The following is a 256,494-nucleotide window of genomic DNA, read 5'->3' on the forward strand; positions in this document are numbered from 1 at the left end:
TGCTGGGTTCACCAGTCAGATCTTCCATCCTCACCAAGCCCTTTGCTCAGGACGCAGCCAAGCGATTTATCACCCCAGATTATTATCTGCTTGTGGACCTGTATCTTCCATCAGACTCTGGCTTTCACCAGCCAGGAACCCACCTGGTTTGTATCTGAGGCCTGAGCCCTTGGCCAGATACAGAAAACCTGCTACTAATCTTTGGAAATTTGGGATGAAATTTCATTTGCCTGCTATTTCCAAATACTGCTCATTCATTCAACAAGTCTTCATCGAGGAGCATCTCTGTACCTGACACAGACCTGCATTTCTGCCTAAATAGCACCCCCACCCCAGCAGCTGGCAAAAACCTTTTCGGTGACTGGTGAGAAGCCAGAGGACCCGGGGCTTTGGCACAGGCTGAGGGAGGGCTGGCTGCCTTCCTCGCGCCTCTTCTGCCTGGCTCCCTCACCAAGAGGGGCGAGCCAAGGATTTGGACAAGAGTATTCCAACAGCACAGGATTTGAGGATCAAAAACAACTCAAGCGCTTAGAAGCTCTGTGACTTTGGGCAACAGACTTTACTTCTCTGAGCCTGTTTCTTTGCCTGTCAGCTTGGGGCTGATAGTAACATTTGCCTCACAGAATAGTTTTGATTCTTATGTGAAACAACATATATAAAGTTCATAGACTTGGGCTCCCCACCTGGAGCTTTAGTGGTTGCTGGCATTTCCCTCTCGTTATGATATTCATTAGCTGCGTCAGCTCTGGCAGGACTGAAGGACTGCCCGGGACCCCACCACTACCTGCCATGCCTGGTGAGACCTGAGAACCCCCACGTGACAGGCGAGGCTACTGAGGCCCAGAGGAGATGCGACTTGCCCAAGAGCACTCAGGGAGCCTGTTGTCGTGGCCACCAAGACCCAGGTCTTCTGCCTTCCACTAAGCCACATGTTTTCTCTGAGAGTCATGGCTTTTTAAAAAAATTAAATTTATGTTCCAAGAGGAGAGGGATTCCCCTCATTCTCTTGCCTTGACTTGAGTTTCCCTGGTACAGCTGTCTCTGCACCATTAGTGGGTGGTGAAGCCGGGCTGCACTTTTCTGATGTGTATTTTGCATTTGCTAACTCCAGCTCAGCTGCTGCACACTGGTACACCCCGAACAGGCTCACTAAGTAGAGCTGGCTGAGGCAGGTTCCTCTTCTCTTCAGAAAAAAAAGATGCCTCTGGATTGGAAGCCTGCCATCAGCCTCATGTGGCTTATGAACCAGAGCACAGCATGCTGGGGGGTTGGATGCCAGCGCCTGCTCCCGACAAAACCACCCCACCAGGTGATAAGGATCATTGTTTCCCTTCCTCCAAGGTTCCCAATCCAGCATTTCCCTGCCCTGCAGGAGACTCTGGGATAGAGGGTACCATGGTCAGAAAAGTTGGGAAGAAGTGCAAACCACATTTTCTTCATGGAGATCCTTATTCCAAATTGGCATAATAAAACCCCTGAAGAGTGCTCAGAGAGAGACCCGTCAACCCACACTGAACTCACCTTTTCCAAATGTATTTGATCACAGAATACAACCTTTTAAAAGTGCAAAATAACCATTAATATGGTTGGTTCCCTCACCTCTCTCTGGTCTTTGATGAAATGTCATCTCCTCAGAGGACCTTCCTGGTCCCCTGGCTAAAACAGCACCCTACAAATCTCTGTATCTTCACTCTGCTTTGTGTTTCTCCATAGCACTTATCATGTGACACAAAGTTTGTGTCATATGATCATTTGTCTCCTTCTCTAGAATGTGAGCTCCATGGTGGAAAATGTTGCCTTTTTACGACTGTATTTTCAGTTTGCAGCACGTAGTAGGGTTTGATAGATGCTGTTGAACAAATGAACATCCCTGCAAAAGACTTCAGTGCCCAACCTCTTAGTAAGAAAATTTCCTTGAATGTCAACCAAAAAGTGGTCTGGGATAATTTCCTTATCTCAGACATGAATTTCGTAGCCAATTGGTGTAAATTTGTCTTGGTTATACAAATTAATATGAGCTCTGTGAAATGGGACATTAATACAGCCTGCTAAAATTTAGCAAAAGTTGTTATTAAAATTGAAACAGAAATGCAGACAACTCCTTAAAATAGCTCATGCCTCCATCAGAAGTACCATCTGAATATTCCTCTTTTCCTTTCTCCTCCCATTTATTGAGTTCTTATTTGGTGACAGATACTATGCTAATTATCTGACAGCCATTATCTCCTTTAATCCTCACAACCATGTTATGAGGAAGACTATTGTGTCCATTTTGCAAGCTCAAAGGTCTTCAGCAAGTTCCCCAGAAAGAGAATGGACTTTTGGATCATTTAGGGGAGAATTGCCATGTTGACAACATTGAGTTTTCCAATGCATGAACATGGAACATCTCTTAATTTATTTAGCTTATGTTGAATTTCAGCACTGTTTTGTAGTTTTCAGTCTACACATTTACACTTCTTTTGTTAAATTTATTACCAAGTATTTTATTCTTTTTTATTTTATTATAAATGGAATCACTTAATTGGTTTACTGCTAGTATATAGAAATATAATTAATTTTTAGATATTGAAGTTGTATCTTGTGACTTTTCTCAACTTGTTTCTTAGTTGTAGTAGTTCTTTTGTGGACTCCTTGGGATTGTACCGTAAAGGATAGTGTCATCTATGAATAAAGGTAATTTTACTTTTTTCTTTACAATTTATGCCTTTTTTTTTTTTTTTGTCTAATGCATTGGTGGAAACTTCAGTGAATAGAAGTGGTAAAGTCAGTATCATTCCCTTGTTCCTAGTCTTAAGGATAAACCCTTCAGTCTTTCACCATTAAGTATGACTTTAACAGTGTTTTGGGGGGAGATGCCTCTTTCTAGTTCATTGAGTTTTCATCATGAACAGTTGCTGGATTTTGTCAAAGGATTTTTCTGGGACTACTGAGATGTTTAAGTGCTTGTTTTCCTTTCATTCTATTAATATTGTGTATTACATTGATTGCCTTCCGTATGTTGAACTAACCTTGCATTTCTGTAATAAAACCCACTTGTCATGGTGTATAATCCTTTTAATATGCTGCTGAATTCACTTTGCTAGTATTTCACTGAGGATTTTCGCATCTGTATTCATAAGGGATAGCAGTTTGTAATTTCCTTTTCTTGTGATGTCTTTATCTGACTTTGGTTTCAGGGTAATATTGGCCTCATAAAATGAGTTAGGAAGTGTTCTCTCCTATCCTATATTTTGGAAGAGTTTGAGAGGGATCACTATTGTTTCTTCTTTAAATAAGGTAAAATTCACCAGTGAAGCCATCTGGATCTGGACTTTCCTGTGGGAAGATTTTTAATTGCTAATTAAATTTCTTTACTTACTATAGGTCTAGTCTAATTTTCCATTTCTTCTTGAGTCTGTTTTGATAATGTGTGTCTTTCTAGGAATTTGTTTATTTTATCTACATTGCCTAATGTGTTCACATTAAAGTGCTCATAATATTCCTTCATAATCCTTTTTATTTCTAAGTCTCTAGTGAGCAATGGCCCCTCTTTCTTGATTTCATTCTTGATTTTGGTAATTTGTGTCTTCTCTTTTTTGTTCCTGGTCAGCTCAGCTAAAAGTTGTCAATTTTGTTGATCTTTTTGAAGAACCAAATTTGACTTCATTTTTTTCTATTTTTAAATCTGTTTTTGTATTTCATTGATTTCTACTATAGTCTTTGTTATTTTTTTTCCTGCTTGTTAGGGTTTACTTTACTCTTATTTTTCTAGTTTCTTATGGTAAAAGTTTAGGTTGTTGATATAATTACAATACAAGGACACTTGCACTCACTCCTATCAAATTTTATATCTGATATAGTCTTTTAAAGCTATAGATTTCCCTATTTTCTAATCCCTCTTGTGATTTCCTCTTTAACCAATTTGTTATTTAGAAGTGTGTCATTTAATTTCCAAATATCTGTTAATTTTCTAAATCCCCTTGTATTATTAATTTCTGGTTTAATTCCAATGTGATTAGAGAACATACTTTGCAAGATTTCAATCCTTTTGAGTTCACTGAGACTTGTTTTATGGCCCAGCATATGGTCCATCTTGGAAAATGTTCCGTGTGTGTTTGAAAAGAAAGTGAATTATACTGTTGTTGGATGGAGTGTTCTATAGATGTTAGTTACATCAAGTCACTTGATAGTGCTGTGGAAATTCTATAGTTATGGTCACCCTGCAGACCCAGGGCCACTTTAAGGAGTGTCCTAATCCCATACTTTTGTCCCCAAACATGAATTATTAAAACTTCTGATTTAGGGCTGTTAAATCTATAACACAGACTCAGTAGAACTCAGCAAATGGAGCACAACGAGGCACAGCTCAAAGTTCAAGCTTGCCAGCAGGCAGCAACACAGCTCAAAGGGCATACTAGTCGCCAAGCAGAAGCTCAAAATGGTAGGCAGCAAGGCCAGTTACCAAGTCAAAGCAAAAGAAGGAAACTCCTGGTGGCAGTGGTCGTCACCTAGACATCCTGCCCACATCCCCAGTTGTTGTGGCTAACCCACAGATGTGGTGGCATGGATCTGCCACCCAAAATTTGGTTTGGATGTTGAATCTGAGGATGCCACACATGCACCAATGAGGGAAGGAAAAGGTTTATTGTTCATATAATGAAGCTTTCTGGAGAGATCAGGGAAGGTTACCAAGCTGATACGTAAAATAACTTGGGAGAGCAAGGAAAGGAGACTGGTTTGGGGTTTTATGGTGGTTAGGATATGAAGCTGCGGTGAGGGTTCCGAAGTGCACAGGTTGGGGGTGTGTGATGTTGAATTCTCCAACTATTGTTGCTGAATTGTCTGTTTTTCCTTTCAATTCTGTCCATTTTTGTTTCATGTATTTTTGAAATTATGTTATAAGGTCATATATAACTTGTATTTTCCTGATTATTTGCCCTTATATTATTGTGAAATGTCCCTCTTTGTCTGTAGTAGTATTTCTTATCTTAAACTCTATTTCTATGATATGAATATAGCCACCCTGGCTCTCTTTGGGTTACTATTTGCATGGCGTATCTTTCCATCCTTAATCTTTTAACCTATTTGTGTTTTTGAAACTGAAGCATATCTCTTTTAGAGAGCATGTTTCTTTACCCAATCAATCTCTTCCTTTTGACTGAAGTGATTAGATCATTTCTATTTTGATAGGTTGGATTTACATTTGCCATTTTGTAATTTGTTTTCTATAGATCTCTCATCTTTTTTGTTCCCCTGTTTCTCTGTTACTTCCTTATTTTGCATTAAATTAATATTTTTGCATACCATTTTAACTCCTATATATTTCTTAGTCATTTTCTTATTGCCCCCTTTAGGATTATAATATGCATGTTAACTTATCATAATGTACTTAAAATTAATACAAATGTAATTTTGGTACAATATAGAAACTTTGCTCCAATATATGGCTCCATTCCTACCTTTCCTCCTTTTTGCTATTATTGTTATATGTATCTATATATAAACCAAGCAATAGAGTATTAATATAATTTTACATAACCTTACATATTTTTAAAAGTTAAGAGAATGAAACAAAAAATATATGCAGACTCTCATATTAACTCTCTTATTAATTCATGACATACTTATCATTTCTGATGGTTTTTATTTCTTCCTGTAGATTCAAATTGCCGTCTGGTGTCAATTTCTTTTGGCCCAAAGGACTTTATATAGTATCTGGTAAGTCAGGTCGGATAGTTATGAATTCATGGATTCTCTCAGCCCTTTTTTTTTTTTTTAATCTGGAAATGTCTTTATTTAGCTTACATTTTTGAAGGAGTTTTGTTTAATGTGGAATGCTTGGTTGACAGGTTTTTTTTTCCCCCAGTACTTTTAATATGTCCTTCCAGTCTCCATTATTTTACATGGAAAGTCAGTAAAAGTATTAATGCTTTCTCATATGTGCTGAGTCATTTTTCTCTTGCTGTTTTCAAGATTTTTCTCTTTGTCTTTGTCTTTGTACAGTTCAACTATGATGTGTCTAAATTTGGATCTTTTTAATATTTATCTTATTTGAGGTTCATTGATCCTCTGGGAGGTCTAATGTTTTCCTCAAATTTGGAATTTTCTGCCCTTATTTCTGCAATTTTAAAAATTATTATTATTTTGCATTCTCTCTCTCTCTCTCCTCTCATTCTGGCACCACCATTGCATGTGCGTCAGTATGTTTCATGTTAACCCACAGGTTTCTCCATTCATTTTTCGTCAATCTTTTTCCTCTCTGTCCTTCAAAATGGATCATTTCTACTAATCAGTCTTCAGTTCACAGATTCTTTGTTTGTTCATCTTGAATCTTCTTTTAAAGCCCTCTAGCTGAATTTCTCATTTCAGTTACTGTATTTTCAACTCCAGAATTTCCTTTCGATTCCTTTCAATAATACTTATCTCTTTATTGAGATTCCCTATTTGTTGATTAATTGTTGCCATACCTAAATTTTTTAAACAGGATTTTCTTTAGGTCTTTGAACCTATTTAAATAACTGCTAGGAAGTCTTTATCTGCCAAATCAAATACCTGGAGGCACTCAGAGGTAGTTTCTATTGTTTCCTTTTTCCTGAGTCACACTCCTGTTTCTTTGCATGTCTTGTCTTTTTTGTTGTTGAAACCTGAACATTCTAGATAATATATTTAACAAGTCTAGATTCTGTATTTCGCCCCCATGAAAGTTATTATTGCTAATTTTTAAATTTGCCAGTTCAGTAATCTACCTGAGCTAAGTCTGTCTCCCCAGGGGTGTGAAGATGCTGCTGATACCTCTTCCCAGGTTTTTGTTTTTTTATTGTTTCATTTTAAGCCTGGCCTCCTAAGGGTCATCCTTGTATCAGTGTTGCCTAGTAGTCAGCCAGTGATTGAACAGTTTCTGCTAAAACACCTCAAGCTAGTAAGGCTTCCATCTTCTGCTGAAATCTGTGTGTGGACAAGGGGCACATTCAAAGTTCAGGCCACTTCTGAGTCTGCCCCAGCATTTGACTTTCTGTGGACCCTTTTGGGTCTCTTGCACACATATGCATAGCCTTAGGGTCAGCTAGGATTGTGTGTTTAGCTTGTACTCTCTCTCGTCTCTGCTGCTCACGTGTGTAAGCTCAACCAAGAATATATTTGGTTCAACCATGACCATAATCTCAGACTAAGAGAGCCATGGGTCCTCTCTGCACACCTGCCACCAAAATAGTTACTTTTACTAATGCTGTTGGACATGGGTGTTTACTACCCAAATTGCATAAGCCCTCTTTGATTTCAGCAGTGCAGCTGCCTAGCCTCATGGCCCACCCTCTCCTGGAAAAATCTCTGCACCAACTAAACTTAGGGAAGGTGGGAGTCGGGAGCAGCCACAGGCAAGAACACCACACTTCTACTGTCTTATCCAAAGTTCAAAATTTTTTCAAACATAAATGCTTCTCATATTGGTATATGTCTTTAGCTAAGTTCCAAAGGATTGAAAGGTTGTTTTCATCAAATTTGTCCAGCTTTATAGTTATTCTTTGGGAACAAAACTTGCTGATCTCTTACTTGGCCATAGCCAAAAGTCTGTGATTTGAGGCTATGATTTTAAACCCAGGTAAACTGATCCTGAGCGTATGTTCTTTCTACAGTACCATGTGGTCTCCATTATTTTGGTCTACCATCTTTCAAGTGGTTTGTTTTTTTTCTCACAAGTATTAACTTATGTAATGCCCAGGACAATCTGGTAAAAAGTTTGTTTTTATTATTCTAGTGTTCGAGCTAAGGCAGTTGAGGTATAAGAGATATTGGAGATGAATGTTTATAGGTGAGAAAACTCAAATTAGAGAGAAGAATGTTGGCCAGGGGTATACAATGAGTCAATGACTACCAGAACTAGAACCTGGGTCTTCCATTTCCCAGCTTTGTGTCACCCAGATGCCTTTCTTTGGGGGAGGATTGGGGATAAGAATATCCCTTCTCACGCCCCCAACTCTTCTCTCCTATCTACTTCTTCTCCACCTCACTCCATTGACGGCTTATTTATGTGAAGAAAAAGCACAGATCTAAGGGCATTACGTCGCTGGAGATCCCTGCCCCTAGAGGGCACTGCTCTTTCTAGAACATACGCACCGTTTGCCTGGAAAGGTGATTTAAATGTTTAAGCTTTTTGGAGTATGTCAATTGCATGCATTCTTTCAATCTAATTATAGCAGGATTAATTTGTCATTAACAGGTGACTATTAATAATTTATATTATTATCTTTAATAATACAATTCTGTTTAAAATGTCCATTTGCATTACTTTTTTCAGGAACTTTCCCATAACTCCTGAGTTTTGGTTGGAGTCTATAACAGTCTATGAAAGCATCCATGAGTAGGGTTTAACAAGGCTTTCTAGAGAAATAAAGATCAATTTCCAATGAAAGGAGATGTCCAAAACAATTGTGTGTTAAAACAAGTAGATAGTTGTGTATCATAGTTACAATATGAAAAATAAAAATCCTTCTAAATTTCTCTGAAGTTCCTCCTACTTCATACACATAAGCTTTTAGATTCTTCTGGGGGAAGATCTCTTTATTTTGCCATGGCTTACATTGACTAGAAGCGTAATCTTTTTGTTTACATACAAATGTCAAGTTCAAAATGGAAAGTGTGATGGACATTTTCTGGTTATCCCTCCAGATCTATTCTCTCTCCTTCTCTATTTTGCTCTGTGCCCAGTAGGCTGATCTCCAAGGATTGTATCAACTAGTTTCCTTGCCCTCTGGCTTCTGGGAGATTTGACCAATCGGAGGAACCAACAGGAAAACCATGCGGGAGAAGAGAGAGATTGTTGTATTTATTCCCCTAGCTCTCTCCTTGCAAGCTGTGGTTGGGCAGTGATCAGATTCCTCCATTGAAGGCGTGGTCTTCCTGGTGGTGGCCCTCTCCAACAGCCACGGGTCTCACAGCATCCAGGTAAGGGCTCTTTCTCTTTGCCCCTTCGACCCAGGGGTGGAAATGGCTTTGCAGCTTTGCTAGTCCCTGCTACTTCTCCAGCCCCTGTCGCTTTCCCTTAACCATGCCCTCACCTCCGTAAACAGACACATGGTTAACTTTCCTGCTTTTCATCTTTTTGAGCGCTGAGAACTGCTGGGACTCTGACGGATACAGAAAGCCAGCATCGATAAGGAAAAGAAAGCCAAATTGGGAGTCTTTCAGCTTTACTTCCGGTCCTAGCTCAGGTACTATGTTGCTATGTGACCTTGGGTAAATCCTTTTTACTCTTTGCATTGCAAATGCCTCATCTGTAAAAAGAGTGGTTGGACAAAATCAGAGGATTTCGCACATTTTTTTAGCTCATGTACCTCCAAAAGAATTCTGAAAAACAACATAATCACTTATTTTATAAATTTGTCATCTGGGTTTTAAATGGTTGTAAAGGATGTAATGTCCTGCATATTGTAAATATTAGTGTTTAAGAATAAAACTGTTACTTCACTCTTTAAAATATATCCAATGGAATTTAAATATCATGCTGATTTTATACCCACCATCATCCATTAAAAAAAAATAGATGAACAAACTCTTAACAGTTAGAAATTTTACAATGTTCTTGTTTCTCCTTTAAATCATTTTTTTCCATTCCACTTCCCTCACAGAATTTTATAGGAATGTAATATATTCTTCTGCTTGTAAGTCTTATACAGATCTTCTTGGCATAGTCTCTAAATCAAGAATATGTTGAAAAATGTTTGTTATTTCCTATGATCATAAGGCTCTAAGGATTAAGCACTTTTCTGAATTAAGTCATCAACACAATTAATTTTAGGATACAGTTGATCAAAATTTTAATACTTGTTTAACATTGTGAACGAAAAATACTGCAAGCCATATCAGAAAACAAACAATGCTGAAGCCATCAAGTCATCGGCCACTGCCGCCACCCCCCAGTGAAGACAAGCCCGCAGCCCAGCCTCTGCAGCCACTCACAGTGGTGCACTCTGAGGGGACTCAGAATAAGAAAGGACAGGATACTGGCCCTAGATAGGTAGGTGCTTGTCCAAGGGATGAATTCAATGAGCCCAAATGTTTGCTCCCTCCCATACATAGAAAAGCACTAAATTCTTGAACTTGAGATGCCTGGTTTTCTTCAGTTAAAAAGTAATCTTTTAATGCTCTGATTACTTGTTCTTTGTTGTAAAACTCCTATATATCCTAGCTCCTCCCCTACTTCCTCGGAGCAGTCCCTCAGAGCGATCTGAGAGGCTGTCATCCTGGGCTCAAGTCCTCAGAAATGCCTGCCAAATAAAACATAACTCTCAACTTTTAGGCTGCGCATTTATTTCAGTCGACAACATAAAAGTAAGATTAATGGAAATTCATCTCTTAGTGAGGTGGATAGAGGAGGATGTGGTGTCTTGATTAAAGGAAACTCAGCTCCCCAGTGTTTGGAATCAGCCCTCTATTTGGTGCCCTCTCCCTCCTGCCCCCAACCCAGGGTTATCCATCAGGGCAATGCCCCACAGTAAGATTTAGATGGACAGGGGATACACCTTTATTTTGTCAAATGGGAGAAGGACAACCAAGAAAGGGAAGGTGGGAAAGGAGAACCAGGTTCATGTCTTCACATTGCAGCTCTCTGGGAGGTCGATTGTGGGAAATCATACAGATAGCAGTTGAGAATTTAGAAATCGATTCTCTCAAAACTCTCTGTGTCAACTGGAAATTGAATCCCCCGTGGATATGCCTCCCACTTTGAAGGGCATCCCTGAATGGGTCAGACCGCATCAACACCAATGTGCTGTGTGTTTGACTTGGGTAACTTCTTTCGTTGAAGACTCATGCCTCAGTTTCTTCATCTCTAAAATGGGGGTGCGTACAGCTCTGTCTCCTAGGGATTCTTAAAGAATTAATTGAGGTAATGTCTGTAAAGCAACTGGAATATGGAAAATGGTATATCCAGAAAGGATTCATAAGAGTGTGGAGGGTCCTCCCAGTTCTGATGTAGTCTGAGAAGGGGACTGGGACCCACTGAGTGTGATCTGTTTTCCTCTGTTAAACGTCCCACTTTAACGTAACAGGCTGCCACTGTAAATGCCCTAGTGTCCCTGTAATGAAAAGCAAAATACTCTAGGTTCTTTAGCTCTGTTTTTTGGGTTAAATTTTCCTGTCTGCTGAGGCTTTTCTAATATTTCCAAAAAAAGCATTCATCAATATCTATCCCCAGGTCTTGACCTTTGTCACCTCGAGGAGGGTGATACTTGCAGTACATTCTCATGGTAGAAGAAAAGCGTCATGGGGTTGTAGGTTTCAGAAACGTTTGGCTGTCTTAATAGGGCTCCCCCTATATCTCAGAGAAATAATCATAATCAGACTACGTGCAGGGCATGGGAGCCCAGAAAATGACAGCTCCTGCTTTCCAGGAATGGAAATAAAGTACACATTCACTTACACCCTCCTGGAGAAACTGGGGTTGCACAGGGGCCACTTTTGAATCAGGCAAGCCAATATTTGAGCTTTCTGCCAGAGAAACAGAAGGAGACATTGATATGCTAAAAAGTTGCTAACTGAGTCAGTTTTGCTGTCATCTGCTCTGATATGACTTTTGTGCTAGCATTATTGCTCAGACACCAGGCCTGCACAATGCCTACCCTGCTGACTGCTACTTTGCTACCAGAATGTGGGCCTCCCTGACACATCGGCGGGCTGAGTTCTGAATTCTCAGTTTCATTTCCCACTGGTACAGAGGACTGCTGCTGTTTTTCTCTTTAGAAAGAAGCCATTTGTGCATACTGCCCCCAGTTTGGTTTCCTTCTTTCTCATCTCTCAGAGTACAAGTTTAATTTATGGAGCCTTGGGCAGCTTTATCTAAATGATTTTTTATTTCAAAATTTAATTTTGTTCTAACATTTTTTGTGAAGAAAGGAAATTGCTGATAAGTATGGTAGATTGATTGCATTAATGGCCCCGATTCTTTATCCGTCCCTGTATCCACGCCGCATGCCATGTAACTGGGCAGTGTTCTCCTGCTTGGACTCTGGGCCCGGCTGCATGACTTGCTTTGGCCAATGGGATGCTCACAGATGTGACTTACACAGAGGCTTGTAATGTGCTTGCACAGTTGAGCTTGTCTGCTTTTCTCCTCTGCTATTGCCAAGCAAACATGCCTGGGCTAGCCTGCTGAAGGATGAGAAGTGTGTGGACCATAATCATATGATCCTAGTTGTCCTGGCTATGGCCAACATAGATCAGCCAAGAGCCAGCCCACCCCAGCCATGTGGACAGGCCCAGCCAAGATCAGAAAGAAGAACTTTTCAACTGACCAACAGCTTTGTGAATTAAATTCATGTCAATTATTTTAAGTCACTTGGAGCTATTTGTTATGCAGCATTGTTGTGGTAATAGATAGCTGATAGAATAAGCACACTGGTAGATTTGCCCTCCAGGAACAATCTTCAAGGGCACACTAAGCCCGCATGCAACACCTCCCAAGGACTTTAGAAATTGTGAGAACTAGAGGAAGGAGGGACTCTTACCAGGGAGGTTCAAATGTTTCCACATGCAGGTGGGAATCTACATCTGTGAGATTCAAGATAGCAAAGTGAATTAGAGTACAGGCTCTGCAGTCAGACCCCTGGGTCCAAAACCCAGATCCACTTAGGAGCTCTGTGTCCTTGAGCAAGTTACTTTACCTCTGTGGGCCTCAGTTTTCTTATTTATAAAGCAGGGAGGACAGTAAGTAATACCTACCTTATCAAATTGTTACAAGGATTGATGGTTTTAATGACTTAGAACAGCTCATTGTGAGCCCTCAGTGAGTATTTGTTAAGTAAATAAGTGAGTAAAATGTGACCTCATTTATACCCATAGGCCAGTAAGGCCAGAGAGACTTCTGGATTACATTTGTCTTCTGGTAAGAAGGATACCTTTAGATCATGGAAAGGCAGTTTCTCATTTCATATAGTTGAACACTGACTTTTGAAGAGTTGAATGCATACTCAACAGTTCTCAAAAATCTAGGGAAAAAAATGTTTTCCTTTGGAAAATTCACCCTTTGTATGAATATCCTCAGTTCAGTTAAATCACCTTACTAAGTGCTGGGGTGGGGCTCAACATGAGATTTCAGGAAGGATAGAAGAAATGATGCTATTCATTGTTTAAGAAGCTGGGAAGGATTTCCCCTCCAAATTATTGAAATAAAAATTTTGGTGCATAGAGAAGTAATCCTCAACATATATTTATTATCTCACAATTTCTGTGGGTCAGGAATCCTGTTTTGGGGCATCTCACAAGGCTGCAAGTAGCAGCTGGTGTCTCATTGAAGGTTCAACTAGGGAAGGATCTGCTTCCAAGCTTCCTTACATGGTTGTTCACAGGACTCCCTTCCTGCTGGGTTACTGAACTGAGTACTAAGTTTCCTAAGTTTCCAGAAACTGTTCCCAGTTCCTTGTCACATGGAACTCCCCAACGTGGTAAACTTGCTTCATCAAAGCCAGCAAGGCAAAGTCTACCAGACAAAAAAAAGTTATGTCTTATGTAACATTACGGTGGAAGTGACAACCCATAATTTGCAGAATTCTACTGATTAGAAGCAAGTCCTACCCTCACTCAGTGGGAAGGGATTATGCAAGGGCACGAATACCAGGAGGTGTGGATAATTGGGGGTCTTCTTAGAGTCTGCCTGCCCAGCTGCCTCCCAGAGTGACTGCACGTGGCCTCTCCATGTGGCTTAGTGTCCTCACAACATGGCAGCCTCAAGGAAATGTGGTTACATGATGGCTCAGGGCTCCAAGTGTGAGCATTCTAATGAATAATTAGGAAGCAGCTTTGTCTTTTGTGCTTCACTCTTTGGAAGTTATTCAGCCTCACTTCCACAGTGGTCTGTTGGCTGAAGCAGTCACAAGTCCACCCAGAATCAAAGGGAAGAGAGTAAGACTCCAGCTCTTGAGGAAGAGAAGCAAAGTCATGTTGTAGAAGCACATGTGGGATGGGAGACGTAGCCATCTTTGAGCTCTGTCACACCTCTTGTGCTATTGGTAAAGTCTGAAACTACAGTTCAGCTTTATGTAGAGGGGTAATGGAGAATAAAGGGATGACATAATAAAAAGAAGTGTGGCCTGCTAAAAGGGACCATATAATTTATTATTCAAAGAATAACAATATTGAATGTGAGAGGGAATGCTATTAGTAATCATGCCAGGGCAAGAGGCATAAATCAGAACTGTTCAGTGCAGAGTAGGATACCTGGTCAGCCCAGATCTGTCCTCATTCTCCCTGCTCCTGCCCGGGAGCCTCAGGTGGTGACCAGCAGTGATAAGCACAGCGGTTCTTTACAGCAGTGGGACTAAGAGCCCATGATGAGCAGGAACAAAGCAGTCAGGAAGGTGACCTAGGAGGAAGGCAGCACAAATCATTTTTTTCAGATACAATGGACAGAGTCCTTACTCAAACTAGCTTAACAAAAGAAAACCCCAAAAAGGGTATAATAGATACACATTACTAAAATTTCAAAAAAAGTACAGCTTCAGGTCTGGCTGGATCTAGGGGCTCTAACTCTGTCTTCAGGACAGTTTCTTCCCACCTCTGGGCTCTGTTTTCCTTTGCGTTAGCTATCTTCAGGCAAGCTTCTTCTACATGATAGTCACTGGCTCCTCTAGACAAAACTATATCCTCTCAGTAATCTCAGTGGAAAGGGAAGTTTGGCATATTCATTTTCTTGAAAGTGAACATCATTGGCTTGGCCTGCCATGTGACCATTCCTAAACCAATCTGGGGCTAAGTGGGTGGAATACATTGATTGGTGAGGCCTAGGTCATTTGCTGATGGCACCCGGGGGTGAGTAGAGAAACTCCACCCAGAATACATAAACTGAGCATGGTGGAGATCTCGTTCTCCAAGGAGCATTGAGATTCTGTCACTAGAATGAGGTGCAATGGAGAACAGATGACCTCTAAAGCCCTCTTTCCACAATAAATGAGAGGAGGGTAACCTTCAAAAAGGAAGCCAGAAATCAAGCTTAGATAATAACTGCCAGTTGCTAGACCTGGCTAGTTCTGGCATTTACTTCTCATGACAGCTCTGTGAAGTCAGTGAAATCAGTTGTTTCATTACCCTTCGACAGATGCAGAAACTGCAACAGATTGGCAGAGGAAGGAAGATGTATCAGTTATCTGTTGCTGTAATAATGCTGTGTAACAAACCATCCCAAAACCCAGTGATACAAAACGATAAGCATTTATTTAACTCATGAATGAGTGAGTTGGGGATTTAATCTGAATGATTCTTCTAATCTAACTCTGGGGAAGGCTGGCTGTTGGCTGGGGGCTCACACATCTTGTAGTCAGCTGAGGGAACTGAGCTGTTTAACCTAACTCTCCTAGTCTTTCAGTAGGCTAGCTTGGGTATATTCTCATGGTGAAGGCAGAAATGCAAGAGCAAGGGCAAACCTAGCCACACAAACACATTTAAAGCCTCTGCTTATGTGAAACATGCTAACATCCCATTGGCCAAAGTAAGTCATGTGAGCAAACTCAGGATCAAGGCATGGGGATTTAGGCTCCACCTTTTTACTGAAAAGAACCTTTTTGCTGCAAAGTTATATGTCAAAGAGGGATAGATGCAGGGAGGTATGCAAAGTTGAGGCTTTTAATGAAATCAGTCTACCACAGTACAAAAGAGGAAGTGTAACAAGCCATGATCCTTTGAGGCTGCGGAAGATAAACATGGGTTTTGTTTCTCAATAGACTTGGGATAAAAGTCAGAAAGGATTCATCATCATTTTAACTTTATTAAAGCAGCTTTTAAGAATGTTCTTTCTTCAGCTGCTGTAGAAAACATTATGGCGATTCCTAAAAAAAATTAAACATAGTATTACTATATGATCCAAAATTTCCACTTCTGGGTATATACCCAAAAGAAGTAAAAGCTGGAATTTGAACAAAAATTTGCACAATAATGTTTACTGCAGCAATATTCACTATAGCCAAAAGGTGGAAATAACCCAATGCCTGTCAGTGGATAAATGGATAAACAAAATGTGATGTATCTGTACAATGTAATATTACTCAGCCTTAAAAAGGAATGAAATTCTGATACCCGCTACATTGTGAATGAACCTTATGCTAAGACATTATGCTAAGCAAAATCAGAATGACAAAAAAGGACAAATACTATATCAATGCCACTTACATGAAGTACCTAGAATAGTCAATTCACAGTGACAGAAAGTAGAATGGTGGTTACCAGGTGCTGGGAGGAGGTAATGGAGCGTCATTGTTTAATGGGAACATAGTGTCAGTTTGTGACGATGAAAAATCCTGGAGATGAATAGTGGTGATTCACCACAGTGCAAATGTACTGAAGGTCACTGAACTGCACACTTAAAAATGGTTAAAATGGTAAATTTTAGGTTTGTACATTTTATCACAATAAGAAAAAGAAGTTTCTCCTCTTGATGGTGATATTCAAGGTTGTGGCTGAACAATCAAAACCAGCCAATCAGCTAAAATTTTTGCTGCCTCACACATGTAATTCGTGTGCTCGCCATAGAGAAACCACTAACTTGGTCCTCTCCTCATGCACCTCCCAGTCAAACTGGGAAACTGGAATATTGAAATAATGAGGAGAGCAAGGTCCAGAGAATTTAGGTACTGTTTTACCAGTAGTACAAGTAATTTGGGCTCCACCTCAAGCAATGGGCTGGTAATTGCTACAGAACTTGAGAGATTTGTTAAAAATACAGACATGGGCCCCTCCGGACCTATTAAATCCGAATCTTGGGGGTGTGTGGGTGGGAAATCTGTCTTTTTCACATGCCTTACAGGTGAGTCAGATGCACAGCCAGGTTGAAAATCCCTCTAAACTATACACAGATTGATTTTAGAATTTTTTTTTTTTTGGTTCAGATTAATTTTAGGAAAAAATAGCCTATTTGAGAAATTAAATCTTTTTTTAAAAATTGAAGTACAGTCAGTTACAATGTGTCAACTTCTGGTGTACAGCACAATGTCCCAGTCATGCAAATACATACATATATTCATTTTCATATGAAGAATTAAATCTTATTGGTAACATTGAAAATTGAAAAAAAAACTGGAAAAATTTACTTGGTAGAAATAAACAACAGAAAATAAAACTGACAAAGACAAATATCGCACACAGTAAAGATTGTTATTGACTAAAAATTGATGGAAGATTCTTAATCTTGACAAAATTTAGATCACAAAATTTGCCTGGGAAAATTGAATCTGCTAGTAATAATAGGCACAAAAGAAAACTCATGTGGTTTGAAAAAAATTAGCAATTTTGGACATGGTCAAACCACTGATCAGTGAATCAAATTTTGTTGTCAAACGTACATTGAAATGAGGTAATTCTGATGAAAGAAATTCCAGCACAGGCTTCTATATTATTTTTTTTTAATATTTTGGATATATTACTTTTCTTAATTCTTTAATTTTGAAATAATTTCAAAGTTATAGGGAAGAGTTGAAAGAGTAGTACAAATAACTCTTGTGTACCCTTTACCCAGATTCGTAATTGTTAATATGGTCACATGTTATCGCTTTATCTAATATATGTGGGATGTAGATACACACACAGCCACATACGTAGATACGTACATGCAATATAAATAATTTGTTCTCTTGAACCCTTTGAGAGTTTCAGACATCATGTCATTTTACATCAAAAGTGCATACTTTCCAAGGGCAAGAAATCATCTTATTCAACCACAGAACATCTATCAAGGCAGAAATTTAATGTGAATAAATACTATTACCTGATATCTTACCATATTCAGATTTCACCAGTTGTCCCCTTAGTGTCCTTTATAGCAATTTTTTTTTTCACTCTGATCTAGGATCCAGTTCTAGATCTTTGCCTTTCGTGGTCATATTTCTTTAGTCGCTTTTAATTTGAAACAGTTGCTCAGCCTTTGTCTTTCATAACATTGACATTTTTGAAGAACACAGGCCAGTTGTTTTGTAGAATGCCCCTCGATCTGGGTTTATCTGATGTTTCCTCATGGTTAGATTTGGGTTATGTGTTTTTGGCAGGAATTCTATGTGAGTGCCATTGGTTCTTGGTGCCTCACATGAGGGGGTACATCATGTTCGTTTGTCCACTTATTGGTGAAAGACAGGTTCCGTTTTCCCTTCTGTCTTCTGTGCCTCACTCTCTTCATCTGTTGGTCGAGATAATTTAGGATTGTAACCCAGAGCATAGCTGAGCATCATTTCAGATATGCTCCACCCACTGGACACTTCTGCAAATACAAGCCATTGAGATCATTTCATGGTTAGGTATGATCATCACTAACGTCTAGCATCCCTACTGGGTGCTGGCACTCATCATTTTTTCTAACCATCACATAAATTATGAATGTGATGACATTGTTCCCATTTAACAGTTAGGGAAACCAAGGCTCGGAGACAGTAGTGTGATGTGTTCTGGCTTGCGTGGCTGGAAAGGGCTGAGCTGGGATTTGAGCCCAGTCCTGTCTGGTCCAGAGCTTGAGCCCTGCACCATGCCACACTGTCAGCTAACCCCACTTGCAAATGTACCTCATGGCAGAGAGGACAGGTTAAAGCCTCCTTTGGGGACCTCTAAATGGTCCATCTTGTTTTCTGCCATCTTTGTTCCTCTCCCTCCTTCCTCTGGCCTGGGGCCTTCTGCCATCTGAGATCCAGCAGAACTAAGGGTTAAGATTGTTCTCATAGTTGGGGAGCATAGCCTGCTGGACATGGGGCAGCTGCCTCCAAAGCTGACTTTGTTCCCTGCTTGGCTGAATGATGCTGCTCAAATGAGGTGACTCCAGCCACCCCCACCAGGGGCCTGAATTTCCTTACATTTGTTAAAGTGGAAATGAGCGGGGATTACTAATAACAACTACTGTGTATTGAGTACATAACATGAATGAATGCTTTAAATAACCTTGTATGTTAGGTTCCTCATTTTGCCCATTTTGCAGATAAGGAAACTGAGGCTTTTATGGTGGCTAAGGTCACAATCTGGTGAGTACAGAGCAGGGATTCCTACCCAGGTCTACTTGCAGAGACTGGATGAGACCATCATTAGGATGCTAGACTTTCTCTAGGCTTCACAGGATGGCAGGCCCATGGAATAGGTTTATGTACACATGGTACATTTTACTGCATTTGCTGCTGAATCTGTGGATGGGCTACTCAGATTTGGCCTTAATTCTGATTCTTGGTCTGGGCCACCAGCTTGATCTCTCTCTCTCAATTTGCCAGCCTTGTGTCCTGGGTCTTCGGTCTTTCTGGCTTTTCCTCCTGGACTCACCTCCCTGGGGGACCGCTAAGGTCACCAGTACCTGTCTCAAGAGACTTCACCATGACTTGCAAGGCCACCTCTTAAGGAAATGAGTTGATGTCACATCTTCTCAACGTCTTCCTTTGTGGGGGAGGGAGGAAGAGGTATAAAAGGAAGGAAAAGAAGAAAATTCCAGAGTCAAAGCAAATGCTTTAATGAATCTGTCAATTTTGATTCCAATCACCAGAAATTTCCTCAGGGGCAGCAGGAGCACTGTGGAGAGAGCACTGCATGGAGTCAGACTGGGTTCCCACGGGCTGGTTTGGGCAAGGACCAAATTCCTCATCTTTAAAGTGGGGGGTGATTGGGCCTTTTCTGCCCACTTCAGAGAGGTGGTGGATCAAATAAGATAAGGCTGCCATCTTGTTTGGTAAATTACTAAGAGATTTTATAAGACTAAACTATGTAGTTCTCTTTCATTCAGTGTACAAACTTAGGGAGCCCAAGTCTCCCTGGCAGGGGTTTTACAAAAGAGAATTGTTTAACCTTAAAAAAGAAGAAGACACCGTGTTGTGAAGTCCTTGCCTTCGCTGTGATCCACACCTTTGTGAACCTGCTATTCTACTCTAAAGGCATCTTCTCCACCCACAAAACTTTAGCCAAGACCCAGGTTCTGTTTCAGACCCAAAGGCCATTTCTGGGGGCAATACTTATCTCCTCGTTCCCCTCACCTGTCTGTGACACAAGCTTGACATCTACCTGGCACCCCCACCTGACAAAACCTTACCATTCTCAATCCATGGTTATTTCTAGTCTCCAGACTCCACCAGGAGGAAATGTACCTATAGGTGTATTTTTTTTTTTTAATATTAGTTCATGTCTTTTATTAACCAATACACAATCACTTGTCTTCTAGTTTGTTGAAACAACTCCCAGTCTGTCTCTTCCCACCCGCCTCCCCCCCGGCAACCAAAAGTGTGTATTCTATGTCTGTGAGTCCCTGTTGGTGTGTTTATGTGTCAGGCCTTGGACTGAACTCATTTAGACCCCTAATCTTAGCAAATCCTCACCATCCTCAGTGAAGTTCAACATTTGAGGGGTTTGCCCAGCCTATCACACACTCTTCCATCAGGGATGGGTCTCAGAAGTCCCTGTGCATTATGTGATGGTGTTCCCCTTGGTCACTAATGACTGGTTCCTGGTGGCATCTGAGCAAGCTTGACCAACCACATTCTCTGTCCTGAGAATTTGGTTTGGAGCATAGAGACACCAGTCAGCTTCTGTCAGCACTGAGGCCATTTTGACTGTATGCCCAGAGAAGCATAGAGTACCCATTTGGCAAGAGGTGGGAAGGAAGAGGCTGGGGAGAAAGACACAGAGAGAATGAATTAGGGCTGAGATGTCAAGAGACCTGTGGTGCAGGGTGATGAAGAGGGCAAGCCTGGTTCCTGATAATTTTCTAGTTCCTGGCACCAAACCTTTTGAGGTTTCATTTCATTTCCTGCCCTTGGGTACCATGATTTAATGTAATAAAATAACACCTTTCTCTTTCTTTCCTTCCTTCCTTTCTTTTCTTTTTTTTTTTTTTTTTTTTTTTAGTATAGCATGATTTCATTCCTACAACTAGAAGAGTTTGGTAAGACTGGTAGGTTTTAGGATCCCCATTTTACAGAGACAGAAACTAAAGCCTAGAGATTAAGCCACAAGCCCAGGGTCACACAGCCAGTCAGTGGCAGAGGCAGGAAATACGTGTCTCTGTGATTCCAGTAGCCAACGTGTACTGAGTGCTTTCCTTATCCGAGGCACTTTCTAAAAGCTTTACATATGTTATCTCATTTCATCTTCAAAGCACCCCTCCTGTCAGCACCATTTGAAGGATGCAGAGATGGAGACAAGGGGAGACTGAGTTGTCTGCTCAAGATTACGTAGCATTCGTAGGGCAGAGCCAGGGTTGGAACCCAGGCAGTAGACTCGACAGCCTGGCATCTTACTGATTAATGTAGTGCTGGTTCTGGGGACAGTGGGCTGGGGTGGAAGGGGTCAGAAGTTTCTAGAATTTGATAAACACATGTATGTTGAATTGAATCATGGATCCTTAGAGGATGGGTAAGTCCCTACTGAACTATGTCTCCACCTAATGTAAGTGTCTATTGCCAGCAGCTCTGACCAATGGTCATTCGGCCCCTGTGATGTCATGCTGCCTGTTCCATCATTAAGCATATGCTGTCCTGCCCCCTGGACTTTCACTAAGTACTCCCTGTCCTCCCCTCTACCCCGCATCCCTGCTTGTGGTGAGTCTACTCTTAGTTAATCTTCTGAACAGGGATAAATCACAGCTCTGGGTGACTTCGTCCTTTCCACTATGCTTCGGGATAGGTGTACATCCATTAAGAAACTAGATTTTGTCAGGAAGACATCAAGCCCAGGCTTCATTCCCTGTGCATATACCCTTCATGGCCCAGGAGGGACAGAGTGAAGAAGGAACAAACCCTCCAGGGCTGGGCCCCCTGTGGAGGACATGCTTCCCTCTCCACAGTGGAGCTGAATGCACTCTGCACTCTGTCAGGATGTGCCAAACCAAGAGAAGGCCCAGCTCCTGTGGCCTGTGGGTGGTACAGAAGCAGAAAGGGCTTGCAGGGGTTCCAGGAAGAGAAGCTTTAGAAGGACCCACAAGGATTTTCCAGGCCAGAGGTACCTGGAAACAGGCTGCAGATCATTCCAGGTTGGGGTCCCTGATCTTTTGAGAAATTGGTGAAAGCTAGAGATTTTCTCCCCACAAACTTATAGAGATAAATTTGCTTACAATATAAAATTTCTTAGTTCATGGATCCCCATACCTATCTAAGCAACTGTTTGAGAATCCCTGATCTAGAGAGACCCTGCCATCCAGGTAAGACTGAGAGAGGAAGGATGCCTTTGCCCAGCTTTCTTACAGGATATTATTCTTCTTAGAATCTTCACAGACCCCTGTGAGGCTGGTTGGGCCCTTCTTCTGTCTCCTGTACCTGTGCACTTCACCGTTGGCACTGTAATTACAGTGATTTTTAAAGTGTGGTCCTTAGACCAGCAGCAGTAGCAGCATCACCTGGGAACTTGTTAGAAATGAACCTTCTTGGTTCCTACCGCTGCCCAGTTGAATCAGAAGTCAGAATAGGACTGAGCAATCAGTGTTTGAACAAGCCCTCGCTGTGAGCCTGAGGAATGCTCAAATTTGAGAAGGGCTGCTGCAAGCAATCTTCTTCTCCATGGTGTGGCTGCTCATCTAGACACAACGTGCCTGGCACGTAGTAAGTGCTCAATGAATATTTACTGCATCATGTTTTCCTGACTCCCAGGGCAGGGATTTTTTTCCTTTGGTACCCTATAGCTCTGAACCTTGGTGACCGAGATCCAATGTTATTTTGGATCCAATTTCTTTCTCCTCTAGGGCCTAAGGTCAGGCTTGGCTTCACTAGGCAGAGAAGGGGGTTTGGCCTTGAGACAGGTGTCCAGAAACCTTCACACAAGGATGGAGCCAGAGAGACATCAAACCCGGAGCATCTCTCTGGATAACAGGACCCCAGACACCTGGTGGATGAGGGGCTGGCCGGCAGAGGGCTGCCTGGCCTGCACATATGTCCAGAGTTCGTGAGAGCCCATCACTGCCAAACTCCACAGGCTGCCCTGCTCCCCTCAGCGTCTGCCTTACACCAACCTTTGCAGGGGCTGCCAAACCTTCGCCAGGGACATACTTGCCAGTCTGGCAGGGAGAAAAATGACCACTTTTTATTTGCAATGATTCTCCAACTTTTGGAGCAGTGGAGGGATGGTTAAAAGATCCCTCTTAATCTCTTTGTGTGTGGTCCAGAGAAGAGTGTTTCTCTTAATTCTCTGTCTCCTATGTAGCTCTTAATTCTCACATTTTCAGTCTTTAGGGAGAGACAGTGTCTTCCATGCAGTCCTTTAGTTTTCAGACATTTAAAAAATAACTTTTCTAGGGGATTCAGGGAAAAAATTTCTGTAACCCTTACTGTCTCACATCACTACAACTCCTTAAACATTAAAAATATTTTTTGATTTTTTTTAAAGTGGGGGCAGAGAAAAGATACCTGTTTACCCTTAATTTCCAATGCTTTTATTTTAAAAACAGATCCTATTTTTCTCTTGGGGATGGGTAAAGAAAGATTTCTCTCTTCTCATATGTGAACGAAAAATGCTGAAGCCATCAAGTCATCAGCCACTGCTGCCACCCCCCAGTGAAGACCATCCTGCAGCCCGGCCTCTGCAGCCAGCCACTCACAGTGGTGCACTCTGAGGGGACTCAGAATAAGAAAGGACAGGATACTGGCCTTAGATAGCTAGATGCTTGTCAAAGGAATGAATTCAATGAGCCTAAATCTTTGCTCCCTCCCATACATAGAAAAGCACTAAATTTTTTAACTTGAGATATCTGGTTTTCTTTAGTTAACAAGCAATGTTTTAGTGTTCCAGTTACCTGGTCTTTGTTGTAAAACTCCTATATATCCTGGCTCCTCCCCTGTCTCTTCAGAGCAGGCCTTCAGACTAGTCCCTCAGAGCCATCTGAGAGGCTGTCATCCCAGGCTCAAGTCCTCAGAAATGTCCACCAAATAAAACACAACTCTCAGCTTCTAGGCTGTGCATTTATTTTAGTCAACACATATGCACAGTTCTTCAAATTTTTATGCTAAATTATTTTATTCTAAATTTTTATTCTAAAAACCAATTATCGGAGATGTAGGATGGATCCAGTAATCCCTCTGGTCTGTATGTGGGGCAGGTCCTTCACGCTTTCAATTTCTTAAAAAAAAATCTGATTTTTTTGGAGGGTGAGGAGGAGACAGAAAAAAAAATCTCCTTTAAACTCTCCCAAGTTACAAGGAGGCAGTTCTTCAAATTAAAAAAAAAAAAATCAGATTTTATTAGTGTTGAATAGAAATATTCTTGTTCATCATTTATTTCACATGGAAACAGTTTCTCAAATTTTTCTTTTAAAAGTCAATCACTGGGGGATATGGGTGGCTGGGGGGGTCTAACCCACCCCTGAACATTTAACCTCTCTTGTCTTACATGGGGCCAGTTCATCAAACTTTTATTTATTTATTTATTTATTTTAATAAATATGTTCTTTAAAAAAAATTGACAGGAAAGGAGAGAAACATTCTCCTTATCCAGCATGTCACATAAAAGCAGCTCCTCAAATATTTATTTTTAAAATCAATCTGATTGGGGGGCTAGAAAGAGTCCCCTTAACCCCTCTTGTCTGACATAAGGCTAGTTCTTTAAACTTTTATTTTTCAATTACAGTAGATTTTTCTTTTGGAGAGGTGACAGGGGCAATAGGAATATCCCCAATGAGCCTTCCGATTCTTCCATAAGGCCAGCTCTTCAAACTTTATTTTTAAAAAATCAATCTGATTTTTTTGGGGGGGTGAGTTGGGGGGGTAGCAGAAGAGTTCCCATTAACCCCTTGTGTTCCGCCCAGAGGCGGCTCCCCAAACTTTTTTTCCAACGTGAAAATGACCTTTCCGCGGGGCTGGAGAGCAGGGGGAGGCCAGGAGGGCGCCGGAGGTCGCGTGCGGGGGCCGCGGGGAGCGCGGGGCGCGGCGCGGGAAAGTTTGGGGGGCGGGTGCGCCGCGGCCCGGGGGCAGGCGGGCGGGCGGGAGCGGCGCGCCCCGGGGCCGGCCGGCTTTGTGTGCCGCGCGGAGGCCGGCGGCGCGGAGGCCGAGGCCGAGGCCCGGAGCTCGAGGGCCGCACGGCGAGGCCAGCCCGGGGGCGGGCAGGGCGGCGGGGGGCGGCGGCGGCGGCCCCGCGAGGGGCGGCTCGGCGGCGGCGGCAGCGGCGGCGGCCGGTGCGGGCCGGGGGTGGGGGCGAGGGCTGGGCGCCCCCCCCCGCGCGCCCCCAGCGCCCCCGCCCCCCCGGCCTGAGCGGGGCGGGCGGAGGAGGGAGCGGCGGCGGCGGCGGCGGCGGCGGCGGCGGCGGCGGCGGCGGCGGCGGCGGCGGCGGCGGCGGCATTGTGCGCGCACCAGCAGCCCGGCCCGGGAGGAGCAGGACGCGCCGGGGCCGCCTCCTCCCGCACGGACCCATGAACCAGCCGGGCGGCGCGGCGGCTCCGCAGGTACGACGGGGGGCTGGGGGCATGCACCGCGCGGGGGACCCCGGGGGGCCGGGGCCCGGGGCGCTGCGCCACTTCATTGCAAGATTTGCAAAATGCAAAGTGTCTGGACATGTTTGCGGGCTTTTTGTGGGCGCAAACGGGAGGGTTGGGGTCTGGAGAGACCCCCCGGGCGCCGCGGGATGTAAGGAGGGTGGGGATGACGCGGGGGTCTTTTCGGTCCCCCACCCGGCGCCCCCTCCAGCCCCGGGCTCGGACCGGAGCCCAGAAAACAAAGCGGCGAGAGAACAGAGCAGCCATTTCAGTTTGGACAATTCACATTTTGCAAAAATGCAACCCCTTCCAGCTCTCCCCCCTCCCCCGCAAATTTGCAATTTCCCCCTGACCCTCTGTGCGCTCGGGGTCCCTGATGACCCCCCGGGAGGTCTTTCCCCTCTGGTCCCCTATCTTTGCAACAATCTTTTTTTTAGGCCATATTTCCCTTTCTCAATTTTTTTTTTCTAATTTTTCTTCAAACGGTAGTTTTTTCCCATTAAAACGACGCCACCTAGAGGATACTATTTTGTAAATAAAAAAGAAATTAAAATTGAAAAGAAATATTTTTTATTTCTTATTTTTTCAAAAGTTTGCTCTAAAAGGCAGTGGAGGGGAAAGAGATTCTTTTTTTTTCTTTCTGGGGGTGACAGTTTTCACTTTAATCTTTCCAAGAGCATGGTGACAATTTTTATTTCTGAAGCCAAATCCAGATAATATGTAAATGAAAATTAAGCTGGAATTTGAATGAATTCAGTTTTTGAAAGGCAGAAAGCAAAAAGCCTTCTAAAACCAAAGTCATTTTGGCTGCCCAACTCATTTTAGTTTGAGAAAAAAACTAATTGGGACGAGAAAAGGAGGGAAATTGTTGAGTTTAGGGAAAACTGGGAGAATTGGCTCTATTGAAGCAATTAGAAATTGTACTTCATTGTAATTTGGAACTTGTTTAGCTCAGCAGGCAAAAAAGACTAATTTTGCCATTAGGCAATATTTAAAGTTTCTCTATTTCCAAGAAGGAAGGATTTAATAGAGAAAATAGACCCTAAAATGTTGGCTTTGGACACACCCAAAAATTGTAGGTTTTAAAAAAATTTTTTTCATTTACATTTTACTGCATTTAAATCCCAAGGTTCCAAAGAAAAACAGAAACTGGAAAAGTTAAAGTGAAATCCTGTCTTTTTTTTCCCCCTACATTTCTTGGATTTTGTGTTGGGTTTTTTTGTTTGTTTGTTTTGATGGAATAATTAAGACTGTTTTCTGATTTTGTTTCTTGAAAGGTCTGGGCATTTCTTTTTTTGTTGTTGTTTTATCCAGAAAATGTCAGGAGCCTTTTCTGAGCAATATTTAGTGAGAAAAAAATGTAAATTCATTACATTATACAAATTGAGTAGCCCATAGATTTGTAGGAGAGACCGCCATTAAAATAAGATATGCATAATTAACATTATTATGAAAAAACTAACAGTGGATTCACAGAAGCTCATTTTTTATGACATGCAACTGAATCAGTTGATAAAGACAAGGATTGAGGAATCCTTGGTAGGAAGAAGATTTTCCTTTCTGTGTGCTTGCTCAATCTTCCAATTTGAAAAATTTATTATTAAAAAAACCCAGATTGATTTCAGGCCTCTTTGATTGTGATGTGGGGTTGGTAGTTTATTAACATTTGATATTTTTCACAAATTTGATTACTTTCATAGGGGAAAAAATTCCTTAACCTTGATCGTTTCGGGGGGGGGTGGGTCTGATTTCTTTTGAAAAAATTTTACTCACTTAAAAAGGAAAGATAAAAGAGGGAAGGACAGAGAGGAGGTGAAAATTCTGATTTTTATCCATTTTCTCTAGTGGAATATCTTGTTGAAAAAATGGGGTAGAACACTAGTTCAGCTGACTCTAGCATCAAAATTTAATTTTGTTTTTAAGGAAAAAAAAATCAAAATGTAAACAAAAGCCAAACCCAAGGGTATTTGTCTTTGGTACATAAAAGCACATATACAAACAGTATTTGATGTAGTTTTTTAGCCTTCAAAAGACTCAAGGTGAAACAAAAAAAATTTTTTTTTTTTAGAAGACAAATATTGACTGAATTGAAATTTAACAGAGGTAAATAAGGTACCCACCCAAAGTTGAAGGGTTATTTGTGATAAATTAGTGGCTGAACTTACTGGGGATTTTGCACCAAAAAAAAAAGTTCTAATTTTTCTGTCCAAAAGGAGGGGAAAATATTGTTAGCATTTGCAGGGTAAGATCTTGATGAGACCTGGTGGTGGGTCACACAGGGCTAGGACAGGAAACCCTGAGCCCCTTTTGCCAGCCACCGCTGATCTGGGAAGAAATCATGGCCCCAGTCCATGGATTCCCAGCCCCGTTTTGTGGAAATTCAGATTTCTAAGGGGATATAATTCTGTGAAATATATTTGACAGTGGCAGAGGTTCGACATTTCCCATCATCGCCATTGCATTTGGGAGATTTTTACTTTTTTAGTAACAAAATCCTTAAGGGCTGACTGGCCACATTCTGACATATTTGGAATGAGCCTCTTTTTTTTTTTTTTTTAAGTAGCGTAATTAAAAAAATTTTTTTCCTGTTGAATTATTTAGGCCGATGCCTAGGACAGTCTAAGAATTTATAATTTCCTAGGGCTCTGGGGGCCTCATGAGACAAGTAAGGCCAGTTGAGCAAGTGATGGAGGAGAGCTATGCCCTAGACTAGGGAGGGGTGGGTGGGCACCCCTACCAGACATCTGAGAAGAAGTTAGGGTTGTAGATAACAGGTTATTTCTGGTACCAGGAATAAAAATATTGCAGCAAGTCCCTTTGTGTGTCCTGGATCTCCTGACACACAACTCAGATTCCTTCATTACATTGTGCTGCAAATTGTGTTGTGTTGTCTACAGTTTAAAGGGAACCCCTGGCTAGAAATGGGAAATCATCTCTGTCTTGTGGGCCTGGCTTTTCTTTTTCTTTTCTTTTCATTCTTTTAATTGTTTATTCTGATCATGTTTGTTGTAAAGGAAATCGAGTTGCATGATGGTACTATTGGGGGCGGGGTCATTTTTCTTTTGTTTCTATTGGTGTCTCTCAGAATAGAGATCTGACCCGGGCCTTGCCTCTCTCACCTCCTATCATGGATGGAAATGTGACCAGAAATGGAAACACCAGCTAATTTTTATTAGCCCATGTCTGCTCACCAAACTCTCTTATAATATTGGGCAAAAAATCTGGCAAATTGGACTTGAGGGGTGGTAATTTGTTGATGGGCTGAGTTATTTTGGTGAAAGGTCATTTATGCTCAGTTTCACAGAGGAGACTCTTATTACTTAATGTTTTGCTTTTCTGCCTAAGGAGTTTCTTTCTTCCTTTCTTTCTTTCTTTTTTTTTTTTTTTTTTTTTCTAATAAGGTTTGAAATTTCAAGGGCTTGCTTTATAGCTTGACTTTGGACCAAGCTAGGAAAAAGGGTTTGCTTATACCTTCAGCCCTGCACAGAGGTGAACTTGAACAAGGGCTCTTGCTTTTGCAGAAGGAAAGCAACAAAGATGGCTGGTCAATGTAAGTGTGACCTCTCCCTGGTCCTAGAAGATAAACAGCCAATGGTTTGTTCCAGTTGAGAAACAGAGTTTAAAAACTCCTCCATTGTCAGATACAATCCACCCCCCAACTTTGACTCAGCTCTTGCCTTTGACCTCAGAATCCTCGAGTCTTCTCCTTGGTAGGGTGATAAGACCTTCCTTGTGTGTTTCACTGGATGTAGAAGCTGACTTTTCGTGGTCATGGTGAAATTTGGAAAAATTTCCATGTTCTTGTAATGTTTGCTGTCATTTGTGTCTCATCCCTGGTGATGGAAAGTGAAGTGGCTTTGTGGGTACACAGGAGCCATAAGTCTCTCAAGGTCTTGCTGTATGACCTTGGACAAACCACTTTTTCTTTCTGAGCCTCAGTTTTTGCATTTGTAAGATGAGAGCTTTGGATCAAAATGAGGATATTAATACATAGTTTTCCATTATGCTGTACACCAGAAATTGACACATTGTAACTGACTATATACTTCAATTAATAAAATAAATAAATAGTTTCTTCTCTGACTCTGACTCCAAGAAATGGGCTGTAGCTGCCTGGATCACAGTGTTGAGAAGAGTTCTGAGATCACGCCTGGACTCTCATATTCTGGAGAGTGGAGTGCAGTGGTCTAATAGCAGTGTCCATCACAGAGTAGGGGGTGTACCTCTTACCACATCCAGGCTAGCCTGTGAATCACCACCCTTCAGTGGGTTGTAAAATCAATTTAGTGGGTCACAATCAGCATAAAAAAAGAGAACAGAATAGAATACAGGGGAACCCAAAGTAGCAAAGGCATAACACAGTATTGAAAGTAAGTGTTGTCTCATGAAACTTTAGTTTTATTTATGATGTATGTGCATGATTAATGTAAGTCCTCCTGGGAGTCACGGTTAAAAGAGTTTGAAAGGTACTGAGCTGGGTGATCCACCATGATGTGCTTGAAGAACACTGCACGTAACTGCTTATATTTTCTCATTTGTTATCCCAGTTGACTTTTTCATGAACCCCGTGGGGTAGGTATCTTGGGCCACATGTTTTGTCCCCTGGTTGTACCTGCCTTAAGGATCAGCTGTGAAGACGTCTCAGCTGCGTGATGTCAGGCAGGCACCCCAGCTTGTTGGCCTTGGGTAAGACTGGAAGGACAGGTGCTGTGTCCTTCCAGAGTGAAGCAGCATTCTTTGCCAGGGTCTCTGGCTGAAAAGGAGATTTTCGCTCGTGTGGGATCCCTGTCTTGGTGGGAGGGAGAGAAGTCCCAGTTATTTTTATTTTTTACTTTTACTTCAGATTGCCAGAGGAATTTTTCTGGAGTTAGAGAGTTCGTGTTTGTGCTGTATTTAAATTTCTATCAGACTCTGAGTGGATGTCCATATTTTTGTGTATAATGCACCATTCCTAAAAACTCCAGAATTGCTGTCTTGGTCTCCTCATCTTTTCATCGTGTCAGACCAGCGCTGTCCAATCGAAACAGAATTCGAGCCACAAATGTGAGCCGTATGTGTCATTTTTAATTTTCTGCTAATACTTTAAAAAAAGTAAAAAAAAAAAAAAAAAAAAAGAAGCAGTGACATTAATTTTAGTAATATAGTTTATTAAACGTATTATATCTACCATACTATCATTTCAGTATTCATTAATATAAAGAATTGTTGATATGTTGTTTTACATTCTTTTTTAGGGGGGAAAGTATTAAGTCTTTTCTGACTGGCCACATTTCTTGTGCTCAGTAGCCACACGTGGCTAGTGGCTTCTGTATGGGACAGCACAGGGCTGGACCAGGGTTCCGTCTGGTTGTTGTTACTGGGTGGCGTCAGAAGGTTAGTGACGCATCTTTGAAAGCTCTCGGTTTTGTTGGTGGGACTTCATGAGCCCTCTGTGCTCTGAGGCACTTCAGCCTATAGTGGTGATGCGTTCCGTTCACTTGGCCTTTTCTGGCCAAAGTGGTCCACGCCTTCCTTTTATTTGTCCCAAAGCAGTCTTCTGCCAAGGTTAGGGCAGAGCGCTTTAGTTGAAAGTGACAAATGATGGCTAGAAACTCCAGGATGACGTGTCTCAGCATGTGTGCTGGTGAAGTGGAGCAGTGCCAGCGAAGGAGGCTGTTGTAGGTGGTGGGTTTTAAATAAAATGTTGCCTGGAAGAAGGATGAAGATGGAAGAAGACAGCAGGTAGGTAGGACCAGGGTTGGGGGCTTGAGGGCAGGGAGGAGATCTGGCTGCAAAGATGGTCTTTCAGTGAAATCCATTTCTGAACTGAACATGGAACCACCAGGAAGTTCCCCCAGGATTGGCCTTAGGTCAGAAGCATAGAAATTTCTAACATCCACCCAATTGGTGAAATGGAAAGTTGGATTTGAGGTCAACCAGACCAGAGTTTGAGATCCAGCCTCATGGCATGGTTAACTTTGTGTTACTTTGGGAAAGTCATCTCTGGTTTTGAAACCACAGCTTCTGCATCTGGAAACTGGGGAGTCTTAATCTTGACCTTGAAGGGTTGGTTCAGATTAAATGAAGCAATGTGTGTGTTACAGCCAGCCAGTCCTTAGACGGTTGTCCTTAGAAGGTGGTCAATAAATATTAGTAATCTCCTGACCCAGTGGCCAGTGGGTGTCCTTTTGGGGAGACTGAGTCCCAGTGACAACAATTTTGGTAGTTCTGGAAACTTGGTGACTTATCTTTAGTAGGCAGCATTATGTATCAACAGAAAATGTACACCATTTTGGTTGTTGCTTTATTTTAAAACAAACTAGGATGAGCCATCCCCTGGACCTTACACGTCTCGCTTGTCAACAGTGTTCTCAGTACTATCATTCCAGGGATGCTGTTGCTCCTCTGAGTGTTTCTGGATTTGTTTCAGAGCCTGTGGCACAGTCTTTAAAGGGGTAAATCTTAATTCCAAGTGAACCTTTGAGTGTCTGCTCACACTGGGCCTCCTGTCTCTAGTGACCTTTCTCTCCTTCGTCTCCGTTTCTCCCCACCCCCCTGAGAAACCAGACTCCCCACCCCAACACCTACTTGCATGTCCTATTCTTCCCCCTGAGCCTCCCCCACGTGCAGTACTTTCCAGACACCCTGAGCCCACAGGTGAGAGTTGGTTATTTGCATTTCTGTTTCACCAACCAGCTTGTGAGTTCCTTGAGGGCAGAGATCATGGGCTATTCATTTTAGGGTCTGGCACTTTATGGTCTGAGTTGAGCAGCAACTCAGTAAATGTTTGATGGCTTAATCTGATTTTTTGGAAAAAGCTCAGATCATTTGGATTCGGGTCTCGTGAAGAGTTGGTGACGAATTTGGGTTTGGCCATTTGCTCAAAACCAGTGTTTTATTAGGGAGCCATAAATAGATTTTCTTAGAGCTGAATCTGAAGCCTGTAGCTCCCTTGGAATAATAAATCAGAGAGGGCTCCTTGGATGGAGAGAATGCTTCTTTGACTTTCCAAGTTCTGGGGAATTTTAAAAAAGTTCCCCATCCCTGTTCACTCCTGTTGCAGAAACTATTTCCTTAAAATGGTTGGGGGGCCATCTAGGCTTGTCACCCTGATTTGCGGCTATGGCAAATGGGACCCAGCATTTCTGAGGAGGTGGAAAAGGAGAGAGCCTTGAGGTGGCAGGGACCTGACAATACCCTGTGTTTGCTCTCAGAGCTGGTCTTGGCCATGGGCCCTGGAACTGGACGTCAGGGGACTGTTTGCAGAACAGCTGGACACATGAAGTAGCTAAATGTGTGATTTGATGTTCAACCAGACTGCATCTTTGGTTGGATTCTCATTTGCACGTGCCAAAGATTTGGGGAAAATCTGTGGGACAAAACGGAGAACATTCTGTTTATTGGCTTAATTTTTTTTCTGTAAGTTTTAGAAAACGCTGTGGTTTTTAACACTTGATGTCCCAGCTCAGCAAGTGAGCACAAGATCCCGTATTTCCTCAATGTCATGTTCCCACATTTTCATATTTCTGAAATTAGGGTGTGCCTTACAGTAGATGTGTTCTGTTAGCTCACTATTTCTCCCTCTTATTTTCTTCTCAAAAAGCTTTATGAAGTCGATGTTGTATCTAACAGTCTAAGCACCTTGGAACTGAGTATATAGTATCATGGTCCTGGTGAAGTGGACTGTGATATTAGGGAGTTCCAATTCTGCTCTTTTTTTTATCTCACTTATCTCTGGGCTTGGCTTCTCCACCTGTACAGTGAGGGCGGAACTTAGCCATGGGAAGAAGCATCTGAAACTCTTTCTAAGTTAACACTCCTTTCCTTCCGTGTCTTGCTGTTGCCCCTTCTCTAAAAGGTGAAAGTAGCCAGTAGGAGGGAGATGAAGCCTTGTTAACGGGTGGTCCCTTCTGTACAGCCACATGGATGAGCTGTCCTGCCAAAGGCAGAACTCCAGCTAGATATTTCCAAGGGTAGAACAGACAGATGGAAGCTGGAGGGATAATGCTCAACTCCCCTCTCTGCTCCGCTACAGAATCATTCTGTGATCTTTGTCGAAGTATTTCGTTTCCCTGTGCTTTGTTTTCCATGTCTGTAAAGTGGTGCCGATAATAATGATGATGATGATGATGGTAAGTGTGCTACAGGGTTCTTGTAAAAAGTTGTGAGGCATGAGAGCAAAAAACTTTGTAAAGGGCAGAGTGCTTCTCTCTTGCAGCACGTTATTTGTACGTCTAATCCAGGGATGGTAAGTAAGTAATGTACATGTTGCCACGCCCCATTTTTAAGCCTGTGGCAGACATTACTAATCGATCATAGAGTCTGGCCAGTGACCTCGGAGTCCTTCTTAGTATGATGCTACCACATGAAGCCAATTTGTCATTTCTGATCTAATCACACACACACAAACACACATGTCTGGGAAGAGGTGGAGTTACTTGTGCAGAACCTTAGTGAATAGGCAGAGCTACTTCAAGCCTCAGATTTCTTAGCTCAGCCAGTGCTTTTCCTGCTATTTGCATAGACACCGTGTCAAAAGGAATTAGAGTTAATTTGGTCTTGAGAAATAGTGAGAGGATCCCGACTCCTCCCTTCTCTGTTATAATTAGATACCCTTGGGGTTGTCATCAAAGCAGGACTGGATGACCTGCTTCTCTGACTGATCCCTGAGTGATCAAGTTTCAAAGGGGAGATGGTGGTGGCTGGGCCACTGGGTTGGGTGGTGTCACCTGCTTGTTCACTCCTGTGGTGCAAATGGCATGGCAGAGGGACAGGGCCCCTGGGGTTCCTGGATGACGACCTGGGTTTATGACAAGTTTGCTGTTTACACACTCTAAGACCATGGTCGAGTTCCTCAGCCCCTCGGAATCTTAATTTCTACATCTGGGTACTGGGATGGAAATAATCCTTCACAGGAATGAAATGAGATAGCATATTTGAAAACGTTTTTTAAACTCTGAAGTCTTCCGTATAGATTATTTTGTTTTTGTTTTGTACCTGTTAATTTTTAGAACTAGCACTAATCACTAATTATTAGTGCCTTGTTGGGTAAATTGTATAAACCCACAGTCACAGATGGGAGCCCACAAGGTGAACTGATCCTTTGGTTTTATTTTATTTTGTTTGCTGGCCTAAGGTTTAAAAAGTTCAGAACTTCTAGGCTTTTGCAGTGTTATGTGTTCATCTGTTTGAGTCAGTCCCCACCTTCCTTCCATTTCAATCCTGTATGTGACCTGCTGCGCCCTGGAAGGCGCTGGGGTTTGGCTCCCCACCCAGACTCCATGCAGCCTCTGTTTGTTGATCTGCTAAGTGGGAGAACAGACCACTCATACCCACCCCTCACAGGCTTCCTGCAAACAGCCCATGAGTTAACAGACCGAAAAGTGCATCATAAGCAAAGAAGAACTGGAGAAACAAGTTGGCGACAACTCCTTTCTTTTCTGAAAAAGAAAAGGAGGGAGGCCGAGGTGAGGATGGTATTGAGTCGACAGAAAAATGATATAAATATTTTGGCTGACAAAGCAGAAGGAGGCTTCATATATGAGCTAAAGAGAAAAAAGCAGAGTCAGGTGATGCTCTGCTCCCCACTCTGCTATAGAAAACCCAGGAACATTTGCTTTCTAGTGAAGCGAGTTCTCTGTCAGGGATGGAATCTCCGATTCCCAGGGGCCAGCCCTGGTCCTGGGAAGGGGGGATCCAGGGAGAAATGAAATCTGATATCGCCCCTATGGGTGGAAATGACTCCTGCCAAGTGGAGGAGGCCCCAGTGTCCATGGCAAGCCCCTGGCTTGCAGTTTGCTGGTAACATTCAAAGTCAGAAGCTGTCTTGGCTCCCTTACTGGATGTGTTATTGTCCAAGACAGCATGCCTGAGGGGCTAGCCATTCTACCTCTCAGCTTTGAGCCTCTGCCTGGACACATTCCCACCAGCCCCAACATTCTTGTAGAGAATTGAGGATGGGAATTTTTATCGGGTGAAATATTGCAGAGAGTTTGTGTCTTGTTTTATTTTGGGTTCAGAGTTTTGTGAGACAAGTGGACATAGCGAGGGCCCTTGAAATACCCAGAGAGAAGAGATTTTTTTTGGATGCTGGAGATCTTTTTTTTCCATCAACTGGGAAAAAAATAACTATAAAAATTTAAGTGCGTTTATGTGGGTGTTCCTTATAATGTATGCTGGAAAAGCAGAAAGTGAAACTGATGTGAAATAAAACTGAAACTGGCCTGAAATGAGGCCTCAGGGAAGAAAAACTTCCCTGGGGTGCTACTAGCTTGAGGTGGAATTTGTTGTGAGGCTAGTCTTTTTGGATCAGAGGAGTCTAGAGCTAAAAAGGTTCATGGAGATTACTAAGTCTGTGCCATCCAATATGTATTGCTAACCACTAGCCGCATGTGACTATTGAGCAGTTGAAACGTGGCTAGCCTGAATTGAGATGCGCTGTAAGTGTAAAATTCACGCTGGGTTTTCTTTTCTTTCTTTTTTTATTGAATTATAATTTTCTCTTCTCTCGGTCCAGATCTTAAACCCTTAGTAGGAAGAAATGACTGTAGAAGACCTTGGGTTATTTTTGAAAATATGGGTTATAGGTTGAAATGATAGCATTTTATATACTGGGTTAAATAAGATATTATTAAAATTAATCTTACTTGTTTTTATTTTCATTTTTTACAGTGTGGCTACTAGAAAATTTGAAATGACCTATGTGGCATTTATTACATTTCTGTTGGACAGTCCTGATCTAAGCCAACCTGTATCCCCACCACAGAGGGGGAGTGGCTTGCTCAGTGTCACATGGCAGCTTCATCAGGTCACTGGACAGACTCCAAGAGTCTGGGATTGATACTAGTCTGGGATTAGAGTTTGGGATTGTGAAGGAAGAATGATGTAGTGGTAGAGATATCAGCATCACTAGGTGGTTAAAATGGAGGGGTAATGGGAACTTGAGAGAAGGACAGACAGAGACAGAGAGATATTAGAAATTCAGGGGGAAAAAATAGAACTGTTTCCCACTTTGTTTCTCCATTCCCCTAAGCATTAATTATCATCATTTCTTTTTTTAAAAAACTTTTTCCATCTTTTTTTGGGGGGGAATTAGGTTTATTTATTTATTTATTCTTAGAGGAGGTAGCGGGGTTTGAACCCAGAACTTCATGCACACTAGGCATGTGCTTTACCACTTGATCTATATCCTCCCCACCACAAACATTAATTAAACACTTTGAAAGAAAGTAAATCTAAGAAGATGAGCACACACAGATCTAAAAGATTACCCCCCAACAATTTCTCTGCTTGCCAAAAAATTTTTCAGTCTGTTTAGTTTTTAAGTAGGGTCTTTTTGAATCAGAGTGCAGTTTAGGGCTGGTTTGGGCATAGAAACCCAGGTCACATTAGGGGCTGTGGATTTTGGGTCCTGGGGGATGGAAGCGATTCTCTTACCAAGTCCTGTCTGCTCCCTGTAATGATTTGGGAAGCAAGGCTTCTAGAAAACCTAGAGGGCGTACTGCCCTAGTGGACAGAGCTGGCAGATTACCTGGCTCCCCTGGCATAGAGACCTGGAGGAGGGTGACTAACCTTGGATTGAGCCGCAAAGCTAAACTGGAAGCCAGGTCTAACTTTCCAGGCCAGTTCTCCTGAGCTTAGTGTTTAGAAAGGAGTTTGAGTGATGTGTTTGAAATTCAACCTTACAAATTTTTGTTCTTTAATCAGGAATTCATTCTGTCAAAAGGCTGAAGTTTAGCACTCTTGTTTCTCTCACTTGATTTTTACAAAGTAGAATTTGTCTGCCTTGAACTATAATCGTTGCACGTTTGCTGGCTCGTTATATGCTAGGTGGAGTGCTAAGCATCTAACATCTATTATCTCATTTAATACAGTCACCCTGTAAAGTAGGGATTTTTCTGTATTTTTTTTAATATATAAGAGAATTGAGATTTGGACATGAATGGAATTGCCTAAGGGCACACAGCTGGTAGAGGGCAGTTGGATTCAAATTCACCTGGATGCCAAATTCCAGGCTCACAACTGCCCTTTGAGGTGAGGAGTCTTACCATTCGTGGTTTACAGTGGAGGAAGGTGAAGTAACTTGGCCAAGATGTAGAGCTGAGTTGCTGGGACCTGAACCCAGTTCCGTTAGATGCTCTGCCGATGCCCTCAACTTCACTGTGGGGTTGTCCTGAACCGTGCTATCATGGGAGGTTGCCCTCCCCACTCAGGGGTTCTGGGTACGGCACGCGCTGTCTCCCATTCCCCAGTTCCCTGCGCGCCTTGGTGGACCTGGGCGGTGTGTTTCAGGCGCCCTGAGCCTTTAATGTAGCGTTTGAAAACAGTTGCAGAAGGTTTGCTGTAATTAATTACATTTGACATACTTGGAATCGGGGCCTCCTGGATTCAGAATGCAAATTTATGCCCAGACAGATGTAAGGTATGCTTGGAGCCAAGAGCTCTAGCACGTCCGAGCCAGGGCCTGCAGCATCGCTTGCTGCCCTGATGGGACTGCCGTCACAGGCAGTGAGTGGTGGAGGCAGGACTCAAACTCAGGTATACCTGAAGCCTACAGGCTACTGGAGGAGAAATAGCCGTGGGCTTCAGGGCTCTCGTCTGAGCACTACTCCTAACTCAGCCGTGGTTAGGGGAATTTCTTTGCCTTCTTTGGGCCTCAGTTTTCCCTACTGTAGAATAGACTAGGTGGTCCACTAGGTGGTCTCAGAAAACATGTCCTGTTAATTTGTTCAAGAGGCAGGAGGGCAATTAATCAGAGGATCAGAGCTTAGGGCGTTGAGTTTTGGAGGTATAAACAGTCAAGGTGAGAAAGGCTTGTAATAGGTAGGTAAGCAGGAAGCTATCAGAACAAAGAGAGATGTACCATGTAGACAAGTTAGTTATTCTGCATCAGTCCCTCCTCCCACCCACATATACTCATCTCACCATCCGTATTAGGTATCTATTACTGTATAACAGATCACCCCAAAACTTAGTGTTTTTAAAACAACAGTAATCATTTATTGTTGCTCATGGTTTCTGTGGGTTGGGAATTTGGGAGTGGCTCAGTTGGTCAGTCTAGTTCAGGGTCTCTCTGTGGTTGTAGAGGGTGGCTGGAGTTGGGGTCATCTTACAGGCTTCTCCAATGTCATGTTTGGCTCCAGGGCTCAGAAGACTTAAACAGCCAGACTTCTGGAGCATCCATCTATCTATCTGTCTGTCTACCTACCTACTTGCCTATCTATTGATCTTTCTCCTGATCCTTCTATCCATCCATATTTCTACCTTATCTCTATCCAATCCACCTATCCATCTATGTATCTAATCTATGCATCCAATCTAGCTAATCTATCTTTGCATTTATCTCCATTGGTCTCTCCAGCATAAAGGCTTCATACTTGTCTGGACTTCTACATGGTGCCTTGAGGCTCCAAAGGCACATGTCCTATGAAGAGAGAGAGCCAAACAGATACAGCATCTCCTTGGATGATTTAGCCTCAGATGTCATGCAGCATGACTTCCACCCCAGTCTATTGGTTGATGCAGTTATACAAGTGTGCCCCAGTTCAACGGGAGAGATGTAAACTCCACCTCTCTGTGGAACTGGGTCAGTGTCACACTGAGCATGTACGATGGGATATGTATTGATGTAGCCATCTTTGGAAAACACAGGCTGACATTCCGTCTGTCTACTCACCAATCCGTGTGTCTGGCTAGCTAGCTCTTCACCTATTCATCCTTCTCTCTACTGACCCACTCCTCCACCCATTTCATCTTTCCATCCTTTAGATATCTGTCTTTCCTGATGAACTATCTGCTTAACCATCTATCCCATTCAATTACTCAACACATTTTGAGCTCCTAATAAGAGCCAGGGACAGCCAGGTGCTTTTAATAATTAACTCACCCTACTCGGTTCAGTGTTAGTCTCTTTATCCTCAAAATACTCTGTAATGTAGCATTATACCAACTTTATTTACAGGTGAGAAAATCAAGGCACAAAGAAGTAACTTCCCAAGGTCATTCAGCTAATTAGTGTCTGAGCCCAAACTAAATTCAGAACTTCCTGACTACCCTGCCCTAGGCTGTCTCCAGTCTGGTTTCTGAGTATGAAATGATCATCTAAGAGTTGGTTCTACATTTCTGGTTTTTTTTCCTAAGTGAAAATAGGTTCTTTCCCCCCCCAAATTATAAAAATAATGTTTATTACAAAAACATTCAAGCAGCAATATAGAAAAACATGATTATTCTTTTTAAAAAATCACCACAAATCCTACCACTGTTCCCATTTTGATGAACATTATTCATATCATCTCTCTGCATATTTAAATATGTATGTAAATATTTATAGAAATGAGATTATATTCTTCATGCTCTTAGGTGGCTTGCTTGCTTTTTATGCTTATTGATACCTTTTTTCATCAGTAAATTTGTCATTTTATTACTGACTGCGTTGTGTTTCCACTGTATATGTCCTCAAACTCAGCGCTTGTGGGATTTTGGTTATTTTTAAACCTTTTACATGCGATGTTTCATTTGTATGGTAATCTTCTTCGCATCACTCACTAAAAGGCCCATTGCTGTATCCCAGCATATTCACATTATACAAATGGTATCAGTTTACCTTTCTGCTAGGAGATTGTGAGTGCTCATTTTGCACATTGTGGCCATCACCTTGTATTGCCAGTATTTTTAGTCTTTGATGTCCTGATGGGCAAACAAATGATGCTGAAGACCTATTAGTATATTTTTGTTAGCCACTTGTGTTTCTTTTGTGAATTGTCTATTCAAGCATTTTGCCCATTTTTTTCTTGGGGTGTTTAGTTTTTCTTTATTTTTTTTAAAGCTCTTTAGATTTTAGAGATACTGACTTTTTGCTATTTAGATTCCAAGTATTTCTTTTTCCTTAAAAAAAATTACTTAGTGGTGGTTAAATAAAATGTTTACTTTTTTAATGTTTATATTTTGGTCTTTTGGATTCTACTTTTTGTGTGTGTCACACTTGAAAAGACTTCCCTATGTTAAGAATTTATAGTAAAAAAAAGGCAGCCTACAGAAGGAAATGTAGGAAAGAAGGAGGAAATATTTGCAAATCTTATATCTGATAAGGGGTTAGTTTCTAGAATATATAAAGAACTCTTACAACTCAATAACAACTCAATTAAAAAAAATGGGTAAAGGGCTTGAGTAGACATTTCTCCAAAGAAGATACACGAATAGCCAACAAATATGTGAAAATGTATTTAACATCACTAATCATTACAGAAATGCAGTTTAAAACCACAATGAGATATCATCTCACACTCATTAGGATGGCCACTATCAAAAAACAAAATAAATGTTGATAAGAATGTGGAGAAATTGGAACCTTCATGTACTGTTGCTGTAGTTGCTGTGGAAAACAGCATGGCATTTCCTCAAAAAAGTGAAAATAGAATTACCATATTATAGGGCAGTCCTTCTCCTGGGTATATATCTAAAAGAATTCAAAGCAGGATCTTAAAAAGGTATTTGTAATCCATTCATTGCAGCATTACTCACAGTAGCCAAGAGGTGGAAGTAACTCATACGTCCTTTAATGAATGGATAAACAAAATGTAATATATACAAAAAATGGAATATTATTCAGCCTTTAAAAAGAAGGAAATCCTGTCACACGCTGCAGTCTGGGTACACTTTGAAGACATCATGATAAAGGAAATCAGCCAGTCTCAAAAAAATGAATTTTGTATGATTCTACTCCTGTTAGATCTCTAAAGTAGTAGAATTCATAGAAACACAAAGTAGAATGGTAGTTGACAGGCCAGGGAAAGGGGAAATAGGGAGATGATGTTTGTTCGATAGGTATAGAGTTTCCGTTTTGCAAGTTGGAAAAGTGCTAGAGATCTGTTGCACAACACTAGGGCCATATGTAGCAAAACTGAACTGTGCACTTAAAAATGTTTAAGCTGGTTTGAAAAAAAGTTAACATTTATTTGATTTAATAAATCCACGATTTGCCTCGTAGGAACATACACCCAAGAAATACTCGTGCCTGTATACTATTGGAAATGTGCAAAAGTGCTCATAATAGGGTTGTTTACAATATCAAATACCTGGAAACAAACAAACAAAATATTCACCCTTATTTCTTCTATTATTTTATATAGATTTTGTCTTCTTACATTTAAATTGTTTATCCATCTGAAATGTATTTGCTTTAAAGCAAAGCATAGGGATCAGACTCTGTTTTTTTCCCCAAATGGTGAGCTGCTTCTGTAACATCAATAATTGAATGATCCAGCTTTTCCTCCCTGATATAAAATGCCATTTTAATCTTATATTTAATTTCCTTGTACTTAGGTCTATTTCTGGACTCTGTGTTATGTTCTCTGGGTATACAGGTATGACATTGTTTTAATTTGATCGCTTTAAAATAAACTAATCATGTTTTTAGAACAGATTTATAAAATAGGAAATAAACTGCCACCTGCAGTGCTTTCCAAGTTGGAGCAGCTTTCTGGTGGGCTCCTTCCCTGGGCAGACTGTTCTTGGTCCCCACACTGGCATGAATGCCAGTATAGATACGGAAACTGAGGTTGAGCGAGGTTAGGTAACTTGCCATAGATAGGTTATTGGTACTCTCAGTCACTTCTGGGAAGTGGCACAGTGGAGACTGAAGCCTGGGTCTGTCCAACCTCAAAGCCTATGGAGTTCTTTTAATAGCACGCTGTGTCTCACGAGTGCACCGATACGTTTTTCCTTAGGGACCCCCATCGTGCCTGGCACAGAGTGATGCTAGTGGTGCTTGTTGAATTGGAAGGGAAGCAATAGTCATGCTTTATCTGAAACGGATATTATTAAATAGATTATTCCCTGGCTGCAGTTAGATGTATGCTAACATTTGTTTTAATAAGTTAATTTTTAAATAATTAAAATAACCTAATGATATTACAGAGAAATCAGAAAATAGGGAAATAAAAAGATTGTGCTAAATAAATTCCAGCCCCCTCATATTCACTATTAAAAATTTTCTGCATTTCCTTCTAGTTATTTGATAAGCATATTTTTATTATGTGAATCATAATATATTAGAGTTTTGCCTCCTCTTTCTTCCCCCATTTTTTTATCTTCTTAATCTCATTTTTCAAGATTGCACAATATTCACAGAAGAGAATGAACATAGTTTATTAACCCATACTCTGTTGGTGAATGTTTAGGTTGGTTCTGATTTTTCTCTTTTATAGAATTGCACTATAATGAACATCTTTATATATTAAAGATTCTGGTATTTTAAAGCCGTCCCCTTTGCATATATTCCCAAAGAGAGATTACTGGGTCAAAGGTGTATATTAGTTTAACACATTTCTATATATCCTGCCCCTTTTTGGGTATTTATTGGTACAAGGCTTTGGGAACTTCTATTGACTTGGAGAATAAATATAGTAAATTCTTTAAAAAATGTTTCATTGACTTTTTCTGTGAAAGAATTCCTGTTCAGTGAGGAAACCTAATGTGTGTGTGTGTGTGTGTGTGTGTGTGTGTGTGTGTGTGTAATTCCGTACCTTTCCAAAATGATCTCTGGTAATTTCATGTCTATCCTTGCATTATTTATACAGATATCTATTTTTCAGTAAATTATTTTTTTAGTAAGTTATTTTTAATGTAATTTTATTAGTCAGAATTCTCTAACAATTCACTTTTATGCGTTTTTGCTGATAGTCTGTTTTTGGTTGGTGATCTTTTGTCTTTCGAGATCTTAAATACCTTCTGAATTTATCCATCCCTCAACCATCCATTAAATATTTGTCCCAGTTATGAGTGATGACTCTTGATAGGTGCCAGGGTGCCGAATCAATGTGGATTATGTCCACAGCCATTTATAATGCGCTGTACAAAGTGTCTGGTGCTCTAAGACTAGTTGCTGAGGGTGTTTACTGAGGGGAAAGATGAATCCTGGTAAAGAAAATCCAGGGCCACTTCCTGGCGATAATCGCATTTGACCTTGACTTTGAAGGTCAGATGAAATTCGAGAATCACTTTTTTCAAGGTAAAAATTGCCTTGTGATTTTAATCGTATTAAATAAACATATGCATTGAATTGTGTAGAAAGGATATATTCACAATACTATTGTTTTTCTGCCCAGTAATGTGATCTGTCTCTATTCACATTCCCTTATACAACCTGCAGTAACATTCTATAGTTTTCTACATAAGTTTTGGACATTTATTTCTAAGTATATTCCTAGGTATTTGATATTTTTGACTGCAATTGTAAATGGGAAATTTTAACCTCATTGTATATTTTGCCTAATTAATGCAAGTACATAGAAAAACTGTTGGGTTTTATGTGGGTTTTTTTTTTTTTTTTTTTTTTTTTGGTTGCTGTTAATGGATAACTTACTGTATTGTCTTAGTTCCAGTAGCTTCTTGGTAGGCAATTCAACAGTTGTTGAATATACAAACAATACTCATTTCTCTTCTTTTGCATTATTGGCCTTTTTTTCCCTTCTGTGTTGATTACACCAGTTAGAGCAATTTGAATAATAGCCGAGATAACAGATATTCTTGTGTTATCTTATTTCTTACTTAGTGAGAAGCATTCTAGCTTTTTGTAATGAAGTATGAAGTTTTTTGGTTTCTGATATATATTCTTTATCATTGAGTAAGTATCCTTCTGAGTTGCTAGGAGGTTTTGTTTGTTTGTTTGTTTGTTTGTTTTTTTATCAAGATAGAGGTGAGTGGTATGATTTAGGAGTGATGATTACTTTTCTGTATTTGAGTTTTTCTTTTGCAGTGAAGTGTGAATCATCCCCTCCCCCACTATAAAGCTATTTAGTAATAAGAGGGGGGAAAGTATGATGAATTTTTAACAAATGCCTTTTCATTATGTACCCAGATGGCCATATGGTTTTCTTACTTTGATCTGCTGGTGTGATGAATTATATTAATAGATTTCCTAATATTAAACCATCCTAGAAGGAACCCATTTTGTTCATGGTGTTTCATTATTTTAATACATCCTAGGTCCATTTTGCAGTTTGTGTTTATGTGTATTAGTGAGATTGTCCTGCAGTTTTATTTTTAGTGTGCTGTTTCTGTCATTTTTTATGGGGGTTTTGCTAGTACAGTGGGTTATAAATTGGAAAGCTTTCCATAATTTTTAGTGATCTCAAACAGGAAGATAAATACATTTCAGGTTGTGTCTCTATTGGTGGTGGCTGCTGAGATTGCTGTGTTAAGAAGGATTCTGAGGCCCTGTCATGTGTAAACAATTTAGTATTTTGTAAAAGTGTAGGAAATGAGAGTTTAAGCGTGTATGCCAGATGTTTATTTGTAGTCCCTGCCAGGAATGATTTATATTGCACGGGAATTATCTTTTGAAAGTTTAAAAGGACTTGCCTTTTAAAATGCTCTATCTTTTTAGGCTTTTGGAGATAATTACTTTCCACTGTTAACCTTTCTTTAATAATTTTTTGACTTTTCATATATATATATATGAAATGTCCTTCGTTTGGTTATATTTCCTAATCTGATTTTCTTGTAGTTGTATTTTTTTCTCTTTTTTGTTGTTGAATCCTAATATCCAGGCCTATTTATTTTTATACCCCACCTCTTAAAATTTTAAAGTTATTTATCAATTCTAACTACTTAAAGCATTTCCAAATTATTATGTATATGTTAAATAAATCCACTTTTGTGCTTTCTTTAGATTTTTCAAAAACTGAATCCTTAGCTTTTTATTTTTTTCCATTTAGTAATAAAAGTGCTTAATGAATGAATTTTCCTCTGAGTACACTTTTGGTCACATCCCATAAACCTTACTGTGTAGTATTGTTACTGCTTTCTCTCCTACATATTCTATAACTTTAGTTTTGATGTTCTCTTTGGCCTAAAGATAATTTAAAAGTGTAATTTAAATTTTTGTACAATTCCTTTTTTTACATTAATATTTATTTATTTTTATTAATTTTTAGTTTATTGTAAGAATGTTGCCAGTGATGGTTTTGCTCTGGTAATTTATGGACATTTTTAGATTCCTTTTTAAATATTAATTTTGTAAATGTTTCATTTGCTTGCAAAAGAAGTGATTTCCTCTTTTAGAGTGTATTGTTTGTTATATACATATATTTCTCATTTATCATCAGCATCATCAATTACATTTTTCAGATTCCCTGTAGAGCCTTAATTATATTGCTGTTTCATTTATTATTTCAAGAATTTGAGAATCTGTTAATGTCTTCCCATACTATAATGTTTCTTTTGATTTTACCTTTTACTCTTTATATTTCTTTATATACTTCATTGCTAGGTTATTTAACAGAAATGTACCTGCCTACTGCATTTTATTATGGGTTGTACCCTTAATCTGTAAAAAATAGGCCCTCCTTGACCTATTTTATGCTTTCTACTTCAAGTTCTAGTTTTTCTAATTTTTACAATGTATTTTCTGCTTTCACTTTTAATTCTAGTGATTTTTATGAGGCACTTCCTACTTTGTGTTGTTGGAATTTACCTGGTAAAATTTTATATATTGATTTTACTTTTAACCTTTCTATGCCCTTTAAAAATTGCTATATTTCTTTCAGATAGTTGGCAGGTTTTTTCTTTTTTTTTTTAAACTCAGTCTTAGAACTGTGTCTCTTTATATGGAACTTGCCCTTATTTATTTTCATTATAATACCTAATGTGTTTTTTTTTAAACTTCTTTCATCTAATTATAGTTTTCTTTTTTTCTAAGTATTTGTATAACTAAGAAGGTATTTTTGATTCCTTCTAGTGTAAATGGCAGCTTGGGTGAATATAGAGCATTTTGGGTTGCTCTATAGATACTCTGTAGTCTTATGTTGATAATATTGCAGAAGATAATTTAGAGGCCCTGAGGTATTTTACTTTTGTGGCTGATTCTGGCACCGCACCCTCAACCTTCCTGAATGCCTGTCGTATACTTTTCCACCTTTGAAATCCCAGGATTTTTGCCGTCAATGTCTGTGTTTTGGTGTCAGTTTATTTGCTAGGTACATGGTATGTACTTTCAGTCTACAGATTTAGCTCTTAATGATAGGGACGTTCTTGTTCCATGTGTTGCACTGGTCTCGTCTCTTTTTGGAATGGCATTTATCCACATATATTCATATGTGCCTATTATTTATTTTCCGTAATTATTTCTTCTTTTGATTATTTTAGTCTCTTTCTGTTTATTTCCTCTGAGTTTTGTGAGTGCTCTCGAGCTAACCCTCTGCCTCACATGCTCAGTTTTCTGTGCTGACGGTTCTGCTGTTTACTGCTTCTCGTGTTGGGCTTAATTCTTCAGCGGCATTATTTGATTCTATATTCTCTCTTCTGAATTCCTTGGGCTTCCTTCTCATTTCACTCTGCTCTTGTTGTTCTGTTTTTGTTTTGTTTTGTTTTGTTTTGTTTTGTTTTGTTTTGTTTTAATTGAGAGGGCAAAGGGGAGTGTGTCTACAATTTATTTCAGCTTCCTAGTGTAAAACTATGTTTTATATGTCCTTTCTCTGCATCTTAAGTGGAAGGCTTATCTCCTTTTTTTTTAATACACAAATTTTGTTTCATTGCCCTCCCCCTGTTTGCATCATTTATTCCTCGTAAGTAAGGAAAGGTATGTTTTGATCTGGTATATACCTTAAAATGATATCAGTGGCTGGTTCCTCGGATCTTGAGTTGAAAGGGGAGGGCTAGATGTTGGAAGTTCATATGACAGATGAATGATTGATGCAGCAGCCTGGAGCTGACTGGGCTGTAGGTGTTCGCAGTCTGGGTCCCATGTGTGTTCATGGAAAGTACACTGTGACGTGCCCAGTGGGCTGTGCCCGGATTCTTTTCCTGATGGGGTTTGGGTTGAGTTGAAAAGCTCTACTTGGAAGAAGCTTAGCTGCCACTGGGATTTCTCTGTGGAAATTCCTTAAAGGAGAGGGTCTCTGTAGGTCCTGTCACATCCCCCCCCCCCCACAACCTCACCCAACAGCTGCCTTTGGTTTTCATGTTAACAACTCTGTGTTGTAATCTCGAGGCGGTGGCTGTGAGCTAATTCCCTGCGATGCCCTCAGATTTGTCCCCATGTCCCTAACAGCTAGCACAAATTGTTCAGTGGGTGGCTTGTGTGTGAAATCCTCTTCTAAATTTTAGGACCTCCTTTTAGTTTTTAATTGTGGTAAAATACACATAACATAAAATGTATCATCATCACCATTTTTGTGTGCACAGTTCAGTAGTGTTAAGTACTTTCACACTGCTGTGCTGTTAATCTCCAGAACTTTCTCATCTTGTAAAACTGAAACTCTATTCATTAAACAACTCCCCGTTACCCACTTCCCCCAGCCCCTGGCAACCACCATTCTACTTTCTGTCTATGAATTTGACTACTCTAAGTGTCTCATGTAAAAGAAATCATACACTGTTTTTTTGTGACTGGCTTATTGCACTTAGCGTAAATGTTCCCAAAGTTCATGCATGTTGTAGCATGCGTCAAAATTTCCTTCCTTTTTAAGATTGACAAGTATTCCATTGTATGTATATACCAAATTGTGTTTATTTATCTGTCAGTGGACACTTGGGTTGCTTCCACATTTTGGCTGGCATGAATAATGCTTCAATGAACATGAGTATACCATTATCTCTTTGAGATTCTGCTTTCAGTTCCTTTGGGTGTATACCCAGAAGTGGGATTGCTGGATTATGTAATAATTCCATGTTTAATTTCTTGACAAAACTACCATACTCTTTCCCTCCTATTAAAAAAAATTATTATGGAAATTTTCAAAAGTATGCAGGGTAAACAGGGTTGTATAATGACCCATCAGGTCCCATTGTGCTGCTTCAGCAGTCATCAATGTGTTGCTCTTCTTTCATCGTCTGTACCTCCACCTACTCCCCCCACTCAGTGCTGCTGATGGTGGGTATTCTATTATTACAGCTGTTTCAGGAAAAACTTTCATGAGTAAAATGGACAGTCAGAGCTGAAGGCTTTGATAAATGGATATACATAGGCAGAACATTTCCGCCTCCCAGAGTGTTTCCTTGGGTCCTCTGTCATTTCCCACCTTCTCTCCCAGAGGCAACCTCTGTTCTGATGATCTCATAGTAGACTAGTTCACCTGGTCTGGAACTTGATACAAACAGTGCCTCTTATCTTTATATTCCTGTGGCCGGTCTGTGGGGTGGGGAGGAGGGGAGGTGGTGGTGGTCCCTGTGCCACCTGTCTTACAGGACTTGCCTCTTTCACCCTATTGCGGGTCTGGGGTGCAATGTCAGGTCAGGTTACCACTGCCTCTGGTTTTGGTTTTTATTCTGCCCTGCTAGTGTTGTAACTTAGGAACCCAATGAAGAAGCCCCAGCATTTCCCCAACATTTAAAACTCATTGTATTTAACCCCCCTTTTTGTTAGGAAAGCAGTTATTCATATATTAAAAACTGAAGTCTAGAGAATTAAAGGGAAATAAATCCATCGTTCTATCACTTCATAATCATGATTAGCGTTAAGTTTGTCTTTTTTCTAGGTGAACTTTTTTCCTTTGTGTAATGTAACTATCATTATAGTGCATACAGTTTTATATCCTGCTTTTTCACTTAACACTGAAATGTCAGTGTTTTTCTAGCTAGCTCCATGAACATCACAGTGGTCATTTCTTTTGGGCTCCATAGTTGCCATAGTAGGGGCTGTCATTTGAGCACTGACAGCGTGTCTTTGCATTGTTCTAAGTCTTATGAAGTCATTAGGTCCTCACAACATACCTATGAGATACATACTGTTCCTCCCATTTTACAGATGGAGAAATTGAGGTCAAGTGAAGTTAGTCACACATTTGGTGAGCAGGGAAGCCAGGAACCAAACCCAGGCATTCTGGCTCCTGTCCCCAACACTTAGGCACAGTAGTTAACTTCATCAGTCCTTTGAGTGGGCTGTACAGGGATCCTTGTCCCCATTTTACAGATGAGTAAACTGAGGCACAGAGAGGGAAAGTAAGTTATATGAGGCGAGGCAGCAAGGGAGTGACAGAGCTGAGGCTGGAACCCAGGCTCCTGCCTCCTAGCACTATCCTCTCACTGTTGGGAGATCTTTTGTTCTGCCTGGTAGGGGGCCTGCCTTGTCTCCAGTTCTGCCCCTGTGTGGAATTACCCCTTTTCCCCCTAAGCTTCTGGTTTTCCTTTCATTCTCATTCTCTGTCATCCTTTCAGCAGACCCCAGGTCTGCTTATCTCTCTGGGCATCAGTTTCTTCACCTTTAAAATGGGCATACTCCTGCTCCCACTCCTCTCTGGGCTGCTGTCGTGTCAGCCCTGCTCTCCTGGGCTTGGCCAGCCCGGAGTTTTTCTAGACACTTGCAGGAAACTGTACTTGCGGCTGAGAGAGCATCTGCTTCCCCATCTGGTCCCAACTTTTTCCTTAATTACCCACTGAATTGGCTCTAACAAAACGCTGACAACTTGAATGAGACATTAGCTGATACATTAGGCCCCCGTGCCAGGGCCTCACAGGCTTTTCTGGGACGTGACGAACCCAGGCCCAGCAAAGCCCCTTGTTCCCTGGCCAGAGTCCCCATCCCAGCTGAGAAGGAGGCCCAGCCATGGTGCAGGGTTCTCGTGGGGTCTTGTCACTCATAAACGCCACCTTGTAGTGGCTGGACTCCAGATTTCTTCTTGTCTCCAGCCTGGAAGCAAGTTTTGTCCTCTCTCCTGTCCCTCCCTTGGTCCCTAATCCTTCGTCTTTTGTTCCAGGTTATTGTTTTTGAGACTATTTTTGTTCTGTTTCATTTCTTCTCCACATTTGCAACTAGTCTTGAAGCAGCAGGAGTAAGTGTACCTCAGAGGGAGGAAAGTTGGCCTAGGTTTTCTTGGCCTTTCTGGGTGTTTTTGCATTTGGATAGGGGTTTGATGAAGTATGATATAGGCTTTAATTCTAATTTCCCGTGATTCTGAGAAGAAAAGGCAGAGCTTCTGTTTTCTCCTTGTAAGCAGGGTAGGTAGAGTCAGTGGCTGCCTAGGTGAGGGTGAACAGCACAGGTCCCGGGGCCCGCCATCCTGCGTTCAAGTCTTGCTGCTTACTTCCTCCCTGTGTGACCTTGGGCAAGTTGCTGAACCTCTCTGTGTCTCAGTTTCCTCTTTATAAACTGGAGATCAGAGAACCCCATGAGAGTTAATCATGAAGATTAAATGAGTTAATACACATAAAGCGCAGGCACATAGTAAGCTCTCAAATGTTACCCGTTTTTACCCCCTCCTTTTGAAGCTCATGTGCAGCGGGTGAAGTTAATTATATTCAGGTTAGGGTGCATGATCATTTTTGGCTCATTACAACCCTTCTTGCTTTATTTAGTTATTTCTTTTTATCCTTACTGCCCCTTCCTGCTTCTTCCCTACCTCCAAGCCATTCATTCTGTGTATTTAATATGTTTTTTTCCCCTTTATATGTGTTCTTACAAAATGTGTGCTGTTGTTTTGTGTGCGTGTTCAAGACTGACATCAGTGCTTTCGTGTCGAGACCTCATTCTGTTTCTCACTTTTGTGCCTCAGCTCTGAGTCTGTGAAATCATCACATTACTTCTTTCTAGCTGCTAGGTGCTGCCACCGCGTTTTACTCATCCACCTCTCAGTGATGGACAGCCCAGGTGCCTTAACTCCTCCCCCTTCCCCCCAATAAGGCTGCAGGGAGACTCTTTGTCCAGGCTCCCATGTGGACCTCCATGAGATCTTTGTTATGATGTGTGTCCAGGAGTGAGATTTAGTGTAGAATGAAATGGAGACTATTTGAAGGAAGCAAAAGGAATGGATGTTTTTATACCCTGAATGGAGTAAATCATAAATAGCAATTGGTCATTTAAGAAGTTGACTGTCTTTTGGGTTTGGTTTGAATCCCAGCTAAGTGTTTGTTTTTAAAAATTTTAACTCGAAATCCTAAAAAATACGTGTTCTTTGAAAACAAGTCAGATGATACAGAAGGAAGTATAGAAGAAAGACTAAGAATGGAAAGGGCCCCTTCCCATCACTCCCCATCCTCCTTTGCCCCATTTCCGGAAGTTAAGCACTGGTGACAGTGGAATAGCTCATGCTAGGTCTTATATATTTATAGGCACAAATGTGAACCTTTTACACTCTTTCACAGCTTATCTTTTGTCGCTGAATAGGATGTTACAAGGTTGCTTCATGTTAGCCCCAACATCTCTGCTTCCCGTTTTACCAGTGCTTGGTGTTCCATTTTAAGGATCTACCATAGTTTATGCAACTCGTCCCCTTCTGATGGGCTTTTTGGTTGTAGCCAGTTTTCTGGTCATTATACTGAGAGAACCAGCGCTTCATGTGGTGTTGGTCTGCTGGTGATGAATTCCTTTAGCTTTTGTAGGTTTTGGTTTTTTTTGGTTTTTTTTTTCCAGCTATTTTTCCTAGCTCTTGAGTTCCATATTGACAGGTTTTTTTTTTTTTTCCTTTCAGTACTTTATAAAGATGCTCTTCCACTGTGTTCTGTTTTAATTGTTTCTGATGAGAAGTTGGCTGTGATTCTTATCTTTGTTCCTCTGTACATTATATCTTATAAAATTTCTGACTACTTCTTAGACGTTCTCTTGATCTCTGATTTTAAGCAATTTGATTGTCATGTGCCTGAAAGTAGTTTCTTTGTGTTTGTTCTCCTTGTTAACTTCTGGGTTCTGTGGGTTTAGAGTAGTTTGCACCAAATTGGAAACTTTGGGTCATTATTTCTTCAAATATCTTTTCTGTCCTAACTCCTGACCCTCAGTTTTTTTAGGGACTCCGATTACATGTTAGTTTGAAGCCCCCCAGCACATACATGTCCTGTTTCTTTCTGTCCATCTTTTTCTCTGTTTCATTGTTACTAGTTTCTATGGCTGTGTCTTCAAGTTTGTCAATCTTTTCTTCTGTAGTATCTAATCTGTTCTTGCCAGGCATTGTATTTTTCATCTCTAAAAGTTTCATTTGGGTCTTTTAAAATATTGCCTTTGTCTCTCTCTAGCATGCTTATGTTTCCCCCTACTTTCTTGAATTTATGATAGCTATCTTAATGTCCTTAAAGTCTATCAGCTATTATTTCTGGATCTCTTCCTATTAATTGATTTTTCTGCTGCTTTCATGACTAGTAATTTTTGATGGGCAGATAATTGTGAATTTTACGTTGTTAAATGCTGGATGTTTTAGCATTCCTTTAAGTATTTTTGTACTTTATTTATTTGTTACTGCTTTTGTATTGGCATACTATTGCCGCTGTAATAAATTACCACAAACTTTTAAAAAGTTTAAGTTTAAAAAAAATTTGGGAAAGCCACACAAATTTCTTACCATATAGTTCTGGGGATTAGAAGTCTGAGATGGGTTTCACTGGGCTGGAATCAAGGTGTTGGCAGGGCTGTGTTTCTTCTGTAAGCTCTAGGGGAGAATCTGTTTCTTTTCCCAGCTCCTAGAGGCTGCCTGCATTCCTTGGCCTGTGGCTCCATTTCTGCTTCAAAGCCAGCAGTGTTGGGCGGAGTCCTTCTCATGCTGCCGTCTCTCTGGTTCTCTCTCTCTCTCTCTCTCTCTTTTTTTTTTTTTTTTTTTTTTGGTTCTCTCTCTTTTGCCTCCCTCTTCTGTTTAGAAGGACCCTTGTATTGGGCTCACCCACATAATCCAGGATGATCTCTCCATCTCAGGGTCATCTGATGAGCAAGTTAATTCCATTTGCATGTATCCTAACATAGTCACAGGTCCTGGGGATTAGAACGTGGACATCTTTGGGAGGCCACTATTCTGCCTACCACGGCACTTAAATTGTTATATGGGACCAGAGCTGTCTTTAAAATACAGAGCAGAGTTTGGCAGACAACAGTCCATGGGGCAAATCTAGCCTGCCACCTGCCTTTGTAAATAAAATTGTATTGGAACATAACTGTGCTTATTTGTTTATGTAAATATTCTCTGGGTGCTTTCATTCCACCATGACCCACAAAGCCTGAGATACTGCCTTTCTGGATCTTTATGGAGACCATACCTTTCTGAGTACCCTGCCCGAGGCCCTAGTGTATTGGGAAATGAAATGTCTCCACTTTGGCTGGTGGGAATATGAACTCTTCTTAGCCCTGTGTGAGCTCTGAGAACTGTTCTGCTGGGCTCTTTGTGGTTCTCGTTCCGGCCTCAGGTAGTTTCCTTATGTGCATGTGCTCATCAGCACTAAAGCAGCTAGACTTGGAGCTCATTCTCTGGGCACCTCTCTCTCCTCTGATTCCCTTCCTTGCATGTTCTAGCTTCCTTGGCCTCCCCAGCTTTATAAACTGTCTCCTCAGCTCTGGGGGTCCCCTGAGCTCTGCTTGGAGGCTCCCCCTCCGTGCACTGCAACTTAGAAATTCTCCAAGCAGTCAGCTGGGACAGTCCTAGGACCCAGCTTATTTGCTTGCCTCTCTTACGGAGTACTCTCCTGTGCCGCCCAGTGTCTGGAAATCATTGTTTCGTATGTTTTGTCCAGTTTCTTGGTTGTTTAAAATGGCAGTAAATCTGATCCCTCTTACTCCTTCATGAAGCCACCAGCATTTCTTATATCAATATTGTTTCGTATTTACGAGGGTACTTTGGGAAGATAGTATACCGGAAGAGGCACCGTGGGGTCAGGGACTCGGCGTTTTAATGATATTACCAAATTGGCCATTTTAAAGGCTGTGCTGCTTTGTACCTTGGGAGTCTCATTTTAATAGCAGGGGTTGCGGGGACAGATGGTGATGTGAAACTGCTTCGAGTTCTGGACAGTGCTGGGAACACGCCAGGGGTTATGGTTCTTAGGAAAGGGCTTTTCCCCTCGCTGTTTCTCTTTTGACTTGGGTCCCTGGTGGGCATTTTGCTCTGCCAAGCTATCCTCCGGCTGGGCATTGTAGGACCAGTATTATTTCATTAGCATGTGGGGATGCCTGGGGGAATCTTACGTTAGGCTGCTACTTTTCTGACATCTTTTGAGCCCCTACAAATGCCAGATGATGTTCCAAGTGCTTCATGTAGTCATTGCGATGTAATTTAAATCTCCACCACGACTTTGGGAGCTTGGGATGAAATGGAAACCGAGAGGGTTGGCATTGCTTGCCCAGAGTCACTCAGCCAGTTCCCAGAAAGCGAGGATTCTTTCTGCCTTTCAACCCAATCTGCTGTTTCATACAACAGACTATCCATTTTAGTCAAGACCTCTTAGGCTGCAAGGGACATAAACTCATCTCAAACTTGATTGTGCCAAAAGGGACATTTATTGACGTACCTACTGAAAAGTCCAAGGTTGGACCCAGATATTTAGATGAGGGTATTAGAGATGTGTTGCTCTCTGTCTCTCAGCTCTCGTTTCCTTGTGTTGACTTACTGACTCTTCATGCAGGCCCACCCCAAATGGTGGCAGAAATGGCTGTAGTATCTCCAGGCTTATTTCTCACCTCAGTGGAGTAGTCTCAGTGGAAAGAGAACCTATTTCCCAAGGGTTTCAACCCGAGTCCCATGGAAGGCTCTCATTGGCCCAGCTTGTGTCACAGGCTTATCCCTGAGCCAATCACAGTGCAGGAGGGTGTGTTGTTCTGATTGGATGGGCATGGGTCATTTGATTCTCTTGGAGTTGGGGCCTAAGATTGTAGATTCTTGAAAGGACAAGATCTTTGTTGGAAAAAGGGATGCTGAATAGGCAGAAACAAAAGTGTGCACTGCACCCTTCTGGCCCTTGGAGCTCCGTTATCCGTGGTACTCCCTGGTCTGTCTGGCACCTGCTGAGTGATTCCTCCTCTCTGGCCTTAGTTTGGCAATGGCATCCCACCCTCCCGGGTTCTGACCATCATCTGTCCTCTCTCACCACCTCGGGCAGGTGAGGCTTCCTGGCTGTCACTCTCTCTTGGCAGAGCCAACTCTCACCCAGAACTGTACCTTACTGACATTGAGCAGATGGGGGGAGACATCAGACTTCGATTTTTCAGTACTGGACACCCGTTCTTCAGCCCCAGGGAGTGGGTGAGCTGCTCTTGGGGAGGGTAGAGCTGGGGGAGCAGAGGAATCGTGTGTATGTGGAGGTGTCGTACACGGAGAGAAGCCCACCATGCCGTGGCCGTCCTACTCGGAGGCTACTGAACAAGAGGCCCTGAGGGGCCGAGCCTTACTCCCCAGTGGGCACCAGGAAACAAAGGCCTCCCCTAAACCCCCTCTTTCATCATTAGTTGATGAGCACTTATCCAAGGCTGGTCTGGGACCTCCAGTACCAGAAGAGCAAATTCAGCTCTCCCCATGCTCATACCTGCTGTTTCGGAATCTCAGGGCCCAGGGCAGGTAGAGAGTCTGAGATTTTAACAAACTCCCCAAGCCGTGCTTTCACACCCTGCGGGTTGAGGTCCTCAGGTCGATGACTATCTTTGGATCGCCGAGTTTTCCCTGGCTTAGGTTTTTCCTTAAAGGATTCTCCTTCTGATGGGACTATTCAACTAGCTTATGCAGTTTAGGGGATTTCCCTCCTTCAGATTTGAACTGCTCCTTTCAGAGTAAGGATGTGTCACTCTTTGTCTTTTTTGTTTGTTTGCCTGTTTTTTGGAGGGGCAGTAATTAGGTTTATTGATTTATTTTTAATGGGGTACTGGGGATAGAACCCAGGACCTTGTGCACGCTAAGCACGCCACTCTACCACCGAGCTATACCCTCCCCTGGAGGTGTTACTCTTTGACCTTGGGAGTGGGTCTGAGGTGTGGGATCCCTTCCTGAAGAGATCAGCATTATTATTTTCCATCTAGTACTTTCTGTGTCTCAAGACATATTGGAAGTAACATGAAAAGAGAGGATAATGGACTGTGAGCCGACATTCATATTAAGAAACGCTGACACCTAAAGCCAGTGACGCATCAGGAAGGGTCATGAGAACCGGAAGGCACAGGTGTGTCAGAAGAATGGGGAGCCTTTGGCTTGGAAGAGCCCAGTGACTGATATGACACCATATTTCATTGGTTCATAAATTAAGACCCTAATACTTGGTCAAGTAAAAAATCTTTTTAGCCAGAGAACCTTTCACAAATGAAGTCTTGCATAGGAGCTCAGTATATTAAATAGATTAAAATGGTTTTTTTAAATTGAGGAGGGCAGGCCATATGACTTTCCTGGGTCCCAGGTATTATTGCCTTCATCGGTTCCTTTTTTCATGAAAAATATTAGAAATTACACTTTATGACTGCATTGGTATAGAAATGAGTATGCTAATATTATTACATGGTAAACATTTTCTCTGACTTAAAAGTTCAGTTTCTTTATTCTGATTTTAAGGAAATTACAGGATTTTTGTGGGCCCTGGGCACTGTGACTCCTTTGGTAGGGAAGTGGGCCCTGAGGACACAGGTCCTGCCCTGGCGGCCCCTGAAGCAAGCTGGAGGAGTTGGAAGACCACCGCACAGACCCATCACTTGTACCTTGGTCTGTCTCACTGGGGAAGAATCATAAGGTTTTATAAGAAGGAGAGAATGTCAGGCATTCCCCCCCACCCCCAAAAAAAACCCAGGTCTCGTCCTTCAATCTCTTTTTAAGCGTCATTCCTACCAAGAAATCATCTCTCCAGCCTCTGCTTGAACTCCTCTAGGAACAGGGAGCTCATTACTGTGTTTGAGTGCTTTCTGGTCCAGTTCTGTAGAAGTTCTTGGTATCCAGCAAACCCCTGGGTCGATCACCATTTATCCCCTAAGCCAGTGAGTCCTGTAGTGCCCACGCCACTGCTGAGCTGGGAGGAGCCAGGAGTCTGGGGTTCGAGGTGCAGCTCTGACCCTCCACTGCTGTGTGAGCTGAGCAAGGACACTCTCCCTCTCTGAACCTGAGGTGCCCCATTTGGGAAAGAAGTGGGTTGGACGTGATGGTCCTCACACACAGTGTGGTTGTGTGATGCTAAGGTAGACCAAGGCTCATCCTGGGCAGGTGTTGCCTGCAGCCCAGGTGCTTCTGGGATATAGAGAGCTTGTTGGCTCTTGCTTGGAGGTCAGGGCCAGAGGCTGTGTCCCTGTCCCCCCCTGGGTCTGGGTGCTGCACTGTTCACAACAGGTGTGGAGAATATTTGGGGAGGAAAAGGGGAAGGGTCAGGTGATTCAGGATGACTACTCACTCCTTGTCCCCCAGTCAGCTGCTGATTGACTTTTTACTGAGATTTAGGAAAATCTGGCCATCCCAGAGCCCAGTGGGCAGCAGGCCAGTGCCTCGAGGTGCCCTGAGCCTGCCCACTCAGGTTGAGGGAGAGGGGAGTATGGATGGTGACGCTCTTTCCTCCCTGGGGCTTGCTGGCCCCGAAACCTGGGCTTGTGTAGGGATGAGCAGTAGCTCGGCAGAGTGGGAATGTTCCTTCCCTTCTCCGGTCCAGCCTCTCCCAGCCCCTGGGGCTTGGATGAGGGATGCCCTGCTCTCCCTCCCTCCCCCATACTCATGGCCCAGCCTGTATTTATGACCCCCTCCTCATGCCGCCCCTTGTCCCTGCCACACTAGGTGACTCTCCAGGGCACACACATGGTTTCTTACCTCCATGCTTGGCCCTCCTACCAGGGCAGTTGGTGCGATGGCTTCCCAGACCTCAAGAGAGCGGGGCGCGGGGTAAGTCCCCTTCCGGGCCCAGCCGGCCTCTAATCCCCGCCCGGTGTTTGCTCACCTGGCCCCTGCTCCGCGCTTTGTAATGATTGATTCCTGCCGTGTCCGCTTACCACGAGCCAGCTGGGGTGGGCCTGCCGTGCAGCGCCAGCGTCGGGGGCGTAGAAGTTCCTGGAAATAGTGACTTATTACTTGCCTGATGAATGTGTCTCTGCCAGCCAGGTGTGTCCAGGAGAAAGCGTGAGTGTGTGAGGTGCTGGACAGGACACTGTCGTGGGCACTGGATGAATTTTCCTTTCTCTTGGTTCTGGCTCTTCAGGGCTGTTTCCTCCCTCATCATCACATTTTTACTTAAATAACTCACCCAATTGTATGCCAAGGGAAAAATCAGTTTCATAGAGTGGTTCATCTGAAACCTCTTTTCTCCATCCATCCGTCTCACCCTCCTCCCTTCACACCTACTGTGATCAGAGAGAAATGTCAGATGGAGAGAGAGGCAGACCAGTGCCGAGTGCAGAACTTCTGGCTTTCCAAGCAGTGTCTTCCCCCAGAATCTTTCCGTTTTGTTCAAAACAAAATTTGTTTTACCTCATTATAAAAAGCAGCAAATGCTCTTTTATAGCAAAAGTTGGAAAACACAGGAAAGTCTGAGGAGGAGGGCGAATCACCTGCAGATCCCTACCAGGTGCTTACACCTTTGACTTTTTGACATTTTTCCTTTTTTTTTTTTTTTAACCAATAGGTGCAATAGATACAGTTTCTCTCCGGCTTAGGGGAAAAAAAATCTCAATTTACAAGATTAGCATTTCCCAACTTCATTGTAAACTGTATGGTTTTGGCTGCGTAGTGTTCCGTGAAGTGGCTGTATCCTAGTTTACCCAACAGTTTGGGGCATAGTTTGCTATTTCTGGTTTTCCCTGATGATAAATAATGTTGTGAAGAAGATCTTATAAGTGCATTGTTTTGGGTTGTTTCCCAGACTTTGTCATCTAGAAGGAATCTTAGCGATCACCCAGACCACTTCTCCAGCTTTAGTGTGTGTCAGCGTCACCTGGAGGGCACGTTAAAACACCGCTGTCTGGGCCTCACCCCCGGAGAGTCTGATTCAGTGGGTGAGGGTGGTGCCCCAGAGTCTGCGTTCTAACAAGCTCGCACATGGTGCTGGTGCTGCCGGTTCGGACCACATTGTGAGTGCCATCAACCAGCCTCTCCTGTGTGGTGAGGGAAGTTGAGGCTAAGGAGATGGGAGAGTGAGTGTTGGTGGTTCCCACACCCTTTGCTGCCCCTGCTGCCGGGGAACCTGGGAGAAGGCAGCGTGTGTCAACACGAGGGGATCTCCTCCATCAAAGTGTTTCAGCTACTCAGGGCAGGCCAATGCCTGGGTGCAGACGTGTGCTTAGTGTTGGGATGCAGGTGGGGCCCGGGTAAGAACTAGTTTGGGAAAGAAACTGGCAGAGACTATGGTCTTAAATGAAAGTTGAGTGACAGCCTTTCTAGGATGTGAGGGGTTAAACAGGCGGCTGGCACAGCCTCCCCAGAGCCAAAGGGGAACTCAGGAGTAAGTCGGGACTGCCTGATTAATTCAATTAAAACTGCTTTATAAGCTCCGCCAGTGTCAGTAAATTGTTAAAGTCTATTAAAAAATCAGTGGAACGTGATGAGGGTTTGGGGCCGCTGCATCACCTTCTTAGAGTTCTTCCCTCGTCTTCCTCGCCCGTCGTGGGTGATGACGCCCTGTCTGGTACCCCTCCAGACCTACTGTGTTTGCTGAGGCAGGTCCCACTCCACCTTGGGCCTCGGTTTCCCTGTCTGCACAGTTCAGTGATGGACTGGCTCTTGAACACCCCTTCAGTGCCGGAGTAATTAGAATTTTCCAGTTCCTTCTGATCAGAGGCAGCCGTTACTCCAGGTGCATTACCCTTTTTCCGCCTTTCTTCACATCAAGTTCATCTGGGCAGTTTCTGGGGGTGGCTGTGAGGACAGGTGACCCAACGGAGAGGTGTGAGCTCTGGAGGGAGGAGTGAGCAGAGGGGGTTTCACCTAACCCCTAACCCCCAGCTCCTGTGCCGGGGTCAGGGGCTGCTCACAGGTTCTCTTCCAGCACCCCCTCCCCAAGCTGGGAGTGGTATCGCCCGCTTTTACAGGTGAAGATACTGAGGCTCTGAGGAATCGAAGTGACTTATCCACGAATAACTGGTGGAGCTGAGACTTGAATTCAGGGCTGCCATGCCCCAGTGCCTGTGGCTGACTGCTTGCTTCTGCAGACATATTTAAAATAAAGTTGCATCCTCTGGCCACACCCTACGACGTGCAACATTGCAGTCAGGGGAAAGAAAACACCAGAAATGTTCTTTTTCTCTGGCAAGTATCCAGATGTGAGGAATTGAGAAGAGGAAGTGATAGCCCTGTCTCTGGAGGTATGTAAGCAGTGGTTGGCTGTTGGCTCAGATAGGCGTCGTAGAGTCAAGGTCCTGCAACTCTGGGCCGGGCTACTGGTTTATACTTTTTTCAGCAGTTCGTGCTAAGAGCAGGCTGGGGATTCAGCAGGAATTGCTCCCTGGTGCTTGGGCACTGGGGTTACTGTCTTGTCTTCCGTTAGATCAGCCACACCAGTAGGCTAGGCAGTGCTGATCCTGAGAGTGACTGTGGTTCTGGGTTCCAGGGCAGGCTCCATCTTTAATTAACCAGCTGCAGCTCTTAGGCAGGCCCCTTCCTCTCCTAATCCTAGAAGTTTGGGTTTGTTCCCCTCATCTCTGAAAGGTGGCTCCAGCCCCATGGATGGTCCATAGCGAGACGGGGGAAAGGAGGAGGATGAGTTTAGGTTCAGATAAACCTGTGAATGGAGCAGACTTGATCTTAGAGATTCATAGCAGCTCTTGAACCTTTAAAGACTCTGGAAAGTCGTGCAGTGAAGAAAGGAGATTGATTTTGTTTACCCAGCGTGGCTGCTCTTTCCCTGTCCAAGCACACCTTTTGTTATAAATAACCTGAGAACTCAGGTGAATAGACATGAAAGCTTAACTTTTACCCTAGAGAGAGTGGCTGTTTAAGGTGATTCTTTTTGTCGTGGAAACACCCTTTCTGTAACTTGGATAAGCCAGCCCTTAGCAAGGTGGTGTCTTAAGTCCCCAGGTTGGGTTTTCTTAAACTAAGGTTCGTGTTAGTTCTAGGATCCCTGGGGCCTGCCAAGTTCCAGGAGCTTCGCTTGTTCCCAGGAGCCTTCAGGTAACCAGGGCCTGGAATATACATGGGGTTCCCTTTGTGAGCATTTAGCTGTAGAATTTGATATTGCAGGGAAACCCAACTCCCCACTTCACACCGCAAGGCAGAGGAACCCTTTGGTGGGGCTTGGAAGTTGCCTAATGTGTACTATAAGAACCCAGTGATTTGGAGCTGCCAGTTTAAGAGTTTGTGAGCTGCAGCTGACCTTTCCAGAAGAAGGTCTGTGAAGGAAAATGCTAGTGTAAACAAGATCTTAGGGGAAGAACTGTAAGGTGTGTAAGGAATCAGTCTATTTTTAAGCCTTTTGAAAGCTCCCGTTGGAACATAAACACTATGCTAATTATAAAAACGCCTTTTCTGTTCAAAACTGGTGTAAACAAGATGGAGGCTGGGAGGAGGAGGGGAGGAGTGTTTGAGCAGAGGTTAAGCCACAGATGAAACACTGGCCACACTAGTTGATTTAGTTGCTCATCTTAAAAAACGCAGATTTCCGACTTGTTTTGACGAGCTGGATGCCCAGGCAGTGGTGGACATGCGCTCCTACCGGCCAGCGGTCAGCAGGAATGGGTGGGAGCGGCCTCCTTACCATCCCAGCTCTGGACCCCAGCCTGGTTTCCTTGTGGGAGTTCCCTGCACCGCCCCTGACCCCTTGAAGTTTACACCCCTGCTTTTCTAACAATTTCCCCCAGTATTTTAAGAGCACAGTTAGCATATAATTGCTCATTTCCTCTCCATTAACCATAGAGGAAGTCCTCTGCCTTGTTCAGCAAAACTTTCAAAGATAAATAGTTTCAAGAACAGCAAGCCTTTTTTCTTAATTGAGCAGCTACTATGCCTCAGGCTCTGTGCAAGGTGCTGAAATTTGGTGTTGAGAAAAACCTCCCTTCCTCTCCAGAGGCTGCTGGCCATGGCAGAATGCCTTGGGGGATGGTGTGCAGCCACCAGCCAGGTGTCATTCAGAGCTCTGCCCTGCGTGTCCTGAATTGGGACAAAGGATTCTGAAATGGTGGACGAGGTCCTTGCCCTTGATCTGCCTTTGTCAGAGAGATGAGATGAAGGGTGAGGTGAACTCCTGAGAAGTCAGTCTGTGTGCCCCTTTGGGCTTTGGGGATGCTGAGATGTGTGTGTCGGGGGTGGAGGGTGAAGGGCCTGGTGGGGGCATGGTGGGGGCATGGTGGGGGGGCGGTCAGGGACACCTGCTGGAGGAGGTGTGTGACCTTGTGGTGTGGTTAGCTTTGAGATAGAGAGAAGGGAAAGGAAAGACCATTCCAGACTCTAATGAAGAGATAGAAAGATTATAATTAGCAGAGGCTTTATCTGCAAATGGTATTTGAAATGCTTAAAAATATCTTTTGAGGGAGGCTGAAAATAGCAGGTGGTCTACTTGAACAGCGAGAGCTGGGGAGTGGTATGGGGTGTAGGGGGCGGAGGTAGGGGAAGAGCAAGAGTGAGGTGGATGGTTGGATGGACAGATGGACAGATACATACCAAGTGTCCTGGTGGAGGACCCTAAAAACCAGCTGAAGAATTTTGCTGGAAGGAAACGTATAACCAGGCCTTAAGGCCCATGAGGGCACAGTCCGTGTCTGTCTTATGCATGACTGTGTCCTCAGTTCCCATAGTAAATGCTTACTAAATATTTGTTGAGTGAGTGAACGAAGGTACTTAGTCGGCATTTATCACGTTTATCTTTATGGCAACCCTGTGAGGAGGTATTATCCCCTTGAGCCAACGAAGGTGGACCATTCTTAGGGGTGTATGTGCGCGCGCGAGCGCGTGTGTGTGTGTGTGTTATAGTATTGGGGGGAAGCACGGGACACCAGAAGGCTTTTGTTGTTGCAGCAGCGTGAAATATTGATCAATTTGATTCCATTGTATGACCCAGGGACAATTTTACTAGCAGAAAATATGACCGTGTTATATGACTGCAATAAAAAATCACAGCCATGAGCCAGGCTCAGAAAACGAAGTCAGCTGACAGTGTAGGCAGGGCTCATGGATTCCACGTCTTTCTGCGAGCGCTGGTTTGCCATTTGTTCCTTCGTGGTGCCAACAGTGAGCTCCGTGGCAGATCGCAGGTAACAGGTCCCAGCAGAAAATTTCCAGAAGAACAAGCTGAACACTGAATTTAGTTTGCAATTCTCTAACAGTATATTTTACCTTTAGAAATAAATTATGCTTCCTTTTTATCCCCCTCCCTTGCTTTTCCAAGAATGTAAACTTTGTGAGGGCAGGGCTTAAAAGATTTGTTTTTTACTTTTCATTTTGAAAGCATTTCAAATGTAAAATTTTGCAAAAATAATGCAAAGAGTTTCCATGTATCCTTCACTCCCCAGCTTCCTCCTCCTATAACCATAGTCTAATGTTCCAGCTATATTATGAAATTCGTATTAGTACAGGAAATGAATAGTAATGCAATTCCATGGACTAATCTACAAACCTTATTCAAATTTCACTAATGGTCCCATTAATGGTCCAGGATCCAATCCAAGATCCCCCGTTGCGTCTAGTTTTCATGTCCCCTTTGTTTTCGCCAGTCTGGGACAGACCCTTGGCCTTTCTTTGAATTCTATGCCTTGTCCCCTTTAAAGAGCCCTGGCTAGTTATTTTGTAGACTGCCCCTCGTAGGTTTGCAGGGTGTTTGCTGGATCAGCTGGTTTGGGTTATGCATTTCTGGCAGTCGTACCCCCCAGAAGTCACGGTTTCCCTCCTCAGTGCTTCACAGCAGGAGGTACAGGATGTTGGTACGATTTACCGCTGGTGATGAGAACTTTGAACACGTGGCTAAGGTGACGTCTGCTTGGTTTCTCCTTTGTAAAGTTACTCTCTTACCCTCTGTATGAATGAGTATTTTTGTGGGGAGGTACTTTGCAATTATGCAACTATCTTGTTTCTCATCATACTTTTGGTCCACAAATTTCAGCAACCTTTAATGATTCTTGCCTGCAACAGTTACTATTGTGGTGTTTGCCAAATAGTGATTTCCTATTTCTGTCATTCCTTCTACACTTATTAGTTGGAAATCTACTGTAGAAAGAGCTCTCGTTTCTCTCTCATTTATTCATTCATTCACTTATTTATTTACACCGGTTGAGACTCCTGGCTGTTTATTTTATGGGCTATAATCCATTACTGTCATTATTCTGTCACTCAGATCGTTCCACATTTGGCCAGTGGCAGCCCCTTCGTGGAGGCTCCTATGTCCTTTTGACAAGTGCCCATTAGTCTTTGAGAGCTCCCTTACCCTCCACGAGATATTCTGGGCTCATCTTGCGCTGTCCCTGTCCCTAACCCTGGAAACAACCGTTACTCTATGAAGAAGGGCCAGGGTTTTTGTCTGTATCCCTCATTTTGCTGTTTTCCTAGTGCTCAATCTCTGGCACATAGTAGGAACACGTCAAGTAGTTTTAGGTGAAAAACGAATGGATGAGTACATGAATCCTGGAAAGAGAGATTCCAGGGTAAAGAAACTACAATTCATACTTTTACTCACCTCCTTCTGGTGAGTTGAATTAGTGAATTGGAAAAGGAGGGGCCTTTTTCCTGTTTCCTCTCCTCGTGTGCCTTAGGAGCTTTGACAGTCCCGTTTTGTCCCTGTCAGCCTGTTCTCAGTGCTGCACAGTCTGAAAAGGAGCCCAGGGCATCCCCGATCTTGTCGAGCAGAAAGAGCCAAAGGCGTGGAAAGCAGCCAAGGGGAGCAGGCTGGCTGGAGAGCTAGCTGGGGCTGGCAGAGCCCGGCCCCGCTCACTGCTAATGACTTGGTTGGACACCAGCCGTGGTGGGCAAGATGGTCTAGCGGTTGATGGCAGAGGTCCTGGGACCCCCACTGGTGTGTCTGTAGCTGGGGGCTGCCGAGAGCTACTTCTCGTCTCTGGAGATGCACAGGCCTTGCTTGAATATTTTATGAGTTTTTCTTTATAAAAGATTAAAACTCAGTCACTTTGGCTTTGGAAAAGCTTGTGATAATCAGATTTTTATTTATGAGTTGGCTTCTGTGTGTGTGCGCCCCTGAAGAGGAAAACTGGCTGCCAGGTTTTCTTGCCGACCATTCTGGCAGACTTCTATGCTGGAAGCAAACTTGGCAAGTGGTAGCCTTTTCAGAGTCAAGAGGGGCCCTGCTGGCTCCTGGGTTGCTGTTGCTAGTGTCCTCTGAGAATGACTCCAGCCCGTTCATAGGGCAGAACCTTCTCTGATACAGTTTTGATTCAGTGGATCAGGTTTGCAGAGCACCTTGACATCTTTGTTCTCGCTAATTCTGCATGGTGGTCCTGGGGGTCGGGGTTGGCAAGGATGGTTTTCCTAGTTTGCAGACAGAGAAACTGAGGCCTGGGGAAAGGGAAGTGACTGCCTGTCCATACTGCTAAGGGGTCTGGAAATCATGAAAAAAATTTAAAATGGCACAGTACCTGGATGGAGCTGCAGGGAATACCCAAACACCAACTGCCTATACCTCAGCACTCTCCTGGGTTGGGATAAGGTGACAGGTTTTTGTGGCTGAGGGAGACAAGGGAGGAGCAGGAGGAAGAGTTGCACTTGCTTGGAACAGGTCCCCCGGGAGGGAGAGGGCAGTGTGAGCTTGCCTTGAAGCTGTATTTCTCACTTATATTATATGATACCTACTGGGGCAGGGACATGGAGAGATCCCAGCAGGTGTTGGAAAACCACCTGTCAAGGTCAGCAGGCCTTCTGCCGTCTCTGGTTAGAGATGCTGGCAGCCTACTGGCTCAGCCTAGGGATGTAGCCATCAGCCGAGCCAAACATTTGCCCAGCCTGGTATGCCCCCAGCTTAGCACTCAGCGTATTTACCCTGAACTTCCCGCCCTGCTTCCCGGGTATGGGCGGCCCCGAGTAGGGAGGGGTCTCTCCCTAGCATTTTTTTCAGTCATTTATCCATCCATCTATCTGAAAAGTACTTGAGTGCCTTCAGCATTATGCTAGGCAGGCACTGTATTCTAGGCACTGGGGTGAACTGAACAGCAGGACCCCTGCCCTGTGGGGTTCACCGATAAACAAACAGGCAGTTATCCAGGATGTCGGATGAGTGCTCTGCTCTCACAGTGGAAATCCGGGGTTTGGAGACAGCACCCCTTGTCCATGCATTATACGTATTTCATCCTCAGGACAGCTTTGAAGTGGGTGTTGTCATCATCTCCATGTTACTGGTAAGGAAACTGAGGCTCAGAAGTTACTCTGCCAACGGGTAGCAGAGGCAGGTTGGAGCCCATGTGCCTGGCTCCCCAGTGAAGGAGGGCACTGGCCAGGGTTTAACAGTCAGTCCATGGATAAAGCCTTCCCATCACCCCTGACTTATTGTGAATGAAGTGAGGATCTGAGGGCCTGTGGCCAGAGTTCTGTCCCATCTGGGCCAGGTAGGGGCTTGATGCCAGATTGGAGTTGGGAAGTAGGTGGAGCCCTGGGCTGGGATTGGGGCCTCTGCAGCTCCTGGGTTCCCTCCTGTTAGTGTGGAGCTCCTTGGAAGCTAGGAGGCCTTTCAGCTGTGGTGTGTGTATGTGTGTGTGTTGGGGTTGGTGCAGCCCATCTGGAGGACAGTTCTCTACAGTGCTAGAAGGTACTATAAGAAGAGAGAAGTAGATCTTGATTTTTTCACTTATTTTCAGAGTTTCCATTTACCTGTAAAATGGGGATAAGAGCTCACATTACAGGGTGGTCCTGAGGGTTAAGTGCAGTACTGGATCCGAAGCGCTCAGCACAGTACCTGGCACTGGAGCCCAGCTACGATGTGACAGTTTGTAGTAGTGTTAATAGGATGTAGCGGTGGGGTTCTGTCTGCCGTGGGGCTCGCTGTAGTTTTGCTTAGCTGTGTTTGCATTTCACCTGGCTGAGGACGTGAGCACTACCTGGGTAGCCCATGTCATAGGCAGAAGTCAGTTGTGTGATTATTAGCAGTTGTGTGATGGGCTTCCATTGCTAGCGTGCAAACTCCACTGGGGCAGGGCCAGTTGGTGGTCCCTGGCTCAGAACCTGGCACAGATCAGGCACTCAGTTCTTTTGCTGTTTTAAAAGTCACTTGAACATAAAGCATCTCTTACTGTGAAGCTTTAGTATCCGTCAAGCTGAGGTTGGAATCCTGAGTCCTGTTTCTTCCACTTAATAGCTGTGTGACTCGAGGTAAATTATTTCACCTTTCTGGTCTGTTTCCTCATCTCTCAAATCAGGTCAGTGTTATGCACCTAAATTCTGCTTTGAGGCCAGAGAATTACTCTGGCATTGTGCCTGCTGGGTTGAGGATGTTCTGTCTCCATCCAGTCAGTCAAAGGTTCCTTCCTGGTTACAGTAGCAGCTGAGGATTCGGTCTGTCTTTCCCAAGTCACAAAACATCCGCATCTGAAGGAGAAACTGCCAGAGGCTGATGCGGTCAGGGGTCACCGAGCTCAGAACTGATGGATTAGGATGTGCTGTGACCTCCTTTGAGGAGAAGAGGAGGAAACAGCACACGGCTGGAAGGAAGCAGGAGCAGCGTCTTCATTCTCCTCGGGGGGAAACAAGACTTTCTGAACTTTACACCAACCTGAAAAGTTCCTGCAAATCAAATCCTTTTTTGGACTCTTCCCTGCATAAAAGATTTCTATGACAGAGCTTTTTTTACAAAGCAAAAAGATGCCTTCTGTAAAGCGAATCATCACTCCTAATGTTTCCCTTGTATAATCCTGACCTCTCTTATGTTGTGTTTTCTTTCTTTTTTTTTTTTCACTTCTATTATTATTTTTATTAACCAAAGTAGTACGTGCTCACTATTGAACAGTTAGGAAGTCCAGATGAGCAAAAAAGGAATAAAAAAATCAAAATTGCCTAAAACCTCCCCAGAACCCAGAGGTAATCACTCTGGGTGTTGATTTTTGATGTGCTGGTATTTTGATGTACGTACTCAGTGGACCTCAGGCATGTGCAGAATGTAAGAGCGCACCCATTTAGGAAGTGTTCACTGAGCTTCTACTCTGTGCACAGTGCTGGGGAGAACCAGGGAGCAAGAAATGAATACAGTTCTTCCAGGAAGCAATTCCTGTAGACAAAAGGAAGGGAAGAAATTGAAGTGGAAATGGGACTGAGTAAAGACCTGAAATTGATAGTGAAATTTGTCACGGGCTCTGAGAGTTTTCACCTCACCTGGGAGTGGTTGGACATGAAATGGGCTGGATGGGCAGAGGGAAGATAAGTTAGCAGCTTCCAGGAGAGCCGACACATACCGACTGCCCAAAAATGAGGTGGTGGGTGGTCTCTGTGTGCTGGGGGACAAGGGCAGGATTTGAGAAGGGTTTTTTTTTTTTTTTTTAAATGTGGCTGTTTAGTTGTTCCAGTACCATTTATTGAAAGACTGTCCTTTTTCCATTGAATTGCCCTTTTCAGAGATCAGTTGACTGTATTTGCTGGTCTGTTTCCGAGCTCTCTATTCTGTTCCATTGATCTGTTCGTCTGTTCTTTTGCCAACACCACACACTTGATTGTCGTAGTTAGTAAATCTCAAAGTCAGGTAGTGTGAGTTTTCTCACTTTGCTCTTCTTCAGTGTTGTGCTGGCTGTTCTGGGTTGTTTGTCTTTCCATATATACTTAACCATCGGTTTGTCAATATCCACAAAATGACATGCTGGGATTTTGATTGAGATTGTGTTGATTCTATAGGTCAATATGGCAAGAATCAATATCTTGACAATATTGAGTTTTCTTTTCATGAATATGGAGTGTCTCTTCATTTATTTAGATTTTCATTAATTTCCTTCACTAGAGTTTTATAGTTTTCATGTATCCTTTACATATTTTGTTAGATTTATACGTAAGTAATTCTCTCTTTTATTGGTGCTAATATAAGTAATTTTTCTTTGAAATTTCAAATTCTATGTACTCATTGTATATATGAAAGAAATTGACATTTTTTGTATTAACTTGGTATCCTGCATCCTTCTTATAATCACTTTTTCCAGTTTTTTATATCAATTTTTTGAGTATTTCCTCCATAGCAGTCATGTTATCTGTGAATAAAGATAGTTTTATTTCTTCCTTCCCCAATGTACATACTTTTTATTTCTTTTTCTTGTCTTACTGCGTTTGCTAGACTTCCAGTATATCCCAGTATGATACTGAATAGATGTGGAGAAGGGGACATCCCAGCCTTGGGGGAAAGGCATCTAATTTCTCACCATTAAGTATGATGTTAGCTATAGGTTTTGGGGTACAGATTCTTCATCAAGTTGAGGCTTTCCACTCTGTTCCTAGTTTTCTGTTTTGTCCTGGTTAGCTTGGCTAGAGGTTTATCAATTTTATTGATCTTTTCAAACAACCAGTCTGGTTTCATTAATTTTCTCTATTGATTTACAGTTTGAAATTTCATTGATTTCTGCTCTTTTATTATTTCCTTTCTTATGATTGCTTTAAATTTATGTTGTTCTGCTTTCTCTAGTTTCCTAAGGTGGATGCATAGATTATTGCTTTTAGATCTTTTTTCTGATATATGCAGTCAGTTCTATCAATTTCCCTCTAAGTACTGCATTCACCGCTTTCCACAAATTTTGATAATTGTATTTTCATTTAGTTCAAAATATTTTAAAATTTCTCTTGAGAGTTCTGCTTTGACCCATGTGTTATTTAGAAGTCTGTTATTTAATCTCTAAATATTTAAGTTTTCCAGCAATATTTCCAGCAAATATTTTGAAATTCAACCACAATTTTGTTATTTATTTCTAGTTAAACCCACTATGGTCTGAGCATATTTTGTATGGTTTCTGTTTTTTCAAACTTGTGAAGGTGTGCCTTATAGCCTAGAATGTGATCCGTCTTGGTGAATGTTTTATGTGAGCTTGAGAAGAATGTGTATTTTGCTGTTGTTGGATGAAGTACTCTATAAATGTCAGTTAGATCCAGTTGATTGATGATGCTGTTCAGTTTAACTATATCCTTACTGATTTTTTGCTTCACTTTTCAGTTCTATCAGTTTTTGTCTCATGTATTTTGATGCTGTGTTATTAGGTACATACACATTAAAGATGATTATGAGTTCTTAGAGAATTGACCCTTTGTCATTACGTAATGCCCCTCTTTATTCCTGACAGTTTTTTTATGCTCTCATTTCTGCTTTGTCTGAAATTAATAAAGCTACTCTAGATTTCTTTTAATTAGTATTAGCATGGCATATCTTTCTCTGTATGTTTACTTTTCATCCAAATATATCTATGTCTTTATATTTAAAATGGATTTTGGGGTACATAACATATAGTTGGATCTTCAGTTTTGTTTTTTTTTTTTATATCACTATGATAGTCTTTGTCTTTTAATTGATATATTTAGACTATTCACATTTGCCATTTCACAGTACCATATTTGGAACTGTTTTCTATTTGTTGTTCTTGCTCTTTCTTTTTCTGTCTCCCACTTTTTTCTGCCTTCTCTGGTTTGAATTAAGCATTTTATATGGTTCCATTTTCTCCCCTCTCATAGCATCTCAATTCTTTAAAATAATTTTTTTTTTAGTGATTGCCCTAGACTTTGCAGTATATGTTTCAGTATACATGTACAATTAATCTAAGTCCATTTTCAGATACCACTACAGTGCTTCACAGGTAGTGCAGGGACCTTAAAGCCAAGTATTCCCAATTGTTTCCTCTCATCCCTTATAAAACTGCTGTCACTCATTTCGTTTATCATAAACTCTAATCATCCAGTATATTGTTCTTATTATTTTGAACAAAATGTTATCTACTAGGTAGCTTAAGAATAAGGAAAATAAGAGATTTTATTTTACTTTCATTTATTCCTTCTCCAACACTATTTTTTTCTCTATGTATGTTGAGTTTCTGACCTGTTACTTTCCTTCTCTCTCAAGAACTTTTAATATTTCTTGCAGGGGTCTACTAGTGACAGATTTCCTTAAATTTTGTCTGTATCTCTCCTTCATTTTTAAAGGAGAATGTGACTGGATACAGATTTCTAAGTTGGTGTCTTTTTTCCTTTCAACATTTTAAATATTTCACTCCACTGTCTTGTTTGCGTGTTTTTTGGAGAGAACTTCGGTGTGATTCCTACCCTTGTTACTCTATATGTAACCTTCTATTTCCCCTTCTCTTCTGGCTTCTTTCAAGATTTCCTCTTTGTCTTTGATTTTTATGCAGTTTGAATATGATGTGCCTAGGTGTAGATTTTTTGTTATTTATTTTGCTTGGTGCTCTTTGAGCTTCCTGGTTATGTGGTTTGGTGTGCGTCATTAATTTTGGAAAATTCTTAGCTATTATTATTTCAAATATTTCTTCTGTTCCTTTTTTCTTTCTTCTCCTGATAGTCTCATTACATGTATTTTACCCCTTTTGTATTTGTCCTGCAGTTCTTGGATATTCAGTTCTGCTTTTTTACATCCTTTTGCTTTGTCAATATGGGAAGTTTCTATTTCTAGCATTTTCTTTTGATTCTTTGTCAGAGTTTCCATCTCTCTGCTCACATTACCACCTATTCTTCCACGTTGTCCACCTTTTCCATGAGAGCCCTTAGCATAGTAATCATAGTTATTTTAAATTCCTGGCTTGATAATTCTAAAATCTGTGTCATCTCTGTGTCTGGTTATGATACCTGCTGTGTCTCTTTAGACTTATTTTGTGCCTTTTACCATGCCTTGTAATTTTTGGTTGAAAGCCAGACATGATGTAGCTGGTAAAAGGAACTGAGATAATCAGCATTTTAGTTTGAGATTTTATGTTTATCTGGCTAAGAGTTAGGCTGTGTGAATAGTTTGCTGTAACTGTAGTTGTCAGAGGCTTAAATTTCCTCTGGTGTCCTTGTTTTTATCTTCCCTATAGTTTTGGGGGTTCCTTTCAGACTCCTTAAATAGAGTCTGAACCTTGCAGATCTTTCCGCTGTAATCCTCTATTAATCATTTAGGAGCCCTAGTGACGTGGTGGTAAGGTGTTGCAGGGAGGAGAAGCATTTTAGAATCCTGTGATTAGTTCTCAGTCTTTTAGCGGACCTGGGTCCCTAGGCTGTGACCTTAACAAGTGCCTCTCTTATTTTTCTTTTCCTTTTCAGGTCAGAGAGGAAGGCCAGAGGGAACTGGAGTTGGGTGTTTCCCTTCTCCCATGTCAGGTAGTCCCTTGTAAAACTCACTTTGGTTAGACTCCATAAATATTTTCCCTTGAGAGTAGGCCTGTGTCGAATAGGCCAGAATGTTCTGGATGTATTTCAAAATTGTTACTTTTTCTCTTCCCCTGCTGGAGCCAAGAGGAGAGTTTTCTTCCATCTTAGAACCCTGAGAAGCTGGTAAGGCTCCTGGAGGAAAAACTCAGAAAGAATTTGGCCCCCAGCAGTTTTTCTCTCCCAAGCTCATCTACACTCAGTCTCCAGTTACCCCAACTGTTCCTACCAGCTGCTGGCTCCAGGGGGCAGCTTCAGGTCATCATAAGCTGTGATTCTCTTTATTTGTCTGTCTCCAGTTTTCAGGGCCCTGCGACCTTAGGTTCCTGAAGGATCTAAGACAAATTATTGATTTTCAGTTTGTCCAGCTTTTTTCTTGTTTAAGTGCTTTACAGGCTGAAGTAGAGACCAGAAGTTTGTAGCCTCTCATTCTTTTATCTCTTTGTATTTCAGTTTGGGTAGTTTCTGTTGACCTACCTTCTAAGTCAGTGATTCTTTCCTCAACTGTGTCCAGTCTGCTGAGGAGCCCATCAAAGCCATTCATTATTTTTGTTGCTGTGTATTTGGTTTCTAGCATTTTTTTCTTAGAGTTTCAGTCTCTGTGCTTATGTCATCTGTCTGATTTTTCTGTTAGAGCCCATAACACATTAATCATGGTTATTTTTAATTATATTCCATATTAATCACAGTTATTTTAAAATAATATTCCAAAATCTGTGTCCTGTCTGAGTCTGGTGCTAATGCTTAACTGATGCTTACTTGTCTCTCCAGATTGCTTTTTTTTTTTTTTTTTTGCCTTTTAGCATACCTTGTGATTTTTCTGTTAAAAGCCGCTCATGATGTATTTAGTAATAGGAACTCGGGTTGTGAGGTCTTTAGTGTGAAGCTTTGTTTCTGTGGCTGTGCGATGTTGTGGGGCCACAGTTAATGTTGGCTGTAGCGTAGGTGTCAGAGGTTTCAGTTTCCTCCTTGTTTGTTCCCCCTTCCCTTCTTCCTGTTGTCTTTGGTTTCCCAAAGAACTCCTTCTTAAAAGACTCTCGCAGCTCTCAGTTGTAATCCACTGCTGTCAAACTGTAGTCTTTTTGATGTGGTGGTGTAAGATGTCAGGGCGAGGAAGTGGTCTATACTCTTATGATTAAATCTCCGGCTTTCTTAGTGGGCCCGATTCCCTGGAAGCATTTCCGGAAGCACTTCTGAGCCTTCTTTTTTTCTCCTCATATGTGAGACAGGAAGGCTCAAGGGGCAGGCGTGGTCCAACTGCCCTTCCCCCAGGTCCAAGAAGTCTATGAGAAGTTCCTTCTCTTGAGGAAAGGCTTTTGTTATGGAAAACAAAGTGTTCTGTGCTGTTTCAAAATGGACCCTCCCTCCACCACCACCCAAAGCATAAACCTGTTCAGGTTCCCACAGAGTTGGTGGCTCCCCTAAGGCTGGGTCCCTGGGAGTCCCAAGCCAATGGACACTCAGTCACCAGCAATTTGACAATTATGATATAAATGTTTCTACCAGTTACTGGCTCCAGCTTCTGCTGCTGTTCCCAGTAAGCTGTCCTTTGCGCACATGCCTGTCTCTCCAGTTGTCAGAGTGATGATTTGCTCTGTGACCTTAATACTCCATCACAGAAAAGTTCTTCATTTTCATGTTGTTCAGCATTTTTCTTGTTGTAAGGACGGGAGTGATGACTTCCGTTCTCTTTCCATGTGGAACCTGAAACCGGAAGTCACCATCTGCTGGGTTCTCTTATTTCGTGATTGTGCCGGAGGGCTTGGTGCCCATACATTTGCTGGGAGATGGGGGCACAGCCAGGCCTGGGCATGTCATAATGGCAGCTACCTTCCCCCTTCCTTGTGGCCCAGCCTGGCCTGGCTAGACAGATCACAGTCAGTGGTTCAGCTAGTGCTTCTGCCTCTCATTTGGGGGACAGGTGATGAGTGAACCAAAGTAGGCTGAGAGTCCTGCATTCAGGTCTGGGCTGTGCTCTCTGGGCCTCAGTGTTTCCACCTGTGCAGTGGGGAGGGGCAAAGCCCTTACAGCACAGGGTGCTCTTGTGAGAATAACACTGCCTTCACTTGACACGTCACCAGAGATGAGGGCATAATTTTGTAATGAGTTTGTATTTTATGGAAGTATTTCCAGATGCCAGCTTTGCCTTTGGTGTTACTGTTAAATAATAAAAAGGTTTCCTAATAGGAAGAGTGGGAATGCTAGTCACATGTGGGCAAATGAATAACCAGCAACTTGGAGCGTGTTTATCTTGGACTTTTCTTTGCATGATAACTGTGTTTTTTAAAAAAGCGTTTCCTCCGATAACAGGACTGACTGTCTTGTGGGGCTTCCATGCCTTGTGAGAGGAATAGGGTGTTTCCAGGGTGCGATAAACCAGTGGCTTTCATTCATTCCTCCTCATTTGCACAGGAGACTCAGTGTTATACATTCTCTGTGGGTTGTGAGGCCAAAACTTGGGGAAAATTGCTTTGCTTTCGGAAAACTGAAATTTGGGGAAGAAGAAACGGAAATACATGTTCAGGTTAACTTTTGTTCATTTTCTTAGATAGGATGTCGCTTAAGTCATTTGGGGGTGGAAAGAGCTTTGCACATGTTCTGTTTGCTCGTAAAAGGTATATGCATTTAAAACTGCAGTTAGTTTAAATGATGGTCCCAATTCTACTCCTTTTAAAACTTTAAAAATTTTAGACATGAACCTCATGAAAGTGAACTTCATAGGTTCAAGATTCTCCTATTTAAAAAAACAAGAAATCTGTTCAAAAGAATCAGGTTGGTCCTTGAATGGACAGGAAATTATAGCCATTTTAGCAAAACAAATCCAGAGGTGTAATGTTCATCCTGTATCCCAGCACCTGGCATGGTACCTGCAAAGAGGAAGTGCTCATTAACGTTTGTTGAGTGAATTAGTGAGTGCAGTCACCTGCCTACATTTCTGTCCATCAGAGCTGGACAAGAAGATGTGCACAAGCAGAGAAGTTTGTTTCCTTGCCTTGCGTGCTCAGATCTCTCATCTTTCTCACCTTTGGGCCACAGAGGTAGCTGCCACTGCCTTGGGTGTTGATACTGAACTTCCCTGGGCTGAGGACAGATGATGACCCGACAGAATCAGTTTCATATACAGTTACTTCCCTTGTTTGACTTTAGCCTTGTTGAGGGGTAGGGAAGGGAAGCAAAGGCCAAAGAAGCACAGACACATATTGGACATTGAAATGTGTGCTCATCATTGCCTCCAAATCAGTATCTGGGGTGGGGGGTATGGAATTTTGCCTTCTTAGGATAAAGCTGAACAAAAATTATTGGATTTAGAAAGAATAGGGAAGGTTGTGGAGTTGGGAACATGACTCTGGCTCTGTTTTTATGCAGTAGGGCAGAGAGATGCTGAGAGATGCAGTGAGCAGAGGTGGACTTGAGTTATTCCCTGATTGGCATAGGAGCCCCTTTCAGTCATTAATTCAACAAATAGTCTCAGAGCACCTGCTGTGTGCTCAGCACAGATGAACAAGATGGTCCCTGCCTTCGGGGACCACACAAAAAAGTTGGGTGGGAAGATGGGCAGTTTGAGAGCACAAATGAGAGGCACCTTCCCCGAGCTTAGGGTGTCAATGAAGGCTTCCTGGGTGAAGGGGTATTGAAGATTGAGTAGGAAATTTCAGATGAATAGGAAAGCAGCCTTTGAGGCAACAGGAACAGCATGTGCTAAGGCTCAGAGGCAAATGAGCAGATGGCACATTCAAAGATCTGAAGGTGTAATTGGTACCATGGGGTTGTTCAGAGCCCAGAAGGGCAGGTTGTAAGATGCCTTTTGTGCCTGGCAGAGGGGCTGGGATTTTATCCTGAAAGTGGTGAGGTGTCAGGGAGGGTTTGGGCTCAGGAGTGACCTGATCAGGCTCAGGTTTTAGATCTGTGCTGACTGGTGCAGTAGCCACTCGCTGCATGTGGTTGTTGAGCCCCTGAAATGGGGCTGGTCCAAACTGAGATCCTGTTTCTGAAGACTTACTATGAAAGAGTAAAACATAGCTCATGGATAATTCTTTCAACATTGAAGTCATCTTGAAATGACATTTAGGATATATTGGGTTAAGTTTAAAAAATATATTACTAGAAGTAATTTTGCTGTTTCTTTTAAAAATGTGGCCACTAGAAGATTTAAAATTACATGTGAGGTTGACATTATGTGTTTATTGGACAGTGCTGTTCTCTGTTCTCTAGGCTGATGGGTGGCTATTTAGTGTAATGATTGATTCGTTTGTTTGTGAATTCATTTACTCAGCAAGTTTATATCTATAGATTGCCTCTTGTGGGCTAGGAATTGTTGTGGGCATTGGGAATACAGCAGTGGACAAGGCAAGGCCCCTGCCCTCACAGAGACTGAACAACTAAATAAGAAGTAGAATTCAGATAACTTTAAGTCACATGAAGATAAGTGAAACACAGTTGGGATATACTGGTAACTAACATACAGGGAATGAGGTCTAGGGCTGTTTGAAATTGGGAGTCAGGAAAGGCAACTGATAAACAGGCTTGAGTGGAATGAGAAAACAAACCTTGTGATTGATGGGGAAGAGCATTCTAGGTGGAGGGAACAGTGAGTGCAAAGGCCCTGGGGTAGGAACGAGCTTCGTGTGTTGGAGAAACAGTAAAAAGCTACTGTGGCTAGTTAGAGAAAGTGAAGGACACCGTGAGATGATGCAACCAGATAGGCAGGGTCAGCCAGATCCTGAAGGGCCTTACAGGCCACCATGAAGGGGGTGGAAGATTTTAGAAGGTTTTGGGCTGGGGTGTTGACAGGATCTGATTTAATTTTAAAAGGATCCCCCAGGCTGTTGGGAGGAGGAAGCATGGAGTTGAGAAGACTGGTTGGGAAACTTAGAGGTAGCCTACATGAGAGGAGATGCTGCTTGGGAGTGCATGGAGAGATGCTGAGGAGGGATCAGAGATGGAGTGAATCACCATGTCACAGCCAGCCGTGCTTAGCACTGGGATGAGTGTGGAGTGTGAGAGAAAGCAGAATGAATCAAGGCTGACTCCAGCCTAGGGGTTTGCTGGACCACTGTGTGCTTGGTTACCAAAGCACCACTGCCAGCTGGGGTGAGACTCAGGGAGGAGCAGGTCCTGATGGGGTGGGATGGGAACCTGTAGACCTGGGAAGTTTCAGATGCCTCTGAAAGACGTAAGCGGTTGGATATAAGAGTCTGGAGCTCAGGTGAGCAGTGGTCAGAGCTGAATGTTAAATCGGTAAGTCATCAGCATGGAGATGGCATTGAGTGTCACCTACAAAGTGAGTGTAGGTAGAGACCCAAAGCTGAGCCTCTGCCTTGGGGAGAGACAGGGGAACCAGCCAAGGGAATGGCCATTGAGGTGGGAGCAATACCTGGAGGTGAGGGGTCCTCAAAGCCAAGAAAAGAATTTCAGGAAGGGAGGAGAGGTCAGCCATGTTAGCCGAGATGAGGATTGAAGATTGTCTACTGTTGGCAACAAGACAATCTGATGACCTTGAGGAGAGGGATTTCAGTGGCGTGCTGGGAGCCAGGCTGGCTAATTAGAGTGGCGTGGATTCCAAAGAATGAGATTGAGGAGGTGGGGTAAGCAGAGACAAGAGTTTTGCTCCAAAGTGGGATAGAGTTAGGTGTAGGGGCTGGGAAGGATCTGGTGCAGAAGGGAAAACCGTTCCAGGAGAGAGGAGGGGAAATTGCCAGAGCAGTGACCTCGGGTTAGGAAGAGGGGATGGGACCTAGCGTCGAGTGAGGTGTTGGCTAGGTTGGCAGGGGTGTGTTTGGGCTAGGGTAACAGGCAGGAAGGGGATGTACAGATGGAGTACAGTACAGATGGAGCAGCCCATTAGATTTGTTGGTGGAATGATGAGTCATTTTCTTCTGATTGCTTTTATTTTCTCAGGGAAAGTTGCCATCCGTGAAGAGAGAGCAGGTTGGTTGAGGTTTGACGAGAAAGGGGAAAGTCTCAAATACTCATTTAGGAGAGTGGATTGAGGAGGGAAAACATTGTGCTGAATAAAGGCCCACTTTGAGGTTTGTGATCATAAATTTAAAGTGAGACAGTCCGTGTGGTTGTTTGTGTTCCTCCAGAATAGGGGAGGCAAGGAGTTGACTTGGGGTTCTGCCAGGGAGTAAAAGGCTACAGAGAGCTGGAGCGTTGACTGTGTCAGGGCAGGATGATCATGGTGGGCCTGGTCTTAGCTGGAGAAGGATAGCAGTGGGTGAGAGGTCCCACTGGCATGAGGACTGGTGGCAGGAGTCTGGGGACAGGATGCTCGAGGTTGAGACTGTTGATGTGCTGGTGTCATTGGCGAGGATGTTGAATATGTGAGTGGGTTGTTGGGCTGGTGGCGGTGGGGGCTGGGGGTGTGTGTGGAAGCCACCAGAGGAAAGAAAATTAAAGAACTGGCTGGAGTCACTGGAGCTGTTCTGAAGACAGAGTGATGGTAGAGGGAAAGGCAGTGAGCGTCGGCTGAACTCTTCACCACGAGGTACCCATAGATGATGCCACTGGGAGGGCTGGTAGGAGGGGTCGCCGGGACTATGGACTTCAGCATTGCTGCCCTTTTCAGAGGCGGCTGGAGGAGAAAAGCTCCGGAGCTGGCCGAGTAGTGTAGGGGATGCCCACAGATCAAGTCAGGCCACCCCAGGCCCAGCCTTGGTTCTGCACCAGTGTTTGCCGCTGGGCAGGTGACCTCCTTGTCTGAAAAGTGAGGCTAGTAATTGCACCAGCCTCATCCATCGATTGCAAGGATTAAGTGGACAGAATACACAGAGCATGGTTAAGCCAGTGCTTGGTTTATGGTAAGCGCCCAGAGACTGGTAGCTCTTTTCACCAAAGCAGAACCCTCCTTAAATGAGGAAGATTTGTTCCCAGAGAGGCATTTGCAGTTGTGTTCCCGAAAATGGGATTGTTTGAATGAGAACACAGCATCCCAAGGGCACTTTGAAGGGGACACATCCGGTTGGTCACATGCATTCAGGCCTGTTGGGGAAGCATCGTTCTTTGGGCACAGGGTGAAGACAGACAAACTGGATTAAGTTAATTCCCGAGCTGTGTGTGACTCGGGCAGACGCGCGGAGGCAGGAGACCTTGGTTGTGAGGACGCTCTTGGCCTTGGCCTGAGTGTGGAGATGCTGGGGCCGCCAGGGTATCCTGTTTGTAGAGCCCTTTGTGCTGTATAAGCTCATTTGCTACGGCAACTCTGTGAAAGAGCCGTGGCAGGATGAAGAGGAGAATGGGGCTCGGGATCCCTCACAAGCCCAGCCCTCCCCTCGTGCAGGCGTGAGCAGCCTTAGACCCAGGGCCTGATTTTATGAATGGCCATGAGGCCGGTTAGCTGGTCAAGGATGAGGGGATGTGCATACAGGTGGCCTGGCTGGGGCCCCAGTGGCTGGTGTGGGGCTGCAGCCAACCCTACCTGGTAGGAAGCTGCTTTGCGGCCCAGGCCCCAGGATAGGGAGGCTCTCTGTGGCGACTCTGACCTTTCCAGAAGGCCAGTGCTGCGGTGGAAGCAGGTGGACCTTTCCTCCCAGACTAAACGGGTGCCAACTGCAGCAGCTTCACAAAGGTGAGCACCTCGCCAAGGTTAAGTGTGTTCGTTTTAGGAGCTGAAGTGGGAGCTGCCAGCCCAGGGACAGGCTCAGGAGAAGGCTCGGCCAGTGCCTTCTGGCTGGCTTCCCGCAGGATCACACTGGGATGAGAGCTATCCGCAGGGACAGCAGGACCGCCTGCTCTCTGCCTGGCCCTGGGAACACCCGGTGCTATGCCCAGAGCTTGTCTTCATGTTGCTTCACCCCACAGAAGGAGCACTGCCCCAGGACCGGGGTTGGAAACTTGACTTTCAGTCTCCCACTTCCTGGCTGTGTGACCTTTGAACAAGGAATTCTTTCTGGACCTCCGTGTTGCTTCTGAAAGAAGAGGGGGTGTTGGACCTCTCCAAAGCCCCCTTTCTTCCTCCCTTCTCCCCCTACCATAGTCAGTCTTAATTGGTTTCATTCTTGGTTGTGTCCAGTGCTGTGGACTGCAGCTGTTTGAGGATGGAGTCTCTCTTCATCCCCACTGTGTCCCCAGGACCCTGGCGCATGATAGTTGCTCCACAGATGGTTGCCGAATGGATCACACTTAATGCTTACTTGCAGCTCTGAGCACTCCGTCACCTGGAGGCCCAGCTGCTGGAGCAGAAGCAGGCTGGGCCCCTTCTTCATAACATCCCAGGGGAGGGGATGGTTGGCTTGAAACCACAGGCTGGGATTCTTTCTCCTCCTACCAGGGAACCCTCTCATGCAGAACCTGGCACACTGAGTGCTCGATAGGAAAGGCGGGACAGCCTGGTGATCAGGGACCAGGCAGTGGAGGGAGACAGACCTGGGTTCGTATCCCAGCTCTGCCGTTACCTTGAACAACTCTCTTCCAGAGTCTGAGCCTCAGTTATCTCAGCCTGAAAAAAGAAGTAGAAAAAGCTACCTCATGAAGGTGGTGAGGATTAAATCAAATAAGAAAATTCGCGTGCCTACCATGGTGCCAAAAAAAAACAGCTAATTTTTTTTTTTAATGAATAGTAGATATTTGTTGAAAGAGTGAATGGGAATCCTCTAGAACCTTCTAGAATCTGACTACTCCTAGACTTTCTTCAGTTGGCTGCATGGGAATTGCAAAGAACTGGGGGCCTTCTGCCCTGTGCAACTTAGAAGGATGGGGATTGATGCAGAATTTGGATTCTGGGAGGTACCTTGGACACGTGACCACAGGTTCTCTCTGAACCTCATCTGTACTGGGAATAATAGAACCTGTATCATTGGGTTGTTCTAAGGAACAATTGGGATAATACGTGTGTAAAATGTATGAAAATACAATATGCTTAGAACCTGGCATATTGGTAAGTATTTTTTTTGTCATTGTTTTACTTTGTTTTTTTAAAGATGCTTAGAAATATCTCCTTATTCCAATATTTTTTAAAATTCTCCTAGTATTTATTTAGTATTTTTTTTAGTATTTTTCTTTCCCATTTTGCTGTTTAATCCATCTGGCATTTATTTTTATGTATTTTTCCAAGTGTCTCACCCTTATCTATTTCTAAATTTTGTTAGTTTTTGCCACGTCTGATTTTATCCAATAAAACTTTGCAGAAAGAGTTGGGACCCCATTCTCCAGTCTCAAACCCCTCCCTCAGAGGTACCAGCAATCTAGAATATGGTGTTTATAATTCCCAGACATGTTTTATAATGATGCTGTATACAGATGAAGCCACAGCTATCCCAAGGGATCCTGCAGCTTACATTTTTCTTTTCAGAAACTTTTTTTGTCATAATTTCAGACTTACAGGAAAGTTGCAAGGCAAGGACAAAGAATTCCTATGTAACTTTCACCCCAGTTCCCGGGATGTTAACATTCCCATACTTGCTTTCCTTCCCTCTCTCCCCAACTCTCTCTCTCTATTAAATTCTTTTTCTAAACCATTTGAGACAAAAGTGCAAGTGTGACACCCCTTTACCCTTAAATACTTAAGAATGGTTTCCTAAAAAACAAGGACGTTTGCTTATATAACCACAGTTTCAGTGATCAAAATCAGGAAATTAACACTGGCGGAGTGCCGTTAGCAGGTCTGCAACCCTTATTCCTGTTCCATCGTCTGTTCTGCTAATGTCCTCTGTTCTGCTAATGTCCTCTGTAGGCAAAGGGAACCCTGGGTCAGAAGCTGAATTCCCTTGTCCTGTCTCTGTAGTCTCTTTACATCTGGGTCGCTTCATCAGTCTTCCTTTTGTCTTTTATGACCTTGGCTTTTTCTTTCTTTTCTTCTTTTTTTTTTTTTTTTTTGGAGTATGGGCTGGTTATTTTGTAGAATATCCCTCCACTTGGCTGTGTCTGATATTTCCTTATTATTAGATTCAGTTTTTGCAGGAATACCTGGAAGCAATGGTGTGGCCTTCTCAGTGCGTAACATCAGGAGGCATGGCCATTATTATTAGTGAATAGTCTGTCCTTTCCCCACTGATTTGAAATGACACGTTCACAATTGTCTAAATTCTCACAGACACAGAAGTCTCTGGATTTCTTATTCTTTTAAATTGATCAGTTTACCTAATTCTGTGCCATTCCCTGCCCCACCCCGCCCCCAGCTGTTGTGATTCCTGTACCTTCAAACTATACTAGGTTTGCTTCTTGGTGTTTGTAACATGTTACTCACGGGAATAGAATTCTTTTTCCCGTTATATTTTCTGATTATCGTTGATGTGTAGGAAAGCCACTGACTTGTGAATATTTATCCTATATCTGGTTACTTCGAGTTATCTTTTATTCTGATTCTGTTTTCTTGATTCTCTTGGTTTTTTTTTTTTTAATGTAGACAGTTGTATCTGCAAGTAATGCTAGGTTTGTCTCTTCCTTTTTCATACTTGCTTTCTTTTTTCCAGTCTTTTTATATTGGCTCAGATCTCTGGAATAATTTTGAATAATATGATAGTGATATTGGACATTCTTTGTTATTCCTGACTTATAAGTGGAGTAGGTCTGACATTAAAGTTGGAGGGAGATGTGGAGATTTTAAAAAATTGCTAGTGGACTATGTTGATCATTTTTTAAAAAACTAAAAATCTATAAGACCTACGTCGATGCTTATTTTTAGAGCTGTATTTTGTAATTTAGTGCCATGTCTTGTTTGCTAACATTTATGTGGGAATTTTGAGTCTGTATTTATGTAAGTTTTATCTGTAATTTTCTCTTTTAAATTACCTTTGCCCAGTTGTAATAGGAGAAGTCTGTTATCTTTGTAGCAAGAACTGGGGTGCTACCCTCCCCTCAACAACTTAGAAAATATGATCTGTTTATTGAGGATTTGGTAGAATTTGCCAGTAAAATTAATTGAATATTCCCAGTAATTTTATAATTCAATTTCTTCCTCTGACTCTTGGTCTATTTAAGTTTTCTATTTCCTTGTAAGAGTCAATTTTGGGTAATTTTTATTATTTAGAAACAGATCTATTTTGTATGCATTTTGAAAAACATTAATAAAATCTCCTTCCTTTCTCCTTCCCTCTCCCTCCTGCTGATTGCAGCTACCTTCCTATTTCTTAATATTTTAAATTTATTTTTTATTTTCTTGGCCAGACACAATAAAGGAGCAGAATGAGGTTAGCTGTTTACTGGTAATTTAAAGAATTTGCCCTTGCTTTTATTGTCAAGCCTTTTGTTTTCTATTTCTTCAACTTCTGATCTTTTTTGTTCATTTTTTACTTTCTTTTGGTCTATTTCGATTTTTTTCCTCTCTTTGGGGTGACTGGAAGTACCCCTTGGGTTTTGCCATATAGTACTCTCATTGTTCATTTTTAAATAGTCCGCAGTTTTAATTTCTTTAAAAAAATGCTCCTCTAAATAACCTTTGGGTTACATTTCCAAGTGGTTAAATTTTTTGTGGCTCTCTTTTTGTTTCATTTTTAGTTTTATTGCTTCGTGGTCAGAGAATATGACCTGTATAATTTCTAGCTTAAAAAAATTATTGAGGTTTTCTTTGTGGCCTATCACATGATCAGTTTGTAATTGTTCTGTGGATTTTTGAAAAGATATATATTGTTTTATAAGTACATATGAAAATATATCTAATTGACTGTATTTTTCAAGTCCTTTATTGTACTTTTGTTTTTTATTTTTATTTTTTCAAATTCTCATGAGCTGTCTGTTTCTGGGAAGTATGCTGCAGTCTCCTATTATAACTGGTTTTTACATTTCTCCTTGTATTTTCAGCAGTTTTTGCTCTGTATATTTAATGGATATGTGAAAGTTTATTATTGCATATCCTTTTGGTGGTAGAATTTTGTATCAATTTAAAAAAATCTTTTTGTCCTTAGTAGTTCTTTTTTCTTTTTTTTGCTTTGGGGCCTGGTTACCAGTTCTGCTTTTCATTGACATATTCGTGGTGTCTTTTTGTTAATTCCTTATTTTTTGAAAAAGCTTTTTGTTTTAAAATAATGTACGACTTCACGCGGAATGGCAGGTAGATTGCAGAGAGTTTCCATGTCCCCTTGGCCCAGCTTTCCTCATTGATAACATCTCGTGTCATCATAATCCCTTCTTATCTTAGCCTTTCTGGGTCTTTTTGTTTTAGCTCCTGGCCTACCCTATGTTACCCATAAATGTGATATCCTCCTTTTTTAATGGGGGAATTTATGTACCATCCATATCTATCATGTTTGCTTACATTTCAGCTTCCTTCTGCCACCTTATTTTGCTTTTGGTTTTTTATTGTGTTTTTTCCTGTTTTTTGTTGGATTGTCAAAGTTTTCTTTAGTCTCCATTTTTCCTTATTTCTATTTTTTCCTCTCTACCCCTGCTGCTTGAGCCTCCCCCCACCCTGCCCCCATTCTTACTCATTTAGAAGTCATAATCTTATTTCTCATTTCTTACTTCTGTGCAAATTTTTAACAAACATATTTAAACTTGGGCAAGAATAAATTAGTATCTCTAATTACCCTCAAAGATTCCCCGCCCACACACAAATATTTGACCTTTAGATGCACTTTCCTTATCCTCTCTCTATAATCTGTTCTTGGTTAATATGATACAGACTTTTATTTCCAGCTTAAAAAAAAATCTACATTGTGTCTTTAGAAATTACGTAAGAGCTGCCTTGAGTGTCACAGCTACATTTTTAGTCACTCTTTAGACTTAATTCTATTTTGTTGAGTTTCTTTCTCTTCCTTTCAAAGTTCTGTCTGATGTCTTCTTTCTTGGATTCATTTTCCTTAATGTTTTTCAGAAAAGGTGTTGGGATGGTACCAGAATCTTTGTATGTCTGAAGAGGTCATTATTTTTCCTGACACTTGAGTGATGGGTTGGTTTGCAATTGACTTCTTGGTTCCGAGTCCTCGCACTCTTGCCTTCTGCCCTTGATCTTGCAGATGAGAAGTCTGATGCTAGACTGAATCTTGTTTCTCTATAGGTTTCTTCCCTCTGTGGAAGCATTTGAGGATTCCTCTTTGTTCTTGGAGTTGGGAAATTTCATCAAAGTGTGTCTAAGTGTCTTGTTTCATTTCTCCCCCTCAGCATTTGGCTCTTTTGCTCTGAAAACTCCAGCCTTTATTTCTGGTTTGTCCTTCACTCTGGAGAGATGGGTCAATATTGGGTCTCCATGATAGACAGACAGTGAGGCACTGGCCATCAGATGACTTGGAATGCAAGAGCAGCTGGACAGCTGGTCAACCCTCTACAGACCCCCCCATTTCTCACCTGGAAAAGGCAGATAGAATAGCTGCTATCACTTAGGGTTGTTGGCAGATGAAATAGGACACAGCTAGGAAAACATTTGGGAGTGTCTGCATGGAGTAAGTCATCAATAATGGGAGCTGCTCTTTCTGTAATTCCCTGGAGGCATCAGAGGTTGAGGAAGGAGTGGGCTTTTGAGCTGGACTTGAAGAATGGACAAGATAGGATTTTCTCGGAGCCTCAGTCTGTCTACTCAAAATGATGGAGCTTGATAAGTTTGGAGGTAACAGTTACCTTTTTTTTTTCTTTTTGGTTTGATTGAAGATCATTTCTCACTTTGGAATCTTAAGTCTCTTCTTTCTCCTCTCTCCTCTCTCTCTTGCTTTGCTTTTCTTTTTTTTTCCCTATTGTACTTGGTTTTTCTGGTTCATGTTATCTAACTGAAGGCAGAATCCAGTGGTTCAAAAAGCCTTTAATTTGCTGAAGAGAAAGGACTGCAGACTTGCCTACCAGAGCCTGTTTTGATGGAGTAAATGAAAAGTTGAATATCCTTGAGCATGATCTGTATCTGATGGGCCCTCTGATGTCTCTTCTTTATAAACTCACCTGTGTGTCCCCTGGTCTTGCATACAGTAGGTGCTCAGCACATGCCTATGGAGCAGATGCTGCATCAGTGCTCCATTTTTCCTGCGTGGAGAAATGATTGCTTCTCACTTCACTGGGCAGGTGCCCTTTCATTTGCTGTTTTATGAAAGATTTTATTTGTGATTGAATCACAGACAGTTCTCTCAGGAAAACGAGAAGAACTGGTTTAGGACCATTGTGAAACTCCATTTTAATAGCAACAAGACAGGGCTCTGGCAACTTCAAAAAGGGCAATCAAGAAATTCTTGTTTGCTCAACAGAAAGAGCTATTTAGGGTGGTTACAGCAGTTCAGAGCCACTCCAAACTCCATATAATTTTCAACTTCTAATGATTTTTTTGGCCCCTAAGGTAACTGGTGAAAGTGTCATTTATTTATTTACCGGGGTGTTCTAGGTTGGTTTCGCCAAGTTGACGACTGTCCCAGGCGCATCTGGAAACATCACAGGAGAAATGCACCTGGGGAGGAGACAAGGCTAGAGGATGATCTTCAACGTGTTTTCTCCGCTCTTGGCATGGTACACAAAGCAAACATTTTGAGCATCTTTTCTACCTGGCACTGATGAGACAGGAGAGGGAAGCGGGACGGGAATGAATTATTGCAATAGATTGTGGTGAGTGCAGACTCTACACCCAGCTCAGGGAGGACACGATTGGATCTGGGGCACTAGCTGTGGACAAAAGAGGGAAGGGCATTCTGAGCATTGGTTACAGCACGACAGAGGTTCCCAAGCAAGTGAGTGCAGTGAGAACGTAGATTGTGTCTGGGCAGGGTGTAGACTAACAGGCAGTGGGGCCAGGAGCCCCTGTGTTCCATCTGAGGGAAGCCATTGCCACTCAGCTACAGCCCGGTGTGGCCAGATCTTCTGATTTTTTTTTTTAAAAAAGAGAATCTTCTAACTCCAGAGTTTTATGTAAAATTTCCTCAATTTCAAATTATGGCAACTCATTGAAAAAAATTTAAATAAATTAAAACCCTAAAACGCTCATTCCAGGCCACAAGTTTGTGAAATCTGTTCAGGGGATGGAGAGAAGGAAGGATGAAGGGGGTACCTGGCCCCCTGACCTGTGTGCCATCCATTGTCAATGTCAGGGAAGAGAGCTTGGCCTTGAATTTGGAAATGGAATCCAGGTGACTGGAGAAACTTGATCTTCTTCTGACCTTACTTTACTTTGACTCACAGAGTAGAAGTCAAAGTTTTAGGTTTTTAGGTTTTTTGCTTTTTAACTCTTTTCTTTTTCCCCCGGGCTAAATCTGGATGGGGAATGTGATGGTGATAGTTGGGGCTGGTTTGCCCCTTAGAACTAGCTTCCTCCTGCCTCCTGCTCCTGCCCTGCACAGTTCAGATCCCACATGGAATTTCTACCCTTCCCACTCTGCTTTTCTGATTTGTTGGATGATGGGGTGAGGGCCAGATATAAGTACACTTTGGGGCCTAAAGTAGCCACAGCAGCCATGCATCCTCATCCCCCCTGAAGTAGGAGAATAAATACTTTATTTAAAATTCTTTGTTCTTGAATACATAACAGAGATGTCCAATAGAAATATAATGCAGGCTACATATGTAACCTTCAAGTTTCTAGTAGCCACAACAAAGGGAAAAGAAACAGGAAAAATTCATGTTAGTAGTCTGTTTACCCCATTATCTCCAGAATGTTATCATTTCAACATGTCTTCAATATAAAAATTCTTATTAAGCTGTTTGACGTTTTTAACTTTTGTACAAAGTCTTTGAAATCGGTGTGTATTTTCCATGGATGGCTCATCTCACTTTGGATTCACCACATTTCAAATGCTTGGTCACATGTGGCCAGTGGCCATTGTATTGGACAGTGTGGATGTAACAGGTGCACATAAGATGGTGATACTCCAAAGACACAGAAGAGGATACAGGCCAGCTATGAACCAGTTATTTAAAAGGACACTGGATCACGCTTCTCCCCCGCTTGAGCCTTGGTCAGCTCTCCCTTCCCCTAAGGATGGAATTCCACCAGCTTTGTCCTCCTTCCAGCCCCATCTCTCACCCTGCCTCCTTCTGCCCCTTCGGGCTAGCCTTCTCTTCTTCCTCAACATGCCGCCAGCCTCTGAACCCCTACACACGCTGTCCTCATTGCCTGAATTATACCTCCTCCCTTTCCCTATGCCTAGCTTACGCCAAACCCTTTTTCAAGTTAAAAGTCAATTAAAAATTTTTTTTTTATTGAAGTATAGTTGGTTTACAATGTTGTGTTAATTTCTGGTGTACAGTATAGTGATTCAGTACGCACATATATATTCCTTTTCATACTCTTTTCCATTATAGGCTGTGAGAAGGTATTCGATATAGTTCCCCATGCTGTACAGGGGACCTTGTGGTTTATCTATTTTATATACAGTAAATGTCCATTTTTCAGGGAGGTCTTTCTTGATCCCCCAACTCCAGGCTAGGTTATGCTTCCCTGTTTGATGCTTTCATGGGAGAGAGAGGGGTCCCTTTCTTCTCAGCACCCAACGCAATCATAATTATCCAGTTATCACTGAGAGAATCTTTGAACTTGTCTCTACCCCATTAGGTCGTGTGCCCCAAGAATTCAAGGACCACAAGTGCTTTGTTTGTTTTTTTTAATGCACAGCAGCTCCTATAGTGGCTGCAGGTAATAAATGGTCAATAAATATGAGATGAATGATGCATGGCTGAGATTCAATCTTGTAGAGTAACCAGGACCCATGGACCCCTGGAGGGCACAGATCTCTAACAGTGAGGCCAGGGTCAGCCCCTGGGGCCAGTTGCTGGACCTCCTGTTTTCTCACCAACAGAACCAGCCACAATCCCTGTCCCTCTCTTGACTGGCTTTTGGTTGCCTGTAAATTATATTTTTGGTGGCTGTTAATAAAAATATAGGGCTGGGGGAAAAAAAAGACTTCTCCTAATAGAATTTTATTAAATGGCACTAGTTTAAAAATGTCTCGTAAAAAGTTAATTAATTTGGGATTTGGGGATGAAAGGCGTGATATAAATGTCAGTTATTATTATTACAATTTCAGCCTCATGCTTATGGTCTTGATCCAGCCCCTGATCTGGAGTTTCTCCTACACCCGGGGACTGGCAGCTCTGCTGAAGTGCCAGAGGCAAATTTGAGCTTTGAGGGTCCATCAGGGACAGAGGGACTTGGCCAAGTTAGGCCATCCTGCCTTTTTATCTAGGATAACGCCAGGCCTTGAGAGCTAGCGCCACTGAGTCAGGGCCAAGAGTGGTTCAGAACAGGACAGTCTTGGTGCGCTAGGGAGGGAGCTCCTGGCCAGCCAGGAATGTCAAAGACACATGCCTTAGCCCCAGCCTGGTCACAGAATCTAGTCAGGCTCTCAGAGCTGAGAGATTAGAGCCCACTCTCATGTTACAGAAGGGGAAACTGAGTTTGAAGAGGGGTGGAGGCTTGCCTAGCCCAAGGTCATATAGCAGGTTAATTAAATTTATGGAGAAAAAGGCAGTGAAAGCAATTAGTGAAGTAGGGGAAACCTTCCAAAAAAAAAAATAATTCAGGCAGTTTATAGGTGACAAGTCTAGAAATTGTTTTCCAAGGAAACAGGGAGTCCTGGGACTTCGTGTGAGTTCACAGAGGCAGACAGCCCTTCACTCCTTCAAGACACCCCACCATCATTCCCTTGACTGCAGACACAGTACCTAGAGGGAAGGACTCCAGACCTGACCCGGTGTGTAATTACTTACGCGAGGTGGGGGGCAAGCTGGGATGTTAATCATCACAGCCCCTTCCTTACATTTCTCTACTGATTATGGGCTAAGGAGTGAGGATCTGTGTGCTTCCGTTTTCTCCTCTCTGCAGCGAGGTATGAAAAAATAACCCCTTGCAAGGGTGTGATGGGGACTGGGTGGGTGGGAGAGTGTGCGCTCATGTGCTGTGTAAGTGGCATTGTGCGGGCCGGGGGTCTTGTGCTCCGAAAGGGAGACACAGGTGGGTGGTTGGCTATCCAGGGGGACCTTCTCAGATGCAGATGCTGTCCCCAAGACGGGGTTCCCGGCCAGGTGCTGCTGCTTTCCAATGATGGGCCCCACCCAGTTCCTCCCTGCAGCCCATGCATTCTGTTTTGCATGGCTCTGGCAAGGCCTGCCTCTTCTTGTTTGTGGTTGTCTAACCCTTGTTCTGTTTTGAGGATTAAATATCAACAGTGCCTCTCCTCTCCCCTTCCAAATGGAGCCCACTGTTCTCCTGTACCGGCCTTCACTCAAACCATGTGGGTAGAGTGTCTGGTTCAGAGCAGGAGCTTGGAGAAGGTTTGTGGATTGAAGGAAGGAAAAAAGCTCGTGCCCTTCTGACTCTCCTGCCAAAGAATCTGTCCTGGGGCCTTTTAGTGAATCCTTATCCACCGCTGGGTGGGGATCATCCAGGAAATCTGGGAATCAGAGCTGGATTTGAACCTGGGCTCATCCACTTGAACAAGATACTTCATCTCAGTAATTCTCCATTTCCTCATCTGGACAGCTGAGGTCTAGAATACCCACCCTGCAGCATTATTGTAAGGACTAAAGGAGGTGATGTGTGTGAAGTACTTCGTACACCGCCGTACACACAGGAACACTCAGGTGGGGCCAGAGACTACAGTACACTCACGGCATTGACGTGGTTTCCGTGGGGCACCGTCTTGGCCTTCATGGACAGCAAGTTCCCTGATGTGCCCATCAGGTCCAGACAGGGCTTGACACAGACTCTTTCGAGAACCTTCCAGTTCCCACGGCCACAGGCTTCCTCAGATTATTAAATGACTATTGAACAGAACCCAGCTGAGATGAGTTCTGGCCTGTGTAATAAAGCTGGGGGTTAGGCCCTTGGGAGACCCTGTTTGGGACCAGCCCTTCCACGTCTGCCTGGCTGCTCTCTGCAGTTGGAAACAGCCCACATGTGGAAGCTTCTGAGCAGGACCAAGGTATCCCAGCCTTATACAAAGTGAGAACAGCCAATGATTGTCTCCACTAGAAAAATAAGTGCCACAGCTCTGTTTTTATGTTTTATTATAAAGAAAACTTTTATTCCCCACCCCTGCCCCTTTCCTCCCTCCATCCCCCAGAAAACTACAGCTACCTCAGACTTTTGAAGGCCTTCAAGCTGAAGGCCTGGAGCAATGTGGGGAGAAGGGTGAGTCCCAGACACCCCCTTGGCCGCCATCTTGTTGCCCTTGACAAAGAACGTCTGGACGGCTGCTTGTCTTCTGTCAGTCGATGGCGGAGCCAGGCAGATTGCCTGGAAGATGCTGTTGGCCTCTCCAGGAACAGAGGGGCCTCCCCCGCCCCTCATCTTTATTGGATTTCAATGAGTCTTTCTGCTCTGGGTCATATATGCAGTGCAATCTCATAAGTGGTGCAGTGGAGTTTTTGCTCCCTCAAGCACGCTCCAGTGCCATTGTCAACCCTGAATGGAGAAAGTGCAGGAAGTCCAGCAGAACTCACTTCTCTCAGGCAGCCCTGAGGTTTGGAATATGACAGTTCCTGTCTTATAGGCACAGGCTAGGCAGGTGGTGGGGCAGGGAAGGGGGCAAGCAGAGACTGCCTTTCCCAACTGCATGGCACCCGAGTGGCAGTCTTTGCCTGCAGACCCAAATCCTCACACTTTTCTGTGGACTGTTTCAGGGCTTTAAAGAGAATTGCCGAGGCCCTTCGGACCTCACAGCTTTGCATTTGTCAGATGAGAGGACGGATCTGAGGAGGCATGTGGTCTTGGGAGTTGGAAGGTTCTAGAAGGAATCGACACCCCCTCCTCTGACCCTGAAGCTGAGATGTTTTCAGACCCAAGCTTACTGGATTAAAAGGACACATGTCATTTCATCAACTGGTGGTTGCCAGTTTAGTGCCCACTCTGTGTCAGGTGTTGTGCTGGGAGCCAGCTGTGCTGAGGTGAGCAGGTGGGAGTCCCTGGCATTGTGGCAGACTTCAGAAGGCAGTGCCCTCCTATGGACAAGAAGTGCGTGCAGCGTCAGATGTGTGTGGTGGTGTTCTCTCTGCACTTACTGGCTTGGTAGGGAAGCGTCCTGTTTTCCTGCCCTTTGGTGGGGGTTGGGGGGAGTGGTTTAAGATGGCCCATTTCCCCCTTCTCCCCAAGATGGGAAACTCGAGGACAGTGGGGCAGTGGACCTCTGCCTGTTTTTCTCAACCTTGCAGTGGCAGAGATCAGGCTTGGATGCAGGCTTCCCCATGCCCAGTCCAGATGTTGTGTTTGATGGGATGGAGAAGGGCCTGGAACTGAGCAAGGCCACTGCGGTGGCCAGGAGGTGCCTTGCTTTTGACTTCTGCACTGGACCTTCACTTTCCCACGTGGAGGCAGCTTCTGGTTACTGCAAATTGCTGACTGTGCTTGGAAAAAAAGTCATTAGAGGAGCATTTCCATTACCACCCAGATATGAGGGCTGGGTGTTCACAGTGAAGTCCTGTAGCTCAAGGAAGGGGTCTGGCTGGAAGGGTTCGCTGATGTGCAGAGAACCTTTCTCTCACTGTGCCTGCAGATCGCTTTCCTCTCTGTGGTCTGGAGACAGTCCCTCAAAGGCATTTAGTTCTTCTTCCTGGCTGATTCCTCTGCATCCCTACCATACAGTCTTCCAACTTGAATGCCTCTGTTGTAGGGGTGCTCATTCCCCTCACTTGTCCTCTTTCCCTGGAGGAAAAGTTCCTCTTCACCCTGAGCTCAGAGCTACCTCCCTCTGACTTCTGTCCCCAGGGCCACAGAGCCGTGGGCTCCCCCAGCACAGGACCACCCTCCCGGAGTGAAGGCAGTTCTCTGGTCCCACACAGCCCAGCTCTGGCAGCCGCCACCACGCTGGCTCCACCCGGGACAGTACTGCCCGCCAATGTGTAAGTGTGTCACTGCCAATAATAGTGCAAAGGCTCCAAATCCGAGGGCCTTTCTAGGATCGTTTCCTGATTAATTAGGTCAGCGTCTCCAAAATCAATTTCCAGGGAAGGCGCGCCGCCTGGTAGCGCCGTTCCCCGCCCAGCCGGGTGAGGGAGTTGGCGCGGGAGGCAATTCCCTGGCCTCTGGCGCAGTTCAGGCCTTGTCTCTACCTGGGCAGAAAGTCACATTACACATCTCTTCTGTGATTATCCTGACTTTTTATTTTATCTGCCCTCCCCCTCAAATCTTCCATTAAACCCCCGTAGATCTCGCTTCAAACAGGCAATTAGACTAACAACGTAATTATATCCCTCAATGCTAATTGTAACTGGTTTTAGGGAAAAACAAAGAGAAAGAGGCTTCAAAATCTCTGGAAACTGAAAGCAACTGTTGAAATTTCCAGGTATTTCTTGTCCCTGTATGTTTCTTTGAGAGCCCCGGTGGCTGGCAGGCTGGTGTCTGCGTCCACTAGCTCTGCGTTTGGCCCAGATCACCCTCAGGACAAACTTTGGCCTGTCTCCACTCTCCTGAGCACGTGCTCGTGGCATCCTGTTCCTGCCCTGTGCTTTCCTGTCCCTGTCTGCTGCCTCTGGCTCTCACTTCTCCGACTATCTCAACCTTTTTTATACTCTTAGAGCCACTGAGAAAGGGAAGGAGGAAACAGGCAAGGAGGTTGCAGGTTTGGGGGAAATGACATTCCTTCCTGCTCTTGCCAGCGCTCCATTGTCCCCAATAACCATGGGCCACTGTCTCTTGGGGAGACTGGGGAAGACTGGGAAGAGCTGGACCTGGTTCCAGGGATTGAGCTTGTCATGTGACAAGGATGCTGTGGAGAGACATCTCCTGCTGCCCTGCCCATTCTCAGCATTTTCTGGGTCTCCTCTCTGGACCAGGCCCTGTGCTCGGAGGTGAACAAGCGTTGGTCTCTGCCTGGGGGCCACCCACGGCCTGGGGAAGGAGGCAGGCAGGTAGGTAATTGAGCAGTGGAGCCATTGGAAAGAGTGTACACCAGAGGGGATCCAACCCAGCCTTGGGTGGCTGGGGGGAGAGAGAAGTGGAGTAAGGCAGGGTGGGGATGTCGAGGAGTTTCCTGGTGGAGGTGATGTCTGCGATGAGACTTGAGGGATGGGGAGCTGAGTTAGTCGGGCAGTGAGCTTGCGGAGCAGGTGCAGGAACCCTGGTGTGGTCGGAGTATTAGGTGTGAGAATTGCGGTGGTGGGAGCTGGGGAGGAATGTGGTTTTTGCCTTGGAAGGAAAACGGGGAGTCTGTGAAGGGTTTAAATGGGCATGGCAGGGTCATATTTGTATCTTATAAAGACCATGCAGGCTACAGGTGGAGGCTGTTGGATTGGAGGGCCTTGAGTGGAGGCTTAGAGGCTTTTGAAGAAAGCCTGGGTGATTTTTTTTTTGAGTGCTAACTGCCCAGGTATCTGATGGGGATGGACTGGGTATCATGTGCGACTTTGAGGTGGTCATTTAACTTCTCTGAGCCTCCCTTTCCTTGCCAGATTAAAGCAAGGATAGCATATTTACCTTTCCACGTTTGGGGCATGTATGGGAAATAAAGGCTGTAAAGGTCCTGGCTGGCTCTGTACTTGGCATTGAGTGGACATAGAAGCAGTACTTTTGAATAGGGAGCATGTACCAGGGTGGCCTGGGACACTTTCCAAAATGTACGTACCCCTCCTCCGTCAACTTGCATTTCCTGAGGACGGGAACTCGGGCAGTTACATGTTGTTGGACTCCTCTTGAGAACCCCAGCAGCACGTGATGGCTTTTCAGTTCTCAGGACTTTTCCTATCCCAGGAGCCGAGTCCCCAGCCTTGGCCTCTCGTGCCTCAGTACAGATTCCTGGTTCTGTGTCATTTTCCTTTTCTCAGAAACAGGGTCTCCCAGTTTGACAACTGAGTGTGCCGACACCGTTTCCCTTAGGGTGGCCATAACGCATGGTGCCACTTCGGAGTCTGGAGTGGAGACTTTGTCGCCTTTCAGACATCGTTGAGCTTGGAGCCCCACTTTCTTCCAGTAAATGTTTTTAAACTTTCATGGCACCCAGTTTGGACCATGAAGTCTTAGGTGTTTGGCCCTGGGTTTGCCATCAGTTATGCGGATGGGGTGTTTTCATTAAAATTTCCATTAACTGTTTTTTTTTTTTTTCATTTTCTTAAGCCAGTGAGCAATTTATAGATTCATTAACTTTTTACTACACTTGTGAAGCCAGGAAGAGGGGAAAAAACGAAATGAAATATTTGGCCCGCAACATTTCGTGAAAAGATGGCAGCCCTTAAATATGGAGAATGAAAAAGATGGATGATTAGAGCTAGTCTGAACAAGTGTTAGCAAGGCACAGGCTGTGATCTTCCCGAAGAATCCGGAACTGGGCATCCTGGCAAGGAGTTATCACCCCTTTCGTCTCCTCCCCTCTCCTCAGAGCTGACCCGTCCTTTTGCTTGTAACCACTGATTGTTTTTTTCACCAGATGGCTGTCCTCTCTCTGATGACACACCTCCCCTGGGGAGCTCACCACTTCTGGGTAAACTATGTGGCTCTGAATGTATTTCCTTCTGTTGTGCAATCTGACTCCTTATAGCTTTCTCATTTCTTCATTTGTGTGTGTGTGGGGTGGGGATGGGGCGGGGTATTAGGTATGGTACAGTGGTTGAGTGCGTGGGCTTTGGAGCCAGACAAACCTGGGTACAGATTTGCTTACTATCTGTGTGATTTTGAGCAAGTAACTGTACCTCTCTGAACCTCACTTTTCTTAATTGATAAAATCACAATAGTATTAGGAACTCTGGGAAGGACCAGAAAAGTGGTAACAGTAATCTTCACTATACACATAAGTAGTGAGGATAAAATGATGAGATGGTTTACTAAAGATGCCCGACTTCCATTCATAGTCCAGACTGTGCCATACGGTTGGACTGTTCATCTCCCAACATTCTCACTGGCAAGTCACTTTGCCTCTGTTTTCCCAGTTGTAAAGTGGATGAATAATCCCTAGTTAATGATGATGTTGGGTGATTTCACACACATTGAATGAGCCTTTTAGAGTCGCTGGCACATTATAGTATCTCAATACACGCTAGCAGTTATATAGTTTTTGTGGCTGCAATTACATACGATGTAAAAACCTCACTCTCAGGGTCTACTGTATTAAAAAGACAATAGACTTACAGATTACCTCCCCCACACACTCCTAGAGAAAGTCTCAGTGCTTCAAGGTACTCTCCAGATCATCTTGCTCAGCTCCCAGGTAGAGCTTGAATGCCCTGAGTGCTTCCCAGTGGATGGGTGTGTACCTGGGCCCAGCAGCCAGCATGTCTGCTCAAATGGCCACATCCTCAGAGGACAGAGTGTAGATGCAGGTCTTCGTAGAATCACAGGCCTTCAGTCTGGGGAAGGGTAGCATCTTAGGAAATCTCCTTGTCCAGATATCTGCCTTTATAGATGTGCAGCATAGATCTTTTAAAGTATAGTGAGTTCTTCCTTAGACGTATTAATGATGGAAAGTTAAGCAGGAAGGAGGGGGAAAAATCATCTATTTTTAACCCATTCACGGCAAGGGCTTTTTGGCATTTTATATATATACATACAGTGTTTATATAATGCCATATGTATATGGTTTTGATTCTGTTCTGGTCATTTCACTTTAGTACATAGTGTTTTTCATGTAGCTTTCCACCATTCACGAGCATCCATTTTAATAGCTTTGTAAGTAGATGTTTATTTACATCGTTGTGTGTTATAAATAGTGCCGTGGACATCTTTGTGCACAAATCCTTTTCTTTCTTTTGTACAGTATTGGTAGAATTTGTTCCCCAATGTGGTCAAAGTATGTGGGATTTGGTAAGTTGGTTGTGACAGTGTGCCAAGTTAAAATTAGAGAAAGGCAGCAGTGGATGTGACAGCTGAGGGCACACAGCTGCTTTAGAGATTCTTTAGAAGAACCCCACTTAGGACAGTTTATCTGTCAGGATGCTGCCTTCTCATCCTTGGTCATAGTTGGGGTTGGTAGCTGATGACTTGTTTTATTTGCCCAAAGAGCTTGGGCCAAGCCATGACCTAACTGGTGGCTAGAATATTGGTTTTTACATGCCTGGCTTAGAACATATATTCAGTGCCCATGATTACAGAGTTCCATACTGGGCCTAGCAAAGGGCTAGGCCTGATAATGCTAACACTGGGAAAGGGGTTTGCAGATTGCGTTAAAATACATGTGACCTCACACATTTTACTTTCATTCTGGGCCTTTATTTTCCCTCTGTGCCTTCTGACTTGAGAGACTGTGCATTGATGAGAAAGTACTGTATTTTGTGTACTGAAAGTGTTCCCTAATGAAGTCAATCAGGAAAGAGGATTCAGGCCTAATTTTGAATAAAGTGTTGGTGGTTGCTTTGTACAGGGGAGGTCAGTGCTTTGGGTAGACTTCTGAGAATCATATAGTGTCTTCAAACACCTCCTCTTAACTGTAAAGTCATTTGACTTTCTTTTCTATAGTTCTCCAGTTTTAATGAAATGTAGACATTTTCCATATTCTACTGCTTTGGCTATCAAGTTTGCTGACTTTAGATGTTGTACTGGGTTAACTTTTTGAAATGATTTTAGCAGCGATGGAGAAATAATAATGACAGTAAAAATGAAGACAATGGTAGCCATTACTTACACAGCACTTAGTCTGTGCTGGGAACGTTTCTAAGCACCTTATGTTTATTAACTTATCACTTAATGATTTCATCAAATGAGTTCATTTCATGGAAGAGAGGCAAGACATGGGATCTTGGACAAGGAGACTGGAGCCAGGAGACAGAAGGAGCTCAGCATTTGTCTTGGAAGAAGACTTGGGTTTGAATCTCGGCCCTGCCAGTAACTAGTGACTTTGGGCAAAGTCACTTAACCTCCACTCACTCCTTTCTGAAATGGAAATCATGACTCTTAAAACCTTGTAAAGAATTAAATGAAATAATTGATGTAAAAATCCCATCCACCACTACACAAATACGGAGCATTGCTAGAAAATGTTATTCCTCACTCCAGACTCAGGATTCTGGGAACCTGGCTCATTTTCCCCTTTCAGGATACTGTGTAGACGCTTTCTATGCATTGGGCTGTGTGGTAGGCACTGGGGAATCCGGAGGCATGGCCCCTGCCTGGGGAAGATGTATGGTCCAGCTGGGAAGACGGGTCATAAAAAGATGACTGAGCGTACAGCCGGTTGATCAATACCATTTGAATGGCGCAGGCAATAAGTGCTTTAAGAAAACAGAGGAGGGAGATCGGCCCTGTGGCTTGAGGGAAGTGGGAATGGAGCTTTCAATGAAGGGGAAGGGCCCTTTCTTCCTTTGTAGATCATAGTTTGAAACTAAGCCTTTAGCAGCAGCCAGGGACACAGAGGTTCACAGGATTGAGTCTGCGCCCTGTGGGATAGGAACATTCTTGTCTTTTATGGTACAGTTCAAACCCCCACCATAGAGTTCTAGTGTGGATCTGGAATGGCCTTGAAGGTGGAAAGTTCTGGGGCCCTAGGATTGTTTCCCCCTCAGCCTGCCCAGCTGGCACTAGACTTGGGTACCTCAGAGCCTCCACTCCTGATCCCCATGAACATAGTGTTCTGGATCTGGTCAGGGGATGCTTTTAGAATATCCACTGGGTGCTTGGGTCTTCTGAGTGATAGGGTGGGGCCAACTAGCCTTTCACGTTGTAAGGTTTTTATCAGTAAACTCTCAGGAAAGGCTGGGAGCAAAAATACGGTAGAAGGCCATTCAAGCATCCCACGTGGTGGGGCACTGGGACTGATGGCCAGGCTTCCATTTCTCAGACTCTTAGGGTCCTTTCAGCTCTGAGCTGTGACTGTTGGCTATTACAGAAGACAGTGCAGTTCAAGGGAAGACAGTCCTTGCCTTGAGGAAGTTGCAAGTCTAAACAGGGGAATGGGACCCAGGTGGACCTCTTGGTGAGCTGTGCAGGACACTGTCATCAAGTGGTTTCAGCCCTCCGGTTTTCTGATCTGAATTGATCAGCTATTGATTGGACCTCAGCTCCATCTCTTTCTTTCCCCTGAGTGCTCTGAATTGCAAGGAACTACACTTCCCAGATGCCCTTGCCCTCTGGCCTTGGAATGGTTTAGCCAGAAGGCTGCACAGCAGGGACACTGGAAGGTGGAAAGAAGGGAAAAGCTCAGGATATATCTCTTCATTCATCTCTGCGTCTCCTGCTGTTTTCTTTGTAGCTCCAGCCCCTCCCTCTCTGAACCACTCCCACTGGGCAGCTCTTGCTTAATTGCCTCAACTCTGTTCCTTTCTCTCTCCAGCAACAGCTCCTTGCATGCTAATCCTTGGTTGCCTTTCTGCCCTCTGTATGACTTCTCAGCCCATTCATCGCCCGAGTACTCAAATCCCTGTGTTAAATTGCCTCCATTTTAAAGACCTAGAGTGGCTTCTCTTTTTTCTGGCCCAGACCCTGAAGGATGCAACACCCAAATCAGGTCCTGTAGAGCCTTCAGCTCTTCCCACCATGAATAATCCATGGAAGCCATTGTGAGATAATGGCTGCTCTAATGAGATCAGGGTACCAACCCCCCCCCCCCCCCCCCGCAAAGAAAACAGAACTGTAGCATAATTTCAAAATAGTCTGGCTGTCTAGATTTCTCAACAGGCATCCATTGGGATGTGTAGAATTACAATCTTTCTTTTCTTCATGGGCCTCTCATTTTGTAGGAAAGTGGGTGACTCTTTCCTTTCCAACTGTGAGAAGAACTATTTTGATTTTTTCAAAAAAAAATTATGCAGTCGTTCTCCCCCTCCCCCTCTTTGCCTGGGCTGTTGATCTTGTGATATATTTATAGAGATTGTGGCTGGCTGACCAGGAGTTATTTTGCAATAGGAATTTGTAAGATTTCTGCTTTGAGTATGTGTTCCAGACTTTTCTTCCTTTAAAAAGAAAAAAAAAGTTTCTTGGAGCATCTACTTTGCCCTGCTGTAATTATTTCTCTTCCACAACCCAAGTAAGCCCTGTGTTTTATGCAGATTTTTTTTCTGTGTGTTTCTTTTGTCTCTGGTCTCCTCTCTTCTTTGGTGTCTCTTTTTACTCCAGATTCTAAAAGGCCATGCACGGCTCCTTCTTCATGTAGGAATGTTTTTGCAAATGAGAATGTGGTGACTGGAAAAAGAGGTGCTTAGGGGGTCAGGAGACCTCAGTTTCTCTATCTGTAAAAGGAGAGTGTCCGGCTAGAGGGGGAAAGCTTGCAACTATCCCTAGCTTTACCATGCCCACTGCAGACATCAATAATCAATCACAGCACTCTTCCTACCTGACCTCTCGTGCAACCCCAGGATCCTTCTGAACACATTGCCCCAGGCAGCCATAACTAATTGATTAGAATTGGCACTGAAAATAGCCTGTCTGCCATTCTTTGGCTAGATGATTCTCTAGACCCCACTCAACCACAGTGGTTCTCTAAGTACTGGCAGTACAATTCCTTCATTCTTTTAAATCAGTCAACTGACCTTTATTATACTCTTCTGTATACAGCACAGCACTGGGTGCTGTGGAGCACAGAGATGCTCTAAAAAGGTCACCACCCTCCCGGAACTTGCAGTTTGCTGGGGAGCAAGGCTGCAGAGAGTGGTGATGTTCCCAGGTATGCTCAGGCGTGCCCTTGGTGCTGTTGGAGGTTGTCCCTGTGGTCAGGGTGGACTTCCTGGAGCAGGGCCTGGGGTCTAGCCGGTCAGAGTGGAATACAGTCTGGTCAGTGCGACAGGATGGGGAAAAACAAACAACAGAATCAGCAAGTTTCAGAACTGGGAAGGTCCTCAAAGCTTGTCTGGTCAGAACTCTCCAGTTTATAGCTAGGGAAACTGAGGTTCAGAGGAAGAAAGGGACTTGTCTGAATTTTAATAAATGACAATTATACACCTAAAGTTTAATAAATGATAAATCATTTTAATAAATGACATTTATTTCTGTAGCTAATACTTACATAGCACTGCTATGTGCCAGGCATTATTTTGAGAGCTTTATGTATATTAACTGATTCAGTCCTAAGTAACCTTGTGATGTGAGTTCTAGTATCTTCTCAATTTGACAGATGAGGAAACTGAGGCTCAGAGGGCTGAGTGATTTACCCAGGGTCGCATGGCTTGTCAGGGGTGGAGACAGGATTTCAAACCAGGAACTCCTGAGCCTAGTAAATCCTACTGGAGTTATCAGAATATGTTGTTCTTGTTTTTCTTTGTTTTTGTTAATTTTTTTTTACTGTATTAATTTTACTTGCTACCATCTTTGGAACCATGATGACATCACCCAGATCTGTGCTCATCAGTACTGTCAGCACCAGCTGAGAATGTTACAGACTTTATACCTTTTTATCTGCCCAGCAGATGAGTTTTTTGGGGATTTTACGTACAAGGAAACTGAGGCCACGAGAGGGGCCGTGACTTGAGGCAGGTCACACAGAGCTACATAGTGGTGCAGACAGAATTCGAAGTCAGGTCTGCCTGACTCCGTATGTCAGAGTTGGAAAGTTCCTGCGAGGCCATCAGTTCAGCAGCCTCATTGGACAGGTGGGCAGATGGAGGGCCAGAGATGGCCTCTGCCCGTGGTCCCAGGGCTCCCCTGGCTCGGGGGCTGCTGCCCCTCCCTGGGGGCTGTCCCGGCATGCCCACATCACTTGGGCCGCGTTAGAGGAGGCTCACGCTCTTTACTTGAGTCCCTTTGAAGAGGTTTGAGATACCCTTACTTACTGCCTGGCTTAAAAATACCTAAGGGGTTGACTTTTAAAAACTGTCCCCTGATTCTGCAATTCTGGGTTCACCACTTTGAAGCTTGCAACCCTCTCTGTATTTATAACACGTTTTTTTTTCCCATGAAGCAAAAACGTTTTTTTTTTCTTACCCACCCCCCAACTTCCTGCTGATCTGAAGCGAATATTTATCACATATTTAATGAGTAATCTGAGTCTTGGCTTGGTGAGGCTGTACCAGGACATGGTTTATGGCTGATCTGGTTTTAACTCGCTCTAGGCAGTTTTCCCTAGAGTTTTCTGTAAAATCATAAACCTGGAGAGAGAATTTTTGTGGAATCTAGTCACATGACTTGCTCTTTTGTAAATTGAGAGATTAACTGTGTGACTGTAAAGAACTGAGATGCATTTCTTTTTTCAAAAGAAAACAAACAGAGCAGCATTTATGCACCCAGAGGAGCGTGTCCTCTCTTAAAGACTGGGAAAGTCATTCCCCAAGGTCAGCCGCCTGAGCCTTGGAGCGGCATGGCAGAGGGTTTGAGAACATGGACTTGAAATCAGAGCACTGTGTTGGATGCCAGGCTGAGCCTCTTCCCAGCTGTCCCAGCACCCTGCGAGCTCTGGGTCCTCGTCTGGACAGCAGGGCTGGGGATGGTCTCTACTGCTTATGGTGGACAAGGAGTTTAAATGAGATGATTCCCCCGATGCCCACACCCAGCGTTGGCATACAGGAGGTGCTCAGTAGATGCTGGTGGTATCCCCATTTGAGGCCCTTTGTGCTGGACTAATAATGCAAGCTGACTTACTATGTGGATGTAAAGGTCCTGCTCTAAGCATGTGACTGATTAGCTTACTTCGTCCTCACAACAGGCTGTGAGATGGTCATTAGCATCATTCCCATTTTGCAGAAGAAGGAACTGAGGCACTAAGGGGTCAAATCACGTGCCCAGCGTCCAGCTAGCAAGCGGCAGGGCTTGTGCTCCACCTGCCTCCCCGTGACTACCACCCCTGCTGCTGGGTTCCTTCTTGGTTTAGCCTTAGAGCCTGAAGGCCTTCTGACCTCTGGTCCTGGGTAGGGAAACCAGGGCTCGCCTTGCCTTAGCTCAGGCCTCAGCTGACCCTCCCTGGATGCTGGTATCAGCTCTTTTGCAGACAGTTCTGACCATGCTTCTCCCCTGCCAAAACTTTTTATATTGGTTGAAGAGTAGAAGGGAGCTCTCTGCAGTTTCTCTGCAACCCTCTTATAAATGTAAAATTATTTTAATATAAAAAGTTAAAAAAAAATAGAGGAGTGGGTATAGCTCAGTGGTAGAACGCCTGCTTTAGCATGCACAAGGTCCTGGGTTCAATCAATCCCCAGTACCTCCATTACAAAGAAACACAAAAAACAACACTCAAAAACAAAACAAAACAAAAGAACCAATAACCTTACTGGGCATGACCCCAGCAACAACCTGACACTTTTTGATACAACCTTAGTGATCCAGCCCAGCTGGGCAAATAGAATTTACACTGATTAAGCAACAGGAACTAACCTAGACCTTTAGACCCATGTATGGACTGTGGGCTTCAATTGTGGTGGCATCCGGCGCCCTGGGATGAGAACGAGGCTTGTGGCCTGGGTGGTGAGTCCCACATGGCAGCCCACGGGAGGCTACCGCTCTTCCTCTCTGAGGCCAGGGCTCCCCCTTCTAAGGTCCGTTGCTCAGGCTCTAGGTGTGCAAGCAGATTCATCTTTTACTTCTGTCCCTCCCAGGAGCCAAGCTCTGTGCACAGAAGAGACTCGGCCCTCTGCATACAGTCCAAGGCTGGCAGTTCTTCAGCAGCCGCAGTGGTGTATTTATTTTTAAACCCATCATTTATTGAGTAACTACTGCATGCCAGCTCCACCCGGGTTGCCTTCTGCACACTAGCTTAGGTCATCTGGGTCTTTCCCAACAGCTCTTGGTCCTGGAGCTTCCTCTCCTCCACCGCCATCCCCACACCATCATCATCTCTTCCCTGGGAGGTGATCATGGCCTCTATATTGGGCTCCCTGCCTCCACGCTGCAGACAGCATTTGCTTTCAGAGGTGCACCTGCCTTCCGGGTGGCCTGTGAGCCTTGGAGTAAAGCCGAAACTCCTTAGCCTGGTTTACAGGTGCTCAATTACCAGCTGTTGATGGCGACAACAGAGACAGTGATGACGATGATGGTGATGATGTCAGTGTGAGGGTCCTGCTCCAGCCTGCATGGCTGCCCACCAGAGATGAGTACAAGGAGAAGAATCTGCCCGTACTTGGAAGCTCATGAAACAGACCATATGCTGGTTCCATTCCTAGGAAGCCTGCATGTATTGCTTGACATGTGTCCTCAGATAGCAAGGGCTTGAGGAGGGGCAGAGGGCATCGTACCCAAAAGGAATAGACATTGGTCATTTCCCATGGGTTTCTGTTGTAATTGGAAACATGGCCAGTCAGTGAGGTGTCTCCCCTCAGCCTCTGGGCTCTGGCCTGGGATCTGGTCACGAGTTCCTTGTGTGAGCCTGACCATGTCAGTGGGCTGGTCCCTTCCTCCAGAAGTGGAGGCCCCCAGAGAAAGCTGCAGCCCTGCAGGGTTCAGGGACCCAGGCGTCCAGCTGGGCAAGATGGCACCCTTCTCCTCGCTCCCTGGCACCCAGTTGTGTTAACTTCATTTGTGTTAGATTTTACATCCCCACCGTTGAATGAGAGGGCATCTGTGTGCCCTGTTCCAGCATCCCTCCCTCAGGAAAGCCCTTCCCCACCCTGTAGTCTCTTTGGATCCTGTTGTCAAAGATATTCATGGAACCCACTCCTTTCTCTTCAGAGCACATCTCTCATTGGTAATTATAAATTGATAGTGTGAAGTAAGTAATCACTGTCCGTCTCCCCCACTGTTCTTAATGCTGTTATGTCCCCAGTAACTACCCTGGTGCCCAGCACATAGTAGGCACTTACTGGCTAGTATTTGGGTGAATGAATAAGGAACCATGTCTGATTCATCTTAGCAGACCCCCAAGGCTTTGATCATAATCACCCATTTATAGCCTGAACTCTATAAATTTCTATCAAAAAATGGTACCAACCCCCTGTGTTCCAGTTCTTTTTAACCCAGTGTTTTCTGGCCGCCTCCACTTCATTCCTCAAGCTTGGAGCCCTGAACACTCATTCAGGCTTTGAGTAACCATGTTCAGTTGGAGAAATAAATACAAAATTAAAGCCAAGTACCACATGCTAGAAACATATCATTGAATGTGATCAAAGAAGGAAGGGCTAATTAGGGAATTTATGATATATTTAATTCCCTGGGAATGGAATCCTCTTTGAACTTGCAAAGCATTTGTTCGGTGTTAGTGTAGTCACTGTCACTGAGTGTTTTTCAGGAACACCTGCTAAGTAAAAGTGGGGACCACCTGTGCTTGCATTGGGGTCCTGTGATTAGATAGGGAAAGAGTTCATCTGCATTGTTTGGGGCCAAGTTTGATTCATTGGTTCTAGAGATGAAGGACCAAGTATGTGGAGGAAATGGCCATGGACTTAGGGTGAGAAGACAGTCTGAACCCTGGCCAAGCCATTGGCCAGCTGTGTGACCTTGGGCAAATCACTTGGCCTCTCTGGGTGCTTGGGTAATTCTTGGTCAAAGGGGGATAAACTGCAGTGTCTTCTTCATGGGCTTATTTGGAAAATTCAGTGCAGTGTAACAGTCTATAAAGTGCTGCACTGATGACTGATATTCTCAGAGAGAAGCAATTCCATTCTTCTTGGTGCTGAGACCCAAGATTTTTGGATTCTTCCAATGCTTCGTTTTTCTCATACCCCACATCCAATTCATCAGCAAATCCTGTTGATTCTACCCTCCATTATATTCAGAACCAGTGCTTCCTCACTTCCCTCGCTGCCACTCCCCTGGTCCCAGCCGCCTTCATCTTTTACCTGGGCTGTTACAGTAACCTCCTCACCACCCTCCTGCCCGCCTCCACCCTTGCCCCGTCGTCTATTCTCAAACACAGCAGCCAGAATGGTCTTTGTAAAGAAATCAGATTATGTCACTCTGCCAAAACCTTCCAGTGGCTCCCCAGAGTAAACGCCAAGGCGCTTCAGTGGCCTACGAGGCTCTGCACGACCGCCCTCCTCTTGTCCTCACTCTCTCTGCCCCAGACACACTGGCATCCTTGCTGTGGTTGAGCACACCGGCCACACTCCTGCCCGTGGGTCTGCCCACTGGCCATTCCCTTCTCCCCATCCCCCTACCTTCCGTTGTCTGCCCAATGATACCTACTCTGAACACCTTTTTCAAAATTGCAACCCATGGCTCCTCCCTTGGTCCAGCATTCTGATCACCTCCAACCTTTCTGTGTTTTTTCCCCCCACAGAACTGATGAGTTTCTGGTATACTATATATCTTACTAATTGATTTCCCTTAATACTACCGTCTGCCCTCCACTTGAGTATAATTGCTCTGAGGACAAGGATGTGTCCCAGCTGCCTAGAACAATGTCTGGTGCATTGAGGAGCTCGGTAAATACTTGTTGGATGAGCAGATGACTTTCTCCTGACTTGTGCTTCAGTGGGACAGAAAGTTCAAGTTAAATCTGGGGGATCCACTGGTTGTTGGAAAGGAAAGAGATGTGTAAATGAGGCTTGAGTTGTTTGTGACCCACTTGTGCCCCAGTCCTCAGCAAATAGTAGGGGACATAGAATAATCCTCTGGGCGGGTCCCGGGGCTCTGGTAGGTGCTTCTCGCAGGCTCAGTGCCTCCTGCAGGCCTCCAGGTCAAGTGCATTTGGTTTCACCCACGGCTGAGCCTCAGTGTCTTCCTGCAGGGTCAGCTGTACCAGTTGGATATTTAAAACAGAATTTTTATGTTCAAACTAACATACATACATATGTATGAAGTACACAGATGTAGTTTGGAGGAATATGCATTTGACACTTGTGAATATAACATTCACATGAATTAGTAAGAGAGAATACGAGACTTCAAAGGTATTTGGGCATGCAGAGAACTTCTCTCCTCTCCCAGGTTCACGTTTACTCTTTCCTTCCAGGGATGGAAGGAAGTGAGCACTGGAGATTTGGAATTGTCCACCAGTGGATTTGAGGTTGTCCACCCAAAGCCCAGCCGTAGTGCTTGATGCATAGTAGGCTTTCAAGAAATACCTGTTGAATGAATAAGGGAGTGATTGATTATTTAAGATCAGTTGTTAAATTTTATCCAAGTATAACTGCCAATGCAGTTCATCATTCATCTAAGCAACCTCAGTATGACTTTTTCCTGAGAAATAATAATTAATGGATTCAACCATATTTGCTGAACATTTGCCCTGTGCCAGGCCCTGAGCTGGGTGCCGGAGACATAGCGCTGTGTGGGATGGGGTCTTTATCCAGAAGTGCACTCTTGGTGGGGGACGCAGGCCGTCCAGGAACTATGGTCCCTGTCCCTTAGAGTTGGTGAAAGGCACTGGTGGTGGTGTGTTAGCAGCCTTGGGAGAACAATGAACAGGGACAAATCAAATCTGGTGGGGGGAGGGGGGAGTCGTTGAAGTCTCCAGAGAGGAAGCGATTTTTGAGTTGCAGTGGGGGAGGGAAAAAGGCAAGATTCTAATTATACCACCACGGAAACATGCTGCCTCAGGTCCGTCCTGGGCTTGACCAGCCACCGCGCCATCTTGGAGATGCCCTCTCCATCCTCTCAGAGCTCGCGGGCCATGAGCCCCCACACTTGTGGTGGCCCCTCAGCTGCCCTGAGCCTCTGGCTCTGCTCTCTTATCGCAGAAAGGCATTTCATTCTTCGAGATCAGGCAGCCGGGACCCAAGGAGCTGTTTTCCTCCATTGTGCAAGCATGACAAATCATTAATTTTTGATTGATTTGCTTAGAATTATGGGCGCCCCAGCATTCTTTCCGCCGCTGAACAGCTGTATAACAAATGAATATATCAGTGTACACAAAAGATTGGAGATCTGAGAGAAGCAATTACATTGGCCACCCTCCCCCACCCTCACCCCTTCCCGGGCAATGAAGGGAGGAAATTTTTACCAGAAATTCCTCAAGTGGCTTAAAAAAAAAAATGCCTTTTTATAATTGAATTAAATCTTTATCTCTTCATCTTTTGCAGCACATTTCCAAACACACACCAGTTCCCCACGTGCTTAGGTTCTATCCATCCAGGAAGAATCTTTAATAATGAAATTTCAACTTGTGAATTAAAACCAAAATGAAAAAAAGATTTAAATTCTGCCCCCTCCCTTTTCTTTTTTCTTTTTTTTTTTTTTTTTTTTGGTTGCTGCTATTCCTTTAAGATTTTGGAACCGTACCAGTGCACTAAATGTGACCTCCATAACTTTTAAATTAAGAATTTATGCTGGCTTGAAATTTATGAAATATTTCAGCATGAAAGAAAGCCTTTTTCCCTCAGGAAAATTGAGCAATAAATCACAGCACTGTGGATTTACTGCCCTAGAGCCAGTGAGAGATAGGATTTTTTTTTTTTTTGCTTCATTCTGAAAAAAAAAAAAAATGTAATCATATAAGACAGCTTAGCTGCTATCCTCCCACTCTCTAGAATTTTTAATTTCAGCTGTTTCTGCTTGGATTTATTTCCAATATTCCTGCTCGGCTTTTCAATTTCCTCAGTTATTAAATTTTAATTCAGTGCATTAGCATTTAAATTAAAAAAGGGTTTATTTTATCGAAATCGTTGGCCAGCCCCCATCCCGTAGCACACGAATTGCCTGTTTCTGCCATTTGCACAAAATGTGAAATGCAGCTAATGTCTTACAACTTACATTTGCACAAATTCAGAAATAAAATTTCTGGGTTTGGAATAATATTTTCTTTCCAGGAAAAATCCTTAATAAGAGAATGGAAAAGAACAACTTAACGTTCATTTGGGAGGGAAGAGGAGGGTCAAATGAAACCAAAAATAGTCTTGCCCAGGTCCTGAGAAGAAGCTGGTGTGTTGAAGAATGGATGGGGCTGGGAGAGGGGACAGGTGCCTTTATGGGGAGCTGGGGTGGGGGTTGGATACCTTTACCCCCATCTATATAAGAGTGAGGAGGAGGGCCTCTCATGAGCTCACTTCCCCCACCAAATTTTATTTACCCTTGAGGGGTTTGGGTAAGATTGGGTCAGCCCCACCTAGGGGTATCAGAGGTGAAAGGGAGCGAGAGATGATCTCATTTAACCCTGGTGCCTCCCCTCCCTGTTTTTACCTATGAGAACCTCAGATCCGGGGAAAGGAAAGAGCTTACCCAGGGTTCAGACTGAGACCCAGACAGAGCCAGGCAAAAGCTGCATCTTTTGGGGCCTGTGGTCCAGTGGCAGCAGCAGTAGAGTTTCCATTACTTTAGCGGTTACTTCACTTACCTGACCTGTGCTTAGTACTTTGCCTACATTGCTATATTCACTGTCATTCTGACTGGTCCTTTGGAGAAGGCCTCAGGGCTCTGGGGTCTGGTGGATGCTCATGACAAGCTGACTTGCAGCCCAGGATTCAGATTAGGCCCCAAGACAGGCTGGGAAAACCTCTGGTGTGGTCCAGGCCTGGCTTTGCCTCTCACCCATCTATTGTGTAACCCTGTACAAGTTGCTCTGTTTTCTGTGCCTCAGTTTCTTGAACCCAATAAATGGTGACATTTATAGCTGTATCTAGGGTTGTTAATGATTATTATTAAGGCTGAGCTCACGCTATGTACTTTTACATGTGTAGTGTGTTTACCTTAAGTCTGACTCCAGTCCCATGAGATAGGTCCTAGGATTGGCATATTGCCATTTTGCAGATGCAGAAACTGAGGCCTTGAGAGGGCAGATGGCTTGTCAAGGGTCGTACAGCTAGAAAATGGCAGAACCAGGACCTGAGCTCAGACGTCTGACTCTAAACCCTGTGCTCTTAAACTTAGGTTCAGATTGAGAGTCAGGTTGAATTATACTGGGTGAAGGTGAGCTTGTGGTGTAGGTTGAATCCTATGAAATTGCTGGGTAGAAGACCTTTTGGGCCTAGGAAACAGCACAGTCAGAAGTTCAACTTAATTCAAACAGCAGGGATTGCTTTGAGATATTTGTGAGGAGACAGTCAAAGCTGGCCTGGCATCTTAGGGAAGATCTACAACTGAGAATCAGTGTTCTCGGGGCTGGGAGAGCCGGAGAAGCTGCCCTCTGTCATAATGGTGGGTCTGGACCCATCAGGCCCGAGTGCTGAGGTTGACAGGTGCCGTGACATTGGACATGTGCGCTCTTGGGCATCTCTCACTTGTGCCCATTGTCCATCTCTGCCTTCTTCCCGTCTCCACCTCTCATCTCTGCCAGTAACAGACGTTTCCCACCCGGCAAGGATAACACTCCTCCTTCCAGCCGTCCCATTTCCCATTTGCTCCACCTAGGTTTCTGCAGAAGGATTTGTTTGGGCGGCTCTTTGAACATTTTTAGCATTTTCTCTTTGTTTTATAAAAGTGGGTGGAAAACAAAAAAGAGTGTAGTTACTAGTAATAAGAAGCTCAAATATCATAAATACCGTAAAAGGGAAACATGGATAAAGATGGTCAGGTGTGCTGACCAAGAGAGACCCTTTTCCCTACCCTGTCCTGTGTTCAGTGCACTTGAACTGGTCAACTCTCTGTGAGATCGTGAAGGAAGAGGGCACACACACACAAAGACAGCATTAAAAATACATATGAAATTCTAGAAATACAGGCCTAGAGTTGAGTCTGAAAGGGAGAGACCATTTGGGATTTTACAGTTTTTTTTAAAGCTCTCTGGGGCAGAATTTCCACCCCTAACTCTTCTGCCTCTTCTGATACAAACATTAAAGCAACTTCTTTCTGTTCACTTTCCATACAAGTTTGAGGAAGACAAGGTGTCGGAAAGAGACCGTAATTGATCCTGTTCTTTTGCTCCCAATGAAAAGATACGCAAACCATTTTCCTCTCTCTTGTTTCTTCCATGGAAATAATGCACTGGTATCCCATTCACTGCTCCCTCCAGGCCTTATATTTCTACCTCTCTATTTGTCCTTCCCCTTTCCGGTGCCCTCATATGGGCTGTGGGGGCCATATGGGTTCCCCCCCATTTCCCCATTGCCTCTTCTGAGTGTTGGTGGGAGACAGTCTTCCAGAGCTGTGGAAGGCAGGCATTGGAATGGCCTGGCCTGGGCTTGGAACTGTGGGATATTGGATAAATGACTTAAATTCTTTGAGCCTTGGTGCCTCACATGTGGAATGGGGATATTGTGTATGTGTTTTGGGGGACCTATTGGGAGGATTAAATGAGAGACTTTAAATAGGTGTCCATATACTAGTGCCTGATGGGAAGGTAGGTGGGGGAGAGAGTCTGGATACCCACGGGGGCCAGGCTGGAGGGCTGGGTATAAGGCAAGAGGGAGTGGTGGGGACTGTGGAGAACCAGGTATGTCACATCTGACTGACTGTGGTCATGTGGGACTGCGTGTTGCATTCAGAAGCTGAAATCTGGCCTTTTTTGGGTGAAATCCCTTTATTTTTATATATTGACTGTTTGACTCAAAGTCTGCCATCTGGTTTTGCCAGTTTGCAGCATCTTGTAAGCGCTCATCAGAAGGTAGCTGCTGCTGTTTTTATTTTGGGTCCTCAATTCTTCATCTGCAATCCTGAAATTCAAAAAAGATTGAAAAGAAAAAGATTTTTTGTAACTGGTGAGGCAGCCGAACTTGACCTAATGGGAGAAGAGGCTGGTTGCCGGCTTCGTTTATCCCACGCAGGGCTGACTGCGTCAGTTTCCTTATAGAAATATCAACGTGCTTGAGTCCTGGGGGCTCCCCAGACCCTGGCAGAGTTATTTCAAATTATAGAACACATGTGCCACATTACCTTTCTAAAATTGGAAGGATTCTGAATTTGGAAACACATGTGTGCTAGTTTGGAACCTGCATTGTTCTAACTGTGATTACTATTGTTATAAATGTTTTGACAACGCTAGGGAATGCATCTCCAACCAGGGGTGGTGGAGAACCCAGGCGCTTTCCCCATGTCCGCAGCCTCTGCGTCGAGGTACCCCCAGCACTGGCCTAGGAGTCAGGATCCCCGGGTATTTGTCCCTCGGTCCTTGTGAGACTCAGGCTGCCCCTCCTCTCCTAGGGCCTCAGTCTCTCCATCTGAACCAGAATTTTATGATTTCTGAAAATTTCATTTGGTCAGCCTTGTCTCCCCACCCTCTACCCCCAGATAAAAGAGATTACCAACCAGCGCTCTCTTGCCTCCCCCTGCTTGCAGGGTTGGGGGACAGAATATTTTAACATAATAGGATTTTCCCCCTCCAGTTGGTAGGAATAAATCTGTGGCTACTGTTTTATTGGAAATCCCAGCTGAAAATAAAAATGGTGCAATTCAATCTCAGATTTAGCTGGTTACTTACTTTTCACCAAGTCCCCAGGGCTCTGTGGTTGCTGGGTTTGTGTTGGCAATGGGTGCTCAGCTGGATTTAAAGGGCCCAGCAAACTGGGGGGAGGGGAGGGGCGATGGCTGTCCTGACTCCCTCTAACCACTGGGGGCAGATTTTTCCAGCCTGGAGGGATAGAGCAGGGGGTTGTGGCCAGCTCACCCCTCTGAAGGCTGATGTTTGAGCGGGAGCTGGGTAGGGTGGCAGTGGATCGCATCTGTGTCTTCCCCTTGGCTGATGTAGGTGTTTTGGATTTCCTTTGCAGGCTGACGGAGCCAGTGCAGCTGGAAGGAAAAGCACGGCAAGCAGGTATGCGCCCCCTCCCCTGTCCCCTCCTGCACCCCGCTCCTTCTCCCTTGTCTCGTGACTAACAGCCACCTCTCTCTGGTCCTCCCCTACCACCTGGAAGGGTGGATAGTCTGGACCAGCTCCCTGAGCTTGTGGGTAGCACTTTCCAGCCCTCCTGGTACCCTCTGTGGGCACCTGGGAATGGAATCTAAGGATGACTCAATCCTAAACTGGCCTTGGCCTCTCAAGTTGGGGAAGACTTAGGGGTGATGCACAGGACTGGGCAGAGGGACCTGGGCTTGAATCGCATCTCGGCTGCTGCATCATGAAGAATGACATGTTCTCAAACTTGCTTAACTATGGAATGCTTTTATTGAAGTTTATCCCATGAAGCCAGTGTTCCTTGGAACATGCTTTGGGAAAGCATGGGAGCAGAAGAGTAAGGTGTTCTTCAGCGCTGTGTTTCAGGGGGATCACCCTGGGTGATCCTGCAGGGTGGATTGGAGTTGGTTAGAATGGAGGCAGTGACACCAGGCTGGAGGTCACTGTCACCCACCCACGACAGCATGGCCTGGCTTCCACCCGCCTCCCCAGTCTCCTTGTTGTCAGTCTCCCCCTTGCTCAGTCTGTTTTAGCTCCCCTGACCTTCTCTTATTTATCTAACAGTGTAAACCAGGGGTCACCCGGCTTTACCTGTAAAGGGCCAGATAGTAAATATTTTACACTTTACAGGCCACAGGTCTCTGCAGCGGCTTCTCAACTCTGCCAGTGTAATTTGAGAGCGGCCATAGATAATACATAAATACACAAGTGGGCTTAGTTTGCCAACCCCTGGCCTGAGAGCCTTTGCAACTGCTGTTCCTTTGCCTAGAATATTCCTTTCCCTGGTCATCCCATGATCAGGGACCTTCCATCCTTCAGGTCTCTATTCTGTCCTTCCCTCCAAGAAGCCTTCCCTACCCCCCTCCCCCTGCCTGTGGCCTGTTTGTGCTTTTCAGTAATTCCACGTCTGTGTGTGCTTTTCTCTGCCTCTTGAGTGCCAGCTCTGTAGGCGGAGGCCATGTGTGTCTTGTTCACTGCCGTGGGCCGGCCCTCAGTGAATGTTAATGGGATGGGTACACTGGACGAGATAGGAGAAGATCTGGGGTGATGTAGGGGCCGGGAGTATGGGCTGGAATGGAGGGCTGGATGTCCGGGCTTGTGCCTGGGAATCCAGTGACCCGTGTGGCCAGCAGCCGCCCAGCGTCTTTGTGCTTGTCTCCTGGGCCCCTGGTAGTGGAATTTTGTAAGTACAGTGTATGAGGCTGTGGCCTGTGGGGCCCCTAGACTGGCAGTGCCTAGAAGTGCTTCCTGGCTCTGAATGTCTGGAGTGGCTTTGGACTTGGTCTAGTCCCTGCCCTCCTTGTACACATGGGGAGGAAAGGACGACCCGCTCGGGGTCACATGCTGAGTGAGTGGCTGTGTCAGGCTCTGATCCTGCCTAAGCCAGTGCTTTCTCTGCTTCTGCAACACTATTCTCAAGCGAGGGTCTACGAGCTTCCCCCACTGTCCTTCCATGTTCATTGCGCACCTGCTAGGTTAGACCCAGTCTCTGTGCCATGGCTCAGGAAGATTAGATACTAATTTATTCACCCAACAGACATTTGAGTGTCTGCTGCAATGGCAGGCACTGTTCACAATGCTGCGTCTACAGCAGTGAACAGGGACAAATTTCCTTTCACCCCTCATCACTTGTGTATGGATGTGGTCCTTGCCCTCACTCTCTGATGCATGAGTCTCTCCCATCCCAGCATCTCTGCACGGTGATCAGAGGACATCAGGCAGGTTTCCCCACAGTGGTAATAGGTTCCTGAAGCTCTGAATCGAGTCTTATCAGCCCAAGGCTGTAGTCAGTGAGGAGAGTGCTGAGATAGATTAGAGGTGTCTGCCCTGGTCAGGGGATGGGGGGTGGGGGGCATGTGTGTCATCTGTTTGCTATCCCTGACTAACCTACATCTGCATATACTTAGTGATGGAGCCCCGTGTTATTACCATGGTGCCATAATAGACACCAGGAAGGGCTAGCCCAAACCTTAGTGTATGAATTGAAGTGTAAAGAAAAAAATTCCTAATAGTAATAACTACCATTTAGTTATACTTAGCATGGGTGTAGGTGATTTACATTCGTTAATTGATGTAACGTTGGTAACAGCTCTGTGAAGGGTGCTCTGATTATTCCCACTTTACTGATAAGGAAGCTGAGGCACAGAGAGGTGTCCAGGCCTCAGGCTGCCCAACTGGGGGGAACAGCACAGCCAGGACGCCTACCCAGGCCTGACTTCTCTGATGCAGGTGCTTAACCACTGCACCCTCCTGCTTCTCCGCAGGAAGTGATCAGTTAACAGAGGTTAGAGAAGCCAGTTAGGGGCCCCGGGCTGTACCCCTGGCTGACGGCTGGGCCAGAAGGCAGGGACTCCAAAGGAGCTCACTAGTGAATTTATATTGATTCTGTCATTATAGCTAATAGAGCATCTTTGAAAAACCAAAGCAGCATTATTGTAGAGTGACCCGGCATTCAGTGTGAGAAGTGAATTCTGCATTAAACATCTGGAGAACATTGACATAGTCCTTGGCTGATGCCACCGGTGAATTTGACCCTAGTTGGGTTAGATTGGCCAGGTGGGGCTTAGAGTCGTAGATAGTTTATGGAGCATTAGACTCATGCAGTCCCTGTTTCAGATGGGGAAATAGGCCAGAGGCTCCTGAAGTCAGAGTTAGGCTGGAAGGCCCTGGTCAGGAATGACCTTGAGGGACCTGTGACTCTGACATGGGCCTCTGCTCCCACCTCCCAGCTGTGCCGCGCATGCTCTGTTGTTACACCGGGGTGTGCTTTCGTCCCGGTGCCTTCCTTTTGGCCCAGAACACCTAATTTTCTTCCTTCTCCAGAGGGCCTCTGGCTAAACCCCAAAACCAACAGCATGGGCTGCTAAGGAATTAGTGTTAAATTGAGGGGGACAAGGAGAGGTGGTGTTTCTGAACCTAAGAAACAACCAGATGTGGTTTGGTTTACTTCCCTGTAACCCAACCTGGGTTGATTTTATAAGACCAGTGATCCCAGCGCTTGAGGTTAATGCTAACCTGGTGGGCAGGTTACAAATCACATAGCGCAACTGCAGCCAAAGCTCACTTAACTCTAAGAGGCGTGGAGGGCTGTGGGCCTTAACTGTGGACAGTTCTAAAGGAAATGCAGTCTTTATAATCAAGCAAATGCAGCCTTGCTATAATGAAGACTTATGGTCTTTTCTTTTCTTTTTTTCTTTTTTGGTCAATTGAAGGTTTTCAGAGCTGGCAGGACTCCGTAGATAATCTGGTCCAACCCTCTCATTTGGAGATGAGAAAACCAGGGATAGAAGACGTTCAGGGACTTGTTCACCATGTGTAACACTTGCCTATCAAGTGTTCAGGATCTTGTAGACAGGGAGATTGGGGTGGGGGAGGAGGTGATAAGACTAAGTCTCATTCATTCATTCCACAGACACTTACTAAGCACCTACTAAGTGCTAGGGTCTGACCTAGGTGCTGGAAGTACAGTGGTGAACAGAAATGCCTGGTCCTGTGGAGCTGATGTTCTAGTGGGAGTGGAGGAGACTTAATAAACACTTAACATGGTATGTCATATGGTAAGAAGTTCTATGGCGGAAAGGCAGGGAAGGGGATGGGGAGAGCCAGAAGGAGTACTGCATCAGCAAGAAGGTGACATTTGAACAATGATCTGAAGGAAATGAGGAACTGAGCCAAGCAGTCACTGGGGGGAAGCACATTCCAGGCAGAGAGAACACAGGTGCAAAGGCCCTGAGGCAGGAGTGTATGCATTGTGTTGGAGCAAATGCGAGGAGGCTGATATGAATGCATAAGGCCTTGGAGACTTTTGTCAGGACTTTGGCTTTTACTCTGTGTGAGATGGGGAGCCACTGGGGACTTTGAGCAGAGGAGTAACATGATATGATTTGGTTTTAAAAAGATCATTCTGGTTGCCAAGAAGAGAATAAATTTCAGGGAGCAAGATGTTACAAGAGGTATTGCCAAGGGTTCAGGAGCAGCAGGACCTTAAAAGGTAGGCATGGAGGGAAGTTTCTGAAAGGCCATTTTTTTGAGGCCTGAGGAATCCAGTTCAGTGAAGCATTTTGTGAGTCCTGCATCCAAAATGCATAGCCTCCTGCTTGGTCCTGCGAAAGCCCCAGAGTGGAGCTGCATGGCCCCCGTGGCTCCCACTCTCCGTGCCTGGTCTGCCGGGCACCTAACTCACCCTCTTGCTGAGCCCAGACTGCCTGGGCTCAGATCCCAGCACTAGCCACTGCCCGATTGTGTGACCGCAGGCTAGTGACCAGACCTCACTTTCCTCTAAGGTCTATAAAATGGGGATTATGTTCATACCTCCCTCTCAGTGGTGTCCTGAGGACTAAGTGCAGTAATAATGGTACGTGTACCCTGAGCACACTGCCTGGTCTGTAGTAGGTGCTCAGTAAATCTTGTTTTCATCACCACCATCACCGCCATGCTGGATTCCATTCCTAGAAGACAGTGGGTAGCGATTGATTTCTCCTAGAGCCTGGAAATCAGGGAGAGGCTAGAGGTAGCGACGGGGTGGGGGTGGCACTCATGTCTGTCAAGGGCCTTCTGTGATCCAGTTCCTGTGTCCTGCACTTTGCACATCTCATTTGTTCCTCCCAGTGGCCCCTAAGGCAGCGACTGGCATTCCACCTCTTCAGAGGAAACTGAGAAATCGACTTGTCCAAGATCACCCAAATAGTCACATGGCTTTGGGCCTGAGTCTTGTCCTTTTAAGCGAAGATTTTCCACTACTGGACAGTTTAATGTCATAACCACGTGTGTACAGCTGCATAATTATTTTTTAAATACTGTCTTCTTGTTTAGCTTTTTGGTTTTCAGCAGGAAAATTAAAGTAGCCCTAAACAAATTAACCTTAATTGCAAAAAATTCAATAGTACCAGAAGACCCGATGCGTGTCAATGACCAGTGCGGTGTTAGCAGAATGAATTATCTGAGAACCAGCTTTGTGTGTATTTCAGTCGGGCTGCACCTTCACCTTGACTCTAGGTTTATGCTCCTGTTATTGGAGCTCATTTGATTTCCAGAAATGTGTATTCTCACCCTACGAAACTTGGGGTAGTTTGGCTACAAACAAATCATAAATTGCCGGCTGACTCTGAGGGTTCGTATACTTACTCCAAAGGGGCCACTTGCTTTTCTGGTGGGCAGAGTTCACTCTCTGCTTAATTAGTTACTGTTAAACCTAGGCTCTGCACAAATGGGGCAGATTCTAGAAAATTCAGACACGTCATTGGGTTTGTTCTCTGGAGACAGCCTGCAAACTGTAAGTCACATACATCAAAATCGGCAAATCCTTTTTCCAAATGGCACTGTGGTTCTCATGCTCAGGGTGGTCCAGCTAAGGGAAGTGATTAGGGTCTCTCAGGAGCCTGGGCTCAGTCCACCCACCCATCTCGACTTTCCCACCTGTGCTCCTGAGCAAATTAAGAAAGTTCTCCTTGTGAAGCTGCAGTTACCAGTTCAGAGCATCCAGAACTCTTGTCTTGTTCTGAAGAAGCATGGTCTTGAGAATGGAGCCAGAATGGTCTGATGTGGTTGCTTCTTGAGCCCCTTAATGGCAAAGGCCCTCGATCTGAGAAAGCACCTCAAGAAATGTCCATAGCCTTCCTGTCTGTCTGGCTCTGCCAACACGAGAGAAAAAATCCTCACCCTTGGCTTCAGCCTCCTGTGTGTTCCACACAATCCATGGGGGTTAAGAACGTTGGTACATCCACACCTACCATCTTGATCCCGCCCACCTTCTCATCCTGCAGTGAATGTCTCCACCCCTCCCTCCTCTTCATCGCTGCTGCACTTAGAAGGGCCGTGCCCTCCACTTCTTTGGTTTTCACAAGAGCTAAATACTCCTCTTCCACTTTCATTTATAGTTCTTCACCTAGAGCCTAAGAGGCCACCTTTTTTACAGTTTGATCGAACTTTTCACATTTTGCCTAACTAGTGCTTGGTAAGGACAGGAGAAAAGAACTAACATTTATTGAGTCCCGTTCCATGTATGGTGCTGTGCTGGGCACCTTATGAACATCTCTCTGCTTTAATCTTCTAAACAACCCTTAGCGGTTAGTGTTACCATCGCTGCTTACATGCCTGGAAAGAGGGACGTGGGCAGGTTAGGAAGCTGTGGCAATGGTCCACACATCTCGTTTATCATCCTCAGACCCTTTGGGAGGATTGGACTGTGTAGTGAGGAGTCTCATTTGTGTGTCCAGGGGCAGCATGTCTTGACCTGGATGCTCACATTCGAGTGTGTGGACAGAGCTGGCCGTGCATTCCAAACCTCAGTCTGTTATCAGCTGATCTCAAGGGCTAGACAGATGGAGAGTGGAGGGGCCGAGGCCAGATGTAATGCCAGGATAGGGGAGCCCACTGGAGGGATGGCAGAGCTTTCTAAGCAGCTGGGCAGCTCCACGCATCAGTTGTCCATGTGGGCAGGATGGAAGGGGAGCAGTCCTGCTGGGAAGCTGCTTTACATTTCATTCCAAGGAGAATGGCCAGAGGAGTTGGGCATCAGAGAGCAAGAGAAAGGGATGGTTGCCAAGTCACAGCCTCAGCAAAAAATAACACCAGCAGCAGAAGGGGTGTATTCATCCTCTGTTTACACGTCCAGTATGAGAGCCTAGGTATGGCCTCCCTCTTCATGGTTGAGTTAACTGCTCTCTGGAGTCTCCGGAAGATGCAGGACAGTGGGCATGGGCCCCTCTGTGGCCTCCCTGTCCCCGCCTGCCTGTCAAGGGCATTCACTCTAAGTGGGTGAGAATTCCTGCATCTGCAGCACCCCAGCCGTTGTGTGAGGGGAGACACAGCGAGGTGGGTCTTCAGAGAGCGGTGCAGGCTGCTAGCTGATGTGTATCGTACCACGGTCAGACCCATCGGAAAATGAAGGCAGTGCATCTGTTTAAGATGCTGTTAGCAGTCATTCTTTTTACTGACCTGAGCCAAGCTCCCAGGACACCTTTGGAAGAAGCTCCCACTTTCCTTGGAGGGCCCCACCTGCTAAGTGTTGGAGTTTGTGACTTGACAGCATTGCTCAAGACTCTCGCTTTTCTCTGTTTTAGGTTTAAATTAACAAGGGAATTAACTGTTAATATTTAAATCTTCATGCTGTCTTTGTGAGCCGGCGGTATTACCCAGCGTCGTGGCTGACTGACACCATACACTGCAGAAAATTAAGTGCCTAAGAATGATCTCAAACTAATGATGTATTTATGCATTGTAGGCTATTTTGAATTTCTAGACTGTAAGAGTTGTTTAATAGGTTAACAGTTTTAATCTATTAATCTAATCTTTTCTACTTGACTATTTATTAAAATATATCAGTGATACATAATGGAAGTGGAGGTACAGATAATCCTGAGGGTTATTAAGGCACGGGGGATGGCGTGAAGATTGGAGTCCCAGGTGGAATAGTAAATACAGACACAGGCCTTGTTACTGGGGTTCGTAGAATTGAGTTTTGCTGGAGGTTCTCTCTTTGGCCCTTCCAGGCTAGTGGTGAAGCTGTGACCTTCCTCTCCTTTGTGATTCCTGTCCTTGTGGATAGAAAGAGGAGACTTGAACATCCAAAGGGCAGGTGTGTTCACAGCAGCCATTCTCGGGCGCTCAAGGAGAGTTGGAGGTCAATGCAGAACACAGAGCCTAAGGACTTCTTTCTGTGGCAGAGAGGGGACCCTCCATTCCTTTGTTTTGCATTTCCATGTTAGTGTTTTAAGCATCTTGCCAGTTTGGTCAGGACGCTCAGGATACAGGAGGAGACAAGGGAATACATGTGTTCCCCATCTTAGAGCTTCTGGTCATTCAGTCATTTATTTGCTCACTCATTCAACAGGTGTTTTTTGTTATTTTCTCTTCTCTTGACAAAAAACCCAGAAAACATCCAAATGATTAAAAGCCCAGGGGTTGGAGTCGGGCAGACCTATTTTGAATGCAGCTTCTGTCACTAGAAAGCTATGTGGCGGTGAAAAGGTCACTCTGTTTCTCCGATCCTTGATTTTTTTATCTGTAAAGCAAAACTACCTGCCACGTGGTTCACAGGCATTGTGAAGAGCGGGGAGACGGTCCCTGCCCACAGCCGAAAGCGCCGTGCCCGGCCCGTCCTAGCCGCTCGCTCAGTACGCCGTCGCTGCCCTGTCCTCATTCACCCAGTTGTTGGCATCATTCACATCAGTGCCTTCATTGCCACCAGCATCTTCACCCTGCATGCCGGCATTTTCTGTTTGTACCATTCAGCAGATGTTAGGTGACACCTGCCAAGGGCCAGGCACAGGGAGACAGAAAGCAGTAGGGTAGATCCTTTGCCTCTGGAGGTCTCCCAGAACCAGGTGGAATTGGAAGACAGATTTGGAGCTGGAACCCATTAGAAGCAGAAGAGACATTCTCAGAACCACTTGTGTGAGGCTGCAGGCAAATGGCACTCTGAGACTTCAGCACCCTGCCCCTGCCTGAGGGCCCGAGGCTTCGAATGGATAATGTAACAGTGTCCCTGAATCTTCAAGAGTTGGTGTCATTTTGCAATATCAGATCATCACTTTGTCTACCTTAAACCTACATGATATATGTCAATAATATCTCAAGTAAAGCTGGAGGAAAAAAGAGTTGGTATCAGAGCGTTACCAGGCTGCTCAGTTTTGGCATTTCAGAAAGTGGGAAGAGTGTGTTAGATTTGAGGAAATTTCCATTGCACAGGATAAAGATAAGGCTGTGATGCTTCACTTATTCAGCAAGTTGGCTCCTGTGAAACATCTCCGGCCCATGTTAGACCAAGGGCTGGATGGATGGGGTGTTGCTGCCTTCAGTTCTGGACATGAACTGGAGAGGTTCGACCTTCAGTGATTCTTGCGGGGGGGTGGGGGGAGATGCCTCGAAGGCCACAGTAGCGTTGAACTCTGCAGGGCTCGTTCATGGCTCCTTCAGTGAACAGGTGCTCACTAACTGCCTCCCCTGGCCAGGCGCTGCTGTAGGTGCTGGCATGTGACAGTGAACCAAGGGGGCAAAGTCCCCGCCCTCTTGTAGCTCTTGTTCTAGCTGGGGAGACACACAGTGAAGAGGACGCGCGGTAATAAGCATGTGAGGTGAATGTAGGGTAAATACTGAGCAGAAGGCATAGAGCAGGAAAGGGGGCACGTGGAGTATTAAAGGCTGGGGTTGGGGTGAGACAGGTGACATTTTGGACCAAATAGTTAAGGACATCTCCGCCAGCACTGGGGTGTTTGAGTAAAGACCTGAAGAAGTGGGGACCTAGGCATGGGGGCATCTGAGGAGGGGGAGAAATATTCCAGGCAGAGCAAAGAGCTAGTGCGGAGGCCCGAGGCAGGAGCTTGCTCGTGCGCTCGGGGGACAGCAGGGAGGCTGGTGTGGCCAGCAGGGAGGGAACAAGAGGCAGTGTTGGTGGACGAGATTGCTTTGGCTGCTGTATTGAGCATCAGTTTTGGGGCATTGGGCCAGGGTGGAAGCCGGGAAACGGGCTCAGTGTTATTATACAAGGCTGGAAAGGGGAAGGCAGCTTGGATGAGAGTGGTGGCTGTGGGGTGGTAAGGCGTGGTCAGATTCTGGACATATTGATATCAACTGGGGTTGATAGGATTTGATAGTGGATTCATTAGTAGGGAAGAGACAAGGGTGATTCCAGAGTCTGAGTCTGAGGGGCAGGATGGGTGGAATCGTACTAACCAGAACAGAGAATGGAGAAGACGGCCATTATCTGATGATTGCTTCTTAGGCTGCAGGGTTTAGCAGGAAGGACACTGGGACTGGAATCAGAAGAATCGTTTTTCTGACTTGGGATGACAGGCGCCTCCGCAGCTTGGTTGGACCTGTAAGTCTGGGTGCCTGCTAGGCTTCCAGGCGGAGGTGTCCAGCGGGCAGTTGTTCATGCATGTCTGGAGTTCGGTGGGAGGTCCAGGCTGGAGATACGATTTGGGATTCATCATCACATAGTTAATATTTAAAAGCATGAATCTAGGTGAGATCACCAAGGAAGTCAATATGAAAAAAAACAGAAGAGATTCTAGACTTGATCCTTGGGGCAGGTCGGCATGTAAGGGTTGGGTTGGTGGAGAGGAATCAGCAGAAGGCAGAGGAGTGGCTGGAAGGTGGGAGTCCCATCGGGCAGGCTGAGAACAATGAAGAAAGAGTTGGAGGAGGAGAGAAGAGGGGAGCTTGTCCAAGGCTGCTGGTGGAGGATGAATTCAATGAGGACCAAGAAGGGATGGCTGGATCGAGGGGCACAGAGGTCTCAGAAGGCCTTGGAAAGATCAGCTCAGTGGAATAGGGGAGCAGAAGCCCCATGGACTTAGGAAGCTTTGCCAAGGAGGGGCCTGCCGACATCTACAAATAGATAATCATTTGCGCTCAGATCATCAGTACCTGGGCAGATGGGTAGAGTTGGAGGACTGGGTCAGTGGTCAGCCTCTGCAGTGCCATAAACATGGCTGAATGTGTCTTAATTCATTTAACACCCCATACTCTATGCGTTCATGGAGGGTGTATTTAAAGCTCAGCTTGAGGAGGAGGGTATAGCCCAGTGGTAGAGAACATGCCTAGCATGTATGAGGTCCTGGGTTCAATCCCCAGTACTGCCATTAAAAAATAATAATAATAAATAAGTAAAACCTAATCCCCCCCCAATTTTTTTAATTAAAAAAAAAAAAGCTCAGCTTGAGACCAGTTAACCCTCATCTGTAATGAGTGGAGACTTTTAATGGAGTTTTATTCTAGAGGGAGTTAACCAAGTCATTACTTACACAGTGTGATTTAGAGACTTCGCCCCCCACCCTCCGACCCTTAGCATTGTTTCAGGTGGTTAAAGTAACAGAGTAGATAAGAGGTAGCCTTTAGAGGAGGTGGTGGCCCTCAGGCTGAGACTTGGGACACAGATGGATGCACGGCTCCTGATCCTGTGCGCGGAGACACACACACCTGCTGGGTGGCAGTCTGGCCAGGGCCTTAGACATCTCAGATTCCAGCTCACTCGTCTTGCAGATGGGAGAACCGAGTCACACAGGGGCAGGACTGACGTCCAGCATGCTGAGAACTTCTCATAAACACTGTGAGTTGGTAGAACTTCAGTCATTAGTGTTTTAGGTGGAATGATGTAGAAATTGTACCCAGAAAGTTGACTGACTCCCTGTGGTACTCTTCCTCCAACAGAGCCAGAAATGGCATTTGTCTTTGGGCCTCCAGTCCACGGAGAAGTTGTTTGGTTGTGTTGTCCTGGCTGCAGGGTTTAATGGGAACGGCACCAGGGTGGGAGTCAGAAGAATTGTTTTCGGACAAGCTTATCACCAGAAGTTGTGTGACCTTGGATATGCCATTCGTGTTCCTGGTGGGCAGCAGGCCCCAGGCTTGGGCTGGATGTGGACGTGAACAGAACAGACACGGGCCCCGTCCTGTGCTTCGGTTCCCCATCTGGCCATGGGGTGCTTATGGGGGCCGGACGTGATGGGGGTGGGTGTAAGCACTGAACCCTCTGGTGAGGCCCAGAGGAAGAGATTTGTTTCTGAAACCTCCCTGGACAGGCTCTGTGGGTACATTGGACTGGCCAGACGCAGTCACTGGGATGAGTAAGAACGAAGCAAAAGAATACTTTGGGGGCGGCAGAGGGCAGTGGTTTGCAGAGTTAACCACTTTAGAGCTATTTCTTCCAGTTGAGTCATGCGTAGTGAGTGTATTAGTTTCCTGTGGCTGCTGTAACAAACTACCACAAGCTGGCTAGCTTGAAACAAAAGAAATTGGATCGCTCACAGTTCCACTCACAGTTCCCGGAGGCCAGAAGTCTGAGGTCAAGGTCTCGGGCGGGGTCACACGCCATCTGGAGGCACTGAGCAGATCTGCTCTTTGCCTCTGCAGCTGCAAGTGGCCGCAGCATTTCTTGGCTACTGGTCACATCACTCCAGTCTGTGGTCTTGCTGACTCCTCTTCTCTGTATTGTCCCCTCTTCTGTGTTAAATCTCCTGTGTGTCCCTTACAAGGACATTTGTCATTGCATTCAGAGCCCAGCCAGATAATACAAAATGACCTCATCACAAGATCCTTAAATTAATTACCTCTGCAAAGAGCCTTTTTTGAAATGAGTTCACATTCACAGGTTCTGAGGATTAGGGCATGGGCCTACCTTTTATTGGGCAAGGGCACTATTTACCCCACTAGAGAAAGCCCAAATATATATATAATGTAAATATATACACATCAGGCTAAAAACAAAGCTGTGGGTATCAAAGATGGAGAGAGTAGGGTTCTTGAAGGCCTAGTCACCACCACCACCCTCATTCAGGCCTCATTGTTTCTGGGGCATTGCTATGGAACCCCTAGGCCTTCACGGAACATACTTTGAGAACCATTGCCTTAGTAAGAGGCCAGGGCTCATAGGAAATTACTTGGGCAGGGGACCCACTTGGTCTGGCATCTCTCCTAGCATTCTGGCATGAGCAGTAAACAGTGACCACAGCCAGCATGTACTTACCAAGAAATATCCTTTTAGTGCCTGACTTTAGATTTTATGTGGAAGTGTGACTCAAGTTAAATATAAAATTCATAGCATATCTTGAGCAACTATTTTGTAGTTATCTATATATAAATCTATTTTACAGCGACACAAATAGAATAGATTATGGAGTGTCAGCATGTAGATAGATTCCGAGTGCTTTTTCACTAATATACCTAATGATTCGTGCTGAGAATATCCAAGGGCTCCACTGTACATTTAAATGGATATAATTAAAATAATGAGCTCTATTTTAAAAAGTGATATATGAAAAAAAATTTTTTTTAGAGAAGTTAGAAGGAGCTGCGCCACTAATTCAAAGTGATATAAGTACTTCTGCAATTCCATTGTTATTAGGGCACCTAATTAAATGCAGAGCATCCAAGAAAAGCAACATTTGGGCTTGTAAATCTAAAATGTGAAGCTGGGGGAAGAGAAGTTGCCCGTATACTCAATGCAGCGAGGGCTCGGAGGTGTCACGCTTAAGGGAGTGGATGGTCGTCATGTGTCAGGCCCGTGGGCGAGAGGACGGCTCGCTTAGCTCCTGGTGCAAGAGTCACCTGTGCGACGCAGGGCATTCAGAGATGGGGTCTAGTCCATCTCAAGCAAGCAGGGAAGGCTTCCCAGAGACAGGCATGTCATCGTGGACCAATGTCATCATAATGGCAGTTGCCGTCCACGGAGATCCACTCTGTGCTGCTCCCTGGCTCATCTCCTGCCGCTGTGCTGGCAGGGATCATGGTACCCCTTCAGCAGACAAGGAAATGGAGGCTCAGAGAGCGGAGTCTCTTGCTTGAGGTTGCAGGGTGTGCAGGTGCCCAGCCTGTCCTCCCTCCCGCCAGGATGTCAGATGCTACTGAGGTCCTTGAAGGCAGGAAAGGACACCGAGTCTGTTCAGAGGGGATGGTCAGGTGCTCACAGGCCATGGGGTGAGGGTGTTCTGAGTAGGGGGCTGTTCTATGCAGGGAACACTGGCAGGTGGGACCCCTCCGCCCTGGTGGGCCTCTTCGCTGGTTCTGGGAAGCACATCTGCCCTGAGCTTGGGACGTAACCCCTTGTGCAGCCAGAGTTGGGACCAGCCAGGGAGAATCCTCAACTGCCTGCCTCTCCAGCAGCTCCCTGGGACTCATGGGCTGTGTTCTTTCCCAGCTGGCATGGCGGTTCGGACAGTGGCCCTGAGCTCCATTCCCATGGAGCCTCAGGGTGGGCGGGACTGGCCAATCGTAGCACCCACGTGGTCTCAGCTAGGGAACAGGAGTTTCAGCAACTTCTGTCACTTCTACTCTACGAGTCACTCCAGACAGCGTCCTGGATGTCCATTTTTGCAGTTAACCCTCTTGAGGCCTTTTGAGCAGGTGTGGGGCTCCCTGCCTCACTGGTGTGGAACCAGACTCAGGGAGCATCAGGGCTCACTCAGGGTCCCCAGCTGGGAAGTAGCAGCGCTGATATTTGAACCCTGTTGATTTACCTCCACAGCCTTTGAACTTAAAAATCTCTGCCATGTAAGACCTTCCCCTGCATCCTCTGCACACTTCCCTCTCCTGCTCCCCCGTATAGACAGTAGGTACCCCTAGAACATCTCCACCAAGGCCATTATTCTGGGTCCCTTGAAGACATTGCCTTGTGTCTGCTCACAGTGCTGTGGGGTAGATGCTGCGTTTATCCCCATTATATGGGTATGAAACCTGAGGCTCAGAGGGGTGAGATCACTTACACAGGAACCCACAATTCAAGAGTGGCAGTTCTTGAGATTTGCAGATACTAACTAATATATATAAAATAGATACACAGCAAGTTCATACTGTATAACACAGGGAACTGTATTCAATATCTTGTAGTAACTTATGGTGAGAAAGAACATGGAAACAAATATATGTATGTTCATGTATGACTGAAACATTATGCTGTGTACCAAAAATTGACCCAACATTGTCAACTGACTGTACTTCAATAAAAATAGATATAAACAAAACAAAACAAAAAAAGAGTGGCAGTTCTGAGGTTTGGGTCTGGGATGGTGTGACTTCAAACCCCGGTGCTCTGTCTGTCTCGGTTCATTACATCCCATTCTCCCTTCTCCACCTCAAACACAGAGTCATGGTGACGATCTCCCTGCAAGAAGGGTGGGGGGCCCTTATGATAATGCAGCGTCTTATTGAAAGAGGGAGGAGGTTCATGATGGACGACAGGGACCTGGTTTTGTGCCTTGGGCTGCCACTGGTCTTGCGTGTGGTCCTGGGCAAGTCACAGCTCTGCTCTGGACCTCAGTGCCCCCTCATAAAGGAGGTTCAGTAACGTGAGTCCTGGCCACCTCAAAACTGAGTGTGTTAACTAGATGTTTTCTGATGTTTGAAGAGCCACCTAGAGCCAAGTGTTGGCTCGGTGACATCCCCACCAAGTGAGCCTTTTGGCTTGTGTTTTCTTATCTATAAAGCAGAAGCAGGGCAGAGCTTGGATAAGCTCCCCGGCCCTTCTGCCAAGGAGCAGAGGGAGGGGCACCACACGATCTGCACAGATTGAGTCTCCGAAACCCTTGCTGATTGAGGACTGGCAGCACTGGCCTCAACTGGGTGCTTGTTAGCAAGTGCAGGATCTCAGGCCAAACCCCAGACCTGCTGAACTAAATCTGCGTTTTACCAAGATTCTCAGCTGATTTATGTGCACATAGATGTTTGACAAGAGCTGATGTCAGTCAGCCAGAGTTGCCCTTGTAGGTTTCATGTAGCTCCACTTAAAAGAGTAACTGGGCATATTTAGACCCCAGTCTCCTCATCTGCAAAATGGGTGGAGCTGGAGCCATATTAGCCCAGTGATTTGCAGACTGTGTTCCATGGAGCCCCAGGGTTCCTTTGAGGACCCTCAGGGGCAGCCATGGGCGTGTGTGTCAAAGTAAGGGTCACACGAGAGGTGGGTCTGTAGCTGAACATTTTGTAGCCCCCTGGGCTGGCAGGCTCCCAGGTAGGTCTGGGACAGGTCTGGGGTCCACACTGAGCAGACTCTTCTTCCCCAGGGAGCGCTTGAAGCGCAGCCAGAAGACCACCAAGGTGGAGGGGCCAGAGGCTGTGCCGGCCGAGGCCTCGCTGAGCGCCGAGCAGGGAACGATGACGGAGGTGAAGGTGAAGACGGAGCTGCCCGACGACTACATCCAGGAGGTGATCTGGCAAGGTGAGGCCAAGGAGGAGAAGAAGGCGGTCGGCAAGGACGGCACTGGTGATGTGCCCGCCGAGATCTGCGTGGTGATCGGCGGCGTCCGCAACCAGCAGACCCTGGGTGAGCTCCTGTCCACTGGGGGCCAGGGCGGGAACGTGGGGCTGGAGCCCTGGGGAGAGAGGCCTGGGATCCCTGCCGGTCCTGGCTGAGAGCGCCTCTGGGGCATCCCCTCTGCCCTCCAGGAAGGGCCTCAGCTCCTTACACTTGATTCCGCCTGCTCAATTCTGCTCTGGAGCTCTTGCCTTTCTGCCTGATGTGGTGAAACCTTACCTGTCCTTTAAGACTTTGCTCAAGCCAAATGCCAGGAACTTTCTGCAGGCCCGACGATCCCTCCCGCTGCGGGGCTCCCACACCCCAGGTGGGTCCAGCACAGCCCGCATTGCTCGGTGTCCTAAATTTCCATCTGCGTTTCTTTCTCCTGAGCTCCCAGGACGGGTCCTGCCCAGACTGGATGTCCAGTCAGTATCAGATGAGTGGCAGACTGGCCCCTTCCCCTCTTCTTCTGGTCTGGGCCAGACTCAGAGGAGCTCAGTGGAAATGAGCTTAGAAACCATCTTTCCCCACTACTTTACAGCATGAGCCGGGGGATACCCCTCAGGGGCTACCTGCACTCCTGCCAGGTTTGCAAATGCAAATGCCCCCGGCCCAACAGATTCGTTTGTTTAGCGTGGTGGAGATGAGCCAGACAGGCAGGTGGTGGGGATCGAGTCCAGCTGGAGAGCCCATGCCTCACATACGGTAACTGGGTGGGAAGACAGGCTCAGCGTGGCCAGATCTCTGGATACAACACATGCCAGAAACGAGAATCTTAATGTAAATTCCTTTGGCTTTAAATGATGGTGACTAATTTGACTTTTAAAATCTGCCAAACAAAACATATCTTTGAGTCAGAGTCATTCCATGGGCCACCAGTTTGCAACCCCTGGTCTATAAAATGAAGTCCACGTGCCTCCGCCTGGCCCAGAGGCCTTGCCTAGTCTGTTACAAGACATCCATTTCCACCTGTGCCCTCCTCCGCATTCCCGTGCTCAGTGTGTTCTTAGAAGTGTGGCCACCTCCCCTCCCCTCCGCCTGTCTTTCCTGGGGCAGCTGTGCCCCACCTCCTCCTGACTTCCAGGCTCCTGTCCCACATATGGCAGGCAGGGACCGGTGGGGAGGCTCCCCTGTGTCTGTTTCCCCAAGTTTAGACTCAAATCCTGTTGCTGTTTTTCCCAACCACCAGGAATCAACCTCACATTCTTTCCCTGCTGTTCCTTTGTTGGTTGTGACTGCCATCAGCCCCACCTGGGTTGCTGCAGCATCCCACTGACAGCCATACCTCTGTGTCTCTCTGCCTTCACCTGCCCTCTACTCTGGCTGCCAGGGGCCTTGACAAAAACAAAACATTGACCAGGTCACTCCCCGCTGTGTCTAGGGTCAAGGCCATAGCATCAGGGTCCTCCATGACCTGAGCCCCGTAGCTCCCTTTCTTATTTCTGTCTTCCCGGTCCTTTCATTCCAGCACAGTCTGTTCTTCTGCAGCATTTCCTATCTTTTGCTCATGCTGTTCCCTGTCCCTTGAATGGCTTTGCCCAAATCCAACCCGCCTTCAAGGCTAGCTCCAGTGCCCTCTCCTCCAATAAGCCTTCCTTGATCTCTTCTGGTCAGAAGTGATCTGTTTCTGCCCCACCCCTCAGTGAAGGCACTTCCCATTATCTACTTTGGATTAGAGAGGCCATGTCTGTGCCTGCTTCTGCCATGAGATTGGCAGCTCCTGGAGGTTGGAGCTCCAGGACCTATCTGATTGGTGCCTCTATACTCCCTACCCCTACCCTACAATACCTAGCAAGGTACTGGTTTCTAGGAAGCAGTGTTGTCTTTGGTGGTGTAGCTGTCAGGGTGGAGCTAGGTTATGCCACAGTAACAAAAGACCCTGAAAGTAATGAGATCTTGGTTTCTCAGAGCCATGAAGGTTGATTCATTTCTTAGTCCCACTGCATGTCCACTGTGGGTCAGTTGGGGGCGCAGCCATTATCTGGAATGCTGCCAGCCGGGTGACAGAGGGAAAGACAGCTCTGGAGGGACTCACATGCCAGCTGCAATCCAGAGGTGAGATGTACTAATTCCCATCAGTCATTGGCCAGATGAGTGAGGGAGGCTGGGAAATGCCATCATCCCATGTGACTGAAGGGAGATGAACCAGAAGTATTTGATGAAGAGCCTGAGTGACTTAGCCCAGTGTCGAATGAAAGAAGAGTCTTTTCAGGGACATGTATCTGACCTCCCTCTACCTGTATTCACTCCCCGAGGCCAAGGACTGTGTTAGCCACTCGTGGATGTGTTCGCTAACCGAGGAGAGGGCATACCCTTGCTCACTTTGGGGATGTGTTCTAAGACTCATTGGGCCCAGGAGCCATTAATGCATTTCACTAGGAGATGCCCAATGAAGGATAGTTGAATCTGAATCTTGAGATGGGGCCAGCAGTCAGGATTCAGTGCGGAAAGCCTTGAGCAACCATGCTGGGAAAGTGTTGGGAGTCCTCACTGGGCCAGCTGCCTGCACAGTGAGAGAACCCAGGGCCTCATGCCAGCCACAGACACTGGTTTCCAGCTCAGCTGCTCCTCAGCACGGGGTCCTTGGCCTTGTTGTGGCCTCGTGTCCTCTCCTATTAAATGAGGCGTGCTCCCTGTCCTGGCCATCTCATGGGTGTGGGAACTGAGAGGGGCAGTGGAAGGGAAGAGTGTTGTGCCAAGAGAATGAGTGTGTCTCCTCGGGCTGCGAGTGAATCCAGGCTCCCTGACTGAACAGCTGTTGTACCTTGGGCAAGCTGCTTGACCTCTCTGTGCCTCGGTTCTCACAAATGCAAATTAATGGAGTTACGTGAAGAGTCAGTAAGATAATGTGTGTCAAGTAGTCAGCATTGTATTTAGTAAACGATTTGCTCTTATTAGCAGTAATACTAGTATTAATAGTATAAAGTACGTCTTCAAGAGGAAAGAGTAGTAATAGTGTCTGCTTATTTCCCAAATCTAAGACATAAGCCAGTGTGATGTAGAGAAAAAATGGAGTGGGGAAGAAAGTTGGCACTGGCTGAGGAGTCAGAAGACATGGGTTCTAGTTGGTCCTCGGTTTTCTCATCTCAGCTTCTTCTAGTACTGCCCTTCTAGAATCCAGGGACATTGAGTTATGTTGTGAAGTTCTGAGTAACCTGCTTTTGGCCGACCCTTGTGGAAAAGGTGTAAAAACCACAGTTAGAAGTGGAGCCGCCATTTTGGAGCCAGCACCAAAGCAGGGCCAGGCGCTCCCTGCTGGTGGTCATGGCTCGTCTCACATCCATCAAGACAGACCTTCCTCCTTGAGGGTATAGTTTCTGCCAAGGGTCATAAGGCTCATAGGAATCTGGCTTGGCCTTAGCACCAAGAAAGAGAGGCAATTAAAAAAAAAGAATCAGTGTTAGAAGCCAGTCTAAGCAGTTGCTGCTGACTGTTAGGAGTTCTGTGTTGAAGATTCTAAAGGGTGGCATGATTAATTACTGATGTCTGTCCTGGTTGCGGAAGTGGGCAGTGGGGCTTCATGTGCCCTGGTGGCTGGGTGTCATAGAGTTAACATGTTCTGGAGGCACTTGGCAGGGGAGTGCAGGGTTCCGTCCAGGCTCCACTGCTGAATGGAGTAGTGTTCCTGTTCAGTCACCCAGTGGTGTGCCACATGGGAACCTCCCGTTTGCCTTTTCTCTCTTTTCCGCTCGCCTTGTCCCCACTGCCCGCCGCGAAGTCCTCACTGGCCCTTTAACAGCCATCAGACAAACAGTGTTCCCAGTGACACAAACATTATCCGAGGCACTTCCCATGGAGGAGCCTGGGCCATGGACACACGGATGGCATTTGGCAGCTTCTCCGGCTGGGAGTGTCGGGAGAGGCATCAGTGCCCAGGGGGCTGGCTGCCAAGCTTACAGTAGTTGCTGCTACTTCCCTGCTGCCCAGAAATTCTTTGCACTGAAAAGGGTATCTCTCACTCTTGAAAGGACGTCACTGCCATTGGAGCCAATGTGGAGTTTGAGGACAAGATACCAAGTTTCCTTTTTTAGCAAGAAGAGCAGAGATAATACTGACCATGACAGCTTTGTTGGCTAAAACCAGAAATGAAAGGCATCCCTAACTGATTGCTGTGCACTGTCCCAGTAGTGCACCTCAGAATCCTTCTCAACACAGTACACCAAGAAGTCACTGCTAGTCTGCTAGCATTGAAAAATCTGAAGTGGAAACCTGCTTGCTCTCCTTGTCCTTGGTGGTGAAGACAAGGCAAGCTGGGTTTACAACAAAAAAGCATCCGCTCCATGGTTCCGAGCAATAAGGATGCCTGAGTTCCATCATGGTGGTCAGAATGTCCTACCAAGTAGTGGGTGCTCTTCCCTGTGCTGTGAGACCATCGGTCCTTAATCCAGGGGAGGTTACACATGAGAGACCACAGGTGCCTAGAGACCTGGTGGTCCAGGGCTTCCCCAGCGGCAGTACAGTACCTGTGGAGGGAGCGAGTGACCCAGCTGGGCTCCGCTTCAGCTGGGGGTGTGGTTATTCCCAGAGTGTGGGGAGGAGCTCTGCAGAAGAGCTATGGGCTGCTTGCCCTGAGGGTGGGAACAAGGGGGAGATGGTGGAATCTGAGTATTCACGACTTAGAGCATCTTGGTGAGAGGGGGCAGAACACATTCCAGGTTAAGCTCAGACAGTATGGAGAAGTCACCAGGAGGCGATTTCAACTCAGTAAAAAGAAGGACTCTGCGATTAGGGAACTGTTTGGTAACTGAGTACAGGCCTGTGAGGGAGTGAGTTCCAGTCCTGGAGATGTGTGAGTGGAGGAGGGTCACTGGACCAGGTACAGAAGGGAGAGTCAGGTCAGCTGGGCGACTGGATCCTGCAAGGATGTTTCTAGGCGGTGAACTTTGAGCACCATGGAGGGAGTTGTTTTCACGTACGCAGGGCTGCCCTGGGAGGAGGGGCAGAGAAAGAGGTGGAGGGGCCACAGCTCTGGAAGGGCAGTAGAAGAGGAGACAGCCATTCAGAAACAGCCACGTGGGTTTTGGTTTGTTGTAAACCCAGGCAGCGAAGGTGCCAGGTCCTGCTTCGTGGTGCCAGCTGATCGTTAGTTTCCCGTTTCAGTCAGTGTTGGCAGGGCTCTGTGCCTGAGCCTGCCAGAACCATCACTCAGCTCTTTGCTGCAGCCACTCGGAAAGGAGGGGTTCTGGCCTCCCTCCCAGGCATCTTGTCTCTGCTGCTGACTCTTCATCTGGCGGGTCCAAGGTGGGATGGGGGTCCCAACTGGAGGGTCCCGGTGAGAAAGGACCCCTGGCCTGTCAGCCAAGAAGTCCGGGGTCTGCCCCTCTGTGGGGCCTTGGACAGGCCCCTTAACCTCTCTGAGCCCTACTATCTTCACTGACCAGTGGATATAACATCTGCCTGTCTTTCCAGTAGGATTGTTGAGGTCAGAGTGAAGCAATAGGTATGAAATTGTTTTTTTATGGGGGAAAGGGGGACAAAAAAAAAACCCAAAACAGATGCCAGTGGTATTAGCCAAAGGCTTGGATGTTGACACATCTGGGGTTACCTCAAGAGTGATAGGAACCTCAAAGGCCAGTGGCTTCCAACTTTTTTTCTTCAGTGCCTCCTAAAACAATTTTGAGAAACTATACCCTCTTTCACATTTTTGTGTTGACAGCTCATGTTTTTGCAAAGTTTAAATAACTGCAAAGGATATAATTTCTGGAGTATTTGTGTTTTAAAAATGTGGCATTTGAGAAATACAACTGTGAACCACTCTTTTAAAATTTATCCAAGGGAATCCAAACCCCACTGTTTTTTGCTCTCCACCATCATCCATTTAAAAACCATATGAACAAGCTCATCTCTAACAGTCAGAAATCTTACATCTTTCCTTTTTTCTTCTTGAACTCATATTTCCAGTCGGCTTCCTTCACAGGATTTTATCCTAATATATTTTTTATGCCTGAGAGTCTTTTATTGATCGCTGTTTCACACTCGTCTCCCACAACAAGATGTATGTAAATTGAAATAGAAATTTCTAAAAAATTTGTTGCCATCATAAAACTCTACATTTTAAAAGATTTTTTCCCCTGATCGAGTTATTATTAGCATACAATTTATCAAAAACAAATTTAGATAAATAGCAAACGTAAAAAATTATTGAAAATAACATCCCTAATGAATCGGATGGGGCTTTATGTCTTTTTCAATTGGCTCATGTTTTTGTGAATTAATATTTCTTATTATTGAGTGAGATAGGATTCAGCATTAATTTAATTCTTTTTTTCCCCCATTTTCTTAAGTGCTTATTAGGAAGCTTGATCACATAAATAAGGAGCCAGGAATGGATGGAGTCTTGTTTAGCAGTGTCACTCAATTCCTTGAACTCTGTCCAAGTTGTATGCCAAAAATTGCACGGGGTCCATCATCAAACATTACTTTTAATGGTCTCTTCGCTGACAACTCCATTAGATCTTTCTTCAATTTTGTTGAAAGCAGAGAATTAAAAATCACCTAATTTACAACAGGAATTTTTCCCAGTCATCAGATCCACCCAACTTCTGAGTCCAACAGGGCAACTCTTTGCTTGGCGCCCCGAGATAAGATGTTCATCCCCCGTGGAAGGCATGGTGATGGGATTAGGGGTGGGTGAAAAAAATGTGGTGTTTGTCCTGTGGCGGAGGATGCCAGTGAGAGGACCTCCCTGCCCGCCACCTTCTCTGGCACGTTGGTTTTAGGAAGCTGATGATTGGCGAATTGATTCTCTTAAAACTCCCGGTGCTCACAAATCCCCAGGGGATTTGTACTCTACTTGGAAGCCCTTGGTCCCGAGGACATTTGTTTTGAGTCTAAGCCGCAGAGAGCCTCAGGAAACCCACTTGTCCGTGATGTACCTCTCCAGGCCCCCGTCCCCAGTGGGCCGAGTGCCCAGCTCCACTGTGTCTTGGAGCCAAGAGAGCTGGATGCTCCTGAGCATGTGATCTGTGAACCGCAGCTCCTGAGATGCTCTGCGCTCATTACGGGACTGCCCGCTGTAAGGAGCCGTCTCTCTGTCCCCTCACCTTGCGGTTTTTTTCTCTCCTTCACCTGCTCTGGATTTCTGCCTTACTGTGTTTTGTGTATCCTGCAAGGTGTCGGAGCTGATCTGGAGCCTAGCTGGGTGCAGATGGTAGAGCTGAGGGTTGCTGCCCATGTTCCTCCTCTACCTCAGTCTTCGCCACGTCTCCTTTCAATGGCTTTGGGAACTAGACCCACCTGCTGTCACCTGGACACACCTGGTCTGTCCAGTGCTCTTGGGGCAGGAGCTAAGTCAGGCTCTCTGCCAGGTGGTTAGAGAAAATACTAGACAGAGCTCTTACTCAGCACCTGTGGATTCCCATGGTGTCACTTGTGACGGTAGGACAGGGGAAGGAGAAGGCCAGCTCCCATGTGCTGGCGGGTCCTGCCAGCCGTCCCTTGCAGTCGGTCCCAAGAATCTTGATAGGGGACTTGGTGAGTCCTGCGGTGGTACCAGACACAGTGGGGGTTCTGCTGCCCTGCACTGTTAGGGGGAGCCACGTGACTGAAGGGGTCATGGCTCCCTTGGCGTCCAGAGGTCACCTGGCATGGTGGCAGTAGGATGGCTCTGGATCCCTGAAGGCCAGCTTTGAGCCCAGTTCCTCACCAGCACTAGCTGAATAGCCCCAGCCCTGGACCACCTGGCTCCTAGAACTTTCAGCCTCATGGTTGAAGTGCGCATTGAGTTGTTCAACCACGTGAGGACTTCTGGGAAGGTGGAGGCTAGAAACAACACCTGGCTGTACTCAATAAATGGCAAACGGTAACAGACACTGGCTCTTCTGGGTGCCCTCCCAGGGCTGACCATGTGGTGGTCGCACATACATGGGGTCTAGAGCAGGACAGATCTGGGCAACCTCTGGCCTGTTGTGTTGCCCTTCCTCTGAAAAATGGGGAGAATAATCACCTTTCTCTGCTGGACTTGTGAGGATGCACTGAGCTGATGTGTGAGAAGCTCCCAAATCCAAGCCCTGCTCCCACTAGCTGGCTGTGTGAAGTGGGCAAGTTGCTGCCCGCCTGCCTGGGCGTCTGCTTCCACACCTGCACACTGGGGTCAGAGGTCAGCCCGCGCAGAGACGTTGGAGAGGCGCAAGTGAGATGAGTTGCAGCACGTGTGCTTTGTAGGCAGGGAGTGATGGCGACAAAGACAGGAGGACAGTTGGGGAATGCATCAGAGGGAGGAAGCGGGCCAGGCAGGGAGACAGGCAGTGAGGACGGGGACCATCTGAACTGAAGGTCCTCAAGAAGGCCCTCCTGTGCCCCACTGCAGCAACAGGGTACATGGTGGCCGTGGGCCAGGGGACACAAGGCCACAACACACATGGGACCGTCCTCCCTGTCATTTTGCCGGAAGGGTTACGGGGAGAAGTGTTAGGTTATAACCACGTAATGGGTAATTTTATGTTGTATCCATATTATGAATCAGGACAGGAGAAACATAGAACCTCAGGGGAATCTGGGTTTGTGGCTGCTGCCTCCCGCCATCCCCCAGCCTCCCTTGGAAGCGCGTGGCTGCCCCTTGGCCAGCGCAAGCTCTTTAGTGAAAAAGTAGACAACGTGATCCTGTCCAATCCCTCTCGGTGTACAGATGGGGAAACCAGAGCCCTGAGGGCTCAGATGAATGGCCAACCCTAGATTCGGAGCCCTTCTCACCTGGCCCCTCTCCGGGCTGCCCCATCTTTAAGGGCTGTTTCTGATTTCTTACACAATTCAGATGGAAAAGCACCTGAAGGCAGCTCCTATGGCAGATATGTGCGAAGCTGGTGTTCAGGGACCTGGATTTCTGAACAAGCGTTGAGGTGTACATCTGGTATGTGATGGCTGAGGGGCAGGAGGACCTGATCGGGGCCAGCATGAGGGCAGGAGCACGGCTGGGTGTAGCCATCAACTGCAGGGCCTGCGAGCATCTGCAGGGACACAGGGGCCCACCTCCTCCACCCTGCCACTGCCACGGGTCAGCAAACCTGAGCCTGACCGGGGCCCTGGAAGACGTGCCGCTGGAGGGGTGGTAGAGCGTGTGGAAGTCTGGAACTCAGGAATGTCGGGACCATTTTGGCAGCACTTACTCTGGACTGCAGCTCTGAAACGGCCGAGGGATAAAGCAGTTCCGTGGCCAGATTCGCTGGGAGGCCTGGGGTTAACAGTCAGCTGGGTTCCTTTACTACAGGACCTCTCTGAGCCTCGCACCGCTCCCCAGGCAGGTCATGCCTCCTACTCACTCGATCTGGGCCCCTCCCCCAGGATGCCTTCAGGAAGTTGGGTTCCAGAGAACTTTGGCAAATGCTGACAGTAACAGCACCTGTCCTTTATCGAGTGCCTGCTTTGTACTGGGCGCTGTGCTAAGAGGCCACAGTAGTATTGCTCATACCCCCATCCTGCAACTGAGGTGGGTACCGTTTACTGTGTCTGTTTTACAGAGAGGAAGCCTGAGGTGTGGGTGTTTCCATGACTTGTGTGACCCCTGGCTGGTACATGGTGAGCTGAGATTTGAACCCAGGTTTGCGGACACCACTGCACTGGGGGGCCACCACTCTGTTGCACTCTCCCCACGCCCCAGCCCTCACCTCTCTGTCCATCCAGCCCCTTTTGCAGACAGGACACTTGCAGCCTAGGGTCTGAGGGTGAGTAGGGGGCAGGCAGGGCCTTGAAATTAAGTGCCCCTCCTGCCAAGACACAGTGCTTGGTCCTGAGACTCAGTGTTCCAGGCAAGGGGCTCACTCTGCTATGGGGCCAGGAGAGGGCCCCAGGCTGGCAAACTGGGCCCCTGTGACTCTCTGAATGGGTTGAGGCCTGTGAGCAAGGCTGCATGTGCCCGCAGCTCTGTGGAGTGAGGGAGAAGCCAGTGGGACTGGCCTGCTTATAAACAGTGCCAACTGGCTGGGTGAGTCGGGGGGACGTTGCAGCCTGCAGGCTCCGTGCATCAGCCTACACTTACTGTACAGTTTGAGAAGAGACCTTATATCCTTGAGGGCAGTTAGAGAAACTGAGGCCCAGGTCTTGTGGCAGAAAGAGGCAGAGTTGGCGTTAGAGACCTCATCCAAAAGTGTGTCAAGTCTGAACAAGTCTTCCCGTGTCACAGGCTGTGGCTTGGGTCCTTTGGAGAGAGACTCCTCCTTCCCTGGGGTGCCTGCCCCCCTGCCTCGCCTTTCCCTTCTCCTGCTCCAGTCCCCTGACTCCAGCCTCTTGCTGTGGCCATGTCAGGGTCCCGCCCTGTACCCATCAGGTCCTGCACTTGCCTGCACTGTCGCCCTGCACATCCCCTTGCCTGGTGGACTGTCTGCTTCCCATCAAGTGGAAGGCAGCGACTGCACCTTGCTCGGGGTCGGGGCCTCAGTGCCCGGCACGTGGAAGATGCTCAGTAAATTCTTGATCAGTTGAAGCAGAATTAGCAGAAACTGTTGAATGGGTGCAGACACAGGAAGGGAGTCAGGGGCATGATTACTCCGTGACAGATGAGTTGAACAGCAGGACACCATGAATTTACTGACACCCCACCCCCCCACCCCGTGTGCCAGTCACAGGGCTAAAGATGAAGAAATGTACACTCTGGTCTTTGCCCTCCATGTGTTTATATTTTTCCCAGTGAGAGAAGGGTAACTTACAAAACCACTGAAGAACAGGCTGCTAAATTGCATGCTGGTTTGGACCACAGCAGCAAAGTGGTGATGCCACGGGTGCGCCAGCCGACTCACGTGTTGTAGCGCATTCATCTGACCTCAGTCACGAGGTGTAGGAATCGGAGTCCTGTTAGACAGGTGAGGAACCGAGGCTTGGGCCGGAGAAGACCTGGGCCTGAGATCGAGCAGCGAGGGGATGGCCGAGCTGAGCTCACAGGCAGACGCCAAGCCCAGTGCTCTTCTCACTTAGTCTGACATCTGGAGTTCCCACTCAGTGAGTGGGCCTCTGCCCCCAGTGAGGCCGCAGGCGGTAGGGGTTGGTGATCCCCCATTTGCTGAGGGCCTGGGGTCCTGGTAGGAACACTATTCATGCTTCATTCAGTCTTCACGTCCGTGCCCTTACATTGTCCACACTTTTCCAATGAGGAAACAGGCCTGGCCAGTCAGTGGTTGAGCTGAGACTCCATCCCAGGTCTGTCTGACTAAACTAGTAGTTCCACCCTGGTTGCTGGGCTTCAGAATCCTCTGAGGATGCTTCAGCGAAAGGCAGATTCCTAGGCCCCTGGCCCCGGCCGTTCTGGTCCACTTAGCCTGGAGTTGGGGCAGGGCCTCTGTGTGTGTGCAGGCTCCCGGCCCATTCTGTGAGGAAGGATGGGGCCTGAGCCCGGGTGGCGGCAGGCCTACGTGAGGGATGGGCAGGGCTTGGGGCCCCTGCCAGGCTGGGTCTGATGGGCTCTGCTCTAACCCTAACCCTGCCCTGTGCTGGGCATGGGTGAGCTCTGCCTCTCGCTTGTCTGAAGTGCCTGCTGGAACTCAGCCGTTTCAGCCCACCTACTTCTGGGAGAAGGAGCTGGCAGAGCGCTGGAGTCAGGCATTCACACCATGTTGGTCTCTGCACATCTGCGGAAACAAGATAGCTCCTCAGCAGATGAGAGGGGGCCTCCCGTTGTCACACACATCTGTAGTAGGGCTGGGCACTTCCTAGGGGGTGCGTGGGGTCACCCCTATGAGGTATTTTACAGATGAGCAGACTGAGGCTTAGTGTGTTTAAGGAAATTACCGAGGCCATGCTGCTGGTGAGTGGCAGAGCAGGGACAGGGACCCAGATGTGTCTGGGTCAGAGCCTGTCCTCTTAACCTCCGTCCCTCCTAGCAAGGAGGAGAACAAGCTATAAATTATTCTCTTGCATCTGAGTGGTGATTTTCTTACATGGATGGAATTTATTCCTTATTCTGAAATTCTTTTATATTCATCTCCTTTTTCCTCTCAAGGAGTAAGTGTGAGTTACCTAAGAAGTTACCATCTCCATCTTATATATTTGGAAACTGAGGCCCAGAGATGGGGAGTGGCTTACCCAAGGTCATCAAGAAGGTTGAGACAAAAACCCGGAAAGACCCCAGCCTCCTGGCTTCCAGCTCAGAACTGCCTTCGCTGGTCCTTGTTGCTGCTTCTTTGCTTGCGGGTACAAGACAGCCCAGTGACGCAGAGTTGGCGTGACCTGGAGGCATTGCTGCAGGTCCCGGGGCTTCGTGCTTGCACGTGTTGGATGCTGGCTGACCAGCCCCTTCCTTTCCTGTTTTCCAGGGTCCTATGAGTGTGGAATCTGTGGCAAGAAGTACAAGTATTACAACTGTTTCCAGACCCACGTTCGGGCACACCGAGGTGAGTGGTGTGTCCCTGGGACAGAGCTGAGGGGCTGCACCTGCCTGTCCTCTGCCTGATTTTCCACCTGGGCTCCCCGAGGGTGACTGCAGAGGCCCTCTGAGCTCCAGTCTTCCCTAATCTCCTCCCTCTTTCTGCAGTAGGAGTAGGACCTGAAGAGGAGAGGAGAGGCCTCCTTAACTTGGGAGAGCACAAATGGGGGGTGGGGGTGGAGTCAGCAGGACACGCCACCAGTGCCCCCGCCTGGCCCGCACAGCCCGCTTCCTCCACGGATACGCCAGTGCCGCGCGGTGTCAGGGCTCCTGCCAGGAAGGTGCTCCTGTGTCATCTCATGTGCTGCTCATGCCAGCCTCAGGGGTGGGGTGGGGCGCTGTCGCCATTATGAAGATGAGGACACAGAGGCTGAGGGAACAGGAGGGATAGCACCTGTGTGCCCCTGAGCCTGAGCCTGGCAAGCAGGAAGGGCACTGGGTCAGGGCCCGATGGCCAGCAGGGGACCCAGGGATGGCTTTGTTCCTGCATCTTGAACGGGAGCAGAGCACCCCTGGGCACGTGGTAGCGGCTTCTCTCTGTTTTGGTGCCGGCCCTTCCGGTGGTCCAGTCTGCTCACCTCCTCTTCCTTCTCTCTCTCACAGACACAGAAGCCACCTCAGGGGAGGGAGCCTCCCAAGGCAGTGAGTATCTTCCCTCCTCGTGGGCTCGGGGGCTGAGAGCCAGTGGGGGAGGAGGAGGGGGGAGGAGGAGGAGGGAGGGCTGGGGCTGGGTGTGATGCTCTCAACCCAACACCCAGGACGGCCCCAGGTGGCCTCTGGGAGGCACGTTGCTGTGGTCCAGGCTTTGGCTTTGGAGACAGGACCTCAGAGCAGCCTTTCCCAAAGTGTGCTCCAAGGCACAGCCATCCTGGGGAAGTTAACAGGTATTCTGTCAATAAAGGGTTGTCTGGCCAGATAACCTGGGGAAACCTTGAGTTCTGCTGAGATGAATCTGTCTTTGCTGTAGATTTCTCCGGGCCCTTCATTGGCAAAATACACACATGCACCCCCAAGAGGGCCCCAGTGTGTACCATTTCCTCTGTGCTTTTGACTCCCGCTCATGGGTCTAGGCGCCATAGCTGATGTTTGGAAAATGCTACTTCGGAGTTCTCCCAGGTGTACCCATGGGAACTAATCCTGGGATGCAGTAGCCCAGCACCTGGGGCACACAGGGCCTTGGCATCTGGGGTTGGTGGTCTGCTTTGCTGCTTGTGGACCCTGCTTGCCCTCCCTCCAGGTCTAAACCCACTGGGCTTGGTAGGCAGCCAGCCAGACGGGTTTAGGCTGGGGTGCAACCTCTCCCCTCACAACAAACCTGAGCTCCAGAATCCAGCAGTTCCACTCCTAGATGGGTCCCCGACCGAAGAATGTGTGCACGTCCACCCAGAGATGTGAATTAGGATGTCTTAGCAGCACTGCTGGTAACAGCTTCAAACCGGAAACCACCCGAGAGCCCAGTGCTCGTGGAATAGATGCATAAGTCATGGTGTTTTCCCACAAAGGATGACGTACAGCAGTGAGGGGAGACTTACAGCTGCACACAGCAATGTGGATTACCCCCAAGCAGGATGTTAGCAAAAGGAGCCTGGCACTGAAGTGTTTCTCCTCCAAGCTCTGTGAGCAGAAAGTGCCAGAACAGGGGAAACGAATTCACGCTGGCAGAATTCAGAGTCATTGTTACCCTTGTGAGGGGGCTTCCCCGCTGGCTTTGAGCTGGGCACTGGCTACACAGGTGTTTTTGGTTTCTGAAAACTTAACGAGCTGAACATTTAGGATTTGTATATTTTTTTTTTGTAGGAGGACGAAATAGTAAATATGTTAGACTTGGCAGGCCAGACATCTTCCTGACAATTGCTCAGCCCTGTCACAGAGCAGGAACACAGCCAGAAGCGGTGTGGACTTGAGTCCCTTCCCTAAACAGGCGGTGGGCGGGCCAGAGTGTGTCAGTCCCCGTTCTGCTTGTTTGTTATGCCACCAGAAAAAGTTTCTTAAAATAATACACATGTCCCTCCCCCAAAATCGAAAGCAAAGCATTTTCAGGAGGTGTATGGGGGCAAAGCAGGGCCTTAACTGCGCTGGGTCCTAATCACATTTCTTCTGAGGCACTTTCTCATCCGCTCTCTCTTTGGAGTCTTACACCACGTGAGAGGCCGGCAGGGCTGAGGCCACCCCTCCGATTTCTGGAGAGTCTGAGGTTCAGATGGGCCAGACACCTGCTCAAGGGCCCACAGCAGGAGGACGCAAGGTCCTGTGTCTCCTCCCCGAGCCCCGCCCTGCCCCGCCTGGCCCCTGGCTCCTTCTGCCTCAATAGCTCCCTTCTCCTCTCACTCCCATCGCTTGCCTGTGGTCAGCCGCACAGTTAAAGAACTTCCCTATTTATCTTTCCTTCCTTGGCTATTCTGGGTCCCCGGCCTCTCCGGCAGCCCCTCAATGATCCGTTGTGCTCCGCCTGGCTTCCGTTGTTCCCCGAGGCTCACTGGTTGTTGAGGGCTTCGTGTCTGGCAGTATTTTTAGTCCTTCCATCACTTTTCCCTTCCTGCCTGTGGAACTTTCTCCCCATGGCCAGTGTGCTTTATTTGAGTCTCAGTCCTGCACCCCTGCCCTGACCCAGGCCAGCAGTGCCTGCTCAGAGAGCCTGGCATCCTCACACCCCAGCCTCGTAACCAGAGCCTGGCCTTGGAGTCCTGTCGAATGTCAAGTCCAGCCTTGATGTTTTTGCAGATGAGGATGCTCAGTCTCAGAGAGAAGTCACGCAGCAGCTTGTTAGGGGTGGAGGTGGGCATGGAAAACAGGTCTCACACCTTCTAGTCCAGGGATCTTCCTTTTATTTGTTAGAAAAGGGGTACAGTCATACACAGAGCCGTACGCCCAGTTACCCGTCTCTCAGCCAAGAACATAAAAGATTAACTCCACATCCGGCTCTCTTGCCGCTGTCATATTGATTCCCTCTATAGAACAATAATATTAGGTAACTTTTACCAAGTGGTTATTGTATGTTAGGCATTGTGTTCATTTATTCTGTATTTAACAACTGGGAGATGAAGGAATTATCACTCCCATTTTACAGATAAGAAAACCGAGGTGCAGAGGTTAGGCAGCACCTCTAACATTAGTGGCTCCTGTAAGTGGTGGAGTTGGGTTTGAGCTTGGGCGGCCTGACTCCAGAGCCTGCCTCCCAAAATGGAATCGCAATGACATTCCTGGAGACGCTGAGCTTTCTTTGGGCTCTAAAGATGTGGTTTCACTGGCAAAAAATCATTTTGCCTTTCTTCCTTTGGGGTAACTCTCTTGTCCTAATTCACTCCTGCCCGGGGTGGGCCCAGAAATGTGGTCCTGTCCATAGTGAGGCGACGCAGTGGTTTGGGATTTGACAGAGCAAGGTGGGGGACATTTCTCAGTGGCAGAAAACTGGGGGTTCAGATTTTATTGGCGGTGGCAGATGTGGCCCAGCTGGTAGGAGAAGCTGTGTGGACAGAGATAAGACAAGTGGAACAGGCAGGTGGTGGTGGTGGGGCGACCAGTACTGACCATTATGGGAGCGGAATTGCAGGGGTAGGACCCCATCTGGAACCAACACACCCCAAATGTCCTTGACTTTCCCACCTGTGTTCCCCAGCTGTCCAGTACCAGGCAGGATTATGGTCCAGATGGGACATAATGGTCGGGGGTGAGGGTTGTCTCTGCTAGATTGCTGGCCCTGGGGAAGGATTGAAGCCTGAGCCAGGCTTGGAATCCTTTAACAGCTAGCCTAGGAGAGGCCCTGAGAATCAGCTCATCTTCCGCCACCCCCCAAATTAGGGGGGAATGGGGACGCTGAATCCCAAAGTGGGTTGGCACTTGCTGGCAGGCTGGGTGAAGCAAGGCAGGACCAGGCTTCTCCTCCCACGCCCCAGCACCTGTCCCCCACCACTGCGTGGCTGTTGCGGGCAGAGGCGTGGAGATGGTAGGGCCTGGTAGGATGGTGTCATGCCTGGACCCTGCCTGGTCCCACTACCCTCAGAGTGTTTGTGTGTGCCTCACACGGAGACCAGTTCGTCTCTGTGGCCCTTCATCTGTCCAGGCACATTCAGAGAATGCAGGTGATATGGAAGAGGTGGAGGCAGGTGCAGGAAGATGGCTAATGTCACCTGTGTCCCTAAGTTCAGCTAAGTGAGGGCCAGAAACCCTCCCACAGAATTGCCTGGCAATTCTGGATGGAGGCATCTCATCAGGTCCTGTGTTTGGGTGAGGAGCAGAAGAGGCGCCAAGAGGCTGGGACCCCAGCCCAGGAGTGGAGGGTAGTTTATTTGGACAGAGAAGGGCCATGTGCCCTTGCTCAGCCATGGCTTGGAGTTAAGTGAACATCTGAATCCCGGCTATTCCCTGCCCCACTGTGCAGCCTGGAGTGAGCCGCCAGCCTCCTTGTGCTGGGCATCCTCAGGAAGCTGAGGCGGATAGCATCCCTGAATCAGCCCAAGGAACGCACACACAAGGTCTTTGCATGACAGACGTTGGACAGGGTTGGTGCTGTGGCAGGGGCAGCGTCCTGTATGATTCTAGCCTCTGGCTTTGGAGAGACTGAGGGGCTCACGCAGACTCAGGCCTGTCATTGTTTATTGCTGTGTAACGTTTCCCCCAAACTTAATGACTTTTAAAGCAACAGACATCAATTATCTCACTGTTTCTGTGGTCAGAATCTGGGTGGGGCTTCACCAGGTCCTCTGGCTCTCCCACAAGGCTGCAGTCAAGGTGTCGGCCAGGGCTGTGGGCTCGTGGCAAAGCTCAGCCAGGGGAGGGGCTGCCTCTGCACTCCCTCCCGTGGTTGTTGGCAAGCTCCGTCCTTCCCAGGCTGTGGGGCTGAGGGCCTCAGCTCCCCCCTGGTCTTCACCAGAGGCTGCCCCGTGGATCTCTCTGTGAGGCAGCTGACAGCAGGGCCGCTGGCAAGAGCGAGATGGTGTGAACAAGACAGAAATCACAGACTTTTGTGACTTAGTCTCAGAAGTGACATCCCATCACCTGACTGCATTCTCTCCGTTAGAAGCAGGTCACCGGGTCTGGCCCAGGCACTGCACAGGACGTGGACACCAGTGGTCAGGATCATTGGGAGTCATCCACAATGGGCCCCTTCTGATCCTCAGCAGCCTCGTGTGTTAAATGGGTTATTGCTTCCTGCCTCAGTTACAAGGACTAATGGGGGAAATGCGGGGAGGCTCCCGGCCTGGCACCTAGCAGTGCGGCGCCCAGGAAGTCGGAGCTGCAGTGATTGCTATTCTCATGTGATTTCATGAAGGAAGAGGGCCAGTTATGACCACCCCAGGCCCTTAGGAGCTCAGCTCACATGGGGTGGGTTTGAAAGTGACTTCAGGGCTCCTCGGCCTCTGTACAGAAGACTCCTAATGCTCCAGGAGCTGTTCTCCATGGGGTCCCCCGTCGGGCCCAGTCTCGCCCAAACCCCCTCCACCTCCCCCAGCCCCAAGTGACTGAAGCCCTGGTAACCACGTGCCTTCCCATCCCCCGCAGACAATTTCAGGTACACATGTGACATCTGTGGGAAGAAGTACAAATACTACAGCTGTTTCCAGGAGCACCGAGACCTGCATGCAGTGGATGGTGAGTCAGGCTCCCGACTGCCGGGAAACGGAGTCACATAAAGAGACCCCTCCAGGGCTGCTTCTCGGGCCCCCACCCCAGCCACGGCTTCCCCTCCCTCCTCCTTCCCAGGGAAGATCAGGCAGCGGCCAGACCACGAGCAGGGTGACCAGCCTCCGAGGATTCTAGGCAGGAGAAGGTCCCCATCATACTCCGTATGTACTTCTGATTAGGGTAACCCAAGTGCAGTTGCTGTTTTTGTAGGTCAAAATCAGTCGCATATCAGCAATTTCATATTGACTTATTTTTACGGTTTCATGTTGAGTTTTCACATGTTCTGGTGAAATTAAACCAATTTTTTAAAATGAATGATGGTATTTTAGCATCTTAGATTATAGAGTTAGAAATTAGAGTGATAAATATAGGTAATTTATTTTTGGAAGCTCAAGAATCATAGAAATAGTCTTGGGCTTGGGAAAGATCTTGAGGGCTTCCTCTCCAGCCCCACACACACAGCCCATGTCAAGTTGTGACAACCAGGTGCCACCACGTTTTTCACCATCCTTCCTCTCACCTCTTTTTCTCTTCCCCTCCCCACCCACCATCTCTTCCTCTGTTTCTCCTGCCCTGGCCCCTTGAGCGGGTGCCAGTGATCCAGAAACAGGTTGGCCAGAAAGCATCCTCCTGCCCCGGGGTGGGCCCCAGGCCATGGGGAGGATGGGGACTGTGGTACAGGCTGCATCGTGGTTGGCATGTGCCCTCCTGTGGCCCCTGGTTTTCTAGGGCATCCACGATGACTAAGGCAGCTCTCCTGGGCCCCAGAGGCAAGCTTGCTGGGACAGAGGCTGGGAGCATTGGGCAGAGGCGGCTGTGGGCAGGGACTAACAGGGTTCCTGTGTGCTTCCTTCCTTCTGCGGCTGCCACCTCCCACCCGGGTGCAGTGTTTAGTGTGGAAGGGGCCCCTGAGAATCGGGCAGGTAAGTCCTTGGTGGCTGCCCACCTCCCTGTCCCCAGCTGGGCTCTGGGACCTGGTTACCAGGGCGCTAAGGGCTTTGTGTTCTCCCACAGACCCCTTCGACCAAGGTGTCGTGGCCACTGATGAGGTGAAGGAGGAGCCCCCGGAACCATTCCAGAAAATCGGGCCAAGTATGCGGGCCTCTCTCTGGGGCTGGGGCCGGATGGGGAGACGGGTCTGGGTGGCTGAGGGCGGCAGGGCAAGTCCCTCTTCTGGAAGCAGGTAGCACTGCTAATCCTATAGCAGCAGCTCTGGCCAGTGAGCCACTGGCCTCCTTATACCTCACTTTGCCCACCTGTCAAATGGGTCATTCGCTCTTAGGACTTGAGCCTTTGAGAAGCAGCAGGACAGTGCGGGGTCCAGGTCAGGACAGTGAAGGTAGCACAGGTGTGGTGCCCAGTCTGTTAGTGGTCCTGAGCCTCGGCTCCTCACCTATGGAGTAAGGGTGACACTTCCCGGCAGGTTTGTTGGGGGATTAAATGAGATCATGGATGTAAATAACCTATTAATTAGCACAGTGCCTGGTACATAGTAGGTGCTCAGAAAATAACTGTCCTTGTCGTTGTCTGAAGGGGTTTATCAGCAGATGAAGCTGTCTGGGGGAGCCACATGCAGATGCTCTGTCCTTGTCCCAGTAAACCCCTGAGGGCAGGAGCCATGCACTTGACTTGCCCATTTGCAGCATACTTGTATTGCGTGTTGTGGGGACACAACAGTGAGCAAGACAGATGTGACCCTGCCCTTGGGTTATTTGCAAAGAGAGGGCGCAATAGGTTAATCCGCAGGTGGTTACAACCTAGTGAAGCACAGGGTGCGGGGTGGGGGGGGCTCGAAACACACCTGACCTGCCTTGGGAATCCAGGAGGCTTCTGCGTGGAGATGGGGATGGAGAAAGAGCCCCTGAATCCCACACAAGGGCGCAGGGAACATTGCTTGTTCCAGGAACTGAAAGGCAGACCTGAGTTCTGGTCTCAGAGAGCCTTGAATACCAGAGGAAGATGGCAGACAGACTCCGGGAGATGGCAGACAGACTCCATCCAGAGGGGAATGAACCAGAGAGCTTACCCAGTGGCCAAGGGACCTGATGGGGTTTGCATTTTAGGAAGACATTTTGGCTGCTAGGAGAAGAGATTGAGTGGAGGGTAGGGGGGTCTCCCAAGTGAGACTTGTCTGGTCCGGCCCTTCAAGAATTTGCATACTTTTTTTCCTCTCTGTTTTCCATGCCTCTCTTACTGCCCGGTAAGAAGAGACCCTTATTGGCTCTGCCTATTGCAATAAGGATTAAGGCAGCTTGTGAAAGTAGACAGAATGAATGGGTGAGGAAGTTTAGGGAGGGAGAGTCAAGGGAGCTGGAACCATGAAGCCAGAGACAAGCCTCAGCGGGCAGAGATCGGTCCTTTCCCCTGGAAGGCGTGGGATGGGCCCCTGGCACTTTGTCCTCCTTCCTCGTAAGGATGATCCTCTGCTTTCCTTAAAGCACTCAGGAAACGGGAGACGTGATAATATCTGTAAAGTGGTTACAAGTGCTTGTCACAGGCATAGTAAACATTCGATAAACAGTAGCATTAGAATAATCTTGAAGTGAAGAGAATGAGGAAATCCTTAACACTGAAACTGCTAGAAGTTAGACTGTGGGAAAACTCAGATGTGAGTCAGACATGTTCCATGATGAACATTCGTAGACCAATACGGGGCAGGGACATTGGGATCTGTGACCTCCCCAGTTCAGTATCTGCCCCAGTGTAGTACCCCTTCCATCTGAAGCATCATAATGATGAAAACAGGCTTTGAAGTCAGACAGGACCAGGTTTGAATGCTGGTATCACCAGTTTACTAGCTGCTTACCCTCTGCGAGTATCCTTTGACTTATGCATAAATTGGGAACAGGAGCTCCTGTCTGTTCTGCAGTGTTGTTGTGGGATGCCTGCATCAGGAGCCTCACCCAGCTCCTGGCCTGTATTCAGGGCTTAACAAATGAGCGAGGTTGCCGACAGAGTCAAGAGTGAGAGCTTTAGAGCCATCGCTAAGATGAACCCCGGCTCTTGTACTTAATGCCTGTGTGACATCCTGCAAGTCTTATAATCTCTCTAATCACAGTGATGACAATAAAACTCACCTCTCAGGATTGTCATGGAGATTAGATGAGATTATATCTGTAAAGGAATTAGTATAGTCCTTGACATTTACATGGAAAGCATTAAATAAGTGGTACCTATTAATTAACCAGAAAGGTACAGAGCAAGATGAAACTTGTTCTCTCTGATTGTAACTAAGTCTGACAGACAACCAGTGCTAGGACTTTGAAGGAATGATCACAGATTATATGGAGGAGGGAACTGCATTGAGAAAAACTGAACTGAGTTTGGCTCCTTGCGTGCTCCCAGCTGGATGCCATGGAACTGAGATTTCTAGCAGAGTGGGAGGCTGTCCCTTGTTACCACTCAGGGGCTGCCTTGTGAGACAAGAATGCTGCTTCTTGGGCTTCTGCCACTTCTGGTAAGCTGGCCAGTGCCTCAGAACCCTGAGAGTGACAAGGCATAGAATACGGGGGAGAGGGGCCAGCAGAGGCACAGAGCACTGTGGAGGAACTAGTCCCCATGAGTAGAGATCTGCAGGTCAGGGGAAGAGGAGAAACTGTGGCAGCAGTGCATGCTGGGAAGTACGCCCTCCACATCTACATCAGCTGGAGAGCTTGGTCCTCAGAGAGGAGGAAGCCAGAGCTGTGATGGAGCAGAGGAATCCTGCTAGAGGGAGGGAGTTGCCTGTCAGCTGGCTCTTCAGCTGCAGACCTGAGAGCTACTCCCATGGTAAAGGTCTACAGTATATCTGGGATGATCAAGGACAGTTCATTCATGTCTATTGAAACACAGTAAGTCTGCATTTATTTATAGCTTACTTGATTTTTTTTATACCTGGATAAAGAAGAGTGACTTGGATAAATAAACAAACAAAACAAAACAAACCTGGGAACTATGAAAATTCGGCATGACAAGAAAAGGAATTTAGGAGACTCAGAGGAAGAGTGTGCCTCTGAAAATGATCTACCACAGAGTCTAGAAGAAAATTCTGTTTGACAGCCACAGTCAAGCAGAAGAAAATATGACCTGTCTTAGTCCACTCGGGCTGCCAGAACAAAATACCATAGACTGGGTGGCGTAAATAAACAGAAATTTATTTTCTCTTAGTTCTGGCGGCTGGAAGTCGGAGATGAGGGTGCCAGTATGGATGGGTTCTGATCCAAGGACCCCCTTCCTGGCTGTGTCCTCACATGGTAAGAAGAGAAAGGGAGCAAGCTCTCTGGTGTCTCTTGCTATAAGGGCACTAATCCGATCAAGAGGGTCCCCCACCCACGTGACCTCATCTAAACCTAATTACCCCATCTCCAAATACCTACACATCGGGACATCAACATTGGTTTTGGAGATAGGGCATCAGCATCTGAATTTGGAGGGGAACAGTTCAGTTTGTAGCATGACCTCCATGAAAAAAGGAAGCTGTACAGTGAGAAAGCAGCAAGATAAAATGAAAAGACAGAGAGAAAGGAGAGAGATGAGAAGAATTAAAAAGAAGCAGAAAATATACAAACAGAATTAAAACCTACATTGCAGATAGTAAAGAGCAGAACTGATCAGCAGAAATAGAATTAATGATGTGAGGGACAAAGTTGAACAGACAAGCATAATGAGAGGAAAAGATGATGAACTTGGAGAATGAGGAACCTGTTCCAGATAATTGGTGGTACTCCATTGGTGGGACAGAAGAAATTCTCCAAAGATAACATAGAAGAAAAAATTGCTCAGCTAAGGAAGACCTGTGTAGGCAGATTTAAGGGTTTGTCATATGTCAGGTAGAGTCACTATAAAAACACCCATAACTAAATAGATCTTAATGACTTTTTAAACTGTAAATATAGGGGGGAAACTATACAGGCACCTAGAAGAAAAAAAGCAAGTTACTTACAAATGACTCCAAGGTGGACTTGCCTTTGACTTCCCTGCAATACTAAATGCCAAAAGAGTGTGGAATAAATAAATTCTGAAGAGGAAAGGTTGTAATCTAAGAATTTTATACCTAGACAAATTGTAATTTATATGTGAAGGAAAAAACAAGAGCTCAAAGACATGCCACTTCTCCTGTGTACCCATCTTCAAAAAATTACTTGAAGATATACTCCAATGAACTGAGTGGTTGAGCACATGTAAGGGCTTAGTTATGAGACTTTAATTGTAGTATAAGAGGACTGGTGGTGAATCTTGAAGCCAGGCAAACCAGAATTAAGTTTAAAATGTTGCAAAGCTGATGGTAAAATTGAATGCAAAAGACAGAGATCATTCTGAAGTACTAAAAATGAATTTTAAAAACCAAGAAGGAAGGAAACGGTGAGGGATACAGTAAAGTAGATTAAACCAGTTCTACACAGTGTGGTCTCCAGACCAGCAGCGTCAGCATCTCCTAGAAGCTTGTTAGAAATGTCAGTTCTCGGGGGGAGGGTATAGCTTAATTGGTAGAGCACATGTTTAGCATGCACGAGGTCCTGGGTTCAATTCCCAGTACTTCCACTAAGTAAATAAATAAATAAACCTAATTACCTCCCCCCTCAAAAACAAAACAAAACAAACAAAAAAAAGAAATGTCAATTCTCAGGCCACACGCCAGCCGTGTGGAATCAGAATCTCCGAGGTGGGACTCAGAAGTCTGTGTTGTAACAGTCTTTCTGGATGATTCTTACTCAGGCTGAAGTTTGAGAAGCATGGAATTAAACTGCTTTTCTCAGTGGCAATAGATGTGCAAATATCACTTCCTACTTGCCTATAATAATTAGAGAAATATATCTTATGTACTATCTAAAGCAATGGAAAATATTGGAGAACGATGGAATATTGGGGAGTAATGGGAAGGCAAAGAAAAGAGTTCCTGTATCAGACAACTGAGAACTAAGGGAATAAACCAGAAAGGGAAGAATATGAAAGGGAAAGAATCATAAAACAAGTAAAGCCACTCAGTAATAGCAATAAACGCAAATGGTACAGTTTTCTTTATTAGAAGACGAAGATTCTCATGTTGATTTAAAATGGTCCAATTATTGATGGTTTATTAGAGACATAGCTAGTTAATTCCTTATCTTTTACTCTTCTATTCCTCAGGGAACTCTTTTCTACTCCATTAACTAAATTGAATTCCCTGCTAGGATTTTCACAGTACTGTGAATGTCTCCTTAAGAACACCACCCATTGTGGTTGCAGTTTTAATTTTTTGTGTGTGATTTTTTAAATTTTTCTATCTCCTTTTCTAGACTATAATCTCCTTGAAGGCAGGAGCCATGACTGTTTTTGCTCGATATTTTGTGCCAGCTTTTAAGCACCGTATCTGTTGGATGAATAAAAGTGCAAGAAAATTTAGGGAAATGGCTTTAGACACATGAAAACCAGCAAAAAGGATGATCTAACGAATTATCAAGAATTAATTATACTAATACCAGATGAACTAATAAAACAGTGTAATTAAATGTTAGAGCAGTGATTCTGAACTTTCCCACACTGCAGGATTTTCTACAGGACGTGTTAAAACAGTTTTGCTGGATCCCATCCCTGGAATTTTTCTTTTCAGTCTGGGATAGGTCCTGAGAATTTGCATTTCTAACTGGTCTGCAGTTGCTGCAGATAGGGACCACATTTTGAGAAGCACTGTGTTAGAAATTAGTGTAATCTTAATAAAGGTTTTGATCTCAAGAGCCTACATGCATCAAACAACATTATATCTAAATATACAAAATAAATTCAGAAAGACAATGAGATGGAGGGATTGATCACAACATTTAATCTTTGATGGAGCAAGGAGAGAAACAAGATCATATAGAGTTTGAGTAACACAATTAATACAGTTGATCAAACAGCTTCAAAGCCTACAAAGAGCAAATAATATATCTTTACCAGTGTTCATGAATCAGTTACAAAAATTATTTAACTACCAAAAATTTTAAAGCTTCTGTATTGTGTGAAAAGAAAAAAAAAAAAGAAAAACCACCATTAATTAATCCTGAAAAATAGTCAGTTTCCTTAGAACTCAAAGAAATGGGAAAGAAAGCCAGCAGTTACAGTGTAGTTCTCCCTGGCAGGTCCGTAAGACTGATAGTGCTTACTGCTGGCTATAGTACGTGGAAACAGTCATTTTCACATCTTTCTGATTGGGATGAAAATTGGCCCAGCCTTTCAGTGAGTAGTTGATGCTATGGTGATCAAAAGCCTTAAAGATGCATACCCTTAATTTATCCTGAGGAAATAATGTGCAAAGATTATGAGCAATAATCTTTATTTTGCAGTGATACGCAAAAATAATGAGCAGGTGTGCAAAAATTTCTACAAGGATGTGGATCCCAGCATTTTTTTTTTTAATAAGGGAAAAAATTTTGAAGCAATCTAAGTGTCCTCTGGTTTAGGAGACTGGCTCAGCAAATTCCAGAGTCCAGTGGGAACCAGGCAGCCAATAAATGCAGTAAAGATCGATGTTTATTGATTTGAGCAAGATGTCCACAAAAGATTGTCGATTGAGTGCGCCAGGTTACAAAGAGCGTATAGATCAGGGCTGGCTAATTCAAGGCCCGTAGGAGCCAGACAGCTGACGTCAGTGAGGGAAGCACACCCTGGATGAGATGGGAGTGAGGGGTGGGGTCTGGGGTCTGGCCCGGTGCACGCTCTACCCCAAGGGGTAGCTGCTACTCTGGGAATTATAGATGATTGAAGTTTCTCTTATATTTAAAATTTTGTATTTGTATTTATCAGTATTTTATAATTTTCCCCCAGTGAACAGTATTACATCAGAAATTTTTAAGAAGAAAGAAGTTAGGCAGTGCCAAAAGAGAGGTAAAGATGAAGTCCGGTGGGACCTGAGAGGAAGATGTGGCCCCTTCTATCTGAGGGTGGGGGGTGCTTGGGGGCCGGGAAGGTCCTGGAGATAAGGGGACCCTTATGTGGCCATTGCAGAGGGCAGGGCTTGTAGAGGGGCTGATGGAGAGGTTGACACTGGAGGTCAACTCAGGTCCCCTATGTTTCCTGAGCACCGGGGCCCAGGGGTGGAGTGATGGAGGAGGACAGCGTGTGCCAGGTACTGTTCTAAGCACGTGACATACAAATTTAATCCTCACAGCAATCCTATTAGAAGGTGGTCCTGCTGTTACCCCCACTTTATAGATAGGAAGACTGAGGCACAGAAAGGTTAAGAGATTTGCCTAAAGTCACACAACTTTAAATAGAGGATCTGGGATTTGAACCCAGGGAGTCTGACTCAGGTGGGCTCCTGATTCTAACTGGTGGTCCCAGAATGAGGAGGCATTTAGTGGGAGGGAGCATGCTGCTGCTTCTGGAGGGGCCCATTCCCACACTTCTTTCTCCTCGGACAGAAACCGGCAATTACACCTGTGAATTCTGCGGAAAGCAGTACAAGTACTACACGCCCTACCAGGAGCACGTGGCCTTACACGCCCCCATCAGTGAGTACCTTCTCTGGCTGGGGGAGGGGGTGTCCAGCCATAGACTGGGGGCCTGGAGTTTTGCCAGGGGAGGGTGAAAGCAAAGGTGGACTTGTTCTGGGTCAGTTTCTAGGTGCCCTGTTCCCACCTGGGGCCACCTGACTGCCATAGATGAGAAAGCCCCACCCTTGAGCCAGGAGAGCCTGAGTCTTCCCTTAGTGGTCTCAGAGGCCCGGGGCCCACATGGATTTTGGGTTAGGAATGGTGGGCATCACTTGTCCAAGTCCAGTCGCTCTGTCCCCATCTCTTCTAAGCACCTCCAAATCATATGGTTCCTGAGCCCCCTCCTCTACATCCAGCATCGGGTGATGCAGCGTCAGTGCGAACCAGTGTAGTGCTTAACCCAGGCTAGCGGGTGACTCGTCAGCTAGAAAAGACAGCTTTGCCCTTGGAGGTGGAAGCAGTAAGAAGTCAGAAGGAACACCAAGCCAGGCCTTGGAAGCCCCAGGTGTTAGTCCCAGTAGGGTCACAGGCTTGTGTGTGGCCTTGGGCAGGCCCCCTCCTATCTCTGGCCCCCAGTCGATTCTTCCCCCCTGGCCTGGAAGGGAAAGGGTCCTAAGGATCCTTCCCACAGGGACATCCTGGCCTTCCATTCTCCTGATGCAGCTGATTTCCCAGCTCCCCTCTGGATGTCAGAGGGGGCTCCATTCTTAGGTCCCCAGGGCTAAGAGGGCCCTCAGTCCTCAACCAGAGTTCTGACAGAGTGGGGCTTAACCAGAGTCGCAGGGCAGTAGGGTGGGATGTGTGGGAGGTGTCCGAGAGTATCCCTGCTTTTGTTTGTCACAGCAGAGCTCTGGGGAGCCCACTTCACAGTCTATGGATGGGAAGATTTAGGTCCAGGGAGGGGGAGGGAATTTGCAAGATGATCAGGGTTCAAGCTGCCTACATTGTGGGAGGCCTGACCCTCTTGGAGCCCTAACAGGAGCAGCACAGGCAGGTGGCCCCAGAGGGCTTTCAGGTGGACTAGGGGAGGAGTCCAGAGCCCAGAGGTGGCGGAGGCAGCTTCCCCAGGAATTCTTGCCTGCTGGGCAGAGGGGCAGGGCTGAGGGGACTCCCTGTGGGCATCCTGAAGTGAACACTGGGCTAAGATTCTTGTCTTTCTCGGCCCCTGACTGCTGGGTGACCTTGTGCCTGACACCTCTATTCTCTGGGCTCAGACCTGTGGGAGCTCCACCTGTAGGAGCTCTCGAGGTCCTTTCAGCCCAGGTGTCTGGATTCCAGGCATCTGCAGCAAAAGGAGACCCTCAGGTGGGCATCTAGCGGCCCAACTAGAGGAGCCTGTCCTGCCACCCAGGCTCAGGATGTATGGTTATTCAGCGCCCACCACATGGCCAGTCCTGTGTCAGGGAGAGCACCAACCCATCCATTTGAGCTACTAATGGTGCTGGTGCTGAGACATCAGGGCTGTTATGTGGCTGGGCTTGAGCTCCAAGGCCCAGACCCCTCTGGGGATCCTGCTTTCAACAAGCAGGGACAGGGGCCGCAGTGCATGGGCACTCCACCTGTGCTCTCCAGGGAAGCAGCAACTGCCCTGCTCCCTGGTGCCCAGAGGAGATGCTACCCAGAATGCACTTACAGTTAGGTGTTAGTCACGAAGCCAGCCTGCAACCTGGGTTTCAGCCTTTGGAGAAAACCTTCAGGCAGCTTCTGCTCTTCCTTCAAATGGCTCTTCTGAAACAAGTTGAGTAAGGTCATGGAGTTAATAAGAGGGGAGCTTGGTTTTGAACCCTGGCAGGAGAGCTGCAGGCCCATACTCTTAACCGTGAAGTTCCCCTGCATCACATGTCAGATGGTACAGCAGGAAGGGATGCTTTGATTGCACCCTGATTTCTTCCCTGATATCCAGGTGCTTCGCTCCTGAAAGGCTGTCTCCTCTTTCTCTGTTCTTCATTTTCTTATTCTCTCTGTTGTGGACTCTCTTTCTTTGTCATTCTGCATCTGTTTGAGTGCATCTCTCTTCTCTACTACTTCGCATTTCTTCCTACTCCTGAAGTCTGGGGACTCCAGGATCATCTGTGTTTAAAATGCAGAGTGAGAAATTTAGGCATGTGCAGCAGAGAATTGATTCCCTAAGGCTGAACAAGAAATAGCCCCGCCGCCCCCAGTGGCCTTTGAATCTAGAGATTTGTTATATCCATGGGTTCTGTGTGGAATTGGGGTCTAGATTTGATGGCTTCATCAAGTAGTACCCAGGGCCAGTCCTTGAGAACCCCACCCCCAGGTCTGGCAAGAGTATTCAGAAGGACCTGGGCTGACTGTGGAAGGAGATCTTACAACTGGCATTATATAATATGTACTCTTTTGGGTCTGACTGCTTTCGCTTAGCAAAATGTTTTTAAGATTCATACATCTTGTATATATCAGTTCGTTCTTTTTTACTGCTGAGCAATACTCTGTTGTGTGAAAATACCACAGTTTGTTTAGCCATTTGCTCATTTCATTTGAGTTGTTTCCAGTTTTAGGCTACTATGAATAAAGCTGTTATGAAAATGCTTGTATGAGGCTTTTTGTGGGCATATGTGTTCATTTCTCTTGGATGAATTCCAAAGAGTAGAATTGTTGGGTCGTAGGGGAGAGTATGTTTACCTTTTTAAGAACTGACAAACAATTTCCCAAGACAGCTACAGCACCTTCGACTCCCACCGGCCATGGATGGGAGTTCCACTTGCTCTGCATTCTTGCCAACATTTGGTGGTAGGAAGCTATTTATTTCTAGCTATTATGGTGAGTGTGTAGTGGCATTTCACTGTGGTGTTAATTTGTATTTTCCTGATGACTAATGATTTTGAGCAGTTTTTTCACTTGCTTACTGGCCATTTGTATATTTTACTTTGGGAATCGTTTAAGTCTTTTGCCTATTTTTTGGTTGGGTTGTTTGTCTTTTTATTGTTAAATTGTAGGAGTTCTTTATATATTCTGGATCCAGATTCTTTATCAGATGTATATATTGTGAACATTTTCTCCCAGTCTTTGGTGTGCCTGTTGATTTTCATACATTATCTTTTGATGAGCAGTTGTTTTTCACGTTGATAAAGTCTAATTAAACATTTTTTTCCCTATGGTTAGTGTCTTCTGGGTCCTTCATAGGATGTCCTTGCCTACTTCAAGGTGGGAGAAATTATTTTCTTTTATTGTCTCTTAGAAGCATTATACTTTCAGCATTTGCACTTAGGGATTTGATCCATTTCAAGCTGGTTTTTGTGAATGATGAGAGGTATGATTTGAGATTCACTTTATTCCATATGGATATCTGGTTGTTTCAACACTGTTTGTTGAAATCATTGTCCTTTTCCTATTGTATTGGACCTTTGTTGAAAATCAGTTGAATGCATGAGTAAGTGTGAGTTTATTTCTGTTCCACTGATTTATTTGTGTTTATGCCATGGTCTTATTTACTGGAGTTTTATAGTAAGTATTAAATCAGGTGCTCTCAGTTTTTTTAGCTTTGTGTGTTTTAAAAATATTTGTCTATTCTAGGAATTTTGCTTTTCAATATAAATGTTAGTCTTCTTGCCAGTTTCTACAAAGAATCCAACTGGGATTTTGTTTAGGATTACACTATCTATAGACCAATCTGGGGAGAATAGACATCATAATATTATTGAATCTTCCAATCCATGAACATGGTATGTCTCTCCATTGGTTTAGGTCTATTTAAATTTCTCTCAGCAATAGTTTGTATTTTCATTAAATTATATTTCATTAAATTATATCTATGTATTTTATGGGTTTTTTAATGCTGTGATTTTTTAATTTCCTGTTTTTATTGCTGTTACATATAAACAGAATTGATTTTGTACACTGAATTCATATCCTGCAACTTTACTAAATTCATTCATACTTCTAAAAGCTTTTTTTGTAAATTTCTTAGAATTTTCCTTGTACATACTGATGTCATCTGCTAATAAAGACAGCTTTACTTCTTTTTTTCTTTTATTATTCTTTTTCTTCTTCATTATGCTAATTAGGCACCTCCAGTTCAATGTTCAATAAATGAAATGAGTGAATATCTCTGCCTGGTTCACAATCATAGGGTTCAGTTTTTCATCATTAAATATCATCATTTTCATCATTAAGTATCGTGTTAGCTGAAATGGCTTTTCATAAATGCTCCTTTATCAGCTGAAAAAGTTACCTTCTCTTTTTAGTTTACCGAGCGTTTTTATCCTAAATTCCTGTTATGTGTTTTTTTCTACATCTATTGAGATGGTTCTATGATTCTTATCATTTATTCTGATAATGTGGTAAATTACATGGTTTGATTTTTTAAAAAAATAAGTTACTGTGCCTGTCCTTTGTTAAAATACATTAAGTCTATCCAAAAACTATGCAGTGAACCAAAGAACATTACAGTGTTGAGATGTTTCTTCTTTGGCAAAAGAATGACTTCTTTATTTGAAACTTCTCTTTCTTGGAAAGGCATCTAAATTATTTGAAGACCTAGGGTAGTTTGTAGAGTTAATTTGCTTTCAGGTACGTGTTTTCTGATAACTTCTATCCAAAATTCCCTAGGATTTTACCTGGCTTTCAATGTCACTCCTAAAACTGACCCCTCAAGGGCAGAGAACTACAGTCCTATAATTAGGGAAGTAGCCCGAATTCAGTCAGTGGTTTGTTAATCATAGTCATAATTTAAAATATGTGCCTATATTTAAAGTAAACAATTTGATGTTTTGACCTTTGTATGCACCCATGAAACCATCGCCACAATCAAGATAGTGAACGTATCCATCATCCCCCAAATTTTCCTTGTGCCTTTTTATAATCCCTCACTCACCACTTCCCCATGCCCCAGCAAGCACTGATCTGTTTCCTGTTACTATAGATTAGTTTGTATTTTCTAGAATATTGCGAATATGGAATCTTATAGTATCTACTCTTTCTGTGTGTGTGAGATGGGGTCTGGTTTTTTTCATTCAGCATAATTGTTTAAAGATTCATTCATGTTTACATGTATCAGTAGTTCACTCCTTTTAATTGATAAGTAGTGATGGTCTAAATATAGATACCACAGTTTCCTTCATCTGTTTCCTTATGGATGAACATTTGAGTTGTTTCCAGTTTGGATCTAATACAAACAAAGCTTCTGTGAATATCTGTGTACATGTCTTTCTGTGGACAAATGCTTTCATTTCTCTTGGGTAAATACTTAGGGTAGGAATGCCTGGATCATATGATAGGTGTATGTTTAACTTTTAATAAACAGCCAGGCTGTTCCGCCATTTTACATTTCAACCAGCAGTCTACTTTTCTTTTCTTAAAATGTCCTTGACTAATTTGGTATCAGAGTAATGCTGGCCTCATAGAGTGATTTGGGAAGAGTGTTCCCTGAGTATAGTGTCAATTAGGTTAAGTTGTTTAATAATGTTGTTCAAATCTCTATACTTTTTCAGGCTCTTAAAAAAAAAATCTCCTTGCTCTATTAAGTAGAGAGAGCAGCATTAAAATCTGCGACTATAATTGTGGGTATTCTGTTTCTCCCTTTAGTTCTGTCAGTTTTTGATTCACATATTTTGAAACTTTGTTTTTAGGAGCACTCGCTGAGGATCATTGTGTCTTGATGAATTAACCTTTTTTAAAATTGCACAGTGCCCTTTTTAAAATCTCTTATAATATCTGTTGTCCTGAAATCTACATTATTTGCTATTAATATAGTCACTACATGTTTCGTAGGATTGGTATTTTATGGTAAATCTCTTTTCATCCTTTTCTTTACATCTATCTATGTCCCTATATATGAAGTGTGTACATCTGGTTGGTTCTTGCTCCTTTATCCGGTTGGGCAATTCCTGCCTTTTCATTGAAGTGTTTAATCCATTTACATATAATTTATTGATGTGGTTGGTTTTAAATTTACCATCTTGTTATAATTTTTCCCATTTGTCCCATCTGTTCTTATTCTTCATTTTTTCTACCTTTTCTTGCCTTTTTTGATATTAATCAAGAACCTTTTTGTTTCCTCTGTTAGCTTTATGGCTTTTTTAGTGGTTATTCTGTGGTTTTTAATATTCATCTTTAATGTATTACAATCTACCATAACCTTGTAGTAACACATCACGCATAATCCAAGAATCTTACAACAGTGTGTTTCTGTTTACTCCCCTCCTGTCCTTTGTGCTATTCTATCATACATGAACATCTACATAAGTTATAAATCCAGCAATTATTCTTTTTGCTTTGAACAGTTATGTGTTTAAGAAATAGGAACATGCCTTTTATGTTTACCCACATATTAATATTTTCTATACTTTCCTTTCCTTTTTATAAATCGGAATTCTATCTATTATGATTTTCCTTTATTCCCTGAAGAGCTTCTTGTAACATTTCTTGTATGGTAGGTCTGTTGATGAAAGATTGTCTGAATTGAAGATGCTTTTTATTTCACTCTTTCTTTTAAAGGCTATTTTCTTTGTATATGAAATTCTAGGCTGAGAAATTTTTCTTTCAGGACCTTAAAATGTCATCCCTTTATCTCCTGGTTTATGTTATTTCTGATAAGAAGTCAGAGATCATTCTGATTGTTATTCTATATTTAATGTGTCTCTTTTCTCTGGATGCTTTAAAATATTTCTGTGTATTACTGATTTTCAGCAAATTTCATTATGATGTGTGGTTTTCTTTGTCTTTATCCTGGTTAGCATTCTCTGAGCTGCTTGGATCAGTGAGTTTACAATTTTCATCAAATTTCGAAAATTTTCAGCCAGTATTTCTGCAAAGATTTTTCTTCTCCAACTGTCTTTTCTTTTCTATTGAGACTTTAATTATATGTATATTTGATTATTTTATGATGCTTACAGATCAACTGAAGCTCTGTTTTTTAAGTTGGATAGTTTCTAGTGTCCTATCTTCAAGTTTCTGGTTTTTTCTTTTACAGTGTCTAATTTGTTATATTAGAAATGTCCATCAAGTGAATTTTTCATTTCAGCTGTCATGTTTTTCACCTCTGCAATTTCCACTTGGTTCCTTTTTACATCATTTCCTTCTTCATTATATTCATGTTATCCTTTAAATCCTTGAGCATATTTACAATAGCTGTGTTAATGTCCTTATCTGCTAATTACATGATCCCTGTCATTTCTCTATGTTCCTAATGATCTTTTTCCTCTTGATGATTACTTACATTTTCTTGCTTCACCTAACGAATAATTTTTATTGTGTGCTGCACATTGTGGATGCAATGTTTTTAAGTGTCTGGATTTTGTTGCCTTTTTTTAAGAAGTATTGAATTTTGTTTTGGCAGGCAGTTAATTTACTTACAGATCAACTTGATACTTCAAAGGCTTGTTTTAAAGCTGTGTTAGGGCAGTTCTAGAGCAGTCCTTATTCTAGGGTTAGAGTAATCCTTCTGAGGCATGGCTTTTCTGGGTCCCAACTGAATTCCCAAGGTATTCAGCAGGATCTCTCTGGCAGGTGGAACTCAAACTTACCTTCTCACCTTGTGCGATTTCTGAATCTTCACTTGGCTCCCAGCCCCCCAGTAACTTCTGGCTGCCAGTCTTTGCAGAAGCTTCCTCTGCACAAATACAGTTTGGTGCTCAGCTAAAAACTTCCAGGGAACGCTTTGTGCATTTCTAGAGTTCTTTTTTTTTTTTTTTTTTTTGCACAATTGCCTCCTCTTTGTTTTCCTGGCCTGCAAATTCCAGCCACCTCAGAAGCCCTAAACTCTGATCGCTGGCTCTCATTTCATTGAGGTTGCACTGCATCCTCCCAGCTCCATCTCTGTGCCATGATCCAGAAGTTCTCTCCAGGCAGACAGCTGGAGTGATCGTGGGACTCACAGTAGGTCCTTTCATACTCTTGCACAATCTGCCATTCAAGGTCTGAAAATTCTTGTCTCATGCTTTCTGTCCAGCTCTGCAGTTGCATCTGGAGGCGGGTTAGTCTTGCGCCAGGTGTTGCCTCATGGTCAGAAGTGTAAGGACTACTGTTCTCTTTCTAAGACAAATCTAAGATCAGCGCTTCCCAAATTAGACTCCTCTTCCGCGACGTCTCCCTTTCATTCCCGCCTCCAGCCTTTGAGCACCCTATTCCCTTTTGCTTCCAGTGCATTTCCACCCACCTTTACCGCGTAAAGATTCCAGAAGACCTCCAGTCTTTCCGCCCTCTCAGCTGCGTCATTTCTTTTCTCGACTCTTAATATTCTTAGAAAATTTTTTCTTTTGCCCCAGTTAAATTTTCAGTTTTACAAAAAGGAGAGACCATGGTGCTTTTTAATTTTTAAATATCTCTCGTGTGTATGTGTAAACATCTCATGTTTCTTATAAGAGCAATCAGCCAACCTCTCTGAAACTTTTTCTTCCTTTTTTGATCAAAGCCCAGGTAGGAATTCCTGCTTGATAATATTTCATGTGAGAAGATCAACAGATGGAGCAAACTATTGAGTGAAATGAGTTAGGAGCCTGGGAAATTCATCTTGGTTCAGCCCTGACCTGCTCTGTGACCCTGGAGTGGTGCCCATACCTCTCTGAGCCTCTTTGTCCCTATCTGCCTTATACCTTTGGGACCAATGGGAAGATAACATGTGAGATAGCTTCTTATGCCTTCTCTTGGGCATCCCATCTTTGATGTGCTCTATTTAAGTGGTTCTGAGCCATTCGTGCATTGATCCCTGACTCCACAGTATCTGTTGAGTATTTCCTGTGTGTCAGGGAATGTGCCAGGCACTGAGTGCATGGTTGAGCCAACCTGGTGGAGTCCCTACTCTCACGGAACATACAGGACACTGGGGAAAGAGCCATTGATCAAAAGATTGTGTCATTACTGGTGGCAGTCAGATCTTAGAAGGGAAGAGGAGAGGGAGGGTGAAAGATAAATGACCACGTGGGGATCAGGGAGGGCTACTCGAGGAAGTGATGGTACATAGGACCAGCAGTAGTGATCCACGCAGAGGGACTAGGTTGAGCAAAGGCCATGAAGCTTGAAAGAGAGAGGGTGTTGTGGACCGAGAGGACAGGAGGTGGGCAGGTCCCAGGCCAGAGCAAGCAGGTGATGCCCTAAGGTTTATTGTATTATGTGCTTCTGGGGTGTCCCTGAGCCCCCTGCCACAGGGAAGGAGAGGCTCTTGCACACGGAATGCCAGGGTTTTGACAGCATCGTAGCCTATAAAAAGATCTGATCTGGAGGGCCTCCTAGAAACCACTCTGCCTGGTCGAGACTGAGGCCTAACAGGGGAAGCAACATGCTCAGTTTATTGCTCAGAACTACTCTGTCCCTTGTGCCCAGGTCCCCCGGGGTGTGTGTTAGGACCTAGGGGGACCACGTGGCCTTGTGCAAAAGCCTCCTTGAGAAGGTGGTGGGCTTGAGCCCCTGCCCCATCTTGGCACTAACTGTGTGGCCTTTAACTTATTAACCGTTCTGGGCCTTGGTTTCCTTATCCCTAAAAAAAACAAAACAACAACAACAAAAAAAAAAACAAAAAAACAAAAAAAAGGAGTAATAACTGCTTACATTTGAAGAGTAGTTTGCCATTCAAGGTGCTTCTGTGACTCTCGTGGAGTCTCTCAGAATCCCTGTGAGGGTGGTTGGGCAGAGATGGGTGTCCCACTTTTATCAGTGGAGGTTGAGGAGTGGGAGGACTAAGACCAAGAGGGGAAATAAAAAGTCCAAGACGACAGAGGCTGGAGATGACAGACCTGGGATTGAGAGGTGGGTCAGCCTCACTCCCCAGACTGCGCTTGAGGGAGACTGGGGAAATCAGAGGCTGGGTGCTGGACACCTACCTCAGAGTTTGATGTGTAGGTTTATTCTGTGGCTAAAAAAATCATTGGAAATTGTGAGATGAGCCACACTCCTGGTTGGACTCGGGGCCTTCGAGATCCTTACCTCTGGAAGGGAGGGAGGAAGAGAAGGGGAACATACATAAGCACCCTTCCCTGCCCACAGCTCTCCAGATCCTGACTGAGAAAGTGAGAATCCGGCGTGGGGAGGGGGAGTAGTGAGGGACACCTGTGTTCTCCTCTCACTGAGCCTTGAGGGTTCCTCCTAGGACTCAGGTGGGGCAGGTGAGGGCTTGCTTAAGGGACCATGACCAGAGTACTGTCATCCCTAGGTCCTGGCATCTGGCCACTACTGTGGTAGAAAGGTGCTGAGCTCCCCAAAGGGACAAGGGAGCAGTCTGAGTCCTCTGAGCTCACCTCAGTGCTTTCGGTCCTATGTGACCTTGGACAAGACCCTGCCTCCTGCTTCTCTGGGCCTCGGTGTCCCCAGCTGCCAGGAATGGGTAGAGATGGAGGCTCAGGGAGCGCCTGCTGATATTTGGCTGTGAGAGTGGTGGGCGCAGCATCTGATGCCCAGGATGGACACTGCCCTGGGAGCAGGGGCATAAGGAGGCCTGTCTTCTGCCCACAGAGGCAGGCAGCAGAGCAGGGTCCTTGTCAGGCTCTGGCCAGGCTCTGTGGCAAGGTGGTGCCCTCGGGATGTGTTCCCAGTGCCTGTGGGTTCTGGGAGCCCCCGCTCAGCACCCAAGGGGTCCCTTCTCTTGCTGCCTAGTTCGCTCTCACCTTCAAGGGCAAGAGTTGCAGTTGAGTGAAACTACTGTGCCCTGCCCCTTTGGTTTGAACATGGGACCGTAGCCATGTTCAGGGACTTGCCACCACTGGTAGTTATGTCTCCAGGCAGCATGAAGGAGGCAGACTGCTGCCACCCTAGACCACCCGATGGTCGGCCCCCGCTTCTCAGGGACTCTAGCTTCTGCAGAGAGTTCAGGTGAGGGAGGCAATAGGTCTGGGAAATGGTGACACAAGCTGCCCCAGACATCACCAGGGAGCTACTACACTTTTTTCCATTAAATCGTCGGGTGTTGGGTTGAGCACTGTCCCCTGAGAGCATCAATTCCCAGGCAGTGCCCAGGGAGCACCACGAGCCACTTCCCCTCAAACCTTGTGATGGCATTTCTCGCTCCCTTGCCAAACAGCCCTACAGGTCTCTGCCTCTCTGCTGTCTGTCGTTCCTTCTGAGCCGGCCTGCCTTGGAAGGAAAAGAGGCTTGGAAGCCAACGTTCTCAGAAATGAACTTGGGCCTGGGCTGAGTAATGCAGGTGCTCCGAGCATGGGTCCAGGCCAAGTTCTTAGACACTCAGAGCCTAGGCTGGTCAAGAGTTAGGGATGAACCACCAGTGGGCTGGTCAGCGGCTCCAGGCGATGCTGAGTGTGAGCTGGTGACCAGGCTTCCCTCGAGGAGAAGCTGGGGAGGGTTCTAGACTCCCAGATTTTCTCAGGCTCTGGGCGGGAGCCAGAGCCCTTGCTCTCTGTGGACCAGGAAGTTCTGACCCTCGAGAATGGGGGGTCTGTGGCCACGAGAGGCCATGTCCTGGGCCAGCTCCAAGGGCCCTCGGGGACTGAGAGCGTGACCCTCTCAGGTACCGCCCCCGGGTGGGAGCCACCGGATGATCCAGACACGGGCTCTGAGTGTTCGCATCCAGAGGTCTCCCCGTCTCCACGCTTCGTGGCAGCGAAGACCCAGACGAACCAGTCGGGGAAAAAGGCTCCGGCCTCCGTGGTCCGATGTGCCACCCTCTTACACCGCACCCCTCCAGCCACCCAAACCCAGACGTTCCGCACTCCAAATTCGGGATCTCCAGCAAGCAAGGCAACCGCAGGTACCAATGGCCTATGTTACCCTCACACTTCTTCCGCTCCCCGCCCTTCTTTCCACCTGCCACAGCTGTGCCCGGGGTCATTGTTCCCTTGCAAGAGTGAGAGTGGAGGTCCCATAGTTCTCTGGGGCAAACCTGGGTCCCGGCTCTGCCTCTGGCTGGCTGTGTGACCATGGCAAGCCACCTAAGCTCTCTGAGTCTAGGTTTTCTTACATAACTCAGAGGGTTGTACAAGATGGTTTGCAGACTAATTTTTTTTAAGCAGAATATTTTTTTCCCAGGTCATGGCCTAAAGGGCTTTAAATTCTTTTAAATTAATTGCCAACGTTTGAACATTAGATTTTTATATAAAACGTTTGATTTCTAGCTGACATTGAAAAGTCAGATCTGGCAGTCCTGGGCCCACTTTCCTGCAGGGCAGCAGTTGCCTTGGGGCTGAGCCACAGCTGCCTCCTCCAGTAGAGCATGTGCTCTCCAGTTTTCCACAGTCCCCACCACTCCCTCCTGCCTCCCCAACACCGTGGCCACGTGGCAGGTGCCATTTCTCATTGTGACCACACTGTTGTCTGTCTCGCATCCAGCCCAGTCCATCCATTTATGTCACCTGCCTGGACCCTCTTGGCATGAGTTTGCCTTGCCCATCTTTCAGAAAACCCAATCTAAAAACTCATTCCTACAAAGAGCTGCTCTCTGTGAAGAAGAGTGGTTGTCTGGGAGCTCTGTTCTCTTGGCCTCTGTCTACCTAGTACTATTCGTGAAACCTCTCCATGAGCCATAGCCCAGCGGGAAACCAATGGATGGATGCTGGCTCCAGTGGTGCTGGAGTCTGTGCAGAAAGGGGCTCAGACTCCAGAAGGGTGAAAAGGCAGTGAAAGGTTCACAGAAGCCATTTTCTTATCAGTATCAAGGAAAACTGCTGAGACACACTGTGTGCTGAGTACCAGCTAATCAGGAATCCTGATTCATACCTGGATGGAAAGAGCTTTGAGCATCCCGCCAACATGTGTGGGACGTAGGGTAAAGTGATGATGTGGTCCTTCTGGGACTGCAAGCCTTTCAGATGCCTTCAAGAGGCCCAGAGCCACTCATTAAACGTACAAGCGATCAAACTGAGAACTCAAATGAACGAGGAGGCTGAACCAATGACAGGCCAAGGGATTAGTTGTGTTTGCCTGTACTCTGGTTCAGGAGGCTAATCAGGAGCAAGGATGTAATTCTTGAAATGTTTGAAGATACGTTTGTTGTTGCTCTCCCAAAAGGAGAGTAGGTAGGTGATTACCCTTGAAGGTCATGGCTTTCAGGTTCTGTGTAGAGAAGAGTCTGGCCCTTGATTTTTGACAACAGTAGTCGTAAATCAGAAACGGGCTGGTCGTCACGAGCTCATGGGTGGTAGATACTGGCTCGACTACATAATGGGATCACGGCTTTCAGATCTTGCTTTTACTCTTGACCTTGTGGCTGGGAGTTTGGGCGTCTGCAGTTTCCGCACAGAGCTGCCTACAGGGCTGTGTGCTCTGTGGCAGCTCTTGGAACCCAGTGTCACCGAATAAGCATCGAGCAGGCTTTGGGGCTTGCCTCTGGCTACCTTTATGTGACCCCGAAGACGTGCGGTGGGTGTCACACCTGGGTTACCAGCTGTGCGGGACAGAGGGCACCAGGTGGTGAGCCGGAGCCTGCACGTTAGAGCTGGCAGTCGTCCCTGCCCCCGCCACGCTTGCACAGGCAGCTCCTCCTGTGTGGATGGATGTGCCTGTGCGGGGATGTCACCTGCGGTACCGCTCACTGGCTTTCAGCCAGAGGTGCCAGTGGCAGGGACAGCTGATCAAAATCTGCATTATCCGCTGAGCCATAGGAGGCCAGTTGTGAGCTTGTAACCTCAGTTGTGCTAAATTCTACCAGTAGGTTGGGTCAGGCTGCCTGAAAATCGTCCATAGTTGGGTAACCATCCCCCTGCAGGCACGAGGATAAAAATGGAGAACAGAATCACTTCCCTGCCATGACATTTTTAAAAAGGAAGCGTCTGCCCCAGGGATGAAATCTTATTCTGCCATCTTGGGCATTTAGGAGAGCAGCCAGCCCCAGGAACTGGACAGCCTCTTTCCTCTGGCTTCTCATCTGTGAAATGGGAACAAAAACGTGGACCTCATAGGGCTGATAGATCATTAAGGGAGACCAGGGATGTAAAGTGTCTGGACCGGCGCCTGTTCCATAGTGGGTGCTCAGTAAGTAAGAGTGCCCCCCTTTCCCTAGACAAAGAATTGAGGGACTTTCTTGGCCAACTCACAGATGGCATCTTGAAGTGGACAGCAGTGTAGCTCTCAGCCCAGGCATTTTACAGACACATTTAAAGAAAGGGTCTTCCTTGTGATGTTATGGACTGCCTCTGCGAAAAGGAGGCTGCGTCAGGGGGTGTTGTCGGGGTCAGGGGACAGGGCAGTTGACCAGGACCTATAGGAGCCACCTCTGGCTTCCCTTCCCATCACCCAGTGATTGTTGGGGACCCGGCCCCCACAATCTGAGCACTTGTCCTCCTGGCCTAGGGTGAACTGGCTGACAGTGGCATTTCCCAAAGTGGGTTCCCACGATCACCATTTTTGAGGGCTATTAAGGACTCTGATTTTTTTCTTTTTTTTTTATGGACTCTGATATTTTTTAAATGGGCTTCAGCAGCCACATACATTTGGGAAGGTTGGGTTAAATAATTATAAGTGAATCTCTCTCTAGCCGAACTTTTCAGAGGCTTTCATATCCTCATGCAAGTTGTTTCTCAAGAAAGGCTGGGTCGGCTCCTCGCCCCAAATTGGCTTGGTCCCTGAAGGCTTTATCTCCTGGAGCATCCAGCATCCCTGTTGTGCCAAGAGCAGCTTGGAAAAGCCCAGTTACTCAGATTTTCTGTCTCAGTACCTTCCGCATGTTGGAACAGGGCCTGAATTAGTGTTTTCCACCTGGTTGGACCCTATCTCTGCACTCTGGCGTTTACAGAGAGTCCTGGGAGAGGGTGAGACACCCAGAAAGGTGCCACCTGCAAGCAGACACCCCAGTAGTCACTTCGGAGCCAGTGTCTTCCCCTGGATGAACCCTGACCAGACCTCACCAGGAGGCCTGTCGTAACTTCCCTCGCCCAGGGCCCCTCAGCTGGTGGAGCTGGAATCAGTCGTCTGGCCCTCCTGCTCTGTCAGAACCACCACCAGAAAACAGACTGTCATCCTCCCTGCTCCTCGGGGAGGCCTGTGGCCGCAGAGCGAGTAGTGAGTGGCAGATCCAGATTACTTGGTGTCACAAATATGGCTCCCCGGGGGCCAGAGGTGGGAGGCCCTGGCCGTTTGCAATCTGCTCCATCAGCTGGTTGTCATGCGTGCTCCCAGGTCACACGTGCATCCCCCCATGCCTGGGCCTCCACCCACTCTCGGCACGGTCGGGGGGGGGGTCTCTTGGGGTCCTGACAAGGTATCGGGCAATTCAGGTGAGCCTGAGGAGCTGGAGGTGCCTGTTTGGGGTTCTGGAGCCCCTCACTGGGCTGCTTCCCCAGCATAAGGCCCCGGGCACGCACTCACCCAGCCCAGGCACGGGTATCTCCCACGGACCCGGCCTCTGAGCCCCCTCTGGCATCTCGCTCCCTTTGGGCCTGGTGCTGACCAGTCACCTCGGTTTTTTCTTACTCTCTCCTGTCCCCACCCAGCAGAAAGCGCTTTCAGTCGGAGGGTGGAAGGCAAAGCACAAAACCACTTTGAAGAAACGAATAGTAGTTCCCAAAACTCCAGCGGTGAGTGCACCCCCAGCAGTTCCTGTGCTGCAGCCCCTGTCCGCCCTGGGGTCTGCGTGGTGCATGATGGGCAGGGGGTGGTGTTGGGAGGAGGCCCGGAGCAAAGAATCAGAAGGTGGCCAGGGCAAGGCAGAAGTGGGAGGGGCCTTTTCTTCCAGGGACATCCCTCTGACCTTCAGCAGCGTCTTGGGGACCATGGCTTCTCTTTATCTCTTCTCCATGGAGAAAGGAACTCCCCCTCTCCGTAGCCTGCGATATATTGAATCTCATGGCCCTCGTTCAGCCATTGCTACGTTCGCAGAGTGAACGTCACAGCCATTTTCTTTCCAGGAGAGGCAAAGGGGGTACAGTAGAGAGTGCTGTGGCCTAAGAGCCCGAGGCTCTGAGATCTGGCCCTGCTTTGGACCTGGGAGCATCCAAAGGTTCCCTTCCATCCCCTACCAGCCCAAGTAGGTTTGCCAAGGTTCCCGGTGGTGTTTTGGCGCCCCCTGGTGACTGTCTCCTGCAGGACCCTGGAAGAGCCATAGAGCACTTTAGGACAGAGCAGCCCAAGGCTGCTATCCCTGGCCAGACCTGGGGCCAGCCTGGTGGGGCTGTGGGTGGTCACAAGCAGCCTGTGTCCGAGCAGAGCAGCCTCTGTGCAAGCTGGTCTGCACAGTGCCAGCCAGGGCAGCATGGGGAAAGGGTGCTGATCCTTCAGTTACATTGAAGTAAGACACCACTAGCTTTCTTGCTTAGCTGAAGTTTAATTCACTAGATTAGGTGCTGGCCGGTGCTCAGCACCATGCCAGGCACTGCCATCTGGGTGTAGACAGATGATGGGCACGGCTTGACCACCACTCTTTTCAGGGGCTTTACAAAATATCCAGGAGCTCAGACTTGCACATGGAAGCTTCTGTGCAATAACCTGACTTTGGCCAAGGCGCAACCCCAACTCCACCATCTACAAGCTGGTGACTTAGTGTTGCCCCGCAATTTCTCCTCCGCTCCGGAGTAGGAATAGTACATGTGTTCCGGGGAAGGGCGGGGCATTCAGCCAGTGCCCCGCACAGATTGCACACTCACATGGTAGGGTGTTTTTGGGGTGGTTGTTTTTTTAAGTAAACCAAGTGATTGGATGAGTTAGGGACTGAGATGTGCTGTGGGAGCCCTAAAGATGTGGACCCCATCCTTTAGACCACAGACGGCATGTCGACTTTTCCAAGCTGCTTCATCCTTCTGAAAACTGTAACCCGCTCAGCCCTTCCAAAAGGTGGCCCTTAAAGATAAAAGAGATGGCGTGACCGGCCCAAGGCCACCCAGGAATAAGTAGCATGGCCGGGATTGGAACCACGGTCTCCTGGGAGCCTCTGCTCTCAGCCAGCCAGGCTGCACCCCCTGCCTCTCCTTCCACCAGAGCCAGTGCTCGGAATTGGGAATGACGATGTGAAGTGCTGCTCCCGCCGGCAGCCAGCATTTATTGAGCGCTTACTGTGTGCCTGGCACGTGTTCAGAGCTGTATGTGTCTTACCTGTTTTCATCCTTACCACAGCCCGGTGGGGGTTAGTGTTATTGTTATCCCCACCTTTTGGATGAGGAAACTGAGGCTCAGGAGAGGTCGATCGCTGTCCCAGGTTCCCAGCTTATAAGTGGTGGAGCCAGGATTCCCGGTGTAGTCCATCTGGCCCCGATCTGCTGCCACCTGCCTGTGAGGCTCAGCTGACAACTCAGGAAGCGTCGGGGAACTGCCAGCCAACAGAAACCCTCAAAGCTCAGCCCTCCCTTGGCTGCCCTGATGTTTGGTGCCAAATACTCCCACCATGGTGCCAGGACCTCAAAGCGGCTCCCAACTCCTGGTCCTGAAGCGGGCAGCCACGTGCGGGTGTTTTCTCATCAGTGGTCTGTGGACTCACTTATTAAAGTTGAGGGTGTCCTGGGGGGATGGCCCTGGCTGATCTTGCCTCGCCTGTGCCCCAGGCCTACCGTAGAACGTGAGCCTGGCACCCAGACGCTCGCCCTCCTCTGAGAGCCCATCTGGCTCACTGCTTACTAAGGACAGAAATAATGACCATCATCTCTGAGCACCAGAACCAGAAGAGACTTAGCTAAACTGTTTCTCTTTTGCAGAAACTGCAAGTCCCCTGATTTCCAATCCTTTCCCTCTCCTACAGAGTAAGTGATGGTCCCATCGGGGGGCTGGAGAGGGCGAGGCAGGGCAGGGAGTGAACTCAGCCTGCCACACGCTCGGGACCTCCCCGGAGCATCAGACCTGGGCCACCCTCCCAGGCAGCCTGGGCAGCTGGTGGAGGCAGGAGGAGGCCCAACCCCAGGCGGGTGGAGTTTGGACAGGGGACAGGCAGAGCCGTGACCATGGGCACCCTGCCTCTGCCACCCCCAGCCCTGCAGGAGCACAGCCTCCCCTTCCTGCTCACAGGGCAACCTCAGGGCACCTTTTCCGAGCCCCATCTCCACCTACTTCCTACTCTCTTTTCTTACCCATCTTTGCACCCTTCTCTCTCTTCTTCCTTCCTCGTCCCTGTGGCGGGCACTGCCGTGAGTGCTGGTCACACAGACATGAAAAGATCTAGGTCCTTTGCACACATGCTCCTGTTTCTACGTGTGCCCTCATTCTTCCTGCCGTCCCATCCTCTCCCCTTCCCTCTCCTTGTCTTACCCTCTCTTCCTCTGGCTTTGCTGTGTTTCTCCTCTTCTTTCCCTTTCTCTTGCCCCTTCTCCCCTTCTCTTTGCTGCCTTCCATGTCCCTTCTGTTGTTTTTGGTTCATTCATTCATTCATTCATTCATCTGTTCATTCGGCAAGCAGTGCTGTCTGTGTGCATCCCCTGGCAGAGAGATGGGCTGTGGAATAAAGATGTGGTCTCTGCCTTGAGAGAGGTCTTGGTCCATTAGTGTTGTCCTCCCCTCACCATCCCCAGTGCCCAGAACAGTGCCTGGCACACAGTAAGCACTCCATAAATGCTGCTTGATTGCACTCGATGGTCTTTATCTGCGCATCTTCCCTCTCCATCACCCCTTCCTCCCCGTTTCTCCCTCACTAGTTAGTGGGGGAAGCAGACAGACCCAGAGCCCCATGGGCACAGCCCCAGTATGTGTTTGGATTCCCAGTTCCAAAGCTGCCTGCAGCCCAGCAGAAAGGCGTCTGGGTTCGTTCTGCCCCTGACACAGCAGCTCTTGTTTCTCCGCACAGAACCCTACACGTGCGGCGCCTGTGGGATCCAGTTCCAGTTCTACAACAACCTGCTGGAGCACATGCAGTCCCACGCAGGTAAGGGCCCCCAGCTGGGGTGGGCCAGGGGCTGCAGCCCTCCCTTCCCCCTTCGTCAGAGCCAGCCTGAGCCCGCTCTCCCAGGAAATGGTCACAGGATACGGGAGCCCCATCAGTCAGTTGTAACGCAGGGTGGTCTGTGCCCTGAGGGGGAGAGGGGTGGCAGCAGGGTCCGTGGTCGCACATCCAGAGATGCGGATGGAGCTGAAGAAGGCTTCCAGAAGGTTGTAACTTTTGCGCTGAGCCTCCAGGCCAAGTAGGAGCTGACCAGGAGACTGTGGTTTGATTTAAAGGTGAGCAGAGGCAGGGATGGCACTGGAGAGGGGGCAGCCTGGGGCAGCCAGGGGTCAGTACTCACTGGAACACTCTGTCCCACAGAGCGGCTGTCCTCAAACGTCAGCCTGCTTCAGAGGAGGGCTGGTGAAAGCACAGAGTTCTGGGCATCCCCCTAAATTTCAGATTCATGAATCTAGGGTGGGGCCCGGGATTTACATTTCTGCAAGTTGGATTTCTGACAAATCTTCAGGCCCCCGCGGCTCGTCCGGGGGCCGTACTTTAAGAACCACTGCTGCGAGCAACAGCTAGCGGTGTGCCGTCTAGGCTGGTATTTTTTATCAGCTGCCTTGCCATCTGTCCAGCATACAGTATCAGATCCCCCTCTGGACCACCCAGCCTTGGATTTTAGGCTTTTATCATAGTAGCACCGACTTCTGGCCTAATTTCTGTTTTAGTCAGGGAGACAATTTGCTGTAACAGATAAGTCCCAAACTCTCAGGGGTTTGGCATAGCCCCTTGTTTTCTCAGTCACATCACAGCCAGGTGCGAGCGGCCTGGTTGGGTGGCCTTTTGCACGGCGATGCAGGGGTCCGGGCTCCTTCCTTCGTGTGTCTCCATCCTCTCCTGGCTCACAGCACCCTCCCTCTCTGACTGGCGGGCAGGGGGAGAGGCACACTTCCTTCTTTACCACTTTAGACCACAAGTGGCACCTTTATGCTCAAATTCCAGGGGTGGGAAGCCTGCCCGGAGCACTGCCCAGGGACAGCCCGACACTCTGCCAAGGGGAACAGAAAGTAGGGGAGGGAGCTAGCGGTCCCTGCCACCCCTCCTTCAGGGAATCCCCTGGAGGCACTGGAGATGATGTGGGGAAAGTGCCTGACACACCTGGTGGTTCTGACCAGGAAAGAGACTTCGAGGTGGAGACTGAGTGCTTAGCTGCTGTTGTTTCTGTTGTCACTATTATTATTATCGTTATTAGTTATTGTTTGTATTTTGCTTTATAAATCTTTCACACAATCTTCCAGGTCTGGCCGGACTGGCACAGCGTTTTAGAGCTGGGCTCTCAGGCTACGTGCTGTTCTGTTACTGTGACCCTCCTCATTCATTGGTTTATTCAGCTTGTATCTATTGGGTGTCTGCTCTGCACTAGACGCCAATTCACGTGATTTGGGGAGGGGGGTAGATTTTTTTTCTAATATACTCATTAAAAGCAGGACAGAGCTGGATTGGCCACCATGACACGTGAGTTCCAGTCCTGCCCTAACCAACATCCTCCTCATGGTGGGACTCAGGCAGGAAGCTTTGTCCCCCCTCTCTGAGGGGCTCTGTCTGTAAAGCAAGGGCACACAGACCTGCGATCTCCAGCTGCCCCCTTCCACCAGAGTTCCGTCTTCTTGTGTCTCATGCCTCCGGTTTGCTTAGCCATCAGCTGTCCTGCACCAGGGAGGGCCTTGAACACAGCTCACAGCGTTTAGACTTGACCCCGTGTGGAACCAGTGGCTGAAGTTGGAAGGCTGCTGGGACGCTGCGTGAGCACACCGCCTGGACCCTGCTCATTCCTCCTCTGAAACCCTCTGCCCTTCTGTGGGCTTCTGGAAGCTGAGCTCTAATGAGGGGAGAGTCTGGGTGCCAGTGTTTCTCGTCCCTCCTGCAATTAGGCGGAGGCCATTAACATGCAAATCAAGGATGCGCCTTTGGGGGCCCCACCTCCCCCAAGCATCCCGACTTGTTTTCCGAGAAGAGCTTTGGGCTGCTTTGTTCTGGTCCAGTGCTGGCAGAGAATGCCTTGCCGGCAATCCAGTGCAAAGCCAGGCGGAATCCCAGCCAGGCTGAGTCGGGATTAAAAGGATTGACTCCATAGAGAGAAATTAAGCGTCATGATCTGCGCAGTTCACAGCGCTGCTGATAAGGGGGATCAGCCTCGAATAACACCAATCTCATTAAGAGGCTGCTGAACGGCACGGGGTAATTCCCGCTAATAAACTTCCTTTCTGTGCTGCAGGAAAACCTGCCTGGCCCCTGGTGACAGTGGAGGAGCAGGTTTTGGCAGCAGTAATACTAAGGATAGCTAACGTTTAGTGAGCGGTTACTGTGTGTCGGGGCTGGTTACTGCGTCAGGTCTCCTGACAAGCTCGCTGACGTTACACAGACGGGGAAACTCAGGCTCAGAGAACCGAATTGCTGGCCCAAAGTTGCATGGCTTGTAAAAAGTACCTAATATCGTTTGAGTTCTTATTGCATGCCAGGAGGTTTTCTGAGAGTTTCACACGTACTAGCTCATTTGATCCTCAGAACATTGCTTTGAGTTAAGTGCCCATTTTAGCCCCACTTTATAGATAAGGGAACTGAGGTTAAAGTGGCTGATGCATTCACAGCATCCGACCAGGATTCTGACTCTCCCGTGATCTCCCAAGGCTATGCTCTCAAACCTCACCCTCGTCAGCAAGGTAGATGGGGTGGAGGATCGGGGGAGGTGGTTCCCCCTCAAAGGTCAGTCCTTCTAGCCTCTTTTCAAGTGCAGTCAGAGGACCGCAGCCAAGAGAGCGGCTCGGGGACTTTCCCAGGTGGCAAACAAGTTGGCAACTCAGCACGGCAGGATTTTGGAATGGCCACACTGGAGTTTTAATCCCTTTGAGCCACTTCACCTCTCTGGATGTCAGTCTTCTCGGCTGTCAGATGGGCTTATCTCTGCTCCTCACAGGCTGGGTGAGGGTCCAGAGATGATGTATGTGAAGTATTGAGGGCTGTGGCATGTTCTAAAGTAGGTCCGGATAATGCAGGCACCCTTTTTTCCATCCCCTGCTAGAAACTTTTTCTTTCCCTTTTTTTCTCCACTGATCCCTTCCTGGGAGACAGCCTTTATTCCAGCTGTGCATCCAGCCTTTTACAGGGGTGTGTGTGTGTGTGTGTGTGTGTGTGTGTGTGTGTGTGTGTGTATCTGGGGTACCTAGGAATGGCTACACTAAGTTAACTTTATTTCCAGCTCAAGCTATAAATCAAGCCTTTCACAGAGCATTTACTGAGTACCTCACCTATTCAGCAGCACTGTGTGAGATAAGGAGGAAAAAAATTTTTAATCGACCGTATTAGACATGGTTATGTAATTTAAGGTTGAGTAATCTCGATTCCAAGTCCTGCAGAAAGGCAGAGAGTGAGGGACTCAGCCTGCAGCTTGCCCAGCCCCAGGATTTTGGGAGGAGGAGGGGGACACTGAGGCCGAGAGGTTGAAGTGACGGACTCAAGGTCACACATCCAGGGCTTCCAAATCTCTATACTCTATAGTGGAGAAGGTCAGCGAGAATGGCTGCTGGTTTCCATTTCTAAATCTGTGCTTTTGTTTTTAACTGGGAGATGTATTCAGTAAAGGAAATTGGGGGAAATGCAGAGAAGTTAGAAAATGAAGAATCAGCCATAATCTCACTACTCAGAGCTAACCACTGTTATTCTTTTAATGGTTTCTTTTCAGTCTAGTGTAAAATCAGATTTATTGAGATGTAACTTACGTAGATAAAATTCACCAATTTTAAGAGTACAGTTTGATAGATATTGATAAATGTACAGTCATTTAACCACTATCACAAGCACAATGTTACCCTCAACCCAGAAAGTTCCCTTTGCAGCAAGTCGCTTTCCCAAACCCCTACCCTGGCAATCATTGTCTGCTTTCTTTTGTTAGAGTTTTGCCTTTACTGGAATTCTGTATGAATGGAATTATATGGTATTGAGTCTTTTGTGTCTGTTTTGTTTCACTTAGCATACTTCTGAGACTCATCCATGTTGTTCTGTGCTGTCAGTAATTCTTTTTATTTCTGACTGGTATTCCATTGTTTGGATATACCACAATTTGTTTAGCCATTCACCATAGTTTTCTTGTAATTTTTTTCTCTAGTTTTGGATCAGGGTAATGCCAGCCTTATAAAATGAATTGGGAAATACTCTTTCCTCTTCATTTCCTAGAAGAATTTGTTTAGAATTTAACCTTCCTTAAATATTTGGTCAGATTTGCCAGTGGATCCACATGAGAATTTTCTTTGTGAGCCATTATGTAAACTGTGAACTGAATTTTCTTAATAGTTATAGAATGTAATAGATTTAATTAAGGTTACCCTTTTCATTTGGAGTGAACTTTGGTACTTTGTTTTTTTTAGGGTATTTTTTTTTCTTTCGCCTCGTTTAAGTGGTTGAATTTATTTGCATGAAGTTGTTCATAATCACTTTAATCCCTTTAACATGTGTAGCATCTGTAGTAATGTCCTCTTTTATTCCTGCTACTAAGTTCTGTCCTCTTTTCCTTTTTTAAATCTTTCTCATTATAGTTTTATTTTTAGTTTCATTGATTTCTCTCTGTGTGTTTACCTATTTTTCTGCTTCATTTATTTCTGCTTTTATCTGTAATTAGTTCCTTCCTTCTGCTTACATTAGACTCAACTTATTCTTTAAACTTGTTCATTAGATATCTTAGGGTAGAAGCTTTATACACTGATTTTAAACCTTTCTTCTTTTCTAATATTATTATTTAACGTTATAAATAGCATTTATTGAGATATATCCCACAAATTTTGAGATGTTATGTTTTAATGTTTGATTCACAGCATTTCTGATCTCTCATATTTCTCTGACCCATGGGTTTTTTACAACTGTGATGTTTAATATTCAAATAGTTGTAATTTTTCCAAATATCTTTTTGTTACTGATTTCTAATTTAATTTAGTTATGATCAGAGACTAGACTTTATGTGATTTCACTATTTTTCTGTCCCGCCTCCTTTTTCTGGGTATCCAATTATATATATATTGGACTGCTTGTTGTTGTCCACTCTCTGTTCATTTGTGTTCAGTCTTCTTTTTTTTTCTCTTTTCTCATGAGAGTAGCAATTACTGAGAAAAGAGATTTGAAATTTCCAGTTGTAGATTTGTCTATTTCTTATTTCAGTTATCTCAGTTTCTGCTTCATGTGTTCTGATGCTCTGTTATCACATGCACACACACTTAGGGTGCATACACACTTGGTGATTTGACTCCTTTATCATTATGCAGAGTCTCCTGTTACCCCTGGTCATAACTCTTGTTCTGAGATCTGTTTTTTTCTGTAATACTATCACATACATCTCCAGCTTTCTTTTCATTACTGTATGTATGGTGTACTTTTTTTAGTCTTTTACTTTTAACCTATCCATGCCTTCATATTTAAATAGGTTTCTTATAGATAACATATCATAGGGTTTTGTTTTTTTTAATTAAGTATGGCAATCTCTTTTATTTGAAATGTGGAGACCATTTACATTTAATGTAACTTTAATATTATTGGATGTAAATCTACCATTTTGCTATTTACTAATTGTTTCATTTGTTCTTTGTTCCTTTTTTTTTTTTTTTGCACCTTGTTTTGGACGGAGAATTTTTTATGATTCTGTTTTTATCTTCACAATGGGTTTATTAGCTATAATTCTGTTTTATTTTTTATAGTTTATTTGGGTTTTAAAGTATATTTCTAACTTATCAATTCATCCTTCAGAGGATGTCAAATGCCCACTTTGCATACTGTGTGAAAAACTTTCAATGAAATTCTATTTCCCTTTCCTAGTCTCTCAGCTATTGTTGTCATATAGTTTACATGTACATATAATTCCAATTCATTGATATTATTTTCCAATGAGCAGTCAGTTATCTTGTTAAAGAGATTAAAAATGAAGGAAAACATTTTTTATATCCATACATTTGCAGTTTCCAGAACTCTTCATTTCTTTCTGTAGATCCAAATTCTTAATGTGATGTCATTTTTTTTTAATACCCAAAGAACTTCCTTCAGTATTTCTTACAGTTACAGGTCTGGTTTTTTTTTTGTTTGTTTTTTGTTTTTTTTTTTTTTTTTGTCCTTATTTTACCTCCGTTTGTGAAAGATAATATCGCTAGATTTAAAATTTTTAGGTTGATATTTTATTTTAATACTTTGTTCTGTTGCCTCCTGGGTCTGTGGTTCTTATTTTTGTTCACCTGTACTTAATTTCCCCCCATTTCTGGCTGCATTTAAGAGTTTCTCTTGTCATTGGTTTTCAACAATTTGATTATGGTGCTGTGCCTTGATGGTGTTTTCTTTATGTTTATTCTGCTTGGGGTCAATTGAGCCTTTAGAATCTGAGTTTATAATTTTCATCCAGTTTGGAAAAATTGGCCACGTCTGCAATAATTTTTCCCTCTCTCACCCCCTTTTTCTGGTTCTCTAATTATATGTGTGTTAACCTGCTTGTTATTGTCCGTGCTGTTTGTTTATTTTCAGTCTTTTACCCTCTGGTTTTCATGTTGAATAGCTCTTTTGCTCTGTCTCCAACTTCACTGATTTTTTTTTCTTTTCTTCTGTGGCATCTAATCAACTTTTATCCCATGCAGTGCATTTTTCCTGTACCATTTATTTTTATATTTAGAAGTTCCACTTGAGTGGTTAGTATTTAGTTTTTTTTTTTTCCTTCCATCTTTCATTTCTCTCCTTGTGATATCTCCGAGCATATTTATGATAATTTTACAATAGCTGTTGTAAGCTTCTTATTGGCTAATTCCATCATCTCTGTCCTTTCTGGGTCTGTTTCTATTGATTGGTTTTTCTCATGGTTATAAGTCATACTTTCCTACTATTTTGAATGTCTGGTACTTATTAAGACAATTGATGTGGTGAATTTTATATTGTTAGGTGCCAGGTTTTATATTTTTAAAAGAGTATTAAACTTTGGCTTACAGTTCGTTTCTTGGGATCGCCTTAATACTTAAAGGGTTGCTCTTAAAATGTCCTATGGCAGGTCCAATGTCCTAGGGCAGCCCTAGATCTGGGGCTAATTTAGCCCTGCAGTAGGGGGACTGTGTCCAGTTTCTCATACATTGAGGTCTCTCCATTCTGGTTGAGGGGACACAAATTATTTCCCCCATGTGGGAGCTCTGAGAATTATCAGCCTACTGTGTTTTTGTGATTCTTTCCCCAGTCCTGTGGAATTTGACCCTCTGCGTAGGAAGACGAGTTTCAGCAAAGACGCCGGGGTAGTTTCCAGAGCTCCCTCTTTTTGTCACTCCCTCCTCGTTGGTACTTTTCCCAGTAAATTCTACCTGTTTGGGGCCTCCCTGAACTTTGATCTCTGTCTCTTCAGCAGGACCGCTGGGCTCTGTTCAGTTCCCTGCCCCTATGTTGCAGCTTGAAAACTGCCTCCAGGCAGCAAGCGGGACAGTCAGAGCGTGTACTGAATTTGTTTCTTTTTCTGGGATCACACCCTGGGTTGCTTGTCTGAAAGCAGTCATATCATGATTTGTAGCTGTTTGCATCTGGAGGGCAGTTCCCACGGCCAGTCATGCTTCACGGGCAGAAGTGGAAGTCCCTCCCCATCTGTCTTTGATGCATAAATTTCTTCCTTATTTGACCTGTGAGTCTAAGATACATATATACATATGTATATATGAATACATATGAAATTATGATTAGAGCTTGCTTTTCATCATCTTGTGCATTTTCCTGTGTTACTCTAGTCTACGTGACCACATTTCTAGTGGCTGCAAAATATTCCTCTGAGTGCATGTCCCAGAGTCTCTTAACTAGTCTTGCAGGGCTGACTGAACACGTAGAAGTTGGGGAAGTCTTTTCTCTAGGCATGAAAAGTGTGGCCTTGACCTCCAAGGCCTGATGCCTTTGACTGAGAAGAATGGAAGGCATCTGGCAACCCTGAACCAGGGCCACTGATGACTTGTTCATATCCTCAGGTTGTGAATTCTACCTGTAGGATGATGTCTCAAGGAGATACACCTACATCAACAACAAAAGAGCACAGAGAAACAGTATTATTAGAATTTTAGGCTAGTAGGTCCATAGCAGAACAGTAAAAATTACGGAGATGGCACAGCCTAGAAACTCAGGGCTTGGAGTGGAGTAGAGCATTCTTGGAATATTGTATGATAAAAGCTTGTATGCTTGTTTGTGATGACAAGCGTGTAACTCAGACCATTTCTACTTAGAAATGTCAAGGGGTAACCATGAGTAGAGGAGAATAGGCATATGGCTGTTACTTATAACTGAATACAAGTGCAAGTGCACAAGTTAACAAAAATTAGGGAAATGCACGGAGAAGGCATCTAGGAACCAGAAGGCCTGAGATGTCTGGCCCAGCTCTGCTGTTGGTTTTCTGTGTGATCTTGGGCAAATCCTCTCCTATAATGGACTTCAGTTTCCACTTCCTACATGTAATGAGGGGGTTGGGAATTTCATACTCCGTGTCACATGGGGCTTTGGTTTTGTTGTGTTCATTTAATAACTGTTTAGTAAATATACTGAAAAGATGAAAAAGCACTCTCTAAAGAAGCGAGAGTGTGAGATGCTCTTGGTCTCTTGCAGTGTTAGGGGCACCCCTTCCCCTAGCTCAGAGCTAGAGCTTTGGCTGTAGGAGGGTGTGTTGGCGGGCAGTGAGGGATGGGGAGGCTCCCAGCCATGCTCGGAATCCAGCAGATCCCATTCACCGAGCGCTCACTCCGTGCCAGGCACCATGCCCTGCTCTTTCCCTGCTTTAGCTCTTACTAGTTCTTCCAGCAACTGTGACATCCGGGTGATTATCTTCATTTTACCAAGTGATGAAAATGAGGCTTTGCAGGCATCAGATAGTTGTCTAAGTAGCCAGGATTTGTCCCAGAGGCCAGTCTCACCTTCACCCACATGCTCTGGTTCTCACCTTGTTAGCCGGCAGGCCTCTTGCACCTCAGGGAAACACACTGTCCCCTTTGTGCCCCCAGCGGACAACGAAAACAACATTGCCTCTAACCAGTCCCGATCGCCACCTGCTGTCGTGGAAGAGAAGTGGAAGCCCCAGGCCCAGAGGAACAGTGCCAACAACAGTAGGTCTCTCCCAGGCTGGAGCCCGGGGCTGATGGAAGTCTGCCCCACCCACCTCCAGCCCCCTCTCTGCTCGGTCCCCTCTGCCCCCTATCCCCACCCCGTGCCTCCCGTGAGGATGCAAGACCACACATAACAGTTTCCAAAGCACTTTCACACCTAAGACCCTGTTGGTGGGAGTTCTGACCTCACGGGATGGACAGAGATGGCCCAGGGAAAAGTGATCTGTTTGTGGTCAGAGAACACAAATTAGTGACAGAATCAGAATTAGAATGCACTCTCCACAGTTTCTCTTGTCTGCTTTTTCTTGACACTGCAGTCTCATGTATTTTATTCAATAGAGGCTCCTTTATTAGAGAAGATTTTTATACTGAGGAAGAGATTAGACTAGTTGGCTCCAAAGGTCCAGGTAAATGATGCATGCAGCAAGTATGTTGCACACATACCACTATAGTCTGTTCCCATACCCATGGCAGGCATTACTAATCAATCAGAGACCGTTATTCCTGTAACACTGTCACATGTTAAAGATGGCCAGCACCACCAATTTGTGTGCAAGATGAAATCTATTCATAATTCCTAATACTAGATGCTTTGAGTATTAGGCTGCTGCCAGACCAAGGAGCCCTGAATGCCAGCATTAATCACACCTCTCTTTGTGTCCTCCTCCAGCCACAAGTAGTGGTTTAACACCCAACAGCATGATCCCGGAGAAGGAGCGGCAGAACATCGCGGAGCGGCTCCTGCGGGTCATGTGCGCCGACCTGGGTGCGCTGAGCGTGGTGAGCGGGAAGGAGTTCCTGAAGCTGGCCCAGACGCTGGTGGACAGCGGTGCCCGCTACGGGGCCTTCTCGGTCACCGAGATCCTGGGCAATTTCAACACGCTGGCGCTGAAGCACCTGCCGCGCATGTACAACCAGGTGAAGGTGAAGGTGACGTGCGCCTTGGGCAGCAACGCCTGCCTGGGCATCGGCGTCACCTGCCACTCACAGAGCGTTGGCCCGGACTCCTGCTACATCCTCACAGCCTACCAGGCGGAGGGCAACCACATCAAGAGCTACGTGCTGGGCGTGAAGGGCGCGGACATTCGCGACAGTGGCGACCTGGTGCACCACTGGGTGCAGAACGTGCTGTCGGAGTTCGTGATGTCAGAGATCAGGACAGTGTACGTGACGGACTGCCGGGTGAGCGCATCCGCCTTTTCCAAGGCCGGCATGTGCCTTCGCTGCTCAGCCTGTGCCTTGAACTCGGTGGTACAGAGCGTGCTGAGCAAGCGGACGCTGCAGGCCCGCAGCATGCACGAGGTCATCGAGCTGCTCAACGTGTGTGAGGACCTGGCGGGCTCCACCGGCCTCGCCAAGGAGACCTTCGGCTCGCTGGAGGAGACCTCGCCGCCGCCCTGCTGGAACTCAGTCACGGACTCGCTGCTGCTGGTGCACGAGCGCTACGAGCAGATCTGCGAGTTCTACAGCCGCGCCAAGAAGATGAACCTCATCCAGAGCCTCAATAAGCACCTGCTCAGCAACCTGGCCGCCATCCTGACACCGGTGAAGCAGGCGGTCATTGAGCTGAGCAACGAGAGCCAGCCCACTCTGCAGCTGGTGCTGCCCACCTACGTCAGGCTGGAGAAGCTGTTCACGGCTAAGGCCAATGACGCGGGCACCGTCAGCAAGCTGTGCCACCTCTTCCTGGAGGCGCTCAAGGAGAACTTCAAAGTGCACCCAGCGCACAAGGTGGCCATGATCCTGGACCCGCAGCAGAAGCTGCGGCCCGTCCCGCCCTACCAGCACGAGGAGATCATCGGCAAGGTGTGCGAGCTCATCAACGAGGTCAAGGAGTCCTGGACGGAGGAGGCCGACTTTGAGCCTGCCGCCAAGAAGCCCCGCTCTGCCCCCGGCGAGAACCCCGCAGCTCAGGAGGACGACCGGCTTGGGAAGAACGAAGTCTACGATTATCTGCAGGAGCCCCTCTTCCAGGCCACCCCTGATCTCTTCCAGTACTGGTCGTGCGTGACCCAAAAGCACACGAAACTCGCCAAGCTCGCCTTCTGGCTCCTGGCCGTTCCAGCCGTGGGGGCCAGGAGCGGGTGTGTAAATATGTGTGAACAAGCACTTCTAATCAAAAGGAGGCGACTGCTCAGTCCAGAAGATATGAACAAACTCATGTTTCTGAAATCCAACATGCTTTAAGACTTCCAGATGAAAAAAAAAGAGAAAGAGAAGAGAACGTTAGAAAAACAAAAAACCCCACAACACTGTCGCAAAGAAAAGGAATTTTAAGTTCTAAACACTGTGGACCTCATTATAAATGCCCCCCTTGGAAACTTAAGTGCTTTTTACAGTGTGTGTGTGCATGTGTGTGCACACCCATGCGTGCGCACCATGGGCGTGAGCGGCTCTGTGCTCACCTCCATGGCCGCGGAAGTGTCACACACGCATGCACACATACTGCCCTGGTGCATGTACACACGCCTGCTTGTGGGCGCGTGGGCATTAAACTGGGTGTGTCAGGAAAGCTGAGTGGGAAAGAGGGAAGGTGCTTCACCTCCTTTTCTCAGTAAGGGGGCTTTAAAAGACTCCATTTTCAGGTGTGCAGATTGGTAGAAAGCTGATGTTGTAAAACGTTCAGGCAGCTGAGATCTGAAGTGACTTGACGCTCTCTGTCCTTCACCCCATGGTCCCCCTTTGCCCTCCATCCCCTTCCCCAGGCCTTCCTGACCCTAATGCACCCGCCTCTCCCCAGCTGCCCTGCCATGGATTCTCCAAACTGCATCAGATGGACAGCTTCTGCACTGGACTTGGTTCTCGTTCACCTTCAGGGCATTGAGCTGCTGCCTTCATGACACTCTTGGGTGTCACAGGGCAGCCGCCTTAGAAACACACCTATCTATCTCCCCAAATCAGGAAAGGAGACTTTCAGAATATAAAGCTGACCTTTTGCTTTTTAATATAAGATAGAAAAAAAAAAAGACATTTTTCAAAGAAGTATAGATACTGTCTCCATTCCTTAATAATTTTTTTCCTAACATTTTAGCAGTTTTTACCTTTTATTTTGTTTCAAATTTGATTTAGACTCTGCTAGGAGGCACTGAATGTCTATAACTTATGTTTTGGAGGGTTGTTTTTTTTTTTCTGGTTTTTGATTGCCCTTTTTGTTCCTCAAGTCACACTGTAAACTAGCTCATCTCAGTGGTAGATTTAATATCCTAAGGTTTTTATTAGCCTTCCCTGGACAGTCCGGTTTTCATGTATTCAAACAGCCAAGACCATGAACTCGGCTGTGCTGTTTGAGACCAGGAGTGGGGTCAGAGTCACGGGTTTCACAGACGTGGGGTTCAGTGGAAGCCATAGGGGAACATGTGGCTTGGGAGTGCTCCTGAATGTAGGCAGAAGACCGCCCTCCTGGCTCGCTGTGTCTGGTACTGCGAATGTCTTGATTTCTATACCCAGAGTGCATTACACTACTCGCCATGTCACTGACCCTTCCAGCTCAGCAGGGACTCTTGAGTTGATCCACATTCACATTCATCACACCTCAGACCGACAGCCTCCTCTCCCTCCCCAGGACCCTGGGGATTCCCGTGGTTCCATTGTCCACAGCCCTGGGGGTCCCCACACAAGCCTCAGCCCTCCTTCTAGGACAGTAGTTGAGCCCGGTGCCTTGTGGGCCAAATGACGGATGTTTTGAGGGTGGAATGGCATTAGGTCACATTCAACTTAACGCTGTGAAAGATGTTTCTAGGCTTTTCTCTCCACGAGCAGTTTAAAGTTCTACACACTCAGCCCAAATGCCAACAGGGTGACCCTTTCCCCTCACCAGAGGCGGTTCCGTCAGGATCAGTGCTCAACTTCCCACCCCACCTCTCAGCGAAGAGAGTGCTGGTGGTCCCACATCCCCCCTGCCCCCCCGGTGCCTGTGACTGGGATAGAGATGGTTACACCAAGGGCTTCAGGCTGAGAATGACCATCATCATGGGAGGCTGTTTGCAAAGGCACATTCTACCATCCTGGGGGTTGACTTAAGTCCTCTCCATCCCTTCCTAGTAATAAAGCATTATTCAACTGCGAGATACCTCGACTACAAAAAGCACTGTACAACAGCCCTCTCTTCCCAGTCCGTGACAGTTAAGTTGGAGAAGTAAAGTTGACTTAAAAACTCAAGGCTTAGGATTGTGGACCAGAACACTGTCCCAGATGCCAAGCATGCTCGCTTTGCCTCATGAGAGCTAACCTGAGTCTTGGACACATTGAAATGCATCACAGTGGGCCATTTCCACATTCACTCCAGCAAGCCATGGTCTCAGGAAGCACCATGACATTTCCTCTCCCGGAGAAGTTCACAGGTGTTAATTCCACGGCACTTCCAACTGGGGTCACGCCGTCAGAAGATAAGGGGCCAGTGGATGGTCACCTAATGTCCTAGAGACTATGGGAGCGTCAGCAAACTTTGATGAGACCTTTGGGGGCATTCCAGAAGGTGGTTGCCAGGCTGCTGACGGTGACATGCCTACAGCAAAAGGCCTCCAGCTCTGCTTTGCTGCCGGGGAAGAGTCCTCATCCTGGCACTTTGATCCACACAAGGAGGATGAAAGCTGCCCATATTGTGTGGTCCGTGGGAGCCCGTCCTCCTCCTGAGAGCAGAGCTGTACTGGTGTTGCCCCATTATTGGGCTACTCGCTTAGAAAACAGGCATTTCGCTTTCTCGCAAGGCCATCGGGACCAAGCCCAAATATGTGTTCTTCTCTTTGGAACGTGGGATGTCTGCCCCCCCAGCATGAAATTTCGAGTACGTTGTACTGAATTCCAGGTGTCTAGTCATATGTGTCACCTCCTGCTCTGTTTGTTCTTTTTTCCCACCTCAGTTCAGTCCTTAGCACTTGGCTTGCTCTGCAGGTTTGATGTGAGTGCTGCTAGGTACTCTGAAAGCTGTCTCCCGCGGCTGCCTCATCCAGGTATGGGAATAAGGTGGCAGGAAGTCATTTCTCTCTTGCAGCCTCTGGTTCTTCAGAAACTGTCTTCGCCAACACGAAAGGCTGTACCAAGGTGCCCCCTCTGCTTTCTCATGTAGGCGGTTCCCATAGGGCAAACCCTGCTGTGATGAACAGCTTAATAAAACCCAAAGATCTCACAGGTCCAGCCACTGGCCCCTTATCTCTAGCAATATCCACCTTATCCAAATTCTAGCTCAGCCAAAGGATTGAGGTCGCCTCTTCCAGTTCATTTCCCAACACCCAACCTGGCATTGACCTTCAGAAGGACTTTGTCTTCTGCCTCCCAGCTCTGTGACCACTATAGGACCTCACAGCTCAAGGTGGTTGCCTGCGGACTTGGACCCAACTTGTCTAAACCACGTGATTCCCAGGACAGAACTGGACCTTGTGCTGACATACAGAGATGCCAGAGGGGAGGCAGAGAAAACACCTCCACTCTGCGGAGTCTTCCCCGTCATCTGAGGTCAGTTGGCTTCACCACCAAAGCCCAAGCCAAGGACCACAGCCTTGTGGGCGGTCCTTCAGGTTTGGGGTAACTGGGGGTCTCAGCTCCGCCAAGAGCAGCAGTGCCATCCCAGCAGAAAGCCACCTGCTGCATCCACCAGCAAGGATGCTTTGCCACCAGCCTGCCTGACAGCCTCACGCCTGGCATTCGGGGATTGGCTCTGGGCTGGGAAAAGGGTGCTGTGGTTTCTTGGTGAGGAGAGGACAGTCCGATGACGCAGTTGAGAAGTTCTGGGTCTCCAGGTTTGTAGGAAGGACTTTGACACCAGCTCAGCTGGTGGGCTGGTGAGTGTCCTGTCCTTCGGTTTGCTCCTTTGTCTCCTGCACTTCCAAGAAACACCAGAGAAAAACTCTGCAAGGCGTGTTTTCCACTGTGAAGCTGAACCTCTGCCTTTAGGGGTCCCCTGGGCTTGCCCCTGGACTTGGACTAGACCCCTATGGAAAGTGGGCACCTGAAGAGCTGTCGGCGATGCAGCGCACACTCACAGGGGCCCCAGGTTCACGAGAAAGGTTTGGAGTGAAGCTGGGGTGTGGGTAGAGGAGGGACGTCCTGTGAGAAATGGCCCAGGAGGGGACAGTAGCTGGATATCGTCATCACGACGAATGTGCTTGTAGAGACGGGAGGAGGAGGTGCCCGGGGCACGGCCGGCAGCCTCCTCCCGCCCCAGGGAGCTGGGGCGAGTTCATAGCTCTGCCCTTGTTTTGGGAACAGCGACAGCACCCCTGTCCCTGGGATATACCTGAGGGAGGGCTTCTGGAAAAGCTGATGGGTTAGATGGAAGCGAGAGGCGAAGTAAGGCTCAGGCTGTCCCCTGGAGACAGTAGGTGGGGGAGCTCCTGCCTCAGCCCTGCCAGCCCCGCCCCAGCCCCTGTATCCAGCTGGGCCAGTGGGAGAACTGGGAAGGGGCCTGCCCCCTCTTCACTGTGGCTAATGTTTGCTAGGCCAGTTATGGTGAACCAATGATACAGTGTTTTCCCTCTTATGTTTCCCTCCCGGTTTCCTCTTTTCAGGGTTCTCTGGAGGATTTTGTTGCTGTCGTTGTTGGGTTTTTTTCTTCCTCTCTCGTTTGGGTTTGAGGATCATGTGGAGCCCGGCCTTTCCCTGAAGGGAGGGGCCCTGTGGTTTCTGTGCGAAGAGGCACCTGCTCCCGCTTGGATGAGGGTGAAGGCGTCGGGTTGCTGTCTGTTGTATTCTCCTTCCCCCCCCCCACCACCACCACCATGGGCGCCGCTGTAAAGATTCACCTCCTGTACAGAGAAGGATTTGCTAGGTTTGCAGTCAAGTGTCAGCATAAGGTCCCCCGGGGGTCCTCCCCACCCACGCGTCCCACCAGGCACCTTGACTCTTCGAACCAAAGTTCCTTAAAGGGGCATAGCCCAGCCTTGTCCGCAACCTCAGGTGCCTGGGATCCCTGTGGCGCTTCCTGAAGTCCAGGTTGGCAGAGACCCGCCGGCTCTGAGACCAGCCAGAAGGGGGGGCTCCTCCCACAACCCAGGTGCCAGCCGGTCCCCGCCTGGGACCCTTCCCTCCCTCCCAGCCAGGGTGGCTGGGCTCCAAAGCGGTGAGCGAGCTCGTGGACTGGCACGGGGCTGGGACTCGCCGGCCAGGAGAGAGCGGGACCTGCGGGGCTGGAGGCGGCCAGACCCGCTGGGCAGCGCGTCCGGGACCATTCAGGTCCCGAGCATCATTTTGTACAACCACCTGAAGCAGAGATATTTTTTAAAAAGCATAAATTATTTTCAGTTGTTCTCTGACGATCCCACCTTTTTCTTCTCCCTGCAACTTCACGTCGGTGATTTTTTCACATCAGGTAAATCTTGAGAAAGCCTTGGTGCCCCCTCCCTCCCAGGCCCCACTCAGTAACCACGTGCGTGCACCCCCGCCCTTTCTCAGTAGTTAAGACGTTCTAGGCAATACCATGGGCACATCTGACTGTGTCTCTCTCTTCGAGTGCAAGAAACTCAAGTCATCTTTAAAAAATACAAAAAAAAAATTTACAAAAAAATATCTTTTTTAGGCCAGAGTTTTCTACAGGTATTAATGAATATTTTTCTTAATCCTTATAAGTTTTATGTGTTTAATATTTCTTAATACCGGTAGCATTAATTTATACTTTTGTAGCAACACAATATTTTTATAAACAGCCAGTGCTTGGCTCAAGTCTCCACAAGGGGTTTATGCAGGGTTATCTTGGGACCCTGTGTACCATGTACTGTATTTAAAAAAAAAAAAAGTTACCTAGTGTCACCCTTGCTGTGTTAATTAACAAAAGACGTTGTTTGCAGTCTCCTGTGTCGTTGGTGTGGATCCAACAGCTCTCCAAGGAGTCACATTGCATGGGGGTTGAGTTGACGGTTCTTGTGATACGTAAAACCCCCGAGACCAAACTTGAGGGTTTATTTAGGGTTTTCTGTTTGTCCTTTGGGTTTTTCGTTTTACTTTGTTTTGGTACCGTTTCTCCATTTACAGCCAAATCAGTTTTGTGATGTTTAAAACTTTTAATGATGTCAAATGGAGGAAAGGAACAGAAAAAAAAAAAGATTTTTACAGAGTAATAAAATTTAAAACTCAGCTGTTTAAATGTTGCTGTTTTTAACCTGTCTATTCTTGTCCAAAAGTGGGACATTCCCAGGGAGAAGAGGAAGGTTCCACTTGGTTCCTTAAATCACCAAAAACCCCAGCCCAGAATTCAGCACCCCTTCCCCCCTGAATTCTTGCAACATTATTTCCCGGTTGGTTGATGCCAAGGCAAAAAGACATCCTTTTAATGGTTAGAGACGATCAGTTGCTTAAATGATTTCATGTCAGTGTTGTATTTATGGTTTTACAATAAAACGACCTTTAGGAAAATGGTGGCGTGTGGTGTTCTTTCTTGGGTTCGAGGTTGGGCCGTGTCGTCCTGTTAGAAGCAGGACACTTGGGAGTGACAGCTGGAGCCCTTCCCCAGGGGACCTGTGTGAGGTCAGGGTTGTTCACTCCTCTCAGCTCTTGGCTTACCTCGAGCACCAAACCCATGCCAGCGATGTCTGATAAGTAAGAGAGGGACGTGGCCACAGGAAGACGTGGCCCCCGTGGGCCTTGCTTGTGGAACACCGCCCCACAGGAGAAGGAATGGATTGAATCTGAATCCTACAGGCCCGGTGCCGAAGGGACTCAGGTGAGTTCACCTTGCCCAGCGGTCATTCCTGTGACGTTGTGTGTTGTGTGTACTGTCTGTTTTCTGGGGAAGACTGCCTGTGGCTTCTGCCAAATTCCTGGTGGTGTCTGTGACTCAGGAAGTTAAGAAGCAGTGGGAGCTGTGGAAACACATTTCAACGCAGTGTCTGGACACACTGTCCCCAACACAGTCCGGAATGGAAAGCCTGCTTTGGGAGAGAAGGCACTCTCCACCCCAGGAGAGGTGCAGGCAGAGCCCAGAGCCCTCCGCGAGTGCTAACGGAGCCACAGGTAGACCCGCCAGGCAGGTCAGCCGGGCCATCCCTCTGCTGCCCTCCTTCCTCTGCCCCTTCAGAAGCTCTGAGCAGCGTCCCGAGCTTCTCGCTGCAGACACCTGCGCGTCGGCATTGGGTTGGATCATCGAACTGAAGGCAAGTCCGGGAGAGAAGTTGCCACCAGAAGACAACTGTGGCCTGAGCAGCAGGGAGGGTGACAGCTTTTCCTAAAGCAGGACTGCTGCTGCCAGAACGGCCCTTCAAGGCAAAACCGCATCCAGCTCCATCCCTGTCCTCAACCAGGTACAGAGGGGCGCTCTCCTCAACGAGGATGTGCTACTTGATCAGCCGAACAAATTCCATCGAACTGCATAGATAACAGCTCCAACCGGCTGTGAGGCTGGACCAGCCTCCCAGGGGCATCAGCCCTGCCCTCAGAACCCCGTCTGTGGGAGTTTCCTGCTGTTCAGTGTACTGTGCACATTCCTGAGCCAGCGGTTGAAATTTAATTGAGAAGTTTCTACTGGATCTAAAACAAAAGCTAGGAGTCCTACTGGGGCTGGAAGATTCCTCCCTCGCCCCTCAGAGTGTCAGGATCCAGTGAGGCCAGGGAGTTGCCAGAGTCTTCATACAGCTGAAGGGCCAGCCTTTCAATTTAAAATTAAAAAAAAAAAAAGGGATATGTTTCTTTAGGAAGCAGCCACATCTATTTTGTAACAGAAATGTGACCAGTATCTTTAAGAGACAATTTGAGGTGAAGCTGTTTAAGAATCAAGTGAGTCATCAGGGCAGCCACTTGGCTGAGAATGATTCTGGTCCCTTCTGAGATGAGCAGCCTTCTTGCCAGGGCGTCACAGATACGCTTCAACCCCGTGGAAGGGAAAGGGACAGGATCCATGGCAATTTTTCTGTAGTGAAGTTTTAGTAAGAATCTGAGGCAAATGCTTCCAGGACCAGGCAGGGAGGCAGGCGGGGCGGATAACTGCATGGGAGGCCCCGTCTTCAGGGCATGTCTCAACTCAGCTCAGGCCCCTTGGCGTGCAGGACGCAGGCTCAGGGCTCCTGGAACTTACTTTTCAAGAGAATTAAGAAACCTCAGTTTGTATATGGAAGCTCCCTTTTTAAATGGTGAATTCAGAACTGTAAAAGGTACCTGAGTCAAGCATCCCATCCACCAGCTGAGCTGAGGCTGGCCGGCCCGCCTGCGGCTTGTACTTTCTGGTTTAGGCATCTGTCCTTCAGGTCACTTCAAAATATCCCTCTTCAGAGTGACACCTTCCAACAGCCATAGGCAGCCGGCCCCGGTGTGTGAGGCACAGCATGGATGCAGGATGTGGTAACATTTATTCCAGCCTGTGTCCCTGCCCCTGACCCCACCCACTTCTGAGAGAGAGTCCCAGCCATGCCCACAAACCCTGTCTCTCAGGACAGTCCTCTCTTTTGGAACATGGTAGCCCCATGCTCAGGACTTTGGGGGAGAAAAAGGGGGGAAGATTTATGTGGTCTGACCGAGGAGGCTGCAAAGCTCGCTATGCCCAAATCTTTGCCTCTCCCAAATCTTTGTTCATCCCTTCAACAGGAAATGGGCAGCCCTTGCCTTCCTTCCCTCCTGAGGGTCTCTTAAGCAAACGGGCTAATGGCAGGAAAGGGACCCTTGAATGAGTGTGCCGCCATCCCTCAGCACACTGGTCACCCAACCCCAGTGGAGAAGAGGAGCTGACCCTGCCTGGGTTCCTGCCGCCAGGTCAGCGTCCCACTTCAGAACACACAGCTGGGGTTTTCACTCAGCAGCAGAGTATCCATCAGGGCCAAGTTGGTCCCTCAGCTGCCCTGGACAGCCTACCTGCTCTCTTCCTCAAGAGAGAAGCCAGGCCAGATCAAGCGCTTCCAGCTTGGGGCCAAGGCCAGCTGGTTGTCCCGAACACAATGCAAAGGTCAGTAAACATTCTCCTTCTGGGGCAAAGGGCCAGAGGGAGGAGCCCAGGAGATGGGATCTTGGGCTGCATGGAGAAACAGCCCGAGATTTTTCAGCCCCTGGCAGCTACCGCTGGGGATGTGGCTGTGAACCAAGTAAAACACTGAAGGGGGGTTCCGTGCAGTCAAGGACAGGGGAATTACCTCGGGCACTTGTGGGCACACGTGAGGGCACAGCGATTTCTTCTGCTCCCTGGGTTGCTCATGACCCCCGTGCCCAGATATTTTTTCTCTTTTCTTTTCTAGCTTTATTAAAACAAAACAAAACAATCCCATTTTATACAGAACTGTGATTTATGTTCTGTAATTTGCATAGCCAATTTCATGTACGGCAGACAGTTCTATTACATTTCCAACACATACATTTTTCACTTCTGGGGAAAGCTGGGGCTATTCGCGCTCCCACCCCAGCTTGTCCCCCCACCCCTCCCCCATCTCATTGTACATTATGATGACAATGAACAGTCAGGACATGGAATTCAGGAGTCTACAATTTGGTTTTTATTGGAACCTGCCGTGGGGCACTGGGGCAGACACTGGCCCACGCCCTCCCTGCTGGCCTGTGGACCTCTGGCCGGTCAGTTGGAGATGCGCAGCAGCTCCTCATCCCCTGTGGACACAGAGAGGCCCAGGGAGTAGGTGTGGTGGTGCCCAAGGTTCTATGGGTGAGGACGGTCAGGGGACAGGGAGGAGGGAAGGCAGCTTGAGCTGAGTTTGGGCCTCAACTGGGGCCAGAAACTTCTGCTTGCTAAATGACTTGATATCTCCAAAGTGCATTCCATAAAATGATCTGATTTTTTTTTTTTTTTTTTTTTTTTTTTGCCTCCTGATTTACTTTAGGTGCCAGTTTCCCAGTGGGGAGATAAGGCACAGAAATCTTAGATGGCTGCTGTTTCCTGGAATGCTATTACCGGAATCATTATAGCATCACCACCATTATTAGTGACCGCTGCTGCTAGATGAGTGTGCACTGTGCTATGACCACTTAGTCTGGGAAGTCGGTACTCTCTCATTTTACAAAAGAGAAAACTGAGCCTCAAATTGGCACTCACACAGAGTGGCCAGCCCGAATGTGGCAGTGCCGGGAATGGAGCCCAGGTCTACTCGACTCAGCCTGTCCTGCATTCCCTCTGCCTGCACCTGGCCAGCGCCTCCCCAGGTGCCCCATCCCAGCCAGGGTAAGGCCTGGGGCTTGGCCCCATTTTACAGGTGGGAAACTGAGACCCAGAGAGTAGATGGGTTGGTTACCTGGTACAGAGTTCAGAACTCAGCTTTCCAGACCCCCACCCCCTACTAGGGCTCTCCTACCTGGACCCCAAGAGCCCCTGGGCCCAGCCTGGCATCCCGCAGGGCCTCCTACCTTCACCAGGGACTCCACAGTACTCCTTGCACTCCTTCTCCGAGTAGAACTGGTTGCCGTTGCCCTTGCAGCCCCCATAGAAGAAGGGGACGCACTTCCCCTGGACAGCATCAAATGCCCAGAGCCGGATGGTGCTTCGGCAGGGGCCGGGGACTATGGGGAGATTGCAGGCCTCTGCGGAGTAGGAGGGAGGCACAGAGCATTCGAAATCCTTATGACCACTGACCTGAGACACCCAGCAAAGGGCCTGAGCCAGGGACTCTGCGCATCTAGAACACCTAGTCCCCTTTCTGTAGACTGAGAAATGGACCCACAAGAAGAAATCCCTGCCTAGGGTCACCCATATACAAGCGTCCAATTTGTATGACTTCAAGAAACTTGCCCTGGAATTCCACCACTGGAGCATCCTCTCTCTGCTGCCTGTTCAACGGGGAGGTGGTTGGCTGGGAGGACAGGGTCATGGGGTGCAGTGTGCACGAAGGCAGGGCATGCACTCACCCACAGTTCGGCAGGTCTGCAGGCACTCCTTCTCCGAGATGAAGTTGTTGCCGTTACCCATGCAGCCGCCATAGTGGAAGGTCTCACAGGCCATGGATGAGCCGTTATAGAAATACCTCTTGATCATCCCCAGGCAAGGACCTTGTGAGAAGCCCAGCTGGCAGGAATCTGCGGAGGGGCAGAACAGCAGCGTACTGAGTGCTGACTGTGGACCTGTCACCCAGCTGGATACTTTAACATGTATGATTTCATTTCATTTTCATCTCTGCATTAAGAGGAAGTGTTATCAACTCATTTTAAAGATAAGGAAATTGATTCTCAGAGAAGTAAAAGTGACTTGCCCAAGGTCACATAGAGCTGAGATTGAAAACTGTGTTTGTTGGACTCCAGAAATCAATGCTTGTTCTATTCCATAACATGAATAGAATGGGTGGGAGTTACCAGCCACCCACAGACCCAACATCCCCTGTGTTGGTCTTGGCTGCCCAAAGGTTCTGTAAGGATAGTAGTTGATGATACATTCACCCACACCTGTGCCAGCCAGCCTGACCTCTGCCTGAGGTCCTGTCCCTGTGCCTTTGGCTCATCATTCCTGCCCCTAGAATGCCTTCCTCCATAAAACCCTACCGAGATACCTGAACATAGCATGAATTCCCTTTATCCAGGAAGTCCTCCTTGATCCCTTCACCCTTCCATCCTCTGAGCTCCTCCATTCCCTTTAGCTGACCCTTCCTTTGGGGTCCATCACTTTCTTCCTTGACTGTGACTGCCTCCTCTACTAGAAGAGAAGTTCCAAAAAGACATGGACAGTTTGTCTCTGTGACCCCAGTGCCGAGCACAGGGTCTGGGGCAGAGCAGGGTCAGGGTTCCGTGTTTGCCGAGAGAGTTGGAGAGTGATCGCTTCATCAGCCATACAAAGCATCCTCATGTCCTTCCCCAGGTGCCCCCACGAGACTCCTTAAGGTCTGCTCAGCAGGCTGTTATCCCATTATACAGATGAGAAAACCAAGTCTGGGTGGCTACACAGTGATATAAACAGGCCAAGAACTTGCTTCTCATCATGGAGCTGGGCGTTCCTAAGCTCACGAACGATGCCTTACACTCCTCACTTCCCCTACAACCCCTGGCACAGGGCAGAGTACTGGATTTGCCTTTTTAAGGCTCAGTCCTTGATTCTAGCTGAAAAATAAGAAAGAGACTTCAGGGTGATGAGGGCAGCCAGGGTGAGCCAACCATGGCCCTTCCTCTCTGGGAGTGTGGCCAAAGGAGGTAAAAGGATCGTTACCTTCCTTCTTGCTGAAATCAGTTACTGATAGTCCAGCCCCCGATCCTTCCTCTTCTTGGGGCAGCACAGCCCGCCGGGCTCTCTGCGGGAAGAAAAAGAAGAAGCTGTTACAGGGACCTAACCACTGTTGCTCACCTATACCTCTGGAAGAGATAAACAAACCATTTGCTTTGGAGATCAAGGTGAAGACAGAAACACAGCTACTAGACTGGTTAATGGCCTGTTTTCCCAAAAGCATCAACCTGGATTCCAGAATAGGCATCACAGGATAGATTTCTAGTCTGAAATGAAAAATCAGAACCTTGACATATAACAATACCTTCATATCCAACTTCCCATTGAAATGCCCAAAGGAATATAATAATGGAAAAGAAATCTATTCCAGAGCTGGGAACCATGGAAGGGCAGCATTCCATCCTAGACACTGGAAGGCATTTCCAAATGTATGGAGTATGGGTGTGACTGGTTTGCATATACTTGAGACTGACCCTAACACTCCCAGCTGTAGTGGAGGGGACTGCAGAGCAGGGCAGGCTGCCAAAGCTGTCAAAAGGATCTCTGGGAGTAGAGCCCACTGAGGCAGAGTCCCAGGACAATTAGAGAAGGCTGAGCAGGGAAACTGCTGGCCATCAGGCAGTCTTCCTGCCCACAGGTGAGACCTGGAATCTGCAAAGGTAAAACTGTAGTAACCTGCAATTTTCCCCTTCTCCTTTCAAGATACAACTAAAAGCTGTGATCAGGGATTGTCACTGTCTGTGCCAGAACCCATCTCAAGCTGGTTGCACATAGGTCTTCCTTGGTGAGGACAACAGAAAGGAGAAAAATCATGGAATGACTTAAATAGTGCAGCTGCTCAGAAGAATCAGATTAAGCTGGAGAAATACCTCCACTCAACACATGTTGGTAAGAAACAGGAGGAAAAAACCATCAATGAAATTCAAGATGACATAGCATCACTGTAACAGGAGCCCACGGTTATGTAACTGAATAATAGTAGAAAGTTACTGGAGATGGAAAAGATTTTGTAGAATTTAACCACACAGTAGAGATAATAAGCTGCAGTTTAGAGATTATAAGAAATAAGTTCACAGAATAGGAATTCTAGAAGGAGAGGCAGTCAATATAGAAATAATAGTGGAAAACTTTTCCGAGTTGAAGAAAGACTTGAGTTGTCCAATTATAAGGGCTCAAAGGGAATGAGGGAATATTAATGAAGAGCCCCACCTAGACCCTTCCTCGAGACAAAGTTTAAGAGCCTAATAGTGGCCCTCAGAGTAAATGACACTATTTAATGACAGGAGCTGCAGAGCAATATCTGAAGGTTGGGAATAGGTAACCCACGGATTCCTCACTCAGCCAAGCTGCTGATCATGTGATACAAATGCAGAAAGACATTCTCAGACATGCAAGCATCCAGTCGCTTTCCACCATGTATCTTTCCAGAAAAAAAGTACTTGTAGAACTATTCCCAACAATTGAGAGTGGAATCTAAACACAAGAAAATGGATCATGTAAGAGCAAAGAAATGATGGTTGACTAGAAAGCCAAAAAACAGTTGCAGTTAAATGATTGTTAAAATGATCATGCAACTGAATGTAAATTCTTAATGTAAAAGCAATTCTCAAAATAAAAGGTGGACAATATGAACATCAATCTCAGATTAGACCCACAAGAACAGGGATGTAGGAGGCCTGGAATGTAGAAATGGACGTGTGCCACATTTCTCTCTTTTGCAAGGGAAGGCATCAGTTATTGTTTCTGAAGGATGTGGATGTGGATGAAGAAGCAGGGACTCGGCTAAGATCTGGATAAAGATGACAGATTGAAATTTCCTTCAAAATTGCCCTAATACTAACCATTAGCAAAAAATGATTTGGAAATGCCAGCCCCCAGGCATGCATCACCGTCACTCAAACAAGGAGAGGGGCATACTTTAAAGCAAAAACTAAAACTCTAGATCTAATAATCGGGAGCTGAACAGGAAGGTCACCAGGGTTCAGCTCCTAACCCTGCCCTCCAACTCTCAGCCCCGGCAAGTCATCATATTTTTAATAACTCTCTCTAATGTTCCCAAATCCTAAGAGAAGAAGATTGAGTGGAACCCTGTCTTTTCCCTCTTCTGATGGAAGAATAGTGAAAGTGACTTCTGGGGGAGTGAAAAAGACAAGAAAATAGACCAGAGGCTGACTCTCTTTACGTGAAGGTTCTGGGGCTACAGTCTAACGCTCCAGGCGGTGTCACCACAGGGCAGAGGTACCTCACTGCCAGCCCCGACCAGGTGGAATGAACCCACATAGGATATTTACCGGTCCTGCCAAAGAGAAAGCAAAGGGGATATTCCAACCAACCCTGAACTTCAGAAAAGTGGATGGAACACAAAGTACCCAGAACTTACGCTAAATTTGGGTGGAAGCGATTAAGCTCAAATTTGTGGGAAGAGGGCCAAGGGATAAATGAAACCCCTATCCCACCACATCAGAATAATCAGAAAGCCTGGCTAAAGCTGACCAAGCGGGAGTCAGACAAAAAGAAATGGTACGGAAACTATCCATATATTCAGAAGTGAATGAGTAAGTAGTCAGAACTGGAGAACGAGTCCAGCGTGGTAGACCCTGTCACGAACTGCCTAGTCCCAAGGCCTGAAGGCCCAGTGACTGAAGTCCTGCTGTCAGACAGCCCCCAGCTGTCAGCCCCTGTTGGAGACAACCTCAGCTGAGGGAGCCCTCTCTTCAAGGCAGGCTCCCTTCCCAGACCAATCAACGTTGGGTATTAAAGCTCTGCCCCTTGGCCCCGTGGTGGAACAACTCTTCAGTGTCATCCTGGTTCCAGAGCTCCCTACAGGGTTGTCTGAGGCATTGTCGTGACCGCCCTGCAGTTCAGCTCCTCCCTCTGCGCAGGCCTCCCTTCGTCCCTTCTTTCCACGAGCGTTGATCTAGGGAAACCAACCTGTGGCCCCAGCTTAGAAGAAAACATAACTCAAGAAGCAGAAGGAAATTCCTCGTTGGCCTCAAGCTCTTGAAGGAAGGGTTGTGGTGGAAGAGAGACTCATGATAATCCCAGGGGATGCAGATGAAGTGATGCGGGAGGAACCAGTACACGTGGAGGACAAAGATGCCTCAGGACGAGAGAACAGGTGTTCCCCACATAGCAAGACCCAACAGAGAGAATGGAAGACAAATTCCATATCCTGCGAGAGAGTTTCCTGAAATACAGAAGACACGTCCTCTGTGGATGGAAAGAACACAGCGTATTCCAGGAAATTCTGATACAGACGCTTAACCCCAAGACATGTCCTTGTTAAGAAGTTGACTTCTTATCACGGATAAAACTTGTCCAGGCATCTGGGCAGAAGAAACAAATTGCTTACAAGGAGAAGAAATATCAGGCTGGCCTCTGGCTTCCCCACAGTGATCAGCAGTGCGGGAGAACCAGGGGGCTTCTTCAGAGGGAAAGAAAGCATGACCTAAGAATATGACACCCAAGCGAAATATCATTCAAGGATGAAGGGAACGGGTAGACATTCTCAAACAGGGAAGAATTCTGGAATTAGAACACCCATGGACCCTCCTCAAAAACAGCACTTGGTAAAGAAATGGCACTAAGAGATTAACAAACGTAAACAACAGGATTGGCGAAGCTGTGTTATAGTCACTGAGAGTGAATGGAGAATCCATTAAAATATAGAACTATTACTAATTTTCTGGGAATTGCGGCGACAGAGCAGAATGGGAAGAGTATCAGTCTGGACAATGTAAAAGAAAAAGGGAAGAGGAGATGGAACAAAGCTGGAGGGTATTACTGGCCGTCTTTCAAATCTTGGAGACAACAGATAGCTTCTAAGAGTGCACATAGTGATGCCAGCCTCTTAAATATTAGTTCATAACCTTGAGTGTCTTAGTTTTCTTTAAGAATAAACCTCTTGTGGAGAAGAAATATTTATCTGAAGGTTTTTTTAAACTTTTCAAACTTCAGGTGTTTTGTTTTAATTCAAGTAAAATTGCAATGAATACCTTTTAAAATTTATAAATAGCAACTGGAGTATAATCCCACTTAATAACAGCTTATCTAAATCTGAGCCTCTAAATATCCAACCTTCCTTCCATCTGTCCCTCACCAGGTGTATGCAGGTCAAGATTCCTGGAATAATGTGAATGCTGGTAGTTTTGGGGTGGTGGAATTTTTTAAAACTTTCATTTTTTTTTATATTGCATTACTTTAATCCTTTATAATGAGCACATATTAGTTTTATAAAATCACAATAATTTTTCTTAAAAACATGGAAGCAAACAGATAATATGTTAAAAATATTAATTCTATATAGGAATAAGGACATTACTGTCTCTTTTTTTTTTTGCTTTCTTGTATCTTTTCAAATATTCAAGAATATGTTTCTAAAATAAATATTATCTGCATATATATTTACATATATGCATACACATATATACACACACAACAGTAGACTAAATTAGGATATGTATCATTTCCAAGTAATTAAAGATAGAATGAAGATTTAATCAATGTGGCAAAAGGCAGGAAAATAAGAGAGATGAGGAAGGAAGCCTCCAAAATCAAAAGGCAGCAGAGGCGAGGCATTGGTCTGAGAAGCTGCTTGCTCTCAGGTTTGTGTTTTTTAGGGACATCAATTGACTTTATTTTCATTTATTCAGTATCATTATCTCATTATTGAGTATGGCACTGCTCTTAGGCACTATGCTAAGACCTTTCTACATGTCATTGGATTCTAGCACCTGGATGGTAAGGGTAATTGCCCCATTTCACAGATGAGGAAAGTGAGGTCCAGATGGGGCAGCAACTAGCCCAATGGCGGCACCAAGATTGAGCCCAGGTGGGTCTGACTCCAAAACCCACGCCCATCACTGCCTCCTCTCAACAACCCCACCCACCACCACAGCAGAGCCTAAGCAAGTGGGCAGGGTGGGGACGGGATGGGGGACAGAGGTACTCACCGAGAGTGGAGTGGGCTCTGGTTCCTGTTCCCCAGGGACACACTCACCTAGGTCAGAGGACAGGAGAGAGAGGGAATAGACACAGACATCCTAGACCCAGCCAGGCTTTGTTTCTTCCGTACAGTGAATGACCATGTGCCAGGCAGGCGCCGTGCTGGGACCTGTCTTGTACATCAGCCCACTTCATGGGCGGCTCCACCCACGTGGCTTGCTGAAGGTCACTCACTGGAAACGCAACAGACTCGTGGCCGCACCGTCAACACCATCTGCATTGTCTCCACCTCCCAACCTGATTTTACAGCTAACATCTATTGAGCACTTACTAGATGCATGGGCAGCGCTATTGTGTTTAACAGCTGTATCTCACTGACTCCTCACAGCAGCTTCAAAGAGAGGCATTATTATGCTGTTTTTGCAGATGAGAAAATGAGGCTCCTGAAGGATGACCAGCCAGAAGCCACACTGCTCAATCTGAAACTCAGTGCTCTAACTCCGGGGCCCAGGCTCCTAACTCCAACCCTCTATTGCCTCCTAAGAGGTAGCCATGGGTTCTGGATATAACCACACTTAGGTGGCAGCAAAGTGAACACTGAATTGGTTCTAGTCTCAGCCCTGCCAGGTACACACTGTGTGACATGGAGCAAATCCAGGGGCCCGAGATGCCTTTTCTACAAAGAGAGGAAGGGGACTATCGCCCAGCTTATCGCAGAGGGTTACAGTAAAGACCTAGGGCCTGGGAGGATGTTCTCTGGGGGCCATGAAGGATGAGGGGGGCAGAAATGTGAGGGGTGGGGGTGCCACTTACCCCTATTGGGCAATGTGAAGATGGAGTCCTCAGGGATGTCCACACCCAGGGCAACCTCTCTGAACTCCTCCAGCAGACTCTCCCGAAGCTCTGGCTCCCGCCCTGCAAGTGGGAAGCAGGGAAGACGCCTAGACTCACAGGTGCCTGGGCCAGCAGGGCCTGAGGTTATTCTGCCCAGGGATTTTCATTTTGGGAAAGTTTGAAAACTGTCAGCCCAATTCAATCTCTTCAGTACACTTTTGGAAAGATCGGCTCCAGCAGAGGAAGAGGTGTCTCTCCCAGGCTCCCCATCCAGGTCTCCCAACTCCCCACCCAGTGCTCTTCCCACTGGTTCTTTTGAGGGCCTGGAAGCTCTGGAATTTTCCAGATCCAAATAGGAAGATTCCATCTCAACTGGGAGACTGAGATCTACTTCTTCAGGGAGAGCAAATGTTTCTACCTTTTCCATAACTGGATTTTTTTAAGAAGGTAAAAGCAAAAAATCCCTGCTCTTTACCACTCCATTGCCCTAAATTTCAGGTCTCCTCCCACCCCCTACACCCAACACCAGTGAGCTTATCCATTTCCAGGCCTTTACCATAGAGCTTGGCAGTAATGGTGGGTCCATGGTGGCGGCTGAATTTCTTGGTCAGAAAAATGGCGTACTCATCATAGTTGGTGTGGACCACGTAGGACTCCATGGTCATGTTCCATTCTTCATGGAAGATGCGGGAAGACAAGGAGATCTTCTAGCCTGAGATCCTTCACCCGTTCACCCGCACATCATCTATTCATTCACCCTTCTGTCCACCCATTCCTTCCATATATTTGTTTTTCTATTCATCCAGCTTTACTCTATCTCTCTAGCCATCCATCTCCTCCATAAGTTCATCATTAATTCATCCACCATTATTCCATCCATCCATCCATCCTCTCCATGTATCAATCCATAAATTCATCCATTTTTCCTCTCTTCCTTCCTTCTTTCCTTCCTTCTTTTTCCTCCACCCATTAATCCATCAATTTATCTATTAAATGATTAATTCACTCACTCATCTGCCATCATACATGTATTCATTTACCATTTTTTAATTCTCTCCCTCATTTCTTTATCCAACCATCCATCTACCCAAATATTCAACCCCTGAAACAATTATTTGAAGCACAGAGCAAATTCAATAAACATTTGCCAGATTAATGAATAAATTCATGTCCAAGTCCCTGTCACTTAGCACCATATGCACTGTCCATGGTAGACGCTGAGCAAACTTGTACCAGCTGATTGCAGATGCCAAACACAAAGACTGATAAAATCTTGATGTTATCCATTTAGCACCATGGCTCGAATCTTGGATGAGCACATGAGTGGGAGTGGGGGAAGGGGAGAAAGAGAGAAGGCAGAGGAAGAGAGGGAATTTGGAGGAAGGCTGGATGGCATCTCAGAAAAAGGGAAGGAAAGGTTATAGGGGCAGAGAGAGCTGAGGCAGAAGGGAAGAGAGCTTGAGATACCAGGTATTTTTTAAGCAAAAAAGAAAACTGTGGCTGTCTCCTTTGACTCGACTTACTGGATTTGTGATAGAGGAACTTTCCATCAGTGCTGGTTTTCTCATAAGTCCCAGAGAACTTCTCACAGACACCTTTCCTGGAAATGCACGGAAGAAAGGTAACTTCTGGCAGAGACCGTGGTCCTGACACCACACTCTCCTGCAGGGCCCTTCCAAATATCTTTTTTTTTTTTTTTTTTGTAATTTTGAAAGTAACATTTCCAAAGATCTGGTTTAATTCTCACACCAGCCCTGGGAGACACGCATTTCACATATGAGGGAACAGAGTGGCAGGAGAAAGGGACTACTCCATACCATCCTCCTGGCAAAGCCAACACTAGCATCAGCTTCCTTAACCAAATCTCAAGTTGTACTGCTGCATCGGGAAGTCAGAATAAGTTAACCCATTAAATCATTTATCGCTTTGTATCTCTCTTGCCCCCATTTTCCTCATCTGAGAAATGGGTGTAGTGGCAGTTTCTACCTCACATGGTGGTTGTTAGGATCAAAGGAGATACTATATGTAGAGAGCTTACAGTAAGCACTATGCACTTATTAGCTATTATTGTTCTGATGATTATTATTTCTTATTCATATTTACTGAGCAGCATCTATATGTCAGGCACTGTGCCACATGTTGGGGATACAGAGGACAGACCCGGTCCCCTCATGGAGCTTACAGTCGAGTGGGGTGGGTGGGTAGGCCAGGGGCAGATGCCACCAATGTGATAAGTGCCACGTAGAGTGGAAGCATGAGGTGCTCTGAGAGCATAAAGGAAGGCATGTAACCTGAACCTGAGGTGGGGTCAGGGAGGACTTCCTGGAGGAAGTGACACAGAACCTGAGACTGGAAGGATCCATAGGAATTAGTGCAGGGAAGTAGGGAGAGATTTTCTTGGTAGAAAAAATATCCGATATAAAGGTGCAGAGGATGGAGGGTTCCAGGAACTGAAAGAAGGTCCATTTGGGTGGGTCACAGAGTATAAGGGAGAGCGTGGGGTGGGGAATGGTGAGTGTTTGGGAGTTGGGGACAGCACTGGAAAGCCATGTTGAAGGAGTTGAATTTTATTTCCAAGGGCAATAGAAAACTATGGAGAGGTTTAAACAGATTTGTGTTTTTGAAAGTTTTTTTCTGGTTGCTGAGTGAATAATGGGTTGGATGGAGGGTTGGAGATTAGAGGTGGGCAAAAATGAGACAGGTCAATGTCAACAACCAGGAAAGAAGGAAGGTGGCTTGGTCCAGGATGGCGGCAGTGAAGAGGGGAGACGTGAACAGGTGGGAGGGGTTTAGAAAGAGCACAGATAGGGCCTGATGATGGTGCGAATGGCTGCAGCAGTGGAAAGAGGAGACCAGGACATCCCCCTCCCACCCAGCTTTCCAGGTTGGGGGTGGAAGTGCCTTCACTGAGCTAAGGGACACCTGAAGAGCAAGAGCAGGTTGGAAAACAGGCAGTGTTGGGGGTGCAGCCCTTGAGGTGCAGATCGGTTCATTAGAAAGGGGTGCTCTGGTGGACAGTGGCAGAGGAGTCTGGAGCACAGAGGCGAGCCCTGGCTGGAAGTAGAGACCTGTAACTTTCCAGGACAGGGTGGTGACCGAAGCCAGGGTGGGGGTGGGGGTGGGCCCTGCTCTCCCTCCCCCTACCCCCTGCTCACCGCCAATGAATGTTGGTCGTGCTGATCTCCCTCTTGGTCGCTCCCTCCCCCAGCACCAGCGTGCTCACGGTCATCTTGTCCTTGAACCTCTTCAGCCACGGGCAGGTGGAGCCCACGGCCACGAGGAACCACTTCCCGTAGATCTAGGAGGCAGCCACATGCTCTGAGGATCTGGACCTCAGGGAAGACTTGGAGGACATCTGTCCCCCTCCCTCCTCTCAGTGACTTGTCCTCCTAAGTGATAAAATCTCATAGCTAATTGGATGCCACACAGCTTCCAGGGAACATGGAGCCCCAGTGGTGGAACTTCAGGCACTTGACCAGCTTAGGAAGGAGACTTGCAGGTGGGCTGGCTCCCCTGCCAGCCGAGGACTTGACTCTGCTAAGATGGGGGATCCATGCTGCGCTCCTGGATAGGGTCCAAATCCCAGTGCCCTAAGGTCGTCAGCATCAACCACTGCTTCCCAAGAGCTGAGTCCTGTCTTTTACTCCTCCGAGGACAGCGTGCTTACCAGCTTGCAGGCAGCCCACACCCCCATGTTAGAAGGTATCTCCTTTCCCTAAGCGGAGTCTGACCCGTGGCTAGCCTGCCGCCTCTTTTCCTGACCGTTCATCAGAGCTGAAAATAGCCCTCATGTCCCTGCAGACCCCTTACCACCCAGACCTCCACAGGCCCCGCTCCCCATGCCCCTCCCCCCACAGCCCTTCCTTAACTCTGAACATAAACAAAATCCATAGGACACCACAGCTACCCAGGCCTGGCTGAACCCTGGCGGTTGTGGGGGGAGGCCCTGTTCAAGGTCACCCAGGGAGAGGCATCCTGCCCAGGCCTGCCCAGGCCTCCTAATCCCACCAGCCTGACTTCTGTTCCGCTGCTCGTCTACCCACAACCCCACGTGCCCCCCACAACCCCTAGGCCTGTGAGGACAGAGGGCCCAGGACGGGCTAACAGAGGTGCTGCGAGGAAGCTAAGTCATTAACGGATGAAGGCTGCGGGGTGGGGGTGCAGAGGAGTCACAGAAGGCTAGGTCGGCGCTGTGTGGGGGCTGCAGGGGCGGGAGTCAGCACAGAGCCTTCTCTGGGGTGAGTTCTAATCAAAGCACGGATCCCCCTTGGAGCCTGAGAGGACAGGTTCAAACGTGAGGACCTTTGACGCTGTCAGATGCATAGAGTTGCAGCTTCAATGAATCCCTGACAGTCAGAGCAGCAGGAAGGTCCCCACCCCTGCAGTTCCAGATGGGGAGACGGAGACCCCAGGGCAGGTGGGCCTTGCTCCCCTCCCCATAGCGAGGCCCAGCCGCTCGGACACCCTACCGTCAGCACCGGAGAGGCCAGCCTTACCCGGGAAAGGTCGAAGTTCTCCTGCACTTGGATGTCGTTGGGCTGTGTCGGCACAGGGCTGGCCCTCACCGCCAGGCAGGCGGTCAGCAGCAGCAGCAGGGCCCCGAGACTCCGCATGGCTCTGGGCTCCCTGGGTGACACTCACGGGCTCGGTCTGGGGAAAGAAAAGCCACTACCTCCTTGCTCGAGGCAGCCGTGAACTGAGGCTGGGGAAGGGGCCTGCAGCTGTAGGTGACCTTGCATTTTGCCCTGCTCAGCTGGGACCAATCAGGGCCCCAAGGCCAGGGCTGATCGATCCCTTGTGGTGCCCTGGGTCAGGAGTCCCAAGGGGCCAGGGTAGCTGTTTCAGAGGAGCTGCCGGCCAAATGCAGCCTGGTCCAGGTGCAGCCGGGGGCTGAGTTCAGCCCCTCCAAAGGCTTCCCCAAAAACACCTCACCTGTCACCGCATGGGGAAGATGGGCAGCCCCCGGCCCTTCCCACTGGATCATTCCACCTGTGAGCAGGAGGACGCGCCTAATTGGCCCATATCTCATATGGGAAAACTGGGGCCCGGGAAGAGGAAGTGACTTACTGGAGACTATAGGGAGGTCTGCCTGAACCAAGACTAGAGTTCAGGTGACCTGTCCCCAGACTTCCTTTGACTGGCGGCTTCCCATGGTGGGAGCAAATAATAGTAGAATAATAATGACGGTGGTTATGTCATCAGATTCCGTTCACTAAGCACCTACTATGTGCTGGCTGTGTACCTGCCACGGAATGGAACTCGTCCCCACAACAACCGCCTCAAGTAGGTGCTATTACAGACAGGACATTTGAGTGACTTACCCAGAGTGTCTCCGCTGGGAAAGAGAGCCGCTGGGAGAGGCAGCACTTGGTGGTGGCTAAGAGCACAGACCCAGGAGCCAGTCTGCTTTCTGTGCCACTCACGGGCTGTGTGGCCTGCGGGGAGTGACTTGACCTTTCAGTGCCTCCGTGTCCTCATCAGTCAATGGGGATAACAATGGTTCTTGGCTCAGAGCATCGTCGCAAGGATTGAAGGAATTAGAGCTTGTAAAGCACTAGGACAGCAGTTGGCACATGGTAAGAGCTGAATGTGTCTGTAGCAGGTTGGATAGTGTCCCCCCCAAATTCATGTGCACCTGGGACCTCAGAATGTGACCTTATTTGCATATGTAATTAGTTCAGGTGAGGTTATATGAGATGAGTGTGGGCCCTAAATCCAATGACTGATGTCTTCAGAAGACAGGGAGAGGGAGGTTCAAACCCAGAGAGAAGACGGCTACATGAAGACTGAGGCAGAGATTGGGACGAGGCAGCTGCATGTCAAGGGCTGCCAGCTGACGCTGGGGAGAACAAGGAAGGATTTTTCCTAGAACCTTCAGGAAGATGACGGCCCTCCTGGCGACTTGCTGTTGAACTTGTAACCTCCAGAACTGTCAGAGAATAAATTTCTGTTGTTTTAAATCAACCAGTTCGTGGTGGTTCCTAATGGCAGCTATGCATAGGAAACTATGCAGTGTTCATTACGTTAAAATATTTAAATGGGAATTTTTTTAAAAAATCCAGGTCTGTTGGCTTCCAAAGATCAAAACCCTTGCCAGTGACACTGTAGGCCCTTTTATGAAGATCTCTTCTCCAGTGGTCACAACTGCTATCCTTACTTCCCCCCTGCCTTCGGCATGAAACATATACCATACTCACAGTAGCCTCCCAGCTACAGCTGGGAATGACCCCTTCAGACAGATGGCTTCAAAAGCAAGACCCCTGCTAATGCAAGAATCTGGCAATTTCCCCAACACAGTCAGTGGCCCCAACAACTGGTATGTCATATCCCTCTGCAAAAGCTATCCAATACAATCGCCTTTCTTCAGTATCAGGAACAAGTGTGTCTCTATTCATAAGTGAATATGTTTCCTTTGCTTACCCCTGACAGCTTGGCTACTGATGACATTTCCTTTTTGCTTTGGCTGTCAGGAAGCTCAAAGCCATGTTACAAGTTTAATCATAGCAACCATCTTGGCTTAGATTTCTGAGACAATGATCTTCCATCTTGCTCACAAAGTTTCTCAATATTTTATGACACGGTTAGCGGTGGTAGTAAGAAGGCAGTCTGAATTAACAGTATAGAAAGCTGAGAGCCAGAAGCCTTGACTTGTTCTGCATGACTTTGGGGATGGCTTTCCATTTGTGAAGCCCACTTTCCCCACCAGTAAATGGAAGGTAACAGTCCCTGATCTGTCTGCCAAGAGGTCCAGTGAGGCGATATGTGTGAAAGTGCTCTGTAAACAGACCACTGCCTCATCTGTGTGACGGTCTAGGGGTGTCTGTCGTTAGAGAAACCAGAGCTGGTATAAGAATGAAAAAATAACAGTGAATCATTAATAGGAACAGAGCCAACCTCTTAAGGTTGCCTACAGGGTACCATGATGGCTCATCTGATCTTCACAGAGGGTCCTTAATAATTAGGGGTGTCAACCCCATTGGCCCCACGGGAAGCCTGAGGCACACGGGGGTGTAGAAGAATTCGGGCCTCTTTTGGACAGGACTGCTCATTTGGCCACACAGCCTCTCCTGGGGGAGGTCAGAGGCCTGGAGGACGAGCCCAGGTTGTTGATCTCTTTTCCTGCCTCCGGGGATGTTTGCTTTCCCGAGATTATTAACCAGAGCAAACAAGGCAAACTCTGCCAAAGCCCACCTGGACTTTGAGTCTCTTTTTAAAAATTAACCCTGGGCCACAAAGATGCAAGATTGGCAGTGATGGGGAGTGCTGACCCCTCTCCCCCGCTGGCCATCCAGGTGGAAGGACACAGGATCTGGGGCTCCTGTCCTCCTAGGGGACTCAGGGGTCCAAAAGTCCACCAGAATTGGCCGGGTTCCAGAACCACTTCAAGGGGAGGCCTCAGAGCCTCAGAGGTGCCTGGTGCAGGGGGGAATAAAAGTCTGTTTCAGATGAACACTCTGGGGCTCAGAGAGGGAATGGGATTTGTTCAAGGTCACTCAGCTTGGAGCCGAGCTACAGAGCCAGATGGGCAGACTCCAGCCCCCAAGCTTTCTCTCACCATTCATTCATTCATCCACTCATTCATTCCGTGATTGGTGCTGGGGATAGGGTGGAGAGCATGACAGACTCCCCAGAGTAACCTCCCAGCTGGGGGCAGGGGCGGGGAGGGGTGGGACAGGGGGAGAGAAAAAGTGACAGTGCAGGATGGTCCCTGCCCTGATGGAGGAAGCAGAGGCCAGAGGAGGGAATCCGACCCGAAGAGCAGGAGTTAGCCAGACAAAAGCACACAGGTGGGGCAGGGGCAGCGGTGGGGAGGGGGCAGGCGGGGAGGGTGTTTCAGACAGAGGGAACGGCAACTGCAAAGGCTTAGAGGAGGAAGCTGGAGAGAGAAATGCATTTGGAATGCAAAAACAAACGAGCAAGCAAAACCCTAGGTCTGGAGCTTGGGAGATAGAGGCACGTGGGGAGAGCGAGGCTGGGGAGGTGGCCAAGGCCTGGCTGGGAGGACGGCACCGTGGGACCTACTTGTTATCCGGAGTATCTGGGGAGTGCTGGTGGGTTTTCAGAAGTGTCTTCAGATTTATAACCCGAAGAGACCAGTTTGGAGGCAGTGCAAGTGAGAAGCCCAGGAAAGCAGCTCCCTAGGAGGTTTTCGAGGAGGAAGAAAAGGGTCCCAGGCACTGGGGCCTGGTGACTGGACCAGCAGGGATGCCAAGGACATTGGGTGGACGTGGGCAAGGTTGGGGCCTTCCTCTGCTAGCGGTGGACACCTTCCCTCCCCACAACTCACCCCAGTTCTTGACCTCACCCATTTCCCTTGGACTCAGAGTCTGTCCCTTCGTGGCGAAGCTGGAGGTGGCAGCACCCAGGACTCCGTGCCAGTGCTGGGGTTGTTCTCACTGCCCTGCTATGTCTAGGCTTTGTGACTCGCTCCCCACCCCTGTCCCAAAGAGCCAGGCCACCCACAGACTCGAATCCCAGTCTTCGTGATTTGCCAGATTGGGGGGGGGGGCAGTCCTTTCCCTCCCTGGCCTCGTCCTCCTTGTCTGGACCTCCGAATAAGGGTATAATAACTCACGTGACGGGGCTAAAATAAGCACTGAATGAGGGGCATTTGTGAAAGGGCTCCCCAGTGTACACACTGGAGGGACCCACGTCCTCACAGGCACTTAGCACAGCATGTGGTACCAGGTAAGGGCTCCAGATACAGCAGGAATTACGTGCAAGAAGGTGTGAGCATCCCGTGTCCACTAGAGGGCAGCAGAGAACTTCTAGAAAGACCACTGAGGTTTGTTCAGAGTTCTCTGTATAGACCTGGAGCCAGAGGCCTAGAGCAAAAGCCCACAGAAGTCACAGAACCAGACTAGATCCCAGCCTTCCTTGCCCCAAGCCTGCTTACAGCCCCCTGGTGAGTGGAAGACATTCAGCTTCTACCTTGCCTATCCCCACCCCAGCCGCAGAGCTGGACACTTAGATGGGGCCCTTTTAAAAATAGTCCCCTGCCCAGGGAATTCGATTCTCCTGGTGAACCGGAATTGGGTATCGCTGCTATAGCCCACAAAGGTGGTGGTTACCTGAAAAACCACTTGATTAAGTCCCTGCTAAGTGCCAGGCCCCATGCTGAGCACTCCCCAAGCACGCCTTACTGAATCCTCCTGTTAAGGTTCCAGCATTTTACTATAAGGGTAGCCCTATTTTGCAGACAGGAAAACTGAGGCTGAGAGAGCAGATGACCTGGTGTCAAAGGTCACCCAGCCAGTGAGTAGTGATTCAAACCCAGATCTGTCTCCCTGACACCCAAGTCCCTCTGCTGACCTCCCACAGACACTGTCCCCTGATAAACACCAGGCCCTTGGCCATGTCCTTTGCTGGGGTCTCTTGTCACTGGACCCCTCACAGTATGAGTCAGTTTACGTGAACCCGGGTCTCCCTTCCCCAGCCAAGAGCACGCTCAGTCTCTGCCACACCAAGACCTGACCCTTCCTTTTCCTTGGGGCCCAGCACTGTGCTGGGCACTTAACAGGTGCTCAGCGACCACACGTTAATTGCCTGATTTAGAACTATGAGGAAAAAAGTAGGTCAGGCCCCCAAAAGGACCACTCAACTAGAAGACAGCTGAAGGAGACTGGGAGATTGAAATCACCGGGCCCAAGTCCTTAAATGACGATCAATGAATGAGTGAGCAAATGAACGAGTAACTGGGATGCTCAATGGCCCAATTTAAAAAGCAAAGAGCCCTGTTCCCTTGCATCACTGATTTTGAATTAGTCCGTGTATCATGGCTGGAAAGATCCCTAAGTCTTCAGCAGAGTGATGGCTAAGTAGCCAAATTTTGCACCCAGATTGTCCTGGGTTCCAGTCATGGCAGAGACCCTCTCCTGCCTGTTGGATCTTAACTGACTTCAACTTTCTCAAGGTGAGTCTTTTCCTCTGTTAAATGGGGTTAACAAGAGCCCACAGGGACGTAGAAGAATTAAATGATGAGAAACACGTCATGTTCTTGCTCCTTGGAAAGAGCTTAGCAAATAGTAAACGTAGCCCTGGGTGGAGGATGGCCTTAGATGTTGTCAATTTCACCTCCAGATTGTGGGAGCGGGTGGCTTTACCTGAAGACGCAGCTGAGAAAGTGAGGCACTTTGGAGCTGGGTGTCCTTGAGATCCAGCCGCCCCTGGGACAGAGCTCGTGGCCCAGGGCCTGACTCCCTTTGTATCTGGGAAGAAAGAACTCCCAAAGGAATAAACTCCCAAAGGCTGGTCTGCATTCAGGAAGAGGGCCCAGGCATTTTCCTGCTCTTTGCAGGCTGGTCTTATCTGTCCTGCATTAAAGCAGGACCTCCAGAGGCCTGCCCGACGGGTTGACGTCACCCAATACCCTTGGAGGGACTAAAATAGCTCTTTTCTGAAATCACGAGGCAAGCCAGACTCCCTGGAAAGTCCCACTGGCCTTTCTTCAATGAAGATAAATGAATCTCTCACCATCAGCTTCCCTGGGAGGGCAGTGGGAACTCATCCCTGGCTTCTCTGCTGAATGCTCTCTCCTTGGAAAAAATCCACATTAGAAGGCTCACCTTGTAGGAAGGAGCTGGCAGAGCTGGATGTCAAGTTCGTAAGTCTGTATAACAGAGTCCAGATATCGATGCAATTCCTCTCCTGGAGAACAGGACTGGTAGAATGTTTGTGCTGAAAGCATCCACCAGTAATAAAAATGGTAATAACAACTAGTATTTATTTAGCACTGACCACATGCCAGGCTCTGTCCTAAACAGTTTACATGGATGCACTCTTTAAATCTTCACATCATCCCCTATGAACACATGAACTTCTCATAGCATAAACCAATCTCATCCCCACTCTACAGCGGAGGACTGAGATTCAGAGAGGTTAACTACCTTGCCCAGGCTCCCACAGCTGTAAGCTGAGTGGACAAGCTGAGAGAGGAAGTAGGTTTGCCAAGGTTCTGCAGCCAGGAGACCACCCAGATCTTCCCCTCTGTGTCCTTTCCACCACACGAACGCTGGGCCATTTCTCATTCTCTGGGTTCTGGCTTGGCTGCAGAAAATCCTCCTTCATTGGGTAGTCTGTGAATAATTACCTTATCTTTGGAGGTGGTGAAGTTTCCTCCACGGGGAAAAAGGGCTTGGGGAGTCCTTTTCTCTACCTCATCAAAGACCTCTGTATGGTCTGGCTTTGCTGGGTTGTGCTGGGACTGGATGAGGACCACTTTCTCCAAGGAGGCTGCTCTGCTCTGCTCTGCTCGGTGGTTCCCAGTTAGATAGAAACAGCTCCTCTATTTGCCCTTCTTCTGTGGTCCCACTGGGTGCCACTTGGCATGGTTGTTAAGATTACCTATTCAAGAGCCAGACCACCCTAGTACAAATCCCACTTCTGCCACCTACTAGCTATGTGACCTTGGGCAAGTTCCTGAACCTCTTCTTGCCTTGGTTTCCTCACTGCAAGATGAGAATAATAGTACCTACTTCACAGAGTTGTTATGAGAGATGAATGCATTAATATACGGCATTCATTCATAAATTTGCTAATTGCTATTTATTCCATTGCATAGCAATTGCCACTCTGATAGTCCTTTTCCCCGACTTGGCTGGAAGCTCTTTGAGAACAGGGCGGTGGCTCAGTATCAGGCCAGGGTCCCTCATGCCTAGTAGACCAGGCCTGGCCTTCAAGTAAGGATTTAGTAAATGTGTGATGAGTGAGAGACAGCGTGTGATCAGAGCCATGAGCCAAAGGAAGGTTCTTTTGGAAGACACTTCTGGTCAACTTTTAAAGAGCTCTCTTTGCTTGCTAGCAAGTGTAGAAGTCAGTGATGGCCAGGGGGCTTGTAGATTGCCGGGCAGGCTTAGAACCCAGGTCTCCTGACTCCAGCCCTGGTCTCCAATCACCACACCAACCTGCTTACAAGTTCTAGGGGCTGCTTCTCCTTGTTTCATAGCAAGACCACCTCTACCTGCCCAACCCTGCTCCACCATGTCTGTTTCCTTAAAATAAAGGAAGACAAGTCTTTGGAAGCTCAACAAGGAGATATAAATGGAAAAAGTAATCTAAGAGGCCACAAAATATCCCTCAAAGGGGCTGAAATCAATCTGTTGTGTACCAAACTGAATAAATGTCAATTGGGGCAAATGTGTCATTAGACAAAGGGAAGAAAGACCCTGAGTAAGAGAAAGCAGGGCATGCCTGGGGTTTGAGAGAAGGCTGAAGCAGACAGAGAGACGGGGAGCATCTCATGATGCTCTTGGCAGTAGGGTTTCCACAAAATCTCATGTTGTCTCCACATCTTGGGGTCTGTCTTGGGGTTGGTCACTGAGGGGAGACTTTATGGCCTTTTAAACACAAGCATCCATAGGCATGCTCTTCCTGAAGCTTCTTTTCTCCTACCTAATCCTTCCAGCCATGAAACTGAAACAATGCAGCTAACCCCATTCTGCACTGGCTAAGAGCTGGAGACCCCAAGGATCTGGAGAACTCAACCAGGGTTCCAGACACCTTGGCTGATCTCTAGATTTGCCAGCACTCTAGAAACTCATGGACAGCCTTCTAAGCACTGATGAACATCCCCACCCCCAGCCAAAAATTCCAGAGAATCCCTCCCAACTTCTACACAAAGTTTTATAATTTCAGAGAGCTCTTTTAGGGGATCTGGAATTCTGGGAAATTCACACAGTGCTTCAGGATTTCCAAGAGCTGCCCCCAATCCTAATGTACCAGAGACCTTCTTCTAAGTTTGACAGTTCTGGAGAACTACCATCCTATTTCATGGGGCCACAGAACTTCCCCCCAGTTTCAGTATTCTGGGAAAAGCCAGAAAGAAGTCTTTTGTAGAATCCACAGTTCTCAGTTAAAAAAAAAAAAAAGACAAATACACTGGATTTGAAGAGTCTTGATACATTACTGGTATGCCATGGAACTACTCCAGGGTTTAGGGACTCTGGACAAGCGGCAGTTCGAGGGTAAGGATGCTGACCAGGAGATGGTCACATGGTTTGAGATGGCAGTAGTGGAGACTGATCGCCTTGAGTCCTGTGTCTATCTCTGGGAAAGTAAGTAGGGGTTTTGCTGAGCTGGAACTAGGAAACTGGAAAATCGTGGCTGGCTGCAGTGGGAAAAGGAATCGTCCAAGCACGAATGAACCAGCAATAGCCAGGGTCCCCCTGGGTGGTCCCTGTCCATTCTTCCCAAGACAGCCAAGGAAAAAGCCTTCATGCTCAGTGCCAGGGGCCTCCTCTGCCTGAGGCTACAGACCTCCCAGCAAGCAGAGCCATGACAGAGTAAGTGAGATAAGGGCGCTGTGGAGTGGAAGAGTCCAGGCTCAAACCTGCTGAGCCAGCCAAGCTGATGTGGTATCAAGTCTGAGCACTGTGCTGGAGGACGGCTGTGACCCCTGCCCAGGGGTGTCCCCATGCTCCCCTGTCTTCTCCTGCAGCTCCCTGGCTTGCTCTCCGGCCACTGGCTGAGGCTGGTCTACCTGGAGCCTTGCCTGAGCCCAGCGTCCAGATCTCAGGGATGCCCAGCCCGAGGCTAGCTTAGGTACCGCTGATGGAGGTGTCTCATCTGCCCTGCACTGGTCATTTCAATGGTCTCCTGCCTCCAGCTCATCCTTACCAGTCAGTCCACCTGCTAGGGTTGCCAGCATAACATAAGTGCAAATCTAAGTGGTGACTCCTCAAGACCCTTCCATGGTTCCCCTTGCCCTAGGGACAAACCCCAACTCCTGATGTGGCTGACAAGGCCATGCACTTCCTGTCCTTGACAACCTTTGGAACCCAGAGGTCAATGAGCCTTTGCCTCCGCAGCCCCTCCACCTGCCCTGGGCCAACTGCTGTTTACCCTCTGAGCCTTAATTATGGCTCTCGTTGGCGAACCATCCCTGACCCTCTCAACAATTTTTGATTGGGTGACCCTCCATGCCTTCAGTGCCCTGGGCTTACCCCATTAAAGCACATGTGTGAGATTGTAAATGTCTGTTTGTCCCCTACCAGACTGTGAGCTTCCTGGGCAAAGTCAGTTTGTCCCTTATCAGTCTTCTTTGCCACTTTGATTTGCAGTTGATGCCAATGGTGTTTGTTGAATGAATGAGCGAGTGAATGTATGAACAAACAAAAGAATGAGCCATGTGGGTCTCAGTCTCCCTAACTATAAAATGGGAGAGTTAGGTTAACCTCATGGCTCTTTCCATATTAAAGTCCGTCCACTTGCACCCCCAATTTCTCATATCACGTCTGGCCTTACCCCAAACTGTAGACCCACTGCATCCTACTGGGCACTGTGCTGGGAATCATGATAGTCCTAAACTCCTTGACCCTCATCAGAGTTCATCAGAACAGGCCATGTACTCCATCTAATTGACTGAAAACCAGAAAGTGGTCTAGGGAGGGTGCTGGGCTTGCCTAGGGTCACAGAGCCACAGCACCAGGACACATGCAGCTGGCACAGAGTACGAGCCCCTCGGTCCACCACTTGCCCTGGCATAAAGCCAAATCAGTTTTCCCCAGATCCCCTTCATGGAGATGCTCACCATTCAGTCTCCCCATGCCTGCCCAGTAGCATGTAGTAGTTGCTCAATTAAAACTTGTATAATACAGGAAAGGAAATGGGAACCTGGAATATTCCAGATCAGAAGGGGAAGGTGGAGTCCTTGCCTCCTCTTGCTCAGACTCCACCAAAAGCCCCTCCTCTCTGGGATACCCCCACGGGGAAGTAACTGACTAGTCAGAGGACAGAACCAACCAGACCTGGAGATGACGCTTCTCTTTATTTGTATATTTCATCACTGGCTGCCTGGTTTCCCCTGAATCCAGTCTCATTTCTCCTAGTCCGGGGTGGCACCCTCCCTTTGCTCCCTCAAATTGTCCCACCAGCCCCCACCTCTATCCCTCAGGAAATGTCCTCTGCCCAGCCCAGGTGCAGACTGGAGCAGCAGCTGCAACCCCATTTAACAGATGGGGACACTGAAGCCCAGGAGAGCAGAGCCCAGTCCACGGTCACATGGTGGTCTCCTGCGTCCCCCAACTTGCCCTCAGCAGGGAGGGAGGACTCGGCTAGGGCTCCGTGTGCCCTCACTGGGGGGTGGCTGGCTCCGGCCACGTCTCAGGGAGCTGCCGATTTGGTCTCTGAGGGCCTCCAGTCTCCGGGCCAGGTTTGGAACTGTGGCCCCACCTAAGGGGCATGGTGAGATTTGAGGCCAGTACTCCCCTGGGCCCTTCCCTACCCAGGGTCCCAACAGGGTCCCAACATCCTCTGAGGAAGTCTCAGGTGGTACCCACTCCCCTCCCCACTGCCATGTACACCATGGGCTCCAGCACACATCTGGGAATGCAGGTGGCCCTAGGAAGAGAATTCCAAGTTGGGGAACTAGAAAGACCTTAGAATTCTCACCTTTTAACCTGCCCTCTATTTCAGAGACGGGAAGACTAAGGTTTGGAGAAAGTGGGCTCTGGCCCACGCTCACAGAAAACGCTGGGGGCCCCTCCCTCCCTCCCTTCTTCACCTCTCAGCACTGGCGACGTGTTGGGGGGCCCCATGGGCATGGGGGGTGCAGAGGGTACCACCTCTTCCTTGGTCAGCACCTCTGCCAGGACTTGGGTCTGAGTCCAGTGGCTGTGACTCCTGGGCCAGAGTGAGTTGGGTGGCAGGAGGTGAGCCTTCAAGTTCCCAGGCCTCTTGCTCCCCGACCCCAGTACCCAAGGGCTGGGCCCACCTCTCTCTCAAGTAGTTGGCAGAGCCAGGGCTGCGTGGGGGTGCCCATGGTGGACGCCGGGCAGACAGGGGCACATCACCTGGGGCCTGAGGGCCAAACACCTGCAGGAAAGACCAGAGCCCACACTGGGTGCCCTCAGCCCTGCCTCTCTGCACCCCACATCCCTGGTGCCAACCACGATACCACCATCCCTGCCACACCTGCCCCATGGGGCACTAAGAATGTTAGGCGGGCCTAAAGGGACGGGGTTGTGGTCACTTTTCCTGTGGGAAGTGGGTGGCCCTGGCGATGTCCTCTCTGGAGACTAGGAACTCCATAAGGGCAGGAACCATGTCTGGTCTATGAATCCTCAGTGCCCAGAGCAGGGGCCAGCACAAAGCAAGGAGCTTAGGGGAAAGTTGTTGAATGAGTAAGTGAACACGTGATTAAGTAAATGCCTAAATGAGCGCCATGTAAGTGGGTGAATAAATAAGCAAATGGCAGAGTGAGTCCCTGAAAGAAGGCAGGATGGAGAGGAAGAGGGGAGGCGAGGTAAATAGCTATTTTGAAACTTGGGCAGAAGGAACTCAAAGCCAGCCACTCCCCACCTTGACCCAGCCTGGGACCCCGGAGTCCCCAGAGTCCTGGAGCCTCCCAGACTGCAGACCCCCTGGATCTAGGTCTCCGGATCTCCCAGCCTCCCCGCCCTCAACCTCAACTTTTCCTACCTGGGGCAGGTGGAGCTCCCTCCGTGGGCAGGCCCAGTGGGCCAGTGGTGCTCGGCACAGGGGACAGAGGTGGCAGCAGGGGCAGGAGCAGAGGGATGGCAGGGCCTGCAAGAGGTCACGTCAGGGACTTTGTGACATCCTTGCTCCTCCCCTCTGCAGGCTGGGCAGATACTCACATGGCAGAGGGGAAGTGGTGCCATCACACAGGGACACGGTGGGGCTGGGCCAGGGCCTGACTGGTGAAGGTAGCAGGCAGAGAAGAGGCGCCTAGAAAGAACAATGGGGTCTTCCTGCAGCCCTCAATGCTACCACCAGGTTAGCACCCAAGTCCCCGCTTGTCACAAACCCTCATGGAGCGCTTACCATATGCTGGGCACTGTTCCCAATGCTTTACATATGAACTCACTCAATCTCAACTTTAAAACAACCCAAGACGGTAGGCACTATATCATTCCCATTTTAAAGAAGAGGAAACTCAGGCAGTGAGAGGATAAATGACTCACCCAAGGTCACACGGCTGGTAGGTGGCAGAGCTGGAATCTGAACCCAATGGGTCTTGATCCAGAGGTCAGACCTAACTATTTCACTGAGCCCTTTCCCACCTGCCCTCCGTCCCAAGGCCAGTCTCCAGCCGGCAGCTGTGCTCACCGCTCCAGGTCCTGGACCTGCTGGGCCAGGATGCGCTGCTCATCACAGGCCAGGTCCCAGCTGCTCTGCAGCTGGCTCTTTTCTTTCCTGGGAAGAGCAGGCCCCAGGATGGTGACAGGAGGCAGGGCTGGGGTGTGTCGGTCAGCCCCTACACACAGCAGCATAGCACAAGCCCCAGGAGGCAGGTGGGGACAGCAGGGGAGCCAGGGACCAGGGAGGGGAGGCAGCTTGGCAGAGGCAGCCCCGCAGCGGGCGGCGGGGCCCTACCTGAGCCTCTCATTCTCCAGCATGAACTCCTGTAGCATCCCGTAGAGGTTCCGCTGGGCCCAGGCCACCCGGGCCCCACTGAGCCCAGAGGCTGCAGGGAAGAGGGAGGTGGCTGGAGCCCCAGGAGCCCTAGCCCCTATGCTCATCCTGCCCCCGCCCCCGGGGACATCATACCCTTGGGGTCCATTTGACGCAACTGAGACCGCAGGAGACGGTTCTCCTCCTGGAGCTGCAATAGCTCAGGCTCCAAATGCCGGGGTGGCTTTGCCACAGGGGACTGCAGAGAAAGAGACCCAAGGCTGCTGTTTATGGTCATACATGACTGGCACTGCATGAGGGCTCCAGGGGTGGGCGGTGAGCGGGGCCTACAATTCAGCCCATACTTCACTGGCCAGCTTTGAATCCAGGCCCAAGGCTGCATCCACCCGAGGGGGCACCTTGTCCTAACTGTATCAGAGTGCCATGTAGCCTCAGCTGCATGCCTGCAAGGCCCACTCTAAGCTGGACCCTGACGTCCAACCCCAAACTCAGTTCTGTTCAAACTTTGGCCCAGATTCTGACCCCAGACAACACCTCACAACAAACTCCAACTCATCTCAGACTTAATCATGATACCAACTGGGATGTCAGCTAGACTGTGAATTACAGCCCGAATCAGACTCCACCCAAGACCTGCGGTAACCCTGACCATGATCCGGCCCCACCGTACCCAACCACGTGCCATCATCAAGATTCCAACTGTAATTCCAGTTCTGACTCAGTCCCAGACTTCAACTATGACGCCAACTCAGGCTCCAACTATTGCCTGATTCCCCACCATCTTCCCTGCCCATCCCTCTGCCTGCATCTCTCTGCTCACCTTGGGGGCCTGGGGCCGAGTGGTGACTCGCTGAGCTCGGCTTGCATACCGCAGGGTGCTGAGAGTCTCAGGAAGGCACTGGGCTGAGGGGGACACGCAGGCCACCTGGGGAGGACTGCCCCTGAGTGTTCCTCTCCTGGAGCCCTCCCTCAGGACTCCACCCTCCCTGCCAGCCCCACTCTAGTACCATGAGGGTGACCCCGCGCCCCCCCAGTGAATCTGCCAGCAGCTTGGTGAGCTTGCTGTCCCGGAAGGGGATGTGGCTCTGCTTCCGCTGGGGGTCCAGCAGCAGGGAGATGCAGTGACCTGGGTGGGGAAAGCAAGGTCCAGCATGGTTACCCCCCCTTGCCCAAGGCCATCCAGCTGGGCCATCCAGGCCTGTGTCTCTCAAATGCCTCTTTCCACATCATCTTGTTACTCACTCAGGTGGGCCTCTGCCACCAGAATGGGTCTCCTGGAGGGCAGAGATGACCCTGTCCATCCCTGATCACCAGTGCCCACCAAAGGGCCTGGCACTTGGCAGGGGCTCAGGAAATGTCTGACTAATAAATGGAATGAAGAGGCATTCCTGAGCATCTCCCCAAGGGTGCACAGAGCAAGGCTGAGGCCCCAGCTGTTAAGGACTCAAGGCCCAATGACCTGGCAGGTGGGGAGGTGGGAAGACAAGTTAGTGTCCTTCCCCTCCCAGGACCTCAGCCTTCCCAAATGCCAAAAGGGACAGGCTGAATGTCTGAGGGCTCACACTCTGCACTTGAGGGCTTCTACCTTCCCAATTAGAATGTAACTGTCTTCTCAGGGTTGAGAGATCCATAAACAAAGTTCCAAGAGGGAAAGTATGAGACAACAGCAAGCTGAGGCCAGAGGAGGCCTGTGGCTTCTGGATCACGGCTCTTTAACTCTCCTCTGTGCACTGGACCTCCTCTGGCTTCCCCATGTGGACAGCTATGGGTAAGGCACAGATGAGGGACTCAGGGAGTCAGTCCAGCTGGCCCCAGACCTCACCCAGGGCCAGTAGGCTGCGGTTGATGCTGTTAGCCTCAAGCATCAGTTCCCCATGGGATCCTGTGGCCGTCACCTTCTCACTGCCAGCCAGGTCCACAAAACACAGCTTCCCACCTGTAGGGGGTCCCCCGGGCTCCACAGGAGGCATCTGCTGGGATTGGGGAACAGGGCTTGATGGAGACTTGGGAGAGGCTGTCCCCATTAAAGCCACAAGGCCAAGGGTTTCCACCGTTACCTCCTGTGCATGCCCAAGATGGTTTGCACCCCCAGAGGTTGACCCTTGCTGGGTGAACCGGGGCCACCTCCATCCCCAAGCTGGGGCACTCACAGTTTGGTGGCTGATGTAGAGCGTGAGCAGGGCATGGCTTCGGCTGGAGGCCTGGTTCAGGGTGTGAGCTGAGCTCCTTCGACGGCTAAGACCTAGAGGGGAAGAACATATGGAGCTGGACCTGCGAGGAAGAGCAGGTGGTCACCAATGAAGAAAAAGGAGCAAAGACATCCAGGTAGAGGGCCGGCTCATGCAGAGGCACAGAGACAGGAGAATGATGCATACTGGGTCTGGCTCTAGTAGGAATAGATGAAAGGGGGCTGGAGAGAATTGAGTGGAAGAATGTCAGTCTGACTCACATTTTATCATCATCTCTCCCACTGCTGTGTGGATGGACAGAAACTCAGGCAGAGAGATCAGCTGGGAGGCATGGCATAATGCTCAGCTAGAACCTAGAACCTCAGTGCCCCCAATGCCAGCCACAGGGTGGGTGCTCAGTAAGTATCTGATGAATGAATGAATGAGCCTGGAACAGAGGGGCCTTTAGGCTAGGCTAAGAAGTATGACCGTTACTCTCAGGGCACTGGAAAGGTCTGGAGGGGAAGAGGGATGTGGTTTGCTACATGAAGAAGCATGGACTGAAAAGGGAGGGCCTTGAGATGGAGAGACCCCTCCAGGAGGTAAAACTGAGGCCAGACTGAGGCAGAAGCCCAGGGCTGGAGATGAAGGGTGGGAAAAGAGTCTGGAAGGCAAAATCAGCATGCCTGGGGGTTGGGGTGGGGGACACCCTTGGGCTGTGTCTGAATTGTTGGTTTGCTGGCCCCTTTCTCCCACAAAGGTCATCTCTGAACCCACAGCTCCAGCCTGGGGCCCTGAGGGCACTCAGTGAACAGCTGAAAAGCAAGGCATCCCTCTAACCTCAAAGCTCCCCTAAGGTAGCACGCACCCATTTGCAGAAGTTCCATCAGAGTCCCCAGACTCCCAAACTCCACCACGCGTAGCTGCTCCACATAGAAGCCCCGCGTCTTGTTCCAGCGAACAGGGAGGGGCCGAAGAGACCCCAGGCTCAGCAAGTCTCGAACCTAAGAGATGAGGTGGAAGGTAAAGGAGGGGCCCTCTGAGTCCTTTTTCCATCCACCCCCAAACTTTGTGGTCAACAGTCTCCCCTCCTCCATTCTGCCCCTTGACCCAGGCTCCTTGAAAAGAAATGCCTCTTTTTCCTGTGGGCAGTCTCTATTCATCTCAGTCCCTCACCTGCTCATTGTAGATCTCCAGATAGGAGGCATGGAGAGTGACAGGGGCACCCAGGTGTTGCACGCGGTCTAACAGCCAGGCGAAGGTCCTTTGCATGATGCCAGCCAGGCTGGGGGGTACAGGCACCCCTTCCCCCTGGGGGCAAAAACAGCTGAGCCTGGGGCTGGGTTACCGCCATCACCACCACCAGTTACAATTACCCTTCGTAGAGCACTGCACCAAGTTCCCACACATCTCATTTAATTCTCAGTCAGAACTATCACTTTCATGTCACAGATGAAGAAACTGAGAGCTAGTAAGTAAAGGGAACACAGTTTGAACCCAAGTGCTCTATATTGGCGAAGCCCCTTCACTTCTCTGATCTTCAGTTTTCCTGTCTACAAACAAATGGGGCTGGGCTGTAACGTTCAAGCCCCATCCTTCTGGAAGTCTGCGCCGCCTGCGGCTCCCCAGAGCTTCCCGCCCACCGACCTCTGACTCGTGGGGGCTCCGCTAGTGCTGGGCCCACCTGGGGAGGAGGTCCGGTCAGGGTGTAGGTCTTTCCGGAGCCGGTCTGGCCAAAAGTGAAGACGGTGCAGGAGAAGCTGCAGGCAGCAGGGGTGCGGCTGGACTCAGGCCCGGAGGACGGCAGGGGGCGGGGCTGTGAGGGGGCGGGGCTGTGCGGGGCGGGGCGACACCCGGCCTCACTCACCCGCGCAGCGCCAGCTCGCCCAGGCGCCGCACGCCGCACGCCCGGAACACGTCCTCCTGCGTGCGGGCCCCGTCCAGTACGGCGCCGAAGCGGAACGCCACGTCTGGGCCCCCGCCGGGGGGGCTCACCTGGGGGAGGGCACGATGGAGAAGGGGGCGGGGCACTCTGGGAGGGCGGGGCCCACCTGGGGGAGGGCGGGGCCTGGGGGAATTTGCCGGGAGGAGGGACCCGTCGTCTTCCTGGTAGGTGTGTTTTGGGGTTGGGGGGGCCGGCTGGGGGTCTTTACCTGCAGAGTCCGAGTCCCTGAGCAGTGCAGCGCGCTCTGCTCCCCTCGACGCAGCTCAGCCGCACTCATGGGACGCACCCTGAGGTCCGACGGGACGGAGAAGGGGGCGGATGGTCCATCAAGTCTCCACTGAGCCCTTCCTCGCCCGGCCCCCTCCCAGCCAACCTACACCCACCTGAGCACCACCTGGATGGGCGTTTCCGGCTTCTCTGGCCCTTCTGGCCCCTGCTCCAGATTCCGCGCGGGGTCCCTGTGGCAGCAACCTGAGTTAACCATCCGTGCGCCAGCAGCTCCTTGAACCTCCCTAAATCTGTACTTACCCGTCGGGGGACCCGCGTTCCTCCATGTCCTGCTTTGCACACGGAGTTAGCTCCGCCCAAGTCTCGTTCTTTTCCCTCCCCAGTACCCTCCCTTCTCCACCACACTGGGACTGGCTATACACACCTTAACGTCTCCCACCCTCTTCCCCCTCTTCCCAGGCAGCCATCCATCCGGAAAGTCTGGGGCCTGCCCAGGGCTAGCTAGTTAAAGATTTACCAACCCCCACCTCTGTGGTGGAGAAAGTCTCTAGCTAGGGGGTTCTGGAGTCTGAGGATCACTTGCCCTTGGCCAGTCTCCTCTGTGCACAGATGGGGATACCGAGGCCGGAATGGGAAAGACTCAGCCAAGGCCAAAAAGCAAATCTGGGCAGAGCATGGACGGGGCTCTTCCTATTCTCTCCAGATACTCCTCCTCCAATTTTGTAATCTTCCTCCCTCCTTAACCCTCCCCAGCTGTTCCAGCTTCTTCCAGCTCAGAGCCCAGGGAAGGGAAGGGTCTAAAGGGGTGGGAGGGGCCCAGGTGTCGGCTCCAGGAAGATGTGGTTGGATTCAGTTCCTGAGCTGAGCTGACAACAGTCTCCCAAGCATCTGGTTAAACATTGGGCCACCTGCCTCTCCAATGCCAAAGCTGATCCAAGAGCTGGGCAATTGTTTAACCCTCCCCTGGTCTGGCTAGGGAGAGCAACAGAAATGTCTGTGAATGTGCTGGGGTGGAGCAGTCACCCATTCAGTGCCAGTCTCCCTCCAGGCTGCGCACTGGGGCAGGGGAATCGCATACAGATCCTGCCCCTTCTGAACTCATAGTCTTGCTAGGGAGACAGGTAAGTGCAATCTAGTGTGCAGGGGCTTGGTGGTAGTGGGGGCGGTGGGGGTTAAGGATTCAGAGATCTATAGGAGCAGGAAGGTATGAGAGATAGGTGGGGGTGTTCTAGGCAGAGTGGGCATCCTGCAGGAAGGCCAGAATGGGGTAAGGGAGATGTGGGCATTGAGAGGTGGTTTGAGGATGGACCCAGCTCACGAAGGGCACATCAAAGAATCTGGACTCACTCTTTAGAGGATCAGGAAACCACTGAAGGGTTATAAACAGGGAAGTGACACTATATGTAGGTATTGATCGTTATTATTATTGCCATTCTGGCTGTCTCTGCATGTTCTCGGAATATTTCTGTAAACTCTTCCTTCAAACAAACTTTGATATGAAAGCTCTAATAATCACCCCCTCTTGATGTAACATGCTCTATACCACCAATAATGACAGCCAACTATCAGAGCCACTCAACTAGCAAGTGATTTTTCTTGGGTTCCTCATGCACTGGAGGCATGCAAGCAAGAGCCAGTTGACCTTTTGGTTTTATAGGGCCTTCTAGCCTGATCTGTAGAGAGTTATGTAGAGCAAAGAGCCACTGCCTCCAGCGCTAGCACTAACGTACCACAGAGCCCTGGGCAAGTCATTTCCCCTTTCTTAGACTTTTCCTTCCTATGAAAAGAGATGAATGGTCTGGCCCTTATTTTGTATAGTTCTGTGATTTCAATGAAACAGTGTAATTGAAAGCAATTCATATATTGTGAAGAATTATTTAAAAGCAAAAATAAAAATCCCTAGCTGAACTCTAAGATTTTTTCAACTCAGAAGTTCCTTAATCTATTATATTTTTTTGAATCCTTGAGGTGGATAGGACAAGAATTACCATTCCTGTTATTCAGATAAAAAAAACAACAACAGGAAAACAGAGATAGGCAGGGGAGGCTGTCTAAGGAGAAACAGCTGTAAATGGCTGAGCCAAGAGAATTTAAACCCAGAACTAGGAACTCTAAGTCCTGGTGCTGTCTGCTCTGACTGGTTACTTTTTCAGTTGTAAACCCAGTATGTGAACAAGTTTCTCCTTGAAAGGGTTAAGGACTATCGGTCACTCACATCTTAGTGTGTGTTAGTTTGATGGGACTGCTGTTCCTCCTCAGTCTGGAGTGAGGGGAGCTACACCGAAGGGATGTTGAGAAAAGTGCAGAGACAAGAGATGCGTGCTTGCTGGGGTGTGATGAGCAGTTTGATGGGGACTTTTGCCCCAGCCTCCCAACCCGGATCAGAATGTGTCCATTGCTGGATGTCCACAAGCAAGAGCCAAGTTCTGGTTCTGTTCTCCAGTGGTGAGTGTGAACCTCTGCTACCCTTAAATTGAGCATTCATTTAGCTAAATTTTTAAGCCCCCTCTCTGTGCTGGGCTTCCAGGCACTTGAGATACATTAGTGCACAAAACGGACAATACTAAGTGTGAGTGGGGATGTGGAGAATCAGGAACTACAGGAAAATGTATAAATACAACCATTAAAATAAAGAAACCTGGCAACATCTGCTGAAGCTAAATATATGCCTGTCCTGTGACACAACAATTCTACTTCTACATCCGTGTCCAATAGAAATGAGTGCACACTCCCGCCTGGAGACGTATATAAGAACGTTCGTAGTAGCTCCATGGTCATACGACCTCCACCACCTCTAGCACTATTTCTACCCCCATCATTGCCACCATCATCGTAACCCCATCACCATCATCACCGAAATTCTACCATCTCCACCAATACCTACAAAGCAGGTGGTGCCCATAAACATTTAGTCACTGCAACCACCATCTCCCCAAACATCATCCCTGTTACCATTGTGTGTAGTCTGTGTTTACTCACTTGAGAGAATTCAAGATGGGCCCCCAGCCAGCTGTACCCTTCCTTGACCATCGTGCTGCCTGTTCCAACAGCTGGGACGGAGTCCCTTGGTGTCCCCCTCCCCTCTTCACCCCGTTTTGAGCCTGTCCTCTATTCCTAGAGTGCACCTTTCCCCGGGAGCATTGGGCGCCCATGCTTGAGGGAGGGACAGAGGGAAGGCATGGAGGGAAACAGCATCTGAGGAGCCCACTGGACCCTGCAGGTGTGCAGCTTCGGGCCTCACTAGAGGGCAGCAGAGTATCGCGCCAACTTGGCCCCAGGGCTCATCACAAAGGAGGCTTTGTGCAGCGCAGGCAGGCTCCTTCTATACATTTTCTCCTGAGCCTGTGCATTGTGGAGGGGCGGGCCAGCCTGGTGTTGTGGAGATCGAGCTGACCCTCAGGAAGTGCTCCTGGGGGCTTGAATAAAAGCAGTGTTGAGCAATCAGGGAACCCTCCCACACATACTCCTGCTCATGGCTCCGGGCCCTTCAGTCCACTCTCCTCCCTTCAGCCCCAGCTATCCTCCCTGAGAAAACCCTACCCTGACTCCCTGGGGCCTCAGAATAAAGTCTGAAGTCCCCCGGCTATGACTCAAGGCCACTTGGGATTAAGGTCAGTTGGTCTCTATCTCCTGCTGAGCCTTCTGATTGCCCGTCTCCACTCCCCACACCCACCACCCTCCACCCCTGCATCCTGTGCTCCCGCTCCAGGCTTTCCTAGGCTTTCCTTTGATGCCTGCTTCCCTCTGCTGGGAGCCTTGTTCACTTCTACCTGATGAATTTGTCCTGCAAGCCTTCCCATCCAAGGAAGGCTTTCCCCGGCACCCTCTACCCACCAGGTCAGGTTCCAGCCATGTCTTTGTCCCCACAGCCTCCTGGGCTTCCGTCTGTTACAGAGCTGATCACACCGGATTGCTCTTCCCATCTGTCGGGGAGCAGGGACTGTGCTGGCTTCATCCCCAGGGTCTCTGAGCCAGCACAGGGCCCTGCACATAGTAGGAACTCAACAGATGTTGGTGGGAAGAACGGAAAGAGCCAGGAAGGAGGAAGGGAAGCTGGCGAGAGTGCTGCTGGACGCATCCCTGCTTCCCTCCCTGACCTCCGTCTCTCCTCCCTCCCTTCCTCTCGAGGCTAACCGCAAGCACTCAGCTTCGTGGTGTAAGGATTAATTTAGGGACTCATTTATCACGGAGATCATCAGCTTCTGCCACAAAGCTGCTCTCAAATGAGCCCAGAAGCTGAGTGACACTCCTCTTGGATCCAACTGTCTGCTACAAATTTAGAATTCCTGGAGGGTGGAGGGCAGGCTCCAGTGGGCCCTGGTAAGCCCAGGTGTCCATGTCCCCTGCTCTTTCCAACACATGACACTGCAGGGCTCGTCCCCATTTGTGAGGTGCAGAGACTGAGGCCCTGCAGGAAGAGGTCGAGCCCAGTCCAGCGCTCACCCTTCCAGACAGCCTTGTACTGGATTGATGTGGAAGATGAGAAAGAAGATCAGCGAGGATGGACTTTCTCCATTTATCACATGACACTCATCTGTCACTGTTCCACTTGTACACCACCCCTCACCCTCCTCGGTCGGGGAAAAGCCAGATGGGTCCAAGGCCTGTTGTGAAATTTTCCAAGCAGAGCTTGCTGTAATCTTTAATTAAAACACCAATATGGACCACAGGACTCATTTCACAAAATTCTCCATAGCAGGGACCTTAAGAGATCACTGAATTAACTTCCCTCTGGCCCCCTAGCCCATTTTACAGATGGGAAAACTGAAAGGGGGCCAGCATAGGCTGGAGCAGCTGTTGCATTTGTGGTCAAGAGCAGTGATATTTAGGATGAGATGGAAAGAGTCCCAGTAACCCATTGGCACCACTGAACCACCCCTTAAATGCCTGGCTCCTCACCCAGCTTCTCTGCTGTATATGGTGGGTACAGGCAGCCACGCCAGGCTTCCTGCTAGACGAAGAGCTTCTTGAGAGTAGGGACCCCATCCCCATGCCCAGCAGAGAGCCTGGCACAGAGGCACACTCACTGTCTGTCTGATGAAGGCATGAGGGTCCTGCAAGAGGGAATAAAACTGCCTGAAGCCAAACTTCATCGCTTGGTGAAGATGACCCTATGTTGGTGGTTGTGAAATCAAAGGACCCAGCGTTGTTGAAAATCCTGTTGTTTCTAGCATCTTGACTCTTGTCTCCAGAAACAGAACCAGCTTTCCCCTGAGTCAGTCCACCCACTGCTCACCCGGGAATGACTTACCTATGAGTTGGTTATCTTCCTCTAAAAGCCATACTGTAAATACATAAGAATGTTAAGGGGCGTTAAGGGCCATCTCTTGCACAATGATGCCTCATATGTCTGGAACCTTCTGGGTCAGAGGGCTGGGAGTTAATATTTATTGAACTCTGGGTCCTTTTTCTACTTTATTTTAATTAGTTTTCAAAGCCACCCTCTGGAATGGAACTACAATTGTCCCCCTTTTACAGATGAAGAAACTGAGGCTCAGAGATGTTTGGTGACTTGCCCAAGGTCATGTACCAAGTGGTGTAGTGGGGATCTGCCTGTCACTAAAATTTGTGTTCTGTCCTCTACTCTCTGTAGCCTTTTCCTATGAGCTGTTCTGCAAAGCTGAACTTGGATAACTGAAGTTGACCTTTCACGCACACAGTTTTGCCTTAGTTCTACCATCTCTCTTGCAACATGCTCCATTATCGGCTTTCACGCTGCCCTGCCTTCTTCCCTGGGGAGTGTTGAGTGCTACTTTAAGGCAGTGGAGCTCCACCCCTGGCATCAGAATCACCTGGGGACTCCAAGCCCCACCCACAGAGATCCTGATTAGTTGGTTTGGGGGTGGGGACCAGGCACCAGTGTTTCCAAAGCACTCCAGATGGTTTTCATGCACCAGGATCGACAGCTTCGGCTTTCAATTTTTCTTGATGACCAAAGTCACCGCATGCAGTGTGTCTTGGGCTATGTTCTGGTAGAGTGATTTCTCAGACCCTGATGAGCATTTTGAGACGTTGTATCTGCTTTCTCTGGAACACCCACTTTTCTCTTGGGACCAGACTTCCGGAACAGTCATCCTAATTGTGGTCCCCAGTCTCCCTCTTTTCATTTCTAGCTTAGACTCCACTGAGACATCATAGACCAAACAGAGCAGGACTGCCCACAGGCCCTGCCTGCAGGGACCATGGGAATCCATTAAGAGTTTTCTAGATTCTTCTTCCTTTCTAGATTTCCTCCACAAGAGTTAATAGGAAGCTGTTCCGTGTGTGAGGTGAAGCTACACATTCAATTTGAATGTTAATTAAGTGTACCCAAAGCACACCCACTATGTGCCAGGTTACAAACTAGGTGCTAACAATCCACTGTGTCCTTTGCATTGTTTGGTTGAGTGTAGACAAGCTGAATCCTCTCCCAGGAAGGCCTCCTGGATTGGGATGGGAACCCTCCTCTGAGGATCCACACCCTCCCACACCTACCAGCCCCATGACCTGAACCCATTTGGTGGGGGTGGGGGTGGGCATCACTATCTGTCTGCCTTGGAGAACTCTCAGCTCTCTGAGGGCAGGGACTGGTTAGTGAATCAGGGTTTGTCTGTTAAGCTGAACTACTCGTAGCAGCTGGAACCAAATGCCATGGGAGCACAGGCGAGGAAACTGAATCCTGACCAGAGAACAAGGGCTAGAGAATCTAGGAGGGCTTCCTGGAGGAGGTGTCATTGTGACAGGCTTTAAAAATGGATAGGAATTGGGGCAGGCAGAAGGGAGGAGAGCATTTCAGGCAAAGGGAACAGCATGAGCAAAGGCCCAGAGGTGGGACGAACTGAAGAGCAAACTTGCTTAGTGGGATCAAAGACTGGGAAGTTTGGAGGGATCATACTCCAAAATGCCAGAAGACATATGTTTCCGTGGAAGTTCTGGGAATGGTTCAGCTAGGAACCTGCTTCACTCACTCTTCCAGATGAGCAGAGCCTGGGGATGTTCTAGTGCCCCTCCTTGTGATTATTCAGTCTCTTCCCAGTAAACCCCACCCACTTTATCAGCAGGAGGACACTGAATTCCCTCTTGGGTGGGTGCCAGGCCCCACTGCTGACTCGCCCCTCTGGCAGCTGAGGAGCTGGAACACAGAGCTGAGGCTTCCACATAAGCCCAGCCGCCAAGCCCTCAAAAGCTGGTCCCACTGGAGCAGCGGGAAGCACGTCTCTGGAGCCCACAAAATCATCACTCCTGCTCTGTGACCCAGGGGAGAAACACACACACACACACACACACACACACACACACACACACACACACACACACACACACAGCCTCAGTGTGTGAGGAGGTCACACCAGAGGCACCCACAACACTGCCTCCTCCAGGGCTCTGGGATTCCTGGGAGCAAACTCTGTCTCTGCGTCCCTGGGGGAGCGGGAGGGGCTAGGGGAGACACAGCCCCCCACAGCCCCAAGACTCCATCCCTGAAACAGCCGTATTCTCTCACCAAGCCTCAGAGGATTTGACGAGCACCAATTTCTAGGGCTCTGCACCCCCTTCATTTCTTCTTGCCAACCTCACCTCTCTGGACCCTTCTCCTTCCCAGTTTCCATAAAGTGGACCCTGTCCTGTCTCCCCCGAATTAAGAGGGGTGGTGTTCTCTCAGCCTTACCTCTCTCCTTTGGCACTACTATTATTACTGTCATACTAGTTCATCCACTACAACTAGTACTTCTACTACCATTGCTACCACTATTTACTAGTACAACTGGTACTGCTAGTACTTCTGCTACTAGTATTAGTAATACTGGTATTTCTTACTACTACTTCTACCATCACCTCTACTGCTACTATTAGTATGTATACTACTACTATTTTTACTAGTGTTACTACTACAAGGAACTACTATTTACTGCTCCTTACAATGGCAGCAAACATTTCAAATGTGCCAAACACAATGGGCCAAGAACTGGGCTAAGCCCTATCAACTGATGTAATTGAATCATAGCAACAGCCTGCAATGGTATTAACATTCTTTTTAGTTTCTGGATGGGGAAACTGAGGCTTGCAGATACTAAGTAACGTGGCCAAAGTCACAGGGACAGTAAGAGACTGAAGCAAAATCTTGCCCAGCAACCTGACTGTGGGGGCCAAGTTTGAGACCTAGATGCCTTCTCCTCTCCTGTCCTTTGTCTGGTTTCCTGAGTACATCCTTGGATTGTCCTGAGTCCTCAGGAAAAGATTCCCTTAAGTTGAAGAAGGCAAGGGGACCTACCCTTTGCAAGATGTCTAGAGTGCTGTGAGAAAGGTACATAGCAGGTGCTCAATGCAGATGTTGTTTGAATTCATTGGATTCTGATAACAACCCTTTGAGGTCGGGACAAGGATCCAGATGTTACAGTTGGGGAAACTGAGATTCTCGGAAGTGCTGTGATCTGTCCAGAGGTAGGGTTGGGACTGTGTGCCAAAACTGTCTCTTCATGACCTCAAATATGACATGAACTGTTCACCCCCAAGCGTAAACACTTCCAAGTGCATTGCACTTTACAGTTTACAGAGCTCACACATCTATTGTAGTACTTAATTCTCACAGTGACCCTCAGAGGAAGTGATCAACTCCATTTTTTGGATAAGAAACTGAGGCTTAAATTGCTAAGGCAGATTTTGAAACACTCCTGGGGAGTCAGGGGCAAATCCAGGATCTGAACCAATCTCTCCCTCCATAGCCTGAGAGTAGGGACCTCTCAGCTGGAAGAAATCAAGAGGCCTCTCTTGGGATAGGCCTCCTACCTTGCTCCATCCAACCCCCTCAGCCCCTGTGGTGGGCTCGCCCACAGCCCCAAGGGGCGGAGAGAACTGGTTATTTACAGCCTGGTACTTAAGGGCTGGCCAGGGAGTAGGGTGTGGGCTGGCCAGAGGGCTCTGTGTTCCCAAGAGGGTCTGGCCTTTGGCTGCTGACACCTAGGTAGGGAGTCATGGAATACTGTCCAAGCCATCTAGGCTAGCCAAAGCTGGGCAGGCCATCCTCTCCCCCAAAAGGTAAGGTGTAGGTAGCCAAGATGCACACAGGCAGCTCATTCAACCCCCTCCAGCTCAACTGACCCTGTCCTGGGCTCTGGCCCAGGCTGGGCACTGCCCTTGCTGCTCCCGAGAGATGGAAAGAGCAGACAGCTGTCCTGATAGGGGCCTGAAGCAGCCACAAGTGACTGAAGATCAGTTAATAGCAAACACAATATGCTCTGAGCACTTACTCTGTGCCATCCTCCATCCCAGCGGGTCTGTAAGGTGGAAATTACCACCCATCATGGATCCCTCTCCCCCCTGTATGAGGATTGTTGTTGCCACACTGAACCCCTGCAAAGCTCCAAGCATTTCCTGCCTCAGGACCTTATCACGTGCTGTTCCCTCTGCTGAGAGCACCCTTCCTTCAGCTCCTCACATGGTTGGCTCCTCTGTCTTCAGGTTTGAATTTAAAAATCGCCCTTCAGTGATGTTTTCCCTGACTCCCCCGGCTAATATGTTCCCTCCAACCACCACCACCACATACGCACGCGCGCGCGCACACACACACACACACAGCTTGTCTCTCACCCTCCTCTGCTTCCTCCCCAGCATTTGTGTTCATTTTTTAATCTATTTGTTGATGGAGTCTCTCCCCCACGAGAGCAAGGGCAAAGTCTGTTTTATTGACTATCATGTCCCCACAGTCCAGCAGAGAGCCAGACACTTAGAATAAACGTTTATCACATGAAGAAATGGCAGGGAAGTGAAGGCCCACATCCTCAATGGGGGCATCATTAGCACTAGAACTCACTCTGCCTTCCTGCAAGGCGCCACTGTGCCCCCGTGAGCATGCTCAGTGATGACATGCATTCTCTGCAGTGTTTCTTCCTCAGCCCCAAAGGCACGTCCTTTACATGCGGGACTCCGTGCCTTCTCTGCCTTCCCTCACAGGCCCTCCAGCCTCTGCTTGCATATCTCCAAAGGACAGGGAGCTCACTCCATCTGTTGTAATATTAGAAGTTCCCTTTCAATGCTGTGTGACCTTCCAAATGATGGATCAGGCTGTTCTTCACAAATTCTCAAACGCTGAAGAGGAAGAATTTCTTTTTTGTTGTTGTTTTTAATTTTTTGGGGGGGTAGGTAATTAGGTTTATTTATTTATTCTTGGAGGAGGTCCTGGGGATTGAACCCAGGATCTCTTGCGCGCTAAGCACACACTCTACCACTTGAGCTATCTCCTCTCCCCAAGAAGAGGAAGAATTTCTGTCATTAGCATAAGGCTTTGAACTTTGACAATGCACTTTTCTATTTGTTCATTTGTTTCCTGAGCCCCAACCACGGGCCAGGCCTGTGGTCATCAAGTAGAGAATAAAACAGCTTGGTGGCTCCTTTCTCAATGATGGTTAAGATCTGTGAGCCGTAGAACAGCCCCGGTGGTGGTGAGGGGCACATGCTGTAGATCTAATGCCTCCGAATCCTCATCGTGCAGTCACATCACCCGAGCATCTTAAGATGCAGGTGCTGATACAGCAAATCTAGCCAGAGAATCTGCATCCCTCAAGCAATACCGATGCTGCTGGTGCATGGACCACACTTTGAATGACACGATGTAGATCCAACTGACAAAGAAGGAGAGTGAAGCCCGGAGTGAGGAAGGTGACTCTTGCCTAGGGTCACCAGGCCAGGCAGCAGGGGCTGAGAAGGGACAGTCCGGCTCCCCCGGCCAGAGCTCTGGAATTCACGGCACAGGCTGGGCTCAGTGTGTCTTTGTGAGACGCAGCATACCTGGACTCACCCAGGCTGCCCGCCCCTGCCCATGAATAATGGGCCTCTTTCCTTCCTGCAGCAGGCTGGCGGGCACACGCCCACAGACGCCCCCTCCCCTGCGCACACACTCACACGCACTCACACACCCTGGCCAGCCCGGCTGCCCTCCCTGTTTGGGGAAAGTCAACAAGAGCATTTGAAAAGTCTTTCTGTGTGGAGAATCTGTTTGTATAGGGGGAGGAAACGGAGAGCTGGCCAATAGGTAGAAATATTAATGAAGCTTGTTATAAAGGGCCCATTCACGGCTCTCCGAGTAAATAGGGCTCTTGTCGGGCTGCCACGTTATCTGCCAAGTTCAAGAATGTGGTTTGAAAAAATAGAATTTAAAGGGGTGAGGTGGAGCCTTAAATGGCCAGCCTGCTGGAGCTGGAGCCAGAGACAGGAGGAGCCTCTGCTGAGGGGCTGGGGGCACTGAGGCGCTGGGTCTTGGGGTGAAGGGTGAGGGGCTGCCCAGGAGAAGGGCCGGGAGGAGTCTCCGGAGTGCCAAGCTCAGAGAGGATGCTGCCAACTGTCCACCATCCACCGGCGCGGGAGGCCTGGTGCGGTCCCTTTCTCCCCTTGGTGTCTGGCCCAGGGCTTGCCATTCGTCTGCTCAGCCCCCCTCATGGTGACGCGGGTCAGGAGTGGAGTGGGGCTGCAGGGGTGTTCCACTCCCAGCTATCTGTGCTGCTGGGGAACGCAGCGCCTTGGAGTGCTGGCAGCGGGGTCTCTGAGTGGCAGGAGGACGGCTTCTTTGTAACTCTCATCTGTGCAGCCGTGGCTACTTCTCAAAGTGCAGCCATCTTCTCTCGCCCCCTAAATTCTGCTCTGCAAATCAGAACGCAATCAACACATAAGAAAGAGCGTAAGAGACAGGCTTTCAATCTGCTCATCTCACCTAGGGCACACTCTGGGCTCTGGGAAGGAGAATGACCAACTCAAGGTCTTTAGCAGAACTGGGACTTATTTCCCCCAGTTTCTTATTGGACCAGGTCCCCAGGACCGCGGAGGGTGCCTGGCCTAGAGGAGGTGCCTTGGCATTTCTTGTGCACAATGTTTTATTTTTAGTCTTGGACTTAAAGCAACTTATATGCAAGGGTCCTGTCTCATGCCCAGTTTGCCCCTGGCCAGCTGTGTGGCCTTGGGTAGATGACTTGGCCTCTCTGAGCCTCAGCTTCACTTTCCATTGTAAAATGGGGTTATTGAGACCAACCTCTCCTGTTGAGAAGACTCAAACAGAGAATGTTGGTGAGGTGCCCAGTGCTATTCCAGGCCCTTGGTGGGTGGCCCAGGACAGTGGCTGTGGGCATTTCTTTTTCTGTCCCAGCCTGTGGCACAAGAATAGAGTCTCCAGGAAGACTGTTCCCTGGCCTCCAGGTTTCAGGGTGTGGTTTCCTCTTGGGTCCTAGAAGGCTGCCCTGTGTGGAGGATCACAGGAAGCTGGTAAATTAGGAGTCAGGGGCTTCTGGCATGGGTGACATCAGGTGGCATCTGGGTGTGAACTCTCTCGAGGGGCTGAGACAAGGCCCTGCGGGAAGCGCAGCAAGCAGCTGACCTGCTGTCCCCTCCCCTGAGTGGCTGCACAAACTCCATCTCTGTCAGTCAGGAGTTAACCTGTGTGTGAGGAGAACATTTACGTTGGCTTTTCTTTACAAAAAAAAAAAAAAAAGGGAGGAAATTCTTATAAAGCAAAAAGGAAATAATCAATGCAAAACTAAATGGAAACACAGAAACAGAGTTTGAAAAGACTCTGCCAGGAGCTTGCTGTGTGACCTTGAATAGTGGGGACTTTCGGATACTTGGAACACAGGCAGGCAGCAGCATCCCTTTAAGGGGAGGTGGTGTAGTGTATGGTCACAAGCACAAGTTTTCAGGCTCACAGACCTGGGTTCAGACCTGGACTCTGCTCCTCATTGGCTGTGTGACCTTGGGCAAATGATCACCCTCTCTGGGCCTCCATTTCTTTGATCTGTACAAGAAAAGAGAAGAAAGAGTTAAAGTGTGTGAAGCCCTGGCACATCATGGATGCTCATTAAATGTCAATTTCCTTTCCTTTCTGGGCCTGTTGGCAGGCCAAGGGGAAGTATCTGACAGGTCTCACCAGCCAGACCTGAGAGGGACTCAACACTGCAGGCCTGGGCGCCGGCACAGCCTCTCAACAGCCTGATGCTGACTATGTCTACACAGCCCTTTACAGTTTGCAAAGCACTTGCCTACTCACCATTAAAGCCTCAAAAGAATCTTGTGAGGTGAGCATGGCAGTGTTCACTACCCACGGCGCCAAGACTGGGAGTGGGTAAAAGACTTGAACCCAGAGCTCTTGGGCAGGGCCCAAATCTGTCTTCATTTCTTCATTCCTTCAACAAATATTGGTCCAGGGTTATGTGCCAGGCACTGTGCTGTGCATGAGGGATACAATAGTGAGTAAAAATAGATGCGGATGGATGGATGGATGATATGGATAGATGGATGGATGGATGGATGCTGGCTGCATGCTGGACGGATGAGTGAATGAAGGAAAAATGACAAGTTCCTTGAGGGCAGGTCCCTTGGCTATTCTGTCCACCACTGGGTCCCCAGTACTGAGGATGGTGCCTGGCACAGAGGAGGGGCTAAAACTTGCCATGTGGCATCTTCTTTGCTAGTAGGGACTCAAGGAACAGGCTATACAACTTTCTAGCTGTGTGATCAAGGGAAAGTTACTTAACCTCAGGGTGCCTCAGTTTCCTTACCTGTAAAACAGGGCTGACAATACTTTGTAGGTTGTTGTGAAGTTTAAATGACTTAATACCTGAAAAGCCCTTAGAGCAGAACTGTCTGGTGCACAGAAAATGCCGTTGATCGTTATTATTTTTCGGTTTTGCTCCTGAATTCCCTTTTGTCTCCTTAAGAAGATGGTAAACTCTCTGAAGGCAGGGCTCTGGGTGCCATGTCTGGGGTGCCTCCTAGTAGAAATGTCTGTTGATGCTGTGATCCAGAGAGGGGAAGATCTTGAGTCCAGACGAGGGTCAGAGAACTCCAGGCTGCACACTCCACGGGCGCCAAGGGCAGAGCGTGGCCCCTGGCTGAGGGAGGTAGGATGGCAAAATGGTCAGAGCTTTGGGCTGGGAGGTGAAAGGTCACATGCCCATTCTGGCCTTGCCACGGCCCTCCCCACGGGGCCCAGCCTTCTTTGAGCCTGGGTCTCTCCCCTGTTAGACATCCCAGGAGATAGTCTGCTGTGAACCAGTCAAGTTGCAGACTGAGGAAACATGAATCAAGCAATCTTCGGCTCCTCATCAATTTTCCTTCCTTTGAACGGATTTTTCCGGATCGGAAAAACTGAGGCTTTGCTAGCGTTGGAACACACACGCGTTCTCTCGCGCGGCCGAAATGCTGTGTCAGCTGGTGGTTGAGGATGGCACCAGATGGAGCGCTCATTAACGCCCTCGAGCAGGGCCCAGGGTCCCCCCGGGTCACCTCCCCGGAGCACACAGGCTGAGCTTTCTCTCTGAGGGCTGCCGACAGTCCCACCTTGTCCCAGCCCTGCGATTTATAGGAGCCAGTGGTTGACACGAGTTCCCGCTCGGCGTGGGCTCGTGGGCCCGTGGGCTCCACTGGACGCCAAGAGCCACAGAGACAGCTCCCGCCCGCCTGCCCCTCACTCTGTAAGTGAGTCACTGGGGTTTGGAGTGGGCCACCCTGGGGGTGGCTCCTTGCTGGAATAAGACAGTCACCCTCGAACAGAGCAGGCAAAGATGGCATGCCAAACCCTTAGCTTGGCAAAGCTTCTGCCCAGAGGGCACCAAGACACCTCCTTCCAGCTAAGGAATTGCAGGCACTCGGGCTGGCATGGCTTTCTGGGAGCCTTGAGCCCAGCTCCTCCAGATTGAGAGGCGGAGATAGAGGCTCAGCCCAAGAGGGGAGCTGATGAGGCCACGACACACAGCAAATCAATGGCAGGGCTAGAACCCTGGAGACTGGGTCCACAGGCATCTCATGCTCCCCTACGGTTCTTCTGCTAAAGGAAAGGGAGCAGCTGAGGGCCTTCCTGGCTGCTAACGCTGACCCCTTGCTGGTCTTCTAGGAGCACGGTGGGTGCCTGGACATCTGGTTTTATGGACAGACTCCTGGGTCTCCAAGCTTCTAGGGAAGTCAGTCTGATGCCCCTGTTGTATGACAGAAAGAGGAAAGGATGTGGCATGGAAAAAAGGCCTGGGCATTGCAGTTGGGCACAGATGAGTCCTAATCTTGGCTCTGTCAGGAACTCCTCTGAGCCTCATCTTTCTCACCTATATGATGTGGTAACAGTGTCTACACAGTGGGTCATGATGTCAAGTGTCTGGCACACAGTAGGCACTTCATAAATGGTAGCTACAGCAACAGCAATGAGTTCTGCTCCAACTGGCTTGGGCAGCCTGAGTGGAGGGAATAACTCCAGGACAGGACCTGGGCTTTTTAGGTGATGGGGCACCAGGTAGATGTGCAGGAGCCAGAGGATGGTCCTTTAAGCATAGGCAGGAGAGCCCTGGGGTGGAAATCCTGGTGGCCTGCCTGCATCACCAACCTGCTGGAGAATAAGTGGGCAAGTCTGGGCATTCTCTAGGGCTCAGGTGTCCCATCTGTGCAATGGGTGTTGGAAGAGCGAGCAAGGTTACTGCTGCAAGCTCCAGCCGGGCCCACCTGGCAGGGTGAGGACAGCACCCACACTGGGCCTGCTTTCTGCTTAAATGAATGCCATCTGAGGAAATAGAGGCTCAACATAGGGCATCCAGGACAGGAGATGGGTGAGCAGGCAGGTGGGACTGGTCTAGGCTGGGCCTGGCAGAGCAGGGCTACTGTCTCAGGTATGCAGGCTGATCAACCAAAAGGCTGTGAAGGGCCAGTCTTCTTGGGCCAGGCCCAGGCGCTCAGGACCAAGGGTCTTTGGCAGCAGCAAGGAGAGGGCCTCAGCCCCTTCCCCCGACACTTAGCATCTGGGCTGCAGGCTCCCTGGTTCAGGACATGGCGCCACTCCTCTGAGTTAGGTCCGAGCAGCCCTTCAGGGTCTACAGGAAGCAGGAGACAATCTGGGAGGCCCTGGGCCAGGTGGGCAGGTTGTCAGAGGCTTCCTCTGCTGCACAATTAAGGCCACATCACTGCAGAGTCACCCTCCTAAAGTGCAGGTCCAAATCTGCCAATACCTGAGCTCAAAAACACTCAATGGCTCCCCAGCACCTGGAACCAGCTTCATATCCTGGGATCTCTGTGGCTCCTGGAAGAACTTCAGGGGGTCCCAGAAGCCTTGACCTGGATGCCAAACATCAGGCATATACATTTGTCAGGGGAGAGTTCTAGAGTTTCATCAGATTCACAGAAAAAGCCACCGCTCTGAGGGCTAAAGTCCAGGCTCCTGGTCAGCATTCAAGGCTGTCCCCAAGCTGGCCCCAGCCTAGACTCCAGGTCTCAACATCTGCCCCTGTTTGTCCTCCCCCCTCTACTCCCCACCCCACCTTCCCCCCTAAACAAGCCTGCTGTTCAGCCAAAATGGTTGCTTTGCACATGTTCATGCTGAGGTCCCCCTTCCTCATTTCCCTCCTGGAAGTCTTCCCGGCTGCTGGCCCTTCTCCCAGGCCCAACAGCATCATCGAGGCCCCTTCCTTTGCTGTCTTTCTCCAAACCGTCCTCTCCTGTCCACCTGCAGCTTTCACAGCGCTGAGACCTTGACCTCCCCTGCCTGGACTGTTGCAGTAGCCACTTGTCCACGTGCCCTGCTCTTCCCTCCTCCAGCCGACCTCCCGGCCCCGCTGTCATTCCCGTTCTCTCTCCCAGGTGAGTTGGATGAGAGGGCAGAAGGGAGACTGAGAAGGAGGAAGAGGACCAGGTAGAGGAAGGGAAGGAGGGAGAGGAAGAGAGGTCTTGGACAGGAGAGAGAAATGCAGAGTGAGAGCAAAAGGGAGACAGAAACCGAGGGAGATACATGGGGAGAGACTGACAAGAAAAGTGAGTGGGGGAAGCAGGGAGTCGAGATATGGAGACAGACGGAGTTCTACAGTCAGAAACAGGAAGAGACAGAGAGAGGCAAAGCAAGGCAGGCAGAGACAGGGACAGAGAAATACGGAGACCACAGCCAGAGACGGCTGGAGTGAGCGGCAAGGCAGAGAAAGAAAAGGAGGCTGAGGCTGGGACAGCCCTTGGCCTGCGCTAGAGAAATGGCTTTCCAGCGCCTTCCATCCCTGGAGTCCCGACCCTCCCCCTCTCCTCCCAGCAACTGATCCTCACTGGGGACCAAAGGAACAGGGCCTGGTACCCGATCCTGCTGCCTGATGGCTCCCCACCCTCCCCACACTGCAGGCTCTGGCCTGACTCCCTGTCCAAGACCCAGGTGAAAGGCTCCAGGCACCCCCATCATTGCTCCCGTCTCTTAAGAGTGATGCTGGGCTGGGCTGGGGGCATCATAGAGTTTTAGAATTAGAGACCTCAAGGTTCAGAAAGTCCAACTGGCTGCCAGATAAGCTGTGTGATACTGGCCCAGGACCTTAACCTCTCTGGGCCTCTGAAGAAGTCAAGGGCAGATTCGGTGTTGTCTGGGAGGGACATTGAGAGGACTCATGTTACACCCCCTCGACCCACCTGCTGCCAACACCCTCCAAACCCCAGTCCCACTTGAGGCTGATCTTGTTTCACCGTATCTACGACCACTGCTCTGGAAGGCAGGAGAAGAAAGAGCCGGGGTGAACACTCTGGCCACTTCACTAGGGAGCACGCGGCCCAGGGCCGCTCTCACATTCCGGCCTCACTTCTGCATTGGCCTCTGTCTCAGCATCTGAGGTGGGAGTTAAGTTACCTGTGGCCAGAAAGAGGCTGGTTAACCATTCTTTGCCCGGGAGGCTGGTCTGGACCTTGCAAAGCCAGGGTCCTATTGGGAAACCTGGCAGGAGTATGGAAGGGCAACAGAAACAATAGTAGAAACAGTGGCTAGCATCCACGGAGCTCTCAGCTGCTTCTCTGCGTAGCATGGTACACCCTGGTGTCAGTCACAAGTCCATGTGAGATGGGTGTTCTGATTCACCTCCCTGGCAATTAGGGAGACTGAGGCTCAGGGCCAGGGAATGGTGGTGCCAGGATTCAACTCCAGGCAGCCTGACTTCAGAGCATTTTATCCCATTATAGGGCATGACAAGAGTGACAACCTTGTTGGTGCCACTCCCATCCAGGCAACACTCCTATGGGGCCAGCCCAGGACTGGGGACTGGCAGGCAGGAACCAGCAGCCCCAACCTTAAGTGCTCACCACCCAATGGGAGAGAAGATGGTTACCCAATGCACAGAGGACTTGCCCCTTAATGTGCTCCTACTATGTGTCCGGCTCTGCAGAGTGCAGCTCGAGGGCAGTCTTGGTACGACATTGACTGGGTTTGAATTTGTGATACAAGACTTTTCAACTGTGCGACCTTTGGCAAGTTACCTAACCTCTCTGTGCGTCAGTTTCCTCCTCTGTAAAATGTTTCCTTGAGTTTATGTGAGGATGAAAAATACTGATTCTTAGAGGGGTCTCAGATCTGTGCCTGGCATGTGTCGAAGGCTTAGACATGTTACCCACCATCATCTCCATCACCATCACCATCTTCAGCGGTACTCTTTAGAGACCATCCCATTTAATCATCCTGGTAATTCTATAGGGTTAGTATGATTATCCCCATTTTACAGATGAGGGAACTGAGGCTCTGAAAGGTAAAGTGACTTGCAGTAAATTAGTAAAAGACCAAACCAAGATTTGAACCCAAGACGATAGAAACGTGGCCTGTGCTTTTAATCATCTTTGTTGTGTGTCAGAAGGAAAACTCTCTTTCTTACTTTTCTTTCTTTCTCCCTCCCTTCCTCTTTCCCTCTCCATCCATGTATCCCTCCCTCCTTCCTTCTCTTTCCCTCTCCCTCTCTCTCTGTCTTTCCTTTATTTGAGGAATATTTATTGAGCATCTTCTATGTGCCAAGTTCTGTGTTGGGGCTGGAATTCCTGTGCTGACCCTGGGGACCAGAGGAAGGCTTTCTGCTGCCTCCTGACTGGCTGGATCAGAGCCTCCTCCCTCCTTCCTGGCCGCAGCTGCAAAGGGAAGAAAGCTTTGATTGGACCCTGGAAGGTGGGCGGCTGGGCAGGCCAGGAAGGTATTTGGTCGGGAGGCAGGCTCCCCACGTGCAACACACTGCTTCCCTCTGTGTCCCACTGGCTCTATTTACCTTACTGAGAGAGTGCACTTGTCGAGCCCTGGTTTAATTAGGTAAGGCTTCTTCTGGTGGAGCCTGTGAAAGGCTGTCTGCCAGGAAAGGGCGGGCCACAGCGGGGCACAGAAAGAGACCTGACTTGAGGCTCAGGAAGCAGACTCCTTTACCAAGGTCCGCTTGGGCCTGTGGGGGTCCCAGGGCCCAGTGGGGCCGGAGTGTGAAGGGCCTGGACCAGTCTTCAGTCCTCCACGGGGCGGGGAGAGGTGGGGAGTATACAGAGGAGTTGCTGAGTCCTCCAACGTGGGCCATCTTACCTGGAATCATCGGCCCTCTGTTCACACACTCCTTTCTTCTGGAACCTTCTCAGGCTGGCTTCCAGGCCTCAGCTGGGTTCCCACATTCCCCTTGAGCCCCTGTGGATCACAGGACTGAAACTGCCTGGTTATCTGCCTGCCCCGTTCTCACCTCTGGGCCTTAGCACTTCTGTCTTTTCTCCTAGGAACTCTCAGCCCTTGCTGTGGTCCCCCACCTCACCCAGGCTCTCTTCAAATGTCACCTCCTCAGAAGGGGCCTGGACCACCCTATATAAACTAGCCCTGTGGTGATTTGAAAAACATGGCTGCAAATTCTCCGACCCACCTCCCGGCAAGCGGTGGAGTGTCTGTCCCTTTCCTTCGAATCTGGGTGGGCTTGTGACTGCTTTGACCCACCGTATGTGGTGGAAGTGACCCTATGGGACTTCCGAGGCTGGGTTGTGGGAGGCCGTGAAGTTTCTGCCTTTTTGCTGGAACACTTATTCTTAGAGCCCTGAACCACCACGGAAAGGCCAACTCTGAGGCCGCCACGCTCCACCACTTGCGGCGGTGATGCGGGGGTGATCTGCTCAGCTGTCCTGGCTGAGCCCAGTTTTTAGTTACTTCAGCCGGGGACCAGACATGTTGTATGAGCTTCTTATTGCTGCTGTGTTTTCAAATGACCACAAACTCAGTGGCTTAAAATAATGCAAATTTTTTTCTCTTAACACTTCTGGAGGCGAAATTCCAGGTGGGTCTCTTTGGGCTAAAATCAAGGTGCTGGCTGGGCTGCCTTCCTTCTGGAGGCTATTTTGGGGGACAACCCACTTCTGTGCCTTTTCCAGCGTCTAGGGGCTGTCTGCATTCCCTGGCTCAGGGTACCATCCTCTACCTTCAAAGCTAACAGAGTAGCGTTTTCTAACCTCTTCAGACTAGGTCCCCTGTGTCTGTTGTCACATCTCTTTCTCTGACTTTCCTGCCTCCCCCTTTCCCTTACAAAGATTCTCATGATTCCTTTGGTCCCGTAACCAAGGATACGCTCCCTGCATCCAAATCCTTGATTTAATCACACCTGCAGGGCCTTTTTTACAGTGTAAGGTAACATATGCACAGGTTCCGGGCACTAGGACATGGACATCTTTGGTTAAGGGGTGAGGGGCACTGTTTTACCTACGACACATATGAATGGAGATGCTTCCAGATGATTCCAGCCCCCACAGCCGTTTGAGTCTTCCCAGCTAAGGCCCAGGCATTAAGGAGTTGAGACAAGCCCTCCCCGCTGGGCTCGGTCCAAATTCCGGACCCACAGAATCCGTGAGCATAAAAACACTTGTCGTGTGAGCCACTGAGTTTACCGTAATTTTGTACACAGCCACTGATAACTCTAACCAGCCTCATCATTCTCGTCATATTCAAATCACTTAGCCTGTTTTTTTTTTCACAGTACTGATAAAATTGGCTTATACATTTATGGGTTTCCTTATTTATTTTCTGTCTCCTGCAACTGGAATACAAGGTCAGGGGAGTCAGTGCTTGTTGCTATGACCCCAGCACTCAACCATGCCTGCCAGATATTTGTCCAACGGACTAATTCATGTCACCCCCATGAGACTGTACGCTCCCTGAGGTTAAAACCCAGTTGTTTTGACAATCACTGGTTTCCCAGAATCCCAGCTGGGTCCTGACACAGGGCAGGGGCTCAGTACATGTGAACAAGTGACTCTCTTGTCTTCGTTCGCCCTCTCCCTCCCGAGAATTATGAAGTCAGAGGAGGCTTGGAAGGTACCTCCGAGTTCATCTTTGCAGGGATCACAAACTCAATTACCGACGGGAGCCAGTTTTCCTAAGGCTGCAGCTCCTGCCTGGCTCTGCTCCCTGGTTCTCTTCCCTCATCCCTGCAGGCTGGGACGGCAAGGGCTTCTCACTGCCCCCGGGCGCTTCACCAGCTCCAGCTGATTGCCACACCCCTGCCCAGTCCTCTGTGGATGACTTGTTTTGAATATTTCCACTGAGAAGTTCAATTCTAATCTTATTTTTAATTTAATCACAGTCACCAGCAGTAGTATCACCATTTATCAGCTCCTTGGTCCTTTCGCCGGGAGCATTCAGCACTCTCTCACTTGACCCGGTTAGCGTGTGCCGCCTCTGCCCGGATCTTGAGTGGGACAACATCCGTAGACCTCATTTGGCCCTGGATTCTGATCCAATCCCCTCACCGGGCCAGAAGTTTCCCCTCCAGCCTCTGCCAAAGAGTCACCAATTTGTACTCGTACCGCCTCTGTCATCTCAGCCCGGCCAGGCCTGGTTGTTAACCACTCCCTCACTCCCCTCCCTTTCACCCACATGGACACTTGCTCGGACAAGACAGCCTTTCCCTTGGCTGCCGCCTCCCTCCCCGCCCCCCGGCTGAGATGACTCTGCCTCAGGCCAGACTTCCCTGGTACTTCGCTGGGCCTCAGAGGACCTCCCATCTCTCCCCGGCCCCAATGTCCCACCTATGCCACAACCCGACGTGCAACATCAAAAATCCGTTGATTTTGTTCCTGGGCATTGGAGGCTAAGAGGAGGATGCAACTGTTCCCCTTTGAGCTGGACTGGATTTTTGGATGACAGTATTTGAGTCACATTTCCACCAACAGATTTAATAAGCTTTGGAGACAACTTTCTCTTGCACTATGATCAATGGTGGTCAATAAGTTCCCTGTATCCCGATCTTCTTCCCATATTCCTCCAAGATCAAGGGCAGGGCTGCCAGAAAACCACCGCTGTCCGTGTCCTGCCGTGGCCTGCCGTGGCCTGGCCAGGGTTGGGGGGGTGGAATCTGGCACCCTTTCTGGGTACCGACGAATCTCTGTTCCTCTCTGGGCCTATTTTTCTTCTTTTGAAAAATAGGGCATTTAGATTGGGTGGTTTGAAAAAAAGTCAGAGTCTGACATCCTCTGTCTCTGGGCCTTCTTTTCCACAGCTCTGTATCCCAGCGGTAAGTTTCCCTGCGCGTGTGTGGTGATCTGACTAACGCCTGTCTCCCTGCTGAGCCATGGGCTCCACCGGGTAGAAACCTTTGTTTCCTCCGGGTGTGGTGCGTCACCTGACAAAAGAAGGTACTCAGTGCAGGTTGGTTAAATGAATGACTGTCTGGTTGAATTTTAAAATACCTTCTTCAGTTCAGCGTGAATAGAGTCCTGCTCAGCTCCACAGATCACCTGGGGACTCTGTGCCGGCCCCCAGCCCAAAATGAGACACTGAGGAGCTTCCTTGAAGAATTTAAAAAAAAAAGAAAAAAAAAAAAAAGAGTATTCTTTTTTTCTCGTGGCCCTCCTGGCAGCCAGGCCCCCTTAAATGCCCCAGGAATATTCCTCCGAGGCTGCCCTGGTGGAACAGCCCAGAACTCTGTGAGGAGCTGCATTGGGTTGCCTTTTTTTCCCTACTGCCTCCTAATATTAACCTGGCGCTGGGCCCCCGGCCCCCACGCAGTGATGGGAGGCCTTGGATGGAGCCAGAAAACAGATCCATCTGGAAATAGAAAAATAATCCCAACACTGCGGTTTTGTCTGGCCTCCCCAGTGGGGTGTGGAGCAGACCCATGAAAGGGGCTTTGAGGGCCGGTGGGTGAGGGCCGTGGAAGGGAGCGCCTATGCGCTTGGCACCAGCTGCGTACCTGTGCCCAGGCCCCCAGGACAAGGGATAGATCCACAGGGATCGGGGGCTCTGTCATAGCTGCCTCTGGGACCAGCCAGGACTCCGCAGTGTTCCAGCCCGTCCATGAATCTGCGTGTCCTTGAGTGAGTTGCTGGCGTCTCTCAGCTACGTTGCCCCTGTGTTTAAAATGCACCTAAAAATTGATCCCATGACCAAAGCACCCAGCATGGTGCCCCTGGGGCAGAGAAAGGGCCGAACGAAGAGCAGCTCTGGCAGTTACTGTAATTCTGACTTCAGGTGATGTGGTTGACGAAGCGCTGCGCCAACCCACGGGGTGACCTTGGGCAAGCCCACTGCGCCTCTGTCTTCCCATCGAGGCAGTGGGCAGTGGCCCAGGCCCTCCAGCCCTGGAACCCGGTGAGGTGAGGTTCAGCAGCTGTCTGCCCCAGGGCAGAAGGAGGCGCCTCTGTCCTGCAGGGAGCCCACCTGTGTGCACAGTGCCTGGGCAGACGACTCAGAAGTGGCTGGAAGCTCCCCACGGCCCCTTGCCAGCTTCCTAGGAGAGCCCGTGAGCGTCCTTGGGCCTCTGCTGGTGCTGCTCACTATTTCCATAATTCAGAGGGCTGGGCATTGGCAGGAAGGTGCTTCCCCGAGTTTCAAAGGGCCCGGGAAGGGGGCAGACGTAGCTCCAGGCTGGCCCCCAGCAGCTCCTGCTCTACCTACGAGGCTGTGGCAGCAGGAACCCTGGGCCTGGCTTTGTTTTCACCCTGCTTGTTGTGTTCCTAGGCAAGTTCTATATTTTCTTGTTGATGTTTCCCATTTACTCTTTCATTACACTCAGCAATCATGTACTGAGTATCACCTCTATTCTAGGCTCTGTTCTTGTCATTAGAAATATCAGTAAATGACAAAGCATCTATCCTCCTTGAGGGCAGGAGGTGGGAGGGGAGCACTGGAGGGGAAGCACGCTGGGGTACACAGAGGTGACAGTTCCGTTTTGGATAGTTTGCAGCATCCATGGGACAGCTGGGGTGGACCTACAGGGAACTGAATAGATGGGCACGCAGCTTGTGGGAGACAGTTGTGCTGAAGTGAAGAAGGACCTGCCTGGCATCTGTCTCCCCACTTCCCCACAGCCCTCTGGGATGGTGATGCCGGTGATGATGGTGGTGACAATGGTGGTGACGATGGTAGTGATGATGGTCATGATAACAAACATTTATTGAAGGCTTACTCCAGACCAGGTAGGCTCCATAGCAAGTGATTTGCATATCACCTTCCTTTTAATTATCAGAACAACCCTGAGGAGTGAGTGTGGTTATCCCTATTTTCAGAAAGAATTGAAGCTGAGAGGCGTCTTTGGCCAGGTTCCCTAGACACAAAGCCTGAGATTGAGAGATCGGATGTGTAGTTTACTGATAAAACCTGGAAGGGAGTGAGGGCAGCCGAGGGGAGCAGGACGGAGACGGGAAGGAGTGAGGGTGTGGGCTCTGCAGCGCAGATGGTGCGACAGGCACCGGTGGGCTTTTGTGCCTGCATCTGGGACCTCGGCCCTCCAGGGCAGGATTCTAGGGGAGGCCACCGACTCGCGTTCCTTGAGATGGGCGCACAGCAGGCAAAGGAAGCAGCCCTGTGGTGACGTAATGTGGGCTTGCAGCATCCCAGGGCTTCTGAGAGGCCTCCGGGAGTCATCTGGGGTCTGGCTGAGTGAGAAGGGGCCTCCTGGCTTGAGATCCGCCCAAGTGTCTTCCAGCGCCTCGCCTCTCCTGGCCTGCCGTTGGTGTGTGGGACGGTGTGTGCGCTGTGTGCCTGTGTGTGTCTGGTTGTGTGTGTTTGTGGCTGTGCATGTGCGTGGTTGTGTGTGTGACCGCGTGCAGCTGTGTGCATGTGTGTGTATGACTGTGTGTGTGATTATGTGTGGTGTGTGCTCTCCTCTCTCTCCTTGATCCATGTCTTTCTGCACTTCCCCTTCAACCTCTCTGCTGGTATCTCAAAATCACTGACCCCTCACTTGCTCTCCTCCTGTGATGTCTTTCTCTCCTCTTTTTAAAACACATCTTTCTCCTGGTGTCTTCTCTCTTGCTCTGTCCTGTTTTTCTCCACCTTCCTCTCTCCTCTTATTTATGACTGTCTTCTCTCTCTCTCTGGTTCTCTTTCTGTTTCCAGTTTCCTTTTGGTCTGTCTCTCCAAATTCTGTCTATCTTTTTCTGCCTCCATCTCTCAGTCTCTCTGCCTCTTCCTCTCCTTTCTCTTCTGTTCTCCCGTTACTGCACACAGCTGGGCCTGATCTCGAGGGGCTGGACCACCGGGGTGCCAGCAGGGAATAGTGATAGGGCTACAAGGATAACGGGCAGGACTGCAGGGGTCTTGCTGCCTGTGAGGGGAGCAAGATGCCTTGAGGGTGGCCTTCGAGGCTTTGCAGCATTGTCTCCTTGGCTGACCTCCTTGCCAGGCAAGCGCTCACTCTCCTCCAGAGGGTCAGGCTGTGTCTGCGTGTGTGCGTGTGTGGATTTATGTGTCTGTGTGTGTTGGAAGGCGGTGGGGGTTGGGGGGTTCCAGCCCGGCCCTTGCAACAAGTAAAAAAGGAGCAAGCAGATGCAACCACTTCTTTCATTTTAATCTTTATTGAGATATAATTGACATATAATATTGTATAAGTTTAAGGTATAGGATATAATGATTTAATATGCATATATTATAAAATGATCACAATAAGTTTCGCTAATGCACCTATCACTTCACGTAATTACAATTTTTTTTGTGATGAGAATTTTTAGGATTTACTATATATAGAATAGATAAACAAGTTTATACTGTATAGCACAGGGAAATATATACAAGATCTTGTGGTAGCTCACGGTGAAAAAGAATGCGACTATGAATATATGTATATTCATGTATGACTGAAAAATTGTGCTCTACACTGGAAATTGACACAACATTGTAAACTGACTAGAACTCACTAAACAAAACAAAACAAAACAAAACAAACAAAAAAAGATTTATTCTCTTTGCAACTTTCAAATATATGATACCGTATTGTTACTGATAGTCGCCCTGCTGTACATTACATTCCCAGGATTTATTCATCTTATAACTGAAAGTTTGCGCCTTTTGACCAGCTTCACCCATTTCCCTCCCTCCCCACCTCTACCTCTGGCAGCTGCCAATCTGTTCTTTATTTCTATGAGTTTGGTTTTTAAGATTCCACATAAAAGTGAGATCATATAGTATTTGTCTTTCTCTGTCTGACTTATTTCACTTACCATAATGCCCTCAAGGTTTACTCATGTTGTTGTAAATGGCAGGATTTCCTTCTTTTTTTGGCTAAATAATATTCCATTGCATATATAGAGATGCAGACACTTCTGGTTAGCTTGTATTCTACCCCATCCCCAGCCATTCTTGAGCAGTGATTCCAGACAAGATTCCACCCAGACAGCATCCTTTGGCTGACTTTGTTCAAGATGGTGGGAGGGAGTCAATGGAGACCAAAGATCAAGGTGACGCTAGACCCCTAGTTGGAGATAGGCAGTCATCAGCACCGGGGAAATCGAGACCCAGCCTTATAAGAGGAGAAGCCTAATGCTTGCATTTGCAGATGGAGAACCAAGGCCTGGAGGAGAGGGGTGGGGAGGTTGGCGGGTTGGTGGACAGACTTGTTCAAGGTCTCATAGTGAGTCATGGCAGATCCAGGGCCAGAAGTTATGGCTCCTGACTCCAAGCCTGGTGCTTTTTGCACGGTTGCCAGATGCCTCCTCATAAAGCGTGGCTGTTCTCTCTCCCCAGCAGCATTCAGGACCCTTCCCAGGGCTGCAGGCAGGGCCAAGGGGGCACTGAGCCAATCAAGCCTCCCCTGAATCCCCCACCCGCTTTCCAAACCCCTCCACCCCAACGCGGCCATGCCTAGCTTTAATTTCCCAGATCCCACCTCCTCGCTGACCCCGCAAACCATACCCATGCCGTGCCCCATTCCTCCGGGGTTCCGCTCTTGTCTTTGTTAGCAAGGAGCCAGCCAGCTGTTCCAATAAATCTTCCAAGGTCATGTGCAAATAAATGTGTGTGGGATGATGAGCTTGTGAGTTACTAACTGGCGCTAAGATCTGTGTGCTTATTCCTTCATCCCAAGTTCAACAGGTGGTCAGCCCTCAAGATGTTCTGGTGGCTGAAGTTTTGGAAAAGCTGAAAGCGGGAGCTGCTTGATGTCAAGTCTTGTGTGCGCTCAGAGAGGAAATGAGGGTCCCAGAGGGGAAGGGAAGAGGCAAGTACCTCTGAAGGCAAGGATGAGGGGAAAGTTGGCATTGGTGGGTCCTCAGGTTGGTGGGAAACAGATAAAGCCCCAGAGGGGAGGCTCCACAGTGTCCCTAGGGAGTCTGGACACAGCACATTGGTGTCTTAACTTCCTATGTCCAGAGCATGCTCCCAGGTCACTGGACGTAAAGGGACATCTGGCACAGTGGCCACAGATGGGAGCAGGAGGACAGAGAGATCTCCCAAAATGTATTGTTCTGCATAAGACCCCAGGACATTTGCATGAACCAGGATAGGGGGATATAAAGGAGCCTCAGTAATGACTAGCACTGAATTTCCTGCCAGCATGGTGATACATGGACTCAAAGTTGGATTTTAGTTTATTCAAAGAAAATAAAGGAAGGTCATATTTCTTGTGCCCTGTGCTATGCACTGAGATTTAGCCTTCGTGGATGCTGAATATATGAATAAGACAATGAAGAAGGATGAAGTCTCCCTCCGGATAGCTAATACCGTCTCTCCAGAGACCTTCATCTAAAGAATCATCTCCCACAGATTGGGTTCCAACAAGGGTAGGCCATGGAAAGACATACTTGAGGCAAACAGAATCTCTGACTCACCCAGATATGGATGAAACAGGTTATGACTGGGTCCAGGGACAAGCCCACCTTGTCTGGTTTCTCCAGTTCTGAGTTCCTGGGGACACGCTGCCTGAGGAAACAAGGTTGCTGCCTCTCTTTCTCTCTGCTCCACGTGGATGGAAGCTGATGGGGGAGACCAGCACTTTGGATGCCACAGCAGCATCCTTGCTCATACGTGGTGATGTGGGCTGGGTGGGGCTGGGTGGGATTAAGTGGGGGCCAAGTGAGGAGATGGGCTGGGAAAAGGTCAGAAGGTAAGTTGGGCTCTGGGAGCCTCCAAGCCACGAATGCTGCCCTTCAAAGATGGAGGAGTGGTTGGTCAGGCAGCCACACGGGATGGCTTCGCATGTAATCCCTGCTGGGAATGAATGCCCCCCTGTGTGAGGTCCTTGTCTGCCCTAAAGTAGGTCTCAGAGTTGAAAGATCACAGAAATCTTCGCCTCAGAAGCATGGAATCATCGAAGCTGAAAGTCAGTGCCAGGTAGGATTCCAGGATTTTAGAGCCTCAGCGCCCTGGCATCGAACGGCATTAGAAGTCTAGCGCTTTGGGCTTGAAATTTTATGGCTCAAGTGATCTAGGAACCACAGAACCTTGCACTTGGATGACCCTTGGAGGTTCTCATGTCTGATATACTCTTCAGTGCAGTGTGCCCTTCTAGAAAGTTCCAGAAGGTAGCAGTCTTCTTCCGATAGGCAAGGAGATGACAGCAAGGCAGGACAGGACACAGGAGGTTTCTGTGTGGGATGATTTTAAGGGTTCTAGGTTGGGACTCTTGACCCTGAACGTCTTTGTCAGTGGCTTTCAGGGTCTGAAATTGCACCGTTAGCCATTCTTTCTTTGGATCTTGAAAGTCCTTTGACCTCTGAGGATCTGTTTTGCAGTCAACCACTTTTCAGGTCAGAACTGCCTCTCAGGACCTCTACATGGGCTCTGATGGCAACCTTGGGCCTCTCTCTGCCCCTACCCTGGGACCCTCCCCTGACCCAGCACCATCTCTGGGTCCTCCTTTCCCTTTGCATTGACCACCCAGCTCCCCCGGCAGGAAACCAGCTGGCTGGGAGAGGCGATTCCAACAGTCCTGAGGCTGGCCACGGTGTACAGTGTGGTCCCGCCTCTAATCCCACCACCTCCTGGGGGCAGGCGACATGGGCAGAAGCCTGTAATTTGGGGGTGGGAGATGGGACTCCCAGGTCAGCTTTGACCATGGAGTCCCCAGAGGAAGGGAGTGGTCCAGGGGTTTGGAGAATCAAAGCTTTCCTCTCAGCTCCCTTGGTGACCGTGAAGATAAAAATATTTATGGACAATTTTCCTCACTCTGGGGACGGCCAGGCACAGAGCAGGGCTGTTTTTTTCCTTGGCTGTGGCTGACCTCTCAGGACGGAGGGAACTGAGACAAACACAGGTTGTTTATGGGGTCTACAGCAGCCCCGGAGAGACGCGCAGCACACAGTTTCCCCTTTTCAACGGGGACGTGAGCTTCTGGAAAGCTGCCCAGAGGAACAAGGGTGGGTTTCTGTCTTCTGTTAGCTTAGTTCTTGGTGGGGCTGCAGGGATTTTTTTTTTCCCTGCGAGATGGGGCGAGTGTGTTATGGTGAATAACATGTTTCCCATAATTTGCCTTTTGAAAACACAAGGAAATTTGCGTATGTGGCTGAAACAGCCTGGGCAGAGAGCCTTCTGGAGAAGCCGGTCCTTCATTTCCCCACCGTGTCAGGCTGCTCGAACTCAATAAACACTTGTTGACTGAATGAATGGGTCATAGAAATGGCAAGCCAGAGCTGGAAGGAAGGCCCCATGGAGATTCTCTGGGCCAAACTACTCGGGTTTCAGGCAGGGAAACTGAGGCCCAAAGAGGGGGAAGGGATGGAGGCTGCATAAGGTGGTAGATTTCACAGCTTATGATGATGATGATAAAATTAATAATAATAATATCTTTGGGCATTGAGTGTTTCCCAACTTACCAAAAGCTTTGCCATTAGCCAGATTCCCAGCAAGACTATGGAGGAGGCAAGAAAAAGATTAGAATTCCCTGTATCATGGACCAGCAGAAAAAAGTCCAATGATATCAAACAACTTGCCCACTCATCCAAAAATGGGTTGAATAGGGGTTCAGCAACAATTCTGGGCTGTTTTCCCATCACTCAGCAGATACCCTTCATGGGAAATCCACCCTCAACTCAGCCTGACATTAAATCCCAGTTCTGCCACATATGAGCTGTTGAAATAGCTCACCGCACCCATCCAAGCCTCAGTTTCCCCATCTGTAATTTGGGCTTGCATGCTCCCCATTTACTGTGCTGACCTCACAAAGTAGTACAAGAACAGCACCAGAGAATGGATATGAACCCGCCTTGGAACTTGTCAAGCAAAAGGGAGGTACCGTTGCTAGAATAATGATGTGTCAGTGGATCCCTCCATCGGAGGGAGAGAGCATTCTGATTCCAGCTCTTGAGATAAAAATAGCTTTAAGGGGAGGAGGGTGGCTCCCCAGGATATCTGGGCAGGATAAAAATAACCCTCAAGAACAGCTGGCTCCTTTTCTTCACTTTGGTATTCACCCACAGTTTTCTGATCTCTTATTTGGTTTCCCAAGTCGACCTACCATCCCAGGCAAACAATCCTCCTTATTTTGGGGCCAGGCGGTAGCAAATATATTCCAGGCTCTGGGAGTAGAGGCTTTGGAAGCAAGAAATATCAGTCCCATTCCAGTTCTGTTTACAACTTTCTGTGTGGTTCCAAGCAAGTCATTCTCAGAGTCCCCATTCTTCCTCAATACAGTGCTGTCTAATAGACCTTACTCCAAGGATGGAAATGTTCTGTATCTGCACTGTCCAGTACAGTAGCCACTAGCCAATATGGCTATTGAACACTTATATTCCTGTCAGTTCATCCCTTTATGTCTATTAGTATTTGTTTTGTATATTTAGGTGCTCATATATTGGGTGCGTGTATGTTAGTGAGTGTTAACTTCTTCCTGTATTGATCCCAGGGTCATTTGGGACCCCTGACCCTGAATGTCTTCTGCAGTGACAATCAGGCTCTGCCAGTGATCATTATATAGTGTCCTCCTTTGTCTTTCTTTCTTTAAGGACTTTGTTTTAAAGTCTATTTTGCGTGATATGAGTATTGTTACCCCTGCTTTCTTTTCGTTTCCATTTGCATGAAGTATCTTTTTCCATCCTCTCACTTTCAATCTATGTGTGTCTTTTGCCCTAAAGCGAGTCTCTTGTAAGCAGCATATTGTAGTAGTTATGGAGCACCTATTGTGTGCCAAGTCCTAGGAGCACAGAAATAAATTCCTGCCTCCTTGGTTCATAGCCTGGGAGGGGAGACAGCTATATCAGTGGTGATTATGTAACAGTGTGATGTGGGCTTTTACTTCAGGGCTGGGACCAGGCTGAGGTGAGTGAATTGCTCATCTGTGGGACAGAATTTATTACAGTGCCAAAAAACTCAGTAGTCAAGACAAATAATATTTCAATGTAATATTTTAAAAAATCAAAATTAATGCAAAAAATGATGATGAACAAAAGATAAAACTTTTCAATGAATACAGGATCAAAATTGCTGATTTTTAGCTTTTGCCTCAGACCACAATATGGCTTGGCACTGTGTTATGGGGCATGTCTGGGGGGCTGCTGGGGGACAGAAAAGTTAGGCAGGTGATCTAGCCAGTGGTATGTTGGAATTAACTGATATTAGTGTGCATATTGCTTCCCAACTTTGCACTTAGAAACTAGCAGATGCTAAAAATCAGGGCTCCCCCCCATGTTCTGGAGAGCTGGTTGTTACATTTTTGCTAGCACCTCACCATATCCAGCACTGGGGTGGTGGAGGGCCTTCAAGAAAAGTTTCCCAGAGAAGGAGATACCTTTCAAATTTTGCATGATAAGAATCTAGAGAAGGAGATAAAGAAGGAACTCCTCTAAAGAAGGAACTCCACGTACAAATCACCAGAGGAGTGGGAAAAAGTGCATTGATTTTAGGAAACTGCAAGACGCCAAGGGCAGTTGGAATGGGTGGTGCTGCAGAAGAAGGAAATTTCAAGAAGGCAGAGAAAGTGATAGCACCGAATGATGCCCTGAGATTGAGGAAGATCTGGGATTGTGCTGGAGGAGAGGACCGCAGACCTAGGGGAAGAGGAAGATGCTCCCTGCTTCTGCAGTGTTCAAACTACCAGCCTAAGCACGACACCCCAGTGCTGAGCTAATAAGTGTTTCATAACAGGATCTCTGGGGAAAAAGAGCCCTGAATTATAGCATTCGTCCATTTCAGAGGTGTAAATACGCCCACCCTGGCCAATTTCAAGCTGTGTGTGCCACGTCACTGAAGACGAGTTAAGAGCTGCTCAGCTACCACATCATTATGCAGCATTTCCACCCTCTACTTACAACAGATATAAATAACCTCAAGAGCATAAATAGTAGTAAAATGTACTAAGATAACTAAAAAGAGGTGACTATTGGCTACTTATTACTTTATTTTTAATAGAATTTATGGTTTTAATTTAAGTTTATTCAATTTGATTCTTAATAATAGCTTAACAGCGGCTCACAAAATTCTGAAAATGTAACCATCTTCTCCTGTGAGCCAGTCGGAGTGCCAGCTCCAGCACATCAGCGGGAGAAGAGATTCTGGTCTTCACTCGCCGCATGTCTATCGGGTGGGTATGCATCCTGACTCCCTGAGCTTCATTTTCCCCACTTGAGAGACTGGACCAGCTTTATCATGAAGTGCTCATTGCCCTGCCCCTCCGTGCACAAGGACATGGATC

The 256,494-nt window shown here is 47.4% G+C and overlaps 3 protein-coding genes across 31 annotated transcripts; 1 reads left to right on the plus strand and 2 right to left on the minus strand.

Annotated features, from left to right (window-relative positions):
• The first annotated feature begins 25,080 nt into the window (after positions 1-25,080).
• On the plus strand, positions 25,081-190,731 carry ZNF618 (zinc finger protein 618). 20 transcript variants are annotated; one of them, XM_074362055.1, is made up of 16 exons: positions 25,081-25,333; positions 112,327-112,370; positions 127,946-128,205; positions 140,418-140,495; positions 141,131-141,169; positions 146,027-146,116; positions 147,037-147,072; positions 147,164-147,241; positions 153,911-153,970; positions 154,507-154,596; positions 165,992-166,231; positions 169,908-169,991; positions 172,098-172,142; positions 173,177-173,254; positions 182,287-182,388; positions 183,059-190,731. In XM_074362055.1, exons 1-16 carry the CDS (start codon positions 25,301-25,303, stop codon positions 184,573-184,575), a joined length of 2,874 nt encoding a protein of 957 aa, XP_074218156.1. In that variant the 5' UTR covers positions 25,081-25,300; the 3' UTR covers positions 184,576-190,731. The 20 variants fall into 20 exon arrangements, with proteins under 20 accessions (XP_074218156.1, XP_074218141.1, XP_074218143.1 ...); XM_074362040.1 differs by having other exon boundaries at positions 25,180-25,333; positions 169,911-169,991; XM_074362042.1 differs by lacking the exon at positions 172,098-172,142 and having other exon boundaries at positions 25,180-25,333.
• A 3,033-nt stretch (positions 190,732-193,764) lies between these two features.
• Positions 193,765-207,662, minus strand: AMBP (alpha-1-microglobulin/bikunin precursor). 2 transcript variants are annotated; one of them, XM_010957212.3, is made up of 11 exons: positions 207,544-207,662; positions 206,719-206,872; positions 205,378-205,520; positions 203,746-203,822; positions 202,779-202,895; positions 202,202-202,303; positions 201,397-201,443; positions 196,430-196,511; positions 195,145-195,312; positions 194,647-194,820; positions 193,765-193,896 (listed from the first exon to the last, which is right to left on the minus strand). In XM_010957212.3, exons 2-11 carry the CDS (start codon positions 206,833-206,835, stop codon positions 193,865-193,867), a joined length of 1,059 nt encoding a protein of 352 aa, XP_010955514.1. In that variant the 5' UTR covers positions 206,836-206,872; positions 207,544-207,662; the 3' UTR covers positions 193,765-193,864. The 2 variants fall into 2 exon arrangements, with proteins under 2 accessions (XP_010955514.1, XP_074218170.1); XM_074362069.1 differs by lacking the exon at positions 207,544-207,662 and having other exon boundaries at positions 206,719-206,949.
• A 9,305-nt stretch (positions 207,663-216,967) lies between these two features.
• Positions 216,968-224,775, minus strand: KIF12 (kinesin family member 12). Of its 9 annotated transcripts, none has more exons than XM_074362066.1 (19): positions 224,358-224,762; positions 224,089-224,163; positions 223,914-223,992; positions 223,628-223,755; positions 223,445-223,520; positions 222,937-223,071; positions 222,629-222,764; positions 221,743-221,834; positions 221,415-221,565; positions 220,600-220,718; positions 220,413-220,517; positions 219,728-219,830; positions 219,554-219,644; positions 219,287-219,373; positions 218,815-218,905; positions 218,639-218,743; positions 217,932-218,032; positions 217,801-217,840; positions 216,968-217,390 (listed from the first exon to the last, which is right to left on the minus strand). In XM_074362066.1, the coding sequence occupies exons 1-19, from the start codon at positions 224,402-224,404 to the stop codon at positions 217,322-217,324; spliced, it is 1,830 nt and encodes a 609-aa protein (XP_074218167.1). In that variant the 5' UTR covers positions 224,405-224,762; the 3' UTR covers positions 216,968-217,321. The 9 variants fall into 9 exon arrangements, with proteins under 9 accessions (XP_074218167.1, XP_074218165.1, XP_074218169.1 ...); XM_074362064.1 differs by having other exon boundaries at positions 217,722-217,840; positions 224,358-224,441; XM_074362068.1 differs by having other exon boundaries at positions 217,722-217,840; positions 224,234-224,369.
• Positions 224,776-256,494: the final 31,719 nt, after the last annotated feature.

This window comes from Camelus bactrianus, chromosome 4 (genome assembly GCF_048773025.1).
Source record: "Camelus bactrianus isolate YW-2024 breed Bactrian camel chromosome 4, ASM4877302v1, whole genome shotgun sequence".
Lineage (NCBI taxonomy): Eukaryota > Metazoa > Chordata > Mammalia > Artiodactyla > Camelidae > Camelus > Camelus bactrianus.

Excerpts from the sequence above, each read along its gene's own strand:
- KIF12 (XM_074362060.1), bottom strand. The coding sequence starts at position 224,404 with ATGGATGGCTGCCTGGGAAGAGGGGGAAGAGGGTGGGAGACGTTAAG. Across the intron at positions 223,756-223,913 it reads CAGGGACTCGGACTCTGCAG|GTGAGCCCCCCCGGCGGGGG; the intron begins GTAAAGACCCCC and ends GCCCTCCCCCAG. Across the intron at positions 223,072-223,444 it reads TGACCGGACCTCCTCCCCAG|GGGGAAGGGGTGCCTGTACC; the intron begins GTGGGCCCAGCA and ends TTTTGCCCCCAG.
- ZNF618 (XM_074362055.1), top strand. The coding sequence starts at position 25,301 with ATGAACCAGCCGGGCGGCGCGGCGGCTCCGCAG. Across the intron at positions 25,334-112,326 it reads GCGGCGCGGCGGCTCCGCAG|GCTGACGGAGCCAGTGCAGC; the intron begins GTACGACGGGGG and ends TTTCCTTTGCAG. Across the intron at positions 147,073-147,163 it reads GGCCCCTGAGAATCGGGCAG|ACCCCTTCGACCAAGGTGTC; the intron begins GTAAGTCCTTGG and ends GTTCTCCCACAG.
- AMBP (XM_010957212.3), bottom strand. The coding sequence starts at position 206,835 with ATGCGGAGTCTCGGGGCCCTGCTGCTGCTGCTGACCGCCTGCCTGGCG. Across the intron at positions 202,896-203,745 it reads GTTCCTCTATCACAAATCCA|AATGGAACATGACCATGGAG; the intron begins GTAAGTCGAGTC and ends TCTTCCATGAAG. Across the intron at positions 196,512-201,396 it reads CAGAGCCCACTCCACTCTCG|AGAGCCCGGCGGGCTGTGCT; the intron begins GTGAGTACCTCT and ends TTCTTCCCGCAG.